The sequence below is a fragment of the Neopsephotus bourkii genome, unplaced genomic scaffold, assembly GCF_033783945.1.
Source record: "Neopsephotus bourkii isolate Nb327-2 ecotype Australia unplaced genomic scaffold, CSIRO-AGI_Nbou_v1 NB_788, whole genome shotgun sequence".
In the NCBI taxonomy this organism is placed as follows: Eukaryota; Metazoa; Chordata; class Aves; order Psittaciformes; family Psittacidae; genus Neopsephotus; species Neopsephotus bourkii.
Window position 1 is genome coordinate 21944 of NW_026901284.1, and position 288358 is coordinate 310301.

General features: G+C 40.7%; 6 protein-coding genes and 1 non-coding gene across 16 annotated transcripts; 2 read left to right on the plus strand and 5 right to left on the minus strand.

Annotated features, from left to right (window-relative positions):
- Positions 1-12254: 12254 nt before the first annotated feature.
- HAUS6 (HAUS augmin like complex subunit 6) lies at positions 12255-36092 on the minus strand. Its single transcript, XM_061355280.1, has 16 exons — positions 35895-36092; positions 35088-35151; positions 33433-33565; positions 32711-32858; positions 31626-31691; positions 31449-31500; positions 28534-28707; positions 27726-27910; positions 26472-26598; positions 25783-25864; positions 23383-23467; positions 21915-21978; positions 17984-18142; positions 17315-17450; positions 13285-14304; positions 12255-12428 (listed from the first exon to the last, which is right to left on the minus strand). Exons 1-16 carry the CDS (start codon positions 35984-35986, stop codon positions 12364-12366), a joined length of 2652 nt encoding a protein of 883 aa, XP_061211264.1. The 5' UTR covers positions 35987-36092; the 3' UTR covers positions 12255-12363.
- Positions 22079-22208, minus strand: LOC133213219 (small Cajal body-specific RNA 8). Its single transcript, XR_009725733.1, has one exon. It is a non-coding gene; the product is annotated as a small Cajal body-specific RNA 8 (non-coding RNA).
- Positions 36093-37310: 1218 nt separating the features above from the next.
- On the minus strand, positions 37311-52320 carry PLIN2 (perilipin 2). Its single transcript, XM_061355273.1, has 9 exons — positions 52303-52320; positions 50333-50390; positions 50061-50256; positions 49257-49339; positions 48437-48722; positions 47844-48028; positions 46983-47117; positions 46012-46302; positions 37311-38616 (listed from the first exon to the last, which is right to left on the minus strand). The coding sequence occupies exons 2-9, from the start codon at positions 50360-50362 to the stop codon at positions 38482-38484; spliced, it is 1341 nt and encodes a 446-aa protein (XP_061211257.1). The 5' UTR covers positions 50363-50390; positions 52303-52320; the 3' UTR covers positions 37311-38481.
- A 25739-nt stretch (positions 52321-78059) lies between these two features.
- Positions 78060-142977, plus strand: DENND4C (DENN domain containing 4C). 6 transcript variants are annotated; one of them, XM_061355275.1, is made up of 34 exons: positions 78060-78279; positions 78804-79062; positions 99634-99961; positions 104176-104428; positions 105381-105450; positions 106789-106958; positions 108291-108532; positions 109373-109439; positions 110104-110162; positions 111358-111502; positions 111847-112022; positions 115446-115546; positions 117169-117387; positions 118397-118542; positions 119714-119749; positions 119971-120101; positions 120949-121081; positions 121550-121756; positions 122411-122539; positions 123292-123436; positions 123767-123913; positions 126165-126290; positions 127094-127234; positions 128477-129628; positions 131254-131430; positions 132993-133102; positions 133551-133726; positions 134687-134869; positions 135879-136068; positions 136974-137219; positions 138535-138652; positions 139625-139778; positions 140915-140979; positions 141654-142977. In XM_061355275.1, the coding sequence occupies exons 3-34, from the start codon at positions 99651-99653 to the stop codon at positions 141788-141790; spliced, it is 5862 nt and encodes a 1953-aa protein (XP_061211259.1). In that variant the 5' UTR covers positions 78060-78279; positions 78804-79062; positions 99634-99650; the 3' UTR covers positions 141791-142977. The 6 variants fall into 6 exon arrangements, with proteins under 6 accessions (XP_061211259.1, XP_061211258.1, XP_061211262.1 ...); XM_061355274.1 differs by lacking the exon at positions 78804-79062; XM_061355277.1 differs by lacking the exons at positions 78060-78279; positions 78804-79062 and adding an exon at positions 78727-78748.
- Positions 142978-150460: 7483 nt separating this feature from the next.
- On the minus strand, positions 150461-154374 carry RPS6 (ribosomal protein S6). The gene is made up of 5 exons (XM_061355281.1): positions 154218-154374; positions 153120-153330; positions 152608-152754; positions 151334-151491; positions 150461-150602 (listed from the first exon to the last, which is right to left on the minus strand). Exons 1-5 carry the CDS (start codon positions 154260-154262, stop codon positions 150507-150509), a joined length of 657 nt encoding a protein of 218 aa, XP_061211265.1. The 5' UTR covers positions 154263-154374; the 3' UTR covers positions 150461-150506.
- Positions 154375-155734: 1360 nt separating this feature from the next.
- Positions 155735-213856, plus strand: ACER2 (alkaline ceramidase 2). 4 transcript variants are annotated; one of them, XM_061355285.1, is made up of 6 exons: positions 155735-156058; positions 172178-172292; positions 173228-173369; positions 174201-174338; positions 191978-192115; positions 213728-213856. In XM_061355285.1, the coding sequence occupies exons 1-6, from the start codon at positions 155951-155953 to the stop codon at positions 213837-213839; spliced, it is 753 nt and encodes a 250-aa protein (XP_061211269.1). In that variant the 5' UTR covers positions 155735-155950; the 3' UTR covers positions 213840-213856. The 4 variants fall into 4 exon arrangements, with proteins under 4 accessions (XP_061211269.1, XP_061211268.1, XP_061211272.1 ...); XM_061355284.1 differs by lacking the exon at positions 213728-213856 and adding an exon at positions 193379-193782 and having other exon boundaries at positions 155736-156058; XM_061355288.1 differs by lacking the exons at positions 155735-156058; positions 213728-213856 and adding exons at positions 170414-170545; positions 193379-193782.
- Positions 213857-220866: 7010 nt separating this feature from the next.
- On the minus strand, positions 220867-270323 carry SLC24A2 (solute carrier family 24 member 2). 2 transcript variants are annotated; one of them, XM_061355282.1, is made up of 9 exons: positions 270218-270323; positions 269041-269149; positions 251545-251595; positions 244731-244826; positions 243287-243375; positions 229876-230004; positions 223389-223478; positions 222819-222985; positions 220867-221186 (listed from the first exon to the last, which is right to left on the minus strand). In XM_061355282.1, the coding sequence occupies exons 1-9, from the start codon at positions 270260-270262 to the stop codon at positions 220937-220939; spliced, it is 1026 nt and encodes a 341-aa protein (XP_061211266.1). In that variant the 5' UTR covers positions 270263-270323; the 3' UTR covers positions 220867-220936. The 2 variants fall into 2 exon arrangements, with proteins under 2 accessions (XP_061211266.1, XP_061211267.1); XM_061355283.1 differs by lacking the exon at positions 251545-251595.
- Between the last annotated feature and the right edge of the window lie 18035 nt (positions 270324-288358).

Consider the following 288358-nt stretch of genomic DNA (forward strand, 5'->3'; position numbering starts at 1 on the left):
CAAAACACACAATTACTGAATGAAGGGAGGGATCTCAACCTTGAGGAGTTACGTTGGATGGCATCCCACCCCAAGGGGAGAGTCCCTGACTGCTGCTCTGAAGAGGACTAACTCCAAATGGCTCTCTGGAAGGACTCCATTTATACCCTAGTCAAGTCTCATCTGTGGTCAGATACAGTCATGTAGTGACCACTGGCTCAGGACCCCAACCTCCTTGTCCCTGTCCCTGCTGACCACCACCACGAGTGGGACAAGAGCTGCGTGTGCAAGGAGTTTTCCCAGGCTTTTGCAAGTGGAGCAAAGCTTTCACAGTGAAGCTTTTGTTAGGGCATTGTCAGTGTGGGTGTAGCTGCCACACAATCCAGCCCACAACCACAGTCATAATTCAACTGTTTGGTTTCCTTGGAGTGGGGGTACAGTCACCTCTTGCATCCAAACTTAAAAGGAAGCACAGTCTTGGTGAGTCTTAATGTTTACTATGGATCATAATTTCTCAATTATTTAGCTGCTATCATAACCAACACAGACCTCATCGTGTGCATAATAAGATTCATCATAATACAGACTTTGGAATAGGAACACAATAGCCTTCTACCAACAGATTCAAAACTCGACACACATGCATTTGCTTAGTGCTGAGGCTTCCTGCCACACTTCCCACTGGCTTCTTGGGGTGCAGTCCCACCACTCGTGGGGCATTGACCCTCCCTGAAAATGTCAAAACTCCTCTCCATGTCTCCACTGGGGACATGTAGAGAGGTAAAATTACATCTTGCATCCCTCACTGACCTGGCATTTGATATGTCTGGTGACGAGGTCCTGGCAGTTCATGCAGGCCACTACTCCTGTCACCAGCAGAAGCACGGGGGTGACCCACACCTCCATGTGCTGTTCTATAAAGAAACAAAACTAAGCTTCTAATCTTTAGGGTTAGAAGTCAGGGATTACGTTTCAGGCACTAATATTGTAAGTCTCCTTGCTCCTGTCTAGGGCTTCCCAGGCATACAGGCCTGGGTCAATACTGCATTGGATTTTGCCAGGGTCATGGGCACAATGCCAGCAGAGGGTAGTTTCACCATCTAGATATGCCGTATGGGATCTCAATCGGAACTGACCTCTTTGATCACCAGGTATGGAGGTGTTGCCTGTCAATGGCCCAGTAGGATGAAACACTTGAATCTTCTGTTTCCCATAATTTCCCCAGTGGTTACTAGCAATAAGGACTGCTTGTGACAGTCATGCATCCCGTTTGGGGTGTAATTAAACACATCAGCATGTGTTTTAATTAGGCCATTAGAACACTCAACTATACCATTGGCTTGAGGACAATATGATGTATGTAACATCTATTTTACACCCTCTCCTTGTGCCCAATCTTGCACTACCATGGCTGTAAAATTTCAACCATTATCACTTTGGATACAGTGAGGCATGGGCAAAACACTGAACCATTCCCAGAAAGACCTGGACCATATGATCTCCAGTAGTAGCACTAACAGATGTAGACATAGACCATCCTAATACTACTTTAGAAATTAATACTTTTTTGCATTGGACAGGTTCAAGGGCCTGATGTAATTGGTCTGTCAGGTGTTCCAGAGAGTTCTGTCTTGTATAACTGTACTGGGTTTAGCAGTAGCAGTCATTTTTTTCTCCCTCTTGGTAGCTGGTACAGTGCTGTGTTTTGACTTTCGGGCAGGGAACAAAGTGATAAAAATGATGGTTTGGTTTGGCCAAGGACTTTGTGAGTCTCATGCTCTGCCAGGGAGGAGGGGAAGCCGGGAGGAAGCAGAGACAGGACACCTGACCCAAACTGACCAAAGAGGTATTCCATACCACAGCACGTCATGCCAGGGGGGAACTGGGAGGTACCTGGAAGGACACGGGGTCGGGCGGGTCGAACTGGTGGTTCAGCGCGTGGTATTGTACTCCTTTCCTTTGCTATTTTCTCTTATCATTGTTGTCGTTGGTGGTAGCGGTGGTGATTCGTATTGTACATTAGTTGCTAGACTGTTCTTATCTCAGCCCGTGGGAGTTGCATTCCTTCGATTCTCCTCCCCATCCCTCTGGGGAAGGGGGGCGGGGGGACGGACTAACATGGGCCTCGATTGCTTCCAGCCTGGCACCACTCACTGGGAGTAAGTGCACAAGCTGTCTTGGTTGGGGTTAAACCATGACAGTTCTTTTTGGTGCCCAACGTGGGGCACGAAGGGGTTGAGATAACAACAGATCTGACCGGATTAATAGTCACTCGTCACAATGCTGATTTATTGGCTCTCAAAGTTGTTCCTCTTGATCTCACAGTCTCAGGATATCGTACCTTACTTCCATCTGGTATTTGCTGTATTAGTGTTTTTCAAGTGTGGCCCTTGGGCTAAAGTTCTTGTCTCAGTGTACTTTATGATAATGACTTGTAATACAATAGAATCATTGATCATGAAACTTATCTGGCTTATGTTCCCAGTATGGTCACCACCTTTATACTTTGGGAGGTATATAATAGAAGTGCTTAGGAATTACACATATTCTTTCTCCTTCTCGGGTGGTCAACCTGTGAAGGAGGCATTCTTTTACCCTCTCAGTCCTCCCCCCAGAGCATTTACAGCATCATTTGAGAGTTTTGAATGGCCTCTTAATGCTGTTGAGACTTGTTTGCTGATTGTGATGGGGATCACCATGTTGGCACGTATACAGAGTGTATTTTGCCCACAACTATTTCATCTGTTTTCAAAAGTTAAGCAGAGTCAGGTTTGGGTCTTGTCTGGGGTTAAACGACGAAGTAGGAGGACCAAGAGATTTTCTCTGAGGCTGGACAGTCATGAGTGGCAGGGTGTGTGGGACAGTATGAGCAAGTATCTAGGTCAGTGGGCCCCTCCAGTACTTTGGAATTTCACCACTGAACAACTGCAAAATCCAGAAGAATTAGCAAAACACTTAAATGAGGTGTGTGGTCATTCTGGCCATACCAGAGACGGACAAATCATGGCAACGTGCTGGGGCTTGGCCTATGCTTACAGGGCCATGTTCAATGCTTTCCAGCACCTTCACAAGGAAAAAAATGTCGCTGGATCTGAGGGCAAAGCAACAGCCAGTACAGTTACTCCAGCTCCAAGTACAGCAGCTACACCACCTCCAGCAACAAGTACAGCAGCTACTCAAACTTTGACTGCAACAGACAGTGCAGCTATCCCAGCTCCAAGTACAGCAGCCACATCACCCCCAGCAACAAGTACAATCTCTACTCAAACCACAGTGATAACCACTGCAACTAAACCAGAGGACCAATTCGTACCAATATCGGTTGCCCCTGTACGCAAGAGAAAAAGCAAAAAGGAGGCAGGAAGGTTAAAGCAAGATGAAGAAACAATGTGTTCACTACTCGATCCAGAACCTGATCAGGAGTCATCATCACATGATGAAGAAGAAGAAGGAGAGGTGACTTCTCGACTTCGGACCTCAACCGAGCTACGGAATATGCGAAAAGATTTTACCCGTCAACCAGGGGAGCACATCATCACCTGGTTGCTCCAATGCTGGGACAATGGGGCCGATGGTCACGAATTAGAAGGTACAGAAGCCAAGCAGTTGGGATCACTTGCTAGAGAAGGGGGAATTGACAAAGCAATTGCAAGACAGAAAAAGTCCCTCAGTCTTTGGAGGCGGCTCTTGGCAGCTGTCAAAGAAAGGTTTCCATACAAGGACGATGTTATGAGTCGTTCGGCCAAGTGGACTACTATAGACAAAGGTATCCAGTCTCTGAGAGAATCAGCCATCGTAGAGATGATCTATCACATCAAGCCGAATAACAGGAATATACCCATAGATCCAGATGAAGCCGAATGTACACGACCCATGTGGCGAAAACTTACATGGAATGCACCATCATCATATGCCCATTCATTGGCAACAGTAACCTGGAATGACGTAGTACCACTAACAGTGGATGAAATGGTTCATAAACTCTGCGAGTTTGAAGACAATCTCACCCCTTCCATCATCTCAGCTGTGGAAAAACGGTCCCAGGATCTCAAACAATTGAAGGACGATATATCTGACTTATCCAGCTCCAAAGAAAGGTGTCCATACAAGGACGATGTTATGAGTCGTTCGGCCAAGTGGACTACTATAGACAAAGGTATCCAGTCTCTGAGAGAATCAGCCATCGTAGAGATGATCTATCACATCAAGCCGAATAACGGGAATATACCCATAGATCCAGATGAAGTCGAATGTACACAACCCATGTGGCAAAAACTTACACGGAATGCACCATCATCATATGACCATTCATTGGCAACAGTAACCTGGAATGACATAGTACCACTAACAGTGGATGAAATGGTTCATAAACTCCATGAGTTCGAAGACAATCTCACCCCTTCCACCATCTCAGCTGTGGAAAAACTGTCCCAGGATCTCAAACAATTGAGGGACGATATATCTGACTTATTCAACTCCTCGCGTGTACCAACACGTTTCAGCTATTAACAAAAGGCGTCCCACTGTTCGAGAAAGGAGATACAAGAGGTGTACGCCACGGTCTACCCTATGGTTTTACCTGCGGGATCACGGAGAAGACATGACAAAGTGGGATGGAAAACCTACTTCAGTTTTGGAGGAACGGGTGAGTGAATTGAAAAGAGGAGCAAAGGCCAAGACTGATCGTCCCATGAGAGCTACGGCTTCAGTCTCTGGTGAGCAGTTTCCCAGGTGGAGTGGAAGAGCTGATTTTACTCCAGCTCCTGTGATAAAGAAGAATAATCCCTTTCAACATGACTTAAGCGTCCAATCCTGTGATGACTATTAGAGGGGCCCTGCCTCCAGCCAGGTGGAGGTAGGGGACAATCGGATTTACTGGACTGTGTGGATCAGATGGCCTGGCACATCAGTCCCGCAGAAGTATAAGGCTCTAGTAGATACCGGTGCACAGTGTACCCTGATGCCATCGAGCTGTCAAGGGGTGGAACCCATCTATATTTCTGGAGTGACAGGAGGATCCCAAGAGTTGACTGTACTGGAGGCTGAAATCAGCCTGACTGGGAGAGAATGGCAAAAGCACCCTATTGTGACTGGTCCAGAGGCTCCGTGCATCCTTGGCATAGACTACCTCAAGAGAGGGTATTACAAAGACCCAAAAGGGTACTGATGGGCTTTTGGTATTGCTGCTTTGGAGACTGAAGAAATTGAGCAGCTGCCCACCTTGCCTGGTCTCTCAGAGGATCCTTCTGTTGTGGGGCTGCTGAAAGTCGAAGAACAACAAGTGCCAATTGCGACCACCACGGTGCACGGGTGGCAATATCGCACCAACCGAGACTCCCTGATTCCCATCCATCAGCTGATCCGTAGACTGGAGAGTCAGGGAGTGATCAGCAGGACCCGCTCGCCCTTTAATAGCCCCGTATGGCCAGTGCGAAAGTCTAACGGAGAGTGGAGACTAACAATAGACTATCGTGGCCTGAATGATGTCACACCACCCTTGAGTGCTGCCGTACCAGACATGCTAGAACTTCAGTATGAACTGGAGTCAAAGGCAGCCAAGTGGTATGCCATGATTGATATTGCCAATGCGTTTTTCTCAATTCCTTTGGCAACAGAGTGCAGGCCACAGTTTGCTTTTACTTGGAGGGGTGTCCAGTTCACTTGGAACCGACTGCCCCAGGGCTGGAAACATAGCCCTACCATTTGCCATGGACTGATCCAGACTGCACTGGAACAGGGGCAAGCGCCAGAACACCTGCAATACATTGATGACATTATAGTGTGGGGTGATACAGCAGAAGAAGTCTTTGAGAAAGGGAGGAAAATAATCCAAATCCTGCTGAAAGCCGGTTTTGCCATAAAACAAAGTAAGGTCAAGGGACCTGCACAGGAGATTCAATTTCTGGGAATAAAATGGCAAGATGGACGTAGACAGATCCCCACAGATGTAATCAACAAGATAACAGCAATGTCTCCACCAACTAATAAGAAAGAAACACAAGCTTTCTTGGGTGCAGTGGGGTTCTGGAGACTGCACATCCCAAATTACAGTTTGATTGTAAGCCCTCTCTATTATGTGACCCGTAAGAAGAATGATTTTAAATGGGGACCTGAGCAACAACAAGCCTTTGAGCAAATTAAACACGAGATAGTTCATGCAGTGGCCCTTGGACCAGTTTGGACTGGGCCAGATGTAAAAAATGTATTGTACACCGCAGCTGGGGAGAATGGCCCTACCTGGAGCCTCTGGCAGAAAGCTCCAGGAGAGACTCGAGGTCGACCCCTTGGTTTTTGGAGTCGGGGATACAAAGGATCTGAGGCAAGCTATACCCCAACTGAGAAAGAGATACTGGCAGCCTATGAAGGGGTTCGAGCTGCTTCGGAAGTGATTGGCACCGAAGCACAGCTCCTCCTGGCACCCCGGTTGCCCGTGCTAGGCTGGATGTTCAAAGGCAGGGTCTCCTCTACGCATCATGCAACTGATGCTACATGGAGTAAATGGGCTGCACTAATTACACAACGAGCTCGAATAGGAAATCCCAGTCATCCAGGCATTCTAGAAGTCATCATGAACTGGCCAGAGGGCAAGGACTTCGGAATGTCACCAGAGGAGGAGGTGATGCGTGCTGAAGAGGCCCCACCATATAATCAGCTGTCAGAAAGTGAAAAGCAGTATGCCTTGTTTACTGATGGGTCCTGCCGTATTGTGGGAAAACATCGGAGATGGAAGGCAGCTGTATGGAATCCTCGACGACAAGTTGCAGAAACTGCTGAAGGAGAGGGTGAATCGAGTCAGTTTGCTGAGGTGAAAGCCATCCAGCTGGCCCTGGACATTGCTGAATGAGAAAAGTGGCCAGTACGTTATCTCTATACTGACTCATGGATGGTGGCAAATGCCCTGTGGGGGTGGTTGCAGCAATGGAAGCAGAGCAACTGGCAACGTAGAGGTAAACCTATCTGGGCTGCTGCACTGTGGAAAGATATTGCGGCCCGGGTGCAGAACCTGGTGGTGAAGGTAGCCATGTAGATGCTCATGTAGATGCTCATGTACCCAAGAGTCGGGCCACTGAGGAACACCAGAACAACCAACAAGTGGATAAAGCTGCTAAGATTGAAGTGGCTCAGATGGACTTAGATTGGCAACATAAAAGTGAATTATTTTTGGCCTGGTGGGCCCATGACACTTCAGGCCATCAGGGTAGAGATGCAACATATAAATGGGCCCGTGACTGAGGGGTGGACTTAACAATGGACACTATTGCCCAGGTTATTCATGAGTGTGAAACATGTGCTGCCATTAAACAAGTCAAACAGTTAAAGCCTCTTTGGTATGGAGGACGATGGCTGAAGTATAAATATGGGAGGCCTGGCAGATTGACTATATCACACTGCCACCAACCCGCCAAGGTAAGCGCCATGTGCTTACCATGGTGGAAGCAACCACCGGATGGCTGGAAACATACGCTGTGCCCCACGCCACTGCCCGGAACACTATCCTGGGCCTTGAGAAACACATTTTGTGGTGACACGGCACCCCAGAGAGAATTGAGTCAGACAATGGGACTCATTTCCGGAATAACCTTATAGACACTTGGGCCAAAGAGCATGGCATTGAGTGGGTATATCACATCCCCTACCATGCACCAGCCTCTGGGAAAATCGAAAGGTACAATGGGCTGTTAAAAACTACACTGAGAGCAATGGGTGGGGGAACTTTCAAGCATTGGGATACACACTTACCAAAGGCCACCTGGTTGGTCAACACCAGAGGATCTGCCAACAGAGCTGGCCCAGCCCAATTGGAACTTTTACATATTGTAGAGGGGGACAAAGTTCCTGTGGTGCATATGAAGAATTTGCTGGGGAAGACAGTCTGGGTTATTCCTGCTTCAAGTAAAGGCAAACCCACTCGTGGGATTGCTTTTGCTCAGGGACCTGGATACACTTGGTGGGTAATGCGGGATGATGGGGAAGTCCGATGTGTACCTCAAGGGGATTTAATTTTAGGGGAAAACAGCCAATGAACTTAATTGTATGTTGTTGCCTGCTGTGTAATACTTTAATAGCCCATCAACCAGATGTCTTCAGGCCACCAGCGACTAGCCCTGACTTCCCTTCAACCATCATCCCAACAGAGAGTGAACTTTGACAGAACCAGACAAGTTCTACAGTAAGGGAATGATCAGCATCAGCAGGCAACGACCCAATACTGCACGCGGCCTCTCCTGTTCTGAAAGACTGTTACAAGAGATGGAGCCTGACATCATGGACCAGATGGACTCAGCAGCTTTATAGGGACTGGCCCATGCACTAGGATTAGAGTGCACTTAGATAAGAGTGATGGTATATTGAAAATGTGGGATCTGAGCATGACGTGAATGGTATGGAATAAGGGGTGGATACTGTCCTGGGTTTAGCAGTAGCAGTCATTTTTCTCCTTCTTGGTAGCTGGTGCAATGCTGTGTTTTGACTTTCGGGCTGGGAACAAAGCTGATAAAAATGATGTTTTGGTTTGGCCAAGGACTTTGTGAGTCTCATGTTCTGCCAGGGAGGAGGGGAAGCTGGGAGGAAGCAGAGACAGGACACCTGACCCAAACTGACCAAAGAGGTATTCCATACCACAGCACGTCATGCCAGGGGGGAACTGGGAGGTACCTGGAAGGACAGGGGGTCGGGCGGGTCGGACTGGTGGTTCGGCACGTGGTATTGTACTCCTTTCCTTTGCTATTTTCTCTTATCATTGTTGTCGTTGGTGGTAGCGGTGGTGATTCGTATTGTACATTAGTTGCCAGACTGTTCTTATCTCAGCCCGTGGGAGTTGCATTCCTTCGATTCTCCTCCCCATCCCTCTGGGGAAGGGGCGGGGGGACGACGGACTAACGTGGGCCTCGATTGCTTCCAGCCTGGCACCACTCACTGAGAGTAAGTGCACAAGCTGTCTTGGTTGGGGTTAAACCACGACAATAACACGCTGGGCACTGGCTTGGTTCTGGTGATTGGTCTTAATTCTCACCCAACATTGTGGGCAAGCTGTGAGGACCACTTCACTGGTTTTCACAGGCACTGGCCAGCCTCAGAACTAACAAAAGAGGTCTGCCTTGCCTGAGTAGCCTTGCTTGATATGCAACTATTCACTTAAAGCGATCCCAGTCTACCTTTTCACAGGTCACTATGCTGATTTGGGCTAAGTGATCAACTTGCTGGTTCCACTTTGCAGCAGGGTTTTTTAACCTATGTGTGGCCTTTCATCCATCCCACCTTCAAAGGCTGGGATCTTCCTGTCTCCAGGAGACACTTCATCAGCCAACATAAATGGCATTAGCACCACCACTTTCTGTGGTCAACGGAGCCTACTTTCACTCTTTCTATACTGCTCTCCTGCTGCCAATTTCTAATGCTACTGCTCCATACTGCCTTAATCCCACTCAACGAGCAGATGCATTGGTAAATTGTACTCCCTCTGTGTCTGAGTTTCTGACAGGTGCTTTTTAATAGGAGAAGGCTTACACAGTTCACTTAGGAAACCTGGGTCTAGATTTATGGGTTGCTGCAATTTGGAGACTTTGACCAGACCCTCTCTTAACAGAAGCAGTTGGACTAATTCCTTCTGAGTATGCATACCATTTCTGAACTGTGGCTTTTGGAGCTAATCCCTGAGGAGGAAGTGATCCATTAAGAATTGGATTCAGAAGGGGAAAAGGACCCTGTACTATAACATCTTGTGATGTGCAGTTTCTCAGCTTCCTTAATCACTCTAGTGAGGGAAAGGGCTCCCTCTTCCCAATCCAAATACCGCTATTTCATTTCTTTAAATGAGGTAAAGAACATAGTAGAGGCCGCGCTGGTCCTCATGGTCCATTTTGGAAAATGCCACAATATGAAGGTTAAGTGACAAATCTTCACTCCATTTTTACACAGGTCCCGCAGGTACAGTAGACCCAGTCTTCCGTAGGCTCTGAGTTCATCTTCCAGAGAACTAAGGGGTCCAGAAACTGTGAATTCCACTCCCATCCCTTGTTTTTCTGAAGCAAGTTTTTAGTGGGCAAGTACTCAAAAGCCGTATGTGTTTTCTCCAATAACCTAATGGGCCTAACAACTGTTGCAACTATATTGTGTTACCCGGCCCTGCCCCTCCTCAATACCTTATTGGTTATTGTCAGGTACTGCAGCAGCTCCTGCTACCCCCAAAGCCCCGTAGAATTTAACCTCTTGTCAAGGAGTGGGGCATTTGGAGGGGGGGAAGTTCAGCCCAGTTTTATTCAGTAGGTTTCAAATGGCTCTAGCCACTTGCCCCACTTTTGTTCTTTATTGTCTGCACCAATAGAACCAGTTTGCTTCAGACTGTGGCAACCGGAGGCAGCCTGTAAAAGTCTCGCAAGTGGTTTCTGCCCCCCTGCACCCTAACGCCTGCACCCTGCCATGGAACAGGTCCATCGCTGACTGCAGCACATCAAATCCCAATGGATTCTCCTTGTGCAGGTTGGGCAGAGGTGCAGCTGTGACCCCCCTTTCCCCAGCAGCCAGGGCTGAGCTCGAGCTAAGGGCTGTTTTGCTGCTGCATCAGTTACACTGCGATATCCACAGCTCTTCTGCGGTTCAACTCCGTCCTTATCTGCCTTTTGCTCATTTAACCATCATCTGGGCCCTGCCCCATTAAACCTCCACCCACGATCGCTCTGAACCCAGGGATATGAGCACAGGGCTCCTTGCCAGTGGCTGGGGCAGGAGTTCACCGCTGACCCAAGCCCCTCACCTCGGCTCCTGGTCTTCCCCCCCTCGGGTGACCCCCCCAGGCACTGCCTCCGTCTGCCAGCCGCGGCCGAAGCGCTCTGTCCCGCCACCCAGCTTGGGCACCCCCGCTGGAGCGCTTCCGGTCGAGGCACGTTCCTGTCCAAGGCCCTGCCCGGGCCGGCCCGGCCCTGCCCTGCCCGATGCTCGAGGACGGTTCGAGAACTCAGGAAGCGCGGCCGATGGTGACTTCAAGTGTCACGAAACGAGCATGGGTGTCGCCGCGGGCGCCGGTCGCTGCCAGAATTCCTCCCAAGGCACCGAACGAGCGTTTTCGAGGTCTGGGAATGCTACGAGGGGCCTGAGGCGGCGTGGCTCTACCGGCAGGAACTGGCCACTGGGACTCCTTGCAGCCCACTCTCCATTGCCTGGCTGCAGCAGCCCCGGCACTCGCTCCCACAGCTCCTTCGGCCTTTAGGAGCGGCCGCCTCCCCGCTCTCGCTGCCGTCTGTTTCCCGTCACAACGAGCCACTCTGGACTCCAAAACGTGCTCGCTTCTTCACCGAACAATACCTGATTTCCCCTCTCACCAAAGAGACTTCACAAACAATCTGTTGCTGTTTGCCCAGCTTACGCCAAAACTGTATTTGCAGTTCACTGAGCCCATGTCCTATCCAGAGAATCGTGCTGACCCTGGTTTTGGGTTACCCCCTTGCAGACCCCTCCCTCTCTGCCTTTCAGTCTCAATTAAGAGCTTTCCTCCAACTGCCCCACCTTTTCAGAACTACTCTCCTCAGTGTGCCCAGACATCTCCACCCCAGTTCTCCACGTCTGGGACTGCACTCAGCTTCTGAATTTGAACAGTGTTGAACAGTGTGTGTCTGCTTCTGGCAGTAGATTTCAATTCTTGGTCCTAATGAATACATTCACTTTCTCTTTTCAGTTCTTCTTTTAAACTATCCCCACCTGCTTCTCCAAATCATCCCTTCCTGGTCTTCCAAAAAAAACCAGTCCTGCACCTGTATCCAGCACATGCCCCCAGTGGGCTTCAGACTAGCTTGCTGTGTTAAATTCCTAGTACTCCATTAAATACCAACTATTTTAGTGAAAATCTTCCATAAAACCATTACTAGCTCTTTTTTATTTAGGCATTTCAAAAACTGACTTCACATGCATTCTACCATCTCCCCAGGGTTGTTCAGTTCTATCAGCACTGGTGTGCTGAACCACTTCTTTGCCCAGTGCTCACCTGGGGGAGTAGGGGCACATCTGTTCCTCTATCAATCCCTCTATTCACACTTTGCCAACTATGCCAATTTCACTGTCATGGAACCAACAAACTCAGGCTAGGTTTAGGGGACTCAGGAAGGGGAGGACAGGTAGGTTTTGAGAGGGGTAGAAATAAGAAAGATACAGACTAAAATTTCATGTGACACTTCGTCTTTCCATTTTCTAGGATTATGACACCTACTCATCTGATATTTTAAAAAATTAATAACAGTTCTCCATTTAGAAGATGGGCTTTATATAAAGTGCTGCTATGGAATACAGACTCTGCTAAAAACAGGAGTGCAACTTCTCCATCCAGGTATTGCTTGGAGAAGATGTTACACTCTCAAGTGAACCATAACCATAGTAACACAATTACGTTTCTCCTTAACCATAATTCTGTCTTGATGATGATTCCTTCATGGCTGGCTTCTCATCCAAATGATCTTTACCTGGAAGAAAAATTGTATTAGTTATCACTCAGAACTTGGTACTATCCATTAACTGACAGAAATGATGCTCCACATTTGTTTGGCACCTATTAAAAAAGCATATATGAAACATTACCTCTAATTTAGGTAACTGTTCAAAGCAAAGTAAATCATCTGCTATCAGTACCTCCACAATCTAAACTGAAGCAACGCTTTGCACGAAGTACAAATCTCACTACCCCTAGCTTATTATGTTAAATTCCTAGTCCTCCATTAAATACCAGCTGTATCAGTCAAAGTCCTTTGTAGAACCATTACTACCTCATATTTATTACTGCGTTTCAGAAACTGACCTCACATGTAACTAAACATGCACTACTGCTTAACTTTAAACTGGTTAAACAAAGTTGACATTTCCATTGGAAATGGGGTGAGGGAGCAGAGGGGCCCTCTGGAATGGAGTGTATTTCATAATGAAAAGTATATTAATAGTATTACAATGAACTCCTGACTGAATGCACAAAAAAAATCCAATGATCTACAACACATTTCTAAATAACCACATTTGTTCAGAGTAAAGGCACTACTTCAAACTAACTTTGTGAATTCTCAAAATTGAACTTCAGATTGCTCCACTGCTAATGCACCTTAAGGCTTTTTTTTTTTTTTTTAAACAGCTGCAGATTACCTCAGAGAGTCAGAGAAGCACCTGTTCTCCTTTGCTTTTATGTCTCACTTTCCATAAGGAATAAGCATACAAATAATCTGTACACATACTTGCACAGCAAGGTTTAGCTATTCAGAGCAGGTTATTTATGGTAGTATACCCAGTAACAGAAAGGACAAAATCTTATTGCTAAAGCACATGGATACTTACCTTTCAATTTATGTTTTAAGTCTAATGGAATTTCATGTACCATTGATGCCATTTCCTCCAGATGTTGAAAGGATACCAGCAAAGATGACAGAGAATATTTTATTTCATTAAGGGATTTTGGTGATGGAGTCTTAGTAAACTCTTCATCCAAAAAGAAGAGGTCTTGAGGACTGGAAAATTCATCTCTTCCTCTTTTTTCTGGTGCAAGACTTGGGGATGATACAGAGCTTACAGATTCACCTCCACTAAGTAGTTGATGCAGCTCCTTTTCACTTGTAGATGGCTTTTTTTCCAGTGCTTTATGTAGATTGAATAGGGACTGTACATCTAGCTTTGATCTCTCAATACCTTCCTCATTTTTTGAACCACCTGTTACATATGGGCTGTCCATTATATCAAAATAAGACTCAAAGCTTGCAGATTGGTTGGCATCTGTGTTACTAAGTCCTTCTCCTTCAAGACATCCTTCAAATGTCTCACCCAATATCCCCAAGCAGGCAGTCTCATCACTGACAGAATTTAACAATGAAGGTACATTCCAGTGCAGCATCCCACCCATTAAGGAACCCTGAAAACAGTCTGATGGTAGAACATTCGTTCCACAAGTGTTTTCTGAACATACGTCTGTAGTATTCATGATGCTCTTTACATATGGAGAAGTATGCTCTTCTAGATCATCTACAGAACTATTGTTCAAAACAATACATTTTAACCCTTGTGCTTCAGGTCTCTCACTTTCTTGTACTCCAGATTCTGAAACTGGAGATTCAATATGACTTATCTGCTTTTGAGGTCTAAATTCTGTAGAACTTAATTGGGACTTGCTTTCTGACAAGGCAGGATCAAAGTCAGGTACAGAAGATGCAGGGTCAAAGCACACAAATCTAGAGTCTGCCATCTTCTTACAGAGGTAAGCATCCACAGGAGTTTCTTCTACTGTTACCTCAGGTAGGTTCGGCTTTATGTCTGATGAGTCCTCAGTCTTAATAGCTTTTCTCCACGATCTTCTGACTTCTGTAACTAAATAGAACAAATCAAGGAAAAAATTGATTCTATTCTGGTTTCAGCTGTAACAGTGATTTATTTTGTTCTTACTAGTAGCTGGTGCAGTGCTGTGTTTTGGCTTTACTCTGAGAACAATGCTGATAACACACCAATGTTTTAGTTGTTCCTCAGCAGCGTTTACCCTGATCAAGGACTTTTCAGTCTTACACTCTGCTAGTGAGTAGGGGCACAAGAAGCTGGGAGGAAACAGACAGGACACCTGACCCAACCAAGCCAAAGTACACTGCTGCCCAGGTTATTCATGACTGTGAAACATGTGCTGCAATTAAGCAAGCCAAGCGGTTAAAGCCTCTCTGGTATGGAGGACAATGGATGAAGTACAAATTATGGGGAGGCCTGGCAGATTGACTACATCACACCCCCACCAACCTGCCAAGGCAAGCACCATGTGCTTACCATGGTGGAAGCAATACTGGATGGCTGGAAACACACGCTGTTCCCCATGCCACTGCCCAGAACACTGTCCTGGGCCTTGAGAAACAAATCTTGTGGTGATATGGCACCCCAGAGAGAACAGAGCCAGACAATAGGACTCATTTCCGGAACAACCTTACAGACACCTGGGCCAAAGAGCATGGCACTGAGTGGCTATATCACATCCCCTACCATGCACCAGCCTCTGGGAAAAATCAAACTGTACAATGGGCTGTTAAAAACTACACTGAGAGCAATGGGTGTTGGGACTTTCAAATATTGGGATACACATTTACCAAAAGGCACCTGGTTGGTCAACACCAGAGGATCTGCCAACAGGGCTGGCCCAGCACACTCAGAACTTTTACATACTGCAGAAGGGGATAAAATTCCTGTGGTGAACATAAAGAGTTTGCTGGGGAAGACAGTCTGGGTTATTCCTGCTTCAGGTAAAGGCAAACCCTTGGGATTCTTTTTGCTGAGGAGCCTGGATATAATTGGTGGGTAATGTAGGAAGACAGGGAAGTCCAGTGTGTATGTCCAAAGGGATTTAATTTTGGGTGAAAACAGCCAATGAACTTAATTATATGCTGTTGCCTGCTATATAACACTTCTATAGCAGTTAAATGCCCATCTCTGCCACCCTGGGCTTTGAAAAGAAAACATGTGCTGTCATGATCATCAGCACAGAATAAAGTCACGGGAAAAGCTAGCAGCAACAGTGGGAGTCTCCCGGTACTGTCCTGAGCTCACCAGCGATTGAACCTGCCTTCTATTCAGTCATCACCCCGAAGAATAAACTTTGATGAGACCAAGCACATTCAGTCACGTCACCAGCAGGCAAGAATCCAACACTACAGTCTCTCCCTTCCTGAAAGACTGTTACAACAGATAAAGCCCAACATCATGGACTGAATGAACTTAGCAAACTTTATAGGGATGGTCCATGGACTGAGGGAGGATACCTATCTCTGTGTGTGCATGTACATATCTCTCCAAAAGACAAAAACTAATGGCATGTTGAAAAAACTGCGGGGCCTGAGCATGACGTAAATGGCATGGAAGGGGTGGGCACTGTCCTGGGTACAGCTGTAACAGTTACTTTTCTCCTTCTTAATAACTGGTGCAGTACTGTTGTCCTGGGTTCAGCAGTAGCAGTCAATTTTTCTCCTTCTTAGTAGCTGGTGCAGTGCTGTGGTTTTGACTTTTGGCCTGGGAACAGTGCTGATAACACCGATGTTTTTAGTTGCTGCTCAGTGATGTTTACTCTGACCAAGGACCTTCTGAGTCTCATGCTCTGCCAGGGAGGAGGGGCAGCCGGGAGGAAGCAGAGACAGGACACCTGACCCAAACTAGCCAAAGAGGTGTTCCATACCACAGCACATCATGCCCAGTATATAAACTGGGGGCAGTTACCCAGAAGGGCTAGATCACTGCTCACATCAGGCTGGGTACCGACCACCAGGTGGTGAGTGGTTGTATTCTCTTCCCTTGTTATTTCCCTTATCGTTATTATGCCTGTTGGTAGCAGCAGTGGTTTGTGTTATACCTTATTTACTGGACTGTTCTTATCTCAACCTGTGGAAGTTACATTCTTTCAATTCTCCTCCCCATCGCTCCGGAAGCAGGTGGAGGAAAAAGGGGGGAGTGAGAGAGCGGCTGCATGGTTCTGAATTACCAGCTGGGCTTAAACCAGAACAGAGGCTTATAGGATAAATGTGTATCCTCTAAGCCTCAAAGAGGGGAATTGTAAGCTGAAATGTTAAGTTGTAAATTAAAACCACTCTTGTTAATTGTAAGCTGTAAATCGGGACCCCTCTGTTGAGAGCAAGATGGGGCTGGTTCTTCATGCTAAAGAACAAATCAGAATAAACTGACCTAAACTGTGGACATTAATTGTTAAGTAATTCACAAAAGCCTTTTGCACAAGTTCAAACAAAGAGGTTAATCAGCGGACACAGTGAGGAGGACTATCGATGACCACCAGAGACCCCTCATCCACCACCCAGCAAGGAAGCACAAGTGTAACTGAAATGCAAATACTGTCATTTTGTGAAACAATTAAGTATACCTTAATGCCATCATTTCATTAGGCCTACTATGTTGTGTTATAGGGTAAGCCTGTAAGGGTTGCAGCTTCGCTGAAATAGTATTATTATAATAGTATTATTATAGTATATAGTATTATTATAGTATTATTATAGTATATAGTATTATAGTATTAGTATAGTATATAGTATTATAGTATATAGTATTATTATAGTATTATAATAATATAGTATTATATTATAGTATATTATATATAGTATAGTATATTAATAGTATAATAGTATATTATATTATATATATATAGTATTATTATAGTATTATAATAATATAGTATTATATTATAGTATATAGTATTATTATAGTATTATTATAGTATATAGTATTATAGTATTAGTATAGTATATAGTATTATTATAGTAGTTATCTTCTGTAACAGGTACAAAGTTAATGAACTAATCACATTCTTCAACAGCAAATACTATACAGTCAGTTTCTAGCTTACACAGATTTTCTGGAGTTCGGGGAATTTGGTTTCTTGTTATAAATGGGTCAAAAGACAATGACATAGTAAGATCTTCTAATGCCATTCCTTTTCTCTCACCAGTCAGAGTCGCCTCGGACACCACTGCTTCTGCAACCTGTAGGATGTTAGAAAAGGGAAATCCTGAGAAAGCAAAATCACCACCTCTTTATTTCTGTCAGTTACGGCTCAAAATAAACCCACTGTCTAAATTATCAGAAGAGTTTTGAATCTCCTGAGTCTTCTTCTGTCTTTTTTGTATCTTCTCACTCACAATGACGACGGTGTGCTACAAACACAAAATTAAGATAGGTGACTGAAATCAGAACTCAATTCTAAGTACCCTCACCATCTAGTTTAAAGTATGAGAAGTTATATAAATCATACCATGATAGAACTGAAAGTTCTGCTTATTTCACCATGAGTTGGAAAATATGATAACTGCACAAGCTCCATGCTTTCAGGTGTATGTAATTGGGTAGTCACCCCTAAAAGTTACTGACATTGATTACTATCTAGCAGAAAAAAGTAACTTTTGACATATGCAGATTACAAAAGGCACACTGTAATTAGCAATTGGTTCTCTGACCTTAATGATCATTTATTTAACAACAGAGAGATGATAGAAAAAAAAAAAAGACTGTTCCTAACCACTTCTGCCAGTTCATCCCTGGCTTTCTCAAGAAGGCTTTGGACAGGATAACCTGCATTCTCAACCGTTTCTGAAGTGGGAGACTCATCCTTTCCATTTCTTAACATGTCTTGAGACACAAGCTTTTCTTCCACCTCACAAGTTTCAATATGCAAGTCCTAGAGAAATACACAAGAACTGTCAAATTTTAAGTGTCAGAATAACAGAATAAAGAGGAAACTACTGTGCAAATTCTGAACAGCCATGGCCTCAGTGTTTAGTCAATAAAATATTTCAGCCTTAAATTCTAACTAAACATGAATATTTTTAGAATTGTATTTAAAGTAAGACACAAGTAGTGGCTAGGACAGAGTGTTGCACAGAGCACAGATGACACACTTGCAACTACCTTGAACATTCTCCAGGATAAAGGGGAGGACCTTAAAAAGGCTAGGAGGATTGGCAAGGTTAATAAACGGTTCGAACAGTGGTGCTGTAGTCAGCGGTTTAAGTATCTAGAACACAGGACTCAATTTGGGAGGCCAGGTCTACTGGAGGGTGAGAAAAGGGGAAGCACTGTATTGGTAGGAGGCTTGCCAGGCTAGTCAAGGCTTTAAACTAGATGTGTTGCAGAGGGCGGCATCACTTCATCCCTGCACTCCCAGTCAGTTGCCAGCACCTATAATAAATGCCCAGAGCAAAGTAGAGGTATACCAGCTGTTCCAACCAATGAGCCGGCTTCATTCGGAGCTCAGCTCAGATGCCTCTATACAAACGCTCATAGTATGGGGAACAAGAGGAATTACAGATGTGTGCACGTCTATGGGGACATGATATAATAGGCATCACAGAAACATGGTGGGATGGCTCCTATGACTGGAGTGTTGGAAGGTTACAGGCTCTTTAGAAAAAACAGGCCTGGCAGATGGGGAGGGGGAGTTGCCCTTTATGTTAGGGATAGGCTGGAGAGTATGGAACTCTGTCTGGGGACAGGTGAGCAGTTGACAGAGAGTTTGTAGGTCAGGGTTAAAAGAAGAGCAACTATGGGAGACATTACTTTGAGGACCTGTTACAGACTGCCTGATCAAAGGGACTCTGTGAATGAAGCCCTCTGTAGACAAATAGGAACAGCCTCACGCTCGCAGGCCCTTGTCCTCATGAGGGACTTAAACCACCCTGACATCTGTTGGACTGACAGTACAGCCCAGCACAAGCAATCCAGGAGGTTTCTTGATTGTATGCAAGACAATTTCCTTCTGCAATAATAGAGGAGCCGACAAGGAGAGGTGCCATGCTTGACCTCATGCTCACCAACAGAGAAGAGCTCGTTGGAAACATGACGCTCCAGGGCAGCCTTCGTTGTACTGATCATGAGATGGTCGAGTTTGAGATCCTTAGGAGAGTGAGAAGAGCGTGCAGCAAGCTCACTGCCCTGGACTTCAAAAAAGCAGACTTTGGCCTCTTCAGGAACCTGCTTAGTAAGGTTCCATGGGATATAGCCCTAGAGGGCAGGGGTGCCCAAGACTCTTGGTTGATATTCAAGGATCACCTGCTACAAGCTCAGGAGTGTTGCGTCCCGACTAGAAAGAAGTGCAGCAGGAGAACCAGGAGACCTCCTTGGATGCTGCTGAGGAAACTTCAAAGGAAAAAAGAGGCTTATAAAAGGTGGAAGCAAGGACAGGCAGCCTTGGAAGAATACAGGGATGATGTCCGGGAAGCTAGGAACCAGGTTAGAAAAGCTAAGGCCCAGTTAGAATTAAACTTGGCTAGGGATGTGAAAGATAACAAGAACGAATTCTATGGATTCTATACTGCAAGCATTTCTAAGGATTCCAAGCAATTCTAAGGATTCTATATTGCAAATAAAAGATAGACTAGGGACAATATGGGCCCTCTCCAGAAGCTATGGGGAGAACTGCCTACCCTGGATTTGGAGAAGGCTGAGGTTCATCATGACTTCTTTGCCACAGTCTTCACTGGCAAAAGCTCTGACCACACCACAAGTCTTGGAAGGCAGACACAGGGACTGTGAGAATGAAGACCTTGGACGCCCTGTAGGAGAGGATCTGGTTCAAGACCATCTTAAAAACCTGAACATGCATAAGTTCATGGGTCCTGATGAAATCCATCCATGGGTCCTGAAGGAGCTGGCTAATGAAGTTGCTAAGCCACTGTCCACCATATATGAAAATCATGGCAGTCAGGTGAAGTTCCTGGTGACTGGAAAAGGGGAAATATAACCCCGATTTTCAAGAAGGAGAAAATGGATGAGGCAGGGAACTACGGACCAGTCAGTCCCACCCCTGTGCCTGGCAAAATCTTGGGAGCAGATTCTCCTGGAAGGCATGCTAAGGCACATGAAAAACAAGGTGCCTGGTTGCAACTTCTTCTGTTTAAGTTTTAACCCATTACCCCTTGTCCTGTCACTACAGTCCCTAATGAAGAGTCCATCCCCAGCATCCTTGTAGGACCCCTTCCGATACTAGAAGACTGCTATGAGGTTTCCACACAGCTTTCTCTTCTCCAGGCTGAACAGCCACAAGTTTCTCAGCCTGTCTTCATACAGGAGGTGCTCCAGGCCCCTGATCATCCTCGTGGCCCTTTTCTGGACTTGTTCCAACAGTTCTGTGTCCTTTTTATGTTGAGGACACCAGAACTGCACACAATACTCCAAGTGAGGTCTAACAAGAGCAGAGGGGCAGGATCAGGGTCCTTCGACCTGCTGGTCACGCTCCTTTTGACGCAGCCCAGGATACGGTTGGCTTTCTGGGCTGCAAGCGCACACTAAAACCGGCTCATGTTCATTTTCTCATTGACCAGCACCCCATCATAGAAGGCCACCAAATAGGTCAGGCAGAATTTCCCCTTAATGAAGCCATGCTGGCTGTCAGCAAGCACCTTGTTGTTTTTCATGTGCCTTAGCATGCCTTCCAGGAGAATCTGCTCCAAGATTTTGCCAGGCACAGAGGTGAGACTGACTGGTCTGTAATTCCCTGGCTCATCCATTTTCCCCTTCTTGAAAATGGGGGTTATATTTCCCTTTTGCCAGTCATCGGGAACTTCACCTGACTGCCATTTTTCATATACGATGGACAGTGGCTTAGCAACTTCATTTGCCAGCTCCTTCAGGACCCTGGATTTCATCAGGACCCATGGACTTGTGTATGTTCAGGTTTTTAAGATGGTCTCGAACCAGATCCTCTCCTACAGTTGGCCTGGGTCTTCATTTTCACAGTCCCTGCATCTGCCTTCCAAGACCTGTGGTGTGGTCAGACCGTTTGCCAGTGAAGACAGAGGTAAAGAAGTTCTTTATTGTAAGGGTGGTGAGGCACTGGAATGGGCTGCCCAGGGAAGTTGTGAATGCTCCATCCCTGGCCGTCTTCAAGGCCAGGCTAGACAGAGCCTTGGGTGACATAATTTAGCGTGAGGTGTCTCTGCCCACGGCAGGGGGTTGGAACTAGATGATCTTAAGGTCCTTTCCAACCCTAACTATTCTATGATTCTATATTACACTGAACAATTGTGCAACAGACAACTATACAACCAAGTTGCTTTTAGGCACCTTGTAACCCTTAAGGTCACACACAACTTAAACAACAAATTCTGACCACTGCTCACACCAAAAAGACAAGCAAACAAGCAGAGAATCAGTGACACACCAAATGTTGTATTTGAACTCAACTTCCTACTGTCCTTCCCTAAAAGATGAAGTCCGCAACAGCTTTTAGAGTTTTCCAGGACTGACTCAAGATGTGTAGAAAACTACAGGGAAAAAAAAAACAAACCACAAAACACACACCCACCCAACCCCCCCACCCCCCAAAAAAAAAACAAAACCAGAAAAAATTACAGCCCTCTCCCTGAAATATTACCTCCAGGTTTCATTCAATACAAAAAGCAAATATCTTAAGTTTAATTTCTCTGACAGGCAGGAAGTGACTGAAGAATTACCTGTTCAGTTAACGAGTCTCTGCATTCAGATGCTTTTGCCATCTCCAAAGCCATTGAAGAGAACCTTTGGAGTAAAAAAAAAAAAAAAAGAAAAGAAAATAAACCAAATGCTTTAAAGACAAATAAAGCAAATGGCATGCGAGTCTTAGTAGAAGGCCATTACATCTTATGTGCCCCGTATCTGTCCGTTACGATTTCCCTCAATTCGTCCCGGTCATCAGAAGGCAATTTTACTATAGGGATAGCATGTGACAATTAGAGCATATTTAGCTCTAGCTGTGTATCAGCCTCCCAAAGTTATTAATCAAATTTTTAATAAAACTTTTCCCTTGATTAAAAACAAAAAGCAAACATATTTTGTAATACATTTTATAAACAAGTCTATATTCTCCAATATAACTGAAAATCATAACTACAAAGTCTTCTGCAGACTTCCATGTTCTTTTCCCTGTTTTCCCTAAATACTCTTCCTCTGAATCCCCTGTGGCACCCACAGGTATGTTCTTACGTGAACTTACTGATATTTAACAATCACCTGGCTAGCAAAAACTTCAGTCTTATAACTTCTGATGAGTGTACTGCTAATAGCATAGATGACTAAAATGCAAGATGCAGTCCCACTTGCTAGGAAGGAAAGCACCTTAAAACATTAATATTTGCTGTTACCTATCTTTAGAATCACAAGCCAACAAAAAAATTTATGCTATATGAAGTCACTAAGAGAAATCCAGGCTTTAATTTTTAACTGGTTGGACAACCTTTCAGACTTTTATCCAACTACATGTACTGATATCTTCAGAACAGTACAAACTTCCTTTGCCAACTCCCTTTGTCCCCTACTAGGCAACTTTCAAGTATGACAGACAGTCGTACTTGAAAGTTAAGTATGTGTTCAGAATATGTGTTATTCAGAAGGTTATGAAACTTTCCACAGCTCAGTTAAATGTCAACCCGCCAAAACTTTCTAGAACACCATTGTTCTGTGTTCTGTCTTTTACTGGAACTGCAGTAAGAGAAGCTACACAACAAAGCGATTTTAGAACACTTAGTGAGTTGGGGTTTTGGGGGGTTTTAATCACAAAAAAGGGCTCATCTGTGAATGTCTCCTCTTATTCTCAAGCTATACTGAATATACTGCCTACTTCAGCCCAGCCTCAGAAACCAAAATCTGTTTTCGCCACCTGTCTCTTAGAGCTTGAAAGAATGTAGATAAAAGGGAGATAAAAACCTTGCAACTTTGCTGCTGCACATGCTATTCAGCAGCAACCAGCTGATCAATCAGTCACCAGCTGCAGCAAGTGGCAGTTACTTTTGGACTATCTTGCTAAATCAGTTGGGTGTAAGGAGTGGGCTACTGCAATATTCCGCTAAGGATCAAGAGATGCAAAATACGCAATTCCAATAAGTAAAGTTCTATTTTTTTCCCCACTGCTTTTTTTTTTAATCAATTATCTCATTAACATCATACCTTGGTGGTGTTGATTTATCCATCATAGTTTCCAATGCCCCATCATCTTTCTCACAACTTTCTTCAGTAATAGAGTCCAAAACATCTAGAAAAGCAAGTCAACAGTTTTATTATTGCTTCCACTTCTCTCCACTCAGGCTTCCCAGGCAACACAAGTGACTCAGACCACTTCTGTAGACTAGTCACAGGATAGGCTTTCTGAGTATTATTAGTACATAAGCAGGACAGAGCAATTGATTCTTTAGCTCAGGTACCACCTGAAGCCACAGACACCACTAGCAGCCCATGTTTACTTGTGTTGTTCCCAAATACGTGTTCCACTCTCCTCCAAACTACAATCACAGCCACACATTACCCCCTCCTCTCCGTGTTTGCTTCAGCTGTGCAGCACATCAATTCCACAAAAGCAAATTCCACCCATATTTTCTTCACTATCTTCATCTGCATTTATCAATAAATAAATGTGTGGACATACTCATCCCTCTGATCAATGCTGCATCAGCCCAAGTGCACAGGCAAAGCAAGACCAAGTGCCCAGGCAAAGCAAGGCATGCTGTAAGGAAATGTTTTGCACATTATCAGAGGTATACATACCTCTCAGCTCAGGACTCTCTCAAACAGTAAGTATCTATTTTGGTACATCATTTGGATAAACAGCCAAAGTTTAACCTCAGCATTCTCTACTAAACCTAAATTGCAGCTTCTGTAAACATAAATCGCACTTCTTTTGGTATTCACCTCAACACCACCTCAGAAATCTAAGTTTATTTGGAGTTTGCAATGTTAACTTCTTCTTTTTAAATGTACCATATTAACCACATCCTGGTTGGATTCTCAGATCTAGCATCTTAACCATAAAGTGGAGAGAATGCCACAGACAACAATTTGTCTCAAGCCTTCCAGTATTACCAGAAGCTCAAAGCATTACTGCACAGTGCTTTCATCTTTGAGATTTAAGGCAAACTACCTTCCATCTGCAATTCTGTAAGCCTCTTCCTTTGCAGCTTCTAGGCTTATACTTACATATCCCTAGACTAATGGAGCAGCATTTTCACCATCTCCCTACTGCTTTGCATCTTGACATTCCAACATGTATCTACTATGTCATTTTTCCCAAAAGGGAGTGCAAATGACAGACTATTCAAGCTGTCTTCCTCCTTTTCCACCCTTGCTTTTCAGCTTCTAGTTATCTATAACTCTACACTAGTGACAGTCAACACTTGGTTAGTAAGCGCTACCCAATAAAATACAATCATCTTATCAGCCAATTAACATGGGCAACATCCATGTCTGATCAAAGCGAGTTCTATCACCATTAAACTCATGACCTAAAGCAAACAACATAGAGATCAAGTAAGGTCCTGATCAAATAGCACAGTTACCATGGAATGAAGTATTTCAGAATGCACCAGGGAAAGATGCTTTCCTGGTAGGACACCTTTAATTTCTTTTCCCAGCTGACCAATGGGAAAAGTTTTAATCTTCTTTCTCTCTTTCTTATTAATCCTCTAACCTGAAGCAACTTTTACTGTCAAATGTTTTCTCTAGAATCCAGTAACAAATCATTACACATGGAAGTCTATCTCAATATCCTTAGTGCAAGAACAAAATACCAAACAAATCCAGCATTGTTTTTTTGCCATACCCAAAGCTTCAGAGAATCTGAAGCGGGCAAAGTGAGGTAGTCCTCCCTCTCTATGCAGCCCTGGCAGAGCCTCACCTAAAGTACTGTGTCCAGTTCTGGGCCACCTAGTACAAGAGAGACGTGGAATGCCTGAAGAAAGTCCAGTGAAGGGCTACTAGAATGATTAAGGGTCTGGAAAATCTCTCAGATGAGGGAACACTGAGAAACTGGGCCTGTTCAGCCTATAGAAGAGAAGCCTCTGGGGGGATCTAATCAATGTGTGTAAGCATCTGAATGGAGAGCATCAAGAGTATAGGACCAGGCTCTTCTCAGTGGTGCCGGGTGACAGGATTTGAAACAAGAGATGTAAACTAAACCATAGTACCTTTCACCCAAACACGATGAAGAAATTATTTACTATGAGGCTGGAACAGGTTGCCCAAAGAGACTGTGGAGTCTCCTTCCCTGGAGATATTCAAGAGCCACCTGGACACAAATCCAAGTTACATGCTCTAGACAACCCTGCTTGAGCAGAGATGTTGGGCTAGATGACCCTGGTGATCCCTTCCAAGCTCAACCATTCTGTGCTTCTGTGATCTCTTGAGATACAACAAGGTTGAAAAATCTAAGGCAACTGTGGCAAAGATCCATTATCAAAGACTATCAAAGATACTTGAAAAACCAATGGGGAGTCTTTTCAACACCAAGTAAGTTTTAACCACTGTAGCAGGGTGAAGAAAACAAAAAAGAACACAAAGAAACTTCTGTTCACTGACCTGAAACTGATAGTAGATGCTGACAAAAACCTTGATCTTCCTCTACAACTCCAGAAGAATGGTGCTGAACAGCTGTTAACTCCTTTCAAAAGAAAAAAATTACACAACTTTCTTTTCAAAAGAAAAACAATTACACAAGCAGTCTGAGAAAATCTGCACGTCAATAGCAATTTACAGACAACTATTTACAACAGCTTTTCTGCAAGCCAGTTCAGACTCAACATGAAACTTTTCTTTTCTGCTGGGTAGCTAGGCAAGGGTACAACCTCAGATCCCTGTATCAGTACAAATGACTGAAAGATAATTTCCATTCTGACATCAAGCCCATCACTATAAAAGAGAAAAACGGAACTCAGCAGTTGTTCAGACTGACAGCACATGAAAGCTCTGTTTCCACAGAGAAATAGACATGGACAAAACCAAAACCAAATCAGCTTGCTCTTATGCTAATCTACTGCTTTAAGAAGATGGTTGTATCCCCCATCTTACATGAAGACGCCAGCTGTCATCAAGTCAAATGTACCTTCTTTAAGAAAGACTTCATCAAGCAATTTCTGCTATACTGTGCTATCTGATTCCCTAGCCTTGTAGATAAAGCTTAAGTCTTGCAATAAAAACACACCAGCTTAGACGTACATCCTCTCACCTTCACCCTTTCTCTCTATCAGATTCTGATGAAGACTACTTACTCGATCCTGATTTAAGCTGAAATAAAAAGGACACAGGCCAAGAAAGCTTTTCCACTTCACTTCCCAGTTTTCCTGTTCTCTAGAAATAGATTCACTCGACACACGATGCTGTCGCTCTATTTCTAGCCTGTAACATATGAGCATGCAAAATGAACATAAGACATCCTGTTGGTGGAGGTAACAGTTCTGCATAAAGATGGATAGTATTATGTACCCTCCTTATCCTGCAAAATCTGATATACATCCATGCATTTGTGTACGCACCAAGAACTGAAATTCACAACCTAAAAAGCAGCTGCTAGGTAGCCTTCATGTTTCTTACATTGAATTGGAAGAACTACATTAAAATAAATGCATACTGTGAGGCACACACCTGAACTTTCCCTAAGCCAGTTTCAGATACAAGTTTTAAAATCCCAGAACCGATTAACATGAGAAATAAAGTAAAAATCAGGTCAATTATCTGTCCTGGTTTCAGTTGGGATAGAGTTAATTTTCCTCCTAGTACCTGGTACAGTGCTGTGTTTCGGCTTTAGCCTGAGAACAATGCTAGTAACACACCAACGTTCTAGTTGCTGCTCAGTAGCACTTACCCTGATCAAGGACTTCTCAGTCTCTCATGCTCCACGAGTGAGGAGGGGCACAAGAAGCCAGAAGGAAACAAACACAGGACACTTGACCCAAACTAGCTAAACAGGTATTCCATACCACAGCACGTCATGGCGAGTGTATAAACTGGGGGGAGCTACTCAGAAAAGACGGTCAGTCTGGCTATCAGTTGGCAGGTAGAGAGCAACTGTGTTGTGCATCAACTGAGTTTTCTGAATTTTCATTTCATTTTTTGTTGTTCTCTATTATTATTGCTGATCTTATTTCTATTATCATTATATTTTACTTTATTTCAATTATTAAACTGTTCTTCCAACCTGTGGGTTTTTCATTGTTCCAGTTTTCGTCCCCATCCCGCTCAGGTGCATGGTACATAGTTAGCAGCTGGGTTTAAACCATGATGCTAGCAAAGGAGGTCACAAGGAACAAAGCTGAAAGTATTAGCAAAGCAAGGGCAAAAAGCTGACACTAGAGAAAAATCTCAAAAGTTAATCAAGACAAATGTGAATTTCCCAGGGACTAAGGAATAAGACTGAACCAATATGTTTTCATTACAAACTGTATTATTTTAGGAAAGACTCCAAGGTAGGAAGCCATGACCTGCAGACTAAAGAACAAGGAAGCAGATAGTTTCCAGACAATTACCTCATCACTTTCAAATCCTGTAGTGATTTCTTGTGGTACATATGCTTATTCTCAAGTACAAAAAGACATTTTTCTAATTCAGACTGAAAGTGTTCATCTCTCAATGTCCTGAGCGCTTCATTTAATAACTGGATGACTGCTAAGAAATTCAGGCTTTTAGCTTCATATGCATTCCCCATAAAACACTTGAAGTATAGCAAGGGAAAAAAAAAATAAAATTAGTGAACAGCATCAATATCAGAAAATTGTGTCTTCTGTAGTCAGAGAAAGGATATAAAGTTACACTTGAAATTTTGATTCAGTTCCTGATTATTTCATATTTAAAAAACAAAAACAAAAACATACCCTAGATTTAAGCCTCAGGGTTTTCTTTCTAGAATCAGCTGCTTAAAAGCAGCCTATAAAGCAATATGAACTAAGAAAACTTCACTGATGAGGTATTGTTTAACCACTGCCCCAAAAGATATGGCAGGCCTAAACACCACCATATAATACACACTGGAAACAAAAGACCATTAGTTAAAACAACAGTTAAACTAGACAACCTAGTTTTAATTTCTAAACAGCAACCAAAAAAAAAACCCAAAACAACAATTTACCAATGCAGTTAAAGTGTTCATGGTTGAAACATAACTTATACAAATCAGCAGCATAATCATAACAAACTTCTATATAACAACTAGACATTCTATACACCCTTAAGCAAACCTCTTACCATCTGTTAAGTTTTTGTTTCTTTTGATTCTTTAAAAAAGGGATTGGATTACACCCTGGTGACAAAGGACAAGCAAGGACAAAAATGACTTACTTGGTACACATCTTTTTCAACTTTGTAACTCAAAAACTGTGGAACACTGACAACAACTTTAGTTCCATCCAAAATGACACCACCTTCAAGTACATCGAGTACAGAATCCACAACTTCCTTTTCTTTTTTCAGAGATGTAAGCATTCCCATTATAAGCGCCCACATGCTGCGGACCTTAATAGGCAAGAAGTATAAAACTGCTATGTGAATGTCTGGCATAATACCTATAATGACAGAGTATCAGAACAGCATAAAGGTGGAGGAAGGGGATAGCATAATCACAAACTAGTGGAGTTAACAGTATCTGAGAGTAAATGCCACAGTGTCCTGGTTTTAGCAACAGCAGTCATTTTTTCTCCTTCTTGGTAGCTGGTGCAGTGCTGTGTTTTGGCTTTTGGGCTGGGAACAGAGCTGATAAAAATGATGTTTTGGTTTGGCCAAGGACTTTGTGAGTCTCACGCTCTGCAACGGAGGAGGGGAAGCCAGGAGGAAGCAGAGACAGGACACCTGACCCAAACTGACCAAAGAAGTATTCCATACCACAGCACGTCATGCCCAGGGTATAACTGGGAGTTACCCGGAAGGGCTAGGTGGACTGCAGGTTGGAGGAGGTATCGGTCAGTCTTGGTCGGGCTGGGGGGAGCAAGTTATCGGTCGCCTGGTGATGGGGTGTTGTATTCTCTTCCCTTGTTATTTCCTTTATCATTACTATTATTGGTGGTAGCAGTAGTGTTTTGTGTTATACCTTAGTTACTAAACTATTCTTATCTCAACCCGTGGGAGTTGCATTCTTTCTGATTCTCCTCTCCGTCCCTCCAGGAGTAGGGGGAGGGCAAGAAGGGGGGGAGTGAGTTAACAAGCTGTCTGGTTGGGGTTAAACCACGACAGTTCTTTTTGGCGCCCAACATGGGGCTCGAGGGGTTGAGATAATGACAGATCTGACGGGATTAATAGTCACTTGTCACAATGCTGATTTATTGGCTCTCAGAGTTGTTCCTCTTGATCTCACAGCTTCAGAATGTTGTAACTTACTTAGAGCCGGTATTTGCTGTGTTAGTGTTTATCAAGTGTGGGGCTTGGGCTAAGGTTCCTGTCTCAATGTACTTTATGGCAATGACTTGTAATACGGGCGGGCTCCAGCAGCAGGGCGGGACGGACGTGGCCATGGACTGGTCCCTGGCCGTCCGGCTGCTCCTCACCGTCCTGGCCCTCGCCCTCGCCTCCGTCTGCGTGAGGCTCTGGGGAGCCGAGGGGGAGCGGCCCCGGGAGCCGGCGGCTGCTGAAGCGGCCCGGGAGAGCGGCCCCGGGGACCAAGCGGGAGCGGAGGCTGGCAGGGAGCGGCTGCCGGTGGAGGAGGTCGGGGCGGTCGAGGAGCGGAAGGAGGCGGCTGCCGAGCAGCGGGAGAAGGCGGCGGAGGAGCCGAGCCCAGCCCTGCGACGGCCGAGAGCATTCCCCGGAAGCCGCCCGCCGAGCCCCAGGAGGACGCAGGAGACCCCGCAGCATTTCCCAGCAAGGCAGAGGAGGAAGAGCTGGACTCAGGAAAAGAGAAGCTGGTGGTGGGAGAGCCGGCAAGCACAGCAGCTACACCAGCCCCAGTGACAAGTACAGCAGCATCGCTTGAGAGTTCTGAAGGTTTTGGATGGCCTTTGGGTATCCTTGGGACCTGCCTGCTGATTGTGATGGGGATCAGCATGTTGGCACACACACAGAGTGTGTTTTACCCACCACCATTTTGTCTGATCCCGAAATTTAAGCAGAGTCAGGTTTGGGTCTTGTCTGGGGTTAGACGACAATATGGGAGGACCAAGAGGTTTCCCCCAAGGCTGGACAGCCATGAGTGGCAGGGCATGTGGGACAGTATGGGCAAGTACCTAGTCCACTGGGCCCCTCCAGTGCTTTGGAAGCATTGGAGATGGAAGGCAGCTGTATGGAGTCCCCAGCAACAAGTTGCAGAAACTGCTGAAGGGTCAGTGAATTATTTTGAGCCTGGTTGGCCCATGACCCTTAAGGCCATGAGAGCAGAGATGCAACATAGAGATGGATTCATGATCGAGGGGTGGACTTAGCAATGGACACTACTGCCCAGGTTATTCACAAGTGTGAACACTGCACACAGCCTCTCCTGCTCTGAAAGACTGTTACAAGAGATGGAGCCTGACATTATGGGCCAGATGGACTCAGCAGCTTTATAGGGACTACTCCATGTACTAAGATAGACGTGCACTGAGATCAGAGTGATGGTATATTGAAAATGTAGGATCTGAGCATGACGTGAATGGTATGGAATAAGGGGTGGATAATGTCCCGGTTTTAGCAACAGCAGTCATTTTTTCTCCTTCTTGGTAGCTGGTGCAGTGCTGTGTTTTGGCTTTCGGGCTGGGATCAAAGCTGATAAAAATGATGTTTTGGTTTGGCCAAGGACTTTGTGAGTCTCATGCTCTGCGACGGAGGAGGGGAAGCCAGGAGGAAGCAGAGACAGGACACCTGACCCAAACTGACCAAAGAAGTATTCCATACCACAGCACGTCATGCCCAGGGTATAACTGGGAGTTACCCGAAAGGGCTAGGTGGACTGCAGGTTGGAGGAGGTATCGGTCAGTCTTGGTCGGGCTGGGGGAGCAAGTTATCGGTCGCCTGGTGATGGGGTGTTGTATTCTCTTCCCTTGTTATTTCCTTTATCATTACTATTATTGGTGGTAGCAGTAGTGATTTGTGTTATACCTTAGTTACTAAACTGTTCTTATCTCAACCCGTGGGAGTTGCATTCTTTCTGATTCTCCTCTCCGTCCCTCCAGGAGTAGGGGGAGGGCAAGAAGGGGGGGAGTGAGTTAACAAGCTGTCTGGTTGGGGTTAAACCACGACACACAGAAACATAAGAAATACACTAAGCTGCCACAGCAGAAAAAAATACTCACCTTTTGAATTCTCTCAGTTTTGTCATTTTTGTTTTCAGTATTTTGTTTCATCCTATACGCACATGCAAAACAAAAATTCATATGGAATACAATTAAAGTAGAGCTCATATTTCATAAAATTGAGTAAAGAAAATTGATTATATATAAGCCAACTTGGTCATAAGGTAAAACACTTACTTTTCAGACTGTACTTGGAGGACTGTATACTCAGAATTTATCCGTTTTTTGTCTTTAATTAAAAGCCTAAGAAAAAAGTTAAGTTACCACAGATTTAAAAAAAAAATATCCATGTTTCTAATCTGCTATTCTCAGAATTACTTACAACAGGTATCTAATCATGTACATTCTTTCCAAGTCTGCACACTGAAGCAGTTTTGGAATCATTACAAAAAAAAAAGACAACAAAAAGCACCACCACGCACAAAAAAACCCAAAAAAAAAAAAAAAAAAAACAAAAAAAAAAAAAAAAAAAAAAGAAAAAATCCACACACAAAACACTCTTGACTTCCTCACACTGACTCTGCACAGAAAGACATCCAGGAAATCCACCAAGATATTTGTAAATTAAGCAATTAAGCTGTCACTTACTCTATTGCAATGAAACAGACCAGCCCGTATGGAGCTATGTTACATGCACTGAAACTGCTCTTCTACCTACTGCACAACTCTTTCTTCTTTCCTCCAATTTAATGAACAGCTTGCAACCGTCCAAGTGCTGCAGTCACGTAAACTATCCCACCCAAATTCTGTAAATTCCACTGACATATAACTCTTTGCCCACACAGAAAGTTCCACTTATTCTTGTTCCGCTAACTGGGAATGTTTTACATATACAAAAATAAAGAAAAGCATAATTTTGGTGAAATAATTTAGGATTATGTCAATAAAATGTGTCCCGTAGCGATCAGGCAGTTTCACCCTGAAACACTTATGTTCTAAGATACGCCCCTTCAGATGTTAAGCAATCATAGTGCTGTATATGCTGAATTACTTGCTCATTTTTAATGCCCAAGTAACTATATCTTCCAAAATATAGCATCTCCTATATTGCAAAACCAACTTGCTTAGACTATTACACTTCACAAAAGACCCTACAAACAGTAGAACTGTCAATTAGAGGTAAAGGGGAAAAAAACTGGGAGAAGCTCAACAGAACTCACGATGTAAAGCAGCTGCAGCCTCCTCAAATCCTTTTAACCACACACACACACACACAGAAGACAGACTTCATGAAAACACTCCTTTTTAAATATATCACTTACCATGCCTTTTTCTGATATTCTTGAATAATGAAGTGTTCCTTTAGAAAAATCTGCAGAATTTTATTGTATGCAACTCTGCATCTTGACTTTGCCGTGTACATATTCCTAGGTCTCAACATTACAGATTTGGCCACAAGTTTATCAGTGCCTAAATGGAAGTTAGGATGGATTACATCATTCAGTTTTAGCAAACAGACAACTTTCTAATCTTCCTAGTTTGAAATGGAAGAACAACAAATCAAAATGCTCATTTTACCTAGACTGAAACAGAGTATGCAGTGCACTGCCTTTTTTCCAGTTCTTTCTGTTGTATACGCTCTCATTCCCTCACCGTCACTCCCTTTCCCTATTCTTTAGGTAATAAAACAACACAAGATTTCCAAGAATAGACGACAGTTCTGATCCTTCAGTATTACTATGGCTGTGAGAATGAGTACAGTATAACAGTCCAATACTTCTGGAACAGACCACTGCTTGCGTGGCGAATGGTGAACAGCATTACACAGGTGAACTTTGGAGCAAGACCCATAAAGCAACAGAAAGCAAAGCAATCTGCATTGTTATATCAGCAGTAGCTGACAGCAAGTAGAACACCATGAAAGATTTTGAACTGAACAGCCAACTCAGAACTACTTTAAAACTGTTGGCATATACTAAAGACTTGATGAATTCACTGTCAAACATTACAAATGAAGCATTTTCATTGTTTCATTACAGCTTACCTACAGAATTCTTTTTCATGTCCTCAGTCAGTACGTGCTTTGCAAACAAATAGAACATATGAATAAATCTAGAACCTCCAGGAGAAATTAATGAAGACGCTGTAACATGTTGAAGACAGTCTTTGTGTTCCTTCTAGAAAAGATAAATTGGTTTTTAAACATAAATTTGACCTAAGAAATTAAGCCTAAACAACAGCCATTTAGCAAAACATTGCAGCCTACTTGTTATCAAGGCTGATGCAAACCTTAACTATTTTGCCACTACAGCTGACACTCACTCTCGCCAGAAGAGATTAAAACTTCCTGAATGTTCCACCCATCATCCCAAGTTCTGTATGTGAGAAACAGTTTCAACATACAGACTGAAATCAGTGTTGGGTAATGTCATGGTTTAAGGCCAGCTGGTAACTCAGAACCATGCAGTCGCCCACTCACTCCCCGCACACCTTTCTCCTCCGACTCCCAGAGGGATGGGGAGGAGAAACGAAAGAACGTAACTCCCACGGGTTGAGATAAGAGCAGTCCAGTAACTAACGTATAACACAAAACCAATACTGCTACCACCAATAATAATAATTATGATAAGGGAATAATGATAAGGGAAATAACAAGGGAAGAGAATACAACTGCTCACTCCCCGCCGACTAACACCCAACCTGACCCGAGCAGTTGTCTAGCCCTTTCAGATAACTGCCCCCACCTTATATACTGGGCATGACCTGTTGTGGTATGGAGTACCCCTTTGGCTAGTTTAGGTCAGGTGTCCTGTCTCTGCTTCCCCTCAGGTTCCCTTCCTCCCTGGCAGAGTAGGAGACTCAGAAGGCCCTCATCAGAGTAAACACTACTGAGCAACACTGGTGTTATCAGCATTGTTCCCAGGCTGAAAGTCAAAACACAGTGCTGCACCAGCTACTAAGGAGAAAAACAGGTAAATGTTAGAAATCTCTGCCCTCCTCACCCGCAACTGGTAATACCTGCCTTTGAAAAAATACGCATTCTCTTCTTGTTTTCTCCTGAAGTCACGAATGAGTGTTCTTTGCTCTGCTTTTATCTCACTCAAAGATATTGCATTATTAGCTTTTATCTTTTGCATTATTACTAAAAGTGTTCCAGTATACAAAGACCTGATTTCTACAACTATCATTAAAATGAAGGCAGCATGAGAAGATAACATTAACTAATGGTACCAGAAACCATCAATTTTGGTTTGCCTCTTTCCTCTTGATAAGCTCAACTTAAAGTTTAGCCCATTTCCCCATAAACAAAGACTTACAGTAGAAAAAAATTTTTCCTGCACCTGAAGCCACTCTTGCAACAATAAACACCTTCTGAGATAACTTAGGCAAACATCTCTCAAGTTGAAGAAAATTATTCTCACCCAGACATGAGGAACCCTCTTGAATTCTGTTTATTCTAATACCATTATCCAGAAGAAAACCACAGCAGTTTTAAGTCTCTCTCATCTAAATTCCACCACGTCACATTGTTTTCCTCAAACAAGTCTAAGATGCAACTATGTGAAATAAGACCATGTGAAATAAAACTAACTTCTTTGGTAAAATAATCTTTAAAACTCTTACTTAAAAGCACTACATATTCTTTCAAAAAAAGGAATGAGCTTACAGAGCATCAGTTTCTACCTTCATAATACTCACTTCAATGTCTTTCAGCCACACAAAACAGTGCTTCATAAAACACAGGTCTGCAGAGGCACAGTTTCTTTCCATTTAAAAAGGATGGGGAAAAAGAAGAAAAAAAAATCAATTTCAAGACGTGTACAAATATTAAGTTACCTAATTAACCATTTCAAGAACAAGGCTAAGACAAAGACTTCTCAGTGATGCCTCCTGGAGGAGTCAGAAAATGAGGAGATATAGCCTACAACAAGAATAGCTAAAAGTTTGTTAAATGACAACACTTTCTTGCCGTAATACGTTAATTATGGTCTATTTCTGAGACAGATTTGTCTGCAGCTTTTTTTAACTCAAGAGAAAGAAGAGGGGAAAAAAGTCAGAACACTTGACAATTTTCACATCCCTGGTCTTTCTCCAGCCTCTTCATTTAATGTGTCAGCTAAAATGGCAAAGCTATATGAGGAAAGGCATTAAGGAAGACGGGATTCTTGCCTCATTAAAGATCTTGGCAGCAATCCATAACTGGGAAGCGTTACTCCCTTCTTGGTTAGTGAAATGAATGGGAAAGTTAGATTACTTTGCTGCTATGAACGTTTTTACCAACAGGTGGCAACTATAACTCATCAAGTTACAGACTTTCAGAAACGCCTACAATTAAGGCAAGGTTTCTGATTCATTACAGAGTTGTGACCAAAAAGAAACAAATTCTGACAGCATATTCTTCTTCCACGGCATTCCTCCAGAGACACCCCCCCTCCCAGCAGCTGCATAAATCGCGTTCTTGATTACATGCACAGCAGCAACCTCACAAGCCCGAAACTCACTTACCTGAAAGTCACTGCTGCTCGAGCCCAATCCAGCCTTTCAAACAAGAAGGTGGCAATAATGTGAAGTGCACCGCTATTTGGTATGCTGAACATCTTCCTAATACACAAATAAAGAGCCACATCAGATGCAGCTACCACACCGAATTAATACAGCATTTTTTGCAGACCGCTCAAGATTACAAAGTACTACTCTGCATCAAAAGGCACCTCTGCTGCAAGGCGATGCCCGCCCCTTCCCTCCCCACTTCCTTTTCTTGCTTCCCCATGCTGGGCGCTGCCTGCTGAAATCCAAAACCTCGCTCAGGGACCGAGGGCTGCAAAAGACCCCATTCCCCTCCCTCCCCAACCCGCTTCCGCCTCAGACTTACGTTCCCAGTACCACGCGGGAGGGGTCGGCAGTCTCCCGCTCGAAGCCCAAGGCCAGTATGTACCACCAGAGATGGTGTTCCTCCCACTTGCGTCCCATAGCGCCGAGCGCCTCACAAAGCACCCACCGCTGAGACAGAGCGGAACGCGGCCCGCCAAGCCAACACCACGCCACCGTAACTTCCCGCCGCCTGCTACGAAAGCGCGCGCGTGCGCCAGTCCCGCCCTCCCGCGGGAGGCCCAACCGCCGCGAGACCTGACGCCGACCTCGCGGGGCGGTGGAGGCCGCGCGCGTGCGCCGCTGCCGTCGCTACGGGGGCCGGCGGGAGGGCCGCGCCTAGGCGCGGCGAGCTGCGCGTGCTGGCCGTAGGGGGCACCTCGCAAGGGACGGCGGCCTGCAGAGAGCAGAGCGGGCTTGTAAGCGGTAGGGCTAAACTGTGGGTTCAAACGAACAATAATGCGTATGGCGGTGAGGTCATATAGTAGAATACAGCAAACTGCTCTTAACTTGCTGGCGTGTAGGGAGCAAGAAATGTCCGGCTGACAGGGGAAGGCACATCACGGGACTGGGAACTAAGGAGGCAGTAAATAAGACCAAGGATGCTAGCCTTCCTGATAACAGACTGGAACAAAACAAAAGCAAGGACATACCACACCTCACTAGGACATTGCGAGGATATGCAAGCACTGAGGATGCTGGTGAACATAGTGAACACAACAGGTGAACACTGGTGAACACAGTGAGGAAGACTATTGGCAACCATCATAATGCATAATTAGAATGCGGATATAATTAGCTTCTGGAAATCTCATGAATATGTGAATTACTGTCTGGAAAAGCTGTAAATATGCATGAGTATTCTAAATACATCGCTGCTACTGGCGTTAGGTGCACTCACCTGTGTGAAATGATCCACGTGTGCACCCAGCGCTGCAGTAAAGAACACCTGCTTTTCTAAAACTCCAAGTCTTAGAGAGTTTCTTCCACCACCTTTGCAGTAACAAACCAACCATGACGCTTAGCATGGAAAACAAGTACAACTCTCAGCTGTGTGGTTCAAATGTTTATTCCAAGGCATTTCAGTGACTACACTTCAGAGTTTTCACAACAACCAAGCATTACATAACGAGAGAGAGTGGGTGCCAACCTCGCAGCAATCCTACCCGCTGTGCAATGCTTCAGTGGCTGTAGCACTGTGCAGCACCTCCTGATTCGCTGCAGTGACACCGGCAGTGCTCTGCGGAGCATCAGCCTGATCCTTAGAAAGAAGCTGAACAAACCTGCCTCCAGTCTGGTTCCATTCACCCCAACTCCTACAGAAGTCACCATGTGCAACCAAATGCAGATTCAGTATTCCTTTGCAAATACTTGAGATTGTGTTTAAACATAGGAAGATCATTACTGTCATAAGAAGTATCCCTACCCTCCAGTTGTCTATCTTTTTTCAATTTTCTTTTGGCCCACATCTGTTTGTATCTCACTGACCTCTATTTTTTCTTTACTTCTCACAGTCTTTCCTGCCTTGTTTTTTAACTGTCATCCTTATTCCTGACAAAACTCCTTTTTAAGCATTTACCTTATTTTAGTCTCAGGCCCCACAGTTGATAATGTCAAGATGGTGCAGAATGTCAAGAATGTTTGCACACAGAAGGCATGTAGAGAGAAAGGGAATCCTTTTGTGCATATAGCACTCTCGCCAAAGGCAAGCCCTAAGCTTCTAAGCTCTCTAGGTACAGAGCCTAACAAAGAGAACCTGAGAGAATTTGAGACAAAGTCTCTTACCCATTCCAGCAGCAAAGAGGTAGATGCAGAAGTGCTTCTCATGTAGAGTGAAAGGGGAAATTTTGTGGGCAAATCCTCATCAACTCCTATTGTTGGCAGCCCTTTATGAAAAGCACTCGAGTGTTCTTATGGCTGCTGTCAGCCAGAGAACAAATCATCAACAAAGACTTGATCAGTTGGATACACTGTTAGGTTGTATCTGGTTTGCAGAATGTGAGCTTTACACCCATTCTAATGAATTAATGTAGCATGCATTCTTTACATAGAAAAAATATATATATATATATATATATAATTTTGATGTAACTAAACCAGTAGTGATCAAAAAAAAATATCCCCAAAATCCCTAAACTAGGATAGGTTCATCTTTAGAAAGGAGAAATCTAAGTTAAACATGGCAGAAGTACATTGTATCAAAAAGATGTTTTTATGCTGCTCTTTATTCAGCTCTTTGCCCTGTAGTGTAAGGGCCATTTGTGCGTGAAAAGTCTTGCTGATCTTCTTCATCCAAATCCAGAATGTTTGGGATATCATCTGACTCTGAAGACAGGTCTGTAATAGTGAAATCTGGAACCTGCATAGGAATGAAATCTCAATCAATTTAAAAGTAAAACTAAATAAATTTGTGCAGTATTCCTCATTGAATTCAGGAGACAAAGATGCTTAGCATCTCTAGAAATCAGACCCAAAATACTGAATAGAGAGTGAAATATGCTCAGCCATATAACAATCACATAGCATTCAGACAGACCGTACAGTACACAAGATGCAGATCAGCTGCTTAGAATACAGGATTTTATAGTAGAGATGGAACAGAGTTTAACTTAGTGGAGTGTATTTAGTGAAATTGGCCACTAGAAAATTAAGAAAGGAAGTTTTAAAATGTATTTTGCCTTTCTTCTTTCCTTGGGAGCAACAAGCAACATACAAAGGCACTTCTCCCAAGGAGCTTGATAGTAGATCGCTGTGTACTGTTCTGCCTGTCTACCACATCACACCTTTCCTGAGGAAACAAGTATCTGGAACTGCAGTCCCACTCTGTCCTCTGATTTAATCGTATGTACAGTATTCTGTCCTGTTAAGCAGCACCAGGTTTCAGGAATTGCCAGAGACATTAGTGGATACACGGATGTTACACACTTCTAAAAATGTTGACTAAGACACTTAGAAGCTTAAGTCCCAACCTTTAAGTACCTTTAGGAGGACTTAGATTACTTAGGCACTTCTGAAAAATGGGATATAATTAAGCAATTTACTCATATGCAAATGTTTGTGTTTTTTTCTCCAAGTGAAAAATACTTTCATCCCTAGTTTGATTCATGATTAGCTTTAATGTTGATGCGACATACTTGGAGCCAAGCACAGTGTCAGCACGTAACAACTGCTACATGCTGACAGGACTTTGGTTCTGCATGCACAAAAAAGCAGCAACTCGAAGAGGCTTCTAGGCATTTGTGTAACTTAAGCTCAGAGTTGACTGGAAAAACAGTTTTAATCCATTTCCTTACTGCAAAACACCTTGCTTATGATTATTTTTATGAAAGATAGTATGCAAGACAAATTTATGCTTTGCCTGCTATGAAGACATGTCAGAAGAACAGAGAACACATCAAAGGATAAAGGAATTACCATTTCAGCTATCAGGTTGTAGACTGCAATCACTCATTCAGTTTCTTAGACAGTAACTAGCTACAGGGCATCAGGTACTTAGAAATATTAATCCAAATATTAAACCTAGGCTTTAGAAGAATTTAAGCAGCATGTCACTCATCAGGTGGTAATGTAAATGCAGTGAAATAAAAGATCACTTTGAGAACCTAAGCTTGATCAAAATGAGATCAGTCATTTCCTAAAAAATTAAAAGACCCTAGGAGCAGCGGAAGCACATCTTTCTACCAGCAAGAATTGTCTTGCATCTTTCTGCTTACAGCAGTTTACCTAAAACTCTAATTACTACACTTAAATCAGTTTTCCCGCTATCAGCACATGACCCACTATTTCCTACTGCAGTACAAATGAGGGTATCGTTACAAAATTAAAGCCAAGTAGTCCCTATGCAAACTCATTTTAAAATGTGTCCAAATAAGTGGTTTAAACAAATTGGTTTATTCTGTTTACACTGAGCAGGGTATGAGACCATGTTCAGTAACAAGTGTCTGACCAGATAAAATTTTCAGTATATACTAGGTTTAAGACACTTCCATTACTTAAATACATGTTGTTCCTACTGACAGGATAATCTCTCAAATAGAAGTTTGTGCTTTCTTCATCTCCTTAATGCACACATATTTTTAACATAGTAGTAGGATGTTTATAACCATGAAAAAATTTCAAATTGAAGTGTTTCTGTCAGCTTCAGAGTAAAACAGTGTTGATGGCAGTATGTTTTCTCTCAGTTTTGAACATGCTAAGTAGTGTTAAAATAGCACCAGTTTAACTAAAACAATGCACAACCCTTGGTGTTATGGGCTTGCATAAGTAAAGGACCTCCTCTTCCATACCACTTTTCACAGTTGATAGGAAGTTGAAACAAAGCAGTAGGTCAATTTTTGCAACAAAGAATAAGGCCAGATATGACTGTGCCATTTCTCCATAAGATGCAGTTAGACTGTTTATACTAAATAGCATAAAACTTGCAAAATCTTTGCACTTAGTGCAAAACATACTTCAGTGTTTTGCTGTTTTCATATACAAACGTTTATGGCAATAATAACCTAACTTTAATCAATATTTTTCTTGGTTAATATATTTTCAGAACTGAGCCACCAGAAATTTGAGAAATGGTTCTTATTCTGTGTTATTCCGGAACAAGAAGTTATTTTTAGTCATCAGAGACTGTAGTAGCCAAAAGAAATGAAGTTTCCATCTTAGTATGAGAAAAAAATGCATTTAACAAAACTTCCAGCAAGCTGTTACATGTAAAACTTTCTGATCATGCAAATGACCCACAGATCGTGCTTATTTAAAAAAAATAAGTTAGATTCCATTTCCTTTTTTTTATTAGATGCCTTAGATAAGCTTTTGGATGGGTTTTTTTGTGTATTTAGGTTTGGTTTCTGTTATTTGCTTAACAAGCAAATTAAAAAATAAAGAGAAATAATTCATCAGTTGTTTCCAAATCCTTTAACCTATTTTACTAGCTATATGGTATTACTGTAAGTTACAGTTTGGTAAGGGTTATTGCAAAGAAGTCATCTTAAGGAATGGGAGAGATTTCAAATGCTTTGAACTGTTCCTTATTTCAGGCAAACTAGCTGTACCTCTGCACTTCCAGTTCTTATAAGAATTTCATAATTTGGATTTGTCCAATGTGTATGCTGCTATGTTTATGAAATTTTTATACCACATGGAGATGTCTACGAATGCTTATATTTAAAACTTTTGTGCCAAAATTTTTGTAGTAACGATAGTTGTTCTCTGTTAAATTAGCCTGGAATGGGGAAGTTTCAACTAGCATGAACGATTTTTGAGGGATCTTCTAAAGAGAATACCTTACCAGTGATAACTATTTCTTCAGTATTCTATCTTTTACCATCCCAGTTTTTGTGTAACTATCAGCCTTTGACACTGTTCCATTTCATCTAGTTTATCTGCCTTGCTGCAAATAGGACCAGCTATTTCCTGTAATTTTCAACATATCTGGTCTTACCTTTTTTAAAAGATGCCAGAGAGACTTCACAGCCTTCTAGCCCAAGCTATATCCTCAAAAGTGGTTTTGGACTAAAAGTACACAAATTTCTGTGCAGTGTATCTGAACTGTTTTGCTACATGGAATTCCAGAGAAGCCAGTAAGATGGCAGCAAAAATTTAAGAGTACATTCTTGTTCTGATAATATAGAATCACAAAATCAACCAGGTTGGAGAAGACCTTCAAGATCATCAAAACCCCAACCATTCCCCACCACTGCCAAGGCCACTGCTAAACCATGCCACTGAAGTTTTCCTCCATTTGAGAGTTTTCAGCAGTTACTAAAGATGCACTTCAGCTTCAGCCACTGTGGCAAAAGAAATGCGAAGATGTTTTTGGAAGGTGTCCACATAATTCTTGCCTCCAGCAGGTATTTTAGTAGTCATTCTAACTATTCTAGATAAAAATACCACATTTTGTGTCCTGGTTTCAGCTGGGATAAAGTTAATTTTATTCCTAGTAGCTGGTGCAGTGCTGTGTTTTGGCTTTAGCCTGAGAACAATGCTGGTAACACGCAGACGTTTTAGGTGTTGCTCGGTAGTGCCTCCCCTGATCAAGGACTTTCAGTCTCATGGTCTGCCAGTGAGTAGGATCACAAGAAGCAGGGAGGGAGCAGAGACAGGACACCCAGCCCAAACTAGTCAAAGGGGTATTCCATACCACAGCACATCATGCTCAGTATATAAACTGGGGGGAGTCACCCGAAAGGGAGCAATTGCTGCTCAGGTCAGGCTGGGTATCAGTCATCAGGTGATGAGCAGTTACACTGTGCATCACTGCTGAGATTTTGTGGTTGGGTTTTCTTTTCCTCCTTTCCCATTCTTAGCTTTATTTTCTCTCCATGTTATTTCTCATATAATTATTACTATTATTATATTGTATTTTATTTTAATTACTGGACTGTTCTTATATCAACCCATGGGTTTTACCCCAATTCTCTTCCCTATCCTACCCAGGGAAGGAGGTGGGGGGCGAGTGAGCAGCTGCGTGGTGCCGAGTTGCTGCTGAGTTTAAACCATGACATTTTGGCTGTAGCCTAGGGATATGCTATACTAAATGACCAGCAAGAAGATATCCCTGCAAGCTATAGTTACAGTTCAGTTTAAACAGTCAATGCTGTCCTTATTAGGAGTCTAATGACTTCAAACCAGAGACTTTTAGCGAATATAATAAGCCAAGAGCATACAAATTTGCTGTTACACAGCCCTCTTTCTCTCCAAGCAAGGGTTCCTAATTCTATTGAGGGGTAGAACAGAAAAAATATACTTTCATTGCAGGGGAAGGGAGAGGGGATCCAACAAATAACTGCACACCATAATAGCATGATACAGGAATCCGAGTACAGCATTTTGGCACAACAGGCTATTAGCCCAACCATTAGGTAAGCATTTATCCAGGCATTCCTCTTATTCCTCTGGTTGTGGCCACCAGCTGTCAGAAGTCATGAAGTAACTGAACATAGAAGCCATCCAACAGCACATGGTAAAGGAGAAAAGGATTTGAAGGTCTAGGCTAGTAACAGTTTTTCATGCTTTCTACTTGATCTGCTTGCCAATATTTAGTAAATCTGGACAGTCACCCAAGAAAGCACAAACCCATAGTGCAACTTAAGGCAGAGCAGAGAGATGTATTGCTCTTGTATTAATATTAGATGGTGCTGTTTATTTCTGAGCCATCAAAAGATAGTGAACAGTTTGAGTATCATACTTGATTAACCACCTCAAAGCTAAGGCCCACAGCCATCAGCTTTTAAAATACATGTAAGAATGGGAATTCTTTGATCTGCCAGCTGCTCTCAGACCTGATCAGTCCAATCCTTTTCCTTAGCACCTCTACAAGAGTGGATGCATTCTGTAAATTCTATTACAAAGAGATAAAATAAATATATTATTCTGCTGGACTCATTCAGTAGATACATAAACAAAATTAACTGCTGAAAGAATTCCAGAAGCATTAACTCAGGCTTTAGCTGGAAAGAACTATCTCACCATCTCATGCTAATGTCACTTCAAACAGCCACCTTACAAAACTCAAGTATTTAAAGGCAGAAATTACAGAATCGATATCTGTAATCTGCTCGTTAGTTTGTTTGGTTTTGTTCGGGTTCTTTTAACATGGTGCTTAAAACAGTCTTCCTAACATATCTAGATAACTTTGACAGCTAAGCAAGCCCTCTCACATTAAAAGACTAGACTACATCTGATTTGCTTTAAGGCCCACATTGTGCCAGGTGGAGGTATTGTTAAGGAATTATTCTAATGTTTTGGGAAAAAGTGCTCTACCTGCCAGGGACTGACACCTTTCTGAATCCCATTGGAGCAAACACAAATGAGAGAAAAAAAACTTGAATACCACAGCTGAGATGTTCTGCTGATACACAACAGTACAGTTAAACTATAATCTTTAAAGCTATGTCAGGGTAAACTGTTTTTCTTACCAGACACTACCCAACCACCAGGAACTCAAAAAGCCACAAGATCTCTACATCCATCAGAAGACAGTGGCTTGAATATTAAGCTCAGAAGGCAACTGAAGAACCAGATAGTGGCCAGCATTGCTCACTAAATGATTGAAACTCAAGAGCCGCACAGGGTGTGCATTAAGAGTACAGACACAACTTACCTGAACAACCCTAAACCAAGAAGGAAGGGATTTCATAGGATTTATTGAGGAATAGTTCCACCTAAGTGACTGAGTATTAACATGTTAGTCACTCAAGTTCAAAAGAGGGTAAATGAAGTTAACCAGGTTAAAACTGGCATGTGCAGCTGAGGCATATATACTGCTTATAAGGATCCAACAGCCTCATGCACACAGAACACCCACTGTGAAGGCAGGATAAGGTTTTGTTTTGGTTTTTTTTTTTTAATCCATATCCTTGTCAATATCAAAACATCCACCAGCTCGCAGCTTAAGTCATCATTAAAGGTAGGTAGTAGCAAGCACCACAAAAGCAGCAGTAAAGCAAAAACTTTGAATGGAAGGATGCACAGGAACTCAAAGGGAAAATTGAAGTGCTGCAGCCATATCTCACCTATCTAGGCAGACACGCACACAAATACATTTTTAATGCATATCTACTTCATCTGCATTTCAAACTTGCTTTCTGCTAGACCCAATTTGAGGGGTCACAGAACAGCAAGTTACATTTGTTTTAAATGTCAGTGAAATGGAGACAGACTTTGGCTACTGAAGCATTTATTACTAACATACAAAATTAATTAAAAAAAAAAAAAAAGACAAGGACAGCTATAAAAAAAAAAAAAACACAACAATCCACACAACACCAGGCACTGGGGTATAAACAGCATGAATCTTGCTTTATATTGAGTTAAAAACAAAACAAAACAAAACATAAACCAACAAGTGTTGATAATGATTTGGTCAGTGTCTGGAACAGGCTCCTCAGGGAAGTGGTCATGGCATCAAGCCTGTCAGGATTCAAAGAACATCTGGACATCTTAGTCATATAGTTTAGTTTTAGGTAGTCCTGCAAGAAGCAGGGAGTTATACTCCATGTTCCTTATGGGTCCCTTCCAACTTGAGATATTCTATGATTTGTGATCAGGTTACTATATTATATAATAGTGAAGTTTATACAGTTAATTTTAACACTGCCACAGCATTTAAGTAACTCCAGCTGACTAATTCAGAAACCCCACTTTCAGCTTTGGAATTCTGCACTCAGAGAACTTTTGTAATGAATTGTGTAGCAGCAGAATTTGAGAGTCAGATTCATAACATCTAAATGTGTGATCTGCAACAAACATGGAATTTAAGCATACCTAGCTGGATTGCAGGGCTTTTAAAAGCATTTCATAGTAAGGCTTATACATCATCCTGGTACAGATTAAGCAACAAAGCAAATGCTATTAGCTACAATAGGTTTCATTTAGACTAATGGTATTAATACCATTAATAAGCAGAGCAAAGTTTCTTGACAAACAAGGCATCTTGACAACTGTAAGCTGCCCATATCTAGGCACCTGAGACAGATTGAGCTTTTAGAGTGGGCTGTATTGTCCCATGTAGTTTAGCTATGTGTAAGAGTATCCTTTTTCTGAATCATTTCCCCCACTCTATGGATTTTTCTCCAAGGCTTTTTTGACAGCTACACTTGCTAAGGCCACTTGTTTTGTCAGTCAGCAGAGTACATGAATGCTGTGCAGTTTATTCATTACTGTGTTCAGGCTGTTTGTCTTTCTGGCTGGAATTTTTCTCCCCTTCACTTTTGCTCTCAGCATGCTGAATGCCAGGCAGTTGTGGGTAAAAGGGACCTACCAGCCAGTTGAGCGGTGTGTTGTTTACAAGATAATCCATCACATCATCCAGAGACTCCTTCATTTTCTTCAGCTGTCCTTTGCTAGTGGCAAGAAAGCTGTCTGATAATTCTTGGAAGGAAGATGCAGACAGAAAACTCTGGTAGACATCACCTGCCATTGACCCAACACTGTAAACCTGATCCTGCACATTCTGTGGTAGCCCCTGTAGGCTTGAAACCAGTGTGAGGCAGGTGGTCTGAAGCTGCTGAGTGAGGCTCCGTGCTATAGCTAGAGTTCTTGACTCAATAAGCTGGAAACAAAAGCATAACAACATATTAGTATCTTTTTATGACTCTATCAGCTTTATGTGGCTCGAGATATACAAATAATTAAATTAAAGGGGATGTACATAAAATAAAACTATAGCAGATAATAAAACAGGTCTTCAGTGTGAAAAGTCAAAGACTTTGAGTTACTTAATATTTCTTCAAACCTCAAGTACTTTGTGGATCAGAAACATTGGTAGTTTCTATCTAGCGACAGACAGGTAAGCTCTTGTTTTAACTCTGGATGACAATTCACAAAAGGCAACTACATTCTAATCAACAAGCCAGAATCTAAAGCTACGCGTAAGACTCAGTGAGCCTGTGCCTAAGACTGCTCTATGCTGAAAAACTTTTTTCTGGTCTGGCCATATCAGGTGAGCAAGTCCTAGCTGATCTAGATATGCATATCCCAACACAGGTTCACATGCTAAACAGGATAAGCATTATCTTGGAAAGAGTGTTGGCAGGAAGTAGACATCTTTAGGATTCTGAGTGTCCCCTACTATTCACAGCAGTCACTAGTCAGCTGCCCTGAGCTTCAGCATTCATATTCCACATGTGCATAAGCTTCTGTGCTGTTACAATGCTATGCACTTTGGGGCTGTTAATTTGCTGCTTCCTTGACAGTATATGATCCATTTATTTTTGGTTTAACTCTCTTTACCTCAGCGCTCTGCAGTTCATCACCATCATTTTGGCCTGTATTTTTCTTCCATTCTACCCAGGACTGATACAGCTTTTCCTGAGCATCAAGAAGTTTCTGATTGGCACTATTCATGTTCTTTCTGGCATACTCGATCTGAAATACAGTGAAATAAGGAAGTAAAAAGCAGTCTAAACAGTTCCATTGGGGGCACCTTACCTTAACAGCTTTGAAACCGCCTTTTCTTCAAAAGTTCAGCATAGAAAACTTTAGAGAATATAACAGTGTGCTCCTTCTCTTCAAAGGAGAAAACTAGAAGCACTGTTGAAATCACATGTAGTGCTGCATCAACTATTTCCCCTCTCCCCCGCTAGCATCCTATTCAAGGATTTGAAAGCATATAGAAGGCTGTAACTCTTTAGGTACAGTTTGTACTGTACACTGTTAGGGTAAGACTATTGAAATACCCAAGAATGCTCAAAGATACCCACAGCAAGAAAAGCAAAGCATAAGGAATCTGTCATTTTATTAACAAGAACTTCAAAGGCTGAAGCATTTCTAAATTGCAAGGCACTTTTTTCACTGAACTAAGTCTGTTAAACCCAGCACTCTAAAACAGCAATATAATGTTCAATATGTTACTTCTATTTCTGCAATGCTTAAATTTACATGCAATAGCTAGTTAGTTTACAGCTCAGCCCAATTTAGGACCTCTCATGAATGATAGTGAAAAGCACTAACAGGAAATGCTTTATACTTAGAAAATGCATTTAGTGCGATAGTGCGATTTCTAGTTTTCCTATGCCTGTTTTTGCCATTTTCTGCTGAACTCAAACTATGCCAGCATTTGCTTTTTATATCTCAAATGAAGGCTAAACTTACCAGATTAACAGTGTGGTGGAGCTGAGAGATGGTCTCCTGGCTTTTCTGCTTAGCATCATTGACTTTGTTTAAGGCTTGTTGGTAGGCACGTGTGCGGAACTTTGAAGACAGGGATCCTAGTCTAATGTAGTAGCTTGGCTTTTGAACTCCAGTTTCAAAACCTTCAACTTTTGCTGCTTCTTTCTCTAGGTATGTAGAAGGGAAGCAAATTGACTACTGGAAGAAAACTTAAAAGGTCTGAGGCCATTTAATTTGTTTAGGAACAGCTGAATACTGGACTTGTTTAGTAGTCCTCTAGCACCAGGGCAGGTTGATAGACCACCATACATGGAAATTCTTACTTCCAACCTGCTTCCTTATGAATAATATGCTATTATGACCAGCAAGGCAAAAGGCAGTTTGGGAAGCACATGACCCACTCTCCACTGTAATTAATAGGATACAAATAGGAATATGATAACAAATAGGAATTTGCTTGCTTCTCCCCAGTATAAGCCTTCGAAAAAAAAAAACAAACAAAAACCCAAAAAACAAACACCACCTCCAAAAAAAAAAACCAAAAAAGAAACCCGCTAAGCTTGAATTAGTCTTACCTAGTTCTGCTTCTGTAAGTGGGAGATACTGGTCTACAAGGGTCTCCGATTTAGTGAGAGCACTGTCCACTCCACTGCTCACCATTTGCAGCACACGACTTCCCAGGACAGTGTTAATGCTGCCATTGACAACTGACTTGGTCATTTCTACACTGTCTTGCATTGCTTCTTTAGTCTTGCCCATAACTCCAGTGATCGTGTGAGCAACAGTTTCCTTGGCACCAGACACAGTGGTTGTTACAGCTTCTCTGGCTCCAACAACTACACCCTTGGCATTGGCGACAACCTGCGATAGAAAACAGTCTGGTTCACTAAACATTTTCTAGTGAAAGCTATGTAGTCCAGGAAATACAAATTTATGTGGCAGCTTGCACAAATATCAGTGATCTGAGAAATTCTGTCCTGAAAACATATGTACAAGATGAAACAAAATAAGGCTGCTACATAGCGTTCGGTTCCAAACACTTAAAGTGAATGTAATTCACTGCAGTAATTCAGGTACTGTTTGCTTCATACAAAGGAGGAAACAGACAAGGACTCAAATTTTTAAGAAGATGCCCACCAGTGAACAGCCCCTATGGACAGACATCTACCAAATGGTCAGCAAGGCTGTTGGCTTAAAAAAAAAAAAAAACAAAAAAGAAAAGAATGAGGGCTTAATGGCCTCCCAAAGGCAACAAACAATTCTACATAAACATCTTTCACTTCATCACTGCTTCTAAGCTGTGCTCCAGGCATGAAATCTCTCTATTTTTAGTGATAACAGAAAAGAGCAAGCATAGATAACTCTGCTTAGCACGTGTACATGGGAAGAACTTACCTTGTCAGTGGGTTGATTCAGTATCGGCAGTCTCTCCTCAATTTTGTCTAGACCTATACATGCATAGTTGTTGGCAACAACAACTAAAAAGAAATAAAAATACTTTAATTTTTGTTTGTTGTTTGGTTGTTTTTTTCTCCTTAGCATAAATAACTCCGTAACTCCAACTGAGAATTCCTCTTGAAACAGAGCAACAATGCTTTCAAAGTCATTTCCTCCCCCTTTCAGTGAGATTCGACACAGGAAGGCCCCAAAACAAGGCAGGTTTACAATGCCAGTGAAAAAACCTCACTTGCAGGGGGAGAAAACCCATTTGATACTTCACAAACAACTGTAAGAACAAACTAAAGCACCTGGCCTTCTGCCACTTCCTGAAACCAGCCTCCTAGTTACAACTGCCTTATGACACAGTTGCCAAATTTAACCAGAAGTTGTCCTCAGTGAGAGAAAGTACAAAAGTAGCAATTGAAACTAAGTGAAAGGAGAGGAAGGTGTTGAGCAAGAAACTATGTAACCATCTCACAGGTCAAGATGAGTCAGTTCAGTATTACGAAAGCTGGACTCTGCTTTGGCTATGGATTTTTGTTTGGTTTTTTTTTGGTGGGGGGGGGTGGGGTGGTGAGGAGGTGTTGTGCTGTTACATCATACTCATCTGTAATCAGTTGCTCAACAAGACAGGCAACAGGTTCAGTCAGCTACCTGAAACAGCACTCCAGACCAGCATGGCCATGCTAAACTGTAAATGCACCTGGATATATAAAGCAATTAGTAGAATTAAACTTAAAAGCTACATCTTTGCCTTACTTTGTGGCTCCAGTTTCTGGATGATAGGCATAGCACTTGTCACGGCTACCGAAGTAATTGTCTTCACTCCTTTCTCTGCTATCTCACATACTGACTTCAGATAAGGATGGTTATCCTTTGTAGTGCTATAAGCTGTGGACACCATGTCGTAGGTAGAGCTCACCAAGGGAAGATTGACAACCCTCGATACAATGTTCTGTTTAAAAGAGAGAGAGGTTAGTTGATGCCTGTTCTGAACTAGACATAAAAAACTGAGGGGCTAACTCACATACCTGCTGTGGATCAATTGCTGCCAACGCCATTTTCTCAGGTCTTGAATCCTGCACAAGTCTGTAAAAGAAGCATATCCGAGTTATAGCATCCTAATATCCACTTCATGTCATCACCAGACAACCAATCAACACCATTGATAGAGGGGATTAGGATATTCACATTCTTACCCACAGAAACATTGTAGAAATTTAAAAATCCAAAACTTTATGAATTACTTAGTTCAGTTTAGGCAACACAAGTAGGACACATGCAAGAGGTAGGTTTTGAGGCACAGCAGTTCATTGCAGATTTACCAAAGAGCTACCAACTGGTGAATTAATTTATTTTTCAAGAAGAAATGAACACATTTGGGCTTACCTGTTGAGCAGGACAAAAAAAGGCCAGCCTTAGCAAGTCATTAAAAATCTAGTTTAGAATGTCTAAATTAGATGAAGAATCCACTATCAATATTTTTAGTCAGATTAGATCTTCTATTATCATAAGGGAGTCAAGTTTCACATTTGAGTCACCATTGCTGTCTGAATCTTGAAAACGAGTGGAAGATTGAAGGGAAGCACTCACTTCAATACCCTCAGCTCAATTCTCACAAGTCAGTCCACTAAACTCAAGGAGTTAATTATTTCTAGTGCAATGCCTGATCCTGAGCTCCCCCTGCTCAGCATGTTCAAAAGTTAGCTTCCTGTAACGTGGAGCATAGGACATGCCAATTGCAGAACATTACCCTCCTTCATGCTAAGTTAGTCTTAATTATTACCCATCCCACACTGAAAAAGGCTGAAGACATCAGTCATTCACAACAAGCCTGTGCTACACGATTATTCTCCAACATGTATTCCCGTGGAGAAAATATTAACAGATCTCCCCATACAAACCCTATTAAAGGAGAGGGATATTGCAGTACCACATAAGGAGAACCCACAGAAGTGCTCTGTCATTCTATGCATGCACATAGGCTGAACTAAATCTACAAGAAGCACTTTGTGTTGGTTTTACATGACACAGAAGAATCTGTGTAACTGAAAGCAACAAAAAGGCAAGCTAAAAGCTGGTAGTCAAAACAACTGTGGTTTTCAAGACTTTCTGCTCGGTTTGTCAAGAAGTCAACAGCAGTATGGGAAACAAGGACAAAGGCATGCTGTTAACATTTTTGCAGGCATACTTGCATACTTGTGGCATATTAACACACACATGCCATAAGGTAACGCCTGTAATGAGATTAACCGCTGTATATGGATCATACAAGCAGGTAACAGGCAAGAGTTACAGCAGTTACAGAAGTTTTCCTTCTGTCTATCAAGTATTGACATACCCCCAGAAACATGTTGCTCACATACCAATACAACTTAGATTACCTAGAATACAAGTGAATTTCACTTTGAACTGCAAAGTATGCTGTAGAACAGAAGAGACTAGCCGCACAAAATCGGGAAAGAAGGACGGGGGGGGGGCCTTTGTAAGGATAACTTATTTGTAACGTGTCCTGCAAGCCCACGCACAGCGTCGGTTTGAATTTAGTCACTAAAATCGTGAGAGTTAGCCTGTGAAGTTACTCCTGCTTTTAGGCAGGGAAAGCAGCTAGGATCTTGCGCCGTTTCAGAGATCCTCAGTAGTTTCAGCTCTGTCCAAAGCCTGACCCACTTCACTGGAGCCGGTGGGTGAAATACCTGAAATAAAGCCTGCGGCACTAAAGCGTATTTCAGAGACAGAAAAAGATCCTGAACAGGAAAGTGAATAAACCGAGTTACAGATTTAATTTTTACTCCCTGCCCCTCTCCCCCCGCTATGGCGTCCGGGCCGGGGCACGGCAGGGGCAACGACGGAGGCAGGGCGGCGGCCCTGCAGCAAGCCGCTGCCCCGGCCCCTCCGACGGCGGAAGGCACCATATTACCGAGTCAGCACCGCGGAGCCGATCGCCCCCACCGCCCCGCTCTCCTCAGCAAGAGCCGAGCCAGAGCACAGACCTACTCACCCGGAAAATGGGGCGCAAACCGCTGCTACCAACCGAACGCCGACACTACCGCTGCCTACGAATAAGGGCCGAGCCTCCGTATTTATTGGGAGCGGTCTCCGCCCCGCCGCCCGCTCTCTCGCGAGACGAGAGAGCGTCACCGCTACGGCCATGGGACGAGAATGGATAGGGCGGGGCGTGGGCTGGGGGATTTGTAATAGTGTGGGGCTGGTCTGCGTTTAAACAAAGAAATCCTAGCGAAGGAGACTGTCGTTCACCTGCTAGCTTGGAGGACAGCACTTCAGCACAAGGACCCGAAAGAGTGGCAGAGCTAGGCTTCCGGGTGCGGTGTGCAGGCCTGTAAGCACACCAGCCAGAAACAGGTTACAGATGCTTGCGGTCTTCTCTCATGCAAAACTTTCAGCACGTTTAGTTGGAGGAAAAAAACCGAGGCAAGAGATTTAGCTGTGCTTGTCTTAAATTAAGCACCTCTCCTCCTTCACCCAGCTCCTCTGCGCCTGCACTTGTCCCCTGTGGGGCTGGAACGCGAGGTGAACTGAGGTTGGGGTAGCTGGCTCTCTGGCTGTCGGCAATGACCTGTCCGTACGGCAGCTTCCCTCTGGGAAAGGAGCCCCCTTCTCTTCCTCCTCCAGCGCTCAATCCAGCGTGACCACAGATAATTATCTCAGCAGGTTTGAACACGCCTTTTGAATGTTGTAAACTTTCCTTACTCCAAAGGTGCACTTCATTTTTAGCCTATAAAGAACCGAGGTGCACGTCATAGTGAGGGGTATCAAAACGGTATGGAAAAACAATTGTGGACAAAGGTTCAAATATATATTTACAATTGTATTTAGCTTGCTGCAGTAACAGGATGGCAGAAGAGAACAGCTTGACACGAAAGATTCAGGCCTTGAGAGTAGTCACACACTACAAAAGTGCAAAAACCACTAGCCCGAGACTGTACAAGTATTTTTCCTACAGGAAATTAGCTTCCTTCCTAGGAAGCTGTTTTAATGGGTAAAACTGACAACAGATTACCTTATCACTAAGCCACAAAGACTCCTTTATGCTCTTTCTGCTTCCTAAACAAAAGTTGACCATACATACTGTGCATTGACTTCTGCTTAAACAGACCTCTTTTTCTGCTCAACAATATGACAGGATAACAAATTCTATCAGTACAGAAAGAAATACCACTATCTGCCCAGGACAGGAGAAAAAGTCATCTTTCTTAATTGGACTGACCACCAAGAAGAGTCTGAGGGCTACCTGTAAGAAAGACTTCCTGCAAAGCCTCAGTAGCAAACTATGCAAACCATCTATTCTTATCATGTACACTCACATGCTACAGTATTCTAAAATGTCCTTTGCTTACTGCCAGATTGATTCTGACCCTTGCTCCTACAAAGCACTATCTTCTTGGGGTGGGGGAAAGCCCGTTTCAAGAAGACCTGTCCAGGATGGTTGCTCAGTTTGCTTCTGCAAAGAATTCATTTATTTTTCCATGTTCTAGAGCAGAACAGACAGAAGACTATTCCAGAATAAACCAGGAAGTTTTACTTCTCTGAACTGCTTTATTATGCTTCTACTAGGATGCAGATCAAACTCTTTTCAGGTATTCCACTGTTTTCCTCAAATTGCTGTTACCTGAGACCTCCATTTATTTCTCATTCACAGTCAGTCATGTGTAAAACATTTAATGCACCCATAACAACCACAAAAGTAATTAACCCCTTTTGTCAGGAGGGTCTGTATTGGGCATTTCAAAGTATTTCAGGGATTTTAGTCACTAATACACATCATTGTTATTTGTAGTACAGGAACACCTGTGGCTCACACAACACAGGGACCCTGAGGGGCTTATACAGAATTCTGAAAAACTAGGAACTTTTCTTCTGAGAACCTTGTCTTGGTAACTGGGCAGGGAGTGGCGGATGGGAGGTATCTCATGGATGGGCCAAGTTCCTCAAATACCTTAGGGAGAAGTATGGCCCTGTTCAAGAGCGAAGAAGAGGAAGGCAGGACAGCATCAAGTGAAGCAGAAGTAACAGGTAACATCAAATCATGCCACACCAGCCACTGCTAAAAGAGGAAGGTAATACCAGTATTCCCAACCCTTCTTTCCATGGGGCAAAGGCAAACTTTTAAAGTCACATAAAGCATCTACTGAAAAGTTGCATTCTTTCAATCTGAGTAACACATTAGCATGTTCATCCATCCAAGTCCATTTAATTAGCACTTCAGAACTGAAGTCAACCTACTTATCTTCAGGAAAAAAAAAAAAAGGTATGAAATTATGGACCAGACAAGGAACATACCTATGCTCTATTCTCTATGCTCTATGAACATATCTATGCTCTTATCTATGCTCTATTCTCTTTTAAACTCATAATATCCTCCATGACAGGGAGTAGCTCATCAGGTCTCAGGCTCACAAGATTTGTGACATACCTCTGCTCGAGATAGCAGCATTAGGTAGAAGTCAGGTTCTCCAGCTTTTCTTACAACCTTATTATAGTAGAGAGGAGCAACTCTTGCTGCAGTGTCATGGCCCAGTGTGGGGACAGCTCGGAGCCATGGGAGCTCCCCATGGGAGTAGAAGGCCTGGAACTGGCTCCTACCACCCAAGCCAAGAGCAGTGCAGCTGTGAGCAACCCCAGACTCAGGGACTAGGAGCCTGGTGAGCATTGGGATGGGCCAAGGCCAGGCTGAAACATCAGCCCGGGGCCCAGTAGGGCTGAGGGGAGCTAGAAGCAGGGGCTGATGGCTTCAGGGAGCTGACATGGCAGGATGGGGGAGCCCCTGGGGAGGGTGGGCAGGGATGGTATGCCCTGTCAGTGCCCTCGAGGCCCTGACAGACAGTTCCAGCTGGTTGCAGGCACTTCAACTATGAACCTTACAAGATCAGAGTAACAGCTGTTCACTAACAAGGTGATAGAAAGGCCAAAGGGGAGAGCAGAGATAATGTCTGTAGAGACGTGAGCGGTCTGATACTATTCCTTTATGAACAGGTATAGTCTAATATGCTGAGCCAGAGCTGACAGCTAGAGTGCTAGGGTATTGGCAAGACCTGATACAAGGGTCAGCACAGCCAGTAGATGGAGGGACATTCTGTGGAGTCAAAAATGAAGAAGTGATAGCTCTCCCAACAGATCAAAGCTACTTTTATTTAAACATAGGCATGCTTCCACATCAAGATAGCTAACCAGATTCTTTACTCAGTCTTTAGGATGACAGTTTAAAGCAGTGAAGTGGGGACATGCTCTTAATCACATTAGGAAAAACTGTTCGTGCTCTTGTCCTGCAAAGCAGAGAGCCCAGAAGGGTGGCCCATTGGAATTGCCAAGAAAGCATGTTCAGTCACAGCCTTTCAGGCTTTAAGGGACTGGGGGTTCAGCCACAGTTGGAGGCTGGAGTGAGCTAGAAGAACAAGAAAATTCTGACATGCCTTTTGTGCCTCGATTTCTTACCAGTAGCACCAGCACCGCCATAGTTCTCAGCAGTCAGGACTGCCTTAGGGACACGAAGAAAAAGGTGTTCAGAGCTGTGAAAAATAGGTGATTCAGGGTCCATAACATAATCAAGTCTATTGATTGTAATGGTTCATCTGGCCTTAAAGATTTCTAATATTCAAAGCACATTTTTCTTTTCCATGTTTATAAAATTTGCTTTGTTATGTGAGATGCAAGTGATTCTATTGAATTGGGTGTTAATGTACTTGTGTTGAGCACCCTGAAACTGTTATCTATGAGACAGCACAGCTGTCTTTCCTCAGGTGTCTCACTGTTCCTCTTTCTTTCCAATCCCACAGTAATCCATTTCTAGATTTTGTAATCCTGCCTTGCAGGACTTGCAGCTAACTCCTTATCTACTTACAATGTCTGTCTACCTTGCTCCTTGGATTTTGAGTTAAACCTTTTCTGTGTTCCTGTAGGAAAAGCTTTCCTCTGGTCTTGGTTAAGTCAATAGTTTCCTTGCTGTGATTCACTTGTTTTTTTCCTCTCAAGTAAAGGATATCAGATTTGTGAGGCACAGTCCTCCTTTTGTGAGTCCAGACTAGTTGTCTTTACAAAGAATAGCATCCTTATTCTGATCTGCCCCAAAATAAACCACTCCCACCTTTTGTTTCTGAGCAGCATGATCTGCAGGTTTTCTCTATAAAATGCTCCATTTCCTCTGGAATGTATTTATCTTAATGGTGTCTTGTTGGCTGTTCAACTATCATTACCTCTTATTTCTTCAGCTGTAACTAAGTTAACCTGGCATCTGCTTCAAAAGAGAGGAATTGAGCAAAAGGTATTTCTCCTCTGAATACTTGAAGAAAGGCAAAGGCAAGCAAAAGTACTATCAGTTACAGGCAGATGGGTGCTATTGCCCATGCAGTGAGTATGAACCACACCCACAACAGATGTGATGTGTTTAAGTAAAACAGAAGAAGAGGGAAGGGGACCGACTTATGCTGGGTGGAAGACAACAGGGAGTCCATTACATATACCTACATCCTCAACAGGAAATTCTTATTAATTAAGCTACTGTTGTCTATACCCCTGCCACATGTCCCCAGAACACTAGGCAGCAACATGCTGCTTGCAGCACCTTCAGAAAGATCACGGCAGGTCTTCAAAAATACCCAGATCCAGTTCTAGAGCTAAAACTAAGGAATGTATCCATTATTGCTAGGGGATAAAGGACTGCACATTACAAGGATTTAAAATATGGCAACGTCATATTAAACACAGCTGAGAGCAGGCGGGTAACCATAATCCACCAACTAAGGTGTCTATGGGGGACATATCTGAAGTCATAATTTATAGCTGCCTGAAAGCTGCAACAGAAAACATCCTCCTGACCAGAGGCCAGAGAATTTTGTTCTTCAGCACTCCTGACAAGGACATGCCTTCTTCACATACAGCAGAAGTCCTTAAAAGATGTCATAGAGCAACGTAATTATGGTCATTACTCATAAATCTATGCTACTGAAAAAAAAAAAAAAAAAAAAAAAGCTGTCAATTTTAGACTGCTTTGCACTTTCCTGAAGGAATCAGCATTCCAAAAATGCTTCAGTGTATTTATATAAAGTTATGGCTTATTCTTCTTTGAGAACTTAATGCTGTTCTATCAACATTAATCACTCTGTCACAGTTCATAATTATCATTGTTTAATAACAATTACATTTAAGCATTCTCAACATGATGCATACTAAGAGTCCCGTATAGACAGTCCTTTCAGTATTAGCCTGGTGAGTTTCATATGATTTCATTTTCAGGGAATTTAGCCAGGGTTTCTTTATTTATAACAGTAGACCTAAACCACAGGCTCTTTCCCAGACAACAGAATTGTGACATATTTGCTAGGCTGCGTACAATAACAGCTACCATTTGCATTTGACTGATGCCATAGGAACACTGGGTACAACGTATTGCATGGATTGTGCTATGATGACATTATCAGTCTATTAAGCTACTCCAATGCCTTTATTCATTCCCACTTCATCACAGTGCCTTTTACTCTGTATGTTATGCCTATGAATACCATAACTGCCTGTATGCAAGGTGATCTTCTAAGTCAGAATTTATAATAAACAGAGAACACTGCATTCATTGTTTTCAAGGCATTCTGATGTGGATGTTATTTTTAGGAGTGTATGCCATTTCAGTAGACATCTGTGAGTCTGGGAAGGATAAGGGGTTGAAGAATAGTTTAATATTGGTGATTGCTCTGCTAGATGTGGTCTCATGTTAAAGATTAGCATGTTTTAAATCTGTTTCTGTGTGGTGGTTTACTTGTCAACTGCTGGTTTAACAAAAAATGGTGTAATAGGGGAACACAGATAACACATCAATAACTTAATGTTTGCTCAAAAAGTTGCACAAACCCCCTCATGTTGGTGAAGTCTATATTATCTAAAATCAACACTGAGAAATTTTAATGGAATCAGAACAATAATGTATTAAGTGTGGTTGCTGATCTCTCAATTTTCATGTTGGTATTGGTAGGAATTACTTTAGTGGAGAACTAGGATATCTCTGAAGGCAAGAAGCTTTAAGTGCCAGGGGTCAAAAAAGAGTCAGACTGCTCTTTAAGGGTCAAAAAGGCATGAGTCAAAGCTGGCACCAGCACAGGCAGTGCCCTCAGTGGCACAGTACAGTCCCAGAGGGTCTGACTGAACAGGGTACCCACACAGGATCAAGTTCAGTAAGAGGTCCTGTCAACAGTCTAGTATTCATCATACAAGGAAAAGTAATGAATCAGGTTCTGGGTGAAGTCAGGAAATCCAAACAATTCAGGATCAATAGAAGACAGGAATGGAGAAAGGTCATGTACAGCACAGCTCAGGCCAGGATGGCCTGGACTTAAATGGGACTCCTGGGCCATGGGCAGAGAATATGTGGGTGATAGTCACTGGTGAGACCAGTTAAAGCAAGTAAGGCTTATAACTGCACTCATGACCCTGACATAAAGTTGCAGTTTGTAACCTTAAAAAATCCTGTGATGCAGAGATTCGTATATTTTCCTCCATTTTCTAGGTGATGATAATGACTCTAGGTCAGCTAATAGGATTACAGTTATCCTAGAAAAAGAGGGCTAGAAGATACATCAATAGATCCTTATTTCACACCCCTATCTGAAAGGAAGAGCAATAGTATCAGTCATTTCTCACAGAAATCTGTTCAACCTGTTTTTCTGAGCCTCTGATAATGAAGGTTTCACATCACACACAAGTCATCTGTGTCCTACCATTGATAAGGTTTCCCTAATATTTATGCATTACCAGCACATTGGTGGCTGTTCTGTCTTCTGCAAAGATAGAAATGTAAACCTCTTCTTTAGGTTGAAGAACTTAGTTTATCCGGTCCTTCATCTCTGGTCACATTTGTTAGCTTGATGATAGTCTTTCTCATCAATTATCTCAGGTCTTTCTCAGGTTGAAATATTGTGCTCAAACACTCCCAAGTTGGTCCATATTACCAGGATCTCACTTCGATATGGGCCTCTGTCCTAGTGTTAACCAATGTTGACCACATCAAGATAGCCTGCAATCTGTTGCAACTCCTGGGGTCTTCTCTGAGAAACACCTGCCTCACAAATTCTTCATTGTGCAGTGCCTGAGTAGATATTTTGCCATCAGTCAACATCCTGCATTCAGTTTCAGTAACCTTCATCCCATCTTTTTATTTAGACCATATCTTCAATATGTTCACTAAGCCAAGTTCATTTTGAAATCTGATGCTTTCCTTCATATTTCAAGCTATTTATAGTGAAGTATATTTCCTTGTTTCAGGAGGGCGACTGCCAGTGTAACATAATACTTCAGACAGAGTAACATTCAGATGCCCTTTGTAGGTGTGCAATGATTTATGGCTTATTGGGATTTACCATAGGGCATGTTACCATTAATCATATAACTCCTGACCTTTGCAACATGACAAGGTGTGGTTGGGATTACTCATTGCATTATCTGCTCTATTTCTTAAAAGAAAATAAAACTTTTTTGTTGCTCAGTGGCACTGCAAGTACCTAAATATTCTCTAGGGTGACAGTGCTTAACAAGGTGCAAAGCTATGTAACACATACACACTTGAGCAGGATGCAAGAATTAAAGAGGCTGCTGTTATTGTTTACAAGAGATATGAAAAGTAGTAGTGACTTATTTGAAGTCATACACCAGATCATTAGCAATATTTAAAAGAGAACTGAATTCCATCAGCACCCACATTGCTTCACTGAGCAGTGAAACATTTAATAGTGTTCACTTGACAAGTAGTACCCAAGCCCTCACTAATGGAAACACTTCCACACTCTGAAATCATGCCAGTGAGTCAGCTGTCTTTAAATCAACAAATAATAGTAAGGTCTTTGTTTCTTGTGCATTCTGTGCTTCCTTACAAAAACTGCTCAAGTTCAACATAAGACTGAGCACATTCAGGGAGAATCTTTTCACTGATTTAGCCTCCTGTACTGCCATTTGGAGTTTATATTATATGCTACTAAAAATTTTCACTTTCAGAGAACATTTCAGATCACTTAAAAAAAAAAAAATTTAAACTTGAACCCCAAAAAACTTACAGTCTATATGAGTACTGTATATTTACTTAGCTTTGTAGAATACATCTATACCATACAGCACATAGGAATACAGCATTAATAAGCTTCTCACAGAAAATCCTAAAAAAAATTAAATCGATCTCTCTGGCTGTAGTATAGGATACCAAAGCACCCTACCCTTTTACTTTGAAATTCCCCATTTATAACCATTGTACAGTCTGTTTTTTTTAAGTTATGGTGAAAAGCTTTTGTTACTGTCAGATCTAAATCCCATTATTGCTATGCTGAACCCTGACTGAGGATTCCAAAGCAGATAATGAAGCAGGATTTCGTACTCTGTCATAGATGGAATTTGGCCACTTCTGTCACATTCACTTGGAAGCCCTATACACTTGTAAGGGAAAGACCTGTAAGAAAAGATTCATTAATTGTTGGCTGATATCATATGTGAACAGTATTTTCTTTTCATAGCTCTTTGTTTTCTCTCAGTAATGAAGAATACTACATTATATCCTGTTTTCCTCATGACAGAAGAAAATTGCTAGAGGTCTCTGATACATATCCGATTAAATCCTAAATAAAACATTAACTGGCAAAATATGGTAATTTATTTTAAACAGGTTTAAACAATGCCTCAAGATCGTAGGAGAAAGGTGTTCCATAGACTCACTCAGCCACTCTTCCTCAAAGATAAAGGTAGCCCTTTACAAGAGCACTCCTATCTAAAGCAGTAGCTTTCCTTTTTCTCCCATGGGCTCTCATATAAGACTTTGCCACCACAAAAGGTAAGATTTCGCCTGTAATTCTTCACCTAAATATAATCTTTTCTCTCTCTTTTTTTTTTTAGTTTTATAAGCCAGCTATTAATTGCTAACTAAAATTAGATCGTTTTCATCTGGGTCTGGCTTCCTTTATCAAACTTAAAGAGGTTCCCTACCAGAAGGGTATTTATTCTTCTACTTCACATAGAAACCTAGGGGGTGTGCATTATAAAACACTTGAGCTTTCTCTATTTGCATTTCCTTTTACTTGACAGAGAAAGAGAAAACAAAGCCAGACAGACTGCCACTGTAAATCATTTTAGCATTACTGACTTCAGGGGTTCTATGCTGACTTAGCTGCAAAAGATATTGCTACAGAAGCTTTTGGAGACAGAATCAAGTCTTGGGTCTGACAGTGTGGAAAATATCCTTCTTCTAGAGACCAAGGACACTTCCACCGCAGCCTTGCTTTTGGTCCTTCATATATGTCCTTCCTTGCTACTCTGAGGTTTCCACAAACTCCCCACATTTCTGTGTTCTTTCTTAAACGAAGTTTTCTGTTAGAAGCATGTTTGTGTCCCAGGTGAGTACTGGATAGTGTCCTTTTGAAAAGATACTGACTTTGAATATGAACTACTAGTATGCAACTGGTGCATGGAAATGTTAACAAACCCTGCTTAAACTCCACTTGGCTGCTTTGCCAGAGTCTATAAAAATGACTCATCTTTTAATGCAGTACAGAGTTCATCAACCTGCTAAATCAAACACTAATACTGAAACAGGCTGTCAGGTGCTTGCTGAACTGTACTGTGCAGAACAGGCGTAAGATGCCAGAATTATTCCACATGTACACAGGATGATGTATTCTTGTCGGTGTTGCAGGGCAATAGGAATGAGCAGAGGGACTCACCCCCCCACCCCCCCCCCCCCACTACTGGCTAACCACAAGGCTGGTGGTCCAGAAGTTTTTATCACTATGTTAGCATGCCATTCTTTTCAAACTTATCAGCTCCATTTAGAGAGAGCATTGATAGGGAGAACTTAGGCATTCCATTTCATTAATGGTGCTCATGGCTTCCAGACTGCACATGCTTGTGTCCCAGTCAGACTGGAGCATAAGGCATGAAACTGGAGTCCATCTGCGTTGACCTACCCTAACTTACAGAATTTGGAACTAATTACTTTGTTTCTTTGTATCTTGCCTAAAAACGATTCACAGGGGTGTGGTTTATTTGGTAGTTTATTTCTGAATCCTTTCCTTATGTTTAGAAACAGAGCACCTTACCCATAGTGCTCAAAACAAGCAGTAAAGTCAACTTAATAAACCAATAACACTAATGAAACTGGGTTTAGATTACTGTGCTTGATAAAATAGTGGTGTCCTTTTTCAAACTGGCTGGTCTGTGCAGGTAGCTAACATGACTTTGTGCAAGGGCAAACTTTTCCCCAGCTCTAACTGGAGTTCCCAGACATTCAACACCTCTGAAATGCTTGTCCAAGTTAGACATTCAGTATCAGGCTGCCTTGGAAGTTGAGTCCTAGCCCTTAGTGCTTTAATTTTCCTAATTGTAAAATAAAAATTGCTGAGTTCCCTTTTTTACTCATAAATAAATGTGAGATCCACTCAGTGACCTTCAGTCTCCAGGGAAGTTTTGATCTACAGCCCAAAATGAGTATGTCCAACAGATTCATAGCAGGGGCTCAGGAACATCAAGAAGCTAAAGAAAAACAGGCTTTATAAACCAGATTCTTGTTTTTGATAGCATTTCAGATGGAACAGGACTGACTGAGAAGGAGAAGTAAGGGGACATCTGGAGAACTGAGAGCCAACAGGGCTGAACCAACCACAGGCTGACAACTCAGTGAGTTCTCCCGACTGGGGAAATACGATCCATCCGAGAGTGAATCACATTTATTGTAAACTGATCTGTTTAACCACTGTGAGGCTCATTCGTGTTGATTCCCTTTTCTCTTCTGGAATTTCCTGGCTATGTGCATTAGAAGTAATAGGTTTGCCTGAACAGCAGAGCACACAGGCTACCAAGGGATGTAACACTGCAGCGGTAGTACAAACTTAGGGCTGCCTGCACTATCTGTAGTAGGAAGACTGGAGTTCTTCTAATCTGCTTGTTAAAAAATGTTTTCTCAAGTTGTCTGGTTTGTTAAGTGGCAGTAAACAACTATTTTAGCAACTATTTTAAATTCCACCTCAATACTTTAATCCAGGATTTAATAGTCCTCAAGTCCTAAATTTCTCCTTGCTTGAAGTCTTGCTCACAGAATACAATCCAAACATCTGCTGTGCTCTGTGCTGTTGAGAAGGGCTATTAAACTGCAGAACTGCTGCTTAGGAGTGGCTTTTTCATCTCTGGGCTTTTAAGTACTTTTAAGTACTTAAAGTGCTTGTGGATGATGCTGCCCTGGTCATTCTGTTACACACAAAGTTTTCATGTGCAAAAACATCCATGGATAGCCTTTAGGCAGACTTAACAGTACCTGTGTATGCTCTGAAATGTTGCTATTATAGGCATTAGAACCATATTGATTCTGTTGTAAAGGACTTTTATATTGGTGGGTGAGCTTTGCACATAAAATTGATTTTTGACCAATTGGTCATTCTTAAGTTTATATTTCTGTATTTTCACATTGTTATAAAAATTCCATCTTGGCCATGATCTGATTTAATTAATTTTTTGTTACAATTCATTAATATCAAGAGGCAATAAGCAAGCAGCGCTGGGTGCGCCAGGAAGTCTCTGCTCCACCCAAGATGCACACCGAGATTTCTGGGGTACAGTCTCTTATACTCCTCGGTCTTGGGTTTCAACCAATCCTGTCGTCTCCTTCACCCGAATATCGACGTGGTTCCTTTTCATTGTTCTCCTCCTGTTGCTGGGGGCTTATCTTTGGGTGAAGAAACTTCTTAAAAAGTTATTGAATTCCTTGGCAATGCATTAACGGGGGATGTCTGTCACAAGCTTAACCACCATCTTAGGCCCCTAAATTCCATTTCTTATATAGTTACTTATTCAATGCACAAGTTTCACCTCTTCCTGTAACCTAGCCCCCTTAAGGCATTCAAGCAGTTAAACAAAGTACCCCTGTAATTAGCAAAGCATTTGAGACATTCAAGTAGTCAAACAAAGTACCCCTTAAAGTAACAAAGCTTTTGATTAGGAAGGATTATTCCTTTGTTTCTTCTTCTCTTTCATCATTGTATTGACAGGAACATCTATCATAATCTGATCATTTTTATATATTCTACACATGATACAATGATTTCAGGGATTTTCGATTCTACCCAAAGTACGATGATGAGAAGGACTCCTAAGCTGCTGACACGAATCATTCCTATATACCTCACAGCATTTCACAAGAGGCCTTATTTAATCCACAGCAAGCATCTGAATAACTCTGTGCTTAGGAGTTGAATCAATGCCTACTAAAATCAATGGAGAAGCTTCCGCTGGTTCAGAGGCACCTGCATCTAAGCAAGCACACTTACAGTTTTGCCTTTGCTCCAGGAGAGGGAAATGATTTTTTAATCTGAGCAAGAAGGTATTTTTCATCTGAACTAAATAACTGAAAATTAATTCTAATGAAGAAAAATTGTTGGTTTCATATCAGTGGGAGAGTGTGGGAAGCCTTGTACTTACCTGATACTCAATCTGTTAACTTGCATGAAACATGTACTGGAGTACATGTTTGTTGATTGTATACTCAGCAGGTTAATTTAAGAATACTGTGAGAAGTCTAAGAGACTTTAGCCAGGACCTTCTCTTCCAGATCCACCTTTGGAAGTGGAAGATATTATTTTCCCAAGCTGCTTGTCTTCCTTTTGCTGTATAAAGTTACTTTTGCTTAAGATTTATTGGCAAAGGACTTGCTGGAAGTGTTTCTTATTTCTGGCAAGATCAGCTAAGCTTGCTCCGATAGATTCAAGGCAGAAAACAAGCAACTTGTGTTAGGCTGTGGGAAGATGTTTCTCAATGTTCTATCCCTTGAAGTTCAAGGAAAGCTAGTAAACCAGACACTCAAGGTTGTTCCGTGCCAGCTCGTGTTTCCTGTAAGTCCATGATAGTGCAAGGTCTGTAGTAGCAACTGAAACGAAACCCAGGAGGAGAAGAAAATACATTTACAATAGAATAAAACTAGCATCTCTGTCAGCTTAGCTGAATTTCTGAAACTGGAAGTTCAGGTCTTATGGTATATTTTGTTAGGTGTATTCTGAAGGTTTAAATAAACGGGTCTTTCCCAGATGCCTCACTATTATTCTATCATTTAGACCATCTGTACCACCAGGGTGGGATTCTATTGGTCATGAACCTTTACAGGGGTTTTGTTTTGTTTTGTTTTGTTTTGTTTTGTTTTTTTTCTGTTAGCTCAGTAATTACCCATCTTAAAGTACCCACTTGTATAAAGTTCACAGATAATTAATGGATCAACTATATTAATCCCCTGTTTGTTATGGAGGGGAGCAACCACGTTTGATTTGGGATATTATGAAGCAGTATTCTGAAACCTGTACAAAATTCACTGAAGAGGCAATTCAGTCAATGAAACACCAAGTTCGTATTTCTGTGATGCCACTGCAAACAGATTAAATGCACAGACAAAAGGATACAAAGAAATGGAGAAGAAATTGTTACCTTAACTTGTCCCAGCCTATCTACTGTTCTATGCTTTGTCAGATGCGAAAACCCTCTCAGATCTGCCAAATAAGCCAATTGTGTAATAATCCCCAACCCATGTCCATCAGAATAAAATTTGCTATTTCAGATAGTTTAAGTAACGTTGTTAACTTGTCTCACATTGCCTCATGTGGGTTAATGAATGGATAATTCACACAAACAGCTGAACTGCTAGATCTGAAACTCTGGTAACCCTTAGTAAAGGATAACAATCTGTTCTGTCAGCACTGGTGAAACAAAAACAAGTTCCCCTGTGCAACACTGTAACCATGCAGAAAAATCATCATAGAACAAAGCCTGGTAGAATTACATACTCACCAAGTAAAATTGCACATGTGAATAGTCTTTCCTAGCATTTCACTTTGAAGCAGTTTGAGGGCTTGGAAAAGTACCTTGATACTCAATTTGTAAAGCCTTGTTTATAGGCAAATCACAGAAACAGAATGGTTAGGGTTCCACTCAAATATACATATCCTTCCTACACCAACAAGGCAAGTATCCTGGGGGGGTTATTTTCTGAAGACCAGTTTTCTGAACATCTCCAAATACTATCTGGAAGGCATCTCCCCTTAGTATATTAAGCAAGTAGAACCTACCTCAGCCATTACAAGAAAATCACCAGTCTTTCTTCCTGACCCCTAACAAAATCCAAGGCTCCTCCAGTTTTTCTTATTTTTGTCACAAGCAGGTTTTATTGCAGGTATGCTTTTAGCTCAATAAAAATATGTTTTCTAGCCAAGATGACATTAAAATAAAAAATAACCCACATAATATGTAAAGTTTAAACCCATTCCTTTACTACTGTTTATGTTTAAAATTCAGTCTTTTTCCCTTGACTTTCCTCAGAACTAATTCTGAAGCCCTCTTCTCCTGTAAAGCCACATTTTCTGGATGTGAAGTAACAGTGGGTCAGCAGACAACAGGCTTTCTGAGTGAAATCAGAAGACCCTATTTCCCCCCTATTCTGTCATACGGCAGGATGTGTCAGGCAAATATTGCCAGATTGCCTCATACTTCGTCTTTGACCTTTCCCCTACTTTCTTTTATTTTTTTTCTTTTTGTACTTTCCTAGTTTTTTGTATCCAAATCAATGCCCCTTGATTTGAAAAAGAAGGAAAAGAAACAGATTCACAAATTAAGCTATCTTGTCCCTCATGATTTTTTATTTGATCAGCCCTCTGATCAGTAACTACATTTACAAAAATATTCAGAACAGAACTAGTCAGGTAGCAGAAATACAACCACATTTATTCCATTGAGTAAAAAATGTCATTACTTAATTTTTTGCTAAATCCCTTTAGTGGGGCCTACTTACAGAGCTCACTTTCTGATAAAGCTGGAAGATTATGGAGCTTCTGTCAGAAAACAAACATCATGGCCGCCTTTACTGGCATATAATGTTTCTCATATCAGCAAAAAAACCCCAGCTCCATGCTACTGTTTCATAAGAACTTTCAAATGTTGCAACCAGTAACAGGGACATCTGTAAATATCATTCAGATGAAAAAATATTAACTTTCCAAAACCACAAGGGTCTTAAATTGTATTATACGCTATTTGGAGTACCAAACCTCCTCATGGGTACTAATAACACATACATAGAAGCTGCATGTACGTTAATAACACTAAGTAATAACTTGGAATGATTTTGCACCAATAACTGATAAATGAAAAAAGTACCTAACTAGGAGTGGGAGAGCATTGCTTCTTAAACAGCCACTCCACTTCTGATGGTCCTAATTTTCAGAGTTAAAAAATACATTAGAAACTTGTTCTTGGCAAAATTCTTAACTTCACTCAATTCTGGATTATACTCCAAGTGATCTGTCTTACATCCATCAAAGAGCAGGCAGAGATTCCAAGAGGTGTTGCATCATTCTCTCAAGATTTGGAGGCCACTCTTCTATGACACTTATTCTGAGGAAAAAGGTTCTACTTTCTTAGGTTATTGACCGAAAATGACTCATTTAGACCTGAATTAAAACATAAAAATAAAGCATTGTGCTTTTAAATGGCAACCAGTGGAGGTTTTAATTACCATCTTAGTGAAAACTGTATTTAACACTACTATACCAAATGGCAGTTTGCAATTCCTGTTCCTCAAATACAACAGAATAACGAGTTATTTGCAGAAATTCTGTTTTTTCCTAAAGTACACTTTTGTCCTCAATGAAACTACTTGGAAGATCTACTTCTGCCTTGCATGAAGAGCATGGCAGAAGAATGTTTAAGCATTTTAACAATTCAACAATGTTTTATGGCTTACCATTTACAGACCTTTTTTAAAAAAATACATGAATTAAATATACTAAAAGAGTGCTGGTTTCTACATTTGTATGTCACTTATGGAAAGAAGCATATGCCATAACAGAAAGTAAAGTTTAGACAAACAATTTTTAATACATTTCTATGAATGTTGCATGAAAAATCCTCAAAATCTTTACAAAAGGCAATGGTACGAAGGCTGATGGGAGCAAACAGCTAAGAATCATCGAATCATAGAATCATAGAATAGTTAGGGTTGGAAAGGACCTTAAGACCATCAAGTTCCAACCCCCCTGCCATGGGCAGGGACACCTCACACTGAATCATGTCAACCCAAGGCCTTGTCCAGCCAGGGATGGAACACTCACAAGCTCCCTGGGCAACCTATTCCAGTGCCTTACCATCCTAACAGGAAAGAATTTCCTCCTTATATCCAATCTAAACTTCCCCTGTTTAAGTTTCAACCCATTACCCCTTGTCCTGTCACTACAGTCCCTACTGAAGAGTCCATCTCCAGCATCCCTATAGGCCCCTTTCAGATACTGGAAGGCTGCTATGAGGTCTCCACGCAGCCTTCTCCAGGCTGAACAGCCCCAACTTTCTCCGCCTGTCTTCATACAGGAGGTGCTCCAGTCCCCTGATCATCCTCGTGGCCCTCCTCTGGACTTGTTCCAACAGTTCCCTGTACTTTTTATGTTGAGAACACCAGAACTGCACACAGTACTCCAAGTGAGGTCTAACGAGAGCAGAGTAAACGGGCAGGATCACCTCCTTCAACCTGCTGGTCACACTCCTTTTGATGCAGCCCAGGATACGGTTGGCTTTCTGGGCTGCAAGTGCACACTGTTGGCTCATGTTCATTTTCTCATCGATCAGCACCCCCAGGTCCTTCTCCGCAGAGCTGCTCTGAATCTCTTCTCTGCCCAACCTGTAGCTGTGCCTGGGATTGCTCCCACCCAGGTGTAGGACCTTGCACTTGGCATGGTTAAACTTCATGAGGTTGGCATCAGCCCACCTCACAAGCGTGTCAAGGTCCCTCTGGATGGCATTCCTTCCCTCCAGCGTATCAACCGAACCACACAGCTTGGCGTCATCGGCAAACTCGCTGAGGGTGCACTCAATCCCACTGTCCATGTCAGCAACAAAGGTGTTGAACAAGACCGGTCGCAACACTGATCCCTGAGGGACACCACTCTTTACAGGTCTCCAGCCAGTCACTGAGCCATTGACCACAACTCTTTGTGTGAGGCCCTCCAGCCAGTTCTTTATCCACTGAATGGTCCATTCATCAAATTGATGTCTCTCCAATTTAGAGACAAGGATGTGTGGGACAGTGTCGAACGTTTTACACAAATCCAGGTAGATGACATCAACTGCTTTACCGCTGTCCATCAGTTCTGTAGCCCCATCATAGAAGGCCACAAAACTGTTCAGGCAGGATTTCCCCTTAGTGAAGCCATGCTGGCTGTCACCAAGCACCTTATTGTTTTTCATGTGCCTTAGCATGCCTTCCAGGAGAATCTGCTCCAAGATTTTGCCAGGCACAGAGGTGAGACTGACTGGTCTGTAATTCCCCGGCTCATCCATTTTCCCCTTCTTGAAAATGGGAGTTATATTTCCCTTTTTCCAGTCATCGGGAACTTCACCTGACTGCCATGATTTTTCAAATACGATGGCCAGCAGCTTGGGAACTTCTCAGTGGAATACGAACAAGCAGAAACTTAAACAGCAGCTTTGTCTACATATAATAACCACAGACATATGTACAGAGTTTTGGAAGGAGTAGGTATAATAGGAAATATTTTCCTTTTTTTTTTTCCTATGAAAATCACACAATTACTAACACATTTAAAACCTGTTGTGCTTCTTCCCACCACCAGATGGAAGAATAAATCCTATAAACCAGAGAGCAACCCCTTCCTCCCATGCTTCAATACCGTTGTGTATTCTGTGTATTACAATTAAAACTAGAACATTCATGTTTAAATTTACAGCCTGCTATTTTTACTGTATCTCTGTATAGTAACACTCTGCCCACACAAAACCAATGCAACATCAACAGGACACAATATATTTTAATATATTTGAGGCATCAGGACCTCCCAGATAATCAATTTTACCCTGTTTTCAGAATTAAAAGATCTACATCAGAGAAGTAGGTAGGTAGACAGGCATTAAGGTCCGTGTGATAATCAGTTTTACTTCAGCAGATATTTCAGTGCAGCAATCCAGACATATGAAGAATACACAAGGTCCAACCCAGTAAAGTGCTTAAACATTCATTTAACTTAAAGGTAAACTCATAGATTGGAGGTATTTCGTTATTGTACAAACAAGCTGTGACATGCTCCTTTTAAAAAACATGTTGGTCATAAGAATTCAGTAAGCATTAGCACAACACTGTGATACACATTTCATGTGCTGTAGAAAAAATAGTGTGTCAACATTCATAATTAGAGAACCCTGCACTTTAGGAATTGTATTGCTGAATTTTTGAGAACAGCTTCAGCTTTATAGGTAACACAGAAATCTATTTCAATGTTTGACGTTTCCTAAGGGGAACTTATATAAAGAAACCAAACTCTGTAAGGGAAAACTGAAGGCACATCAAAACCAAGTACAAGAGGGGATAACTTGATAAAAATGAAATCTTTCAATTTATAGGATTTTTAGCTCCACCTAAGGGTCAGAGAGGGTAAGATATTTCTGTTCGCCTCTTGCTTCGTAGTCAGTATTTTAAGACACAACTTAATAGAGTGCATCAAGCAATACACATAATTATATCCAAATAACATTACCAGTAGGACTTACAGCAACAATAAACAAGCAACACTAGCAACTTCACCTCCTGCAATCACAGCTAATGGGCATTTGCTATTCTTGGAGCTATATTAGCATTTAACATGGCACTTTCCAAAGAACAGGGAATACTGTTACTGTATTTGTACATTAAATAATAGGAGAGATGCTTAGCACACAAAGACTGATAGCATTTGAGGGAACTACATTAACTTACATTGCTGAAAATCAAGCCATTATGTTTTGCTTTACTTAATGAATCTATGTTCCATATTGTACCAGTTACTTGTGTAGCATGCATTCTTTGGATTAAAAAAAACAACACCCTTTATGCATACTGCTCAGATCTATGTACTAATTCATTAGGCACCTTGCAGGGTTTTTGTTTTCTCCAAGCACAAGTTTGGAGCATAGAATTTAGGCCAAGTAATGACATGCTGTGGACCTTTTTTTTATGCACATCTTTTGTATTTGCTCCAATGCATGTCAGGTAAAATACCTTTCCTGTAAGTTTTGAGAAAAAAAAAAAAAAAAAACTCACCAAAAACCAAGGTTGCATAAGCTGCATTCTTACAGTAATATTACCACAAATGGTGGTTGAAGAAACTCTCCAAGACTCAATCTGGAGTTTTAGGAAGCAGGCATTCTTTATTGCTGCACTGGGTTGCACACTTTGTGAATCATTTTGCAAAGGCAAGCATGCCTGAGTCTACAAGCAGCATCCATATATCCAGCAAACTTATGCATATTTACAACCTTTCCAGGAAATGTTTAATATATTTATTAGATGTCCTGGAACTAGTTGTAGTATTTGCGTTTTAATTATGTATACACTTTCTTGCTGGGTCATGATCTCGAGGGTTCTCTGGTGGTCACAGACAGTCTTCCTCACTGTATTTGCTGATTGACCTCTGTGCTTGTGCATGTGCAAAAGATTCTTGTGAACTACTTAACAATTGTGCCTGTGTTTTAGGCCAGTTTGTTCTGATTTGATCCTTATCTTGAAGAATCAAATCAGACTCCATCTGTCTTGGTCGCTCCTTTTTTATCTTCACACCTGGGACTACAGAGTGGTGAACTGGCCCCATCTGTCTTGGTTACTCCTTCCTTATCTTCAGAGGCTAACCTTGTTTTGTACATATCCCAAGGCTACTGCAGCCCATTTCCCAAGGCTGCACTTGCCCATATTGCTCTCAGCAGAATGTCCCAATTTACAACCTAACATCTTGCTTAACAGAGCAGTTTTACTTTACAACTTATCATTTTAGCATACAGTAAGAAGTAATAAATATTTACAAAATTTTCTGCATATTGAATCATTCATATACCTTGTATCTTTCTGTTAAGGATAGGGATATCTCTAAACTAGATTAGATATTTGTTTTCTGTAAGATTGCCCTTTTCAGTATAAAATGCAAGTAGATAGGTTGGCAACACAGCATTCCCCAAGAACGGGTAACCATTCCTGTCCAAGTCTATCATGTCTTCTGTTTAATGTGAACCATTAGGATATTCTCCTTACCTTGACGGTTACTCTATGTATCTGTCACACACATTATACTATGTGATTACAAGGGTAAGGGAAACCAAACTAACTTTGCAGTCACTTTGCTGTCATCGTTGTATTGCAAAAGTCTAAGTGGAACAAAACCAGTTATCTCCATGATGACTATGATGACAAAAGCAGTGAAGACTTAACATACTGAGAGTGTCAGGGTCTGTGGTAGTGAATAGATTACAAGAAATGAGCTTTCTTGGCAAGGAAATAAAAAAATGAGGTTATGTTACTAAATACATCCAAAAGGACTTGCTGAGTACCTACAGATAGGCTAGGGACAGAGTAAGCCAGAATAAAGTGATCTGAACTTCAAACCAAAATGTATGTGCAGAAATTATGGATCCTGTTCTGTTGCTGCTATCTCACCAATTACTGGCAGATCAAAAATCACATCAATCACAAATCTAAGTGTACTTAAAAAACATCTGTCTTTTTGTGCATTTTCACTTGTGTCAGCTGAGCAGTCAGGTTCAACATGCAGCAGCATATGGAACATTCAGTTGAGACAAGTGGCTGTTGTGTTACAGCAATCTCAGGAACCTGCTAAAAACCAAAGCAAAAGCTAACAGCAAGGGGCAGACAATGGAGAGTCCTAGCAGAAACAGAAATATGAAGAATCTTGTGCTTGTTTAAAACCCCATTTTCTGTGTGTTGCCAGAACCAAGAGGTACCATGCTCAACCCTTTTTAGCAGGAGTAAGCTCTCTTTTTCAACTGCTGAAGAGTTATGCAAGACATAATACTCGAGAGAATCGTAAGATTTTGAAAATGGTTCTAAGACCCATTGTTTTCTAAGCTGGACACAGACTGCAACTGAAACCTTTAAAAGAAAAGGTAACATGATGTTTCCAGAAAAATAAACAGAAAAATCCTTAGGAAGACAAATATTTCAAAAAATCCTGTCACATTTTATGCAGAGATCATCAAGATAACTTGATTTTTTAATAAATACCAGAGTATTCCTGAATGTGGGCCAGTATTTTAAGCAGCATATGTTGATTTGTTAGAGAAGACTGTATGAATATCCTTCTGCTTCCCAGCTGGTATTAGGAAGACCAGCAAGAACAGCCTGTCTAACTTAGGTTTCAATCCCATGATACAGTGAAAACGAGAAAATACTTTCAAGACTAGATTGACATTCTGATGCTTTCATACAAAATGGTGGCTTTTGGGTGTATCTTTTTGCTGAAATACAGTTGTCAATTACAGTTACATTTTTAATTAAAGTGAATGATGTGAGGGAAACCATGTTGTTTTCCTGCAATTGGTGGGGGGGCAAACAACTTTGCAATATTAAAGCTTTACAATATTAGAGCTTTAAGATCAATATTGATGCTTTGCAATATTAAGATTTTTCAATACTGGGGCTGGAGCTAAGTTACTAAGGAAACAGAACAAAGGGTTTGAGATACTATCACTTAGAAAGACACACTCTGTGGTTAAGGACAATATCATTTCTGGACAAAAGATACAGTCTGTGGTTAAAAAGAATACTACCTTTGTACAACCTATGAAACTAAGATAGAGCAAGCTGGTTCTGTAGTTAAACAGGAAGTTGAGGAACCACATGTCTGCCAGGGAGTTATGAACCATAAAAGGAGATAAATAAATAAGAGGAAGGGGTGTAAGAAATTGAGTAAGAAGAAATGTAAACAGAGGTGGGACAGTTAGCATGTAGATTAAACACATTCGATAGGCTATAAACCTATAGCCTATATACCTTGGAGTACCCAACCAATGGGGAAACAAGGGAGAGAACTTGCTGATGGGGTAAGACATATAAACCTAAGTTCTGCTTTTGCTGTATAAGCCTACTTGCTAGGACACCTGTTTTTGCAAAAAACATTAATAAATTGCTGCTTCACAATTGCAACACACTGTTGTGTCTACCCTGAGCTTTTACAATAGAGACCATTTCTCACAAATGAGATACGTGTTTTAAGCTGAAGCTATGTATGACAATGACTGCGTATTTATACTGTCTCTGTATGTCACTTGCTTGAGGATTAAAGCCAGAAAGAAATTGTGAATCTTCAGTTTCCACCACATATCATACAGTCTGAAATTACCCAGTGCTCAGTCAAGAATCTGTAAAGAGAAGGTATTTTTATTCCCAAGGACTCCAAGTAAGCTTATCACAAACTCAATCTGCCTGAATCCTCACCTATGCACCCAAAGTAAACAAATTATTTGCATGCTTTTCAGGGTACCTTATTCAACTCACAAATTCAGAAGAAAATAAAGACATTAGAACACCACTTGAGTTTCCTAGTGGGTTAGTGAATTGAACTAGCTTAGCAGAACATCTGATAGTTCTCAGAGTTGTTGTGAGGTGATGGAAATGTGCAGCCAGAAGGGAAGTCACAGTCCTTACTGGAAAGAGAGAGGAGAGGAGAAGTGAGGGGAGGGTAGAAAAGAAGAGGGAAAGGGAGAGGAGAAGAGAGGAGAGGGAAGGGGAAGGGCAAGAAGAGGGGAGAGGAGAGGAGGGAAGGAGAGGAGGGGATGAGAATAGAGAGGATGGGAGAGGAGAATTCTAGTGTTGCTGGTAAGGTGGCTTTTTGGCTGGAGCAGAGGCCTTGGAACGGACAGCTCTCCTCTTTGGGGGTCTCTGTGGCTCCCCACGGGAGCATTCATTGCCCTATCTAGAAGCAGATGAATGTGCCATAGCCTCTTCGGACTCCTCCTGGGGCTCTTCTTACTCCCCAGGGATAGGAACAGAGGCAGAGGGAGAGCTGCCAGGACCCCAATGAAGGACAGATGCTGAGGTGCTGGGGGGTGTCAGCATTGGCTCCTTCAGGGCTGATGGAGTGAGATGAACCAGGTGTGGGAGACCCTCCTGGCGAGGCAGTGTGGCCGCATGCAGCCCCCAGCTGCTCAGTAACATGTCCACCCTCCAGGCCCAGCAGATGGTGGGCCTCCCACTGCACCTTTGCACTGCAACATCAGTAAGCTGGTGCGTGAATGTTGCCTTGTGGTTTTGGAGGGAGCGCCCCAACAGCTGGACCAGTAGATCTTCAACTAGCCCAAAGAGAAGGAGGGACACATCATAACAACATACTCCATTGTGGCTGCCAGCAAGACAGTTTCCAAATATGAACTGAATCTCCTGACCTACCCAGGACAGAAGGAGCTGGAAGAGAGCTGGGTGGTCATGGAAAAGGGATACCCAGGTGTTTGCCTGGAGGCCACCCAGAGCAGCCCTGGACATCTGCTGGGTAGGGGGAGCTGGTGATGGTGGGTCGCTCCCTCTCACCGGCGCTGCAGTAGCAAATGTTACACAAGAAAGGGAGAACGCCTCAAGCCATTGGCTGGCCCAGGGAGGATTGGAAGAAATGTCCAGGTCCCTCAGGAAGGAAACACTCCCAGCTCCCCAAGGTGAAGGGTCCCCACACAACTCACCTCTGATGCTGCAAGCACACCTCCTGGGTGCCCCTGCTGCCTGAACCTGGCAGGGCCAGGGAAAATCTGTTGGTGGCTCTCAGTAGGCACCAAGAACTGCAACAAATAACTCCCTGAACAGTACCAAAGTCTCTCTTGGCACTCCAAACCTCGCAAACTCGCTCAGTCCAGACATGAGCCACCTGGGTGACACTCGGCACCCAGATATAAGCATCCAGCACTTGAGGGAGTCGTAATCCATTGCTTGGAGATGTTGCAGCTCATCCCTTGGTGAGCACAGAGCCCATCGCTTCGGGATGTCACAATGGGCCATTCTGCCCAAGACAGCACTGAGGCCCCAGTGCACTTATCTGGGGTTATGACAATGCCACTGCCCTCTCCATCCCCCCACCTCTTGTCTTGTGCTTGGCATCAGTGTTCCAGGCCAGTCACCCAGTCCTCAGCTGTGTCTTCCCAGTGCCCTGTCAGGTCATTCTGGCTGTGGCAGACATCTTGAGGCACATATGGCAAGGGAGTTCATTGGAGGCGGCAGGAGAAAATCCTACAGGCTCTCCCCATGCTACAGCACTTCTTACCGGCCCCCTGGGCTCCTCTGCTTCCTCCCACAGGGTGTCAAAGGCAGTGCTCGGATCACTTTCATAGATTCTCTCCTATCTTTCTCCCCTAGCCAGAGGGCACAAGGGTGATCCTTCTCTGCTCAAGACCCCTTGGGCTTCATCCACGCAATATGTCCCATCTGGGGTCCTGGACAGGAGAGAGGTCAGCAAACCCAAGGGCTCAGGGAAGGTAAGGAGTGTCTGTGGATCTGGTTCATCATGGAGCAGAGAGGGCATTGGAGCACCTCACTGCACACCCCAGTGCACATGGCGAAGACACCAGGGAGATTGGGCCAGGCTTTTCCCAGGACTCGCCAGTGAAAGGGCAAGAGTCAGTAAAACTAGACAGGTTGAGGATAGGGATAAGGGATCTGAACCAAAATCTGTGGAGGATCATTAAGCACTGGAGTGGGTTGCACAGAGTGGAGGTGGAAGCCCTGAGCCTGGAGGTCTTCAAGAAATGAGTGGCCAGAGCCCACAGCACAGCTGTCACAAGCCCATGAAGGCATACTCACTGAAGTCACAAAAAAGAAACATTGCCAGGGGGAAGTGGAGCAAAGGATTCCTGAGGTGCGTTGGTCCATTGCTCGGGTTGGGCTGGGAATCAATCAGCAGGTGCTGAGCAATTGTGTTGTGCATCACTTGTGTTTATTGGTTTTGTTTTGTTTTTTTCCCTTTTCCCTTTACATTTTATATTTCTCACCTTGCTATTTCCCTTACTATTCTTAGTAGTAGTACTATATTGTACTTTAGTTAATAAACTGTTCTGATCTCAACCTGTTGGTTTTACATTCTTTCAGTTCTCCTCCCTATCCCACTTGGGGAGGAGGCAAGGATGTGACGTGTGAGCATGGTGCTGACTGGTGCCGAGTTACCAGCTGGGGTTAAACCACGACAAGTAGAATAGTTTCAGTTGAAAGGGCCCTACAACAGTCATCTAGCACAACTGCCTGAGCATTCCAGGCAGCACTGACCAAAAGTTTAAGCATGCTGTTAAGGGTGCTAAGTGCCTCTTAAGCACTGACAGACTTGGGGCATCGATCACCTCTTACAACGCTCAGGTCCTGAAAGAAATGCTTCCTAATGTCCAGCTTAAACTTCCCCTGTCGCTGCTGTGAACCATTCTCATGTGTCCTACCACTGGATCGCAGGGAGAAGAGGTGAGCACCCCCCTCTCCACTTCACCTCCTCAGGAAGCTGTAGGGAGCAATGAGCTCATCCCTCAGACTCCCTTCCTCCAAACCAGACAAGGCCGGAGCCCTCGGCAGCTCCTCACAGGACGCACCTTTCAGCCCTTCCGCCAGCTTTGTTGCCTCTGACTGCATCCAAGGACCTTCACATCCTTCTTAAACATTTTGTTTCCTGGTACCAACCAACACCTCGCATAAGGTGAGCAGCAGTCGCCGGGCACTGGCCAGCGCCGGCCGGGACCGGCACCTCACAGATCCTTAGCTATCAGCGCGCTGCCTGCCTAGCGGGGCACCGGCCCAGCCCCCTCTCCTTCAAGACCATCCCCGGCTGCCCGCTGAGGGACCCATGCAGGCAGGCGAACAGGTGCTGCTCCGCGGGACCGAGGGGCGGCGGAGCGCCGGGCTCCCCTCACGCTGCCCGCGGGCGCCCCCTTGCCGCAGCAGCGTTCGCTCCCCTGCCCAGCCACCGCCTCTTTTAGGGGCGGGCTCTGAACCCGCCTGTAGGCGCTTGAGGGGGAGAGTAACATGGTGGCTGCTTCCTCCCTAGGCTGGAGCGACAGCTCGTCCGGCGGCTCTTGAGGTGGCGGCGGGCGCGGCAAGAGGCTCCGGGCCGGGAGCGCCGCGGTGGAGCGGCGCACGAGGGCAGCCCGGCGTCGGCTGTCGGCAAGCGGGCGGGACGGCCGGCGGCAGGTGAGCGGCCGCGGGAGGGGAAGAAGGAGGAGGGCGCCTGACAAGAGGGGAACGGGCGCTGGACCCGGCGCCTCGGCTACCTTCCACCGATCCCTCCTCGGGGCGCGGCAGGAAGCCGGCACTGCGCCGGGGGGACCCCGTCTTCCCTTCCGCCTCCTGTGAAAACTTCCCTCCTCGTCGGAAAGGGGAGGTTCGGGGTGTTCCGCAGCCCTGGGTCGGTCCTTGGGAAGGGCTCATTCCCTGCCCCGGCAGCTGTTCCGGCGGGGGTAGTAGCCCTTAGCCTGCACCGCGCGGGCTCGGGGGAGCGGAGGTGCTTCCTTGACTTAGTTTTATCAGTTACTGCCATGATAACTCTTAGATTCCCCGCTGCCGGCCTCTGCGCCTCTCTGAGCTCTGCGGGCAGTGTTCACCCTGCCGCGGCAGCCGGCGGGGCGGAGCAGCGAGGCCTGGCAGGTGGCGGGCGCTGCAGGTGAGTCCCCGGGCAGCGCCCTCTTTATTTCTCCATTTTCCTCTCGCTTTCCAAGCTCCGGTTCCTCCCCCGGGCTACGGCGTCATCGCGTTTAACCCTTTCGGGGGACGGGTGAGGCAAGAGCTCCTGTGCAGTGCTAAGGTAGAAACGAAGCCCCCGGCGCCTGGTGCGCGGCGTCTGCGGTGAAGGGTTGGATTTACTCTTACATGTGCCGACATGGAGATTGTGAACGGCGGTGTCATGGCTTTTAGAACGGTGTTTGAACAACAGGGGCCGTCCCGCCCTGCAACCCAGTGACAAAGGCACTATTACTGGTGATTATGCTGTGTTTTCTAAGCTGATTGTATCTGTAAAATGTTATAAAACATACAGCGTAGTTCTACAGATTTAAAAAAGGAACTAAAAAAAAGTAAAAGCTAGAGCTATTCCTTGTAATCAGCCTGCACCATCGTCTGGAGATACCTGATGTATTTGCTGTATAACCAGATAATCTATCTAGCAACAGGATCTGGTGATATGCTGTGGCCTTTGTATGTCGAATAGGGGAAAAAAACCTTCACAGCAGCTGTTAAGAGCTTTAAATGGGATGTAAGCTAGTTACCTGCACTGTTAATGCCAAACATGATTTTCTGAAGGGCCTGAAGTGCACAGTTTGGTATATTCTTGATGCTAAAATCTCAGGAAGAATGCAAAACCCAAATAAGAGTAAATTATATCTAAACCAAATAGGTATTTCTATACTAATCTTTTAAATGTGGGTTTTTCTTTTTGCTGTTAACATCAAGCATTTTGCAAATATGGACTGTTGTGCTGATTTCAAACTTAATGCCTGTGGCTAAACTTCTAGATCTGTGTGAGGGCTTAGCCTGTACAAAGCAAAACTTCATCTCATTTCTTTTTCTTTTTTTTTTTTTTTTTTGTGTAAGCTGTATTAGTGTGACTTCTGTAGTATTGTTTTTGACTTGTGATGTTTTTAAGCAAGTTAAATTTGAGCCTGTACATGAACACATAAAAAGAAAATTACTTGCTTTCAGGAATATTTTCTTATGTAGGCTAGACACAATGTTAGTGGAAGTTTTTGCATCACTCTTTTTAGGGTAACGTGGCAAAAGTTAAGGCAGTAAACATTCTCTGTGTTTTGGGGGAAAAAAATAATGATGGAATGCAAATTGCTTCATACGTGTTTGGAAAAGTAAAGGATTTTTATTTGTGGGATTTTTGTGAAAAGCAGTCATGATCGAACTTAAGTGACTAACCAGACTGTTACTAGCATGTATATATATAAAATGCTTGGCACAAAGGAGACAAAGTAAAATAATAAAACCTGTTTGATGGCTTGAGAATTACTTTATTGTAAATGTGACTATAAGTCTTTTTTAAGGTCTGTTTTGGTTTTGTTTTTTGTTTTTGTTTTTTTTTTTAGTTGGCTGACAGGCTGCTTTTACCTTTCCAATGGTTATGAAATGCTAATAATACATTCTGACTTGAGTAGTGCAATGGAAGAATTCAGCAGGAACCAAAAATGTAAAAATTGGCTTGTCTACCTGACTTCTGTCTTGTATGTTAGTAATTACTAGCAGACATACACAATTATTGCTACTAAAATATCAAAAATTTGGCTTAAAAGAATTATTATAAATTAAGATGTGCATTTTCTTAAATGTTTTTGGATGAGTATAATGTTACATTTTGCTGCTCCTTTCTAGGTTAAGGTTGAGCTTTCTGTAGCCCAAAGTGAACATACTCATACCTTCTTGTAGACCGTATCATATGGTTTGGGTTGGAAAGGACCTTAAAGATCACCTAGTTCTAACCCCTTGCCATGGGCAGGGACACCTTCCTATGTGTTTGCTTTCTCATTTGGGAACTGTGTGTGGAATTCTTTCCCAATCAACTTCTGGTTGTTTTTTTTTTTGTGGGTTGGTTGTTTTTTTTTTGTTTGTTTTTGTGTTTGGTTTTTTGTTTTGTTTGGGTTTTTTTTTGCTTTGTTTGCTTTTTGTTTGTTTTTTGTTTTCACTGAAAACCATCGAAATCGAGGAAAATCATGTTACTCAGATGGTGGTATGGATAACATCCCTCTGATTCAACATATATGAATACCTGTTTGGAATGGCAGTGCTACACATTGTTGAAATACAGTGCTTGAGATGGTATCTTTTTAAGCTTTTTATCTTTCTAAGTTTGGTTCTTTTTCAGGTCTGCCCTTGACCACTGGAGAATTGGAGTTCAACCTCAATACGCTTTAAGAGCAAATAACTTTCAGTGCTAGCTATGATGCATGTCTGGGTTTGGTTAAAAGTACCATAGGAAAAAAGTGTCTGTCGAATGAGGTACGAAACATATTGCCAAAGTTGTAAGAGGAAGGTAAAGTATTCATTTGGCTGTTATGTAAGATCAGGTGTCTTATGTGTGAAACTTTCAGATAAGTTTAAATGGCAGCCATAGGCATATAGCAGTATGCATAAAGGTTGGCATGTTCGGTGGTCTTAGTGGTTGCATGTAGCAGTGTCTTCTTTTCTGATTGACTAAGCCTTCTGACTGAAGGAACTACAAATAGCAGCTGTAACTCTGAATCCTGCATCTTTTTGTTTGTCTAGCACTGTAGAAATTTATCTGGTATAATTTTTTTTTTTTTTTTTTGCCCTGTGCTTAGTAGTCATCCAAAGGCATGATTACCCACCTTCAGCATGCTGCTTTCTTGAATAATTTTCAAAATACTGAAGATCTTGGTGTATGTGACCTCCAAAATTATAGTTGTATTATTGATTTGCTTCCCATGTGATTTCCCAGATAGCTGCCCATTACTGCTTATTTAAGTCTGCAAAATGAGAACGTTTGCTGCACTGTGCAGCATGATACTTGCTTTCATCCTGTAATGCTTCAGTCTGCAAACCGAAGTCTTTGGATTTTTTGATGTGCTTTTGATCTTCTGTCTTGCTACAAAAGTCATCCCTCTTTTGACATTGTTGCTCTCAGTTACCTGGGAATGTAATGCTGCTTCTTTCCTGCTGGATAAAAAAGTAGTGTTGCTGGAAATACTCTTGGGGGGGGCCCCCCCCCTCGGACAGTAATCAGAGTGCTTTCTTTCTGCTTTCTAACGGCTGTTAGAAGCGAAGTGGGTTAGATCAAGACCATTTCTGGACTGCATCTGGCATAGGTTCTGGTGGAGCGTGACTGTTTCCTGTTCAGTTATTCTTGTTGCTGCATCTGTCACAGAGTGTGCACAAAAGTGTGCACAAACATTATTCTAAAGTTTCAGGAATAGTTACACTGTGCTGTGTATTCAAAGCTGGAATACAGCAGAAGGTTTTGTCGTGGTTGGTCTCTTATTCTAGTCCTTTGTTTCTGCTTACAGGCTCCTCAGGGATGTAAATGTGGTCCTGATGTTTACTGTTTGCTTTGGCAGACAGTAAGCTTGAAAACAGTTTTCAGAAGCAAAGATTGTAATGGTGTTCTCTGTTCATGCATGTGATTTGTTGTCACCTATTTTTTTTTTTTCAAGACCAGCAAACTCAGCATTGTTGATAGAACAGTAGATACATACCCATGATTTCTTGCGTAAAGGTTGGCTTACATGTCATTAAACATTCAATTTACTTTGTTTCAGTTAAATGCAGTGAGCCAGTTTTGCCTTACTCTGCTTTCATCTTCATCTTTTGTGACACTTCAGTTCCTTTCCTTCACTCTCAAAAACCTCTCTTAAAGAGACTTGCTGCTTTTCAAGCATTAACCAAGAGCCTGTGTTTTTCTGTCTAAAAGATGTTAGAAATCGTGTAAATCAGGGATTGACTTGCAAATTAAATTGTTCGGTTCTGGCAGCGAAAGCTGAGTTTACAATTATAAGACTCCAAAGTAGCAGAAGCTTTCTTCCTCCCAAAATGGATGTGTTTTCCAGTTGTGAACAGAGTGCAGCTCTAGTACAAAACTTACCCATTTTTCACCAGAGAGGCAAAGAACCTCAAGTTTTTGCTTTCTCTCCAAACCTACACATTTTAATAATAGTTTTTGCCTTTATAATTAATTACAGCCTTTGATCAGTAATGCTTAAACTGAAGTATAGCCACCGATTCATTCTTCAATGCTTCTCTTCCCCTTCGGAAGTTTTTCATGTGGAGGCATTGTGTGACTGGTGAAAGCAAGACCTTTTCTTCTATTTTATTTTTTTTTTTTTTTCTTTTTCTTTTTTCCTTCCTCTGGTGAGCAACCCAGTGCTGCTATTCCCAGTGTCATGTAACATGGCTCCAGCCTTCTTTGTTATTCACCGGGGAAGAAACTATACTCTTATCCAGATAAGAAACCTTACATAGGTAGAAGTCTTGCAAATAAGATACCCTCCAGGCTTGTCTATGTCTTTCTGTATCTTTCTGCTTTAAGAAGGGATAAAACTGTGGTGGAAGTTGGGAGAAAAGAGAACCACAACTAGAGAGCAGCTAGCTAGGAGCAGCATATGAAGAGAAAGAAGTTCAAGCATTTAATTAATGTTTCAGAAAAGGCAAGAAATGAAGGCATCTATAGCTTTATATTTAAGCCCTGAAACTTCTACAGTATATCCATCTCAGTGTAAGAGAAAGTTACAAGAAAGGAGAAATAAGATAAACTGCTGAGTCACAGCAACAGGTTATTCAGTTGGTTACTCTAATCGTTGAATGGGACTATTGCAAAACATGAAAACCAGTGTGGCCCGTTCTCAACAGCTGATCAGCCAACTGTCCTTGGAAGTAACAGCAGCAGCTCATCTACACTATGGAGTCATTTGTGCCTATGCCTTCATTGTTTTCTTGATACTTGAGTTCTCCCAGTAATATTTTAAGTAACGAATGACCCTAATATGGGACCCTAATGTGGGTATAAACTGTGGGGTATCTATGTGTAAGTTGTGTTTGAAGGTAATATGAACTTGAGGTTTCCCTGAAGCAGATCATTAAAAATAAACCGTGTGTTTGCCAGAAGAAATACTTTCAAGGATGTGGATAATCTGAGAAATGTTTAATAGATGTAACACCTATGTATCTTGTACCCATTAAGCTTCTGAAAGCACCAGAGATGGGACTGAAGAGGGATATTGACAGAAGTTAATTTTAGCCTCGGGAAACCCATCTTTCTTGGGTCCTTTCTTAGCCTCTTATATAGCACTTACTTTTTAGGGTGTAATTCCCAATGAAAGCTTGACTTTAGTTGCCCACAGTTATCATTTGAAGCTCCTCTTACGCTCTCTGGAATTAACCTAGGAGAGCTAATCATGTGAGGTTAACTTTGATTTTCTGAATATGCACACATGTATGAATATAATTTGGTTTTGGCAGGAGGAGGAAGAGTACAAGTCATTTTCTTGTAAGCTAAGTCTTGAACCACTGTGATGTGTATATCTGATTTGTTTATGAGTGGGAGCATTATGCCTTCTACTGATTGCATCCAGGTTTGATTTCAGTTCTTAACATTAAAGGGTAAGCAGGACATAAAAGAGAAAACTTCCTACCTGCATAAACATGTTACAGTGTTCTCAAAGTTGTGATGAAACTGGAAAACGCAGGTCTGCATATTTCCAATACAATGTTTACTTGACTCAACGTGAATTCTTGTAATTGGAATCATTAGTGAAAGACCTGATTTTTTTCTGGCCTAAAATTCTTGCATTAGCTTTTTTTTTCTTCTTTTTTTTTTTTTTTGTTCCCTCCCTGTTTTAGTTGTGCCTTAGGCTTTAAGTAGAAATTTTCCATATATAGGACTGTTTTTGTGTTGCTACGTGGATAAGGTATAAACATATCATTAAAGTTTTCCAATACTAATAAGCTATGTAGACAAACTTGCAGTTGTACTGATGAAAGAAAGTCACAAGTCATAAACAGAACAGGCTTTGCAAATGAAAAGTTGTTTTTGCTGGTTGTGTTCTTACACAGGGGCCTGTACTAGAATACCTGTGTGTCTTTGAAGAGCAGAATTCTTTTGTAAACTTCTGGCTATCATGGTACAGTTCAGTTTTGTAATAAAAAAACCTTTATGTTATTGCTTAATAAAAGGAGGAGTGGGTTGTTCAAAATGGGGCAGACCAAGAAAAAAGTTTACCTTTGAAAAAAGGCACAGTATATGAACTTTCTTAAAAAGGCAATGTCATTTCAAACTCTGATGTATATACTTTGCCGCATTTTTGCTTTGGACTTTTTTTGCAGGCATCTTCTTGTAAGATAATTACATGTAAAAGCCTTAAGTTCCTTTGGGTTATGACTCATTCACCCTGAATGTAATGACTAATATGACATTTCAGTTTATTTTAAAGAAAACAGAACAAATTCTGCACAAAGATATTTACAGCTTTTCTTCAGTGAGATTCAGATTCAGTATATGAAGTGTAAATCTCAAAACCTCTCCTTCTTAGTCTTTTTGTACTAACTGATTCTGCTAGGGAAAAAAATAATCTTAATTTAGTAAGTCACTCCTCTAATTTTAAACTGTTTTCCTAGCTATATTAATAGCCAGATAAGGCACAAATCTGAGATGGGAAACTACTTAGAGTCTCAAGTACTTAGTTGTCTCTTGTACGTTTGTAAAAATCTCATCATTAACTTGTAAGCTTGCTGGAACATTTGAGTTGAAATACTTCACATTTGCATTGTCCAGATTGATAAATCCATTTGTATCCCTACTTTTTTTGTCTGTGTGCTATTGATGGTGCCATAGACCTGTTAAAAAAGACAGGAAGAAGGAGGGAAGGAAAAAAAAAATAGTGTAAAGCATTAAAACTGTGTTACAGACAGCTGTGTGGTGCTCTTCCTTTTGATCAGGGACTGAGGAGTGGTTACTCCTCTGACATGCCTCTTTCTAGAGCCAATAATATGTTAAAGGGTATAATGGAGCAGTATCAGTGATGGAGAATGAGGATGTTCCACTACCATGTACTTAGGCGCAGATTGTGAGAGCTCTGTGAAATATGAACTCACTCCTCTAAACAAGATAACAAAGTTCTATTGAGGGACAAAGTCGATAAAGCAAAAGCAACAGCGCTGGGCGCATGACCATAGCCAGAGGCGCAAGTGATTAGCATTTGTTACAGGTTTAGATACTCTCACTATTACATTAGTTACATGCATATTCATAATTCCCGCATATAAGCGGGGGTTACTATAACTAGCTCCAAGAATTTATTACCGTAAGTCTCCTCCTCTTGGCGTCTGCGCCCTTCTCTGCAGTGATTGTGGGCAGGGGTCTTGAGGATGAAGTAAACAGTCTTGTGAATAGGGGTCTTCAAGATGAAGTAAGCAGTCTTCCTCAGTGTACTTTTCACCTTTGGCACAGTTGGACCCGCCAGTAATCACACAACCAGCTATATCTGTAATTATTCTGATAACTAGCAAAGATTTAAAACAGCATGACCTTCCTGCAAAATTTATTGCAGGATGGGCAGACAAGGAGTATCCCAAGCTAGCAGATGTTTGGGAGGCTCTGTCTCTAAACTAACTGATAAGTAGAAGGATGGTGTGAAATAACTCATTCATGTTTAGTGGGGCCACTAAATCCTGTTATCTCAGCAGACTTACAACTCAAACATTGTTCTTTAAAACTAAAGATACTTTAGGAGACTAGTGTGAAACAACTCATGTTTAGTGCAGCCACTACATTCCACAGACTTACAACATAAACATTGTTCTCTTTCTACTACCTAAGTTAAGCTAAAAAGTACCTTAACTCTATGTTTTTCAGGCAATAGCCTTTCTTATATCAAGAGCCCCCCCCCTTTCTTTTACCTTAACAAATTCTTTTGCTATGTGACTCTGTTTTGATCAAGAGATCTGAACCTTTTTAACTTGTTGTCTAGTCTTGTGTCTTGAGCGAGTTTTGCTTCTGTTACTGTAAACTTGTACAGTTATATCCACATAACCACACCTATGATTTGCGAGAGTCAGTACATTTATGTGTTTATCACAGCTGTCATAAGTTTTTTGCAAAGGGAGAAATGGTGAGTTCCAATCCACCCTGTGCAGAGAAATAAGTATAGGGGCTCAAATCTTTTGTGTGTGTCGCAACAACTGAGTGTTGGGTTTAGTGACAGGACTGTGTTTTTGTGTAAGTTGTGTGAAAATAAATCTTGGGAAAGGATGTCTTTGAATTTCCAGAAATTTGGAAAAAAGCTGAGATCAGCCCTCTTAGTAAATGGAATTAATCTTAATCTATTCGTAGGTGCTTAAACTGAAAATAGGAATGCTAAAAATTGTGAATTATATCCATAATGGGTCATGGCCTGCTTTAGGAAAACAAATTTTTAATCTATTATGACATCAATAAAAACATAGAATCATAGAAGAGTTAGGGTTGGAAAGCACCTTAAGATCATCTAATTCCAAACCCTGTGCCATGGGCAGGGACATCTCACACTAAACCATATCACCCGAGACTCTGTCCAGCCTGGCCTTGAATTCTGCCAGGGATGGAGCATTCACAGCTTCCTTGGGCAACCATTCCAGTGCCTCACCACCCTTACAGTAAAGAACTTCTTCCTTATATCCGATCTAAACTTCCCCTGTTTAAGTTTCAACCCGTTACTCCTTGTCCTATCACTACAGTCCCTAGTGAAGAGTCCATCCCCAGCATCCTTGTAGGCCCCCTTCAGGTACTGGAAGGCTGCTATGAGGTCTCCACGCAGCCTTCTCTTCTCCAGGCTGAACAGCCCCAGCTTTCTCAGCCTATCTTCATATGGGAGGTGCTCCAGTCCCCTGATCATCCTCGTGGCCCTCCTCTGGACTTGTTCCAACAGTTCCCTGTTCTTTTTATGTTGAGGACACCAGAACTGCACACAATACTCCAAGTGAGGTCTCACAAAAGCAGAGTGGAGGGGGAAGATCACCTACTAAAAATTATGTATTCTAAACATTATATATCAGAGCATTATGTATCCGAAAATACAGAAAAAACATGTATGAAGAGTACTTTAAATAGGAAGAAAAGTGCAATTGTAAAATTATGACAGAAATGAATGTTGCAAATAATAAAGGGTAATAACAAGTAAAGCACAGCAATGTAAACCAGTAAATTGAGATTTCTTTTTGCATCACTCTTTGCACAAAAGGGAATGTGACTTAATACTTAATTTTGCTTTTAGAATCCTATCACAGGTAAGGTTTAGGCTTTCTGAAAGGGTATTTCTCAAGATTTTTAGAAAGTATGTTGGAGGCTGCTAGTAATGTTGGCTGAAATTCTATAAAAGATAACATTTTATAAAAGATAACCTTTCTCTCTGTATTGTAACTAAGCAGATCTGCTCTTGGAAATGATCTGTCTTAAGCACTTCTTTTACTGTTTAAAATCTATGTAGTTCATCCTAGAATATCAAGGTTTCTGTAAGTGTTTTGTCTAAGAACTCCACTGGTGTGTTGAGTAATGCCGCATAGACATTTTTAGTGTTAGCTAAAGATATTATGCCAAGGATCAAAATATGTGTAATGTCAAACTACACATTTACTTGCCATCTGGTGAGTGATAAGGCTTCATGACAGGGAATCTCAGGCTTTCTATTGTTCGATGACTTTTTTTTTTTTTTTAGTGTTTGGGGAAAATACTTGTTGATACATTTGTCTAAGTAGTAACTTTCTAACTAATCTTTTGTGATTATTGTCTTCAGAAGTTCACATAATACACATCATTTTCATATTCTAGTGATCTCACATTTGACATACATCCAGATGACTGAAATATGGGCTTTAATGGATTCAGCTATTCTGAATATGCCTCTTCAGGAATATAAGTCAGCACAGCAAGAAGCAAAGGTTGATAACCAAGGGCTTTTAAGGGATAGAAACGTAAGTTTCTTCACAGATACTGAGAATTCGGGGGGGGGGGGAGGGGAAGGGTTTCTTGGTTTTGTGATGAGTTTCTGAGTAAAAAACCGAATGTTCTGGTTGTCTCAGAAGTGACTGAAAATTTTAACAGAAATTTTAAAAGAAATAAGAAAAATACAGATCAGGTTTTCCACAGAATGACAAAAATTTCTTGTCTGTGGATAAAAAAACCAACTTTGTCATATTGAGCAATATTTTGATGTTTATTCTGGAGCAAGAGTTGCAGTCATAATAAAGAATGTAAATTGCTTTGCATATATGCTTTTGCAGATACGCAGTCCACTTGATTACTTTTATTTGTGAATGCTTCTCCATTTCCATACTTCTACTATTAAGATAGCTTTAGTATCCTGTGGGTGGATTTGGTCCATTTTGTTCTGGCTTTTTGGAGTTGCAACCTCTGGAGTGTGGTTGCATTTGTCCATTTTGATTATTCTTTAAAATAAACTAGAAGATACACAGGAGGCTATCGTTGACAGTTACTGCACTTTTTTATATTGCTGTCATCTATTTCAGTATTTACCTAGAATCGGGAAGAGTAGCTTAGTTTCTAAGCAAAGAGCTTGTCTAGCAAGTTTTGTGAAAACATTTGACAATACAGATAATACTAAAGAAAGTTGAGGGTCCAAGTTTTCAGGAACCATACTCTTTCCTAAGCTGTTTACATGTAATTTATGTTTGCAGTTAACTTCATTGAGAGGCAGCCTGCAAAGTGGGTGATGTAGAAGGGTTACATGGAGGCTTAACCTACGCTTTTTTCCACATTTGCTGCAGATGTGGTAACGCAAAAATATGCTGCAGATCAAGATTGTGGTATGCCAGGTGCAGAATAAAAATCAAACAGACAGTTCCTTCTGTAAGAGCCTTACTGCTGCAATGTAAGACCAAAAGCATGAATATGCTAACTGCTGTTAAGCATGTGGTTTGGACTTTTTTAAGCCATCTTGGCAAAAGAGAGTTTCTTAATGAGGACTTGGCAAGAAGATTAAAAGGCAGACTTCTAAGTGTTAATAAGCTCCTGCCAAGCTTGAAAAGCAGCCGAGAAAGAATGAAAATGCTGACATGAAATTGAGTTATTTGAGGCCAGTGTTGAAGGCCAACCAGAAATGGGAATTACCCTCTTGACAGCCAGGAAAGGTGTTCAGTGGAGTAGGGATAGGCTGTGAGGCTCTGAAAATGTTGATGAAGCAGCCCGTCCTTGATGTGATGAAGTTGTCAGTGAAGAGACCTACAGAGAAGAATGATGTCTTCTTGTAATGTTTGGGTTTTGTTTTGTTTTTTTTTTTTTGGGGGGGGCGGGTTGGTTGTTTGGTTTGGTTGTTGGGTTTTGTTTTTTTTCCCCTCTGCTAGAAAAATAAAAATGGGGAAAATCATGTTCTTCAAAAACAGTGAATGTGTTTTCCATGCTGGATTTGTGGAGCCCTTAGGACATGATTTCAAGAGCAGTATGACTGACGGTATTGTAGGTAGCTAACAAAAATGGAATCAAAGCATGATCCTGTAATCTGGCAAATCAGTGCAGCAGGAAATAAAGTATCTTAAACCCTTACAGCTTACTTAGAGTAACGCCTCAGGTGGATTTGGGAGAACATCTCTCCTTTGACCTCTCAAAACCAAAACATAGTATGGCCTTACATCAACCAAAAAAGGACACAAAAGAACACTTTACAAAAAGCAGTCTAAGAGATTTGGTCTCCCAAAAAAGATTTAACCAGTGGACTGTTGTCTCTTGACTTTTTCTCCTCTTTTATTTTTGTTTCAGGCTACTATATTTGGCATTGTTCCAATGGAGTTTCCAATTACAGAAAGAGTTCTCTAACAAAGAATGTTTCCAGGGCTGCAGATGTTTCACTCATTACATAGTACTGAGCATGACTAACCTTTAAAGCTCGCAACTGTGGCAGAAAGTGCACTTAATAACGTACTTCCCTTGCTCTGAGAACTATTGTTATTAATTTTTTTTCTCTTGGACTATTTTATTTGCAGGCTCTGGAGTAGTTACTGTCTTCTGTTATGTGAAATAATAGTTTTGGGTGCAACCTCGGCAAAACAAGATTAAATTGGTTTACTATAGGAGTGTAGCTGGACTGCTTGCTGATGATCATTCTTCCCTTCTCACATCTTTTCCATTTCTGTTTGCTCTCCTTGGCAATAGAGCTTAACTTACTGGTACCAAACTTGCTTTCATTGATTCCAGCTGCTTCTCCTCTAGGCTCTGTAGGTCACTTCAGAATTTTTTTTTTGGCATTGCATGTCTGTAACCTCTCCAGTTTTTATACCATTGGACAACTTGAAGTTGCTGTACAACAGGAAATCTTGAACTGTTGAATATGATAGTCTGCATAGTCTGGAGTCAAGGTTTCTAGGGTTTTGTTTGTGAGTTTGTGGGGTTTTTTTCACCACTTTTTTTCTTTTCTTCATTTTGCTCCATGTAGGATTTTTTTAAGGGGCATTTTCAAACTCCTGAGCATCCTATATTACAGGATCCATTAATTTAGTGGTGTTTTCAGTCATCTGTAATTCAGAAGTAGCTGTTCAAATTGCTGTTGCAAAACTTTGCTTCTCAAAGCCTTGTTGTGTTTGACACAGGCATTTATATCATGACCTTATTGTCCCAGTGTTTTGTAGCAATGGAAACTGTTTTTGCTGACAACCAAAAAAAAAAAAATCAGAGTAAAAGCACAGTTCTGCTTCCTTAGACAGAATCTTAGTTGTTAGTAGTTTGCTTTTGTGTCTTTTCTGAATAATTCCAATTTATTAAACAAAAAACTGAAAATCTGTGACTAATTTCCTCCCTTTTACAATTTTTGCTCCAGCAATCCAAGGAATTGCATACAGGACAGAAAAACATCGAAAATGCAAAGAAGGTTCAGGGTAATGGAGAACAGCAATATAATTTGTTCTAGGCTTGGTGCCTTTGCTTCCATAGGAATTTCTTTCCTCAGGTGATTTGATGTGGAGTTTCTGCTAGTTTTCTACTGTAGTGTCCTGATCTGTTTGGAATGATTTAGAAAACTTTTGCCCCAAGTTGATTGCATTAAATTTATGCCTGATTTTTGTGTTTTTCTGACAGCATACAATCTGGTTCACAAGCAGTACAGTCAACACTTTTTCTTTGAATATATACACATTTGCAGCAATTTAGCTATCTGACACACAAAAAACCAGTTTATATTACTAGACCTTGATACAACTTGTTTTCTGGATGAAGTTCAATTAACAGATGAAAGCCACCTTATAGGAATACTTCAGTAAATAGTTGTCAAGCCTTTTATCTTTCACCTTGTCCTTAAGTTTATTTTCATGATGTTATAGACCTCTGTAAGACTGTAGCTTGTAACCTACTTGAATTATGCAACTATTACATTCTCAGATGTTTATTTGAAAACTGCTATGAAGGAATGGTCCTGTATTTGCATATGTGCATATTCAGACCCAGGCACAAGTGGCACCCAACCGTTGTTCCACAGCTGGTTGTGTTCAGAGAGGCAGAAGGTGGCCATTGCAGGTCTTTGATGTTATTTTTGCAAATCCTGTTTTCCTAATGCTCATGAGATTTAGTCAGGTGACTGTAACCGTTATTTCATTTCATAATTTATGACAATGATATACATTCCAAAAAAGAAAGTCTTAAAATGCATGTCTAGGAATTCTTTTTTATCTTGTTGTTTACTGTTTGTGGCTGTTGATCTGTGGGCTACTTTTTTTTTTTTTTTTCCTTCTCTTTTGGCTTTAATCCTGTTCAGTGCTAATGGTATGCTTGAAGTAATGTTGCCTTACCTTGTGTTTTGTTGTAGTATGTATATATATGTGTGTGTGTATATATTCATGGTATATTCTTATGCATAGCATAATAAAAATGTCATGTAACCTCTCTGTGTTTTGCTAATAACATGTTAAGTGTTTGGTAGCCTCCTTGGTTCATCTGAACTCATATAACTTTGTTGAATATTCTGGTATATAATTTTTTATTCTATAGTGATTTTAAATCCTTTGTGATGCATACACAAAGTCTGGTTTCTGCTGTCCCACACTGCACCAAACTGACATGCATAGGCTGGAGTTGCACACTTACCTGAGTAGAAATGGGCTTGCTTGAAAGTGACTGGTATGGACAAGTGTACTGATGCAAGCAATAGTATGCTGAAATGGACAAGCAGTTGGAGTGCAAATTCTTTGGGGACCCTGTGGTATATTCCAGTGTGTTCTAGTTGTTAAGTCATAATATTGGTGGCTGTCTTTGCATATGATGCTCGGGTATAAGCCAGTGTGGTTATATATATATGTAGAATCACATGTGTATTTTGTGTTTAAAAAAGTTTAAAGTTTCCATTGCCAAGTATAGCCTGTGACTGCGTTGATCATTCTTTTTCAAAGTCACTTCAAGTGTTAGCTTCCATGTCTTGAAATAGAGTTAAGCAAAGACAAAACTTGAGGCAATTAGGAACAAAAGCAATCATTCTGATATAGTAAAGAGAAGTAATGTTGAGAACCACCTTCACTGTATTCTTTTTTGTTGCTATGGACTACAACTAGGAAATAGTTTAAAGACCAATAGATTAAGGAAGCATGACTGCTGATGCATTTCCACTAATGTGAAATTTTTTAAAAATAGTATTCATAGTATTAGTACTAACCATGATTTCCAATAATAGTTTCAGTCCTTTAGCATTTCTATTTAGATTTGATTTTTATAAGCAGTCCTCGAGGCAGAACTCTTAAGACTCTTAAGTATTCAAATCCTCACTGTTAGTTAAATTTGCTAAGTTCAGGCCTTCAGGTTCTACCTTCTCCTGTCCCATGTGACTCAACTTTCTTGTTCTGATTCAAGATCACCTGTTTCTGGTGGGGAAAAAAAAAGAAAACTATAAAATCAGTGTCATAGGTCTCTTCACACCAACTTTATCATGCCTTTATGTTTACCATTGTTGCAAAATACAACATAAAGTTTTGTTGGGTTTTTTTTTACCAAGGCCGGTAGTGACAGGTTGAGGAGCAACAGTTTCATACTGAAAGAGGCTATGTGTATGTTGGACATCAGGAAAACATTTATTACAATGAGGTTGGTGAGGTGCTGGCACAGGTTGCCCAGGGAAGTTGTGGCTGCCCCATCCCTGTCGGTGTTCAAAGCCAGGCTGGAGCTTTTAGCAACCTGGTCTAGTGGAAGGTGTCCCTGCCTGTGGCAGAGAGGTTGGAATCAAACCATTCTGTGATTCTGAAATTTTAAATGTGAGCAGAAAGAAGAGGGGCAATCTGAAGGCTTAATGAGACCTAGCTGTATCTCTTTGCTGTTTGTAACAGTAACTTCTCCAAACGTACCTTTAAAGGCATTTACAAATCCTGTTTTAATTTCTTTCTGTTTTCAGTTTCAATGAATAGGTGATACTGCTTTGTTTCAAGAAGTATGCTGTCTTGCTGGCTATTTATTTCATCTAATGGGTATGCATGTTATGTAACACTTTTAATGTGAGTCAGGGACATTTCAGAAGTCACTCATTAGAACAAATTCTGCACTGTTTGCTGTGGTATAAAATTAAGTTTTAATAAACATCAGTGAAGATTCTTTTATACAAAGGGGAAGCAAATTGCTCTTTCCATCCCTCAATAACATCACTTAATCCCTAATGAGTTTTCTAACATTTAATAGTATCAGGAAATAAATGAAAATTTCTAGGATATTAAGGTTTTAGCGTACTGTTTTTTGCTGGTATTTGTATCTGCTGCACCTGTGTCTTTAGATGAGCAGACAGCTTGAAAGATGAAATACTGTTCACCATAGTTAACTATGGAGAATTCTAAGCAAACATTACTTACAGTAAACAGCCACTGTAGTGGTAAAGCAAAAGGTGTCATTAATGAATTTAAATGGAAGAATCCTGGGAAAACAGTAGTCAATCTAGCAATATTAAGATAAATTTTTGCTATTACTCGGGTTAGGACAGGTAGCAGACTTCCACAAATTAATACGTCTTAGAGAAATCACTTTTTTCTGTGTTTTATATGTAATGCAGAATAATACTTTTGTATATATGTATGTATGTATATATATATGTAAAGAATAGGATTCCTCAGCTGTGGCAGTGTCTGTAAATGAAGACTGAGAACTTTAAATTAGTGATCTCCATTTTGGAACTGAAAACTTATAACTATGTGATAAAAGCAGATTAGCTATGAACTAAACTACAAATACAGTGTATACTTATATTGTCATCTCTACTTCATTGTGGCTGCTTGTAACTTGCTCTCACAAATTTTTCTGTCTTTGCAAAACAACTTTGTTGTGGTGCAGCTTACTATAAATAGAGGAAATTGCAGCCTAGCTATATTGAAAAAAAAGTGGTTTAGACAGCAGTCAATAAACTGAAGCAGTTCCTAATGATGTAGTATTTTTTTCATAATTGTTCAAAATTTAAAAATTATCTTTAGAATGGAAACCTTTTCTCCAAGGCGATTTTACTGTGGAATCTCCCCTTAACAGCTATGGCCTGTATCATGGAATCATAGAATAGTTAGGGTTGGAAAAGACCTTCAGATCATCTAGTTCCAACCCTGTGAAGTAGGAAGCTAATAGTTGAGTTGCTACATTTTTGATAGGACATTATGAAAGAATTGTAAATTTGCATTTTAGTTGTGAGAAAGGCTGTTGTCTTTTTACAGAGGTCAACCTAAAATGTATAGTAGGAGAGGAGAACATTTTGCCATATTTCTGGCATTTATCAGCGAAAATGATTTACTTTTTTTTGCTCCTACATATTTCTGCTACATGATCTCTTGACTCAGTACAGCTCTACAACTCTAGTTGAAATAAGTGCCTTTAAGTGTTGTCTGTACAGGCTGTTTTTGTTTTGTCATCTGCAAAACTAACTGCTTCCAGTGAGGATTCCTATTAAAAAAAAATGGAGATTTTGAAAGTGCATCTTTTATTCTGAAGACTTTTTTCCTATTTTTTCTTTTATTTAAAAAATAATTTTGGTCCTAAACTGCTCATAGCAGGCTTCCCTATTGTGGCCTATGAATGAATTGGAAAATGAACTTCACTGAAATAATTTCTCCATAGCTGTTATGGATCTGTAGGAACTTGGAAGTTTGTAATTTCTGAAGCAATACTGACCGCTGATGTTCTTAAAACATTCCCAGTTTTTGTTTTCAGTGTATTTGATTGAAATTGAAGTCTGTTTGTAGGCTTTAAATAAATAAGAATTTTCATGGGACTTGAATGTTGACTCATTTTGAATATATTCTGCATTTTCATCAGCCAGTGCAAACTTAACACTTTTCATTTATAGATTTTATTTTGTTTTTTTTTTTTTTTTTTTTTTTTGAGTTGGGTTTTGTCCTGCAAAGGAACGGAGTGTTAGAATAAAAATCTCGGTATTTTTCTGAATGTTAAGTTTTCTTATTATTCTTGTGATGTACAGAAAAATCTACTCATGGAAGGCTGTCAGAGAACAGTATCTCTTGAAATTATGATGAGGAAAAGTTGCTGTGATAAAACTTAAGATAGAAGGTCTCAGAAGACTGTTCCCTTGTCTGTTCAGATGAATAGTATGCATACTTACTCTTGTGTGAGTTTTCCTAAAAACAGTGGAAAATGGCAGTGGATTCATCTTGCTCCCCCATGAATTACACGCTTATTTTTTACTTTACTTTTTGAAGGAAAATGTCCTTGGGTTAACTGGATTGTGCTGGTTTTGTTTGGTTTGGTGGTTATGTGCTAATTAGGTTCATTGTCTTATTTATATTTATAAAGTTGTTGCATTAAAGAAGATAGCTATGGCTTAATTAAGAGCCCTTACTTTAAGGTCTCTTGTAAGAAATCCTGTTGCTTTAAATCTTTCTGAAATTAAAGAATAAATTTTTGAAGAACTGAGTTGGAGTGCTTATTTTAAACCTTACTTCTCTTATCCTTGTGGAAGAGAGCTGATTTGAGAGACTCAGAACATTTTGAAAAACTTTTAAATGTTGTCCTGATATTTAAAGCTTGATATGCCCAGTTTCTCAGCTGAATTGCCTGGTGCTCTGACTTTTGCTTGCCACATGCCACACAGAGTTTCTCTGGAGTAAAATGTGGCATAGCTAAAAGAAAAATGTAAAATCATGGATCTAAGTGTACCTCTTGCAACCAATTGCAACTGGAACAAACAATTGCTATAGTTTTTTTGAACTCCGCTGGTAAAAATTTGGGGATGGATTCTTTTCATTTGCATTCTAACCTTACAAATTTCTTTCTTTTTTTTTTGTTTTGTTTGTTTGTTTATTTTTTTTTTACACATCCTTTTGAATTTCTTCCCTCAGTTTACACAGGAAGATAAATTTTCACTTAATACACAGTCGAAGACAACAGTAGTGCAAATCCAGGAACTACAGCTGTGATTAAAATTACAAACTGTTGAAAGTTTTTTGATGTATACTGTTATCATTACTGTTTTATTTCTTGCTCTGTGTGCTAAAAGTAATGTGGGCGATGATTTTATGTTGCGTTGAGAGAATATGATACTGAGCTATGTGAACATGTAGCAGGTAATCAAATCCTGGATCAAAAAGGTTTTGTTTAAAAAACCAAAACAACGTTTATACGATGCCAGCCATTTTGCTATTTTTAGCAGCTTGTTCCAGTAACTAGGTTTCACATATATCAAGTGCAAACAGTACTTTCCAAACAACAAGATATTCTGGCTCAGGATTTTCTTTTCTTCTGAGGGGAGCAGGGAGAGGTTGGTTTCTTTATTTTTATAATTCTGTAACAAGTCCAAGCATCTAAGAAGCAAACTGAAACATCTTAGACTTCACAGTTTTATGATTAGTCAGGAGCAAGTCAGTGCTGCTGCTGAAAGAGGCATACTGCTGTTGCTGTTGTGCTGACACAGTAAATTGTTGGAAGACTGCTCTGATTGAACACGTAACAGTCTCTGCCAGGTTAGCTTTCAGCCAGAGCAATTTCGTTCCAGTTCATCACACTGCATAAACTATATAGTTCTGGACAAACCAAAGGTGGGAATGAGCAGTGACCTGGAGAGCAGGTCTTTTAACAGAAGCACCAGTTTCTGTGAGATTAAGTTGAAGCTGTTCTCCCTGCATTTCATGCTGGTTAGTTTATCTGTAAAGGGCTTTGTCACTAATTTCATGTTGTTTATAACAGTAGGAAGGGGGTATACTACTGTAGGTTCTGTAGCTGCAGGTGATTCAGAAGCTTCGCAAGCAGCTGTGGCTTTGGAGTCATTTGCTTGTTCTTCAGAAGACATAGGCACATTCTCCTAACACCTGACAAATTGAATGTAACTTTTATTGTTCCTGGTGATATGGCATCCATATATTTTAGGCCTGAAGACTCAGTCATGTGAGTAACTGTTCCTTGGCTTTCTCCTTTTCAGAGAAGCCAAACACTTCTGTGTCTCTTCCCAGAATCCCTGCTTGGGGATTGCCCTACAAAAGCTGTTAGCTGAAGTGTTTAGAGAACAGCGATGTTGCGAAAAGCACTGTGTAAAAGTACTGCAGAAATAAAGAGTCTTGTAAGTGTGTAGATACTATCAGGTTTGAAGGTTTTGAACGGTTGTTGTTTCAGTTTTGGAAAATAAAAGATGTATTTAGTTGGAGTACGGAGGTACTACAAATTAGTGTGAAGTTATTTCTCTTTGACTTCCTACTTCCATCTCATGCCACAGTACCTTGAAATATAGTGGTTTGCCCCCTAAATTGCATAATCTTATGCTAAGATTTCTTAGTAAGTATGCAGGAAGAATAACTGAGTTTTCCTTCAGCTGAGTACTTGGAACACTTTTAATAACAAGTTTTAGAAGTCTTGTAAGATGTGCAGATGGAAAACACATTTTCAGTATAATTTCAGTAAGAAAGAGCAGGGTAAGAACAGAAAGAGAAAGCAGGTTTATACTGTCCCCACCAAACCACCTTTCTGTTAGGAGAGGTCAGTATTTCTGCAGTTACCAGAGGAGGACTTTCTGAGTAGAATAAAATTCTCAGTATTGGTGCACTTACTATTTGTTAATTCCTAGGGAGACCCACTCCTTGGTAGGTGGTAACTTTTGCAGCTATGGCAGTCTTGTTTTCAAAGATGGTAACCAGACTTCCATTCCTGGTTAGCTTTCTAGATGGGATCCCCAGTAATCTCATGATGGAAACATGGGAATCTAAAAGAAGGTGATCCCTAGCTCCCTAAAGGGAGATAACGGTATTCATGTTTATTGCTGGCAACTACTGTTTAAATATTTCTCACTCAACTTCTAAAAAGGTAGGTATTCCATAAGATTGGGTACTTAAATTTGTAACTGTGGGCTTTGAGCATAGTCTGTCAGCTAGTTTTGCGCTTAATGGAAACTTGCGTTTCACCGCTTTAAAGTCATATGCTTAGTGAACGTCGCTGGTGTTAGGAAAAACAGCTCTTTCCAAATCTGGAATGTGCAGCTGAGCAGTGATGTGTACTGCCTGATCAGCTGATGAAATGTGGTTTTGGATGCCTAATTTTGTAAATGACTTCCAGATGTTACAGTTGCCAGCTGAATGTCTCAAGACTGCACTGTTAGGTCTAGATTATGAAACAAAATGGATGAAATATGCAGAAGATAAACTAATGAGCCTGTAATTGGAACAGGCCCTTGCCCTCCTCCTTTGCTATGTCAGATTACTCATTAAGCAATGACAGAATACTGTAATTAAAGGATAAATAATACCATAAATAAAGGGTACCTGCATTAATTCATAGCCTGCAAAGCACTTGAATGGCCTAACAGCTAACACCAAGCAATTGTCTGTGTAGCTGCTGTGTAAGGATCTTTGGGTTCTTCTTTATTTCACTTAAACTTCTTTGTGCTAAAACATCACTATTATGGTACTAGAACTGAAATCCAATTACTGACAATATTGCCTTTTTAAGCAGTAAAAACAAAGCTTGTTTTGGATTTGTCTTAGCATTTTCATGGAATCTCTAAATGGGATTTTTTTTATTTGAAAAAAATTCTTTATAGGTTTGAGATCCTCATACTTGTTGAGGGATGGGTTCAGCTTGAAAGCAGTGTTTGATTTATCTCTCTTTATTTTCCCCAGGAAGTACTGACATAACCATGACAGAAGACAAAGGTCCGCGAGTGGCCGACTATTTTGTGGTGGCGGGGCTCACTGATACAGATACTGCAACCCTCCTGGACCAAGAAATAAGCCGACATGAAACAAAATCAGCTGGTCCAAAAGCTCCAATTACTGATATTGCTGTGATAATTAAATCAGCAGGTGAAACTGTCCCAGAGGGGTACACCTGTGTTGAAGCCACCCCTACAGCCCTTCAAGCCAACTTAAACTATGGAAGTCTAAAGAGTCCTGAACTTTTTCTTTGTTACAAGAGAGGACGAGACAAACCACCTCTTACTGACATTGGGTGAGATTCCTATAACAATTCAGTTCCTGAATGAATGATTAATAATGATTAAGTCTTACTGTTCACAGGTGATTAGAACAGATGTGGGAAGCTTTTAAGAACATGTTGTCTCTGAATCTATATTGCTTCTTGTGTGAATCCGTAGTATTTTCTTTATGAAATATGTTGAAAAAATTATCTTCTGGAGAACTTGTCATTTTAAAATTAATGATAATATTTTACTTAAAAATATATGATATATATGTATAGAAAGAAATAGAGGGAGCAAATTAAGTTCTCTGCTGCAGTTTGATGAAAGGTGAAAGAAAAAAAAAATTATAGAGATGGTAAATACACTGTGCTTAATCTGAAAGTGATGACTACAGAAGACAAAATTTACCAGTTTCTGGAATTCAATTCAGTGCTCAAGATAAAAGGCATTACTTAAAGATGGTAGGACACTGTAACAAAGTTCTCAGAATTGTGCACCTACCTGGAATCTTGTAGCCTGCCTTACTGTCACATCAGAGTATTTGCAGGGTTGCTTGCAAGTTCTGACATGCTGCAAACACTGGATTATGTGGTCTCTTGGTAACTCTAGTCATGCTTGTGTTTCGCAAACAGTGTTTTCTGATGCCTGAGGCGTAAATTCCTAAAGAGTTACTAGTACTGTGTTTGAAAACTGTAGATATAGTCAAGCTTCAAGTTCAATTCTTAAAAGCAGGGGGCGACTGGCAGGGAAGATCTGAAGTAATTTTGTTAACTTACAGGGTACTGTAATGTAAGTGTTGGGTCAAGATCACAAAATCCCCCAAGATCTTGAGGTAGCGAATATTATAATCTGTGCTACTAGCATATTGATGTAATGCTCAATCTGTAATAAGGCATGCAGCACTACAGTATCGTTTAAATTGCTCTATATAGCACTTCTGTCATTTGAATAAAGACATTGTAGAATTACTGGGGGTGCTATGAGAAACAGAAAATGGAGCATGGGTGAGGGGAGCTGTTACAATGGTGGCAAAATAATGAATGTGTGTGTTTTTTCCTTAATTATTAAATAAGTAGTTAAGTTCAGCCTGGAGAACACTCCAAGACGACATTAGAGCAAGCAGCCTTCTAGTACCTAAAGGAAACCTACAAGAAAGCTAGAAAAGGGACCTTTCACAAGGGCACGTAGAGACTGGACTAGGGGGAATGGCTTTAAACTGAGAGAGAGGAGATTTAGGTTAGACATTAGGAAGCAATTGTTTGCTGTGAGAATGGTGAGACATTGGAACAGGTTGCCCAGAGAAGCTGTGGCTGCCCCATCTGTGGCAGTGTTCAAGGCCAGGTTGAATGGGGGCTTTGAGCAACCTGATCAAGTGGAAGGTGGCCCTACCTGTGGCAAGGGGTTGGAACCAGATGATCTTTAAGGTCCTTTCTGACCCAAACTATTCTGCGATTCTGTTATTACTAAGTAATGTACCTTGTACTTGCATTGTCTAAGTAAAGAAATGCTTTGCTTATTTTTTAGCTACAATGTGAAGCTTTAGCTTGGTTAGTGGTTCTTTGCTAAGGACCCATCTCTTCTCATTTTTGTCTTTTTTACGAAGAAATGACCTCACATCTGGACGAAACTGCAGGTTGCATTTTGCTTAAAATGAAACTCTATTGAAGTTGATAGAATAATGTATCAAATGAGGTGTATGTGTGATCTAGGCCAAAGTATTGGCTCACAGAAGAAGGAAACAATTCTTACCCTGATCAGTATTAGTTAATAATAGTTAGGCAAAGGCAGGCTTTGGGAAGTTGAAACAAGTAGGAGTAAACTTACCCTTTCATGGTGGACTTTGTGTGTATATGTAATATATATATGTCATGTTAAATATTTCATTAATCACTTCTGAATGTTTTTGTCTGAATCATTAAAATAATTGTCTAATTTGAGTTATCCATGGATGTTGGTTTTCATCTGTTTGCTTGTTTTCTTAAATTTAATATTATGCATGAGGTCAGGAAATGGTATGGTTTTAATAATACTTCTGGTGGGATGAGAGTTACTTTCATTTTCTTTTTGCTTTTGATGGGAAGTGACCTCACTGGTACCAGTCTTGAACACTGGTCAGCCCTTCACGTCTTAGAAGTACTTGTATGACTGAGAAATTCTTCAGTCTCTAAGTATCCTCCTGAGAATACTTGTAAACCTATTACATTGAAATGCTGAAATTGTGGGATTAATATGGTTTTCTTTCTCAAAAGATGTCTGCTGACAAGTGTTTCTGGAATAACTTTAAATTCATGGATTTTATTTAAAATACATGAAATTGGAATAAAACTGAACTGAAATGTCCATTGGAGAAAGTTTTGTTAATAGTCTTTCATGATTAATTTCTTTTTTCAGTTCACTGGCTAGTTTTGTGGGCATTTGTTTGTGATGATTAGACTCTCTACAGCCAAACCCATTATTGAAGACAAGAATGTTGTCCTCCATGAACTAACTGAATAAATTTATGTGGCAGCTTGGTAGCTACATCAATATACTGTCAACTCATCTGATTTCCTTTATTAGAGTATTGTAGGACTGAGGTTCATGTATATCCTCAATACTATGACAAGATATACATATTCAATACTACAGCATACTACTACTACAAGATACGCATTCAGCCTGGGGAAGAGAAGGCTCTGGAGAGACCTTATAGCAGCCTTCCAGTACCTAAAGGGAACCTACAATAAATCTGGAGAGACTTTTCGCAAGGGCGTGTAGGGACGGGACAAAGGGGAATGGCTTTAAACTGATGGAAGGGAGATTTAGGTTAGATATTAGAAAAAATTCTTCACTGTGAGGATGGTGAGACACTGCACACGTTGCCCAGAGAAGTTGTGGGTGCCCCACCCCTGGCAGTGTTCAAGGACAGGTTGCATGGGGGCTTGGAGCAACCTCTTTTACTGGAAGGTGTCCCTGCCTGTGGCAGGGATGTCGGAACTGAAGGATCTTTAAGGTCTCTTCCAACGCAAACCATTCTGATTCTATGAATTGTTCAGTGGAATCAGAATAAACAGTAATATTTACATATTCCAGTTTAGATAGTAGCATTTAAGTAATTTGGGAAGTTGAAAGTTCTGAGAATTGTTGGATCTGGAAACAGACTTTTTTCTTTTATATACATGACTTTTTGAAGTTTTCAACCATGCTTACTAGTAGTCTGTTAAACATTTAACTGAGTACTTACAGATAGTAGAAGACATTGCCTCATTTTTTATTTTGAAGTAAGGTTCCGTTGGGCTAAATGTGGGAAGCTGCAGGTCACAAGATAAAAAGTTTTAATGTGTTACTTTTATTTTAAATGTTGTAAAAAATTGTAGCATTCATTTGAAGGTGGCAAGCACTCTGTACATACTGCAGGAAATCAGGCAAATATATCCATGGCTTATTTAGCTGTGGAATAGGAGGTAAAGCTTGCCCTATCATAGCGTCTGTGCATTAAAACTGTGCAGTGATGTATGGTTTGACTTCCACATCACTTCTGATGGTCAATTCCTAATAGCTTTATGTTTGGGAAAGATCAGATGGTAAAGTTTTAGCTTATGTAGGTATACATTCTGGTTTCTAGGAGTACGGTTAACTGTAGTTATTATTTCTTCCATTTTTACAGAATGAAGTATTAGTTTATCTTTCTTTTATTTTTTTTTTTTTTCCTCCCTCCGCTTCCTGTAAGGACTGTTATTCAGACTATAAATGTAAATGATTACTGGTTTTTTTTGCGAGGTTTTCGTTTGGTTGTGTATTTTTCTATACAAATTAATCTGGAAGCAAACGTCTGTCTTCTGTTGATCTTTTCCTATAGTATTCCTCAAAAAAAAGAAAAAGAAAAGCTTGAAATTACTTTCCAGGCATTCTAGTGGTGGAAATAATTTCTAAGAAATTATAAGTCATCATGTTTACAAGCAGTCCAAGGCTTAAATATTTTCATCGATAGTGCAGCATTCCTACTGATTCTGTTACAAAATCCTTTTCAGTATGGCTTGATTATATTTTCCCATAACTGTGATTTGTTCCCACAGAGATTTCTTACAATATTTAAATACATTCTTTGCCTCAAATCATGCGTGATAAAAGACAAGATAAAAAATGTCCATTACATTGTTGCAGTGATGATGTAGAGTGTTAATGGATGGACAATTTGTGTGAATTTCTCCAGGTAACTTCACATATCTTTGTGCATAATATTTTGTTTCCTTCCTGTCTTCAGAGTTCTGTATGAAGGGAAAGAACGCGTCATTGCAGGCTGCGAGGTGATTCAAGCTACTCCTTATGGTCGTTGTGCTAATGTTAACAACAGTTTGGCGTCTTCTCAGCGGATCTTTATCACATATCGAAGGGCTCCTCCAGTACGACCTCAGAATTCATTGGCAGTGACAGATATTTGTGTTATTGTTACGAGCAAAGGAGAAACACCTCCTCATACGTTCTGCAAAGTTGATAAGAATTTAAATTGTGGTATGGTGAGTACTTAAAAGCTTGAGTCTTATTTTTTTATTATTTTTCTTTAAACCCAAAGGAGTAGCTCCCTGGACTCTTTTTAACACCCTCATAGTTGTGCTCTATCACTGCCTATATTGTAATTCTTTCATTATATTTAGCATGTGTGAAGCTTCAGTTTTGTAGGTTTTGTTGCTCTTATTTCCTTTCATATTAGGAATTACTCCTCCATACTGATTACTCACTACTTCAGTTTGCATATTCATGTCTAGGTGCTATTTAGGAGTAGTGTGATGGATTTTTTTAATTATTACTCTTATTGTTGTTCCCCCAGTCACCCCCCCTTTAGTGATGCTGACATTCAGGATTAACCACAAATGCTTTTTTCTTAGTTATTAATAATGTCTGTGTTACTAAGATGTGTGATAATCATAATTACTGCCTACAGTTTCTTTTTTTTTGTCAATCAGTTCACTTTATTTAGTCTGTTTAACATTTAGTTTACTCATACTGAAATAAGTGGGTTTTTTTGAATGGTAGAGTGTATTTCAACAAGCTGCAAAAACCCACCATGTAAATAACCAGTTTATTGATAAAAGCTTAAAGTGCTGATGTTTAGAATTTCACTTCCACTGATGGGGTTCGCAAAAGAGTCTTTTTTTAAATAATGAGAAAATGAAGCTGCAAATTAAAAAGCTTCACTTTTCCTTATTCTGTTGGAATAAGTCAGAGAGTAATTTAGTGATGTGATTATTTTATGTAGATCTTGTAATCTGTAAAAAATGTAGAAAGAGTGAATGCTTGATTTCATGATTTACATGCACTCAGCAGCTAACCAGTCATTTTATTCTGTAATGCTCTTTATTTCAATGTCTGCTTAGTTTGTAAATGGGAAAATATTCAAATGCGTATACTTGATTTCGCTGCCACCTGTGTCATCTTTGCTGGTTTTGAAATGAAATCTGTGTCTTCCAGTGGGGTTCCAGTGTATATCTTTGTTACAAGAAGTCGGTGCCAGCTTCTAATTCTTTAGCATATAAAGCTGGTAAGTAACATTACAGGCATACTGTCTAAACATGCTAACAGAAGGATTCAAATGCCTTGTTGAAATAAAATAATTCTAAAGGTTTAAATGCTGTCTGTCAGAATTTTGTTCCTAGAGCATGTCAGTTGAAATCAAATCCTATAATTGCCATCCTTGATTGCCTCGCTTTTTCCCAGGAAAAGATATTGATAAAAAAACCCCGAAACTGAATAGGAATACGTTATTTTGTATTAATTTAGTTCTCATCATGACAGACTTAGGTGCTTTAGTGGAAAACTTAGAAGCATTCCAGATGTAACAAAAGATTTCATATTTCTTGTGTTGGTGGTGATGGAGAAAGTAATTAAAAATTCTATTCAACCTTACTCATATTTTTTCTTATGTCTCACAGCTAGTGCAACATCTTTCATTTAATTTGAATGTTAAATATGTTTCTTCCCTTCGGTTCCACAGCTATTCAGTTGTTTTTTATTTGAGAAGAGTAGGAAATATTCTGAACAATAAACAACAACAGGTTTTTTCTTTTAAGTCTGGCTTGTATAATTTTTTAATGCATTGCCACGGACTTTTTTTGTTCTTTTTTTTTTTTTTTTCCAAAAAAGTCCAAAAAAACTTTCAAAAGAGATTTTTACTGAGCATTAAATGATCCAAAATTCTTTGAAAGAAGTAAACTACTAAGTAGAAGTGGAAAGCATAGGTAATGAAGTCAATGTGCCATAAAATAAACTAGATGAACTACAATAGTAAACCAGTGCTTGCGTGCCTATTTTCTATCAGCAAGCATTAGATCTATTTCTGAAAACTAAGTAAACATTTTGTTTAAATTGAACATATTGACTGGTCGGAACTAGATGATTTTAAGGTCCTTTCCAACCCTAACTGTTCTATGATTCTATGATTAGAAGAAAACATGGGCAGTCAGCTAGTCATCCTGTTTTCAATGAGGTATTCCTGTTTTTCTTACAGTAGATAAATTTACGGTTTCTTCATAGGATTTTTTTTGTAATAAAATCCATTCCAATAGCACATTTAAATAGCACAGATAATTCCCAACTGGTTTAAAGTAAAAATCTTCAGTAGTTAGTTTTTACTATGTACTGTTTTTTAAGCAGTTACCAAAAGGAATTGTTTCAATGTTCATACACAATTTTAAAATTATTACTTGGATGACTTAGTTTTACTGTCAAATGATATATTACATCTGCAGAAGAAGAAAGTCTTCAGTTATTAAGTGCAGATAACCAGCAGACTTTGCTGTGTATTATGGAAAATACATTGCTTATGTTATTTAGGACTTGCAGAGCAAATATGCTTACTTTTCCTTCTCCCATTCTGAAGGCTTAATTTTCAGATATCCTCAAGAGAACTATGAGTCATTCCCACTGTCAGAATCTGTACCTCTCTTCTGCCTTCCTATGGGAGCTACTATTGAGTGCTGGGACTCTCAAACCAAATATCCATTACCAGTATTCTCAACATTTGTACTGACCTGCTCTTCTGCAGAAAAGGTATGGTTCTATGCTGTGACTAGTTTTTGCTTTTAGTTCAAATGGCTGCTAAGGAGATAAATAGGTATTGTTTCTGTGATATTTAGGAAATCCTACAGAATAAATTGTTAAATACTTCCCTTATGAAATTGTATTTCTTAAGCCTTCATAAAAGATGGAAGTAAACCAGAACAGGAAATAGCTAGAAATACCTTAAAAGCCACCTTTGTGTGAAGTTGTGTAATTCGACTCTAGGTATCTATGAAGGTATCTATGTGTGTGCATAGGAAAATAATTATCAGAAAACAGTAGGGTGGAGAGGGGAAAAGTATGTGCTGAGAGGCAGCGTGTGAGGGTCTCTGAAGAACTGATGAGATCCTGAGACCAGTGATCCTGTTTAATTGCCGTGTCTGCTGAATCTGTGTAAGGTCACCAGCACACACACAGGTACCAAAAATGTGTTGCTTGGCTCAGCCCACATATGAGAAGGCAGTGTCTGTTCTACACAGGCAGAGACTACAGGATTATAGGTACACCTGATAAAGCAGGAGAGCCCTTGTTTGGGCTCCCAGCTGCTGCTTCAGATGGCCAACTGTGTGTGAACCACATGAGGGAATGAGTGATTGTAATTTGTGATTTGCTCTCTGTGACTAATAAACAGCAGTTTGGCTCTATTAGTAATAGCAGCTCAGCTTCCACTCTGCCTCAGTCCCCTATCAGGGAAATTTATGTACTTTTCCATTTCTGACAACAAGAAAAGTATTTCTCTGATATATTAATACTTCTTTTGCAAGGAGGAGTGCAGTAGCTGGCAATATTTTTCTCAGAGAGAATGTTTACTATGATATCCATCTTTCTGTGTTTTCCTTTTGCTAAGCTTGTCAAAATAATTCATTTATGAAACTCTGACAAATAGGGAAGGAATATCAGAAAAGGTTGGCTGCTATTTAGCATGATAAAATGAGTAAGTCAAAACTTAAATAATGCTTGCTATCATTTGGTGTTGTAATGATAGAGGAGTTAACTGAACTCAAGCATTTCATGAGGGTTGTTTTCTTGATTTGTTTTACCATAAGAGTTAATGGACAGAGTTCCGTCACAGCATGCAGTTTGGTTCCTTCCCTTTCAATTTACTGAGTATGAATGCTCTTTTGAGGAAAGTGCAGTGTAAAAGAGGAAGAGAGGCACAAGAATCCAAAGTATTTGTTTATAAGGATACTTGGTGGTTTTACATAAATGAAATGGCACTGTAGTGTGTGTACAAACACCAAAGATTCAGCGATGCTTCAAAAGTTCTAACCCAACCTCCTGTTAAATACTGGGTCTGCTCAGCTGGCTTTCTTCTTCTTTTAGGTTTATGGTGCTGCTATTCAGTTTTATGAACCTTATCCCCGAGAGCTGCTAACAGAAAAACAACAATTGCAGCTGGGTCTCCTGACAACTGTAGAGAGGAAAGTGATTACTTCCAAGTCCATCAATTCCAACAAATGCATCTGCCTTCTCTCACACTGGCCTTTCTTTGAAGCATTTCGAAAATTTCTTATGTTCATCTACAAACTGTCTGTCTCTGGACCTCATCCTCTTCCCATTGAAAAGTACGTAAAATATTTTCCAAGTTAAAGTGGGAAGACAGTTATATGAGCTCAAGAAATCAGGTGATTTATACATGTCACACTTACGTAGTTGGTATATTTGCTCCATCCCCTTACTTGCACTGTGTAGCTTGTGTTGTAGTAATAGAAATTACTGCTACTTCTATTGAATAGTAGTGACTCTTGTAGTGCCAGGAAGTTGAACTGGGTTTTACTGTAGGTTTTCTGTTAGAATATGTTAAGCCTGTTTATGTTTCTCTTAGCTATGTCAAACACAGAAAATGTCTGAGATGTAAGACACATGCCTACATTTGCATTCTTGCATTTAGATTAATAAACAAAAACTTAGGGAATGTGTGCATTAGCCATGACTATGTGTCTGTTTCTAAGCACTGCAACTAATGCAGGCCTTTTTGTGTGTGTATGAACTGCTTTTCATAGTCCTGAAAGTTCGCTGAAATACGGTGTTACCTTCGAACCTGTACTGCATGACTGGCAGTGAAGTATATAGTTTATCTTAGCTAAGCCTAGTTAGAAACTCAGTAGAATTGGGTTAGGCTTCCTGGAATTTTAAATGGCTTGCCTAAATGCCAGTGTGTTCTTATCTTTTGCATACATATCTGAAGCTGCCAGTACTAATTTTCACGCATGAAATGTGAGTGAATGGAACTTCTTTGTTTCAGTTTGCATAAATAGGCTCTTAAGTTTATCAAAACGGTAAATACATCTTAACAGCCTTTCAAAAACATGATTACCACAGTAATTCCAAAATGCGATTAACATTGTTGTCATTCCGTGATTAGTTCCCGGTGCTTGTTTTCTAATATCTTGTCTTCTTTTCAGGCACATATCCCATTTTATGCACAATATACCTTTCCCTTCACCACAAAGACCAAGAATTCTTGTGCAGGTAAGCAAAACCTTTGCTTCAATTTTCAATTACAATAATGGCAAAACCTCTTTCTTGCTTTTGCAAACCTGTATTCTTCCTTTACAATTTTTACTCAGCTTTGTATACCCATCTGCTGGAAGGGAGAGGGGAGAAGATGGATGGGTTGGCCTTCTCTTTGACTGATGTAAACTTGGGGTAACTAAGCAAAGGAAAATATTTCAAACTTCAGGTGCTGTGGATGGCAGCAGTGTCCTACTTGCACTTGTGAAATTTCTGCCATATATTACCCTCACTTTATAGGCATTATTTACATTACCTTGTGGGGTGGGTGTTGTTTTCTGTCTTTTTCTCACTTGTCCACCCACTACTGTGGGTCAGAGGTTAGTCTCCCAGGGCACTGTCTCTTGTGCTTCTCTGTTTAATCACCTAGCAGCAGTTCCATGTTCAACACTGAGTCACAATTTCCTGTAACTTCTGAGAATCGTTTCAGTGACTAATACAAGCTCTGTTGACCTAGTGAATGCCATTCCCAAAGATTGTCTCTAGTTTGCAGCTTTTGTATGACATTGCCACTCTGTCTGCCAGGCAGTTTATGAGAGTTTGGATTTACATTTATATTAGAATATTATACTGTGTGTATGGAGTTGTCCATCTCAATCATGTACCACTTTATGTGTTTCAGCTTTCTGCCCATGATGCATTAATATTGTCTCAGCCAGTTTCTACACCATTGCCATTAAGGTATCGTTATTAATGCTTTGTATGTATGCTACTTGAAAAATTCAGAGGCAAACAGGCATAAGTAATAGAAGGAAGCCAGACGTTACTGGAATATTATTGGATAGTGTAAACAGAAAGCTCAATACACATTTATAATATACAGTGTTATCTTTTTGACATAGACCTGTTCCTTGTGGAAGAATACTATCTCTAATTATCCTGAAATAAAGATGCATTTCCAGATTATTGTAGAAACTCTGAAGAAAGAAGAAACAGGCTATGAGGAATTTAAATCGTGTATTTTCAGAACATGTATTGTAAGCAAAAGTATTTTAATAGCATAGAGTGTTACCTTGGTTTTTTTGCCTTTTGGATCTGAATAGAGACATTTATGTCAAGCAGTTAGGTGAAATCGGTCAATTCAGAGTGTGCAAAGATTTCAGAAATTCAAAATTGTACCTAAAAGCTGGTATTTGTGCTTGAAGGTTGATGCAGTCTGTGGGTACTGCTTGCATCTTCTGGGCTGGAGCTCCCATTGTGGCATGGGGTTTTGTTTGGATGGTTTTGTTGACTTTTGGTTTGGTTTTAAGTTAAAAAGGAAAGTATTCTCTTCTTTATGTTTTTTTAAATCCTCCCCCCGCCCAACATTATCGTATAATATTCTGTATGCAGAAGAATCCCATGTTTAATCACATCTGTTACACAGCCTTTTAAATGAAAAATTGCAGACAGCCACCAAACTGCAAAATATCATGTAAGCACTTTTCTAAGAACAGATTTTACACTTCTGTGTTCTTTCAGATGTCATCAAAATTTCTATATGTGTACAGTCCAAACAAATGAAATGGAGTCTAAACTGTAGAAACTAAAGGCATGTTGCTATCAGAATGATGGGTTGATGTTACTTGACTAGTATTAGAATTTGATATTGTGATGCAAACATCGAATTCTCTAATATGTAATTTTTGCCTGAGGTAAACAATCATTGTAAATTACTGGTGGTTTGGACTTGGATTAGTTGTTGAACAGATCTGTTTTACTGTTACTAAGACAATATGCCTGTGCGTATATGAGAGTGCCATAAACAACATAAACTCAGCAAGGTCCCAAAGTCCTAAACAGTAGTCAGAAACTTTATAGGAGTGATATTTTTCTTTCTTTCCTTTTCAAAACCCAAACCTGTAACATTCTTATTCTCTTCCCACCTGCCCCTTAGTGGAGCAAACTTTAGCACTCTGCTCATGAATCTTGGACCGGAAAACTGTGCCACTCTGTTACTCTTTGTGTTACTAGAAGGCAAAATCCTCCTCCATTCTCTTAGACCAGCTGTGTTGACCGGAGTTGCTGAAGCTGTAGTAGCTGTAAGTACAAAGTATTCTATACAGCAGTAAGATAAATCAGTTCAAACTCCACAGGCTTTTTAAAGTTAAAATTATTGATACACTAAATGACCTTTTTTTCTGATCAAAAGCATTTAGTTGAAGTGCCCTAGCATGTCTGGTTATTGTAACTGTTATAATGATAAGCATTTTTGCATAGATAACTAAAAGATGTGCTGTAAATAACTGGTCAAATTTAAAGACTCTTTTCTGGCAGGTTTTTAACAATTACATTTCAATTTGTTACATGCAGGTTCTTGGGCTCTTTATTGTACATACCTACTGTCTTGTTTTAATGCGTGGATTTCATTCAATTTTTCCTTCAGATGATATTTCCATTTCAGTGGCAATGTCCATACATCCCACTCTGTCCTTTGTCTCTGGCCACTGTACTCAGTGCACCTGTTCCGTTTATTGTTGGAGTTGATTCACGATACTTTGATCTCTACGATCCACCACAGGATATTGTGTGCATTGACTTAGACACAAACATGGTGTACATGTAAGTTCTGTGGAATTTTTACATTTATCTGTAGATGTAGACATTGCTGAAATGCTCAGAAGATAAAACTAATAAACACTATTATATCCAATATGTTTTTTTTTTTATTGCAGTCTGCTCTTTTTCTCATTGCTAATGCTTCACAGCAAATTAAAACTTACTAAGTCAAGGGTCGGTGCTTGGTGCTACCTATAAAAATGTGAAGTAGTTGTTGCTATAAGTTTAGTAATAGTGGTAATGTGGTCTGGTTTAGTTTTTCCACTTGTGATACTGCTTATTAGGGAAGTGGGACAAAAGCTAGAGAAGAGGAAGAAGAGTTGTTTTGGTGTTTTCTGTTAAACAGAACCTAAACAAGGTTTTTGTTTGCTTGGGGTTTTTTTGTTTCGTTGTTTGGGGTTTTTTTTCTGCTCCACCACTTGTTGCATTTTCACCTTGACATACTACTTCTGAATTTGGTTCACCTGTGTTTAGTGATTGTTGATATCAGTATGACAGCTGTTGATGCTGTTGTGCGCTCAGGGCACTTTATGTTAGTGTGAATTAGTTTTTCTCAAGTAACAAGTGCTGTATATTTGGTGAGATCAATCAAGCAGAATTTGGTATCTTGACTACATTAAATCTAAAATATCTTCACTTAATTATGATGTTTTCAATGCTTTTGTCAAGTTGAAGGTGTCACATGAACAGTTTCTTCAAAGCTTCTTGAAGGAGGCTGATTCAGAGTAACTTTTCTGTTTTTCTATAATATATAAAATGAGAGTCCAAATAACTGAATTGAAAATTGATCTGTTTCAGGTATTTAATTTAGTAATTTTATTAATTACCTTTCCATTTTAAATTTATTAGATCATAAACAGAGGCATCTAAGCTACTTCAAGATGAGGGTGAAAATCACTGAATAAAGTGCGCATCTTTTCTCTGTATCTTTCTCATGTATCTTTCTAACTCTTGAATTTGTTTTTATTAACTTGAGTTGAATTAGTCATTTGATCTATTGGTCAGTTGACTAACTTTCTTGATTTTCATTGTGTCAAAAGGACCCTGCCTCTACTGAAACAAATGTTTCCTGTACATTACTGAAATGCTTTGTTTTATTAGTAGCATCAAAGGAAACATGAATCAACAGAGCAGATTGTTTTGTTTTTGTTTATTTTTTCCTTCCTCTAGTTTCCCTTGAAAAACACTGCAAAAAGCATTTTGATCACTGTATATCAAGGTATTATACCATCAAAAGTATAGTAGGTGTTGTGTAAGAAGATTGTATTGAGGAAACTCAAGGAAGATAACTTGGTTATATAAAGGTATTTGAAATGAAAAGTACCTGAACGTTCATAAGTAGAATGGAAGTTGTAGACTAGGTTCCAGAAAAATGAAGGAGGTGGAAACAGGGTATTTATCAGGAAGATAAATATCAAGATTCTGCTGGGATGACTGCTAGAAAGATCAAGTACCAGTCTTACTTGGATTGGTTACTGAAATAAATCTACCAATGGCTGACCTGTTATGAGGCACTCAACTGTAAATATCATTGCACTTTTTCTTTTATTATCTTATAAGCCAATTTCTCTTCCAATAATCAACTTTTTATTTTTTCTGCTGCGTCTGTACCACCTAATTCAGTTTCAGAGGAATTTGGCATCTGTAACATTTGAATTATGTAAATGTTATATGTTGGTGCCTCCAATATAAAACTTATTTTAACCTGGAAATTAGGATATTTTTCAGTTTTGGAGATGTTTAGGTGAAACTACGTCTCCATAAAGCACTTTGTTGAATATCATACAGAATTCTAAAATACTACATTAATGGTGAGAAAAGATTAATGTTCTATTTTATTTCATCCATTTCTGTTTCTGCACTTCTGTTTCTGTGCAATATTGTTTGGGGTTTTGGGGGTTTTTTTTTGTTGTGTGGTGGGTTTTTTTTTTGGCATAAAAGCATTTGACAGCACTGTTGCTGACTTTGAAAGGCTGAATAATAGAAGAATAACATTTGAAAAAAATCAGTATTTTCTAGTACGTCTGTCTGTCTGGTGTCTTTTTAAAGCAAGGTTGCTGCTATCTTCATTATGATATACTAAAGCTTTTTTACTGCCAAAAAATACTGAAGGCCTTTTATTCATTCAGTATCTTCCTTAATGCCCTTTTTGGGGATATTTTCAACTATCTCTGTGAAAGTTCCATTGAAAGCTGGTTAAGGAAAGTAGCCTTTTTTAGGGTAAAGGTTTTGAGAGTTTGTTTTATTTTTATAGCAGGATTTTTTATCTGTGTTTTTGGAACAGAACCACTTATGCTTTTTCCTTCTGCTGTGCTTTTTGTAGCCGGATTTGCCTATCCCACATTGGCCTTCTCAGTCATCAGCGCGCTTGTAGTAAGCGTGGGTAAAAGCCCTTCCCAAATCTTCGTTTGCGAAGTCAAGCCATGATGATTATGGTGGGGGACAGAAATGGGCAAAGGCATCTGTAGGCATGCATATTTCCTTCAACTTCTGAAACTTTGGCTTTCTTCATAAGATGGTTCTGTGTTGATGCCAACTGACCAAATAATAATTGAGCAAACATTTCACTGATGAAAGTTCAAGAAAGCAAAACAAGCAGTGTCAGCATCTGCTCAGATACTAATAACTAATTAGGTCTTGTGGCCAGGTTTTTTGTGCTCCCTGTTAATAGCAGTTCTCCTCCACCATCTACCTTCCAGAAAGCGGCATAGGAGTTCTCGTTCTCTTGCTCTTTCTATTCAACTGCTTGAAAAAGGTTTGGCATTGTACCAGTTGTCCTTCTAAGAAAAACTAGCATCCCTTTAGGCCACTTTTCCCCATTGCTTAATCATTCACATTATTCTCAAACTGAACTGAATTACCAATCTTCCTAGTCCCTGCTAGCCTGTTATTGAAGCTGGAACTGAATTGCCATAGACATGTTACAGTGTACCATATGCCCATAAAGCTCCCAGACTAGTCTTCCAGCATTTTGCAGTAACAAGTTCATGTTATGTACGAAGCTGCCCCTATTTGTATCAGTAGCAGTATAGCAGATTTATGGTGGTATAGACTTTGCACAGTAATCACTTCTTAGTGTGCTTAAATTTTATTAGCAGTATAGATAAAAGTTATGAAAGGGAAATCAGCTAAGTGAAACTTCAACTAAGAAGTCAAAATGAAGTCTTAATGTGGATCCTCCTTACAGACTTGAAAGAACTGTACTCATAACTAGATTTATGCTCTTCTGTATCTGAGAAAATTAAATTCTAAGTAATGTGACCCCTATTTTTTTTTTTTTTCAATTTTCGACAAATAGGGACAGTAACAAGATTTCTTTTCAACTTTTTTTCTTTTTTTTTTCTTTTTTTTTTTTTTGTGGAAGCTGTTCTTTTTCATATGATCTGTATTTTATATATCCTTTTTTTCCCTATTGCTGTGTTTTAGATCAGATGATAAGAAGAGCACTAACTGGAAGCAGTTTCCTAAGAAGCCATGTAAAAGTCTGCTCGGCACCTTAAAGAAACTGCACCCACAGCTGGCAGCAGGTGAAATATATAAAATAAAATGGGAAGGGGTAAGAACAGAAGTTGCCTAAAGCAGGAAAAGTAAATATTCAGAAAAAAAACTTAAATTTTCTGATACACACCTACAAGTCTTAAATTATACTTTTCATATAAATGTAAGGAATTATTTCTATGTGATGTAAATTATTTTTTAAGACTTTTCTGTGACTTCTCAAAACTTCAGCTTTTTTTTTAGCTTTCACTAATAACTAAATAATATTTAAATATAAAATGTAATGCATAATAACAAATATAATTTAAAAATAAAACATTTAATTATAAATTAAATTATATAGTTTAAATATGATAAAATTATATTAACAGATATAATGTATAAATCATATAATATTGTAAATTAAATAAAACAACTCAGCTAAAACACCTTTGGATCTAAAACTATTCACAATTATGATAAAAAATAATAGATGAAATGGGGATATGAGTAAAATAATGTAGAATATCTCAGCTATTGTGCAAATACTGCTGAATATCTCAGGTAATTACTTTTCTACAAAAATAATCGAGTAGCTAAATTTTGACAAAGTATTTTATCAAAAGAAAAAGAAAAACTAACCCTCTTCAGCCTAATGACTTGGACACATGAGAGCAAAGTTATATCTGACTTAACGGTTTTCAGATATTTCTTCTTTCTAACTGTAGATAAGCTCTTTAAAGTAAGCTGGTTCAGAGTTGGGTTGCATCATTACAGAGAAAGAAACAATGGTATAGCCTCACAGATATACAAAATTTGTAAATTAAAGAAACAGAAAAGTGCATTCATTAAGAGGTACTTTCCTCAATTTTCCTTTTGTTTTTTTCTTTTTCTTTTTGTTTTTTTTTTTTTTTTTGCAGAGACCCTTTACTTCATGTGTTAGAAAAGCTCAACTTTTCTTTTGGTTTTATCAGCAGGGTATGTCATGAAATCTACCTAATACAGAATTGCTTCCTAATTTTAACTTGAGCAGAACCAGTGGTCTTTTTAGATAGATATTTTTTTCTATTTTGGCAATATTATAATATTGCCAAAGTTATAATACGTTATAATATTTTCTAGTGTAGAAATACTTTATGGCAATTGATATTTTTGTTATGATAAAAAGAGTGGAAATAAAATTTTCAGCAGTACCTGCTACTGTTTTTTCAAGAGTGCAAGAGTAAACTCTGAATGTCATCTACTTGTTTCTTCCCTTTGGTGCACTCAAATGTTAGAATTTTGACTAGAAAAATAGTTTTAGGCCATTTTTTTCTGGATGTGCAATCTTCAGAACTGGGAAAATGTGGTCCTTTGTATTTGTGTTGATACATTACTGGAAAGGTACATCCAGTTGTATATGTGGTAGCATTACCTCAACTGAGATCCTCCTCATTGTTTTATGTCCTAGAGGGCTGGATGAATTAGAAAAACACAAAATCACCTCTTGAAGTAACCTGTATTTTATATAGGCCACATCAACTGGAAAATAATCACAGGTTTTCTAGTATTTGTCACTTCTGAATATGGGCATGTATAAAAAAAGAAAAATTAATTGTCAGCATTATGTAAAACTTACTTGCTTGAATGTACTGAGTTTTAATATAGGATTATATGTGTTTCTTATTGGTAGTTCATAGGAAAACTCAAGAAGGGTCTGCAGTGGAGATGACTCCTATTGAGGCAGATTTCTCCTGGCAGAAGAAAATGACAGAACTCGAGATGGAGATCCAGGAAGCTTTTCTCCGTTTTATGGCATCTATTTTAAAGGGTTACAGAACATTCCTCAAGCCAATCACACAGGCACCTTCAAATAAAGCAACTGCTGCTGATTCTTTGTTTGACCATCAAGGTGAGGGTGAGGCAAACCAGCTGCTGGTAGCATTGGCAGTGTTACAGTTTTAGGGTTGAGGAGGTGCTGAACTTCAAAAGCTCAACGTTCACTTTGGTTGTACAGATCTTAGCAAAATTTAAAATTGCAATTGTATAAACTTAAACTATTCAAATGTGGTTAGAATATGGATATACACACATAGAACTTCAATTTTGCATTATCTGAAGTATTAGAAAAACTGTCGTTCAGTAGCATGATGCACTGTCTGTGTGGTATATTCCATAAGGGCATTTGGAATATTTGAATAATTTGGAATGTTAAGAATTTCTCAATTTGTACAAAGCAAATGCCAGAAGCCCTATAATGAAGAGGAAAATAACGCTCTTTATATAAATGGGAAGATAATAGAGAATGGGGTAGAGATCAGAAATATAACAAACAAAACAGCGGTCAGCAAAGGTCATCTTATTTTCCTCATCACCTTGACTTTTCAGATGTTTATGATTGAATGCTAGACAAAATGTCACAAGGGTTTTTTTTATTTGTGGTGGTTGTGCTTTGGGTTTTTTTGTTTGCCTGTTTGTTTGGGGGGTTTGTCCCATTTTGTATTTTAATTAATGGAAGAGAGATTTGAGAAGAAATTTTTAGTCAAAGATTTGGAAAGTTTTAAATGTTTTCAGGCCCACACCTCCTGGGATAACAATTTTAATTTTAGTATTGTTTTAACTGTTAGGTATTTGTGGTTTTATACAAGGTAATCATTTCTTTTTTCTTGCACAAAAAGTCAACAAACACAGCAGAATACATGGAGGTGGCTGTTTGCCAAATATTGTCAACTATGGTAAAAATAATTACGTAAAAAATGCTGTTATTTTAATCTTCCACCTGCAACTAGTGCTCAGTAATTGTTTTTATGGATCAATACTTTATGTATTACCACTTTAAATATTTAATGTTGACACTTTACATGTTAATTTCTTACGGTACTTGTAACGGGTATTCAGTTGTCTGTTATTTTTTTAACCAGGATTTTTAAAAAGCAGAGACCGTGCCTATACAAAATTCTACACACATCTCACCAAAACACAGATATTCAGCCGCTTTATTGAAGAGTGCAGTTTTGTGAGTGACAAGGATACTGGCTTGGCATTTTTTGATGACTGCATAGAAAAGGTGAAAACTGTGTTGCAACACTGTTAATATATACTTCAGTTTTGTGTTATTGTCCTGGTTTTTAGTTTTAAAGATAGATACCTTCTGTTTAAGGGATTGCAATTCTTCATGGCTATTGTGGAGTCATTTTATTCCTTAATCTTTTTGCATGATCATAATTTTCTTTGTTGATGCACAAAATTTCATTAAAGCCCTTTACCATGTCAAACTATAAGATACTGTGAGAAATACCAGTCGCTGACACTTCAGCACAATGCCATCCATGTCCTCCCCTTGAAAGTTAATCACCCTTCCTCTAATGTGGAATTATCTACCAGTGGTCATCAGCCGTTGTTGCTCAATTTAAACCTAAACCACAAAAACACACCTAGTGCTCCACTTACAGTCTAAACTGATTCATGTAGATCAGATCCCTTTTTATTGTCTGTATTTTATATGAAAGCTATATAACCCATTCTTGGCTCTTTGAAACAAAAGTCTCTTCAGTATCTTTCTGGTGTGGATGGGCTACTGAGTTCATAGCTTCATCTATGAATGAGGAGTTCACAATACAAAAATTGGGAGCAAGAGAATTATATGTATTTTTTAAAGGTTTATATATATGATTCTTTCTGGACAGAACTTTAATTTTCATACTAAGTTCTTACAGAATGAGTCTTTGATTTAGTATTGATTCCAAACAAATTAACACTTGTAAACAGACCCTAAAATTAGGTTTTTAAAAGTTTCTTTGCCTTATTTTTCTTTCTGCTGAGTATGGGGTATGGATATAGAGTATGTATCTAGATTATACTATGTTTAATATTGTTAATAGTTTGTTATTATTGCAGGTTGTTAATGTGTTGCATTCTTAAATTGTCTATTGAAAATAGCAGATTCTTAAGTTTAACTGAATGAAAGCACTTTCCTTTGATAGATTTAGGATTTTGTACTTAGTAGATAATGTCAACAGATTGGAAGCATGCTGATTGCTGCAGTTGTTTACTTTCAGCAAAGGAAGTATTTGAAAAGAGATTGATTGCCTCTGCACTAATGTGAAAATTTATTGTTTCTTATTCAATATTTCAATAAATGACAGAACTTTAACAGAATTATTTGGGAACTTTTAATTTTTTTTTATTATTTTGTTTTTTTAGTTAAGAAAATAAGTTTTTTCTTTCTCTTTTCCCAGCTCTTTCCAGATAAAGGAACAGAAAAAGGAGAGAAGGTACTTTGTCCTTCAAAATGTTTAGGGATATCTGATTTAGAAATAAAAATGAAAAAGATGTTTGAATAATCAGAATAAATATAATTTTATATATTGCATATATATATATAATCAAGTACAGTATATATTAAGAATATTTTTACAGGTACTAACATAGTATTAAAAAGGACATTTTATCCTGAAGTCAGACTATGTACTTAGAGTTCCAATTATGTTTTCAGGTTGATGTGGATTCTGTTGAAGAGGCACGGTTGATTGAGCTTGATGAGTCACAAAAAAGTGAACACACAGTGTTCATAATGCCACCAGAACCTCCTGCTGATGATGGACAGGACCGAGTGCCAAAATACAGGTACAAGTTAAACAGCCACATCTGGTAAAAGTAGATTAACTAGATTGTTAAACAGTGCAGATGTTCCATCTTGGGGTGAGACTTGCCTTACTATAATGCTCAGAAGAATCTTTAAGAAGGTGGGAACCGCCCAGATTCTGGTACGTTTCCGACGCTCTGGAAGTCAGCGTTTTGTGTGTGAATTTTGATTTTTATTTTTCAGTAGCTTCTTGCTAACTTTACAGTAATACCTTTCCACTTGTCTTCAGTGTCTTCCTGTCTGAGCCATTTATGTGTATTTTGTATCAACTGCAGTGCACTTTGTTTCAGTTGGAGTGACAGAGCAGTGGGTAATGGATCTGCCCGGTACTGTTGGTCTCCAGCTGGTGAACCAAAAGATCAAAACACTCACTCCACTTTTCAGACTTTCATTCAGTGTTTTTCAGCCCTGTGCAGGAAATTTCGAGCTTCAGACACCACGTATGATTTTTTTCTTCCGTCTTTCATGGAGGTCACAAAGGTTCTATTTCCAACTGTTGCCCTGGTTTAATCATCATCTGTGTTTCCCTGACCTTCATGACACGAATGGCATTCTAGTTCTTGTTTCCACTGTCTATGGAGATCTAATATCCAAGGCATCTTCTTGTAATATCTTTGTGAATAAGGCTTAAAGGGTCTTGCTATATTCTTCTTCCCACTCCCCCCCCCCCTTTTTACCCCTCTTTACGCCTCACCCCCTACTTCTTTATTCTCATGTTTGTCAGTTCTTTGCACACAAATTGTCTTTGTATGACTTTCCTGATATCATCAGGTACGTGAAAAGCTTTTCTTTTCTGTTTGTTTTTTTTTTTGTTTCTCATCTGTATAGCTATAAAAACTTCCCACGACTAGATTTCAAGCTCTTTGACAGGCCGCAGGAGCTCAAGCTCTCCTTCAGCAGACACTCAGCTGGAAGCAGCATTTCAAATAGTCCTGCACTTATGGCAAAGAGGACAAAACAGGTCAGATGAGTCTTACTGTAATTACTGTATGAACACTGAAATATACAAAGGTTTTTGGTAAAATTGGCACTTCCTATTTATAAGTTAATATTGTTAGAGGTTAGGTCTTTGTAACTACTGAGAATCAACACTTGCAAAAGGAAGAAACAGAGGGCAGCGAATAAAGAAATTAGCCTCTGAGATTACAGTTTATTATCAAAAGCACTTTTTAGTCTGTAGTAAAAAAAAAAAGCAAATTAAAATTAGTGCTCAAATGGTGAAGGGAAAAAAAAAAAAAAAAAGAGGATCCTGATGCTCCTTTTTGCTTGCAGAGAGTCTTAATAACAGAGTGGTAAGAAGAGAGCTTCAGTTGAATGTTTGTCCATTATTACTAAATGTTTACCTTTAAGGAGCCAGTATCTGAGTAATGGCTTCTACATTCAGGATGTTACATCTTTTGTGTGCTTTTTTATTTTGTCACCCTTACAGGAGATAAAAACAGCCCATAAATTAGCCAAGAAGTATTACTTAAGTCCCCCACAATGGGCAAAGTGTCTCTTCAGTCATAGTTACAGCCTGTGGTTTATTTGTCTGCCAGCCTATGTCAGAGTTGCACATCTCAAGGTCAAAGCACTGCAGCAGGCATACGATGTTCTAATTAAAATGAGGAAAACTGATGTGGAACCACTAGATGAGGCAAGTGTGAATGGAAAAACTGTTATCATAAAACATGGGATAGAAGACAAGGTGCAAATGTAGCGCATTTCACCACCAGACTGAGCATACTTACAGTTTGACCTGTTTTAAAGACACCTTGAAGTGATCTCAAAGAAGTCTGCTTAACTAGGGCAGCTGGAAATGCATTTTCTTTTTCATCATGAGCTTAGTGTTGAGATTAGTGTTGCTAATCTTCTCCCAGACTTCTTCAAGAAGGAAGTTCTTGAATATCCTGGTTTTTAAATGCACTTTGCATTAATATTTTACAGCCTTACTGAACTGAAGGGATAATGGGTTTGTGTGCAGCATACTTTCTTTCAGTAGTATGCACAGGCACACAGCAGCAAGTTCTCCTGCTTTTTGTGTGGGTGTTTCCTTCCCTCCTTCATTTCGCAAACAGAAGAACCGAGTGGAAAAAACTTCAGCGTTCTCAACAAAGGGACTGCTGATGTTATTTCAGCTAGTGTGATTTCCTGTTTAACTCTTGCTCCCTCTTCTGGCTGTTGAGTTTTGGGTAGCTGCCCTCACACGGCTTTCCCTTTTACATGTGTAGAAGTTGGAAATCAGGGAAGAGCTTAAGCTGTTTCAAAATCCTTGTCATCAATCCATTTATGCATTTCTGTATCTTGTTAGGTCTGCTACAGAGTTGTTATGCAGCTCTGTGGACTGTGGGGACAGCCTGTTCAGGCTGTGAGAGTCCTCTTTGAAATGAAAAATGCTGGAATACAGCCAAATGCAATCACCTATGGTTATTACAATAAGGTAAGAGAAGTCTTAGCAAGGGGTACTGGCCCACTGTCTCTGTTGTCTCTCCCCTTGTCCTGTAGCGTGTCTTGAGGATCGTTTCTTACAGCTCTTCACTTGGATATGCTGATCCTGCTGGGCATGCGGTCATTTTGGAAAGCTTATGGTTCAGTGGATCTACACTGTATGATTTTACACTGTTAAGTTTACATCCCTGTGCTGTTTGGCTAGCCAAAAATTCTGTTGAAATACACATTTATCATGTTTCCACTTCCACATTTTGAAACCTGTCTAGTGCTTCCACGTCAAATCCATGTGTTCCTAGGTATAACCTTTAAAGTAGCAGGATCCATGCTGGATGAAGGCTGGAATTAAGCTAACTGAAGTAGCCTCCCCCCTTTTCCTTGCTTCCAAGTTCCTGCTAGATCCTGATGAAACTTCTTAGTAAAGTAAACTTTGTAAAGTCATGGGAAAAGAGATGATCTTTTGTTGCTGCCAAAGTGTATAAATAAGAACAAACCCCATCTTGTTTACTTAAAGAAATCTTAATCCGTTATTTATTGTTACTCAGCTATTGTATCCAGAGCTGTGGGATAAAAGGAATAGCTTATAAAAGGGAACAGGTCATAAAAACACAAATAAATGTGTTTCTTCACATGGTTGACAGGAAATGTCTTTTTTTGAGTACGGAAAGAAAAGCTTCTCACTGTGCTGTGTTTATTAGTGTAACTTTCTTACTGGTTTTGTTATTGCTATGTCTTTTTCTGTAGGCAGTCTTAGAGTCATCTTGGCCTAGCAGTAACCGCAGTGGCATATTCCTTTGGACAAAGGTACGAAATGTAGTTCATGGCACAGCACAGTTTAGGCAGTGCTTAAAGAAATCAACGCAGAGCCCACGAATACCTTTGATATCAGGTAATAAATTAGTTAAATGAACTTATTTCTGCTGGACAAGAGCATGACATGCTTTCTGAGGGATTACAGCTAACTTTGTGACTTTCACAAGTGGAAAATCTTTCCTGATGTGTATGGAAATTGATAATTGCCAACTTGATGCTTGAAACCATCTTGAAATGTCTTTCATAAACCGAAGAATTAATTGTCTGAATTCTGTTGCTAGAATTTCATATTCTTATTTTTATGTGCAAGCAAAAGTATTTACTGTTATCTGAAGAGGTTAGATCTGTTTGAAAAACTAAGAAGTTAAATCCTCTCTTACTAACCAGCTCTCGTTCATGTCTTTAGCTCTGCGAAGTGCCAGGGGTGGAAGTGTTGGGGACTTGGTGAGCCATGGTAGTGTGGATAGCTCTAATGACGCTTACAGTGGGGAGCACGCTGTCTTCGTCAGTGACTTAGTCAGGCTTGATTCCCTTGATAATCAGTCTAGCACAGGTACTAGATTCTGCTGGGTTTCAATACTAGCAGACCTCCAAAAGGCTAAATTTTATAGTTTCCTTTTGATTTCTCCTCCACAATCACCACCTTCACCTTTGGGTCTGTAAAGAACAAAACATGGAGTTAAACTGTGTAAAGAAAAAGAAATACCCCACTGTTGAATATTACTCCTTTACCACAGATCATGCTGTTTTTTCAGTTCATGCTTTTTCTTTAGAGTGAACCATAGCAACCATTGAGTGAACCAAATACTGTCCTGTTAAAATAAATGTCTTGCTGTGGTCTCATAAACCTTGCTTTTTATGCTAATCTTCAGAAAAGGTATGAAGCATCTGACAAATTTTACGTATTATTATTTATTAACAGAAGTTATAGTCTGTGTGAGTAAAACCGTTCTCTGCATTAAAGGAAAGGAGTGAAAGTTGCTAAGATGATTAGAAGCCAACTCTTTAAAATGGTGTTCCTTACGGTAATCTGGAAATTACCATATGGTAATCCGGAAATGCCTAATCAGCATTCCTGGAGTTAGCATGTGGTGTTTGGTTATAGTAAACTGTGCTTTTAGAGGCCATATTCGAGCTTCTTAGTAGTAGTTGCTAAACTTGGAAATAAATACAGAAACTATAAGAACCTTGTCATACAGTCTGTATGAGAAAGGTGACAAGCTGGGGAAAAACTCTTGACTTAAACATAGTATGCACTCTTCTAGACAAACTGGAGTAAAAAGTGTGTACGGGAAATTAATCACTTGAGATGGCAAGACAAAATCCCTAGTTCTCCGTATCTGCTTAAATAATGATTACGTCCTACCTGTGCACAGTCTCAACTAAACTTTCTTTCTGTGTGTACTTCAAAACTTAAAGTACAAATGGTTCTTGCACACTTTTCATGTTTTTAATATCTTGAGCCCTTCTGTAAAGAAAACTTTGGCTGATTCCTGTGCTTCATCTGATATGCCTGCCTAGATTACTGAACTTCCCTCTCTTTGCTCTTTGTTGCTCTGCTTTTCGCTCTTTGCTGTCTCTTGAGTGCCGCATTTGTCCTTGGCTATCACGGTGTGGGGTGCAGACTTGTATGGTGTGAAGCCTTGGATGCACGTGTGCATTATTTCTACCCTTGAATGTTACTTCTGCAGGTAATTCACCCATTTATTGATAGGGTGGTTTTACTTCTGTGCAAAGCAGCCATTATTGAAATGATGGTAGAGGGAAAATAAGGATGGAAGAATGTCAGGACCTACTTTTCTGTGTAAAATTTTTTTAATACAGTAGCCAAATGTAATTATTGGTGGCTGCACAAACTTTTAAATTTAAATAATCTTTACATTTGCAGTTTGTTGGTAAAATAAGCAGCAGTAATAGGTATTGTAGGTAAACTGTGTCTGTCACTCAAGTTTTATGGAGGTTCCTAATACCTTTCACACTGTCTAACTTACTTACACTTTGATGTTTTTCAATACTCTCATGTATTCTAATAGGTACCCTAGGGCATATAAATAATCCTGTTTAACATGTTGCTGTGGGATATGCCCCATATAGTATTTTTGTATTTTGCATATGCAGCATTTAAGATAAAAATAACAAAGAAAAGATAAAAATGTCTTTCTATATTGTTTCCTGATCGTACAGGCTTTTTGGACTACTGTAAACTCTTGTTAAGATTGAGTTATAGCTCAATGACTGGTGTCATGGAGGAACAAACTTTTTAAAAAATGTTTCAATTTTTACTTTTTTTTTTTTTCTGTCATATTTTATACTTTGCACTATAGCACAAGGATACAGCACGGTTTATGGTACAGTTCTTTTCAGGGTTGTTTTCATTATTAGAAGCTTACTCAATTGCTGTTGTGCTTGTTGTAATTTCTTTTGTAGATGCATTTGAGAATTAATTTGCCCAGCAATGAAATATTTTATGCTCAAAGAAATGTGAAAGGAGATAAAGTGCATTAAAAGTAGTTAGTCGCTATAGTTTTCCTTAGGGAATAAGTTGGTTTTAATATGATAATTAGAAAAGTAAATTTATAGTGTATTCCCTCATTATCTCTGCTGTCACCATCACCAAGTAAATCTGTTCACAGATTACCTACTTTGGTGATTTTACTATGAACTTTTCTGGTGAAAAAAACCCCCAACAACAACAACAAAAAAAAACAGATTAATTTCAGTTTTTATATTTTTCTTACTGAAGGGAAAAAAAAAGAAGGAAATAAAACCAAATCTGAGGCATACATTTGTATTCCTCCATGCAGGTGGTCAGTCAGACCAGGGCTATGGATCCAAGGATGAACTTCTAAGAGATGATGGGGATAGTCTTCATGCAACTGAAACACAAGTAGAGAAAGATACTTCTTCTAAAGCTGAAGATCTAATAGGAGGTTAAGTATGCATGTTTACACTAATGAAGGCTTTTTGTAATCAATCTGCTTCATGCATTAGACTACTATGAGTATCTAATGTATTGAATTCATAATGTTGCCAAGATCAAAACATGAGTCTGTGAAATCTAGTGGCCTACTTCTGTGCCCTAGATAATAGCAGTAGAATACATAGAGGTAGAAAAGGCCTTTTGTTAGACTAATTTAATGTAGATGGAAAAATTGGACAAGTGCTGGAACACACAGTGTTTTGTATTCCTTTCCTCTCATTTTTGTATTTGAAAACTTGACTGAATTTTCAGCTGTACCAGTTGACCTAATAAAAGACACTGTTTTTTCTTGCAGACTCTTCCCAGTTGTAGAAAATAATGGTCATCTCTTGTCTTCCATCCTGGTTTTGCTCTTAGGTTTTCTGTATTTTGTTGTTCTCATTACTGAATCTCTTCCACATCTGTGTTACGAGGTCCTGAATGTTCATTAGGGCTTCTAAAGCTGTTATTAGGCAAAGACCCTGCATGAAAATTTGTGAACTGCCCTTCCTGCTCTACTTCAGTTAGTTGAAAAAGTACTGTGGGAAGAAATTGGCATATTTCCTAACCTTGTGAACAGCTAAGCACTCTCTGCATAATACTGTCTAGTGTCATCTGTCTGGGTGTTATGTCCAGGAAGTGTTCAGTGCCTTGTAGGACTGATCCTTTAGGTTATAATTACATAGGGAACAGTGTTTTGAGTTTGTTTTCTGTAATGGTGTAAATGAAATTATTTAGTTGAATTAACTTAAGTTCTCATTCTCTTTCTCGTAGAGGTTTTTAATGAGAAATTTGATGAAATGCGACAGCTGAATATAGAAACTCATAGTCCAGCAGACCCACCTGCTTGGGGTAGCAGTATTGTGAAAGTTCCATCTGGCATTTTTGATAGCAGTGGAAGGAAAAGCGGTAGTGGTGAGTCACTGGGTGAAACAGCTTGCTGAAGCACTGATCTTGTTGTACTATATGTTTTGCAGTCTTTTTCATGCTGTGGAATGAAACAAAACATCTATTTGAGGTGCATATAACTTGCATGACAGTTGCATGCAAACAAAAGAATTACTCTTCCTTTTGCACTTAAACCTCACTAACCTTGGACAAGCCTCTTTTTTTCCTGTCTTACATTGCCACTGTGTAACTTGGGAACAGTGCATGCACAGCCATACAAAATTTATCTACCTATCTAGAGCTTTACAGTGAAGAAGACTTGTTGGAAGACTTTGGCTTTTATATAAAAGCCAAATCTTGGGGCTTATTTTTTTTCTGCCTTTGTGCCTTTTCTTGACTCAGGCAATGTAGTCCAGCTTCAGTATAGCTTAGTAGCAAATCATATAATTGAGCCTCAGGCAAAAAGTGGTCCTGAACCTTTCTGGCAATTATGAGAGCTGATGACTAGTCAAGAAGCAGCATCAATATGAGACTCAAACACCCTCCAGTAGAGGGATGTGGTACATCAGGGTGCTTGACTTAGGGAGGTTATTTTATAGCCAACACAGCTTTCTAGGCAATAAGTATTTCCAATTCCCCAAGGAAATGGGAATATTTATAAATTCAGTTTATATCATCCATGTGGTAAATTTAATGAGCTTTTTCTAAAAATGGTTGTGTCATAAATGAAATGATGCTTCTATGTTGTGCAGACACACACAATAGGTTTGGGTTTTGTGGGTTTTTTTTTCTAGAACCAGGATGGAATTTGATGTATACAACTCTGAATATAGCTCTGGAAAAACAAAACAAAACCCCAAACAAAAACCCACAACAAAACAAAACCAACCCCAAACAAATCTGAACAAAAAAAAAAAAAAAAAAAACACCCAAAAAACCCCAGAACAATCTTACTTATAATTGCACTTTCCCTTGGTTAATGGATGTAGTACCTGGTCTGTGCCAAGTATTGGCACAGGGAAAGGAGGCAGAAGCCATAAAAGGCTTTGACTTCAGGGAGTCAAAGTGTAGATGACTTTTGATCTGCAGGATGCCTTTGCAGCCAATAAAATAACTTGTTAATGCTGGTGTAACTTAGTAATGCGTAACTTGAGACTGTGGAGCTCCAGGTCTTCTCCCCAGTAAGGAGATACAGAGATTTCACATGATTTCAGGAAATAAACATTTTCTGTGGCTATGGATACCATATTAATGCCTTTTCTCTTTTAGAAACCGGTTCTAGTCCACTGGTCATAACTCAGGATTCAGCTGAAGATGCAGTCTTTGGCGATGTTTCTCCTAAGAAAACAAGTGAAAGAAGACAGAAGAGGCAGAAACTGTTTTCAGAGAGAAGCTGCAGTTTCAGCAGTGAAAGCAGAGCAGGAATGCTCATGAAAAAAGGCAGCTTGGACTTGCATTCTAAAGAATTGGCAATAATGATGGGAGCAGATGCCAAGATCCTAACAGCAGCTTTATCTGGGGCCAAAACTTCACCCTCTCACATGAGGAAATCCCACAACTTTGAAAGCATTATTGACCAGGAGATTTCTGGCATAAGTGGCACGTGGAATTGTGCGACTGAGAGTGACTGGGAATTGGAGCATAGATCTTCACCAGTGCTGGAAGAACCTGGGGAAGGGCATGAGTATCTTGAGAATGGAAGAGATGAAAACTTGACCACAGTGGAAGCCCTAAACCTAGAACAGTCAGTTGAGTCCAAAAACGAGAAACCAGAATCCAAAGACAGAAGTACTAAAAGGAATAGCTTATATGGAGTGCTTAAGCCTATTGAAAGGGAAGATGTTGAAGTAGGCTTGGACCCTTTATCTTTGCTGGCTACTGACAGCACAGAACCAAGGCATCTGGAACCTGAGGAACAGTTGGTGTCACCAGTTGCAGCGCGTAATTTGGCAGATGAAATAGAAAGTTATATGAATCTGAAGAGCCCCTTGGGTAATAAGTTTCCCAGCATGGAACTGCACAAGCTGGATAGGGAAGCAGAATCCTCTGGTACACTTGGTCACTCCCAAGAAAGAAGGTCAAGCCTGCCTTTGGATCCTGTCCTGCCATTCCCAAAGTCTTATGAAAGTCAGAGTAGTCCTTCTGTCTCCAGATCCAAAACATTCACTGTACGACCAAAGCAACAAACCCACCTGCAAGTTCAAAAGGAGCGGTCTTCATCTTTGACAGGACTGGGTCGTTCTTCTCCACATGGCTCATTAGGGTCTGTCGTAACAACTTTATCCAATCTGAAGCTGGACAATATACTGTCTGGACCAAAAATGGATGTCCTGAAATCAGGCATGAAGCAGGCTGCCAATGTAGCCAGTAAGATGTGGGGAGTTGTAACTTCAGCATATAGTTACTCAGATGATGAGGCAAGTGTTTTCCAACGTGAAAAATTTGGGTAGACAAAGCTAGAATCATAAGTCTGTGTCCAAAACATTGCTTCATGAGATGGTGTTTTTATCAAGTATTAGCTTTCATTAGCTAACACAAATAGCACTTAATGTGTGGTGGAGTTTTTCTCTGTCATTAAAAAACACTTTTCAGACAAAATCAAATTAAATAGTCTTGATGCAGTAAGCTTAAAATTTAACCTTTTTTTCTCAACATTCCCCCTTCCCTGTTTATTTATTTATCTATGTTTAAAGAAACTGCACCAAGAAACCCTACAAAGAGCAAAATTATGTCATCTTAAATGATACCGTACTACCTGTCTTATTTTAAAAAATTAAGGAAAGGTTATGAAAAATCAAACCTAAGAAGCCAGGTTGGTGATTTAAAGTTGAAAGTAGAAAAGGACAGCCTGAGATCTAGTAAATTCACTCATCAGAAATTTTAAAAGTAAATGTTACGGTTCTTGTGTGAGCGCAATTGATTAACAGTCTTTTTCAGAGTAAAGCAGCATAGAGTATAATGACACAAATGAAAGATGAGATGGAGGAATGAATATTATAACTTCCTTCTTTACATATATGTCTTGTTATTGTGGCTTCAAACTTAGGTTTGGCCTTTTTTTTTTTTGTTTGTTTGTTTTGTTTTGTTTTGTTATCCTAAAGGCTCCTGCTTGATCCATTTAGCCCCTTAATCTGATTTGGCTTTAAGGATCTTTTGTCTCTCCTTGTGAGGCTGTTAAGACAGATTCTTGTTTCCTTTTTCAAATTCTCCCTCCATTCCTCAAACTTTATAAAAGATGTGAAACGGAAAGATAGTTCTCTGGCTTTATTTCTATGTGAAGAAAATTTAACTTATGTTACTAATAGGGTCTTTTCTATTAAATAAAAAAAATATATATTTCTTACTAGTATTCGTTTAAGCTGATTCTGACTGTGACAGTGAAAACTCACTCGTTACCTTTCTTTCCAATTTTTTTTTTCTGTGGCTTAGGTTTTGCTGTGTGCTTTTCTATTATACTTACCTGTTCTGTAGAATTTTGTTTAATGGCACATCATAATCTCTCCTGAACATGATTTGATTTCCCTCAAAAATCTTTTGTCTTATTTCTGCAACTTTTCATTTTTAATATCCTAATTTTCATACTTCATTGCATCTTGTGGCTTAGTGACTGTGTTATTGCTGCATCATTTCAGCTGATACGTTTTATTCCTGTTTTCAATTCTGGAAATTTCACTTTCTGATTTTTTTTTTCTGATAATTCCTTTTTCCTGATAATTTCTTAATTTTGAGTAATGTTTGCCAAATCAAAATTTTTGCATCATTTTTTCTGTTTCTCCTGTAATAAAGACATTTATATTTCAGTTGCTTTGTCACTCAGTTTGATCTTCAGCTAAGTATTTTTGCTCATGAAGCCTTTCATTTTTCCAATATCATTGTGGTTTGTCCAACATCTCTTCTTTTTGGGGTTGCATAGATTTATCTTAAATGTAAGAATTTTTTTTACATGGGGTTTTCATCTGCTCCTTAATTCTTTATTTATTAGGATAAAATGGAAGTCAAATAATTGATCTGGAATGCTATTTTTCTTCTTTTTGTATTAAAGGAAGAAAACAATCGACCGGACTTTAACTTCCCTGCTGGTTTTGAAGATAATATTTTGGGAGATAATCTGACATCAAGAACTGGTGTCCCAGGGCTCATTACAAATGAGCTTGCACAAAGCACTACTAGTCTTGGCAGTAGCAGTAGCAGTGGAGAGGCAGGAAGGCAGCATTACAGTGCACGTGAGATTGGGGTTTTTTGTTTGGGTTATTTATTTGTTTGTTTGTTTTTTCCATCATAACTTGTTTATAATGTAACAAACAGGGAAAACAGATGTGTGTGAAATGATTCATAACAATGGAAGCTATGGTAATTTGAAATTATTTAAAACCCTGAAGTACAAGCAAATTTGTACTTCTCTTCTAAACTTCCATCTTGTGATAGCAAATAGCTAATGCTTCTCTTCATTGAATGTTTAAAAAATTGATAAAAAACCACAGCAATTTAACTGTAAATATACTTCTGTATATGTGATAGGAAGATTGCTAGCTAGTTATAGCCAGGAACATATGCTCAGTCATGGAAAGTCAAATATCCTGAAAGTTCTTGAAATACTAATACAGAAAAGCAGAGCAGTGTCCAAGAACTGCAAAACTGCTAATAGTTGCATAACTAACAGAGGCAGATCTTTCAGTGGTGGGGGTGGAAATAAAAAATAAAACCAACTCCACAGCCCCAAGGGCCAAGAAACCCAAAGCAACACACACAAAAAATTCTTAAGTTTTAACTGTGGAATGGGAGGTAATGGATGCATACTTGATTTGAAGTTGTGAAGATAAATAGGTTAATATATATGCCTATTGCTAAATTGCCCTTCCCTAACTCCCCAAAGTTCTAAAACTGCATGAAGTAAATCTAATAATTTCCAGTTCAGATTTGGTTCTTATTTTGAGAAAAAGATATGTAGGTTTGGTTTACCTTTCTTTGCAATACTTTAATGATGTGAATATCACAAAGCCATGTGCATCAAGGGAGGAAGAACTATTTTGTGGAGTGGAGATAAGCTGGCCTTACCTAGCAAAATCCTGACATGATGATCTTCTAGTTCCAGTTAGTTAGGAGGGTTATAAGAACTAACTATGAAGAGTGGCAGCTGTCAACAGAATATGTAAATTTTTTTCACAAACATGAACTTTAGCTGAAGAAGCAGAGGAGCCTTCTTTAGAGAGTGATTTATTTTTTTTTAATAGGAAAGTTTGGGATCATCAGAGGAAGTAGTGCTGGTAGTTTTGCTTTCTAAAACTGATTCCAACCATTTCCTTCTGGTAAATCCATTCCAACTCCTTTTTCCCTCCTGGGCAAAGCTCATAACCCTAAACCCAGCCTCACCAAAGAAAGATTATTTGTTTTACTGCAGTGTTAGCCAGAGATAACTTAAGCACAATAATGGCATATTTGGTATCATGTATCTTCCCTGGTACAGTTCTTCTCTTTGTTATTTACATATGGATGTATCATTCAAGAAATGTTGAACAACCTTTAAAAGTATATGTATTGAGCAATCTTACTGCTGTTTGCCATTCTCCATTCTTTCTTTGTTCTTTTGTTTCATCAGTTTGTGATATATTGTGTTAGACAAAAATAACTTCTAAATGTTAAACACAAAAATGATATTTATTGATATTGTAATTCTAATATCAGTGAAGTTACAGAGCTACACATATTTTTAAGAAGTTATATTCTTCGGGAAGAGGTGAATTACTCTTTCGTTGAATACAAGACCCAATCAGCTCTTTCTGTGCAGGTGAAATTTCATTGCCAAGAAGTATGAAAGTTCAAGATCCTGAGAAGTCAGAGCAAAGCTCTTCACATAATACTAGCCTATCCAGCATTTTCCAGAACTATGCAATGGAGGTAAGATTAATAAACTTATCCAGCCAAGGTCCACAACATCACTATAAATGTTTCTTTTGTGTTTGATTAGTTTGTTTGTGGGATTTTTTGTTTGTTTTCTTTTTTGTAGAAGCAGACATGCATTTACTTACACAATTCAAAGCAATTCATATACACTGGAGGCTTCACAGGAGTGAACATTTGCAAATGCTAAATTTGTAGCATTTCAGGGTAATGTTTCTTCCAGGTCTGACAATAACAAACAAAAATAAATTATTAGTATTTGTATTTCATAGCTAAAACTTATGCTGACAAGATAACTGAAGTATGGTCAGTAAGCAGTGATGAACTCATGTCTCCCAGCTGGCATTCTGATACCTGTTAAACTCCTGTGGACACTAAACCTATAAAGCTAATTATTAAAAAACCCTGAAACAAGACTGATAATACTAATTCTTGGCTGTTTTAGGTATTGATGTCTAGCTGCTCTCAATGTAGAGCTTGTGGTGCTTTGGTTTATGATGAAGAAATTATGGCTGGATGGACAGCTGATGATTCAAACTTGAACACTACCTGTCCTTTCTGTAAAAGTATCTTCTTACCTTTACTTAATATTGAATTTAAAGACCTACGTGGCTCTGCAAGGTTAGTGGGTTTTATGCATACTCTTTTTCTGCCTTTGCACTTGGTACAAAGTTATATTTTTTTCCAAAAGGATCTTAGTTATCTTTTCCAGTATTTTTGTCTCGATGGTTGCAAGAATGTCTGCCTGTTTGATGGTCATGATTGTACTGAAGGAAGTTGTAAGTCATGTACGCTGTTGCATTTCATTGTAAAATAGCCAAAAAGCAAAGAACCAGTTGCCTTTTACCACTTTTTATATTTTCTTTCTAAGTATAACTGTACAGAAGGTATAAATCTGGTTTTGTTTAGCTTTTAAAATAAAGCTAATGGATCATGAACATTAAAGGCATATAAAGTAGTTTTTAAATCTGTCAGCAAAGAATTGCACCCAAATTAAATTTACTAGCAGCTTTTAGTTACAGATGCTGCAGCTTATTGTTTCTCCAGTATTTCTCCAGTTTAAGCTTCTCCGCTTACTATTTTTACCTTTTTTTAATTGCACTGCGAAGGCTGCAACTTACTTTAAGGTAATTTAAAATGTATTCTCACTGTAGTGGTTATTGTTGTGAAACAGAGCTTTCATTAGTGTTCTCTAATGCTGAAACTTAGCAAAGCATGACACATTCCTGCTGTCTTGTACCTGTAATGGTATAGTCTCCTAGTCAGTAATGTCACTTTACAGTAAGAGCAATTTTCAGTGATGTGTCAGTTATTGAGATACTGTTGATGGGGAACCATGATAAATGAAGGTCACTAATGACTTACAGCATAGGATTTCTTCTTTTGCAGATCAGATCTCTGTGTTTGTTTACTTTGTTTACTGTGCCTATATAAGTTACAGTGATCAAGCTTTTAATGTTGTGTTTCCTTATTTTTATTACTTTTTGAAAGTAAAGGTAGAGATTCATAACTTTTTTTAATGACTATGCTTAAATCTTATGCTTTCTGTTTCTCTTCCCTCCCATTCCTGTTGTAACTTAGCTTTTTCCTGAAGCAAAGTACCTCGGGAGATAGTTTACAGAGTGGTACCCTTCCATTAACCACGGACCCCCTGGAGCAGAAGCTGTTGTCCAGTCCAGCTATTGCTGACTTGATCAGTTTTTCAGATCACCCACAGTCCAGCCACACCATAGCTGAAGAAACGAGCTCTGCAGCTGAGCAGAGGTAGGTAAAACAAAGGTTTAGTTCCGTCAGAAATGTATCAACACTTGCATTATTTCTCCTCTGCTTTAAAGTGAAGATTGACTTATGTACCAAGTATGGTAAAGCACAAGTTACAGAGTAACTTGATGATCATCTGTTTTCTCTTTTTTGTATGCTTTTATCAATTTGAAGTAACTGGTTCCACTAAGTGAGTGAGTATTAAGAGATACAACTCTAGAAATAAATCTTCAGATTCATCTGCTAATAATTAATAGGTAAAATAGGTATTGTTAGAACACACCTTTTAGAGACATAAATGTAATCATTACTTCTCCTTTCCTTGTGTTTAATAAGAAGGACAATGCATTATGGGGAAAAATAAGTCCATTTGCTGAAACACTATTTTGAGAGAAAAGTCTTGGACCCTTGACACTTGTACGGAGCATACATTCTATGACAAATAATACTGGTGTAAAATTGAAACTCAGAAAATAATACTACTACTTTTGAAACAGTGTGAGGGAGGAAGCATTAAGAAAGTTTGATGTTGGAAGAGGGAAGAACTGAAACAGGGCTGCTATGAATTTTGACCTTTTTGCTGGAATTTGTTAACATTATGTTGCAATAGGTACTAAGTCATATGACAGTTGCTCTACTTATGACATTTAGAGAAAGTAAATATAAAGGGAATGAGGAAGTAAAAATGAACATAATCAGAACAAGATCGTCTTTGTGTGTTGACAAAACTGCATTGCTGTTTTTCTAAGCAAGGTAAAGCTGTACCAGAGCAATGGTACCTATACAAAACTGCGATTCAGATTCATGTCTTAGGTTCTACTTAGCTGCTTTTCTGGAAGGATTGTTATATGGTTCTGTATACTGTGGAGCTACCAGGTCAAATATGATCCCTTATTAATAGAGAAACTTGGCTTGTGATACTTACTTAACAGCCTTTCTCCTCTTCTTTCTTGTTGCCATAGGAATGATGAATAGTTTCATGTTAGCATATTCTCTTTTAAAATCCAAACAGTGATGTAGCAGAAGAACAGAGTAAGGATCCCAGAACCCTGAAGACATCTCCCAGTAATCCACCAAAAAGGGGAGTGTCCTTGACTCGGAGCCACAGTGTTGGAGGTCCACTGCAAAATATTGATCTTTCCCAGAGACCATCTCATGGAATTTCAACAGTTAGTCTTCCAAACAGTCTGCAGGAAGTTGTGGTAAGTCTAGAAGCTGCACATTCAGTTGACAGCAAAAAACTGAATGCAGTGAACCTAAAATACATAATGTTCTATTCCTATCATTCCTGTCCATTTGGGGAATGGAAATGGCCAGGCATATTTTCAACATTCTTACGATTAAAAAAAAATAAAAAAAATCTTGGTTCAGTTAATCTAAAATTGGGGGGCTTTAGTACATTGTACAAATGGTGCTGATTGATTGAAATGTTCTCTCTAGCAGAATGAAACCAGTCTTTGTCTTTCTAAGACTAGAAGTTTGTTTTAAAAATATCCCAACTTCTACAGCAGACTGAACACAACAGTACAAACAGTACACAGTTGCAAGAGTGAAAGTTTGTTCCTTTTCCAAGCATTTACTTACATTCTTCCTATATGTTTTATTAGCCTTACCTCTCGAGTGGATAAGGTAAGAGCCAGTATTGAGACTGTTACATTGTTTGCATATGAAAAGAAGTGTTTCTTCTCTTTCTAGTGTTTTTTATTGGCAGGAAGCTGTCTTTAACATGTGAATACATGATTCAGTTCCACAGCTGATGTAATTATATTTCTACATTTCTACAATCTATACTGCCACCAGCTTATACAGCTTGAAACTGCACAATCAGGAGCAAGCTATAACAAATTAGCATTTTCTCTTTTTCATGTAACAGTGAGAGCTTAGGTGATTGTTCTTTAAAGTTAATAAACACCTCAATCATCACAACTGTTGATGCTATTAAAGTTATTGTGCGTTCGGTACTTCCAGATGTTTCTTCCAAATACAAAAATAAACTCTGCAATGGGGATTTCCAGGGCAAGTAATCCTGAAGTGTATTTCTGGAAGAAAATCCTTTGATTCTGTAAAACCCCACAGTTTCCTTTTGTGTGTGTTGTTCTGTTTTTAGGATCCTTTAGTAAAAAGACCTAATCCTCTCCCTGTATCCGTGCCCTACTTGAGCCCTTTGGTACTGCATAAGGAGCTTGAATCACTGTTGGAAAATGAGGGAGAGCAAGTAATTCATACATCCAAATTCATCAATCAACACCCCATAATTTTCTGGAACTTAGTTTGGTATTTCCGACGGTTGGATCTGCCTAGCAACTTACCTGGACTGATTTTAACATCTGAACACTGTAATGATGGAGTGCAGGTAAGTGGCTTCTTCCTATTAGAGCTGCAGATATTAGAAGTAAGCTACATTTGAGAGTTTGCTTCAAAAAAAGTAGGTAAGTAATACCTGAGTAGCTTGGATCTAGTTTCCTGGGTTTTATAATATAACTAGAAAGGTTTGTTTTCCACAAAGAATCTTAAAGTAAGATGTGTGAAAACAGCATTCAAATTCTAGTCAAGCCGTTCTCTTCTAAAAAGCCAGAGACTAAGATTCATTAAAGAGAAGGCTGATGCATGGAAGGAAACAAGATGTATCTGTTGAGAACTCACAAATAGCAATGCATTGAAATCCACATAGTGTGGGTTGTGTACGTCAGTATATAAACCTTTTAAGGTATTAGTCAATATTTTTTGCTCTTTTCCACTAACAGGTTTTGCTATTCAAAGACCACTGAGTTTCAGTACTATATGGATGGAAAAAAAGAACATAGGATGGATGCTATCTTTTGAGTATTTTGCTTTTTCCATTTTAAGGGAAACCTATAGGATTTGTGTATGTAATTAGCAGATTTAACATGCATACAAAAAGGTAGTATTTTCCTATCTAATTGTATGCACTGTAATTTTAAAATTCTCTCCCTCAATTTTCAAAAAAACCCAGAACCCTGGAATCAGGAACAATTTTCCAGGAAATGTAGTTGAAGACCAATACTAGTGAAATCTAAAGCATACTGGCTAAATACAATGCATTAGCAGGGTAAAGCAGAAGATGGAGCTTAATATCTGTAATTGCTTCTTTGAATTGACACACTAGTGGTAAATTTTTCTTGCCCACTAAGTCTTGCAGTATTAGAGATTCTAAAGGCACTTAATTTTATAAAATAATTATGGATCTAATATTTTGAGTACTGTATATTTTAATGGCAGCGAATGGTTCATACAAATTCTTCCTGCATGTTGGAGAGATCAACACAAGGACATGTATACCAAGTCTTAATCAGGTTAGAAACTACTACAGTGTGGCATGATAAGTGGCACAAATTAAGTAACATGCTTAGTACACAAACCCCATTTTTTGATACATGCTTATTCAAATTTTCTTCAGATAGAGAAGATTTTTCTTTAGAAAACTGAGTAGTCTTCGTACATTAGGCTAAACCAGAGAAGACAATTAAATGTTGCAGTAGTTGTGATTTTGCTCTGATTGAGTGAATTTGTCACTAGAAGACATCAACTGTTCCTGTTTGATGGATTCAAGATGAATAAAGTAAACCTTCATGAAAGAGCAATTTTTTAAATAATGAGAGTATACTGATATTTTAAAAACTTTTTTCCCTTTCTTCATGTTTTTTTAGCTTCCTTTGACGTCTCTTGCTCAAGATAGCAAGCTAGTATACATCCATCTTCTGTGGGACAATATCAACCTCCACCAAGAGCCGGGGGAACCCCTGTATATATCTTGGAGAAATCTCAGTGAGTAAAACAAATGTTACAGAAAGCAGAGGGAGGAGAGGCTATGGAAAAAACCCTTTGTTTTGTACAGTCTGAAGTGTACACAGCCCATCAAGTTGGAAAGCTTTCTTAGTATGTAAGGCATCTGGAATCCCTGAGGTACTTAACATAGTCTCAGTGTCAAATTAAGAAAATATCTTACTGATCTGAGTAAAAAGGTATGTTATCTATTCTTTATATGTCATATGGCTATAAATAGGGGAGGAAGATTTGCTGTAGATGTGGTGCTAAGTAATCTTTACCTGATTTGAATGTTTAACTGCATTATCTAGTTATATCTATGCAGACATGAAAAAGACAAATTATCTTGTATTTCTGTAACTGAATGAAAGGTAACAAGTCCCATTAATATGTACATTTGGCAGCCTACTTGACTGTCAGAAAGTAACATCAAAAAAAGCCTTTGTCTACCATAACTTGATTTGAAAGGAAGAATAACCAGACACACTGCTTATGAGAACTTGGGATTTCTTCTGATCAGCAAAAAAAACATTGTTGACATAGACTTCTCAGTCTGTGCTCTTTGATGAGAAAAGTTTCTTTGATAAGAAATATGATGGTGTTTTCTTTTGTTCTACTTCTTTTCCATTGTGTAAAAATAACCTTTGTGAACTTAGTATCTGAAACTGAAGTAGAGCAATAAGTCTGAGCTGGCAAACCATCACAGCCAGCCTCTGATGCTGGATACGCTTCAGTCTTTTGTATCTCTCTGTCACATTGAAAGCACTTGCACATGGGTAGTTGATGCATCCAGTAACTTTTGTGGTGGAATAAAGACCATTAGCAGACAAAGCGTTTCCATTGTGACAGATTTCTGTAGATTGAGTAGAGGTCCTGAATATTTATCTCACTTTCTGAAATACCTTCTTCTTATTAAAGTGAAAATATATAAGATCTTTAATGTTTAATAGTCTGTATGGTTGTGTTTCCCAGATTCTTCTGAAAAGACACCCTCTACATTGGCAGAAGATCAGCAGGCAACAAACACTTTGCTGGAGAACATTAAACTAAGTATTCAACACAATAATGTTGTTAAACCAATCAACCTGCTTCTACAGAAAGTTAAGCCAGATGTGAAACGACAGAGGTAAAGGGGTAATCTCTTCTTATTTTCTCCCCACTCAAAGTTAAGTAAGATCAGACCATATACACCTAATAATGAGAATTCAGTAAGGATGTCTCACAATATTCACTTTTATTTTGTGCTCACCAAACACTGTGTATGTTTGTTTATGCCCATGATTACAAACAGATGCATTCTGTGGCTAGATGCATAACTCATCCAAATCAAATGAATAAATAAATTCCTTGATCAAAATTGACATTTTATGAATTAATAAGAAAAACGCACATACTGACAATGGCAATTTTTTTTTTTTGGCTGCTTCAGATCTAGAAAATTTATAAATGTAAGTGTGCAGTACCCTGTTGCAGTGTATCTGGAATATTCTCCAAACTACCTGGTCATAACTATTGGAATTTTACCAGCCTGGAGTACTGGCTTAGAAAGTGTATACAGCATGATCCACAAATAAAGGGAGACATGTAAATAATGCTTCTACTGTACATTTTGCCATCTGCACTGCAATTCAGAGAGGGCTTTGTTAAAAAGCAAGCCTCTGAATTAAATTACAGGAAATAATGTAAAAAAGATGTATTCGAAGTTTATCATGCTAAGTCATCTCTGCTTCTGTGGTTTGTAGTTACTACAAAAAAAAAAAAAAAGTAGTAATCTGCCTACAGAAGAATCTTCATGAGTTCCATGAGGAAAAAAGTTAATATACCATTGTTTAGTGATATTCAGTTCTGAGACAGCTCGTGACATTCTGAAACAAAAAAAAAAAAACCAAAATATGGGTGATCTGAAATAATTCTGCTCCCTGTACTTCACCCTCATGCAGGAATAAGTTAAATAAGTGGTGCTTAATTCTATATTTCTTGTTTTTCTGGAATTTTTATGGCACATTTGACAGAGGGATTTTTCATAGAAAACTTAGCTGCTGGGATCTGGCAATACTGTATCTTCATGTGTTAAGGAAAAAAACTCAGGCACGAGGAAATCTTAAACTACCAGTCATATAGATCAGTCACTTTCTGCATAAGAAATATTAACAGAACAGTTGCAGAAACTATATAATAAAAGGTTAGCATCTTCAACATTGACTTGGTAAACTTAACGATAGTTGGTGCTTTCATTGACATGCCCTTCAAAATATTTCCTAGGAGTTTTTACAGAGAAATTCTTTTCCTCTCTCTGGTGTCTCTTGGAAGAGAGAACATTGACATTGGTAAGTTAAAAAACACTGTGAAATGCATGTGTCTGTTTCTAAAATACATGAATACTTTATGTGAAAACTAGTGTATATATTCATCCATGAGTTTCTAAGTAGCTTTTCAATTGCTGTATTTTAGTGCAAAGTACTGTGCTGTTACTCTTCAAGAAGGTGTTGCTTTTATAGAAAAGTAATTCAGATGGGGCGTTAATTTTAGCTTTGAAACTAGTAATCAGCTGTTTTAAACAAAATTTGTTAGCTTGAAGTTTTAATTCCTTATGTCTGAAAACATGTTCCCAGTTTTGTCCATCTTTCTCCGACCTACATGTTAGACATATGTCATCTAGCCACCTGACTGCTGTTCTCTTGCTGATCTCCTCTACCCTGACTTTTATTTGGTACTGTGCAGGAAAAAGGACTTCTTTATGGGATATGACAGGGGAAATAACCTGGGAACAGGCAGACTGAACTGCAGTAGAAGTAATGGGTGTCCACTCTGATGTGTTGTGATGCTCCAATGTGAAGAAACTTTTCAGGTTCTCTGAGAGAGCTTGGAAAAAAAAAATCAGTGGCTAGTTAAGATAATTAATGTTGTTATTGTATAAAAATCATCAAAAGGATTTTATAGGAACATAGTAGGTGCTGTACAGGGTTTCTTCAGTAACTTCAACTATGCTTTTCTATTTCAGAGGTTTTTGATAGTGAATACAGAATTGCACATAAAAATCTACCAAAGGAAGTTCTTGAAAAGATGCACAAAATAGATGCTCCGCCAAGCAGCAGGGTTGAGTGTTGTAGGAAGTGCTTTGGAGCACCTTTAATATAAAAATGAGGAAGACACGCTAAACTTCGATGTGACAAAAGTAGAGGTGAACAAACCAGGAGCATGGTGATATGTACACTTTCAATCCCAAAAGGTGATAACAGCAATTTGTCAAAGAAATTTCCTTGAGATACATCATGTATTTTTGTCTTTCATCTCACAAAACAGAGTGTAAAGTATGTTAAAATGTTTTAAAACTATATTAATGGGGTGAGTTGGTTTCAGTGATTGATCTGCTTTTTTTTGCTGTATATACTTTTTGTCCTTCCTCAGATCCTTCTCTCACAGCATGAAGTTGTTCAAAAAGGTGATGATAGAACAGCATCTTAAGTTGCTGACTTAAGAGCCACCAATATTTATGTGTTTTAATGAACTACTTTTCCTGCCACAGAATACTTAGGTTCTTCACTACTACTACAAAATAGCCTTTTCCTGAAGAAGGATTCTTTTATTAGTGTGCAGTATAAATGTATGAATGTAAATACTTGAGTCCTTGCATTGGAAATTGCAATGCAGTTGCTTTTGTCAGATCACAGTACCTAAAATTGCTACCCTTTTCCTGACCCTTGTCCCAGTATTCTAAATTATCTTTGGCTGACATTTTCATAATGTATGTCTGCAGTTGTAAAAGCCGCTCAGTTTTTTCTGTATTCTCTATCTGCCACATTAAAGATCCTATGAACGTGCTGCTGCTTTCTCCAAGAGAATGATGGGCTTCTACACAAAGCAGCTCAGAAATGGATGGCTTTCTAAAAATGTTTTTTAGGAAGCTTTAGAATGGCATTAGAATACATACAGGGTTTATTAAACAGATGCTGTCTGAAAAAAAATTACGCTCTATACTGTATGCATGTGTGCTTAAAAGGTATCTTTTCGTTGAATTCTATCACCTTTTTCCATGGTTTTATCCTAGCCTGTGGGTTAATTATTTTGCACTGATAGTCCAAATTCAAAATTTCAATTAAAATGTATTTATAAATGTGGTCTTCAAGATATATATTAGCACAAATGAAGTGCTTGAGTGTATGATCTGGAAAGATGAATTCGTCTTTTGGTTTGCATCTAGTAGGTAAGACACTTCCTCACCTCACATTCTAACTGACTCTAGTAGTCATAGTCTTGGCAAGAGCCTGGATGCTGATTAACAATTTCAATGTTTCTATTACTTGAGGAATAGGATAAGGTTGATTGCAATTTTATATATATATATAAAATTTTATTTTCTTTTTATGAAATTGAATGGTATGGCTTTTCTGGTGAAATTACCCCTAGATTGGGGGGGGGGGGGTGGGAAGTAAGGTTTGTAGCTTGTTAAAGGAGCATAGCTAAAACTATAGTTGCATCTCAGTATGAATGTATTTACTTCATAGTACTCTCTTAAAATGATGAGGGATGAAGATCTGTCTGCAAGAGCTTTTACATGAAACAAGAAAGCTAACTCTTGTTTTTTCATGAGGCTACAGCAAAGGATTTGCACTATTCATAACAAAATACATTTGTGTCATAGACTGATTTCTTTGTAATTTGTCTAAAAGTGCTGATCCAGAGTTTATATGGGGATATTATCTGGACAGATTCTTTCCTAATGAAAATATTGTGCTTTCTTAACAATTAAAAGCAAGAAAGCACACGGTGACTTTGTTTTTTGTTTAGGGTTTGGGTTTGGTTTTTTTCATGATGTATTCTTTGGGGTTTTGCATGGTTGCTTGCAGGTATCTGATCTGCATCACAGTGGAAGTGTAGAGCTTAATTCTTCGTATTTCCCTCTCCAATTACATAATTGACACGTACAGTTCCATCCTTTCAAGATAAAAGTCTGTGTGAAGCATTCATCCAAACAACTTAATTCTTATACAAATCAAACCAGCAAATTTTCCTGTATTGTTCTATACTTATCTTAAATGTACAGCTATACAAAGACAGTTTCAAAGTGTTAAATGGACAGATCATATGATTATGTGATGCAGTTTGCAAAGAATCAGATTTTAGCTATCCTTAACTTCTCCTGGCTCATTAAATTACAAAGAAATTCTGTGCAGTGAGTGCTGTTTTAAGTAATTGGTGACATCCAAATCATTTTAAACCATTGTAAATAACATTATTATAAACTGGATCCTGTAAGAGATCACTTTGATTTCAAAACGACCCTCCCATCCATAGCTGAAAATAGAGATTATTCGGGCAGTAGTGTCGTAGAAACAGCAAAGCAGGTTGTGTCATAGCATCTAGTGCTAAGTGCTAGACTTTCCCCAGGTATGTACACTAAACAAAACAAAAACCAAAACCCAAACCAACAACTGCCCCTCCTGCCCCAACACACCAACAACAACAACAAAACACGAACTAAAGCCTGAAGGGAAAAGGACAACTGCAGGATTGAACTTGCTTTGATTTGTTCCTTCATACTGGCATTTCTGTATGCTACAAATAAATTTCTATTCCTTGTGTATGTACCTGGATTTCAGAGTGGTAGAAGTCCCGCATGTAGTTACTTCAAATCCTTAATCTGCCTCCAATAATTTATTCATTAATATAGAATGACAAAAGTGCTTACTCTTTATAATTTGGATTTTTTTAATGCCTAGTTTTAATAGCTAACTAATCAGCTGGTTCTTGAATAAAATCTGTAGTTCAAATGAAAAGGAAGATCTCTGAATGCAGTTAGTTAAATTTTCACGGGGGGGGGGGAGGTGGGCGGAAGTTCACAAAACTTTGAAAAGAATTAAGAACTTACTATTTTTTTTCTAGTTGCTTTCTTTCCTTACAATTACATGATGGCACTCCCTGTTCTTCCTTTGCATTTTGGGTCTACTACAAAAGGAGAGAGACTGCAAGTTTTCCTACACAAACTTTCAGAGATATAGGCTTCCCTATTTTGAATGCTGAAAGAATCGTGAGTGTGCATAAGAGAAGGGCAGGGCATAAAATGCGTATCATGGCTAAATACTCACATGGTCAAAAATCTGGCCAAAAAATAAACAAATGTTTTTTGTGAGTGCATTACAAACACTTTTGTCTTTCTGAAAATTGCATTCTGAAGGCATAGTAAGTTCTTCTCTGCTAGTAAACTTCTTGGGCTACATAGGAATGACTTAGCTACATATGAATACTCATAATTAGTGGACACTCCACTCCTAGTAATCCAAACTTGTCTGAATTCATAATGCATGAATGAGGTGTACATAGTGTTGTGAAGGAGGGATAAGCTTGGTCTTGGCTCTGTTTTCCTTTTGGTGTAAGCAGAAACAGAAGCATGTTGCTCACTTGTGAAGCTCTTGCCTCCACACACTCTTTGTAGTAGCTCCAAAGCCAGTGCTCAGGCAATGGTTTTCTGTGTGCATTTTGGAATTCTCACATGAGGAAAAAGGTTGCAGGTCAGTAGTAACTTCAAAGCCTGCAGTGTGTGCAGAAAGCGAGGGGTTAAACCAAACATTACATACATGGATGTAAACTGTTAATGAATTTCAAGTAAGCCCAAAAACTTGGAAAGTTTGTGTTGGAATAATAATCATCACAGAGAAGCTTCCTTGAATTGTTGCATTAAAGATACTGAACTGAAGTCAGTTATGCTGAGAAGATTACATCTTTCACCCAGCAATAAAAGTTACCTATAGTTTATGTTCTAGTTTATCAAAATAGCTGTATTTTTGTAGAATTAAAACATCAAATGGAGTCTTGCAGGTTTTGGTTTGCTTTAAATCAGGATTCTTAAGTGACAGAGATTTGTTTATAAATTATATTCTGCCACATTACCTAGATATCTTTCAAAACCTTGTGGGTAAAGGAGACTGATGCGGCTGTGGTATTGGCACAGTAACGGCTGTGGTATTGGCACAGTAATAGGTACCAGCTTTTATTACATGTTACTAGAAGCATCTCTGTGTTACTCATATTCTGTCTTCACGTTTTGTATGACTCCAGTTTAGAAAATACAATTTTAATGGAAAATATTTTATTCAGTATATGGTTTCAAACTAAATTAATTCGTTTTGCAAGTAACTTAGCCTTGTTCCTAGTGGAATTTCACATTGGTTAAGCTCAAGCTACACTGCACTTGTGAATGAGTGATTTTTATTCCATTTTAACTGTGAATTAATGGCTTTTTTTATTGCTGCAGCTAGAAGAGTGTACCTTTCATTGAGTTTACTGCTTTCCTTGAGCAACTGTAACATAGGGGATATTTTCAAAATGTGTATTAAATTAGATCATAGAAATTATATTTTTAAAAGAAATTGTTAAAATGTAAGTAACTGAGGAATCCACTCAATAGTTTTATCTTTTTAAAACTTTTAATTAAACAATTATTTCAATGCAGATAACTTGATTAAATGCTAAGCAGGTCATCTTATTCACATAACTCTACAATTTCAACAAAAGGGTTTTTTTTTCTTTTAAGTAATAAAATCTTTTAAATGCCTTCTGTATATCAGCTGTTCATTATGGACCTTTTTAAAACACACACACACACCTGCAACTGTTAAAGTCTTGAAACTGAATGGTTGAATTGGACTCTAGATTCATATATTGTAATGCATAAGAGGAAACACATGGTCTTTCAGTGCCTGCATCAGTGGTGCAAATAAAAGGGATTGTTTGCTGGGTTTTTAGAAGCACATTGAAGTTCCTTTAGGAGCTTAAAATAAACTGTATTTTAATGAGGATGAAAGGATGTCATGTGAATAAATTATTAATTAAGTGAGCTGGGAAGTTTAATGCAATAAAATTTGCACTATTTTATAAACTGTTTCGAACTGTTGAAAAATGGCATCCATTTACTGTGCTTTGGTTAACAAATGTTTGTCTGTAATGTTTTTGTACATTTGACAAATATTTCTCGAGTTTAAAAGGGCACTCTGCATATGCTGAATTATGTATAGATATCCTAGACTAAGAAGCAATTTTTAATGTATTTCCCAAAATAAAATACGCATCCTGTGTAAAAATTGTTCAGCTTTTTTGCCATTGGAACTTACCTGTTTGACAGAATTTAATCTTAAATGCAAATTCAGCCTATAGGTGGGCAAAAGCAAAGCCTTTCAAATGCCTTTTTGGGGAACTGTATCATACTACCTCAGCAACTTCTGAATAATGGAAAAGAGCAGGAGTCAGTTGAGGAGGGGGAGAGGATGAGAAAAGATGGGATTCACTTGCAGTCCTCGGGGTCATGAGAATATGTCTTTGTGGCGCCTTAAGCAAGCCCTGACAACTAGCGGAGGTAAGAACTCAAAACCAGGCTCAGGGAGGCAGAATCAATGAAGATCTTGTTTGCAGGGAAGCCATTGACCATGGCTTCCTTACCACAGAGCTGCTGCCCACGAAGAGCGTGATTGACCAGTAGGTGGGAACAGGTTGGTGGCTGACCTTGACGGATCACTTCCCATGAGTTCTTGTTTCTTGGTGGCTTTATAATGGGGACAGAGAGTGATGCTTTCAGTGATACATCCTGGCTTGCAGGAGACACTGGTGGATCTCCTGCCTCAGAACAGACCTGCAGATTTACACATGGCTTCCAGACTTCAATTTTATTTCATTTTTCTGTTTTTCATGGTCAGGGGGAGGGGTGAGGCTGGAATGAACTTTAAGGAGTAGAAACTGACAGTTTTACTGTCAAATGCTTCAGGCCTTCACAATGGAGTATCTTTCACACTCTGTCAGTATGGCAGCCAGTTTGTTAATCTGTTAGTAAACATAAGAATACCAAACCCTAAATACCTGTATCTCTGGAGAAACTTGATATGCATAGCACAGACTGGTAGTTTGTGGAAAAGATTCATAATAAATCATGTCTCAGGCCTGTTTTTAAGCAGCGAGTTCATGAACAGTCTTTTGGACTTTCACAGTCTTGTCAGCATCACAATGACTGCTTGGTTTCCTCTGGATGCTTTTGTCACTGTGGTCTTCTTAGGAATGCCACCTGCTAAAAATACTACATTGCCTTCCTAATTCGCTGCCTTTAATGTGGCCTGTGAGAGGGGAGGCTGGAGGAGGAAGGGTGTAACAGACAAACAGCAATAAAAACTTGCATTTGAGGAATCACTAAAGAAGCACGAATACAGGATTGGTTTAAAGCTTTAGCAGGGAGGGAACTGTTGTCTCTTGTGCCAAAATCAGGTGGGGAAACTTACTTGGGGGAATGTGATGGTAGAAGGTGATAGCAGGAGGGCACTTACGGAAGCCTGGATCCTTCATGTGCTCAGAGCTACCCCCACATTACTTGTTAGAGGTAGTTCTCCCCAGCTTTACAAACTTACTCTGTAAAGGAGAAAAGCTGCAGTCTGGGAAGAGGGAGAATCTCATCCACATGTCTGAAATATGACATGAGAAGACAAACTTGACACCCACTAACAGAATGTACCCGCGAGTGCTGAGGGAGCTGGCTGCTGTAAATGCAAAGCCACTCCATCCTCTTTAAATGTCATGGCAGTCTGGAGAGGTGTCTGAGGACTGGCTGAAAGTGTCACTCCAGCCTTCAAAAGGGACGTGGCGGACGCAGGGAACTATAGGCCAGCATTGTACCACAGAGGTCTGAACTCAGGGTAGTCTTGCTGAACTTAAACTTACTCAGCACTGACCTGGTTGAAGGGACAGTGTACCCTCAAGCACGTTTGCTGGCAAGAGAATGGGAAGGAATTGATGATGGCAGCTGCACTGCCATTCAGCAAAACCTGGACAGGCTAGAGCTGGGTGGAAAGGAACCTAATAAAGATTCAAGAAAGGTCAGGATCCTGCACCAGGGGAGAAATAACCATGTACCAGTACAGGTCAGGGGTTGACCTGCTGGAAGGTAGCTTTGTGGGAGAGAACCTGGGGGTCCTGGTGAGCAAATTGTGAATGAGCAAGCCATGTGTCCTTGTGGCCAAGGTCAGAGGTATTCTGAGGTCCATTAGGAAAAGCACTGCCAGCAGGTTACGGGATGTGATCTCCCACACTACTCTGCCTCCTGTGTCCAGGTGTGGGCTCCTCAGTACAACACAAGGAACTACTGGAGTGAAGGGCTACAGTGAGAGGACTGGAACATCTCTGATGAGGGAAGGCTGAGGACTGCGCCTGTTCAACCTACAGAAGACAACTGGGAGGGGATCTTACCAATGCACACAAGTTATCTTCAGGACCAGTGTCTAGAGGATGGGGCCAGACTGCAATGGTGCCCAGCAACAGGATGAGGGGCAGTGGGCACAAACTGTAACACAGAAACTTCCATCTGAATATGAGAACTTCTTTATTTTGAGGGCGGCAGAGCACTAGGCCAGGCTGCCCAAAAGTTGTGGAATCTCCTTCTTGGGAAGTATTCAAAACCTGCCTGGACACAATCCTGTGCAACCTGCTCTAGGTGAACCTGCTTTAGCAGGGGGATGATCTCCAGAAGTCTCTCCCAACCCCAACAATTCTATGTGTATGTGCGATTTGATTCATCCATGACCTTTTACAAGGGCATGCAGGGATAGGGCAAAGGGTAATTGCTTAACCTGAAAGGGCAATCTGGATTAGGCATTGGGAAGAAATTCTTCAATGAGGGTGGTGAGACTGGAACAGGTTGCCCAGAGCTGTGGATGCCCACCTCTGGCAGTGTCCATGGCCAGGCTGGGTTGGGCTTTGAGCAACCCAGTCTAGTAGGTGTCACTGACTAGCAGGAATTTGGAACCAGATGAGCTTTAAGGTCTCTTGCAACCCAAGCCCTTCTATAATTCTATGAAAATATTCTGAAAAGGATCCATATGGATCATGCAATGCTACAGACATTGGCAAGAATAGCTGAAAAGCTACTCTGCCGAAAGCAACCTGGGCATGCTAATTGATGGAGCTGAACATGAGCCGTCTTGTGCCCAGGCAGCCAAAGTCAACAGCATCCTGGCCTGTATCAGCAGTAGTGTAACCAGCATAGCCAGGGCAGTGACCATCCCCCTGTACTGGGCACTGGTGAAGCTGCATCTTGAATCCTGTATTCAGTTCTGGGCCCCTCACAACAGACACTGAGGTGCTGGAGCAGGCCCAGAGAAGGGCAACAAAGCTGGTGCTGGGATCTGGAAAGTAAGTCCTATGATAAATGGCTGAGGAAACAGGAGCTGTTCAGTCTGGAGGAGTCTCAGGGGGCATCTTATCTCTCTCTACAACTACCTGTTAAGGAAGATGAGCAAGGAGGTGCCTGGTCTCTTTTCCCAAGTAAGAAGTGATAGCACAAGAGGTAACACCCTCAAACTGCACCAGGGGAGGCTTAGACTGGATATTAGGAAAAATTTCTTCACCTTAGAGGGTGATCAAGCATTCAAACAGGCTGCCCAGGGAAGCAGTGGAATCCCTGGAAGTGTTCAAAAACTCTGTAAATGAGGCCTTCGGTGACGTGGTTTAGTGGTGGACTTGGTAGTGCTGGGGTAATGGTTGGACTTGATGACCTTAAAAGGTCTTTTCCAATCTAGCTGATTCTATGATTCCACCAAACCCAACTCCCTACTCCTCACAGGACTACCTAAAACTAAACCATACAACGAAGCATTATCCACACACTCCCTGAACTCTGACAGGCTTGGTGCTGTGACCACTTCCTGGGGAGTCTGTTCTAGTGACTGACTTAATTCTACCAAAAATCACCTGCAGGCTTTATGTTTTACCACTTTTACACTCAGTCTAAATATTTAAGAGTCAGCCAGTAATAATATGCACTGGAAAGTCTCATACTGAAGGCTAACCACAAAAGGGTTTATTTTCAGCATCATGTACATCTTCACTTCTGACTTGACTCAGACTTAGATGTAGAAGCTCTCAATGAAGAAAGCCGGCGTCTCTTTGCAATCTGTTCCTGGCGTTTCTCCTTGGCTTCCTGAAAGACAAAGCAGCATTAATTAAATTATGTTTAATGTCTTAGTATTCAATGTTTCAAAACACCTACAAATGAAGAAAAAATGCAACTTGAAGGAAGATACCAGAATGGATTCCTTAAGTCAATAAAGCAAAAGTTTCCCCTCTTCACAGTTCAGAATTCTACAGGTATACAAACTTGTACAGACCCATGTCTTTAAACAATATGGACTAGTACCCAAAAGCAGAGTAGAAATACTAATGCAGAGTTCACAGCATACTAGAAGTCTATCTACTCTCAGTTTCAATCTAGAAGCTGGGAAAACAAGTACTGTGCTAAATATTCCAACAACATTGCTTTGCCAGGTGCTGTGGTTTTTGGTGCAAGAGCAAACTCATCCAAACCAACAGCTTCTTGCCAAATTATCTTTCATCCAGGTCAACTGCTGGATCCTGTTTCCCCATGCAATCGCTCAAACGGCTACTGCAAATCTTATCTTCACAGGCTCTAACTACTCAGGCTTTTTTCTTCAAAATAAACTCTCAATTAAATTAATCGGTGTGTTAAATTTCTACTATTGTTGGACTGGGAAAAATGCTCAAACATTTGGCCAGCAGTATTTATACTCACATTCATCTATTCCTATTCAAAATGCCCTATGTACAAAGCAGCTCTAAGTGAACAATCAACTTTATCAAATCCCTTGATTCTGTGAGGTATCCCATATATCTGAGTTGTAAGAGCAAACGAACCTTCATTCTCTTGGCCAAGAGCTTCGCATATTCTGCCGCCTCCTCCTTATTCTTCTGGGTGCGCTGCTTCTTCAGGGCAATACGTCTCCGCTTGTGCTGCAGAACTCGAGGAGTCACTAGTCGTTGGATCTTAGGAGCCTTGGTTCTGGGTTTCTTGCCTAAAAAAGCATTGCAGATCAGCAGATTATTTTCCAAAAAGGCCTCATCTAACAAAGTTACGAGTAAGTTCCATTTACTGTGATGCAAACAGTACCTGGTGTGCTACATATAGCAGCTTATACAGAGTTAAATCTTCAGGAAAAATGATCAATTATAAAATATAGTCTTAACGTTCATGATTTGTTATCAGCAATGAAGCATTAATATATCCACAATTTCCTGCACTTTTTGTGAAAATTCCTAGCTTTTCAGCACGCCTGTCTTTAATTCCCTCCCCCAGACTTAGAACAGTTAAGAATACGGAAACTCATCATGTAGCTTTCAGATCAAACCATTATGTTTTCAGTTCTAAAAAGCTCTCTGCAGGTCTACTTAGGCTTGACATGTGTATCTCTATAACTAACCTACATAGCCCATAATGAGCAAACAAATGCACTATTACACCCATATGTAAAATTTCACTACTCAGTGCTGCCTGACTTCTACTAGTCACAAACAGCTGTATGATGTCCATCCCGATCACATTTTTTAATGGACAGAACAGTTCCTCTGACACAGAAAATAACAGCTGTTTACCCAACAAGCTTTCACTGTGCCCAAGCTTTATCATGTCCCTTCTGCTTAATGTCCTCACCCTTTCTGTTCCCTGATGAAATGCAAAGAAGCCAAATGCAAAGAACTGCAAGATAAGTAGAATAAGCAACACAGTACCCACCCAGTAAAAGCTCATTTCAGAAGCTGCCGTAAGTAATGGAGAGGGGAAAGTTATTATATATTCTCTATATACTTTTATCCTCCACTCATAAAAATGCTTCCACAAACATTCCACCTCATATCTAACTTTCTCTTAGTAGCAATTATTTTATTATTCTTAGAACCAAATAAATATTTTGAGCAAACACTACTCCAGATTTTATCCAATATTTAAAAACAAACTGTGCCAAAGTAGACAGGGCAAAGAGGTGTAGAAGAAGCGAAGCAAACACACTCTTCTTATCCAGAAGTTACAACTCCTGCATCTACTACTATAGTGTACTTCATTCAATGCAAGAGGCTAGACACTTATCTACAGACAATACCATGAAACTAAAGAGCTGTAAAATTTAAGCTCTTACCCTCTTTATTTAGAGGCTTCCTCACAACATACTGGCGAACATCATCCTCCTTTGAAAGGTTGAACAGCTTGCGGATTTTGCTAGCCCTCTTGGGACCAAGGCGACGGGGGACAGTGGTATCTGTCAGCCCAGGAATATCCTTTTCACCTTTGAGAACATAAGTTTAAATGTGACAATTCTGCATCTACTGAACACCTGCTTCATGAATGAATTTCAATTGTAAGTTTAAAATACATGAAAATTCAAGATGCTGCTCCTTTGGGTTCGCCTACTAATAGCACCACCCTGTGGTACACTTTTTGCCAATTTAATGCAATCAGATTGCTGACAATAAAAGTGTTGCAGTGACCAGTTTTACAATTATACAAATGTAATCCAGAGCGGATTTCAAGCTACATTCACACTCTAAGTGGGGACTCCATTTGCTTTCTACATGACTCCAAAGGCCCTAGCAAGGAGACTCCTTCAAGATGCCTGCTTCTACCTACTACTTTCTTGATCTAAACTTTTACCCTTTTTCACAATGACCAAGTTCAGAACACTCAAGTTGGCATCAACGATGCATCCACGAACAGATTTGCGTTTTCTCTCTCCAGTTCTTCTTGGGCGATAGCAGGAGTGGCCCTTGCTGAGCAGAAGGCGGACACGTCCATGAGTCAGGACACCCTGCTTCATGGGGAACCCTTGTTTATCGTTGCCACCACTGATTCGGACAACATAGCCCTGTGAAAACAGAGACACACTTAGTAGTAGCCCTGCACATTTCTCTTAATTCAAGAAGCTGTATCACAAGATGCTGTTCAAAACGGGGAAAATTACTGTTACTGCTAATGGAAACAACTTCTTTAACCAACACTGCCGCAAGAGATACGAAAAATACTTTTGCATACCGTAATTTATACTTATTCTACTTGTCTACAAAAATATATAAAAAAGGTAAACTCTTATCCAGTCAAAGTTTAGTCTAAGGCACACCAGACTGAAGCTTGCCTATTATTGTCTAGGTTTTCATTAACCCTAAACCTAACTAAAGCCTGCTGTCACAAACCAGAAATCTGCATACAACGTGAGTATCTCGAGTAGGGATTCATGCGAAAATGAGAAGCAAAGCTTTTATTGCCTTCTTTTTGGAGGTGGCAGTACAAAACTTCAACTTACGTGAATTCAGCTGAACTGTCCATATTAACATTCAAGTATTCTACACTCACCCATCAAACCCAACATGCTTTTTCCCCATGCACAAGCAGCACTTTAAATGCAAAGAAGACAATTTTAAACTTGTTCAGTAAAGAAGGGATCAGCAGTTTTATGGTACAGATTTAAACTGAATACCAAGACAACACTTAAATGAAGAGCAAAAAATTACTGCAAGAAGCAGCAAGAAATTCTAACCATAACGCTTAAAAGAAAACCCCAACAACATTTAGATAAAGTAGAAGAACAAGCTAGCCAAATTACCAAATTCAGTATATATACCAAGAGAAACCTTCAACATACTTGCTAAACGTACACCACACAAACACCCTACTGAGACAACTGCATACTGGAGAAAAATTTGTGATTTAAAGTTCTCAAATACAGACAGATCCAACACATCCTTCCATGCTTACCTTCCACTCCTCACCAAGAGAATCAGCCGCAACTTCTGTTGCCATCCGCTTCTCATAGAATGTTCTCAGCTTGCGCTCATCATCCACTTCAATGAGTTTCTGGCAGCCAGTGGCTGGGAAAGAGATGTTCAACTAGTAGAAGGAAAAAAAAAAAAAACCAAAACACAAGCCACATTTGATTGAAGCATCTCATGAAACATTTTAAAAGAAAAATTATAGTTTTTCTACCAGCTTCACCTTAGCATTTCAAAGCTGAAATTCCCCAACTGCTTACATGAATGTTTACTAGTTATAACTTGTCACTACCATGTTCAAGACAGCCACGTAGGTCTGTCCTTGGCCACACTGGATGGTTATTACTTGTTCAGTCATGCAGTAAACTGGCTTTACCACAGCAACACGAACTAGTTTCCTTTCTTCTGTAAGTCCATTACAACATACGCTGCATCAGAAAACTGAATAAGCAGCCTAAGGTGAGCGACACTCGTGGTGGTTCCTTATGTCTTTTACGGGCCGCTGCAACGCCCACAGCCTCGGGGACGCCTTCTGACACTCTCATCTCGAGCAGGGCCTGTGCTAGGTACAGGCATAGCTCCAGTGCACACTGCGCCTCCCTGCTAAGCCCCAGCACTAACAGCACAGGCCTGCCATTACGAAAAACTCTTGTCATAGCAGTACCGACCGCCACCGGAACTCGGCCTGATACCAGAAGCCCCACTGACAAAACAAGGCCCGCGCGGCCGCCATGTCAGGCCGCCGACAATCCGCCCCCATCCGCCCCACAGCGGCGCTCCAGCCCCACCACCAGGGACCATCACTCTCCACCAGCAGCCCCACACATAACACTGAAAGCATTTGTGTCTGGGGAGAACCCGAACCAAAACCAGCCGCAACCCAGACCCTACCTTCATCCTCTCCGATCCACGCTACCACTAAAAAAGACCGTACTTCCGTCCGCAGCCTTCACATACACCCACCAACTCTCGCGAGAAGGGCAAGCCTGAGCCGGGCGTGACCGGGCTGCCCAATGACGGCCGAGGATTCGCCGGCAGAGGGGCGTGGCGAGGGGAATCGGCTCTGTAAGTGGCGGAGGGGGTCGGCCCCCTACCCGGCAGCGTCGCGGTAGGCAGCCGGGACACGCCCCAGTGACCTAAGATCCGTATGAGGTAGTCCCGCCGGGCGCCGCTAGCTCGCGCTGAGGAGGGCGGCCTGGGGCAGGATTAGCCCAGTTTCCTCTGGAGGGAGAACGCGCTCTTGCGGTTAGAGTGAGCACACTAGAGCCCCGGCGAGCGGCGGGTGGTGTGTCTTCCCGCGAACGGGAAGTACCGGCCGCTGAAGTGGAGGTGCCATCAGTCAGCACGTGCAGAGCTCGCGCGGGTGCTGGGGGAAGTCCCGGTGCCTGCGCGGTTCCCGCCCGGTTGTGCTGCCCCTCACGGCGGCGCGACAGGCCGCGCTCCCGCGGACACCGCCGGGTGTGTCGGCCCGGCGCTGGGCAAGAGGCCCTCACCTGCGAGGGTCCCACCGCGCACACGCACATCCCAGACCCAGCAGAACTGCCTTACGCCGCCCTGACTGTCCAATAGGCAGCGCGACACGCAACGAGCCAGCCCGCAGAGCCCCGACCCTCACGCAGGCCCGAGGCGTGCCGAGAGGCGGGGTATGAGAAGGTGGGCCTGTCCGACTCGCAGCTCAGCCGTGGCGGAGACGGAGCACAGGGCAGGCGGGCTACCGTCATGGGCGCGCAGCTGTGGTGGGACCAGCTGCGGGCTGGTAGCTCGGAGGTGGACTGGTGCGAGGACAACTACACCATCGTGCCCGCCATAGCCGAGTTCTACAACACGGTGCGTGGCGGCGACGGCGGTTTTCAGGGGGTGCGGGAGCGGCGGCCGACTTGGGGCCAGGGAGCGGAGAAGAGGGCTTGGCGGCCCGGCAGGGGGCTCTGCGGGGATGGCACTGGCGCCCCCCGCCTTCGGCAGCTGCCCCGGCTCGGGAGCGGCGGGCAGGTGGGTGGGCGGACAGGAGGCACCTGTGAAGCCCGGCGCGGTCCTGCTGCCTGCGAAGTGCATCACCCAGGGCTTTCATGGGACTGAAGAATGCCTTTCTGTCTCTGGCTACCTCTTCCTTCTCCAGTCCCTGGGACGCCTAAAATTAAAGAAAAAGAGCGATTTGGTGTTGTAGATATAAAATCGGGAGGTTTATGGAGGGCTCATGACGAGCTGTCTGGTAAATAGTGTACAGCAGGCCCTTGTGGCGCCCGAGTGCAGAACTTGTGGTGCTGGATTGCTGGCGTCCAGTACCCGTTTCCACAGGTGTCACCAGGGTGGTGATGGGTCAAGAAAAAAACCACCGAAGTGTTTTGTCGTGGTTTAAGTCCAGCCGGTAACTCAGAACCAGGCAGCCGCTTGCTCACTTCCCCCCTTTTTCCTGGTCCCGGAGGGATGGGGAGGAGAATCGAAAGAATGTTAACTCCCACAGGTTGAGATAAGAACAGCCCAGTAGCTACGGTATAACACAAACCACTGCTGCTACCACCAATAATAATGATGATAAGGGAAATAACAAAGGAAGAGAATACAGCTGCTCACCACCCACTGATTGATACCCAGCCCAACCTGACCAGCGATCTAACCCTTCTGAGTATACTGGACATGATGTGCTGTGGTATGGAGTACCCCTTTGGCTAGTTTGGGTCAGGTGTCTTGTCTGTGCTTCTTCCCAGCATCCCCTCCTCACTGGCAGAGCATGAGACTCACAAAGTCCTTGCTCAGAGTAAACATTACTGAGCAGCAACTAAAAACATTGGTGTTGTCAGTGCTGTTCCCAGGCTGAAAGTCAGAACCACAGCACTGCACCAGCTACTAAGAAGGAGAAAAATGACTGCTGCTGCTGAACTCAGGACGGTATCCACCCCTTATTCCATACCATTCACGTCATGCTCAGATCGCACATTTTTCAATATACCATCACTCTTGTCTCATATATATATGTATATACATCCACACATGCACAACGAGAGAGAGAGATCATTCCTTAGTGCATGGACGAATCCTTATATAGCTGCCGAGTTCATCCGGTCCATGATGTCGGGCTCCATATCTTGTAACAGTCTTTCAAAGCAGGAGAGGCTGTGTGCAGTGTTGGACTGTTGCCTGCTGATGATACCACAGAATTTGTCTGGTTTCATCAACTTCATTGTTTGTTGGAATGATGGTGGGAAGGAAGCCGGGGCTAGTCGCTGGCGACCTGAAGACATCTAATTGGTGGGCTATAACAGTGCTACAGCAGGCAACAGCATACAATTGAGTTCATTGGCTGTTTTCCCCTAAAATCAAATTCACTTGAGGTACACATTGGAATTCCCCATCTTCCCACATTACCCACCAGGTATATTTGGGGTCCAGGAGCAAAAGCAATCCCAAGGGTGGGTTTGCCTTTACCTGAAGCAGGAATAACCCAGACTGTCTTCCCCAGAAAACTCTGTATGTGCACCACAGGAACTTTATCCCCTTCTACAGTATGTGAAAGTTCTGAGTGCGCTGGGCCAGCCCTGTTGGCAGATCCTCTGGTGTTGACCAACCAGGCGCCTTTTGGTAAATGTGTATCCCAATATTTGAAAGTCCCAAACACCCACTGCTCTCAGTGTAGTTTTTAACAGCCCATTGTACAGTTTGATTTTCCCAGAGGCTGGTGCATGGTAGGGGATGTGATATACCCACTCAATGCTATGTTCTTTGGCCCAAGTGTCTTTAACGTTGTTCCAGAAATGAGTCCTATTTTCTGACTCAATTCTGTCTGGGGTGCCATGCCATAGAATCATAGAATAGTTAGGGTTGGAAAGGACCTTAAGATCATCAAGTTCCAACCCCCCTGCCATGGGCAGGAACACCTCGCACTAAACCATATCGCCCAAGGCCTCGTCCAGTCTGGCCTTGAACACTGCCAAGGATGGAGCATTCACAGCCTCCCTGGGCAACCTATTCCAGTGTCTCACCACCCTAACAGGAAAGAATTTCCTCCTTATATCCAATCTAAACTTCTCCTGTTTAAGTTTCAACCCATTACCCCATGTCCTATCACTACAGTCCCTAACGAAGAGCCCCTCCCCAGCATCCCTATAGGCCCCCTTCAGATACTGGAAGGCTGCTATGAGGTCTCCACACAGCCTTCTCCAGGCTGAACAGCCCCAACTTTCTCAGCCTATCTTCATACAGGCGGTTCTCCAGTCCCCTGATCATTCTCGTGGCCCTCCTCTGGACTTGTTCCAACAGTTCCATGTTCTTTTTATGTTGAGGACACCAGAACTGCACACAGTACTCCAGGTGAGGTCTCACGAGAGCCCTCAGAGTAGAGGGGCAGGATCACCTCCTTCGACCTGCTGGTCACGCTCCTTTTGCTGCAGCCCGGGATACGGTTGGCTTTCTGGGCTGCAAGCGCACACTGCTGGCTCATGTTCATTTTCTCATTGACCAGCACCCCCAAGTCCTTCTCCGCAGAGCTGCTCTGAATCTCTTCTTTGCCCAACTTGTAGCTGTGCCTGGGATTGCTCCCACCCGGGTGTAGGACCTTGCACTTGGCATGGTTAAACTTCATAAGGTTGGCATCAGCCCACCTCACAAGTGTGTCAAGGTCCCTCTGGATGGCATTCCTTCCCTCCAGCATATCAACCAAACCACACAGCTTGGTGTCATCGGCAAACTTGTTGAGGGCACACTCAATCCCACTGTCCATCTCAGCATTGAAGATGTTAAACAAGACTGGTACCAACACTGATCCCTGAGGGTCACCACTCGTTACTGGTCTCCAGCTGGACATTGAGCCATTGACCACAACTGTTTGTGTGTGGCCATCCAGCCAGTTCTTTATCCACTGAGTGGTCCACCTATCAAATCGATGTCTCTCCAATTTAGACACAGGGATGTCGTGTGGGACAGTTTTGAAAGCTTTACACAAATCCAGGTAGATGACATCAACTGCTCTACCCCTGTCCATCAGTTCTGTAGCCCCATCATAGAAGGCCACCAAATTGGTCAGGCAGCATTTCCCCTTAGTGAAGCCATGCTGGCTGTCACCAAGCACCTTGTTGTTTTTCATGTGCCTTAGCATGCCTTCCAGGAGAATCTGCTCCACGATTTTGCCAGGCAAGTCAGTATAAAGTACCGCCCACTTTTCCCATTCAGCAATGTCCAGGGCCAGCTGGATGGCTTTCACCTCTGCAAACTGACTCAATTCACCCTCTCCTTCAGCAGTTTCTGCAGCTTGTCACTGGGGACTCCATACAGCTGCCTTCCATCTCGGATGCTTTTCCACAATACAGAAGGACTCATCAGTAAACAAGGCATATTGCTTTTCACTTTCTGACAGCTTATTATATGGTGTGGGGCCTCTTCAGCACGCATCACTTCCTCCTGTGGTAACATTCCAAAATCTTTGCCCTCTGGCCAGTCCGTGGTGACTTTTAGAATTCCTGGACGACTGGGGTTTCCCGTTTGAGTTCGTTGTGTAGTTAATGCAGCCAACTTACTCCATGTTGCATCAGTTGCATGATGTTTAGAGGAGACTCTGCCTTTGAACATCCAGCCCAGCATGGGCAACCAGGGTGCCAGGAGGAGCAGTGCTTCAGTGCCAATCACTTCTGGAGCAGCTCGAACCCCTTCATAGGCTGCCAGTATCTCTTTTTCAGTTGGGGTATAGCAGGCCTTAGATCTCTGTATCCCCAACTACAAAGGCAGAGGGGTCGACTTCAAGTCTCCCCTGGAGCTTTCTGCCAGAGGCTTCAGGTGGGACTGTTTTCCCCCGCTGTGGTGTAGAGTACATTTTTTACATCTAGCCCGGTCAGGACTGGTCCAAGGGCTACTGCATGAACTGTCTCTTGTTTAATTTGCTCAAAGGCTTGTTGTTGCTCAGGGCCCCATTTAAAATTTAATTCTTCCTCTGGGTCACATGAGAGAGAGGACTTACAATCAAACTTTAATTTGAGGTGTGCATTCTGCAGAACGGCACAGCACCCAAGAAAGCTTGTGTTTCTTTCTTACTAGTTCGTGGAGACATTGCTGTTATCTTGTTGATCACATCTGTGGGGATCTGGTAACATTCATTTTGCCATTTTATTCCCAGAAATTGAATCTCCTGTGCAGGTCCCTTTACCTTACTCCGTTTTATGGCAAAACTGGCTTTCAGCAGGATTTGGGTTATTTTCCTTGCTTTCTCAAAAACTTCTCACGCTGTATTGCCCTACGTGATAATGTCATCAATGTATTGCAGGTGTTCAGGAGCTTGCCCCAGTTCCAGTGCAGTCTGGATCAGTCCATGGCAGATGGTAGGGCTGTGTTTCCACCCCTGGGCCGGTCGGCTCTAAGTGTACTGGACACCCCTCCAAGTAAAAGCAAACTGTGGCCTGCATTCTGCTGCCACAGGAATTGAGAAAAATGCATTGGCAATATCAGTCGTGGCATACCACTTGACTGCCTTTGACTCTAGTTCATACTGAACTTCTAGTATGTCCGGTACAGCAGCACTCAATGGTGGTGTGACTTCATTCAGGCCACAATAGTCTACTATTAGTCTCCACTCTGCATTAGACTTTTGCACTGGCCATACAGGGCTATTAAAGGGTGAGCGGGTCCTACTGATCACTCCTTGCCTCTCCAGTCTGCGGATCAGCTTATGGATAGGAATCAGGGTGCACTATTGCTGCCATTGCACTGTTGCTGTCATGATTGGCACTTGTTGTTCTTTGACCTTCAGCAACCCCACAACAGAAGGATCCTCTGAGAGACCAGGCAAGGTGGGCAGCTGCTTCATTTCCTCTGTCTCCAAAGCAGCAATACCACAAGCCCATCGGTACCCTTTTGTGTCTTTCAGGTACCCTCTCCTGAGGTAGTCAGTGCCAAGGATGCATGGAGCTTCTGGACCAGTCACAATGGGGTGCTTTTGCCATTTCCTCCGAGTCAGGCTGACTTCAGCCTCCAGTACAGTCAACTCTTGGGATCCTCCTGTCACTCCAGAAATATAAATGGGTTCCACCCCTTGACAGTTTGATGGCATCAGGGTATATGCACTGTGCATTGATATCTACTAGAGCCTTATGCTTGTGTGGGACTGATGTGCCAGGCCATCTGATCCACACAGTCCAGTAAATCCGATTGTCCCCTACCTCCATCTGGCTAGAGGCAGGGCCCTTCTAATAGTGATCACAATATTGGCCACTTATGTCTTGTCCAAAGGGATTAGTCTTCTTTATCACAAGAGCCAGAATAAAATCAGATCTTCCACTCTGTCTGGAACCTGCTCACCAGAGACTGAAGCTGCAGCTCTCATGGGATGATCATCTGCCCTGGGTTCCACAGTAACAGTCATTTTTTTCCTTCTTGGTAGCTGGTGCAGCGCTGTGTTTTTGACTTTCGGCCTGGGAAGGGTGCTGATAACACCAATGTTTTTAGTTACTGCTAAAATGTTTGGTCTGGCCAAGAACTTTCTGAGCCTCATGCTCTGCCAGGGAGGAGGGGAAGCCAGGAGGAAGCAGAGACAGGACACCTGACCCAAACTGACCAAAGAAGTATTCCATACCACAGCACGTCATGCCCAGGATGTAACTGAGAGTTACACAGAAGGGCTAGTACACTTCAGGGTTGGACTAGGTATCGGTCGGTGCTTGGTCAGGCGGGGTGGGGCGAGTTATCGGTCAGCGGGTGGTGAGGTGTTGTATTCTTTTCCCTTGTTATTTCTCTTATCATTATTATTATTGGTGGTAGCAGTAGTGATTTGTGTTATAACTTAGTTACTAAACTGTTCTTATCTCAACCCGTGGGAATTGCATTCTTTTCAATTCTCCTCTCCGTCCCTCCAGGAGTAGGGGGAGGGAAAGAAGGGGGGGAGTGAGTGAACAAGCTGCTTCACTGGGTTTAAACCACGACATCATCCTTGACCTTTGTTCTCCAATTCATGCCCCCGTTCCTCCAGAGCTGAGGTAGGTTTTCCATCCCACTTTCGCAGCTCTTCTCTGTGATCCCACAGGAAAAACCACAGGGTAGCCTGTGCTGTGTACCTCCTGTATCTTCTCTCTCGAGCAGTAGGAGGCCTTTTGTTAATAGCTGAGATGTGGGTTGATACACGTGGGTAACTGGATAGATTGGATAGATCGTCTCTCAATTGTTTGAACTCCTGGGACAGTTTTTCTACAGCTGAAATGATGAAAGGGATGAGATTGTCTTTAAACTCTCAGAGTTGACAAATCAGTTCATCCACTGTTGGTGGTACTATGTCATTCCAGGTTATTGCTGCCAATGAGTGGGCATATGATGATGGTGCACTCTGTATAAGTTTCTGCCGCATGGGTCGTGTACGTTTGACTTCATCTACGGATCTGCGGTGCATTCCCAGCATCTGGCCTGTGATAGGTCATCTCTACAATGGCTGATTCCATCAGAGACTGGATGCCTTTCTCTAGCATGGTCCAATTGACTGAACGACTTATAACATCATCCTTGTATGGAAACCTTTCTTTCACAGCTGCCAAGAGCTACCTCCAAGGGCTGAGGAACATTTTCTCTTTTGCAGTTGCTTTGTCAATTCCTCCTTCCCTAGCAAGCGATCCCAGCTGCTTAGCTTCCCTAACTTCTAGTTTGTGACCGTCAGCCCCATTGTCCTAGCAGCGGAGCAACCAGGTCATGATGTGCTCCCTGGTCGATGCGTGAAATCTTTTTGCATATTCCATAGCTCAGTTGAGGTCCAGGGTTGAGAAGTCACCTCTTCTTCTTCCTCTTTCTCTGATCTACATAATAATAGCCCTTGTTCAGATGCTGTCCTGTGTAGTAAGTGCATTGGTTTTTCATCTTTCTTCACTGTATGGGTTGCTTTTTGTTCCTCTTGTTTGGTTTTCCCCTTGTGTACAGGGGCAACTGATACTGGCATGAACTGCTCCTCTGGTTTAGCTGCAGTGATTATCACTGTGGTTGGAGTGGCTGCAGTATCTGTTGTCGGGGTTGGTGCAGCTGCTGTGCCTGGGGGTAGAGTAGCACCAGCAGCTTCGCTGTCTGTTGCTGTCAGGGTTTGAGTAGCCACTGTACTTGTCACTGGGGTTGGTGTAGTTGCTGTGCTTGGAGTTGGAGTAGCTGCATTGTCTGTTGTAGTCAGAGTGTGAGTAGCTGCTGTACTCGTCACTGGGGTTGGTGTAGCTGCTGCATTTTGAGTTGGAGTAGCTGTGTTGTCTGTTGCTTTGCCATCAGATCCAGCGACATCTTTTTCCCTTTGAAGGTGCTGGATAGTGTTGAACAGGTCTCTGTAAGCATAGGCCAAGCCCCAGCAAGTTACCATGATTTCTCCCTCTCTGGTATGACCAGGATGACAACACACCTCATATAAGTGTTTTACTGGTTTTTTCGGTTATTGCACTTGTTCAGCGGTGAAGTTCCAAAGCACTGGAGGGGACCACTGGCCTAGATGTTTGCCCATACTAGCCCCCACATCCTGCCACTCATGAGTGTCCAGCCTTGGAGAAAATCTCTTGGTCCTCCTATGTTGTCATCTAAACCAGACCCAGACCTGACTCTGCTTAATTTTCGAGATCAGACGAAATGGTCGTGGGTAAAACACACTCTGTATGTGTGCCATCATGGTGATCCCCATCACAGTCAGCAGGCAGGTCTCAAGGATACCCAAAGGCCATTCAAACCCTTCAGAACTCTCAAACGATGCTGTAAATATTCTGGTAGGGGAGCTGAGAGCGTAAGGGAATGTCTCCTTCATAGGTTGACCATACGAGGAGGGAAAAAAGGTGTGTAATTGCTAAACACTTCCATTATATACCTCCCATTATATACCTCCGAAAGTATAGAGGTGGTGACCACACTGGGAACACAAGCCATGTCAGTTTCATGATCAATGAGTCTATTGTATTACAATTTGTTACTGTAAAGTACAATGAAACAAGAACCTTAGCCCAAGGCCCCCAGCCGATAAACACTAACACAGCAAATACCGGCTGCAAGGAAGGTACAACATGCTGAAACTGTGAGATCAAGAGTAACAACTTTGAAAGCCAATAAATCAGCATTGTGATGAGTGACTATTAATCCAAAATGATAAATGTTTATCACAAATATGATTAGACACACTCTGGTCAGATCTGTCGTTGGCTTAACCCTTTATGCCCCACGTTGGCTGCCACGAACTGTCGTGGTTTAAGCACGAAAAACCAGGCAGCTGCTTGCTCACTCCTCCCCCACCTTTCTTCTTCCCTCCCTGCTCCCGGAGGGATGGGGAGGAGAATCAAAGGAATGTAACTCCCATGGGTTGAGATAAGAACAGCCCAGTAACTAAGGGATAACAGAAACCACTGCTGCTACCACCAATTATAATAATGATGAGGGAAATAGCAAGGGGAGAGAATACAACTGCTCACCACCTGCTGACTGATACCCAGCCTGACCTGAGCAGCAATCTAACCCCTCTGAGTAACTGCTTCCAGTTTATATACTGGGCCTGACGTGCTGTGGTATGGAATACCCCTTATTGGTTAGTTTGGGTCAAGTGTCCTGTCCCTGCTTCTTCCTGACTTCCTCCCTGGCAGAGCATGAGACTCAAAAAGTCCTTGGTCAGAGTAAACATTACTGAGCAACAACTGAAGACATCGGTGTTACCAGTGTTGTTCCCAGGTTGAAAGTCAAAACCACAGCACTGCACCAGCTACTAAGAAGGAGAAAAATGACTGCTACTGCTGAACCCAGGACATGTTTAGAATCAAAACTGGGATTCATCGATGTAGCTTTGGCTCAAAAAAGGCAAAGCTTGCCCTGAGTTTGCAGGATGAAGGCAGCAGTGTACTTTTGGGAGAAGAAGAGATACCTGTTGAGAAAGTAGCTGAAGAAAGGAAAGAGTGGGAAAAGGACAGATGTTCCAGCAAGCCATGGTTCATCCCTGAGCCCTTATGCCACACCAGTACCTCTCAGCTGATGATGAGAACTTGTCAAAACGTAGCCCAGCAACAGCTGGATTGCCCTGTACCACACATCTTGGAAAGGATGCAGCGCTCCTTCCGTCCTGTTGATGTAAAGAATTGCAGTGACAGGTAGATTGACCAGAGTGAGGTAATGCATTGGACTTTCTGGTAGTGTGCCTTTCTATGCAAAACACATGTGCAGGAGAAAACCCTGCCAATATCCAGTCTGTTTTCTGTTCTGTAGTATCTGAGGTGTGCACAAATGAGGAGCTGGTGCTTCTGCCTTGCCTCTTTTGTACTTTAAAACGGTATTTTATTTTCTCTCAAATTCTATCCACAGCTGTCTTTCCCTTTCAAGCTGTTTCTTCAACTACTAACATCCAGCGGAAGAAATTTGTCCAGCTTCACTCATTGGAGTGTGTACAGTGGGGGGTGCTGCACATACAGAGCAAGTAATTAGTGCAAGATGCACATTGCTAACCTGTTCATTTTTTCTTGTAGTTTGCTACCAAAGTTGTCTAGGTGGTAGCTGGTCTAAGCCATTGGAGAATTTTGAGGGTCTAATGGGGGGAACTGTCTGCTTTCTTTGTGTCTGATGTCACTGTGCAAGAACAAAAAACAAAGGGAGAAAAAGTTCAGGATAAACATATTTCTTGAAGACAGCAAGTGTGTTTTGAAGCCAGCTACGCATGGGGATGAGTATTGTAACTGTACTGAGCTGATCAGCAGTGGTACAGAAGCTTGCAAAATGCTAGGAGATAGAGGTATGTCTGGATGAATAACTGAGCTTCCGTACAGGGTAACATAACTGAGAGACAGAGCAAAACTTTATCCCTGAATCCCACTGTACTGTGGCAGCTGTGTATGAGTTGGTGAGCTGTCCACTGAAAGGCGAGGCAGAAAGAGGCTTTCTTGAGGGTAGTCGTGTTTAGCCTCTCTTCAGTAGTAACAAGTAATTGTAAGGTTTGACTTTTGTGTTAGTAACTTCTGAAAGTTAAGACAGTGACTTAGATTGATAGCATTGTTCAACTGTGCCCCCCAAAAGCCAGATGCTCACAGGACAGTTGGGAGATTTTGGCTTGACTCTAACACGCAACTTAAGTCTAAATTTTATTATTTCTAAGATGGTTCAGGTCTGACTCTTGACTCAAACCCTCTTGAAGTTTCAGGAAGGACTCTTCAGCAGACCAGAATGTAGCATCTGGGTCTTTAAGATGTAGATTAAAACCTTGTTAATCCACATTTCAAAGTGTCTGGCTGAGGTCAGAGATGAAATGCTCATTCAGTATTCCTCTCACTCAATATTCCTGTAAGCATACAACTGGAACACTGCCTGAAATGTTTTTGGTTTGGGTTTTTTTTGTTCTTGTTTTGATATTTTCTGTTGGTTTTTTTTTCTTTCTTTAGTCATTGCTTTGTTCTGATGGGACTGAATCCTCATATATTATACCTAAATTTAACTCTATTTAGTTAAAAAGCAAACCAAAGTGCTCGGCAGGATGAAATCAGTAGGAGAGTATCTTTTCAGAGGTTTTGTACAAATTGATCAGACTAATTTCCTAAAACATACGTGGGTTAGATGGATATGATTTTGTGTTCAAGTCTTACACAGTTTCAGGAAGAAGGCCGGCAAGTACTTTGTAACTCAAAATAACAGTTGCAAAAAGACTGGCTTTTTTTTTTTTCCCCCTCCTGAAATGAGTGATGTGTCCTGGTGCAGTCTAAACTTACTCAAGAACATAAACAAATGCCCCCGTATGAGCAAAAAAGAATTTACCCAGTGCACAGTTATTTACAAAAAAAAAGCTGTTGTGTTTCAAACATACGAAAACAGTAACTTTTTTCTTTTTTTTCTCTGTTGTTACCAAAGTAAGTACTTTACAGTTCAGTGTGTTGCATAGTTGTGCATGTCATACATATTTCTTGCCAGATTTCCATTTGAAGAGGGAATTGCCAGTGGTTTTATTCCTTAACTTTTGTCCCCTAGTGGTATGTAAATGAAAGTTTAAAAAAGCTGTGGAATAGTCTTAAGAGTGTAAAAGAATGCTTGTAGTCTCTCTACATCATCTTTTTTACTACAGAAGTCTTTTAGCTTACGCAAGTGGCATGCTCGTGGATCAGAATAGAAAAGAAACAAACTTGGTGAACTCACCAAGAGCTACTTAGTCTGTTTTTACTTTTTCCTCACAAAGAGTTAGTGCAGTAAGTGTTGCTATGATGGTTGAATGCTACAGCTGCTGTCTGGGAGGCATACCAGATAGTGAAGAATACTTGAGCTTTGGCAGGACTGCAGGAAACATCCTCTGTCAGGTCTGTGGCCAAATACGGGTGAAGTTTTGTGGTCATGATCTGAGGACGCCTCTGGTATTCCCTCTGTGGCTCATGTCCTATATTCCTTTCATACAGTTAAGCAGCTGGAAGTTGAAACTAAAGGTCCAGAATTGCATGAAGATGGAGGATGGACTGTTAATGATGAGCCACTTACCTTTTTTCCAGGACAGTAACTTTTAATCCCTGTCTTTTGCAGATCCCAAAGAAAATTCTCTGTACTCCTGTTACTGTTGCACTAAACTGTATCATCATTTGAATTATACATTATGAAGCCATGCAGCGTAATTGTATATTATGTAGAAAAAATTGCACATGCAGCATGAAACCAGAGCCAAATGGATAAGTGCCTCACTTGCTTGGAAAGGGTGGTGTTGTGGTATATTTAAGGGTGTGTGTCCTCATAGGGAGCTAGGCTGATACCAGTCAGTGAAAAGCAGCAGGTCAGTTCTAGAGGATCTCTTATTGACACTGAACTTGGAACTAAGAGAACTTCAGCAAGTGTTTCAGAAAATGATCCAGAGTCTTGATTTGAATATAGTTTGTGAAAAATATAGTTTGTGGAACTAAGTATTGCATGGAAGAGATACCATATTAGCACATTTTTTAAAAACTTAATAGAAAAGGATTTCAGTACTAAAGTTATTTCAACGTGTACAATATTAGGAAATCTTCCTGGTGGCTGTCTTGAAAAGTACAAGTCATGGTCAAATCCAGGTTGCAAGGGTATTCTTGCATTTGCAGGCAGGACCTTAGCATGAACAGGAGTTTAGTGCCAGAAGAGCACCACAACCGCTCCCTGGTGTCTAATTACTAGTATAAAACTTCATTGCTGCTGGTATGGTAAGTGGGTGTGATTTCTTCATCATGTTCTTCCTAGGCAGAAAAAGGACTTTCCAGCCAAATTTATATAGACTGCACTTACCTGGTCTGATTGCTTTGTTGGTTAGTCCTAGCTGCAGAGATGGAAAGTTTTTTTTACATCACTTTGTTTATAACCATCTTTTTTTTTCCCCCATAACACCACCCTTTGGCCTAACAATGGCTGAAAGCCTAAAATGTGTAGAGCACTCCCAGGTTCTCAGAGGTCTTGTTCATATTGCATCATCCCTGCTGTCAGTCACTGTGTATGCATTCTACCTGTTTGGGGGTGAGGGGAGCCCTCCCATTCTGTGCTTATGTCAGCACATTGCACTCTGGGATCCTGGCCTATGGCTGTATTCTCGATGTTGCTAACGTTCTCTGCTGTACGGAGTTAGTGAGTTTTTTGTGAATGGAAGATGCTCAAGTGAGCCTGTTTTCTTGAATGTGTAGCTTGGTTTACATGAATTAAGGAAATGGATCTGCCTCTTAAAATATAATGAAATAGGATATTACTTTATAAATAATGCTTTGGTCTTACATGAATAAAGGACCCAGGGAATTACAGACCAGTCAGTCCCACCTCTGTGCCTGGCAAAATCTTGGAGCAGATTCTCCTGGAAGGCATGCTAAGGCACACGAAAAACAACAAGGTGCTTGGTGACAGCCAGCATGGCTTCACTAAGGGGAAATGCTGCCTAACCAATTTGGTGGCCTTCTATGATGGGGCTACAGAACTGATGGACGGGGGTAGAGCAGTTGATGACATCTACCTGGACTTGTATAAAGCGTTCGACACTGTTGCACATGACATCCTTGTCTCTAAATTGGAGAGACATCAGTTTGATGGATGGACCACTTGGTGGATAAAGAACTGGCTGGATGGCTGTATTCAAACAGTTGTGGTCAGTGGCTCAATGTCCAGCTGGAGACCTGTAACGAGTGGTGTCCCTCAGGGATTGGTGTTGGGACCGGTTCAATATCTTCATCACTGACATGGACAGTGGGATTGAGTGCGTCCTCAGCAAGTTTGCCGACGACACCAAGCTGTGTGGTTCGGTTGATAGGCTGGAGGGAAGGAATGCCATCCAGAGGGACCTTGACACACTTGTGAGGTGGGCTGATGCCAACCTCATGAAGTTTAACCATGCCAAGTGCAAGGTCCTACACGTGGGTGGGAGCAATCCCAGGCACAGCTACAGGTTGGGCAAAGAAGAGATTCAGAGCAGCCCTGCGGAGAAGGACTTGGGGGTGTTGGTCGATGAGAAAATGAACATGAGCTGGCTTCAGTGTGCACTTGCAGCCCAGAAAGCCAACCGTATCCTGGGCTGCAGCAAAAGGAGCGTGACCAGCAGGTCGAAGGAGGTGATCCTGCCCCTCTACTCTGAGGGCTCTCGTGAGACCTCACTTGGAGTATTGTGTGCAGTTCTGGTGTCCTCAACATAAAAAGAACATGGAACTGTTGGAACAAGTCCAGAGAAGGGCCATAAGGATGACTGGGGGACTGGAGTACCTCCCGTATGAAGACAGGCTGAGAAAGTTAGGGCTGTTCAGCCTGGAGAAGAGAAGGCTGCGTGGAGACCTCATAGCAGCCTTCCAGTATCTGAAGGGGGCCTATAGGAATGCTGGGGAGGGACTCTTCATTAGGGACTGTAGTGATAGGACAAGGGGTAATGGGTTGAAACTTAAACAGGGGAAGTTTAGATTGGATATAAAGAGGAAATTCTTTCCTGTTAGGGTGGTGAGGCACTGGAATAGGTTGCCCAGGGAGGTTGTGAATGCTCCATCCCTGGCAGTGTTCAAGGCCAGACCGGACGAGGCCTTGGGTGATATGGTTTAGTGCGAGGTGTTCCTGCCCATGGCAGGGGGGTTAGAACTAGATGATCTGAAAGGCCTTTCCAACCCTAACTGTTCTATGATTCTATGATTCTATGATTCTAAATTGATCTGCCTCTTAAAATATGCTAAAATAGGGTATCACTTTATAAATAATACTTTGTTCTTTACCATGCCTCCCCAGATGTGTAGTATCCTGCAATGTGACATTGCCACTCGCCCATATTGTCAACCTTCCCCCCATCTTAATTTGTGAACAACAAAGGCAGAATCTGCTGCCTTGGTGGGGTGAAGGATTTCTGTACTATGAGTACTTTTATTCCTACTTGAAGAGGTGCTTGGTCTATGGCACTTGCTGCCCCCACAGGTTTGTACTTCTGCTTTATGAAGACGGATTCCTTCATGACAAGCACGCTGCAGGAGATGGTAATTGGGAGAAGTATTCAACCCTTGCATGGGTTCAGACGGGACAGTCCAGTGGGAGGTGGCTGTCTGGTCTGACTGCAAGAAGCCCTCTGCACTAGCAAGTCTTTGGCTGGGCTATGTGATGTTACGAGGGTGCTGCTGGCAGAGATTTGCATAGTATTTGCAGCTATAAACTGTGTGGGTGATGGCTGTTTCTAAATATTTTAATGAAATCTTGAAAGCCAAGACTTTGGAATGAAACACAGCTTGCCTGTTGAGGAGATACCTTTAGTGTGAGGAAAGGTATCTGATGTGAAGTAGATGGTGTTGAGAAATTGCTTCTGTAGTCACTGTCATTTTGGATGGCAGCTTAGGAGTATACTTTGATAGGCCTTGCAAATGTTAAATAGACATGTCTTTTAACCATCATAATCTGTGTCCTCAGACCATGTTGAGTTTTGGAGCACAGTATGTAAATGAACAAATGCCTTTTTTGTGTTTTGGTCTTGAATCCTTTCTCCACCAGATTTTCATTAATGTCAAGGGAAGTAGGTCTCTTCAAAGAAGGGACCTGTCCCAAAGGAGTGTTCTTTCCCAGTTGTTTTCTGCATCTGCTTTAGGGAATGTTGCTGGGAATTACTTTCTCTTGTGCTTGGGATATGTGGGGGAAGGTGAGGAAACTGGGACTGGCGAATTCATCCTGTTCCATTGTGAATCAGCAGTAGAGCCTTTCCGTAAGTACCTAGTTATAGTGCCACAGCTGGCCCTCAGCTCTGGCAGCTCCTTCTGGAGAGAACCAAGTGGTAACTGCAGTGAGAGCTCCTGACAATTGCCAATAAAGTGTTTTCAGCCTTTAAATAGAGAGACATGTTTTAAATTGTTGGTAAGCAGGAGAAATATGTTTTTGTTGAACTTTCACATATTAAATTAAAGTCCCTAACAGTAGTTCGAATTCTAAGCCTTTTCACCTTCCTATAACCAGTTTTCGATCATATTCAGTTGTTTTTGTAATGGAGAATCAAGAGAAAAAAATGAATTTTAAAAGGATTTGCAGCTTTGGGCTCTCTTTTCACTACATGAAATGGGTTCTAACTTTTAGCTTGGTTTTGAATTCCAGCTTCCAGACAATAGTTACTGCTCAGTGAATTGAATGCCACAAAGCTTGATTTACTCAGTACTTACACTGCTTTTTACATGCTAGGCTTGACAGCCACTTAGAGGAAAGGTCACTTGTCAGGACATCCTGTTCCTCAGTTGCTTGTTCTTGTCAGCTTCCTGAATTGCAACAGTTGAGTATTTGTAAACTCCCAAGAAAATTCCTCTGGGATTAGATTTAAGAGGTAATTTAATGATGTGACTAGCTACTAGTTTTACATTGTTTAAAGTTTTATGCTGTTACTAGGTTTTAATGGTACTAAACAAGTTGATGCTCTGCAAAACCAGCTGATCTTTGGCAGAAACTGAGACCTCTAATTTGTTGATCTGGGACTTCCCTGGATGACACAGTGTTTCTATAACTGTCTCAGGCAGCCCATGAATATTTGAGGTTTATTTATTTTCTGTCATTTTGAAACTGTTTTATTTTTTTCCCTAGATAAGCAACGTCTTGTTTTTTGTTTTACCGCCCATATGTATGTGCTTGTTCCGTCAATATGCAACCTGTTTCAACAGTGGAATATATTTAATATGGACTCTGCTAGTTGTGGTTGGTAAGTTGCTTAGTCTCCATTTGCCTGTTCATGCATGAAATGAGAGAGGAAATCAGTTTTTTCTGCTTGTGCTTGATTGTTTTGTGAAACAAAGCAATCTTGACAACTGTGGAGTATTTTGGTTATACTTGCTTGGAGCTGAAGCAACCTAGTGTCTGAGCCGAAAATGCTTTTTGCAATTTGAGGTTGATGGACTTAGGCATTAGTTCTGTGCCCTTCCTATCCTTCTTTTGCATAACTTCTTTTGTTTATATCTGGGCTTAATCTTGTCACTGGGCCAGGACACTCTACAAGCAGTGTTGATGCTCTTTCCTCTGTTGTTGCTTTAATGAGAGCTGAAAATGCTCGTGCTAGTGATACCAGCAAAACAGAGGAGGGTAACGGGTTTTGCGTGAAGTGAAAAGGCCCAAAGGCTTAGCTGTTTTGTAGATGTGAGATTCTTTTCATGCCTAGAGGCACTGGCAACTTACAAACTTTCACATCAGAGCCATGTAGGGGGCAGTGTGACATTTTTTGCCTCTAAACCTGTATCATGGAGTAGTCATCAGATGCTACTTTTGATCTTTGTCTTCTCCATTCTCCTATTGAGAAAATTCAGAAGCAGCATTTGGCTTTTATTTCTTAATTGGTTTACATTTAACTTTACTACTGGATGCTTCTTCACTACTTTTTTAGTAGAAGCTGGCATCTTTAGCTGCTGCTTTTCTAAAGGATCTGCTTCTTTGTTAATGAGGTGGTGATGATTTGGATTGCCTTCTTTGGAAAGTTGGCATTTGTGTTTTGGTTGTTTGGTTTTATTCTTTTTTTTTTTTTTTAAATCTTTTCTAGGCCAAATGGTATCTATCATTTGCTATGAAATTCTGAACATGCACAGCCTGTTTTGGTCTCTATAGTACTGCAGCTATTCATAATGCCTTTTTTATTGATTCTTCCAGGAATTGGATCTGTTTACTTTCACGCCACCCTCAGTTTCCTGGGCCAGATGCTGGATGAGCTGGCTATTCTCTGGGTCCTGATGTGTGCTCTTGCCATGTGGTTCCCTAGGAGATACCTGCCTAAAGTTTTTCGGAATGACAGGTAATCGTACAATCATACATGTACATTTTCATGTTTGTTGAAACTTCTTATGCTGATACCTAAATCTGCACATAATGGCACTGAGTTCTCATCCAGCCTTAGTGCTGCTGCCACTACTTTTTCTCACTCCATTCTCTTCCTATTGCTTGTAGCCTGGAGAAGAGAAGGCTGGGTGGAGACCTCATAGCAGCCTTCCAGGATGCTGGAGAGGGGCTCTTCATTAGGAAGTGTAGCAAGAGGACAAGGGGTAACGGGTTCAGACTTAAACAGGAGAAGTTTAGGTTAGATATAAGGAAGAAATTCTTTACTGTGAGGATGGTGATGCACTGGAATGGGTTGCCCAAGCATGTTGTGAATGCTCCATCCCTGGCAGTGTTCAAGGCCAGGTTGGATGAAGTCTTGGGTAACATGGTCTAATGTGAGGTGTCCCTGTCCATGGCATTTTTTTCAGAATTCCCAAGTCTGCAGTTGCTGATGGTTTATGCCCTGTAACTTCAGATCTTAGGATGAGGTGAGTTGCCTCTGGAAGTGCTTGTTGATTCTAGGGAGATCTTCACATGAGTAGCTTACATAAATTGCAGCTAAAGTAAAGTAAGAGAAACCCTTTTACCTTCTACCTTTTGTGTAGCCTAAGTGTACATGAAAGTGGACCTATGGAAGTCAGCTGTATTTTCATCAGAATAATTAAGGCAGTGGTAAAGGATGGTGTTTAAGTATTCAAAGGCTAGGTGTTTGTTTATAAGCCTGTTATGAACATAATTTTAATAATTGTGGGTTTAGTATTTAGAATGTAGTAATTAGAAATTTTCTCCCCCCAAAAATCCTGTTCAGGAGCCGATTTAAAGCTGCCGTAGGTGTCCTGTCTGGAGTTACTACCTGCCTTGCCTTCATTAAGCCTGCCATCAACAGCATCTCACTAATGACTCTGGGTGTTCCCTGCACAGCTTTGCTCGTTGCTGAGTTGAAGAGGTGAGTACATTTCTCCTGTATGCAGTGTTGTCTTCTGAGATCCTTAGGCCACTGTGTGATAATACACTAGATCTGACTTTAGTGCTTGATCTGCTTCTGCAGATCAAAAATGCTTCTACCATGGGTAAGTGCAGATCTGGTATAAACTTGCTCTGCCAGTTCAAGACATTTTTAACACGGATTTTTCCTTTTTTTCCCTGGGCCAAATACTAGGTCAGCTATTGGCTGACTTCTTGTGACAAAATGTCTTGCTGTAACCTGATCTAACTCAAATTTGTTTGTTTATTGTGGAATCAGGGCAAGGGATTCACTCTACTGAGCATTTTTGCTGTATAGTCTATGTAGGGGTGAGGTGATTGCATGATCACAGTCTAGATACTAGAAGGAATGTCGATCAAGGCCCAAGCATGCACGGAAAATGTTCTAGTTCTCAAATTGTACTGTGACTTTTACACCAGTTTGTCTTCTGACATGTATTATATGATGGAGCCAGACCAACAAAGATAAGGTTAATCACTAGATTGTAGAGGATAACTGTCAATCATGGTCTTAGAAACTATAAAACCAGAATGCAAATAGAGAAGAACCTGAGACAGGTCTTAGGATTTTAGTGTTACCATGGTAGCAATACCAGCAGTTGTACAGTTACTTCTTTTCTTGAATCTTTTCACTGGGTGCACAAACCACCAGACAAGTATGGGTATATGAACTTGTCTTTTCCCCTTTTCTCCAGTGTCTGAGAAGGATTTTACAACTTACATTGCCTCTTAGATATTGCTTATGTCCATCAAAAGAAACAAATAGGACTAAATATCTGCATTCTGACTGCTCCTATTAGAAAAGAGATTCTCCTGTTTGCTATCTTACCCTATTGTACCACTGCTTTCCATACAGTGTATTTTCATCAGTGTTTTGTAAAGCTGCTTGTGAGTCTTTTCTCATTAGATAACTTGCTGAGCAGTATTTATTTCTGTCAAAGAAGCGTGGGAGACAGCACACAAGTTAATTGTAGACAAGTAGTTGAAGAATTTTGGTGGAGACGTTTCATTTTGACGTGAGCGCTGAGGAACTACTAACAAAGCAAATGGAGATCTATATATGGCACTGAATAATATATGTGAACTCTATACATATCAGTTTTCCAGGCATGAGCTCCTAAGGAAATTGGATGGTTAGTGTGCTTCAAATTAATATTGCTTTAAATCCAGGAATAGGTATGCCTACAGATTTTTGCGTTTTTAAACTCCCTCTGAAAAAAGTTTTTATCTTACCAAAATGTGCAGTTTTCCTGTCTGTTGTTTGAAAAAGAATTAAAAACACAGATAAGTCTTCTTCTGAATGGGCGGTTAAAAAGGGACCTAAAGTGACATATGTCCTCTTAATTGTGTACTGGATGATGTAATACCTTTTTTTTCTTTTTTTTTTTTTTTTACTAATTTCTAAGTATAAAAGGGAAATAAGTAAGACTTTTATTTTAAGCTATATTGATCCCTAGGAGATTTAAGTAAGATATATTATTGTAAACCTGGAAGAGAGAAGTTGTGGTGTATCATGACACGGACTCACGTTGATGAGGAGACTCAAATCCAACTTTATTACACTCAAGCCCTTCTTATCCCCTTGTTCGGTACTTTCGCAACCTGCACAAGCATGCCATGTTCAATCTCATTGGCCCCTGTAAAAATCCCCAGGTAAATAGCCCAATCACAGTGCTGAGGACACACTATAACAGTTTCACCCCACTGTCTCAGACCCTCTGGTCTGGCCTCAACTGAGACTCCCTGCCACAACAACATCCTGGCCTAACCCCCCAAGGCTTGCTTGTTTACCTTTGCTGCCTTTCAGTATTCCAATTTACCGCCCCAGGGCTTGTGAAACATCAAGGCCTCAGAGCTCATTCCCAGACTGTTTTTCATACAAATCTTATTGCCTTCACTCCCCACAAGATGTCATCCATTTTGGTACTAGAAAAAATAATACAAGCATTATTTAAAATGCCTGCAATTCTTCCCTTCTCTACTAGCACAGTCATTAGGGAGCTGCACATTTGAGACCTGGCAATCTGCAGCAGAAGTTTATCTGTGAAACTGGTATTTGGGGAAGGAAGAGAAAAGCCTCCGGAGAAGTTTCTTCTGTTCTGTGCTGTTTGTGGTGTGTTAGGCCAAAACTCCCTGTTTTTATTCCTGTTGTAGCCTGGTGTCAGTCTTGTACAGAATTCTGGTGAATCAGAACAACTGTGTTTTCAAATGAGAATTTTCCATACCTCACTTGTCCTTGATGAGGAGATAGTATTTTCACAAAAGAGTGTTATGTTCTCTACCAACACAAAAGGGTTGGTAGGGTAGAGTTTATGCTAGGAAGTGTGATCAAAAGAAAAAAAGGTAGTTAAGTGCATTACTTGTGCTTGAAAGACAAAGAAATGGTAAAACTGTATTCTCATTTCTGTCCAAACAAATCCCTTAATGTGTTTCATAAAGAGACCCCCATAAAAGCTCTCCTAGAGGATGGTGTCAGGGACGAAGCGGATATGGATCCTTTGGTTTGCTGGTTCAAGCCAAACCAGTGAGATTAAAATGTCATCAAATTAGTATGATGAGTTACTCAGTGAGTTACCATCAGGCATCTAATGTGTAGATGTGCAGCTAGAGGCTAGAATATTGTTGCTTAGCTGGCATCAGCCCTGAGTATTGAAGGTTTACTCTGTCCATCCATACTTGATTCTCCTACTAGAAACCTGTCTGTGGGGAAGCCCTGCTTCATTGTTGCCGATTGCTTACTGCTCTTTTATTCCCTTGACTAAAAGATTAAACTAGTTAAAAATGTAAAATATTCTTTAAGGTATAAATGGAGATAACTGTGTCAAAATGAATCAGGCAGTTAATTGACATCCAGCAACTTGCATGATTTGAAGAAAAGCTGCTGTGTTTTGTTGGGGGTGCCATGACATTGGAAGCTAAAGCTACTGAAATCATGTACCAGTGCAGTCCCTCAGACAGCAAATAGCTAGAACATATTAGTGTTTGCAGAAACTATGGTATTAAAATAACTGCTGTTTGTGTTAAACCAAAAAGACCATGCATTGTATAGGCAAAAGTTGGAAGTGCAAGTGCAAGTGCAAGCTTCTTTCAGACCAGAGTAGGATAGGAGCATGTCATAAATCTGTGCACAGCGACATAAAGAGCTCTTTTAAACCCTTAGCTGACAGGTTCTGTGTCAGTGGTAGTTTGAACGATCAGTGTCTGTGTCTATTGAGAAATAAAATAAATGGGTTGGGTCCGTTTCTCTTGCCAGCATCCAGGTGGTATTCATATGTCCTCATTGCAGGAAAAGCAGCAGCAGGTAGGAAGCTTTGAAGTCCTCTGTCTCCTCTGCATGCTTGTCCTTAGCCCATCCGAAACATGGTTACTGCAGGAACTGAAGGCTTTAGAATGGATGAGAACCTGAGAGTTTGCACAGACCATCAGGTTGTGCTGTCCTCATTGTGCTTGACTCTTTCTGCCTTAGAGTTATCTTGCAGTACACCCTGCAACATCCTGTCTGAAGTTTATAAAAATAAACTAGTACCTGATGGTGGTAGTGAACAAACCTGTCATTAAAATTTGTACCATTTCTATGGCTGATCTTGCACTGGCAAAGTTTCTTCATGTAAGCTTTCAGTTTTCCTTTGCGGCCGTGAACCCTAGGAAATATGAAGGTTAATTTTCCTCTCTTGGTGTTCAAACTAGTCCAGTATTGTCAGGCATGGTCAATTACGAAGAAGCTGGATGTTTGAGGCCAAGTGTCATATCTTAAATGGAATGCAGTTGCACATGTTTGTTTATGTCCTTCACAAAAGTCCAGGAAAACCCCTGTGTTCTCAATACACACACCCTTTCCTCTATGAGAATACACAAGTATCTAGTACAGCAGTCCAGTTTTATCTGTCAAAAGTGCAAAATTGACCCATCCAGTTGGGTCAGTTATTGTTCTTTTGAACAGTTGTGCATCTCACTGAATATAAATCTGCCTTAGTATTAATGGGTGAGAGTTAAGCTCTGTATACATAATACAGCAGTGGTTTTTGACCAATAACAATTTCCCCCATCTTTTATGAAGGGATCCATGCTCTCTGGCTATTTGGTAGAAGCACGAATCCTTCAAAATGTGGAGGATTTACCAGTATAGTTTTACTTACAAAACCATGCCAAGTCTTCATTGTATTTCTTACTGGGATGTCTCATAAAAGAGCATAAGGAAGAACTTGTATAGCTGAGCTCTGGAACTTGATATGCAACTCAAAAATCTCCTTACTCTTTCCTTTCTTTGTGATTCTTGTAGCCTTTTTAAACTTAAAAACACTATTTCAGAGGAAATAAGCCTTTTCACAGTGTGCAGCATAGACAATCTTGTAGCCATTTGGGCAAGCCCTGTCTTCTCTGACTATGTCTTGTGGCTTGCCAAGTGAATTGGAGGGTTCAGGCCTAAGAAAAAAAGCCATTTTGGTTTATATGTTATGTGCAGTATTAATTTTTGTGGCAGTCATATAGGTGTGTTTATTATGAAAACAACTATTGTGGTATCTTTCTTGTGGAGAGGATTACAGTTTAACTGGTATTTGAAGTACTCTTTTGAATAATAAAGATAAGTGTGATGATTTTGAATGTGACATCTTTAAGGATGGCTGAAAAAAGAAGTACAAGATCCTGAAATCAACCTGTGCAAAGGACACTAGAGAAAATCCTCTATCAACAAGACTAGGCAGTTGGTAGCTTTTCCGTTGTTAATCAAGTAGCTATAAAGGTGCCATCTGTTCAGCTTTAGGAGTTTCTTAATCCCAAATATCTGTTAAAATGGCAACTGAAAGAGCATTTCAAGAGTGAAAAAAAATATATTCTATAGGGAGAACTGTGTTAATCCTTTAGCTTGCAATACAACAGTGCCAGGTATACTGCTGCTCCAGCAATATATTCAGAAAAGTGTTCCTGGACAGAGCACTCTGTGTACATTTTTAATTTTTCTGGATGCTTACGTGGGTTCCTTTTTGTTGTGGTTCAAGCCCAGCTGGTAACTCAGCACCATGCAGCTGCTTGCTCACACTCCCCTTCTTCCTCCAGCCAGGATGGTGTTCCAAGTTCGTAGGATTCCCATAAACAAAGACTGGACACCAAACACGATGTAAACAATCAAATGCTCTAGTCTATTTATTGAGTTATTAGGGCAAAGCAGATATTTTTGTATTACTGCGAAGCAGGTTACATGTATACTAACCCCTGGTTGAATGGGATACCACGACGCAGGAGAAGGAGATGGAACATGTTGCGCGGTCGGAGGGCTGATACACAGTGTGTCATCAGGACGTCCTCCAAATCAAGATGTGTGTCTGGTCTTCTCACCCTTCCATCCCTGCACAGGTTCTTATATCCCCCCTTGAGTTGGAGTGGAAAATTACTAGTTCCAACATGAGCACACACATAGCCAGCATGTGAACAGAGGTTTACTGGTGTAAGACTCCCTTTTGCTAACAGCAGTATTAGCTCCCCTGTTTTCAAGGTGATGTTCCCACAACCCGTGCCAAACAGTACTTTTCTGTTTTTGTGTGTTTCACCATGGACCATTATCCATTGTCACTGACACATGCCACCCCATGGTCTGTGGTTGGAACACACAAATATTTTACCATCCTTGCTACAGTTTTATGTAATTTACTGTCTATAAGGGAATAGATTAGTGCTAAAAGACAAGGAACACCACATAAAATACATAAAACCATAAATACCTAAAACCCCACAATAATAAAAACCCAGTACCACTAATAATATAACAGCTTCTCGCAGCCAGTCTCACCCCCAGGTCCATCCCTGAAAGGGGTTCCACCTGGTGTTTTCTGCTAGCTGGCTAGTGAGGGTCTTTAACTTTTGTATTTATGCATGTATTGAACTGGAGCAGTCACTTAAATTCATGCAACATAACCCATCAAAGTCTTCACACCCATGCCTATGCACTAAAAGCAAAAAAATCAATAGCTGCCCTATTTTTGTTTTGCACAATCAAGGCAGCGAGCACTTTGGCTTTGGTTCTTTGCAGATTGGTAGCAAGTTTCTAGATGACATGGAGGAAAAGCCAAGCAAAGCAAAGCGGTGATGTCCAGGCTCCAAAAACAAGGTTTCACCAGTGCATTGGCCAGATATACTGGGAGTCTTGGGAACCTGGAGGTAGATGCTGTTACTTGCAAAGACACAGTCCTTGGCTTTCTTTATCCCCTTCTCTGCTTAAGGAATCTTAAATCACACAAGAGCAGCTTCTTGACATTTGCCTTGGAGAACAGAAGATTCAAATACGATAGTTATTATAGTAGTTACTTATACTAATGATGAAACTTGCTTTAGATGACCCTGCTTGAGCAGGGGATTTGGACTAGATCACTTCTCATGCCAACCACAGAATGCTTGGCCTCCCTCCCTCCTCAATGGCGCTCTTATAACAGAGGAGGCCACCCCTCACATCAAGCTCTGGCTTGGCATGTGTCCCCACCGCTCAATGCCTGCTGGGTTGCAGCCAACAGCAGAGCTGAAGGTTCTTCTTGGTGTCAAAAGCAGAGGCCAACCCAGTCTTGCCCTTGACTATGGTAGAAGGCATTGGGCCAACCTCAGGCCTTGCACCTCATTGTCAATGCGGAGTTTCACCTGCCTCATCCAATAACGAGTCGCTACTATGGCAAAGCACACACAGATTTACATTAGCAGTATAACTACTACAGGGTGCAGCAGCATATTGAAGATGCTGGTAGCAGTGGGGAACCAGCCAAAGAAAATTTCCCACCAGTGGGATTCTCCCACCCTCTTAATTGGTTCCATTACCTGCTTTATAATACTGCCATCGTATTAGTTTCTCTGGCTTCTGCCTTAGCATTTTCCATCAGCTGCTGTAAATTTGCATGCTCTAACATCTCTATCTCTCTTACAAGTGACAAATCCATACAATACAAAGTGTAGTTTCTTATGAGCAACTGTCTAGTAAATACAGGTGGTTTATACACAAAATCATAGCCTCTAATAACTGCTACGTTATTAGAGTCTTTACTTATTAGTTGCCCAAGTGATGTTTTGCAGATCATTCCTTCTTCTATTCCTCTGTCTCATTCCGCTTGGGATCTTCAAGGACAGCTCCCACAGTTGAGGCATCGGGTTCTTCAACTTGTTTGTCCAGCTCATGGTACGTCTTGACAAACTTTGCAGGCAGTCGCCATGGACCTGTAGGTAGGAGGACACAAACATACCCCCTCCCCCAGGTTATCAGTTCCACTGGCCCTTCCCGTTTCTGAGGGCCCAAGGGATCACAATAACACATTCATGTTTAAGCCACAGGGATTTACACCCATAGCAAATGAGGATTGAGCTGTTGACTGACAGTCAGGGCAAGACCTGTCAAAATCTGCTTTGCTTGAGAAGAAGACGGGTTAAAGTGTTTCTTTAAAAAAGAGGCAGTCTGATGAAAAAAGGAATGTGAAGCAGCTGCAGAAGTAAATGAAGTGTTAACAGTCAAGGAGTTAGCTATGTCATTACCCACAGTTAAAGGTCCAGATAGGTTGGAATGCAACCTAATATGACCAATAAAACAGAATAGTTAATGCAGCAGCCAATAAAGGAGCCCTGTGAGCCTCTGCTCCAACATCCCAACGTGCCCAAACCAACTCGCAATGTCTGTAAATTTTCCTCTGACTGGGGCTAACACAGCCTCGCAATCCCCACACCTGCACCCTCATATGCTAGCCAAAATAAAAGTGCACGAGCAGCCCTGTGGCCCTCAATCTGCCTTTGTATAGCAGTGTCCAGTCGGTCTATAAAAGACACATAGGGTTCCTGAGACCCCCTCGGTGAACACCCACGAAAGAAGTAGTCTCCCTGCCCTGATCCAGGCACTCACCTCCAGGCCCAAACAGCCACATGAGTGGCCTGCTGGAACACTAGGGTTTAGGTCTGAGCTATGAAGCCATATAGAAACCACATGCTGCTGGGGGAGGGAGGACAGCATTCCACCTGTGTGAGGTGTGAGCAGGTGGAAGATCTGCTTAGCTTGGTGGCTGAACTTAAGGAGGAGGTTGAGACGCTGAGGAGCATCAGGGAGTGTGAAAGGGAGGTCGACTGCTGGAGTAACTCCCTGGCTGACCAGTTGGAACGGCTCCAGGGAGATACCCCCCAAAAGAGGATGGACCCCCTGCTCTCTCAGACAGAGGGGGATGGCCTGAGACAGCCCCTGTCATGTAGCTGTCGCCCAGAGGTAGGGGACCAAAAAGATGATGAGGGTTGGAAGCGAGTTCCAGTTCGGTGTCTTGGGCAGCCCTCCTCCCTTCCTGCCCCGCTTCCCCAGGTGTCCCTCTGTAATAGGTTTGAGGCTCTGGATCTGGAAGGAGAGGTAGGTGAGGATGTGGTGCAAGGCCCGCCTACAAGGCCACATAGGAAAAAGCGGTCGACTTCGCACTTCAAGACTGCCTCTGGTAAGAAAGAAAGAAGGGTCATTGTAGTAGGTGATTCCATTCTGAAAGGAACAGAGGGCCCGATATGCAGAGTTGACCCTCATCATAGGGAAGTGTGTAGTCTGCCTGGAGCCCGGATCAGGGATATCACCAGGGCGCTCCCCAACCTGGTGCGCCCGACAGACTACTACCCGCTGCTGGTCTTCCAGACGGGTGAGGGGGAAGCTGCTTCCCGCAGTCTGAGGGGGATGAAGAAAGACTACAGGGCCTTGGGGCGGATGGTGAAAGACTCTGGGGCTCAGGTGATCTTCTCTTCGCTCCTTCCATCTTCTGTTGATGATGTGGGACTGAATGGGAAAATTCAGTCCATAAACGATTGGCTTCGAGGCTGGTGCTGCAGGCAGGGCTTTGGATTCTTTGATAACGGCTGGTTTTATAGGGCACCGGCCTGGACATTGGCATGTGGGAAAGGTTTATCGCACAGAGGCAAAAGGATGCTGGGGCACGAATTAGCAGGGCTCATTTGGAGAGCTTTAAACTAGATTCGAAGGGGGATGGGGTTGTAGCTGGGCTTGCCTCAGTGGGACAGCGCTCCGGAATTGATGAAGACTGGGAGGCCTCCTGTAATCCTAGGGTGAAATCGGTGTGCTCAGCTCGCTCCCTGGAATGTCTGTACGCCAATGCGCGCAGCATGGGAAATAAGCAGGAGGAGCTAGAAACCTGTGTTAAGTCGGGAGATTATGATCTGGTGGCAATTACAGAGACGTGGTGGGACAGCTCACATGACTGGAATATAGTCATGGAGGGCTATGTTCTTTTCAGGAAAGACAGGCCAGCCAGGCAGGGTGGTGGGGTTGCTCTTTATGTGCGAGAGCAGCTACAATGCATTGAGTTCTGTCCGGGGACAGATGATGAGCGAGTCGAGAGTCTGTGGGTGAGAATTAAGGGGCAGGCTGGCAGGGGCGATACTGTTGTGGGGGTCTGTTACAGGCCACCGGATCAGGGTGAGGAAGTTGACGAGGCCTTCTACAGGCAGCTGAGAGCGGCCTCACAGTCACAGGCCGTGGTCGTCGTGGGGGATTTTAACTTCCCTGATGTTTGCTGGAAGGACTACTCGGCAACCCAGCCACAGTCCAGGAGGTTCCTCCAGTGTATGGATGATAACTTCCTCATGCAAATGGTGGATGAGCCAACCAGGAGAGGTGCGCTGCTGGATCTCATCCTCACTAACAAGGAGGGTCTGGTTGAAGGAGTGAAGGTTGAGGGCTGCCTTGGTTGCAGCGACCACGAGATGGTAGAATTCAGAATCTTGTGTGGTAGGGTCAGTAGAATAGCAAGTAGAATCGTAACCCTGGACTTTAGCAGGGCAAACTTTGGCCTCTTCAAGCGATTGCTAGGGGAAATCCCATGGGCAAGGCTGCTTGAAGGGAAAGGGGCCCAAGATAGTTGGTTGACATTCAAGGACTGCTTTTTACGAGCTCAAGATCAGAGCATCCTGACACATAGGAAGTCAAGGAAGAGGGCCAGGAGACCTGCGTGGCTAAATAGGGAATTGCTGGGTATGCTCAAGTGGAAGAGGAGAGTTTACAGGTCATGGAAGGAAGGGCTGGCAACTTGGGAAGAATATAAGGCTGCTGCTAGAGGATGTAGGAAAGCTGCTAGGATGACTAAGGCCTCCTTGGAATTAAAGCTGGCGAGAGGGGTCAAGGACAGCAGAAAGAGCTTTTCAAATACATGGCAGGTAAAACTAACACCAGAGGCAATGTAGGCCCGCTGATGAACGGGACGGGTGCCCTGGTGACAGAAGATACAGAGATGGCAGAGTTACTGAATGCCTTCTTTGTCTCTGTCTACTCTGCTGGAGGCAGTCCTGAAGAGCCCTGTACCGCTGAGACCCCGGATGAAGATAGGTCAATGGAGCGGTCTGCCTTAGTCGATGAGGAATGGGTTAAAGACCAGTTGAGCAATCTGGACATCCATAAATCCATGGGTCCAGATGGGATGCACCCGCGGGTGCTGAAGGAACTGGCTGAGGTCATTGCTAGACCGCTCTCCATCATCTTTACCAAGTCTTGGGAAACGGGAGAGGTGCCTGAGGACTGGAGGAAAGCAAATGTCACTCCTGTCTTCAAATAGGGCAAGAAGGAGGACCCGGGTAACTATAGACCGGTTAGCCTCACCTCCATTCCTGGGAAAGTGATGGAACACCTTATCCTTGGTGCCATCTTAAGGCATATCAAGGATAAGAGGGTTATGAGGGGCAGTCAACATGGCTTCACCAAGGGGAAGTCATGCTTGACCAATCTCGTAGCCTTTTATGAGGAAATAACAGGGTGGATGGATGATGGCAGAGCGGTGGATGTGATCTACCTTGACTTCAGCAAAGCGTTTGACACGGTCTCCCACAGCATCCTTGCGGCTAAATTGAGGAAGTGTGGTCTGGATGATCGGGTAGTGAGGTGGACTGTGAACTGGCTGAAGGAGAGAAGCCAGAGAGTTGTAGTCTATGGGGCGGAGTCTAGTTGGAGGCCTGTATCTAGTGGAGTGCCTCAAGGGTTGGTACTGGGACCAGTATTATTTAATATATTCATCAACAATTTAGATGAGGGAATTGAGTGTACTATCAGCAAGTTTGCTGATGACACTAAGCTGGGAGGGGTGGCCGACACACCAGAAGGCTGTGCTGCCATCCAGAGAGACCTGAACAGGCTGGAGGGTTGGGCGGGGAATAACTTGATGAAATATAACAAGGGAAAGTGTAGAGTCCTGCATCTGGGCAGGAACAACCCCAGGTTCCAGTATAGACTGGGGAACGACCTGTTAGAGAGCAGTGTAGGGGAGAGGGACCTGGGGGTCCTGGTGGACGACAGGGTGACCATGAGCCGACACTGTGCCCTTGTGGCCAAGAAGGCCAATGGCATCCTGGGGTATATTAGAAGGGGGGGTGGTTAGTAGGTCGAGAGAGGTCCTCCTTCCCCTCTACTCTGCCCTGGTGAGACCTCATCTGGAATATTGTGTCCAGTTCTGGGCCCCTCAGTTTAAGAAGGTCAGGGACCTGTTGGAGAGAGTCCAGCGCAGGGCAACTAAGGTGATTAAGGGAGTGGAGCATCTCCTTTACGAGGAAAGACTGAGGGAGCTGTGTCTCTATAGTTTGGAGAAGAGGAGATTGAGGGGTGACCTTATTAGTGTATATAAATATATAAAGGGCGAGTGTCACGAGGATGGAGCCAGGCTCTTCTCAGTGGCAAACAATGAAAGGACAAGGGGAAATGGGTACAAATTGGAACACAAGAGGTTCCACTTAAACCTGAGAAGAAACTTCTTCTCAGTGAGGGTGATGGAACACTGGAACAGGCTGCCCAGGGAGGTTGTGGAATCTCCTTCTTTGGAGACATTCAAAACCCGCCTGGACATGTTCCTGTGTAACCTTATCTAGGTGTTCCTGCTCCGGCAGGGGGTTTGGACTAGATGATCTTTTGAGGTCTCTTCCAATCTCTAACATACTGTGATACTGTGATACTGTGTCTTCAGTCACTGTAATTCTATTCTATAAACAGTCACTCCTCAGGCTCTTTCCCAGCCCAGCCTGGCACCCATGCACACAAACACTCCCTGGCCTGCTCAAGACCCAGGTGCACTATCAGGAATTCTTCAATTAATCCACATAGCGGGAACAGGATGACTTCAGTTGTTTCTATCTCCTTTTCTACTCTGCCTTTATCATGAGCTGCTTTGTGCAAGGCCAGTCCTGGTAAATCCCCTAATTGGCTTAGCTTTTCAGTCACTTGTTCAATGGGGTTTCCTTGTTCTGACAGTAGTATGGGTTTTTTTGCATTCACTCCATCTAGCAATACAATATTTGCTCCTTCCTCCATGAGGCAAACTGGCCAGTTCTGGTGTGTCTCTCCCCTGGCCTCTGCTTCAGTTTATCCAATAAGTTCTTAATCCCCTCAAGACTATAGTCTGTCAATTCATCTGTTCTTACTTGTCTGTTTGCCTTGGTAATCATCTTACATTTAAACACAGGAGATTTGCAGGCTGCTTTCTTTTTCACGTCTGCCTCATCTGCAGTGTTTGATTCTGACTCATGGGTACTCCAAATATCTCCACTCTGTGTCTCCTGGTCCCAGTCAGGATCAGACACAAGGGCATGGACCCATGGCCTCACTGCCCTGGTATCTTTTTTATTGCTCTGGGTTTTTTTTTGCGATGCAGTGGCTACAAATGCCTGCCTCGGCAACAGCAATTCTGCTTTAACCCTATCATAGCTCAGAATGTAAATCTGCTACTTGTTGCTGCAACTCTGTGTTCTATCTACCATGCCTTTGTAGGCAAATGGCAAGCAGCCTGTCATGTGTCCAGCATGACTCGATCACTCCTTCAAGTGGGTATGGGTGGTTTCTACAAACTCACCCCAATACTTTTGCACTCCCATGGGGTCCTTAGCTCCCCATGGTTCAGGTCCTACATTAGTGCAAGTCTCTATTTTATCCCACAACATGCTTCATGTTTCCTGTGTACACCCCGGCCACTCCACAGGAGGAGCCATGGCTTGAGGCTTTTTCCTGTGAAATAGAGCAATAGTATATTACACAACAACCTTAAAGCAACCCTGACAGCACACACACAGACCAAGCCCTGCTTTCGCACACACAGAACAGCTCCTCTTGGTGCAGCTATGCGCCCCACTGCCCAGGCCCTGTTCTCAGTCTGCAGTGTTTGTACTATGAGAATCTGGGATTCCGGGTTGAGAGAAACAAAACACAATAAAGAAATACAACTAGTTTATTAATACACAACCCTATCACAACTACCAACTAAGGTGTGGTGTGATACGATACTTGCGCACTCCACTGCACGGCCCCACTCTATTCGTAGTATCCCAAAATGTTTCTCACAGTCTCACAGACCTGGAATCCCATACTTGTCACCAGTTATGTTTCAATACCTAGCATTCCCGTGGACAAAGACTGGACACCAAACACAATGTAAACAATCAAATGCTCTAGTCTATTTATTGAGCTATTAGTGCAAAGCAGATATTTTTGTATTACTGCGAAGCAGGTTACATACATACCATCCCCTGGCTGAATGGGATACCGCTGAGCAGGAGAAGGAGATGGAACATGTTGCCTGATCAGAGGGGTGGTAGGCAGTGTGTTGGTAGGGAGTCCCCTGAATCAAGGTGCTCATCTGGCCTTCTCACTCGTCCATCCCTGCACAGGTGCTTATATCCTCCCTTGAGTTGGAGTGGAAAATTACCAGTTGCAACATCAGCGCACATGTGGCCAGCATGTGAACAGAGGTTTACTGGTGTAAGACTCCCTTTTGCTAACAGCGGTGTTAACTCCCCTATTTTGAATGCGATGTTCCCACAACCTGTGCCAAACAGTACTTGCTGTGGTATGGAGTACCTCTTTGGCTAGTTTGGGTCAGGTGTCCTGTCTCTGCTGCCTCCCAGCTTTCCCTCCTCCCTGGCAGCCCATAAGGCTCACAGAGTCCTTGGCCAAACCCCAACATCATTGTTATCAGCTCTGTTCCCAGGCTGAAAGTCAAAACCACAGCACTGCACCAGCTACCAAGAAGGAGAAAAATGACTGCTACTGCTGAACCTGGGACAGTATCCACCCCTTATTCCATACCATTCACGTCATGCTCAGATCCCGCATTTTCAATATACCATCACTCTTATCTCAGTGCAGTCTTATCTTAGTGCTTGGACCAGTCCCTATAAAGCTGCTGAGTCAATCTGGTCCATAATGTCAGGCTCCATCTCTTGTAACAGTCTTTCAGAGCAGGAGAGACTGTGTGCAGTGTTCACACTTGGATTGTGTTCACTGGATCATGAGTCCATCTCTGTGTTGCATCTCTGCTCTCATGGCCTGAAGTGTCATGGGCCCACCAGGCTCAGAATAATTCAGTGTCCTCTTCAGCAGTTTTTGCAGCTTGTTGCTGGGGACTCCATACAGCTGCCTTTCATCTCCAGTGCTTCCAAAGCACTGGAGGAGCCCAGTGGACTGGGTACTTGCCCATAATGTCCCACGCACCTTGCCACTCATGACTGTCCATCCTCGGGGAAAATCTGGTCCTCTTCTATCGTCGTCTAACCCCAGACAAGACCCAAACCCGACTCTGATTAACTTTTGAGATCAGAGAAAATGATGGTGTGTAAAACACCGTCTGTATGTGTGCCAACATGGTGATCCCCATCACAATCAGCAGGCAGGTCTCAAGGATACCCAAAGGCCATCCAAAACCTTCAGAACTCTCAAACGATGCTGCTGTACTTGTCACTGGGGCTGGTGTAGCTGCTGTGCTTGCCGGCTCTCTCACCACCAGCTTCTCTTTTTCTGAGTCCAGCTCTTCCTCCTCTGCCTTGCTGGGAAATGCTGCGGGGTCTCCTGCTTCCCCCTGGGGCTCAGCGGGCGGCTTCCGGGGAATGCTCTCGGCCGTTGCGGGGCTGGGCTCGGCTGCGGGGCTCGGCTCCTCCGCCGCCTTCTCCCGCTGCTCGGCAGCCGCCTCCTTCCGCTCCTCAACCACCCCGACCTCCTCCACTGGCAGATGTTCCCTGCTGTCCTCCGGCCCTGCTCCCGCTGCCGCTTGGTCCCTGGGGCTGATCTCCGGGGCTGCTTCAGCAGCCGCTGGCTCCCTGGGCCGCTCCCCCTCAGCTCTCCATGGCCTCACGCAGACGGAGGCGAGGGCCAGGACGGTGAGGAGCAGCCAGACGGCCAGGTACAAGTCCACGGCCACGTCCGTCCCGTCCTGCTGCCAGAGACCACCCGTATTACAAGTCATTGCCATAAAGTACATGAGACAAGAACCTTAGCCCAAGCCCCACACTTGATAAACACTAACACAGCAAATTCCGGCTCTAAGTAAGTTACAACATTCTGAAGCTGTGAGGTCAAGAGGAACAACTCTGAGAGCCAATAAATCAGCATTGTGACAAGTGACTATTAATCCGGTCAGATCTGTCGTTATCTCAACCCTTTGTGTACCATGTTCGGTGCCAGGAAGAACTTGTGGTTTAAACTCAGCTCATTTGCTCACTCCCACCCTTCTTTCCCTCCCCCTACTCCTGGAGCGACGGAGAGGAGAATTGAAGAGAATGCAATTCCCACAGGTTGAGATAAGAACAGTTTAGTAACTAAGGTATAACACAAATCACTACTGCTACCACCAATAATAACAATGATAAAGGAAATAACAAGGGAAGAGAATACAACCACTCTCCATCAGCTGACTGATATAACTCACCCCCTCAGCCCGACCAACCAATAGATACCTCCTCCAACCCTGCCATTCACCTAGCCCTTTTGGGTAGCTCTCTGTTACATCCCGGGCATGACATGCTGTGGTATGGAATACCTCTTTGCTCAGTTTGTGTCAGGTGTCCTGTCTCTGCTTCCTCCCAGCTTTCCCTCCTCCCTGGCAGAGCATAAGGCTCACAAAGTCCTTGGCCAAACCCCAACATCATTGTTATCAGCTGTGTTCCCAGGCCGAAACTCAAAACACAGCACTGCACCAGCTACCAAGAAGGAGAAAAATGACTGCTACTGCTAAACCCAGGACACTGGCAGAGCATGAGACTGAAAAGTCTTTGATCAGAGTAAGCGTTACTTAGTAACAGCTAAAACCTCTGTGTGTTACCAGCATTGTTCTCAGAGTAAAGCCAAAACACAGCACTGCACCAGCTGCTAGGAAGGAGAAAAATCACTGTTACAGCTGAAATCAGTATACCTTAGCTAAAGTAGCTAAACTGCTAAACTAAAGTAGCTAAAGCAGCTAAACTGCTACTAGTGATGGTTATGCTTTTCTACCACAGAGAGACAGGAGTTACTCTCTTCTGTCCTCCAGCTGAGTAGCTGGAGATCATCTCATGTGTTGGAGGGTGTAGTGATAAATTTTAGCTTGGGACAGAGCTGGCATTACTACTTCCTTGACACTGAATGCAGGGTAGCCTGTGGCTTGTAGGGTGTGTATGGCCATGCAGACAATTAGCAGTACGTGTTGGAAAAGTTAGAACTCTGTAAATATATCAAATGAGAACACCAGGTTTCAGGCTGACAAGTATTTTGTGTGAAAGACAGGAGGACCAAATTGCTTTCTGGCCTGTGCTGCGCTGTGTTAGTCTGTTGTCAAGGACAGTTGTATATAAAGGTCAGGGACCATAAATACTACAGCAATACAGACAGTAAAGACGTGTTTGACTATTCAAGCTCCCTCCTTCAAGGATACGCATTTTTATTGCTTATGAGTGTCACAATGTAAAGTGTCCCTTTAAAAGACCTGTTTGCCAGGCATTTCTCGTCTTCAGATGCAGTGAATTGTCCCAGGAATCGTGTGGAAGAAGTCTGGTGATCCAGTGTCAAGTCTACTGGGGTGGCTAGATTGGACAAGTTGGCTGCTGATCTGCTGAAGGGGAAGAGTCATGGAGACATTCCCAATATGTTTATGGCAGAAGTGTAAGACGTAGAAGATGAGTGTGGATTAGAGGAGCCTCTCTTGAAGACCTTGGGACAGAGAAAGTGATTGTGGGGTGATTGGCATTGACTTGTTTTTTTCTACAATACAGAAGACAGGGGCCTGCAGTCCTCACAAGGGCTGAGTATTCCTTGTTACACTGGGTAGAGATTTGGCTTTTTGATTTACTCTTGAAATGTACCTCAAACAAGTCACTTTAAGCAAATTATTCTGTCATTTGATCAGTAGGTGTGGGACTGCTTTAGGAGGTAGGAATTAACCAACAAAAAAACCCCATCATCCAGTTCCTTTTTTTACCAGTCTCTAGATAGTGACAAATACCAACAAATCTGAGCACTTCCTGTGTGGCTGATTGTCCACAGACAGCATGTGTAACTAATCACTAGTTACTAGGTCCTAGGTGCCCCTCCATGCGTATGGGAGTGCTTTGATGTTTGCCCACCATTTGCAAATTGTTTTTTAATAGAATACCCAAAACACATCTACTGATTAGAAGGTTTGGTTTGTTACCTTGCCACTGCCTTGCATCAGAGCCATATTTACTGTAAGTAAAGTGTCTCTATTAAGGACATTTATTGTGGAGCCATATTAAAGATGGCACTATGAATCCTACCCTAAAATATGTATGGCCAAAAATCATCAAGCTGACACTACAAAGCAAATTTTACATTGTTTTATAACAACTTCGTGTTTTCCTCCTTAGGTGTGAAAACCTGCGTGTGTACAAACTGGGCCTCTTTTCAGGTCTTTGGTGGATGCTAGCACTTTTCTGCTGGATCAGTGACAAAGCATTTTGTGAGATCTGGTCCTCATTTAATTTCCCTTATTTGCACTGTGTATGGTAAGTGTTATGTGTAAAGTCCAGAGTTTGATTAAGATATGATATATTGTCACCATGTTACAGAATCGCAACATGGTTGGGGTTGGAAGATACTTCTGGAGATCATCCCCCTGCTAAAGCAGGTTCACCTAGAGCAGGTTGCACAGGTTTGTGTCCAGGCAGGTTTTGAATATTTCCCAAGAAGGAGACTCCACAACTTTTGGGCAGCCTGTCCTAGTGCTCTGCCCCCCTCAAAGTAAAGAAGTTCTTTATCATATTCACATAGAAGCTCCTGTGTTACAGTTTGTGCCTGTTGCCCCTCATCCTGTTGCTGGGCACCACTGCAAAGTGTCTGGCCCCATCCTCTAGACACTGACCCTGAAGGTATTTGTGTGCATTAGTAAGATCCCCTCCCAGTTGTCTTCTGTAGGCTGAACAGGCACAGCCCTCTCAGCCTTTCCCCATCGGGGGTGTTCCAGTCCTCTAATCATCACTGTAGCCCTCCACTGGACTCTCTCCAGTGGCTCCTTGTCTTGTACTGAGGAGTCCAGACCTGGACACAGTACTGTGGTTGCAGCCTCACAAGCACAGAGTAGTGTGGGAGGATTGCGTCCTGCAACCTGCTGGCAGTGCTTTTCCTAATGGACCTCAGAATACCACTGGCCTTCTTAGCCACAAGGGCACATTACCCTTCTGTGCAGTCTGGTAGCTATTTCTGGTTAAGGCTTCATAGGATTACTGTTAAGATTATACGTCAGAGCAAGTCTCATGCTATCCAAGGTGGTAGATTTAGGAGTCTCCCTGGCCTGATCAGATTCTTCAGACACTGAGTTCATTAATTCTAACTGAATTCCTTGTTCTACTGGTTACTAAAAATTCTGCAGCACTGCTCAACTGGAAGCTTAAATTTCCACTGCTAACAGCTGAGGTGAAGTGGGGGAGCAGTGAGGAACTTCGATGCCTTTTCTCTTTTACCACCTGGCAAGTTGTGCTCTCTTATTCAAGATACCATATCTCAGCATTTCTACTCACGTCTGTCATATGCAGAGAGGCAAAAAAGCTGCAGCCAGTTTAGACCAAGGATAAGCTATGGTTTCGTTGTTTTCTTGATTTTCTGTATTCTTTGCCTGCATGCAAAGGGCAGCCAGCAACCCTTGGGGGGGGTACTCAGGGGAAGAAGATGGATAGACTGATTATAAAGCTTGGAGAGATGTTTGATTGCTTTATTGAAGTCATGTTACTTATTTTTCCTTTTTTCTGGGGGGGGTGGGTGTCTATTCTTAGGCACATTTTGATCTGTCTTGCGGCGTACCTGGGTTGCGTCTGCTTTGCTTACTTCGATGCTGCCTCTGAGATCCCCGAGCAGGGCCCCGTCATAAAGTTCTGGCCCAGTGAAAGATGGGCATTCATTGGGGTTCCCTACGTCATCCTCCTCTGTGCACACAAGAAAGCACCTGTGAAGGTCACATGAAGTTAGCCACGGAACACGGATGGAGATGCAACTTATATTCCAGCACAGACAATATTTAAATGATGATAATTGAATAGGGTTGTATTTTATCTTCTTCCTAAGGTATGCAGCACTTCAGGTGTCATAGAAAGAGGAAGCAAGTGTGCTCTATCCTCTCTGGAGAGGAGAGAGGAAGCAGGAAGGTGGAGGCCCTCAAACACTAAAGTAACCACTGCCTTCTCTGGTTGGCTCTGTTTTGCACTGTATTTTCAATTGAGCATTTCTCTTGATAAAAACTCTTTCCAAATACCAGGCTCAAGGAATGATGTTTCTGCAGTAGGTCTTCTCTGGTGCTTAATTCACTCCATTTGTAACTTGTGGCTTAAGGCCTTGTTTGCAAAATAAGCCAGTCCAAGATGCCTACATGCCATTCTGTATTCTTCTCAACTATGATTTTGATGTGGGTGCACATCTCCACAAGAGTGTGCTCAAAGCACGTGCTCCTCCCAGCCTGGCATATGTACAGTGAATTTGGCTGTGCATCACATTGGATCACAGAGTATGTGGTTAATTCCCCAAGTACAAAAGGCGACAAGTGCAAAGTGTTTGCAACTGGGCAACTGAATCAGTGCAGTTAGGCAGTGTAAATGCAAGAATAGCTGGCAGAAGATTGTCACTAAAATTAAAGAGTTCAAAGGTTTTGAAAGGTTTTGAATTTTTCTGTAGACTGACCTTTAGACATTTGTATGCTGCATATTTCCCTCTTACAGAAATGTCAGAGAAGTCCCTTTCTACCTCTACAGAGACATTTGGTCTTGAATTTGGTATTGAAGTTCACACAGAAGTCTGAACATTAACTTCAGTGACATCTCAGGTCAGCATGGATTGACAATGTGATTAAACTACAAAAACTCATGGGTGCCTACCTGTAGATCCAATTTGAGAGTTAACTTCTCACCAAGACATTGCAAAGTGACATGAACGATAGTCCAGTGCTCCGCTAGCTATACTGATACTTTTCTAGAAAAAAAGTAGATGACTGCTTAAAAACCAAGCTGAAGACTTAGATTTCAGTGAGCAATAAAATGCAACATTGAATCTTGCATTCTTAGAAAACAACAGTATGTTCAAATTTTCTGTTTGTTTTCAGCCTGTTTTGTAAAGATAAAGGATGTATAGATCTGTTTAAGGTTATATTTTGGGTTGAGATTCAGGAATGGCTGTGTTTTTTGCAGCAATTTATGCTAGTTCTGTTTAAAAAATGGTGCAAAGTGTAGGCATATTTTTCAAATGTTAGCAGCTGTAGATGGTAGTAGCTGCAGTCTTGGAAAAAAAGGGTGTGCTTACGTTCCACCTAACATCTGAACTGTAAGTAGGGTAAGGCTTTGGATATTTTTCCAAATATTTCTTTTTTTCATATTAGACCAGGAAATACCATTTCCTTTGTGCTTTCCTTTGTATCATGTTGTACCTTTTTTTTATTAATGTGAAAATGTAACTCTATACAGTGTTATCTTTAGGAAGGTGACTTTTAACAAGAACTTTGAAGTGAACTAACTTTCAAGCATTGTAAAACGTTTAAGATAACTCTTATATTCAAATCTGTGCTTAGAAAACAAGAGCTAAGGTGTATGCTGTTACGCTTAAAGCAAAGTTTTGTTAGTGGGAGATGTGACTGTCTTCTTGAGAACTTCAAAGCTGGTAAGTAGCCTACTGTCAGATTGACTGATGGATCATAAATGCAGCGAAATCTGTCCAGTGGAACAGTGCAGATTTGTATCACTTGCTAGTAGATTTGTCTGAGAGAAACATGATCTTTTTGACACAGTCACGTAATTTTTATATGAAACTTGTTTGTAAAAATTCATATGGTAATGTTAGTCTTTGAAACACTTCTGCTTTTTTCCTTTTCCTTCCTTTCTCCCTAAATATGAAATACACTTCTCAGGTATTAAAATTCATATGATTAGATCCTTATACACATAGGCTTGCTGGCTGGAACCCAGCTAATGATGTTGTTGCCTGACATGGTCCTACTTTGAATAAGATTTTTCAATATTGTTTTCTAAATTATTATATTATGGTAAATAAGTTATTTTCAGTATTGCTTGGGAACTTAGTAACTGCAGACGTAATGCAGAATTACTGGAGCCTTCCTACTTAGTATTTTTTTGAAAGCAACTTTTGACTCAAAGGGCTCTAATCAACGTGCTGTCAGCTGCTGTCTTCTTCTCTACAGAGTCTGACTGCTCACAAAGAAGTAATTTTGTAATTGAAAGACCTAGCAGAGAGCATTCAGCTATTGTAGAGGTGAGCAAATATAGGTACAGGCCAAGAATCATCTCCTGTATTTTTATTAACTAACCTCTAGCCTTTGTACTCTTCAAACAGAAATCACTATCTGATGTCCACTATAGAACTAGTTGGGAGTATTCTACTGTAATAACAGCCCACAACTTCTAGGTGTAGTTACTGCACTTTACATTAAAATGATATCAACTTTTATGACAAAGGCTACACTTGTTTCAAAAAGTTAAAAAAAAAAGGCAGTTTTTATCAGATTCACAGCTTTACAGAGTGAACTTTCATGATAACATTAGTACCCAAAGAAGTATATGATTGGCATACAGGGGTTTGTGCACTGCCCTGATCATGCACGGGAATAAACATGCACAAGTAAGTGTATTATGTTGGAGATAAAGTGATGCACCCTCAGGTTTTAAAGCCTCAAAATGCTTTCCTCCCTTGCTGGCAGGAAGTGTGTGGGTTTGTAGTCTTTAGGTTCAACTAGTATTTTAGTTTAAATAGTGGGATGCAATAATGTGTTGAGTATAATGTAGATTCTGTATATTGGTGTGTGAAATCCGTCATTCCTTGAAGGTTAAACTTCAGGTTATTCAAGAAAGGGTATTTAGCTCTCTGTGATGGCAAACACTTGCCCAGTTCACAGTCACAAAAATTCAATAAGTAGTATGTAAGGAGTGGTGTTGGGGTTTTTGTTTTTCTTCATCTCTGCTGAAGTCTGTATACTGAATGTTTGTGGAAAGTATGTAATACTTTGCAACATTAAATTGCATTTGAAACAAATATTGTTTGCCTTTTCATACACTGTGTTTGCGGAAAAGAATGGAGCTGCCTAATGCCTTGAAGTATAGGAAGGACAACCTTCCTCACTCAGGAGTTCTGCCTCTTAGAGGAGGAGGGAGACTGTCGAAGACCATTAATAAATGACATAGGGACCAAACTGATTTTTTGTAGGGAAAGCAAATACCTGGAAAACTGCAAGCCCATGAATCAGTAATGGCTAAGAATTTGTGGCTGTTTCCACAAATCCAGAAATCTGTGTTAAAGTACTTGGAGAGCAAAGTGTGTATCTTCAGTGTTTGTTACCCAACAGTGTGCTCCTTACTTAGGCTACATAGTAGCTTTGCATCTCCGTCTCTGCTCCTGCTTCCCTTTTACCACATTTCCTCTCACCCCATGTAAAAGATCTTTTTTGAGATGTTCGTAGATCCCCATAAGCCAATGTGATCTGGTTTGAAATAACTGTTGTGTGAAAGCATAGCTATAATTCAAGAATGTTACTCACCCAGAGTTAATGTCTTGCAGTTGGCAAGATGTCAAAAACAGCTGGTGAATTGGCTCATATATCATCCTGTTACTCAGCCTGCTGTATCTGGCGATTATTGACATGGTTTCCCATGGAAACCAGGAGAATGTCGTCATAGCACTGAATTTTTCTGATAACTTCAGAGCTTCTGGCTTCTTTTGACCAGATATGACAGAGGAAGAGCCTTAGACATAATTTCCTACAAGCTGTGCAAGACAGATGGTTAGGAAGAGAAGCCAAGCCTCTGGAACAAGCTGTCTCAAGAGCCATGTTGTTAAAATAACCAAGAACATACTCAGGAAAGAAAGCAATGATCGAGTTTTGGGTGCGCTTTGATTGAGGCTCATACCAGCTGCAGCATCAGGAGCCAGTTAGTTACACATGGAAGGAGTTTGACAGGTTTCTGTTCCAGAGATGAAGGAGTCACAGAGTAGCCTTTTTCTCCAAACTTCTGAGACAAACTTCATCAAGAGGGGCAGTTTGGAATCGTGTATCACCTGACTGTTGGTAAAACGCTGCAAACTGAGAAAGACTGAAGTTTCAAAGAGGTGACTTTTATGCCCACAAACTCAGGAACCATAAAAAAAGTTTGTAAACTCCCAGTATATACTGAGGAGTTTGTCAGGGGCAAGTGGTGTCTTCCTCATTTAGTTTTCTTCTGTGATACGGTATTTGCTGTCCCTGTGGCTGTAGAACAAACAGTTATACTATTAGACTTTGATACTGATAAAATTTCTAACACAGTCTAACAGGATATTATCATAAAAGTCCTAGAAAACCTGAGTTTGGCAAAAAATGTTTAAAGATAAGGGTTTATAAAAGGTTTAAAGATAAATAAAGATCCTTGCACCAGGTTTCCACCATAGGAAGTCTTTGCATATCTGAGATCATGAGGAGCAGATTGGGTAAGTGGTACATGTTTTCTCTACAGGCACAAGGGAGAGAGTTAATGACACAGACTAGTGCCTCAAAGCACAGTGTAAGGCACACAGCAAAGGGGAAGCTACGTCTGCTGTTTAACAAATGCTCAGTTCTTACTTGATGCTCCATGTTCATTTTGTGTCACTTTCCAAACTATGATGAACAGCACTATGTATTTTCACTGAGGGAAAGGGCTAATTACCATGGGGAGGGACAAAACCTACTGTGCCAGGAAAGAGCTGTGATCTGTGTTACCAATAGCTCTTCTAATTTGTCTGCAGAAATGGAGAAGTGCTGCAAGAAGAAAAATTCATAGGAAAGGAAAAATATCCACAGTATTGTAACTAATAGTGAGAATGCTCATGGTATTTTGCAATCAGAGACCATGTGGCCCAGCAGCCTTTTCCTTTGGCCTTGCTGCTTGATGCTTTTTTTCTCAGATCTTCATCTGTTCTGCCTGGTACCCTCATGTGTGGTTGTCCAATTCATCATTTCTTTGAATTTCTCCTCCTCTCTCTCTCGCTCTCCACAGCAAGTAAAACTGCTGCATTCTTGCTTTCAAGCTAGTACCTGTGCTAGCAGTTATTCAATCTTTAATTCTCTATAGAATGTAGAATGACTGTCAGGGATGCAGGGCTGAAAATTAATAGGCAGGAGAGCTACACAGTATCTTCTAACCTGTTAATAGTGGTCACAGTTTGCAGTCAGTGTCAAGAATAGAAATGCCTGTATACACTAGCATACCTTGGACCTAAGTATACAAAGAAAAGAAATTTTACTGCAAGCCATAATATACATAATCTATCCACGAGGAGTGCTCTGCTTTTGCCTAAAGTGAAAGCTGTTATGTTTCTTGCAAGAGGGATCAGCTTCTGCTTAAGGACGGTGTTACCTTAATGCTGTACATTGCTGTCATCTGTAAAAAGGGCCTGTCTTCCACTGAACTGTGATGAATGCCTGGCTTCACATATACATTGTAGTTATGAGCATCAGAATTTAATTGTAAAATATGAGGGTTTATTTCTTTTTAGAAGTGCTAAATTATAGAATCATAGAATAGTTAGGGTTGGAAAGGCCTTTCAGATCATCTAGTTCCAACCCCCCTGCCCTGGGCCGGGACACCTCACACGAAACCATCTCACCCAAGGTTCTGTCCAATCTGGCCTTGAGCACCACGAGGGATGGAGCATTGATTTCCTTGAGCAACCCATTCCAGTACCTCACCACCCTTACAGTAAATAACTTCTTCCTTATATCCAATCTAAATTTCCCCTGTTTAAGTTTTAACCCATTACCCCTTGTCCTGTCACTACAGTCCCTAATGAAGAGTCCCTCCCCAGCATCCCTATAGCCTCCCTTCAGATACTGGAAGGCTGCTATGAGGTCTCCACACAGCCTTCTCTTCTCCAGGCTGAACAGCCCCAACTTTCTCAGCCGATCTTCATATGGGAGGTGCTCCAGTCCCCTGATCATCCTCGTGGCCCTCCTCTGGGCTTGTTCCAACAGTTCCATGTTTTTTTTTTATGTTGAGGACACCAGAACTGTACACAATACTCCAAGTGAGGTCTCACAAGATCAGAGCAGAGGGGCAGGATCAGCTCCTTCAACCTACTGGTCACGCTCCTTTTGATGCAGCCCAGGATACGGTTGGCTTTCTGGGCTGCAAGCGCACACTGCCGGCTCATGTTCATTTTCTCATTAACCCAGCACCCCCAAGTCCTTCTCCACAGGGCTGCTCTGAATCTCTTCTCTGCCCAACTTGTAGCTGTGCCTGGGATTGCTCCGACCCAGGTGTAGGACCTTGCACTTGGCAATATTCTCTTAATTCATTATTTTTATACTGGAGAAATAATGAGGAATACAAGTCAAAATCTGTCTATCTTCAGACTGTAACATCCTGTTTTGTGGGTAAAAATTATCTACAATAATGAAGAATAATTAAGATAGCTTAAAAATGTATGCTTTATCCTGTTGATTAGACGCAAGGATTACTTTTTGCTGTAAGGCTTCATGACTACTTTTTAATAAAGCATTAGGTAAGCAAATAATTTTTTAAGTTTTAATTAACCTCAGCTTATTTTTTGCTTATTTACCACTAGAGAAGTGTATTATCTCTTAATACTACTACTTCTTTTTGGGAAGCTTAAATACACTATTTGTGGTACAGTTCTTTGTTGATGTATCTTGCTGGTCACTGCAACAATCAAAGCTATAACATATGCAGGAGAATGAAAAATATGGAATAGAGTGGAAGACAGAGTGGGGAAAATCACAGAAATCTTTGTACTTGCCTGCTCTGGCTGGCATTTGTGGCAGATTAAAGTATTATAGAAAAGGCCCTGTATGCTGCATTAGTGATGTTATTTATTTGACCTAAACAGCCTTTAAGAAGTACTTGCAACCTAGGGAATTTCATCCCATTTAGTGCCTTGGATGGATTCAGAACTGGAAGGGACAGAAATGCAGTAAGAACTGTCATTTTTTTGCTGTCATTTATCTTGAATGGGTGGATGATAACATCTTGATAGTGTGAAAAAAATACATTGAAAAAGTCCTTAGACTGTGGAAACAGCTTTGAAAACACCGAAACAGGTTTGCAGCTGAATGCCAGTTTAGGTACTCCATGAGAGCTCACATTGGGCTTTCTCTGTGAGGAATCATCCTTTTGTTTCTTTTTTTTTATGTAGAATGGCATAATCGAACATGTGATTGGCCCTTAAACTGTACCTAGCAATAACCACAGTGTCAGGAAAGAATGGACATCCTAATGGGAAAAACCGTCAAAATATTTTGCAGTGATCTCATGTTTTGCTCTGTTTCCATTGTTCATCCTTTCTCTGACCACAAATATTAGTTCTAGAAAAAGACCAACTCAAAAACCAGAAAACTGTTTGAGGTGAATGTGGGTATGTAAGGCATTAGTTGTGTATAAGTATGCATCTTAAAAGGTTGTACAGTCCTGGACCTTGCTTTAAAAGCAGGAAAGTCTTGCAAGTTCAAAGCATTCAGAAAAATGCATGAGACACTGCTTTCTGTACACACCACAGTATCTGAGCATGCTAGCTGTTAGGGAAGATGAAACTGGTAATTGTGTCATGTAACAGAGATACTCATAGTGGAGGTTTGGGTTTTTTTGTAGAACTGGAGGATGTTACACTTCTGTTATATACAGTAGTACTTCTTGGTGCCTTTTATGACTCAGCTAGGACTGATGTGATAGGGACTGTGCTGTGGTATATAGAATGCAGACGTTCAAAAGTGTTCCTTTCAACACTACATCTTGCAGACCACAGGATGTGGAGGGTGCTGTTTGTTTTAGATTAGCTGTATGGGAGGGAAAGGATTGGACTGATAGCTTTAATAAATATCTTTTGAGTTTAATTCTTTTGCTGATAGAAGTCCATGTCATGCTTTAAGCGCAGCCAGCAACCCAGAACCATGCAGCCACTCGCTCACTCACCTGCCTTCCTCCCCTGCTCCTGGAGGGATGGAGGAGAATCAAAAGAATGTAACTCCCATGGGTTGAGATAAGAACAGCCCAGTAACTAAGGTATAACACAAAACCACTGCTGCCACCACCAGTAATAATAATGATAAGGGAAATAACAAGGGAAGAGAATACAACTGCTCACCACCCACTGACTGATACCCAGCACAACATGAGCTGCGATCCAACCCTTCCAACCCTACCAACTGGGGTAACTGCCCCAGTTTATATACTGGACATGACGTGCTGTGGTATGGAATACCTCTTTGGCTAGTTTGGGTCAGGTGTCCTGTCTCTGCTTCCTCCCGGCTTCCCTCCTCCCTGGCAGAGCAGGAGACTCACAAAGTCCTTGGTCAGAGTAAACATTACTGAGCAGCAACTAAAAACATTGGTGTTATCAGCGCTGTTCCCAGGCTGAAAGTTAAAACCACAGCACTGCACCAGCTACTAAGAAGGAGAAAAAATGACTGATACTGCTGAACCCAGGACAGTATCCACCCCTTATTTCATACCATTCATGTCATGCTCAGATCCCACATTTTTCAATATACCATCACTCTTGTCTCATATATGTATATACATCCACACACGCAGAAGGAGAGAGAGATATTATTCTTTAGTGCATGGATGAATCCCTATAAAGCTGCTGAGTTCATCCGGTCCATGATGTTGATCTCCATCTCTTGTAACAGTTTTTCAGAGCAGGAGAGGCTGTGTGCAGTGTCGGACTGTTGCCTGCTGATGATACCACAGAACTCATCTGGTTTCACCAAACTTAATTCTTTGTTGGAATGATGGTGGGAATGAAGTCGGGGCTAGTCGATGGCGACCTGAAGACATCTAATTGGTGGGCTATAACAGTGCTACAGCAGGCAACAGCATACAGTTGAGTTCATTGGCTGTTTTCCCCTAAAATCAAATCCCCTCAAGGTACACATCGGATTTCCCCATCTTCCTGCGTTACCCACCAGGTATATTCGGGTCCCTGAGTAAAAGCAATCCCAAGGGTGGGTTTGCCTTTACCTGAAGCAGGAATAACCCAGACTGTCTTCCCCAGAAAACTCTGTATGTGCACCACAGGAACTTTATCCCCTTCTACAGTATGTGAAAGTTCTGAGTGTGCTGGGCCAGCCCTGTTGGCAGATCCTCTGGTGTTGACCAACCAGGCGCCTTTTGGTAAATGTGTATCCCAATATTTGAAAGTCCCAAACACCCACTGCTCTCAGTGTAGTTTTTAACAGCCCATTGTACAGTTTGATTTTCCCAGAGGCTGGTGCATGGTAGGGGATGTGATATACCCACTCAATGCCATGCTCTTTGGCCCAAATATCTATAAGGCTGTTCCAGAAATGAGTCCCATTGTCTGATTCCATTCTCTCTGGGCTGCTGCGTCACCCCAAGATTGTGGGGAATGCTGCAGAAGAAGCTGCACTAGCAGACCTGAACGACAGCATGAACATCCTGATCCTCATCAGCTGCAAATCACGGGAGTCAAGAGGAGTCGAACTTGGAACACCAAGATAATCTCCCAGAACTGTAGACATTGAAACAAAGAAGTTAGTGAAGACAAAAATGTAATGCTGTACACGGGACTTTCCCAGGAACTAATGACAGTCTCCAATGTGGACTGAAGGTACAAAAAGAATGTGTGTTCAAGGAAAATGGAAAGTAATAATGTAGCAGAAAGTGGTAACAGAGAAATGCGCTTATACATCTGAGAACAAATAAATTGTTTAAGCAAAGGCACCTGAACAATAACGTGAGTGGTTGAGAAAAGCATATGATGTTGCAAAAGGTACTAAAAAGAAAATAAGAGATACTAACAATTTCTAACTGCTAGCCAGGGGTCTATAAAAAGCCCGTAGCCTCGCTCAATAAATGATTTTGTTGCATCACAACTGGAGTCCGTGCCTCAGCTGTCACACAAGATTTGTTTCTCAAGGCCCAGGACAGTGTTCCAGGCAGTGGTGTGGGGCACAGCGTATGTTTCCAGCCATCTGGTGTTGCTTTCACCATGGTAAGCACATGGCACTTGCCTTGGCGGGTTGGTGGCAGTGTGATATAATCAATCTGCCAGGCCTCCCCATATTTGTACTTCAACCACCATCCTCCATACCAAAGAGGCTTTAACCTTTTAGCTTGCTTAATTGCAGCATGTTTCACATTTGTGAAAAACCTGGGCATTGTTAGGTCCACCCCTCAATCACGGGCCCATCTATATGTTGTATCGCTGCCCTGATGGCCTGAAGTGTCATGGGCCCACCAGGCCAAAAATAATTCACCCTTATGTTGCCAATCTAAGTCCATCTGAGCCAGTTCAATCTTAGCAGCTTTATCCACTTGTTGGCTGTTCCGGTGTTCCTCAGCGGCCTGACTCTTGGGTACATGAGCACCTACATGGCGTACCTTCACCACCAGGTTCTGCACCTGGACAGTGATATCTTGCCACAGTGCAGCAGCCCAGATGGGTTTACTTCTGCACTGCCAATTGCTCCACTTCAGTTGCTGCAACCACCCCCACAGGGCATTTGCCACCATCCATGAGTCAGCATAGAGATAACGTACTGGCCACTTTTCCTGTTCAGCAATGGGTGAAATGGATGAAGGCCAGCTGGATGGCTTTCACCTCTGCAAACTGACTTGATTCACCCTCTCCTTCAGCAGTTTCTGCAACTTGTCGTCGAGGATTTCATACAGCTGCCTTCCATCTCCGATGCTTTCCCACAATACAGCAGGACCCATCAGTAAACAAGGCATACTGCTTTTCACTTTCTGACAGTTTATTATATGGTGTGGGGCCTCTTCACCACGCATCACCTCCTCCTGTGGTGACATTCCAAAATCTTTGCCCTCTGGTCAGTCCACGGTGACTTCTAGAATGCCTGGATGACTGGGGTTTCCTATTTGAGCTTGTTGTGTAATTGGTGCAGCTCACTTACTCCATGTAGTATCAGTTGCATGGTGTGTACCGGAGATGCCTTTGAACATGCAGCTCAGCATGGGCAACCAGGGTGCCAGGAGGAGCGGTGCTTCAATGCCAACCACTTGTGGAGCAGCTCAAACCCCTTCATAGGCTGCCAGTATCTCTTTTTCAGCTGGGGTATAGCTGGCCTCAGATCCTCTGTATCCCCAACTCCAAAAACCGAGGGTTTCACCTCGAGTTTCCCCTGGAGCTTTCTATCAGAGGCTCCAGGTAGGACCATTCTCTACAGCTGCAGTGTAGAGCACATTTTTCTCCCTTTGAAGGTGCTGGATAGTGTTGAACAGGTCTCTGTAAGCATAGGCCAAGCCCCAGCATGTTGCCATTATTTCTGCCTCTCTGGTATGACCAGGATGACAGCAGACCTCACGTAAGTGTTTTACTAGTTTTTCTGGATATTGCACTTGCTCAGGGGTGAAGTTCCAAAGCACTGGAGGGGACCACTGGCCTAGATGTTTGCCCATACTCTTCCACACCCCTTACCACTCATGAGTGTCCAGCCTCGGGGAAAATCTCTTGGTCCTCCTATGTCGTCATCTAACCCTAGACAAGACCCAAACTCGACTCTGCTTAACTTTTGAGACCAGACGAAATGGTTGTGGGTAAAACACACTCTGTATGTGTGCCATCATGGTGATCCCCATCACAAACAGCAGGCAGGTCTCAAGGGTACCCAAAGGCCATTCAAAACCCTCAGAACTCTCAAATGATGCTGTAAATAGTCTGGCAGGGGGGCTGGGAAGGTAAGGCAATATCTCCTTCACAGGTTAACCACCCGAGAAGGGGAAAAAGATACGTAATTGCTAAACACTTCCATTATATACCTCCGAAAGTATAGAGGTGGTGACCACCCTGGGAACGCAAGCCAGATCAGTTTCATAATTAATGATTCTACTGTATTACAAATCATTACTGTAAAGTACAGCAAAACAAGAATCTTAGCCCAAGGCCCCCAGCTGACAAACACTAACACAGCAAATACCGGCTGCAAGGAAGGTACAACATGCTGAAACTGTGAGATGAAGAGCAACAACTTTGAAAGCCAATAAATCAGCATTGTGATGAGTGACTATTAATCCAAAACAATGAATGCCTATCACAAATAAGATTAGACACACTCTGGTCAGATCTGTCGTTGGCTTAATCCTTTATGCCCCATGTTGGCCGCCATAAAGAACTGTCGTGGTTTAAGCCCAGACGGTAACTCAGAACCATGCAGCTGCTTGCTTGCTCACTCCCCTCCTTCTTCCTCCCCCTGCTCCCGGAGGGATGGGGAGGAGAATCGCAAAAATGTAGCTCCCACGGGCTGAGATAAGAGCAGCCCAGTAACTAAGGTGTAACACAAACCACTGCTGCTACCACCAATAATAATAATGATGAAGGAAAAAACAAAGGAAGAGGACACAACCACTCACCACCCGCTGATCATTACCCAGCCTGACCCGAGCAGTGGTCTGGCACTTCTGGGTAACTGCCCCCAGTTTATATACTGGGCATGACGTGCTGTGGTATGGAATACCTCTTTGGCTAGTTCGGGTCAGGTGTCCTGTCTCTGCTTCCTCCCAGCTTCCCCTCCTCCCTGGCAGAGTGTGAGTCTCACAAAGTCCTTGCTCAGAGTAAACATTACTGAGCAGCAACTAAAAACACTGGTGTTATCAGTGTTGTTCCCAGGCTGAGAGTCAAAACCACAGCACTGCACCAGCTACTAAGAAGGAGAAAAATGGCTGCTGCTGAGCCCAGGACAGTCCATAAGAAAACCAAGGGTACTGGCAGATCACCACATATTTCTGTTGAAGTTAGTTACTAGGGAGAGAGAATTCATCAGTTTTCTCCCTCAGAACATGCTTTGCTGTACTTCAATGAGAAGGTTAGGAGCTAATCCAATAGGCAACTTTTGAATAAGAAGACTTTAGAAAAATGTCATCATCCAGTAGTATTAGCCCTTCAAAGGTAACCTTTCCCTCTGCATGTTTCATTTCAGACACCCTCAAAAGGAAAACTCATATGTCAAATTTCTTATTACCATAACTGCTATTGCCTTTTTAATAAACAGTGTGAAAATACTTTCTAAAATACAAGAAGTTGATCTATCCACTCAGATGAAGAAGTTTGTCATATTAAGCAAATAAAGTTCTCTGATAAATGTTAGACTTTGATGGTGTCTAACCACACACATATTCAGCCAGGATAAATCTCAAAGATATGTGTACATAGAGGAATGGCCCAAGAGTTACCCCATTGCATTGCAGCATTGTCCTGGCTTCAGCAGTAGCAGTCATTTTTCTCCTTCTTAGTAGCTGGTGCAGTGCTGTGTTTTAGGCCCTAAGCCTGAGAACAACGCTGATAACACTGAAGTTTTTAGTTGCTGCTCAGTAATGTTTACTCTGACCAAGGACTTTGTGAATCTTGTGCTCTGCCAGGGAGGACAGGAACCTGGAAGGAAGCAAAGACAGGACAGCTGACCCAAACTAGCCAAAGAGGTGTTCCATACCACAGCACGTCATGCCCAGTATATAAACTGGGGGCAGTTACCTGGAAGGGTGAGATCACTGCTCAGGTAAGACTGAGTATTGATAGGTGGGTGGTGAGAGGTTGTATTCTCTTCCCTTGTTATTTCCCTTATCATTATTATTATTGGTGGTAGCAGCAGTGGTTTGTGTTATACCTTAGTTACTGGACTGTTCTTGTCTCAACCTATGGGAGCTACATTCTTCTGATTCTCCTCCCCATCCCTCTGGGAGCTGGGGGGAGGAAAGGTGCAGAGTGAGCAAGCAGCTGCGTGGTTCTGGGTTGCCGGCTGGGCTTATACCATGACAAGCATTATACGCAGGTTGAGTTTTTCTGTCGCTCAGAAGGTCTTACACTTCTTTCTCTCAGGAAACTGATTTTATATTCAGCACTGCCAAACTGTTAGCCCTGCTGGGGAAAGATCACCTGTGATAACTAGCAGTCCTTCCCACCATGCTGAGGGTCCATGGCTTGCTCAGGACTCCATGCAGGAGTTCGGAGCAGGCAATCTGTGTCTTCAGACTCATACTCTCCAATGCTCCCCACTGTTCCTAACCCTGCACACTACTTGCAGGACTGCTGGTACAGCAGAGACTTCTGTTACTATAACAGCCAGCCAGCCAGGGAAAGCAAAGGATTCATGGACCTTCACCAGCTGATGAACTGGACTTACTATATTTCTCTGCCTTATACACAAATAGAGAGATTTCATGTCGTTAAGGTATTTATAAAGTCTTTGGTTCTCCCTCCCATGACTTCTCTATGTCTAATAGTGCAGAATGTAGTTCACCTCTTTTTAAGCAGAAGCATTTCATAGCAACTGTTTCCTCCACACTAAAGTGTCTGCTTCCATGAAGCTCATGGGAACTGAATTGCCTTTGAGATCTTCACCTTTCTCACAAATCTGAATGAAACTAGCCAATGACTGAAATACATGAAGAAGTCACAGTTAGAAAGGGGACAGGGGCAGGCATCCTCCTGTGTTTCCTGAGGAAATAATGGCAGATTTTTAAAGGAAACAGTGACAACTGAGGTATTTGGGTAATGTGTTTTTTATTGATACCTATTATTTCAACTCTAGTAGATTTCATACTTGCAGGTTGTTTTTTCATTACACCTTGCAAGACTGAGCAAGGTGTAATCAGCAATTACCATTCCACAGGATGCATTTTACTTTTTTTTATAATGAATTCTAACTCAATATACTATCTCCACAGCCCTTTGGTTCATGAAGAAGTACTGCACAAATTGAACTCATCTGTGTGTGTTTTTAATCTTTTGTCCTTATTAATGGATTTATCTTGCTTTCATGTCTCTTGATACAACCTCTGAAAGCAGCAGTCCAACAACTAAGACACACAGTCAGCCTTTAGACTCAGTCTTTGTGCATCTACTAAATGTTCGATCATGAAACCAATGGAGATTTTGCTACCACTGGAGGCAAGACCAGGCCTGTAGAGGCTGTTTAGACAGTGAAACAAACTAGCCTGACCATTAACTCAAGAGGCTCTACAAAATTGAAGAGAATATAGACTCCAGTAGGAATAAGGCAGATCAGTTAAAGGGGATTGGGAAATACAGACCTCATGGAAACAAGACAAGTGACTGTGTCATGCAGAAATGGAAATGTCCCCTTCTCACTTTCCTATCCCATCATACATCTCTCTCTTTTGTATTTGCTCCCTGATCTTTTCTGCCTGTATGTACAAGATAATCATCACTGTTGTGGTTTCAGCTGGGACAGTCATTTTTCTTCCTAGTACCTGGTACAGTGCTGTGTTTTGGTTTTAGTCTGAGAATGATGTTGATAACACAGTGACATCTTCAGTTGTTGCTAAGTAGTTTTTCAACTTCAGTCAAGGACTTCTCAGCTTTTCATGCTCTGACGGCAAGTGGACTTGAGAGCTCAAGGTGTTTGGAGGGGACACAGTCAGGACAGCTGACACAAACTGGCCAAAGGATGATGCCATGCTACTTATATAAACTATGGGGAAGGATGGCTGGGGGCCACTGGTCAGGAACCGGTTGGGCAAGTGGTGAGCAATTGCATTGTGCATCACTTGCTGTGTATATTGTAATTCTGTTATCATTGTTACTATCTTCTTCATTTTCTGTCCCATTAAACTGCCTGCATTTCAACCCACAGGCTTTCTCACTTTTACTCTTTCAATTCTCATCCCCATCCTACTGAGGGCAATGAGAAGGTGATTGGGGGGAGGTGGGGTTTAGTTGCTGGCTGAGGTTAAACCAAGCCAGTCACTCAAGTGACGGAGCTGTGCTGTCTGTGGCTTTGATCTGAGGGCTTTAGAGAACCCCATCATTGAGGTTTCCTGCCTGAACTTTTCTGCATTGTTCTCCAGACAAAGGCACTGAAGGTAAAATAAATAGATTGTTCTTCAGAGCTACTCAAAGGGCATTTCCCACCCCTTCCCCTTCTGTGAATCCTATGATTCTTAGTATTGCCCTTCACCCAGATAATGTCCCACAGTTAGGGGAACTCACAGTCCTTTTTCAGCCTCAAGGTCTGAACATAGTTTTTTTTCATGACAGGAACGCCTTCCTTCAGACACAGTCATCTAAAAAGACTGGCGATTATGGATATGCACAATGTATTGCTTTGTGTAGGTGTCTCTGGAATGGGAGATCATCTTTCCCCATGGGTTCTCAGCCATGCTGCTGTGAATAGAAAACTGAAATGCATCGGTGTATGTGGTATCAAATTAACGAGAAATCTGTAGGACTGCTATGGTTGAGAGATATCACCTAACTTAAATCAATTTTAGCAGTGGGAGCTCTGTAATTTAGCATATGTTGCACATAAAAAAGAAAATCATGGTTTCCAGCATAATTTGATTTTTAAGACGTAAAAATTATCTCAGCCCAATAATGCACATGGAAAACAGGTGTTTTGTTTCTGATTTTCATCCTGTGTTAGCGGCCAGGTCCCGGTTAGTAGCGTATAAGGTCAGAAAGATGTTAATGGACCAGCTAATGCAAGGGAACTAGGTTTTTCTCTCCCATAGGTTTCTGTATGTCTTCCTGTCATTGTTCAGACAGAGCAAACACCTTATGCCAGAAGAGGGTTTTGCCCTAAAGCAAATACTCAGAACTGGTAAAAATGAGCCTCTCTGTAGGATGAGGTTCAGCAGAACAAAACATTTGATTAACCATTTCACAGGCTGGAGGTCAGAAGCAGATGAGGAGCTGTAACATCAGGAGTAAACTGTGCTACTACTCACAGGTTGGAAAAAAAATAGGTGCACAAGACAATTACACCAGGAAAACACTTAGGTCTACAGCAGTCTGATGAAGTTAATACATGGAAGCAATGCATAAACACTGAACACCTGAAAATTGCAGCATAAGTGATATTCTTGCAGTGTGTGTGAAACAAGCTGTCAGTTGGTGTGAAACTACATCATGTTTTCTTTCTTTATATGTCACAAGGAAGGACATTACGGATTTTGACTGTGGAGGAGAACAGCTGCAGGAACGCTAAGAGAAAGCTGTATTTGGAACAAGGACAGGAGGAAATGTACTACCCTGCTTACTGTACCTGCGTTGGCTGCATATTGCTCTCCCTCGCATTAGGGGTTTGATTATTATCTCTTTGTTGTCAGCAAGGACAATTGCCTGCAAACATTCCTGCTGCTGGGCACTTTGGCATTGATGCAATTCCAAAAAAAATGAGAGCTTCAATAAAAATAATAGGCTATTAATCCAGATAATAACTGGTGTACTGTGCACCAAGGACACGACCTGTTTGTGTTGCAGTCCACTTACCTCCTCTGCACAACTAGTGCCTCTCTGGGAGATAAATCACTGTGCCCACCTCTCCCTAATGCAGTCTGTGGCAGAGCCGGTGTCTGGCAGGTTTGCTCCTTCCCGGAAGTGTCCGCTTACAAGTTCTTCTGCACTGGGGCCTGTGACTTCAGCTGTACTAGAAAAGCTGGAGCAGGTGCCAAAGCATGTATGCCAATATACTGGCATACATACATGCCAATGTATGCATGCCAATGCATTCTTTCTATTTGCCTTCTGTAAGCCCGGAGTGGTAGAGCTGACCAGGGCAGGTGCAGCAGTGGGTACACGTACGTAGTGTTACCTTTCCTTTGGCATCCAGTCTTTGGCACAAACCCACTGTGAGATGACTGAGGATGCCCTATTGTACCAGCTGCTCTTTGCTTCCTTCATGATGCGTGATGGTGCCTACAGAGCAGACCCTCATTGCTGTTCTTTTTGGCTGCCAAGTGATAACAGAAACAGCTAAAAGCAGTGCCCATTGTGCTGCCGGCTGGGGAAAACTGACCTCACCTGAATGCTGAAGGAGCTGAAGGAGCTCTTTTCCATACAAATAAAACTTCAGAGAGAGAACCTGACTTATGCCAAGACAGATTCATTCCCGTTTAGCCAGGGCTGTGGATTTACTTCTAGATAGGGTTCCTTCCCACTGCCCAAGTCTTATGAGGTGTGAAAAAAGGCCTGAGCCCTTCATGCTCTGACAATTGCCTGTCTCCACTTGATGGGGTACCCCTTGTGACTGCATTTATCTTGGATGCTGGGCAGTGTTGGGAGCAGAGAGGACAGCAGTGTGTAGGGCCCCAAAGCAGCATAAATGGGGCTGAGGACAGGGCAGGTTTAGCTCTACCATGCTTGGTCTTGTCCTTCTGAGGACACAACACCTTGGCAGGTTTTAAAAAGGTTTATAGCAGAATAGGTGTTATTGGTGGGGAGAGGTTGTCCAGGAAATACGATTTTGTGAAAAATTGTTTATTAGTAATAATGAACCCTAAGGAATTCTCATTGAAAGCATGCTAAGGCACATGAAAAACAACAAGGGGGTTGGTGACAGCCAGCATGGCTTCACTAAGGGGAAATCCTGCATGACCAATTCGGTGGTCTTCTATGATGAGGCCATGGAACTGATGAACAGGGGTACAGCAGTTGATGTCATCTACCTGGACTTGTGTAAAGTGTTCGATACTGTCACACAACGACATCCTTGTCTCTAAATTGGAGAGGCATCAATTTGATAGATGGACCATTCAGTGGACAAAGAACTGGCTGGATGGCCACACACAAAGAGTTGTGGTCAATGGCTTAATGTTCAGCTGGAAACCAGTAACGAGTGGTGTCCCTCAGGGATCTGTGTTGGGACTGATCCTATTCAATATCCTTGTCGCTGACATGGACAGTGGGATTGAGTGTGCCCTCAGCAAGTTTGCCGATGACACCAAGCTGTGTGGTTCGGTTGATACGCTGGAGGGAAGGAATGCCATCCAGAGGGACCTTGACACACTTGTGAGGTGGGCTGATGCCAACCTTATGAAGTTTAACCATGCCAAGTGCAAGGTCCTACACCTGGGTCGGAGCAATCCCAGGCACAGCTACAGGCTGGGCAGAGAAGAGATTCAGAGCAGCCCTTCAGAGAAGGAGTTGGGGGTGCTGGTTGATGAGAAAATGAACATGAGCCGGCTTCAGTGTGCGCTTGCAGCCCAGAAAGCCAACCGTATCCTGGGCTGCATCAAAAGGAGCGTGACCAGCAGGTCAAAGGAGCTGATCCTGCCCCTTTATTCTGCTCTCATGAGACCTCACTTGGAGTATTGTGTGCAGCTCTGGTGTCCTCAACATAAAAAGGACATGGAACTGTTGGAACAAATCCAGAGGAAGGCCATGAGGATGATCAGGGGACTGGAGCACCTCCCGTATGAAGATAGGCTGAGAAAGTTGGTGCTGTTCAGCCTGGAGTAGGCTGCGTGGAGACCCCATAGCAGCCTTCCAGTATCTGAAGGGGGGCTATAGGGATGCTGGGGATGGACTTTTCATTAGGGACTGTAGTGATAGGACAAGGGGTAATGGGTTAAAACTTAAACAGGGGAAGTTTAGATTGGATATAAGGAAGCAACCTCTTTACTGTGAGGGTGGTGAGGCAATGGAATGGGTTGCTCAAGGAAAGTTGTGAATTCTCCATCCCTGGCAGAATTCAAGGCCAGGCTGGACAGAGTCTTGGGTGACATGGTTTAGCATGAGGTGTCAGGGGGGTTGGAACTAGATGATCTTAAGGTCTTTTCCAATCCTAACCATTCTATGTTTCTATGAATTTCTGTTTTTCAGTCAGTTTCCAGTATAGGCTTTCCTGAAAATCATTATTTTGAGTGGGAAGTAAAATAGATTTTAGGAATTTTTTTTTTTTAAATGTAAGGTATAAAATATATCATAAAATAGATTTACTAACACTTTTGACAGATGTTCAAACGCTGAACAATATAGCATGTTCGCCTGGAAGGAGCTGTTTCAAATATCCAAAAAAGTTTTTCTTGCATATTGTAAGATACTAAATCAAGTTCTGTGGAGCTAGTTTTGTCTAGCAGTATCTCATAGCATCTCTTTTTTAATTGTTGATAAACACCCCAGCTATAACTACTTGTAAAAGAAAAAGTAATAGTAAATGAATGTAAGTTTGTTTTTTTTTCATTTGTTTTTTCAAGCCCTACAGATAAGGCAGTGAAGTACTTGCTTGTGGAAGGGGAAATATGTGGCAAGGAAATGTGCCATCACTGCCCCAGGCAGGAGTGCAGAGGGTATTTAATATATTTTCTCCTTCCCTTGCTCATACCAGTCACGTGCCACCAAGGCCTGCTGTGGTAATGAAGGATTTTAAACCCTCTATTTGACAGTGGCTGCAGTAGAGGCAGGGATCAACTGTTGCCAAACAGCAGGGTAAGACAACACACACCCAAAGAGCACAGCTGTCAACACCTCTGTCTGTGCGTGCGTATTCACTTCTGATATAAAGCTTAACACAGTCTTTACTTCAAACATTCCACCTCCAATCTAAATTTTAAAGCATCCCAGATGTGCCTCTGTGACTTGTAGCATACACCAACTTTGGTTTTTGTAGCATGTGCCTGACCTTGTTGCTTGTCCCATTTTGCAGACATGAATGTCTCAAGACAATTACCATTGTCAACTCTTCATCTATTTGTAAAGTTTTTTTGTTTTGGTTGGAGTTTTTTGTGGGTTGGTTTTTTTTTTTTTTTTTGGTGGGTTGTGGTTTAAAGCTCTATTATATTTAAAGAAGAATGAATAAACTCTGTCCTGAGGTCACACCTTTAGGGTCAGCACAATGCCTCATAAAAAATGTCATGATTCACCATGGATGATGACTTCCTGGGGTTAGTATGGAAGAAACAGTAATGTCTATTGCAACCTTTTATAACTTGTGAAGATGGAAAGTTCAGGTGATTAGTGGAAAATTTTAACATTACTAATCTTATTTTGCTGTTATTTATTGAAGATCATTATTTTGTTTAAAATAATCATTCATCCAATGGCAGATTAAGAAAAAGCCAAACATGTTAGAGCTGGCAAGGATGACAGACTGTGCAGCCTGAAGATTAAATGGGAAGGTGCCAAACTAAAGAATGGCATTCAAAACAACCTGTGAGCAAATGTATCAGTAAAGAAATTTGGGGGAAATTGGCTCAAACAGGACCACAGGCCTCCACACATACACAGCTCCAGGAAGTTGTCTTGTGGATTCACATTTGGCTACAGATGAAAAAACCTGTTTAAATTTTAAGATTACTGGAACACAGGCGTTTTCCTTACTCTGTGTATGCACAGCACATAGCACAGTGACATGGCAAGAGGCAGTTAGTGCTGCTTGAACACTTACACTGAAAAGTAGCACTGCACATCCTCATTCAAGCCAGAGCAGGTAGTTAAAATACTATTTTCACAGCCATAGCAAGTCCAAGAAAATTAAGAGAGAAGGTACCAAGCAAAATTACACACTGTTAAGTCTTTTTATTAGTATTTATTCTTATCACTATTACTCAAACAACTCAGTTACATAGTGTTCTATATGGAGAGCTCTGTATCAGTATCATAAGGTGAGAAAGTATACACACCACAGAGAAATATTCTGTAGATACAGTGAAGTAAAACCTTTGACAGAAGGGATTATTTCTGAAAGCCTATGTACAAATAAAGGTAACTTTCATACTATATACAAACTTACATTCAGAGAATATACTGATTCAGAGATACAAGAGTTTCATTTAGTGAATGGTGATCCATACACATAAACACATGAGAAGAAAACCTGTAATTTTCAGGGGATTGCCCGGACTGGCTTCCATGGCAGTGTTTCTTTTTTGAGTTTGAAACGAGTAGGATGGTGGACTTACTCAGAGTTTTCTTACAGTAACTTGGGAGATAAAAGAGTATGAAAATTACTAATTGGAGCAAGCTAAAAAAGCCTTTTTATAAAAATAGCCTCTGATTGTCAGTTACAACACACTACTATTATTTTCACATTACAATATAGTGGCCTGATCTTGCCATCTTAAGAGACAGAAATAATTTCTGTTCATGTGAGTCAGCTCCTCAGTGTCAGGATTCAAAAATCAAACCTGTGTAAAAGAAATCTTGATAATGCAAATGAACACAAAAGCAAGCAAACCCCCTTTGGCATTACTTAATTTTTATGAGGGATTGAAAGAAATGGCTAATTTCTGTTGGACACCCTGACCCTGAAAACTTCAACTCTTTCGTAAAACAGATATGACAGAAGTAACTCATGTCTTATAAACATACTAAAATATGAGTATCTTCCTTTACTGTGATCTCAGTCGGAGAAAACATTAGAGTAACAGCATAATTTAATTGCTTCATTGGGCCTGACTCTGCAAGCATTATTTTCCCTCTTCTAGGGTGAACAAGGATTGATCCCCAGCTGCAAAGGCAGTGTGCAGCATTTTGTACAGTCCCACAAGGAAGCTCAAGAGTATGAGCAAATTCACCAACTTACTCACAGCTTCACTAAGGCAAAACCAGATCCTTCTTAACTGAACACTTATTTGACATTATTTTACATTATACCTTAACATGTATGTGAAATTGATTTTTTACTTTAAAATTAATGATCCCCTTATTTAGAAACCCCATACTAATCTTCTGGGTTTTTTATGGCTTCTTTTTGCCTTAAGACAACTATGTGACATAAAATATAAAAAAAAAAAAAAAAATAAAAAAAAAAAACAACCCACAGTAAAGTGCAAGATCTTTAAAAACAAAAAATTTGTTTGGATTAGCTTTGTGTTTTTCATGAGCAGTGAATTCATAATAAATCCACATGAGAGTTCATTTACCAATCTCAAATTATATTATTTCTTATTCAATCCGGTCCTGGGCCACTTATTGCTCCTGTAGGAATGATGCGACCAGTTGTGTGTCTCAGCTACTCATGCTTGAAGTGGCTTCTAGGCTGGGGCTTACCTGGCTGGCTGGGAGCAAGGGCCATGCTAATGTGGTTATGTGGCTTTTGGAGAACACATGGCTTACATCCAGCCAGGCAAGAGCATGGGCAGGAGAAGATGCAAACTATCATCTGCACCCATCCAGGCAGATAAGTCCCCAGATGCCACACACTGAACTAGCAACAGCAGATCCACAGGATGACTTGTCTGGACTACAGCACTGTGATCCATGTATGACCTCTGTGTCTGATGAGGGCACTGAATTGGGTAACTTCAACCTGGAAAAATTACTCTCCCAGTCCTGATGTAAATGACAGACAGATATCTCAATACTGATATTCTTGTAACCGATGGCAACAGATCCAAGATCATTTTAACATCAATCAGAAGTGTTGTAGGGCTGGAGCAGGATTCTTCTCCACACTGCCGAGTGCAGGCTATCCCATTTGCTAATCTCAAAATCACTTTTTCTAGCTGCAAGTTATTGCACTAAACTTCCCAGGAACAGCAGGAAAACAAGAATCACCTACTTAAAGGAACTAAGTATGCCTCTTTCTCAGTTAGTTGTGTGATTGTTATTTACAAGAGGTAAAATGGTTTCCAAGAATACAAGTGAATTTTTCTGTTTGCTCATAGATCCCAGGACAATTATGCTTGTTAAGCAAATGCATTTACGAAATATGGACTCCTATAATAAAAATCTGTATCTTCCCAAGTCAATGGCTGAAATCTTTGGGATTTCAGTGGGCCAGTTGTTGGAGAAGGGATTATTTCTTTGCTATAAATTAAATAAATGTACTGATACAGATTCATGTTTGATTCAAAACATAATTTATATGGACCACAAATTGCTATCTTAAGGAATTACTGCTGAAAGAAGAATAATAAAAAAATGTTGTATATCCCCGTTTTCGTAAAACACATAATGAAAGACAACCAGAGAAATAATCCCTTAAAAAACACCCGAACACTAAGAATATTTCTAAGCATCTACTAATTTTATACAGTACTTGGATTAATCACATTTAACCTACTGCAGTATGGACCTTCATATCTGCACACAACCATACCATAAGTGACAACGACCATAAACTACTTCAGAGTAGCATATTAGGAAATTTCAAGGTAGATTCATCACCATTACGAACACCAAAGGACATCTAAGTAAGCTGCATTGTCACGCACCGTGCTTTATGCTTCATGGTTATGCAGAAAGCCACATCAATGGAATGAATAAGCAGAGGCATACAGACTCAGAGAGCCTGTCTGCACTACAAGCACTAGCTTTCAGTAAAGTAGTTAATCTAAACTATACTGAGCCTTGCTGAAAGATTTTGCCATGTCTATGTAAGAACCCTGTTCTTGAGGAGATCACCTTCTTACCACTCTCTTTATCACACTTTTATAGCATTTACCCTACAGATTTGACCATGGTGGCTTCTGGAGAGAGAAGTCAGGGTGGCAGGGTGGCTTATTTTTACTTTTTTTTTTAGTGGAAAACTGTGAGTACTCTTCAAACTCCAGTGGTATTTTGTGCAGCTGGGGCTATTTTCTTCGTTAATTCCAATGAAGTTAGTGCAGCAAATCTTTAATTGCAATCTGGCCCACGATCCTACCCAAATGCTACAGGAAATCCCTTCCAAAAACAATGTCTGAAATTGGTTCTCTGCAGGCGTTACGGTGTCACAGAGTTGGCTGTTTAACCTGATTTTGCATTTTATCTTACTTGCTGTGTTGCCAGTCTGGTGTTGCTGGCCGTAAAGTCATGAAAAAACCCCAAACCAAACCAAACCCCACCCCCCCCAAGAAAAAAACCAAACCCCAAAACCAAAAAACAAACAGAAAACCAACCAACCAGAAAAAAACCCTCAACAAAACAAAACAAAACAAAAAAAAAAAAACCCAAAAAACCAAAAATCAAACCAACCAACAAACCAAAAACCCAACAGAAAAAAGAGTAATGCACTGAACAGAGCTCTACTCTTGCCCTTCCCTGTTTTCTTGATTTGAAATGTCAGGCCAGTGAATCTGGACATCTTAGTTTATCGTAAGCACCCACATACACAGAACTATCACGGTCCAGCACATGCTCTTTTAGTTTTCTTTGTCTTGTTCTGCCCACTTGGGAAAGGATCACCTGTTTTGAGCTCTGTCATCTGAAATAAAAGCATCTGGTGACTCCTCTAAAACAGATTATACTGTGGAGTCAGCTCTGTATTTTTGGGACACTTGTTCCATTTGAGGTCGGAATTTGGATTAGAGCTGGTTTTGCAATATTGCTGTTTTAGTCAGTAGAGGGCACTGTAGATACACATAGAGAGAGGTGTGGATGTATACACACCTCCCCTAAGTCTTCCCATCGTGTACTCCCGCAGAAACAAATGTTAAGGGGTGGACAGCACAATCGTTAAGACACGTAAGGATTCTGGAGCAATGAAGGTTCTTAAATACATTGCCAAATTTTTGCTCACAATGAGAGAAGCTCACAGTAACACGCACTAAGAAGCAAGAGTTGTTGCAAACGTATGGTTAAGATCAAATACTGATTCTGAATGTAACTAGGCCTTGATACCTCAGGACAAGACATGAGTAGCAGACTTTGTAACTCCTAGTTTTCTTGCTATATTACTTTATTTTTTTTTATGATACCACATTATATTAACAATTTAGTAATTTTATTATGTATTTTTTTAGTTTACTGTTGTTTTCTGTCAAGTCCTCATCTAACCAGATAATGTTACAAACAAACACATATAACAGGAAAACAGTAAAGGACAAAGGAGATGAGTGAGAAGCAAACAGCATGGAACACACAAAACCAGACACGACAAAATGTGCTGAGCCTTCTGTTACACAGCTGTGAGCATGGCATTGCCATTGTGAGCACAATATGAATACAAAGCAATGCTGAATCAGGTCACAGAAATGTGCTAAAATTTCATGAACTCTGAACTGCACAGATAACTTGAACAAACAAGTAACGATTATCACAAATATTTTCATAACATCAGTTTCAGTCCTCCTTTTTTCTGTTGTTGTTTTTTTTTTTTTAATCATCCAAACATACAGGAAAGATAAACACTTAGTTGCTTTCTCTCTCCTTACTTTTTGTGTTCTAGGTTGGGACCTTCTCCTTCTCTCAGGATTTCAGTAAAATAATACTGTATTTTCACTCCTTCCTTGGCTTCTTCAGACACTCACACTTTCAGCAATACTGAAAAATAATTACGTATATTTCCTGCAGTTCCACTATATTTAAATTGTTAGTTTCTCCTACCTAGTTTCAAGATTTATAAGAGCAAATATGAACTGCTCCAGCTATGTACATCAGCTGGGAATCTCTTCCAGCAATAGCTATAGGTAGCTGTGAAGGTCCTTACACTCCAAATAATAGCGAAAGCCTGTAAAATACATATCTACTTCAGCAATTAAGCTGTCACTTTTCAACTACTTCTATTTTCTGTATGAAGTACTATGCATAAGCAAATTAACCTTTTTCTTCTGGCATGTAAAGGCAAACTCATTATGATAACAGCATCTGAATATTATTATTGCTTGTATTGCTGCAAAAAATGTTGTGTTCACACAGTAGCTGTATGGTGTCTGCATGTTGCGTAACTATTAAAGACAGAGTATCCCCATTCTCGTCTTTGCCACTGCATTGCATTGAATGCAGTTTAAAAAATGCACAAGTTACAGCACTAATCACAAAATGGCCAGGTCCAGGCAGTGTGGCCCCTTCAGTGCCAGAGAGTTTCTGGAATCTGAAGAGTTTTGCAGGATGTAATAAACCACCATTAACATCCTGATAACTGCCTTTACGGACCTGCTATACAGAAGATGAAACTATTTACAAATACCCTGTCCTTGCTGAAATCACATAAATTCACTTATAGGAAGAGACACTTCTCTCCCCTGTCTGCTACTCATGCATGTGGTGTATGCTTTCCACTCAGGAGTTTCAGCAGATTATCAGAAAACTCCCACACCAGGGAGTGTGTGGGGGTAATGTTTCCATAAAGTTAGTATTAACATTCCCTCAAGATCAAAGCTTTGAGAACTGAGCACACTGTGTATCTGTGTATTCTAAAACAAAGAATGAGAATTCTGTGGCTAGGTACATACGGATAGCAGAAGCTGTAGCTTTCACTGTTTCCGTGCATGAGCAGCATCTCTGGTTCTGAGTGGTGAGGATGCTCTGCAGCAAAGAAAACCTCAGCGCAGCTGGACTCAGTCCTTCACTTGTGATTGGATTGTCCAACAGCAATCATTCTTCAGCTCTGGGATCCATCCTTTGTACCCTATTCTTTCTTCCTCTCTTTTAAAAATGAGTGAGAGGAAATTTAGGAGTCCACAGGCTATTCTCACAGAAACTTTCCATTGTAGGTTTTTGCTGTTTCATATTGATGTATATATATATTTAAATAAATATATGTGGGTTTGGATGAGGGGAGGGTGGTTTGGTTTTGGTTTGTGGTTTTGGTTTGTTTTTTTTTTTGTTTTTGTTTGGTTTTGGCTGTTTTCATAAGTTTTTTTTTTTGTTGTTGTTGTTGTTTGGTTGGTTTGGGGTTTTTTTCCTTTTTTTCCTTTTTTTCTTTTTTTTCCTCAAAACAGCATTTTTCCCTAGATGGAGACAGGACACTGGATCACTTTGTCCTCCAGGAGGACACTGACAATCAGGAACACAAAATAAAGCCCAAACATGAGAAAACCCAGGATCTTATTCATCCTCCACTTGCAGAAAGCAATCGAGAGGATGACAAAGAGCAGCATGATGAAAAGGAGGACAATTGCACAGAACAGACCGTTGCTGCTGACTGTCACTGGGGCAAAGCTGTTAATGACAGCGTACAGGAGCCATGGAAGAGGCAGGCTGTTAAGAAATAAAAAAATAAATGTGAAACATTGCAGAGGTGCAGGAAAAGTAACGAAAAAGCTTCTGGGGGCACTTCAAAATACCACCAAAGGCTTCCTGCAGAAAGAAAGGCAGGAAGCGTTTCAACTCTCCTAATATGTACACAAATCTGATTTGTTAGCTTGCTCATGGTTCCCAAGGAGAATACACACGGTTTAGGCTCTCTTCCACCAGTTACACTGGTGAATTCTATTTCTCTTGGCCGTCAAATCACCTGGAATCCCACCTGTGAGCAGGAAGACCCCTTTCATTTGTTTCTAGATTTCAGACCATCTGTGGAAGAACCACTTACACTCTCTTTACAAGAGTCTGTGTGACAGGACAGTACATCACATAAAGACACATTCTTGCCACAAAGAACCATCACTTTGTAAGGCACCGTGCCCCAAAATTGTCCTATAAAAGTTTGATCCACATTTATGGTATAAACCTATGTAAAATGCGAACTTCAACTGAACTCCAGCTTAATTTCTATTTCTGTATTTGCTGTCATTGCATTTCTCATCTCTGATGCCACAGAATGAGGCAACATCCCCCTGGAATATGTCAAGCTGAAATAAATATTTAAGCCACTGATCAGAGCTTAGCAGGCTTAGGAAGCATGAATAATGCTGTCAGAAGCTCACAGCATTCAACCCTTGAATAAATAGTTCAAGAGAGAATAATTTGTTACAGCTTCGGTACTAACTACACCACACTACAGCTCTACTGTGCCATTTCTGATATAAATACACCAGGTCTAGCAGATGTGTACAGGACAAGCTATTTACGTTGGCAGGAAGACTACAAATTTTAAGAAAATTAAGAAGGCATGGCAAAAGAGAAAAGTTTTGCAATGCACCCTATGCACCCTTTTGCAATGCCCCCTATAGATTTTGTAGTTCTGATACTTCTGGATTAATAGAAAAAAGTAGCCCATTTTTAATGCTGTGTCCAAAGGTACTGCCATTAGCTAATAGAGTAAAAAAGCCATTTATAATTCACTCTAACTTCAGGATCCCTTTCTGTACCTGTGCAGTTGCTGGTATCTTTTCAGCAGCAAAAAATAATGACCTGACGGCTGCTCAAAACTGTGACTATGACTAGACCTGTTCTTCTGCATGTGTTGTAGGAAACAAAAATCAGAGATGGAGACACTGAGAGTACAGACATGATTCTCGGTGCCTCTATTCCTGTGTTGAAGATGGAAATGTGGGAATAAAGACAGAGTTTTTCTGTATATTTCCTGCATGTTTTTGAAACACTAAGGCATCGATCACAACATTTCTGGACCACCTCTAACTCGGTCTCAAAAAGTTGAAACAGAATCTGAATGCCAACCACATGCCACACATTATTATGCTAGAGCTGCTGTGAAGCAGTGTATCAAAGAGTGAATTAGGCAACAAATTTGTAACAATTCTGTCACGCAAATGTCTATAAACTTTTGAGAACTTAGCACAGTAACATCCATTTCATATTTGCATCATTCTCCATTTTCAGCTTCAGTGGCATCACTTTTCAAGTAGGCAACACCTTGGCAAAACCACAGCAATATGCTAAGAACAAAAGAGGTGTTAAAATAGACAATTTTCTTGCTGTAGGACTTACCCCACTGTGATGTCAAATATGTTGCTTCCAACAGAACTGGATACAGCCATGTCCCCCAGACCTTTACGGGCAACAATAACACTGGTAATAAGGTCAGGAATAGATGTGCCAGCAGCTAGAATAGTCAGTCCCATGATTTCTTCACTAATACCAATGGTCTCTCCAACCTAAAGGGTTTAAGCAAACCCAGAAAATAATAATAATAACAACAACAATAATAATAACAACAATATCACCTGGATAATACAGGCAAGATTGAAGAATTATTCATATTCACAGATTTCTCCATGTTTCAGGAGAAAGATTGTCAAATAGAACCAGTAGGTACAGACAAGCAGTTGCTGATGGCTCTGACATTACCAGAAGGATCAAGTCCTACGGTCAAGACAATCACAGTTCTCTGAACCTCTTTTCATTTTCTGAGTAGTAATTTGCTTCATCCATGGTTGCAGTTCCAAAAATAAAGCACTACTCAGCATGCAATAGATGATGGACTCTGATTCTAAATGATGTCTCACAGTGCAAAACACAATGCAGGGCTTGTATTTTGTATCAGCGTTACCTCCTTACCTGATGCGCCCACCAGACCATTAAGTAAGAAAAAAATGCAATCCAGCTGATAGAGCCAAAAAATGTGATAGGAAAAAATTTTCTTGACTTCTGCAACAGAAACAGAGAGAGACAGTGAAAACCTGTGTTGAAGGATGACATGCTGTATTTTTGTTTCTCAGAATGTAACAAAAAGAGATCAAGTTAACTACTAAAGGAAGGAAACACACCTGCAGTACTGTACTAGGCAATCACTGTCTAAATCCAATTAGTGTTTAAAATGAAATTTGCAGTAAGAATGGGTGCTACAAGTCTTGAATGAAACCACAGTCTTTATGGGCACTGACGTTCTGAACACAGACCCTTACCTCAGACAAGTTCTGATGTGCCGCTACTAGAGTACTACGAATTTTCATGAATAATCAGTAGGACTGCTTTTGGAAGTAAATTATGCCAGTTTGAATAGTTGTTCCAGCTGCTGCTTGATCCTGAACTACCTTTTCCTGGTAATTCCTCACTAAATTCACTTCCACTTTTTGCTCCAGAGTTTTTGGGCAGCACACCTTGCCTGTACCTCTCTCTATTGCAAGACATACCCCTGCAGCACCAGCAGATGCATTAGCCTGGGGGTCATTCCTAGCTGTCCTGTTGTGACAGCAGAGAGGACTGCAGGGCTTTCCCCAAACATGACTTTTGGAGAGAAAATACTATTTGCCTTTTGCTGATTCAGTTTGCTCAAGTCATGATAAACCCCTCTTTTTTTTAGAGTTTAGAGAGCTGTACAGCCATCTTTTCTTCTGTAACAGACACAAGAGCCATTTATAGAGAACAACCTAATGTTGTTCCTGGGGAGTAAGAGGTGCTCAGTGAATTGAGCTGGTTGTTAAAGAGCTAGTAATGAGGGAATGACACTCTGTTAGCAGAATCAGAAAAGAGCAAGGCTGGTCCGCAGCTCATTGAAATTGTGTAGACTCTGCTAATGTAAACAGACTGAAATGAGGTCATGACTAATGGGAAAAAGGTAGAAGTCAGCAAAAGCAGTTGTGCACACTCACCAACAGGACTGGACACTTAGAAGGTCCGTATCTGCTCTAGCAGCAGGTGCAGCTGTGAGCTGTGCTATAGAACACTTACTCTCTCCCTGCGGGCACTTTGCCTAATGCTAAATGCCCTCCTGAAAATTGAGCTCGTAAGCACTGACTAACATGACCTATACAATTCCACAACTCAATATGCACACAAACAGACATTAAATGCAAAATAGATTTAACAATGCTCGGAAAATCCCTTACATATAAATAAAAAATTAAACTTCTGTTGGAGTAAGAAAATCATTCCAGTAGGTGTCTTAAATTAATTATCTTTAAATATAGGCACAAATAGCCCCAGTGGCACCTGGAAACAACCTTTTCCTTTTCTACATCTATAAACTCCATTACTGTCACAAGCACTGTTTCTAGAGATGTCCCAGGCTACTTTGGTTCACCTGCTTCTTAAACCCTTCTTAACTCTACAGAGTAACCAGTTACTTTTTCAAATCAGAGTTCTAAATCTTTATCAAATCAGAAAATCTAATGATGAGCTTCTGATGTTTAACCCTACTAAGATGCACTTTTCATTTTCAAACCAATACTTTATATGCACTGTGGAAGAGAAGACCCTAGTCTGAAAAGGAATACGACTTGGAGGGAACACAAATTGGCTCTTGGTGGTCTGACACCAGTGTGAGTAGAATTGAGCCTGGAAGGAATGAATGAATCTAGCTAGTAAATATTTTTTTTTTTTTTTAAACTAAACAGCTAGCACTTCTTTTTCACCATTCTTAGTAGCCACCTCTCTCAACTTTCAACATTTTTTGTCCTCTTTGTAAAAGCTGTGATTTTCTGGCAACACATGCAGTGAAAGAGATGATGAAATTATAAGTTTGTTGTAACTGGTCACAAAACCTACACAGAGCACCTCCTATCAATGCAATCTGAATAATCACCATACAACACTGAAGATATTAGCATACGTTGGCTTATGTAAAACTAATACACCAAGAGTTGTACTGGGCAGTAATAGCTGTCTGTAAGTGTGAATATATATACCAAATGGGTCTTCCAAAATAACAGGACCTTGCCTGAGTAAGACACCCACAGAATTCAGATGGCTAAGAATGACAAGTCAGTAACTTTGAATCATGTGTATTCCTAGCCTGTCTTAGCCAGTCCTCTCCCAATAAACTTACCTGATGAGCAGCAGTTCAAGACTAAGAGTACTTAAAAGGTTTAGAAGCCTAATTACCTATTTTAAAAGGCGGAACGTTTAACTCAAGAAGGGCAAAATTTAAAGCTTGTACATACTACAGTTGATGAAATCAAGAATGGACTCCATAGGTGCTGCTATATAATTTGCTCTCATGATTTAAGCCCAGCCAGTAACTCAGAACCACACAGCAGCTCACTCCCCCTCCTCTTCCCCCCCTGCTCCCAGTGGGATGGGAAGGAGAATCGAAAGAATGTAAACCCCACAGGTTGAGATAAGAACAGTCCAGTAATTAAGGTACAATGCAAAACTACTACTACTACCACCAATAATAATAATGATAAGGGAAATAGCAAGAGGAGAGAATATAAAACTGCAAGGGGTACAAGGAAAAGAAAACAATAAACACAAGTGATGCATAACACAATTGCTCACCACCCGCCGACTGATACCCAGCCCGAATCCAGCAGCGATCTGGCCTTCTGGGTACCTCCCCCCAGTTTATATACTGGGCATGACGTGCTGTGGTATGGAATACCCCTTTGGCTAGTTTGGGTCAGGTGTCCTGTCTCTGCTCCCTCCCGGCTTCTTGTGCCCCTCCTCACTGGCGGAGCGTAAGAGACTGAAAAGTCCTTGATCGGAGTAAGCGTTACTTAGCAACAACTAAAACATCGGTGTGTTATCAGCATTGTTCCCACACTAAAGCCAAAACACAGCACTGCACCAGCTACTAGGAAGGAGAAAAACAACTGTTACAGCGGAACCCAGGACATTTGCATATAGATGAAACTTTTAAAAAGCAGTAATCAGAGTGCTGATTCTTTATTGGATGCTGGATTTTATTGCCCCCCCCCCCCCCCCGAATGCAATAATAATCATGCTCGTTTTGTAACTAATGACAGCATTTTTCCAAGATTTACCTCTTTGCAACTCCCTAGTTCTTGGAAATATAAAGACATGTCAGTTCCAAGCATTTTCCTGGAAGAATTAGTCAGAGACAGCAGACAGCAGCAACCACTCTCTTCACCTTTTCTTGTTGTCATGGTTGCTTTATAAAGACAGAGAGCCTAGTGTATTACAAGTTGGTTCTGTTGTGGTCATGGTAACAGACAAATGAGAAAAAGCCATGGCTGCTTCAGTTCATATGCCATTCTCTTTTAACAGAAGAGAAATAATTTTGTAGTTTCACATTAGTTTGGTCAGATTGGTACTGTTCCTGTCTACCAGTAATCTCAAGGACACTTGGTACATTTCTGTATTGATGTCATGCCTGTCTGAAAACAGGACTTTAAGTAGCAAGAATATTTCAAGTATGAAGGTTTTTCTTCTAAGAGCCTGATACTAAAAAATAGTGCTTAATAATTTGCAAAGTGTCTTATTGTTAGCCAGTATTATCATCTACTTTACCTTTAACCTGAATGAATGTTTGTCTCCTACATAAATTTATCTGCATTTCAAGCTTTGATTTTCCTTTCATACATGACAGTGCTTAAATCTGTTTACTCAGAACCTGCTCCTGTAAGGGCATCTGTGCACTAATATCTTGTCCTTTTCCCTTTGGTAACAGTGCATCTCTGTATGGCAACAAGAGTTCATGTAAGTTGTTGCTCCTTGTTGGTAATGGAAATTTGCAGGGTTACAACAAACTGCCCCATACAGGTCCAGCGACAGCAGGACTACAGCCCCTATAGCCATTTTTATGGCCTGTAACATAAAGGGATGGACAATGAAGCACGGCTATAATAACAGAGGTGGCACTCAATATTTGCCACTGATTCACTAGGCCACCTTGGTTGTGTCAATTTTCCTTTCAATATTTCAATAGCCCTTACTACAGGATGTGGGACAGTTAATTTTTGTGGCCTTTACAGAGGCACTGGGGAAATAAGCTATTAGCTCAGGAAAAATGCCTGTTGTTGTTCAAAACACCTGAACAAAAAGTGAGGTACAAAATTCCCCAAGGCACACCTACACCTGGTGTACTGCCAGCAACATTATTGATGTTATAGTAAGGATTTTAATATATAGTGGCTTAAAGCGAGCAGGTATGATTAAGGCACTAAACACACATTAAAACATGCCAGCTATTGAATCAGTTGTGAGTTAGTTGAACTAATGCATAATCTACTCTAAGTGTATAAAAACCTGCATATATGTGCACAAGAACATTAGGGCAGCAAGGGCTTTGGTAACTTTGTAACTGGAGACCTCGTATATAAAACGTTTTTTCTAAGGCTTCTGGGTCTCGTGGATGCAAATATAGCTTGGTATATAAGTAAATGCAGTCAAACCATCTCCATTATGTGCAGATAAAACATACTTTAGGAAAGAGACTCTAGGAAGAAATGACAACTCATTTTTGAAAAGTTGGACTCCCACAGAGGATGACAAAAGCTCCATATGGTCTCTCTAATCAGTATATAGCACACAAATGTTCATTTTGTATACCCACATGCTAATCTGAGCATCCTGATGCAGAATTTGGGTTTCTGACTAAAATTACCACATTTGCAAAACAAGCCCCTGATGACAGGCCTACAAAATCTATTAAAGTATTATTTTAGGTTTAACTTTGCCCTTACAGATTTCATGAAAAGTTGTTTTCTGATGCACATGCTGAGCTGTGTTACTAGGTTTTAGAAGGGATGGCACCCAGGCATAAATGAGAATGTTTCACAGATAAACACACTAATGAAGTATCCTTGAAAAGTTACACGGTTTATGCAAGCATTTGGTTAATTCTTCGACAGCAATGTTCAAAGTAAGCAGCTTGTCATACTGATACAGCCTGTTACGTCTTCTGTTATTACTACATGTAACCACAAACTGCATTTCTCTTACTTCTGTATAAAATGTTACTCCTTTCAGTGAATGAAATTTTAAAACTCTGTTGCCATTGATGTATCTGGTCTTATCTTTTGTGTTATGGCAGGATATTTTAGTTGTAGGATGTCAGCATGCAAGTCTTGTTGTGAACAGTACTATTGTTAATAATCAAATGCACCACACAACTGCACGCATCTTCTTGAGATACCACTTTACAAAACCACTACTATTCTCATTTCTACAGTACAGAATATTGGACAAAGCTACATATCTATTGATGTCAACTTCAGTTTTCAAAATACAAAATAATGCACATAATTATTTCTTAGCAGTACTTGTTCATTTTGGGCCAAACTATGAAAAAAAATTACAGGGATGGGTTTGAATAATAAAACGAGGGCATAGATACAGAAATAAACAATCTTGAAATTCATTAAGTATGCTCTATGTGCTACCAGAAAAGAAGTGTTTACTAGAGTTGACTGAAAACTTGAAGAAAAGAAAGCTTAACGACTGGAAAGGAAAATGTCAGAAACTTTTATCTAAAACCAAATCAGATGTCTTATTTTAGCTTGATTCTTGCACTGAATTGCAGTTTTTCAGTGTGTGCTATGGGAAAGTTTTTGAGTGTGTGTGAGTACGGAAAAAGAATTCATGGTGTTGATTTATAACCTTGTACGCTGCACATCCCTCTTGCAGCAGTTTAAAATCCATTTTTTGATACAGATAGCAAAAGTGATTAGAAAACTACAGTAGGATTTTTTTTGGTTCTTGACTTTTTATCTTTTACTTTCCATGAGTCTCCCCAGTCTGGTTTCTTTGTATACGTTAATAAGAAAGTGGTAAGAACTGATAACAATAAGTAATTTTTATCAATAATCAGTCTTAAACTACTTCAAGCTGTGTTTGGGACAAAGCTAGCAAGTATTTTACACACAGAAGGACTTACGTATCTTGTTCTAGTATAAAGATAAGAAGATAATGAGTAGAAGAGAAAGGTCTAGTAAAACATTAATTTAAAAGAATATTCATTACTTTTGAAACACAGAGAAAATTTAGACAGACTAAAATCTTTCCATTTAAACTTTTTAGTGCACTGGAGATGGACAGACTTCATCATCAATTATTTGATACTCAGTAGGGATCTAGAAATGCCAATGTGAAGGCCCTAAAGAAGTTTCAAGAGCTTTTACTTTGTATCATAAAAAAATAGTGACTATGAATGGCAACCTTTATACAGCTATTACTAACCCGTTGCCCATAAGCACCCATGTGAAGATTTGAAGACTGATCTTGTGACCTCTTCTTCAAAGAAGAAACTATCAAAAAAAGTCATTGTCTCTAGTTTAACATAAATCCACTACAGTCTATTTCTGGGATTTAGATAGCCACCCTGTTGTGCAAAACATACTGACATACAGTGACAGTTACTTACAGGATTTCTGACATCTGGGAGTGAAACCCACAGTGGAAAAACAATGGGTAATACAAGAAGGTAGGTGAACTGCTTGCGTGGGGTGTCAGGCCAGGCCAGGCTAAGAGGCTGGTCCTCATCCTCTTCATTCTGTAAGAAAAGCCACAGTGAGTAGAATATTAAAGTGGATGAATGAGGTTAGGGTTTGTTTAAACAGGAGTCCTGAGGACTGTGCTGTTTCGGTGAGAATCCACGGGGTCTGAAAACACTGCATTACCACCACACCTAGCTTCCATGAATTTCAAAGCAATACTGAACTATCCACTGAGGTTGAAGATATGAAAGGGAAATAATTTTGGCAACAATAAAACCACACAAATGTGGGTGTCATGCCTGTCCCTGTCTCCAGCCTATCTGCAATGTAAATACTGAATATGCATTCTCAGAGTTTGTAGAAACTAATACTTTGTCCTGGATTCAGCTGTAACAGTTGTTTTTCTCCTTCCTAGTATCTGGTGCAGTGCTGTGTTTTCAGCTTCAGTCTGAGAACTGAATGCTGGTAACACACTGATTTTTTTAGTTGTTGCTAAGCAGCCCTTACCCTGATTAAGGACTTTCCACTCTCTCATGCTTTGCCAATGAGGAGAGGCATGGGAAGCTGTGAGGAAGTACAGACAGGACACCTAACCCAAACTAGACAAAGGGGTATTCCATACCACAGCACGTCATGCCCAGTATATAAACTGGTGAGAGGTACCCAGAAGGCCAGATCGCTGCTGGATTCAGGCTGGGTATCAGCCAGCAGGTGGTGAGCAATTGTATTGTACATCACTTGTATTCATAGTTTTTTTTTACCTTTTCTCCTTTTAGTTTTATATTATCTCCCCTTGTTATTTCCCTTATCATTATTGTTATTATTATTTATGGTAGCAGTAGTGGTTTTGTATTATACCTTAGTTACTGGACTGTTCTTATCTCAACCCATGGGATTTACGTTGTTTTGATTCTCCCCATCCTGCTGGGAGCAGTGGGGAAGAAGAAAGAGAGTGAGCAAGCAACTGCGCAGTTCTGAGCTACCAGCTGGGCTTAAACTACATCGTACTGAAAATACATTTTTATTTATTTTCATCTTTATGATGAAAACTCAGTATTTGCAATGTTCAAATGATGCGTGATTCTCTTCTGCAATGTTAAGAAGACAAGTATAATGATGATATGACATACACACTGGAATCCAGTTGCCTAAACATGCATATGGTGGTGCCATTTTAGGTATCTTCTGGTTTATCACTTGACCTTCACATGCTCTGTCAGAAGGGCAGAATATTCTGCTTGTTTACGAAATACCACTATGCAGTAATCTCATTTTCTCTAGGCTAGCTCATGTGGTAGTACCTACCCATCTAAACACAAATGAGTCCCATCCCAAAATTCATTCCCTGTTATCACTTTGTAACTAACTAGTTTTAAAGATACTGGAATGAATGTAAGGGAAAGCTGCATTAGTTAACATTATGAACTCTGATACATAGACGAAGCTTAATGTGAACCCAAATATAACTGCTGCCACAAAACCACAGGTCATATTATAGTAAAACCTGAAGCTATATAGACAATCACGGTTCTCCTACATTTCCAAGTCCATTTCAGACTTGTCTGAAAGCATTGTATAAAATATGCTAATGAATATAGAATGGTACAGTTTACTTATATTAATATAAACAGCATTAATTCTAAGTGTTCTAGATAGTCATTAAACTATCAGTACTCCTTCTTACAAAAAATGACTGGCACCAGTATCACTTTTTCTTAAAGCATGACCACCTGAAGACCTTTTCCAAGGCTGCACTTAAAGGGCTAGCAGTTGTGAGACTTCTTTCAGCTCCTTGATGGTTGAATTTGAGATCCTTAGGACAGTGAGAAGAGCGTGCAGCAAACTCACTGCCCTAGACTTCAAGAGAGCAGACTTTGGACTCTTCAGGAGCCTGCTTAGTAAGGTTCCATGGGATATAGCCCTAGAGGGCAGGGAGGCCCAAGACTCTTGGTTAGTCTTCAAGGATCACCTGCTACAAACTCAGAAGTGTTGCATCCCAACTAGAATGAAGTGCAGCAGGAGGGCCAGGAGACCTCCTTGGATGGATAAGGAGCTGCTGAGAAAAATTCAAATGAAAAAAGAGCCTTATAGAAAGTGGAAGCAAGGACAGGTGGCCTGGGAAGAGTACAGGGATGTTGCCTGGGAAGCTAGGGACCAGGTTAGGAAAGGTAAGGCCCAGTTAGAATGAAACTTGGCTAGGGATATTAGGGATAACAGGAAGGGATTCTACAGGTACATAGCAAATAAAAAACAGACTAGGGAGAATGCAGGCCCCCTCAGGAAGCTCTTGGGAGAACTAGCTACACAGGATTTGGAGAAGGCTGAGGTTCTGAATGACTTCTTTGCCTCGGTCTTCTCTGGCAAAGGCTCTGACCACACCACCCAAGTCTTGGAAGGCAGATGCGGGGACTGTGAGAATGAAGACCTTGGGTCCACCATAGGATAGGAACTGGCTCGAGACCATCTTAAAAATCTGAACGTGCACAAGTCCATGGGTCCTGATGAAATCCATCCATGGGTCCTGAAGGAGCTGGCAAATGAAGTTCCTAAGCTGCTGGCCATCATATTTGGAAAATCATGGCAGTCAGGTGAAGTTCCCGATGACTGGCAAAAGGGAAATATAACCCCCATTTTCAAGAAGGGGAAAATGTACGACCGGGGAATTACAGACCAGTCAGTCTCACCTCTGTGCCTGGCAAAATCTTGGAGCAGATTCTCCTGGAAGGCATGCTAAGGCACATAAAAAACAACAAGGTGCTTGGTGACAGCCAGCATGGCTTCACTAAGGGGAAATCCTGCCTGACCAATTTGGTGGCCTTTTATGATGGGGCTACAGAACTGATGGACAGCGGTAGAGGAGGTAATGTCATCTACCTGGATTTGTGCAAAGCGTTTGACACCGTCCTACATGACATCCTTGTCTCTAAATTGGAGAGACATCAATTTGATGAATGGACTACTCGGTGGATAAAGAACTGGCTGGATGGCCACACCGAAAGAGTTGTGGTCAATGGCTCAATGTCCAGTTGGAGACCAGTAACGAGTGGTGTCCCTCAGGGATCGGTGTTGGGACCGGTCTTGTTCAACATCTTTGTTGCTGACATGGTGTCCTGGGTTTAGCAGTAGCAGTCATTTTTCTCTTTCTTTGTAGCTGGTGCAGTGCTGTGTTTTGACTTTCGGGCTGGGAACAGAGCTGATAAAAATGATGTTTTGGTTTGGCCAAGGACTTTGTGAGCCTCATGCTCTGCCAGTAAGGAGGGGAAGCCGGGAGGAAGCAGAGACAGGACACCTGACCCAAACTGAGCAAAGAGGTATTCCATACCACAGCACGTCATTCCCAGGAGGTAACTGGGAGTTATCAGGAAGGGCAGAGTGGACTGCAGGGTTGGAGGAGGTATCGGTCGGTGCTTGGTCGGGCTGGGGGGAGTGAGTTATTGGTCGCTTGGTGATGAGGTGTTGTATTCTATTCCTTTGTTATTTCCTTTATCATTACTATTATTGGTGGTAGCAGCAGTGATTTGTGTTATACCTTAGATACTAAACTGTTCTTATCTTAACCCGTGGGAGTTGCATTCTTTCTGATTCTCCTCTCTGTCCCTCCAGGAGTAGGGGGAGGGAAAGAAGGGGGGGAGTGGGTGAACAACTGGTCTGGCTGGGGTTAAACCACGACAGTTCTTTTTGGCGCCCAACGTGGGGCTCAAAGGGGTTGAGATAACGACAGATCTGACTGGATTAATAGTCACTCGTCACAATTATGATTTATTGGCTCTCAGAGTTGTTCCTCTTGATCTCACAGCTTCAGAATGTTGTAATTTACTTAGAGCCAGTATTCGCTGTGTTAGTGTTTATCAAGTGTGGGGCTTGGGCTAAGGTTCCTGTCTCACTGTACTTTATGGCAATGACTTGTAATACGGATGGGCTCCAGCAGCAGGGCGGGACGGACGGGGCCATGGACTGGTACTGACCGATACCTCCTCCAATCCTGCAGTCCACTCTGCCCTTCTGGGTAACTCCCAGTTACCTCCTGGGCATGACGTGCTGTGGTATGGAATACCTCTTTGGTCAGTTTGGGTCAGGTGTCCTGTCTCTGCTTCCTCCCGGCTTCCCTCCTCCGTGGCAGAGCATGAGGCTCACAAAGTCATTGGCCGAACTGAAACATCATTTTTTTCAGCTCTGTTCCCAGCCCGAAAGTCAAAACACAGCACTGCACCAGCTACCAGAAAGAGAAAAATGACTGCTACTGCTAAACCCAGGACACAGGGACAATGGGATTGAGTGCACCCTTAGCAAGTTTGCCGATGAAACCAAGCTGTGTGGTTCGGTTGATACGCTGGAGGGAAGGAATGCCATCCAGAGGGACATTGACACACTTGTGAGGTGGGCTGATGCCAACCTCATGAAGTTTAACCATGCCAAGTGCAAGGTCGTAGACGTGGGTGGGAGCAATCCCAGGCACAGCTACAAGTTGGGCAAAGAAGAGATTCAGAGCAGCCCTGCGGAGAAGGACTTGGGGGTGTTGGTCGATGAGAAAATGAACATGAGCTGGCTTCAGTGTGCACTTGCAGCCCAGAAAGCCAACCGTATCCTGGGCTGCATCAAAAGGAGCGTGACCAGCAGGTTGAAGGAGGTGATCCTGCCCCTTTATTCTGCTCTCGTGAGACCTCACTTGGAGTATTGTGTGCAGTTCTGGTGCCCTCAACATAAAAAGGACATGGGACTGTTGGAAGAAGTCCAGAGGAGGGCCACGAGAATGACCAGGGGACTGGAGCACCTCCCGTATGAAGATAGGCTGAGAAAGTTTGTGCTGTTCAGACTGGAGAAGAGAAGGCTGCATGGAGACCTCATAGCAGCCTTCCAGTATCTGAAGGGGGCCTACAGGGATGCTGGGGATGGACTCCTCATTAGGAACTGCAGTGATAGGACAAGGGGGTAATAGGTTAAAACTTAAACAGGGGAAGTTTAGATTGGATATAAGGAGGAAGTTCTTTTTTGTTAGGGTGGTGAGGCACTGGAATAGGTTCCCCAGGGAGGTTGTGAATTCTCCATCCCTGGCAGTGTTCAAGGCCAGGATGGACGAGGCCTTGGGTGATATGGTTTAGATATGGGGGTTGGAACTTGATGATCTTAAGGTCCTTTCCAACCCTAACTATTCTATGATTCTATGATTTAATTTGTCTCTTCACCCTGGCTGGGTAGTCTACAATGTGGTTTTGTGGCAGTAGTTAAATTTAGGTTCTATGATTTCTGCCTTACTGACTTTTCCCCTGATCCTTATCCATCGTCCAGCTCTAGACAGCCAAAACACCCTCTAGCATACAGTGCTGTTCCACCACCTCTCCTCTCTTGCCTATCCTGTCTGAAGAGTTTATAGCCATTCACTGCAGTACTCCAGTTGTGTGAGGCACCCCACCATGTTTTCACAATTACAACTACATCATAGTTTTCCAGCTGCACAATGGCTTCCAACTCCTCCTGCCTGCTCCCATGCTGTGTGCATTAGTATAGATGCACTTCAGTTGGGCTGCTGATTCTGCCTTCTTCTGTGGGAAAGAAGCCTTAATTCCTGTGTGACTGTTCTCAGGTGCTTCTGTTATTTCTAACACATCAACAACCATTGAATCTTTCCTGCCATGGGGATCTCCATCCCTACCTCCACTAAGGTGGCCAGGGTGCTGTGCACATTAGTACAGGCACATTTCAAATGTGCTCCAGTGTGCTTAGCACATGGTGGAGCAGAACTGAGGACCTTGCTAGCACCCCATCCCTCAAAGCACTGGCATGCTACCCCCAGACTTATATCCAGTGAGCATGGTTTTATTCCTTCCCCCCTTCAAATCTAATGTAAAGCTCTTTCAATGAGCCCTGCTAACTCCTATGCAAAGCATCTTTCCCCTCTTTGAGACACTTGCCAGCAGGTCTGGCATCATGTAGACCAACCCATTATCAAAAACCCCAAAATACTCCTGGTGACACCAGACTCAGAGCCAGGTATTGATCTGCTGGCTCTTCCTGTTTCTTCCCTTTCATTCCCTGCAACTGGAAGGGCAGAAAAGAACACTACTGGTGCTCCAGTCATTAGACATAAGCTACATTAGATCTTCATATATAATAGTCATTAGTGTGTTTCTATGAAATTCCTACTAGCTGTCCTAATCCTCTCCGCTCTTATTTCTTGTTTCCTCAATTTTTCTTGCTTCTGCTTAGGACTGTCTTTTTATTATACACACATGCGCACTGCTGACCACCACAGACATAAGCCACTCATGCCTAGATTGGGTGGACATGGTACCCTAGCAAATAATAATCAACAATGATAACCAAATTAATTCTCTAATAGAAAGATGATCCCTTTGCATATTAGATGAGGGTTAATGAGGTACATCTCTAAACTATAAAAAATATAGTTACGATTCCCTAATTTCAAGAAATGAGATTATAAATGTTTTGCTCTATTTTGTTTTACACATATATATCAAATACTCTTTTCTTTTAAATGAGTCTATGTAAATTATAACCCTGCTTTTGCTACTTAAATTCTTCTTTTACACAACTCACTATGAACAATAAAAAACACACCAAATCTCTGGAAGCTCCATATTTCACAAGCTGTTCATCCAAGAACATCTATCTAATACTTGCCTGTAATCACACAGAAGAAATCTCTTACTGTTTTGCTCAGGACTGGTCGGACAACTTTCCCCAATCTCTCAAGAAAATTTTTCCAAACAGAGGAAATTATGTTATGTTTCACTTTATATAAACAAAACATATTGTGACATTTAATATATATTTTGCTTACAAACAACAGCTTATAGCAAACTCCATCTGCTAAACTCACAATCTAGTCACTGCTTTCAGTAAACATTATTAAATCATTGTTTCCATGGATGCTTATACTCATCTTAGGAAAAACAGCTGCTTTTCTGGCACAACATCAAACTGCATTTTTATACTTTTTTTCCTTATAGTAGGAAAAAATGGAAAGTAAGTACAATGGAACACCTCAAACTTATCTGAAATACTTAATCTTCCACTATTTACCAACTAATCTGTATTGTTACAACAGCTATAGCACAGGAATTCTAAATATTATATTCTGAGGATTATTCTGTTAGCCCAACTAAGCTGAAGAGCTGAGCTATAAATTCTCATGCTTGTATATTTCACATGCATTTTGACGCCTGGTATCACTGGTCAATACAGAATTAGCATTAGGACTCCAGAAGAAAGGAAGCTGCAGACAGGAACTACCTGCAGTTCAATTTGCTTATGCTAAAGTATAGATATTATACTACCTATAAATAGGCAATTTTTTTCTCTTTACCAAATAGTACTGCCAAAGACAGCCAAGGGTTTTTTTTTTTTCTTCTCTTGGAATTGGAAAGCTCTGTACAACCCAACTTCTCACAGTGAGTGAATTTAGAAAAAAATATGATGTCTCCAAATGTTACCTGTCACGGAGGTAAGTAGAAATATTCAGAATTGAAAATAATTTTCCTCCTCAGAATAGCAAATCTCATGTTAATTTATTTCACTAGAAAGGCAGAAAACAGGCAGTTGAGCCCTACTGTGAACAGCTTCAGGTCTCTGTTTTCTGTTTCTTGTCTGTAACTTGAATTGACCATTTATGCTCCACCTCTCACTTGAAAAAAAAAACAAATGTAAAAGAAGTGAGATAGTAAGCTTGTACAGTAGAATGCAATTTCTATGGGGAAAGTAAGATAGAAAACATTTCTCCTCATGAATTCTTAAGTAAAACTCAAGTAGGGAGTAAAACGAAATCTGAGATTTCAGAATGCATTGCTTATATATGATTACTCTTCTTAGGGCAAAAAATTTGTATTAATCCTCTCTGCAACTGTAAACTCATTAGGGGCTACTTTTTGAGTGGAGCCTATGGGAAGGAGCAAGGTAAACATTTGCTTGAGATTCTTACTGCTTGTGTCGTCCTAGGCTCTTGAACAAACACTTTAAAGCACAGTTCTTGCAGGTTATGTACAGTTTATTATGCCCACATTAACGGCAACACTCTTCAGGAAATTTGAAAAGAAATACTCAGAATGTAATAGTCAAAACTGCAGTCAGCCCACCAGAAGAAATAACAGCTATGGTGTGATGGAGGTACATTTGAAGAATAAGCCTTTGTCTTCATGCTATTTTTCATTTTTCTAGTTTTCAAGTAAGTGAAACTGGTATAGAGCAGAAAAAAAATGTGGAATAGGCAACTGAATAGCCTTGGGAAAATAAAGATTGATCTCTTCTGATGGCAGTGCCATTCTCATTAAGTTACAAAATGACAAACTAGATGCAGTCATTTACATTAGAGTGAGTGTGGCAACTGAGAAAACGTTTGGGCTTTGGAAAATGTAACTTTTAAGACTGGTCAAAGAAATACTGGGGATGCTGGAATATATCATGGTCTTACAACAAAGGCTGCTCTAATCTCCTCTACACTCTCCCTACAGAATATGAATATTTAATGTAGTCCAAAATCATAACCTGAGTCACAGAATGCAACACTACTCAGATTCACATCATGCTAATTTGATGCAGAGTACTCCAGAGTGGGGAAGACCTGTCCCCATCAGGGGCCCTATCCTGGAATGCAGCACACCATGCTGCTGCTGCACTTCTTTGGTGAAGAAGGCAAAACGTGCTTTACCACACTGTTGCTCAGGTAAGCAGATTGGATTGAACAAAAAACAATAAAGCTTTTGAGTCATTTTCCTAAGATGCTGCCTATTTTTGTGGAAAAGCTCCCTCTGACATGGTTGGCATGTAAACATTTTCCAGTGGGGTTTCTATGGAAACAGGTAAAAGTGTGTGCATGTGTGTGTGTTTGTGTGTGTATGTGCATATGTGCATGTGTGTGTGGGAGGAAAAGGTGTTATCTTCAGATTGGAAACTATTCTTAGGAAAGCCACAGGTTAAAACGCGTGTGACCAAGCACACTTAATGAAATGCTTGTTGAGAAGATGGCGGGGGGAAGGGAGACAATTGGACTTCCCAGAAAGGTAATTTCTGTGAAGGGCACCCTATAAAACATTTAATAAGACAGTGTTCTTTTAGTCTTCTTTTATTTTCTCATACATGCTTAGTACCACTTTATGAAGTTTTATATAACAGAGATTTCTCCTTTGTGGCAACCTGCTAAAAAGGTTAAGAGACAGACTGCTCTAAGTAGAACAAAATCCCTGAGGAAGATGCAATATCTAGCAGAAGGGAAGGCAATTTCTGCCTACAAATGAAGCAGGAATGTCTTTTAGACTGTATGGTGTGAGGAGGTATTGTTCCCTGCTGTGCTGGCTAGGGTCTGGGAAGAAGACCACAGCCGTCTGTCCTCAGCTGAGGATCCTGCTTTTATCAAAGTGTAGTAGATCTGCTTCTGCTTACGGTTGAAGTGAGATTATATGAGTCTTACTCTCTAGGACAAATAAATGAGTTGCTAGGGACAGTTTCTGGAAAGCATTTTTGAACTCTACAAGCAGCATAAGTTTATCTTGCTGCTCAAGGGCCTGGGCTATCAAGAGGTCAGCTGAGTTTTCCTGGAGGAGAGTGGAGTGAAAAGAATGGAACTAAAGGCCTGGGTAAAAGGGAAAACCAATACAGTGGGGTTGGAAGAGACAAATGGAGAGATTAAAAAAAATTGAATTTTGTCGCTCACGCTGGGCACCAAAAAGATCTGTCATGATTTAAGCCCAGTCAGCAACCCAGAACCACGGAGCTGCTCGCTCACTCCCTCCCCCCCCCTCCCAGAGGGATGGGAAGGAGAATCGAAAGAATGTAAACCCCACAGGCTGAGATAAGAACAGTCCAGTAACTAAGGTATAACACAAACCACTGCTGCTGCCACCAAGAATAATAATGATAAGGGAAATAACAAGGGAAGAGAATACAACCACTCACCACCCGCCAACCTATACACACCCTGACCTGAGCAGTGATCTAACCCTTCCAGGTAACTGCCCCATGGGCATGACGTGCTGTGGTATGGAATACCTCTTTGGCTAGCTTGGGTCAGCTGTCCTGTCTCTGCTTCCTTCCAGGTTCCTCTCCCCCCTGGCAGAGCATGAGACTCAGAAAGTCCTTGGTCAGAGTAACCATTACCAAGCAGCAACTAAAAACATCGGTGTTATCAGCGTTGTTCTCAGGCTGAGAGTCAAAACCACAGCACTGCACCTGCTACTAAGAAGGAGAAAAAATGACTGCTACTGCTGAACCCAGGACAATTCTACTCATCAAATGGAAACAATTTATGTTCTCAGTGTAAAACTGAGAACACTTGTTTGCAAAAAGATACAAATTCAAGAGCATTTGTAGCTCAAGATGAGCTGTAACGTCTTTGTTCTTTGTTGCTCAACTTCAATGAGCTAGTTTTTTAAAGAGAAGGAGAGGCTATTGATGAGGAGTGGCTGGCATACTATCCTGTACCTTCAGTATTACTCCCCTGAACACAGCTGCTGTTAGAAGACCATTGTCTTTGAAGACAGACTATTTCCTAGGGGTAGGTAGTGTCTACATGAAGTTTGGAAAAGCTAGGCAGAAGACTTGGGAGGGCAACGACCAATTTACCTTCCTCAAAATCTACTCTTAGTCAAAGAAAAAGGACATGTAAATGCTTTATGATTCTGTCATTGCCTACACTTCTATAAATCAGGATTAATCTTATTTCTGTCCAGTAAGCCAGTATACAAAGCAGAAGTAAACTGAATAGCCATGTTTTAGCTTCAGAGTGATGCTGCAGCCTGGTAAAGTGTATGAAGAAGCTGTGCACAAAAAGCTAGGTCATATGTTGAGGAAGGGATCCCTGTACAGCACACAGTAGGCAGAGAACCTTTCAGCAAAGAAGAGTCCTAAGTGTCATAGAGATCTATTTATCTGTTACATGAATGAGTAGACTATTTTTATTGAAACTTTTCAAAACTTCCAATATATATTTTTAAATTTCAAAGGAGATTCCAGCATATCAATAAATGAAACAGCCTGAGATAGCAGCAGCTGTTAGGCTATCACCGAAAAAGTTGAAATTAGAAAGGCTACTGGGGAGGAACCCAGCATGGGACATCTCAAAATGTTATTAGGGAATTGCTATTTTTTATTGTGAGAGCAGACACCTAAAATCCTTTATTTCAGACTGATGGAGCTGAATCTGTAGAATCACTCCTCTGTCAGCTACAAACCTCCCTGCTTGCTACATGCTGTCATTTGGATAAAGACAAATAAAGTATACTACCTCTGATACAGCACAGTAGTTTTTCAGTACTTACTGAAATGAACATAGAAGTTACAAACCCTTCCTCACTGAAAGCTTAAAATGTCTAAAGGGAGAGGAGAGGAAGACATTGCTGAGTAGTGTACTTCTGCAATGATATTTCCTCCTTACTGTGCAGTTGCTTGAAACTGAAACCATTGTCTTGAATGACAAGGCTCCTTGACCTTGCAGATTTCTGAACAAGCTTAGAAACTGCTTCATTGCAATGCAAAATGATAGCATATGGACATTGCCGTGACATGCAATTGCTTAAGATCACTTTTCCTTCATTGTTTTCAATGAACAATCTCAGTGAAAAAGATCTTAGAAAGCAAGACCAGTTGCTTTCTCAAGCTACTAAACTCTATTAGAGTCTACCAAAATTTTCACCCATCCCATGGACTGATTTACATACACCCTACTAGGTTACATCAGGCTATGCCATACCTTATTAACCTTTGATAACAGAAGTCTAAAAGCCACTCTGCTTTGGATATTTTTATTTTTTGGGGGGTGGGGGAGGGGGTGGAGGGTTTGTTTTGTTTTGTTGGGTTTTTGTTGTTGTTTTTTTCCTCCTGAAGTTAAAAAATAGTCTAAAGACCTATTTCACTGCAGTGATAAGGTTGCACTCTCAGAACAGGCTCCAGGTGGATCTGAAAATTGATCTTTCCTTACCTTAAAGTGTTGAGTGTTGAAGTGCAGTGCTGAGAGTCTTTATTACATTGATTTTATTCATCTCATTTACATAAAAGTAACGCTTTCTTGGGCTGACAAGGATCTTTAAGTGGCACGTCACTCTGAACAACTTAGAGTAACAGAAAAGGTGATTTAATGTTCTTACTACAGTCTCCTTCCCTCAGGAAAGTCATTATTAGCATTACTGATCATTCAGGATACAAAATTTACCCATATCTTTTACATCCCCTGATGATCTCTGACTTGGACTAATAATTTTCTTAAGTTATAAATAAGCAAGTATCAACTTGCTATAAACCTGGGATGATTCAAAACAAAACATGGTGCTTTTTTTTGCATGATTTTGCTGTATGTTAATGCAACACAGCTCATCCCACTTTTAATAAGGCAAAGCTCATGCTATAGTATAGACCACTGCTCAGCCTTCTCTTGTAGTACATTCTTGTGTCACTATGGCCTCAAGAGAAGGCTATGAAGTAAAACTGTTCAAACAAAACCACTGAAGCTTCTGTGTCAAGGATTATTTTTAAAGACTGACTTTATATGCAGCTTTTGCTGTCTCAGTCTGAAAGAGCAGTGCCCATGTTTAGCAAAATCAATTCACCAGCATTTTTCCACTTGTTTGCCCACCTGGGATGCATGTAGTATTAATAATTTTCTTGAAAAAATTAAAAACCTTACAAAAGGACCTGGCAGGACCAAATTTTGAAGTCAGCAAAATTGGGAGTTGCAATGTGCTCAAGAAAGACGCTAGCTTAACTGTATAGCTGGTTTAGTAGACATTGTGCAAGACAGACACATTATGAGTTAGTTACTATCTACCAAAGCTATATGCTAAAATAAATACATTTAGGTGTATAATTACTTTGTTTGCAGGTTGTAACCATATGCAAGAACAGTCATGCAAACACTAGTTTACCGTAGCTCATTCACCTTATTTTCTTACTTGTCTCAAGATAAAGGAAGACAGGCTGGAGATGAAGTCTGTGTGTACAGCTCATCATTTACAACTACTTTTAACTATCTCATGAAGCCCAACACGACCCTTTCAAGAGAACAGGGTGTGTGCAATGGTGATGATAAACAAACAATTTCTATTAGCTATATTTAGGGCTGTGAACATCTTATCTGATAAGAAAAAATAAATTTCCTAAAACAGTACATCCAGGAGTACCATTTTGCCTTTTGCTGAAGGGCAGGAGCACAGGAGAAGAGCTTTTATATATGGCAAACGGTACATTTGGCTCAGTTGTAAATGAAGATTAAATACACTGTAAACAGTTCATATTAACAGCTTCTTGCTATTAAAATGTATACTTTAGTGAAAAGCACAATCAAGCATGCAATGTATTTACCAATATTAAAATAAAAAGAATAAAAAAGACATTAACCTCTTCTTCAACATTATGTGCGATTCCATTCTGCACTGGTCCTGAATCACTTGGTGGTGTTACTGCAACTTCCACTTTCGTACTTTTTTCTGTGTCATCGTCCATAAATAAGAGTGGGAAAACAACAGAACAAAATATTAAGTAACAAATCTATTAGTGAAACTGCTGTCATATATTAAGTAAACCATCACATACTGATGATGAACCAGTATGTGCCTTTAAAAGAGACAAAAATTTTGTTTTCCATTTGACCAGTACACATTTTAATAAAATTCTTTCGAGTGGTCAGCTTGCATTTGAACAAACTATTTTACTAGCACTCATGTCCTAGCAAAATGTACGTTCTTTGCAATATTCAATGCTCTTTTTTATGCTAGACTCACTGAAAGTAATCCTTCATGTAAAAAGTGACATATAGCATTCTCCCCAGATGTTAAAGAAGGCAGCATGTTGCATTTACAGGCAAGGGGACATATTCGGTGAGACAGAACTTTTATAACACAGTAACCCCTGCAATTAGTAATTTCCAAGCTGTACTCATGTTCCTTCTCATGCAAAAAATGTGGGAAAATAGTAAATAGATAGTATAATAACATCCAGTAACAGACGATCTTTAAAATAGAATCCTGTCGTCCTTGTGCTAAACTTTCATGGGAATTAAAGGGATAAAATTGGGCCTTTAGCTTCTGATGGCAATTTACTTACATTTACTCTTTGACTACCACAGAAGTCTCTAAACAGGAATTATCTCTGTAAGTATGTACTAGATTTTTTGCAATGGCTAAAAATCCCTCAGACAACATAAAGTTATTGGGAATAGCAATATGAAATGTCTCACCCAAGTTCAACATGCTTCATGGGGTGCTTTTGTGTACAGAAGTAAAAGCAGCTGTCTGGTTGCATTACTCCTATACTGAGATTCTTCTAAATTAAAAATCCAAGATCACAGCCACAGTGGAGTGCCAAACGGCTTGTAATTATTTCAGTGCATGTGTGCTGTCTCTTAACCCCACAGCCAACATTATCGCTGTCCCATCCAACTGCTTGATTTTGGAAGCAAATAGTATACAGGTTGTTTCTTTTGTGACAAGGGTGATATCACATAAAACACATGTTCTCCAGAGCAGCTCAATTAATTAGTTAAATTATCACATATAAGCTGTGAGTTAACTTTTGTCTATTTCTGTAACTTCAGTACATACCCAAAATTAGCATTGCTTTTTTCTATCCAGCCCTGCCAGGGGACTTTAAAAGCCTTAACTGGATTTCTATTCTTGCAGTTAACTCCCATCCCATCCAGAAGTTGCACAGGGAATCAGAATTTTTTACTAACATAGCATAAATGAAGTAGAAGGAGAAAGTAAGCCCTAAGGATTTTCAAGCAAAATAAAACAGTTAAAAAGGCCCTTACGAACAGGTGATAAATCTGTACTGCTGCACTCACCATGATTAGCAGCTCCATTTTGCCTTTCACTGTCTTCCACCTGGCACTTCTTTTTGGCGATCTTATGCAGAATTGAGGCCCTTTCCTTGAACTTTCCTAAAAGAAAGCATTTTCATTATTTAAATGCAGCCATTTTGAGATGCAAAGTTCCTTTGCCACAGTTTATGCTCCATAAATCAGTGCCGATAATCCACTGCCATCTCTCCTCAAACAGCAAATGTTATTAAAACTACCTGATGTTTTCATGTATATTTTCTCATTTCTTTTTAATGATTTTTTTTCTATTATGCGAATTCAGTGATAAATTGAACAAGAAATTGAGAACAAATGCTATTATTTTTCATTGAGAGCAGTCAGTAAAGTTCCACCTATAAAACTGACGGTGTAGGATTTCAAGCTAAACAGAAGATGAATTTGGCTGCATGCAAAGAGTTATGGTCAATGGCTCAATGTCCAGCTTGAGACCAGTAATGAGTGGTGTCCCTCAGGGATCTGTGTTGGGACCGGTCTTGTTCAACATCTTTGTCGCTGACATGGACAGTGGGATTGAGTGCACCCTCAGCAAGTTTGCCGATGAAACCAAGCTGTGTGGTTTAGTTGATAACGCTGGAGGGAAGGAATGCCATCCAGAGGGACCTTGACACGCTTGTGAGGTGGGCTGATGCCAACCTCATGAAGTTTAACCATGCCAAGTGCAAGGTCCTACACCTGGGTCGGAGCAATCCCAGGCACAGATACGGGTTGGGAAAAGAAGAGACTTGAAGCAGCCCTTCAGAGAAGGAGTTGGGGGTGCTGGTTGATGAGAAAATGAACATGAGCCAGCTTCAGTGTGCGCTCGCAGCCCAGAAAGCCAACTGTATCCTGGGCTGCATCAAAAGAAGTATGACCAGCAGGTCAAAGGAGGTGATCCTGCCCCTTTACTCTGCTCTAGTGAGTTCTCACCTGGAGTATTGTGTGCAGTTCTGGTGTCCTCAACATAAAAAGGACACGGAACTGTTGGAACAAGTCCAGAGGAAGGCCACAAGGATGATCAGGGGACGGGAGCATATGAAGACAGGCTGCGTGGAGACCTCATAGCAGCCTTCCAGTATCTGAAGGGGGCCTATAAGGATGCTGGGGATGGACTCTCCATTAGGGGCTGTAGTGATAGGACAAGGGGTAACAGGTTAAAGTTTAAACAGGGGAAGTTTAGATTGGATATAAGGAGGAAGTTCTTTACTGTGAGGGTGGTGAGGCACTGGAATGGGTTGCCCAAGGAAGCTGTGAGTGCTCCATCCCTGGCAGTGTTCAAAGCCAGGCTGGACAGAGCCTTGGATGGCCTGGTTTAGTGTGAGGTGTCCCTGCCCATGGCAGGGGGGTTGGAACTAGGTGATCTTAAGGTCCTTTCCAACCCTAACTATCCTATGATTCTGTTCTATGATTCTATGAATACAAATGAATCAGGCTGTTATAAACAAAATAGTTTCAGGTCTCAATATCATAACAGAATTTCAGACGAACGCATATATAGCATGATGGTGACTGTGATCAGCTGTGTTACTTTGGACTTAACTATGTGTCTGTGATTTCTACAAATACTTCAGAGGGGAAGAAGAAATCTCCAGAACATGGGATTTCAATACAGCTTCTCAAAGGTAAATCTTCTTTTCAATCTGACAGGTGCTTTTTGTCTCCTATGAGGTTAACCATGCAGCTCTTAGTCTAGACTGTTTCTGTGGCAAGTCATTCCATACTAAGCCAGGCCTCAGGTCCTCTCACTGTCTATTGACCACTGAGTCCAAATGACACATTCAAGCTAGGTCATGTCAAAGATGTCAAATTTAAGTGAAATTAATTTAATCCTTCCTCTACAGTGGTTTATTTTTCTATGTAAGGACTGTTGGGACAGCTTATGGCAGTTTGTGCAGTGTAGAAAGATGATATATCTGCCTTTCTTTATTGTTACCCTCATGTCTATTGCTCTGTAAGTCTTTTTTAAACATTCAAAAAAGTGTAACTGGTGAATATAGTACAGTACACTTCTAATTAATAACACTATTACCAGTACACTTCTAATTAAGACAACTAATTACCACACAGGGCAGTTTTAGCTCTCCATCTTCAGTTAAAAAATACATTGAAAACTGTTGTTGTTCTGCAGCAAAACCAGCACAGGCTTAAAAAGAAAAGATAATTCACAGGAATCACAAAATTGATTAACAGTAGGAAGTGACAGTGAAAAGTCACAATTAACTCAGCTGGGCAACAGTGACTATTTCCAAGCTAAACCAAAAGACACACAAAAATAAATGATTAGTCAAGAAAGAAATCCCCTCTTCCCTCTCACAAATGGGAGCTTCAACCCCCTGCAGCAACACTTTCGTATGTGAAGAAACATATTACAGTCCACAGAGACTAGCAGCTACCATTTGCTGGGAAGTGGAATTAATTTGTCAACAGGAAATCACTTGGAAAGTAATAAAAATGCCAGAAAGATTTGATAAGCAGTACTGTCTTTTTAGCAGTCCCTATTTTTTCACTAACTCATCATGTTCCAAAAAAATAATTAGCCATTCACAACACATTGCAAAGATTACCTTTTTTGGTACATGGCACCTAGAGTAAAATTGCCTGCAGAAGATTATCTAACCTTAAACCACACTGATAAATAGCAAGCAACCTCTTTATTTCAGTGCACAGGGTCAGTGTCAGAGATTTTTGTTAGAAAGGGAAGAAGAAACAAAGAGTTAAAGAAAGGAAAGAAGAAAAAGAAAGGGAATTGGTTGCGGTATCAGAGAAAGAAAAAACAGGAAAATATTCAAATCCTATTTCCAAATAGTTAAGCTGAAATGCTAAGAATCAAATCTATTCCTAGCTTCTTTTGAAACACTATGGGCACTTGGGAAGTGCTTATCCAGAAACATGTAGATACTAAAAGATGCCAGCACAATTTTCATAGAACATGTATGTCAGTTTGACAAAGGACTGCTTTAGGTTTCAGACTCCAACTCAGCTACGTATGCTTGAGAATTTGGCTTGAGATGCCCCAAATACACAAATGTATTTTTTGCAAGCAATGCAAATGATCTGAGACATTTTCTGAATGTTGAACCATCCATGTTTCTACCATGTCTCCAGGATGGTGTAGGACCTTGTAACTTAAGTTTCAACTAAAAAAGTTAATTAAAACGATGCAGAATTGTGTGAGGATATTCTAAATTTTTGTTTGAGATTGACTGAAATGGTTTATTTTTTTAATAGAAAAAGCTTGAGTCATCACTGAATTGCAAAGAAACTGTCTCCACAGAGATGCACACTCTTTTAGATTACATTAATTGAAGTTGTTTTCTATTTTTTTCATATTTCCAAAAGCCTCCTCCCTATCCTCAGGAAGAATTTCTTACCTTGACTTTTAACACTGTAAGTTGTACTGCTTCATTCCAGAGACTGTTCCACATTTATAAGTCACTGTCATGGAAATTAACTTCAACATTTGAAACAGAACTGTGTTTTGGTTTATTTGTATTTCTCAGTACGTACATGGTTCATCTTACATTGTTTTACACCATAGCCTTCCATTTGATTCACTCAGTGTAGGTAAAACACAGTGTCAGGAAATGATCAAAAGACATAATATTGGCTATGAAAAGCATGAAACTGAGGAAAGCAGTAGTTCGAGCCTGCATGAAGACAGTGAGATGTAAGAAACCATCAGAGATATGCCTCCTCCCTCCCTTTTCCTGATGTTTTTCTCCTCCAAAACAAACCAAAACTTGTTCAGCAAAGGTGAAGCACAGAGCCACAGGAAAAAGGACCAGCTCAGGATATTTCTGAATCATTCAAATTTACAGAACCTCCCAAAGCTCTCATCTTAGATCTTCTCTCAAGCCTTTTTACTCATCTTTAGATGGGATTACTAAAATATTCCAAAGGAATTTTATGTTGCTGTTCTTATTTTGAGGAGAAAGTAGGAGCTTATGTTTCTTCTTTAACAGCCCTATGTTGTACTATGGGTTTGACTAGCTAAGAGGAATTTTCACACCACGTGGTACCATAAGAGTTTAGGTGAATGAATATTCTTGATTCCATGGACCCAAAATAGGATAGGCTGTTGTAGAAAATTCTTAATTAATCTAGATTCACTGAACTCAGATTGATTTTGCAGTTCATTTTAGTTTACAAAGAATGGGGTAGAAGGAACAGAAGATCAAGGCCAAGTGACTAGCAAAGAAGGTAGCTTAAAACCTAATTAGTTTTATTTGAATATATGCAAGCAAATTAGTATTGTATAACATAGATATGCCTTGATCCGCATGAGTATCTGCAGCTGGCATCAGTTGGCAGAGATTCTCCTCCTGATCAAAGATATATTTAAAAACCAATATTTTGACTACAATCAAAATTGTAGACTACAGATTCCCTGGGTCAGGAAAGCTTTTGATCTGACAGGAAAATAGTTTATCTCCAGAAATTCACTAATTAAAAAAAAAAATCATTACCATTTGTCTAGTTTTCAGTATCAAGCTCATATTACTACGTCTATGCAGATATCACCAAGTTTTCATGAGTCTGAACCTGGCAAATCTGTACCTTTTGCACAATCTGAACCATACCTACCATTCCTGCTTGTGACCGGTTGTGGAACACAACTAGTGGGTCACAACTGATCAATCTCAGAAATCCACCTCATGTGCTTTCTCCTTCAACTTTAAAATCCCACAGAAGCATCAAATGAAAATGCATGTAATTTTGTCACCTTAGAGGCTGTAAGTGGAGGTGATCTGATAGCACAAATTACTGTGAGGGTCTCTTCCCAGGGTAGGGTATATTTTCGCTTGCAGTTTGGCCTGATTAATCTGCACTTTATTTAGTCACTTTCAGACCAAATAAAATCAAATTCAACAATAGACATCAGGTTCTAAGATATGGAGCACAGTGGCACTCTGGCTGTTAGGTTAAGTGTTGGGACCTAACTTTTACTTCTTGCCTCTGTTCTGAGGCTGCAACAAGAATAGATGTGCCTGTGCTTCTCCACCGGAGGACTACCTACCTTCACTCAGGGTTTGAGGACATGGAGGTAGGGATGTACTACATTAGAAAAAAATCCACATATTTGTAACTGGGTTTACATGTTCTTGTGACTTACTTTCCATACAAAATGTATAAAAGGGCCAGTCAAAAGAAGGGGGAGAAAGAGGGAAACAGATAATGCAAATAAGCATGATGCGTAGTGAATGTGATTATATTTCTGAAGATCCAAACAGCAAGTTCAAACCATAGCACACTTTGACTGAAATACTTCTGGGATGTATCATACTTGTATGGGTATTTTCCCACAAACAGATACATTTTTAACTGACAACGGAGTATTTGCGAACATCAGAAGGCTACTAACACAGTGACTATTTTTTAAATGATAGATTTAATACTTCATCATAAAAATAAAAACCTTAACATACCAAACTCTGGTTACAATGAGAACTGATCTTCACATCTTGTTTGTAACGAAGACTGAGAAAACATACTGCAAAAGCTTTAGCTCTGGTAGCTCTGTCTAACTGGCCTGGGCTAATGACTTATTTCAGGTGCTTGAGATGAGTATTTAAGCAATAGAGATACCACCATTTTCCCTCATATGGTGGATCTGGGCAAAGGGGGATGGTGAGGCTGGACTGCCCAGTGAGCTCGTGCCTGCTACATAAGTAAACAGTATCCTCCAATATCAGGCACGAAAGTGCAAGGAACCATCTCCTGCGGCCATTCCCAGAATATTACGATTATATTTGAGTTTCAACACCAGATACAGACAGTGGGAGATAGTCAGAAGTTACCATTTTTTTTTGTTATGCCCTGGAGAAATGATCACAAATAAGTCATATAATAAAGGTTCTCTTAAAACCTTTTTAACTTCAAGAATAATCTAAACTAGTAAATAACTGTGGTTTTAAAAACAGAGAATGAAGTTATTTGCCTTATAACCCCAACATTAAAAATAGGTAGGAAGAGCAGCTAATTTTTCCACAGGCCTCAGGCTTACCTCTATCCTCTGATCCTAAACTGAACACTTGTGAAACCATCTGTCTGGCATTATAATCAGAGAGCTGGACAAGAGGCTTTGATCATACAAATAATCAGGTCTTGATCCAGAAAAACTTCCAAATTATAGAAATGCTGACTGCACTAGGACTGAAAGCATGTGTTGGAAATTCTGTACAGAATTAACTGCTTTCCTGAATTAGTGTAATAAACTGCAGTGCTTTTGAATCAGCAGAAAAAAATCCTGAGATTTCACTGAGCCTTGATTCAGGCTCTTAATTACTTCCTTCTTGATTGCTAGAATTAGGGTTTTAAACTGTATAATTTTTGCATCGCAATTAAGCATACAATTAATACCCCAGGAACAGTCATGTCTATTTTTTAAACTTTGTTCATTACTTTGGAATAAAACATTAAACTAAGTTCTCAAACTGAATGATTTGAACTTTCATAAGTTAATTCATCTTTTTGAATGCACTGGAAAACAGAGCATAAAATAAGCATCTACAATCGATTTTATATTATGCTGTGTAATTTGTAAGTTTGACTTTGCATGTATGTTTCTTAATAAAAGCATTTAATTGTATTTCCTTATCTGAAATAGGAAAACCGAAATGCTGAAAAAAAAACCAACCTGAAAAAGGAGCCATAATTGATTGCACCATCGATGAAGACATGCAAAAAGGAGTTTTTAAAAAATGGAGAAACTGAAAATAGGACTATGAAAAATGAAGAAAAGAAATAAACACATAGAAGGGGCTTAAAAAGCTCATACAAACAATTCTAAAATATTTCTTACCTTCTTCAGTCATTGTGTCATAATATTTTAGGTTTCCATATGATCCAAGCTCTACAACATCACAGTAAAAGACACAAAGATAAGGAAACAGCAGACATTCAAGAAATGTACACGTTTTTGCATGTGCTTCATAAACTCAAACAGTGATTATGCAAAAAATTCTGCAGCACAGTGAAAGACAGATTACAAAAATGGCAGTGCCTTCCCCTCCTGAAATTTCACAAGTCACTGGCTTTAGATAAGTAACTTGCTAAAGTGATACACAAAAGAACTGAAATCTAAAATTTAGCCTTCCAATTTTTTGCCTCATGTAGGAAATAAAATAAATATTGGCACTACCTAATCAGCATGAACTTTGGAAACTAAGTTCTTTAAACATTCCCCAGGTCAAGCACTCAAATATTTATGCATCCAAATTGAATAAAAAAAAATCTCAAAACATATAACCTAACGAACTGTTCACAATGCTTCCACAGACTAGTGCTGATGTTGACTTGCTTTAGAGGTTTTTTTAATGCAACAACTTTTGTCACTTGTGAAATCAGAAAAAAAGTATTTATTGCATTGGGTGGCATGAGACCTAAATTAAATAATTAAACAGATCTGATGATACTGCATTACTCTGTTCTAGCAAGGCAGTGAAAAGAATGGAATGCAGAGATCTCCAGATCTTTAAAGCTACTATTATTTTTCTGTGTGATATAATCTTGATTGAAATTACTCTTTTCTTTAGATGTTGCTGTATGTATAAACATATATATAAAATACAGTAATTAATGTAGGTCTCCAAACAGGAAAAATTAAAATTGAGCTCAAGAAAGAATTTGTAAATGATTTGTATATGGAATTTGTGGATTATTTCAGTCATCATTTTATGTAAAGCCTTACAACTGTGCTTCTGAGCATCTAACCTTTGAGAGGTGTAAACATTAAAAAACGGATACTTAACAGTTCCAGAAGTGCTGTTTTCCTTGGAAATATTCTCTCTTCATGCTTATGAATCAGATAAAGCACTTAAATGTACAAATGCTGTCCAATTACTATGTTTTTTGCCTATGCACCTCATGATCTTTCAGTATTTTTCCACACAGGTTAATTTCAATAGAAGGCTGGCTATTAGTTTTTAACGGTAAAATGCTGTGCTGATATGCAAATCTCACACTTTGAAAGATCCTTTGTTTTTTTACCTATTTTCAGATACCTGAATCTGCCAAATGAACATTTCTTACATCATTTGCAGAGACGCAGAACACTTTATGACATGTAACTAAAAAAATACAGAATAGTAGCACTGTTACATTTTAAAAATAATTATGATTGGATTCTTATGATTTTTTATAGACATATTTTATCAAAACCAGTTACAAATACTTATGTACTCTTGATCATACAATGTAGTGTCTTACTTGCATGTAATTATACCCAATAGAATATGACATTACTCTAAGTCTCTCTCAAAGCAAATTAAGCTGTCATTTAAAGACGTATTTTACTATATTGCTTTATAATAATGTAGAACACATACACTCTTTTGTAAAAATGTTCCTAGGTTGCAAAATAATCTTCGTAGTTGTTTTTACATAAGAGAAGCTATTGTCCTACCATCTTAACATTTTTCTTGAAGATTTGAATTGCTTATGTGGGAAGAGTTCCCAGTAACTTCTGTAAGGTCTTCCCTGCATACAAACATTTGGGACCACATGTGCCGCTTAATTTGGGCTCAGTATCTGATGACTCTACAGCCAGCACCTTTGCTTCAACTTATTCTTACTGATATTTGCCTTGATGTGTCTGGGGTCCACTTTCCTAGAACAGGGGTGATTCACCCGCTGGAGGATGAGGCAGGAGTAGAAAACATATGCCAAAAGGAGTGCAATAGTAATCAGGGAAACGGAAGTACATGCAGGAGACAACAGTGCCAGGTAGGGGCTGTATAAATCATGGAGTAGGAATGGGGATGCAGAAGGACAAAGTTGAGAAGAAGTTTCTATCATAGCAACAAACTTAAGAAGTAACAGAATGATTATGAGCATGAGGCCTCTGATTTAATACATGAAGCAGAAGAGGTTTCAGAGGCAGCCAACAACAATCATGAATTATGCTGTATCTCCATAGCAAATAAATGCAGCAGCAGAAAGGCAGGGCACTTGATGTAATGGCAATCCAATTTAGATCTGTTTGCTTCCCATCTGAAGTGAGAGATACGAGAAAAACAGCAAAGAAAAAAGGACACTCTGAACTTCTGCAGAGATGAAAGAGAAAAGAAATAAAGAGATGAATGAGAGTGTATGACGCTGATGATAATCATATTCTGGGCACTTCAGCAATTCAACATGCCAAGGATTAAACTAGGTTAATTCTTGGAGTTAGCAAAATTATTTCCAGGAAAACTCTAATCTTGCTGGTGATTGCATTCCTCAAAGCCTTTATAGTCCTGTATCCAGAGCAGAACATTTTATACAATCACCAGCCCACTGACTGCAATGCACAATGATGATGACAGAAAACATCAGCTACACATATTCATATGAATTATTTTGTGGATTTCAAGATCACTTGGGTCAGCGTTGCTCAGCAACATGAAAGGTCTGCTTTTATACAGTCTGACTCCAATATGTTTTATTGGCTTCTGCTGTAAAATCTGATCTTTGGCATTTATTTTTTAAATAATAAGATTCTGCTCAATATGACTCTGAGTAAGCTGAAGCTGAACTGAAGTACTTTTTGAAAAAAGTATAGCCTTGGAAAAAGTTCTTAGCTTTATAAAAAACAGATTCTATATGCAATTGGGAATCTGAAATAAGGAATTGGAAATATGATAAAAGGTACTTAAAAAAACCCCACCCAAATCCAACACTACTAAAATTCAACAATTCCAGTTTCATGAACATGCTATGTGTTCCCAGACTGACAGCCGGTATCTGCATCCCTGCTGGTCACATGAAACAAAAAGCATGAAGGATGCAGCTTAACAGCTGATCCTCAACAGTGACAGTAACTGAATTTATTTTTTCTGTTTTGCATATTTTTACACCAGAAAAGAACAGAGGGTTCCTGATAATCCTGTCTGACACTCCTGAAGGATTACAGCATTTGCCTTATTACCTACTGTTCTCTCCTGTGTGTGTAGGTACCACACCATGTCAAAGTAAACAAGAATAATGTTAGTTAAAAGTGCTACATTATTTTTAATCTCAGATCATATAACTACATTTGAAACATGGTTTTGCCAGCATCAAGTCTTGTCTAACCAACATAGTGGCCTTCTTTGGTGAAGTGAGTACATCAGTGGACAAAGGAAGAGCTACAGTTGTCATCTTTCTGGACTTCTGTAATGCTTTGGCATGGTCTCCAGCAACACTCTTCTCTCTAAATTGGAGACATGTGAATTTGACAGATAGACTGTTTGGTTAGATGGTCACATTCAAGATATTTAGTGGTCAGTGGATCAGTGTCTGGATGGAGATCAGTGACAAGTGATCACTGTCCTCCAGGAGTCCATAATGGGACCAGTACTGTTTAATATCATCATAAATGACACAGACACTGAGATGGAGTGTGTCATCAGCAAGTTTGAAGGTGACATGAAGCTGAGTGGTACTGTTGACACACCCAAGAGATGCATACTATCCAGAGGGACCTGGACAAGCTCAAGAAGTGGGCCTATGGGAACCACATGAGGTTCAACAAGGCCAAGTGCAAGGTCCTGCACCTGGGTCAGAGGTAACCTGTCAATATAGGCTGGGGGATGAAAGGATTGAGAGCAGTGCTGCAGAGAGGGATTTGTGGGTACTTGTGGATGAGAAACTGAACGTGAGCTAACAGTGTGTGTTCACAGCCCAGAAAGCCAACTGTACCTTGAGCCCAGAAAGATAACTGTACCTTGAGCTGCATCAAAAGAATTGTGACCAGCAGAGCAGGGAGGTGATTCTGCCCACCTGCTCTGCTCTGGCAAAACTTCACAAGGAGTACAGGGTGCAGCTCTGGAGTCCTCAGTACAGGAAAGACCTGTTGGAGAGGGTCCCTAGGAAGGCCACAGAAATGATCAGGGGGATAGAACACCTCTCATATAAGAAAAGGCTGAGAGCATTGGGATTATTCAGCCTGGAGAAGAGAAGGCTCTGGGAATGCCTCATTTGAGCCTTTCAGTACTTAGAAGGAGAACAGAAAAAAGATGGGAACAAAATTTTTAGTGGAACCTAGTGCAATAGGACAAGGGGTAATTGTTTTAAAATAAAAGAGGCTAGATTTAGAGTAGATGTAAAGAAGAAATTTTTCACTGTGAGGGTGGTGAGACACTGGAATAGGCTGCCCAGAGAGGTGGCAGACACCCCATCCCTGGAAATATTCAGGCTAGATGGGTCTTGGAGCAACCTGATCTAACTGAATATGTCCCTGCTCATTGCAGGATGAGTTGGACTAGACAACATTTACAGGTCTCTTCCAAACCAAACCATTCTATGATTCTACCCTTCTGTGAAACAATATACCTAATTACTCAGTTTATTTTCAACATTCACTCACTAAGTACTGTAGTTACAGTCTGTGATGAAACACTTATTTCTGCTTTTTAAGCACTTAAAAAAGTGCTGCCATAGAAGGAGAGCATGACAGTATTTCTCTTTGTTTTCCTGCTACAAAGATCTTTGATACACATTAAGTATATGTAGAAATAATCCTTGCTCAGATTTTCTCAAAATAAGCAGCTATTTTAGAGATCGTAACCTGCATTTCTAGACATATGTACCCCTTCATGAAGAATGCATACTCATACTCTAAAAACAAAGTAATGTATTATGGGTTTTTTTATAAGTGTAACATTTTCACTTTGCCAAAAAAAAAACCATATTTGTATGACAATTCATGTCACAAAAAATTCTCCAAGGGAATAAAACAGCTTCAAATTTGACAGCTCTTTTATTCAAAACAAAACTGCTAAAAAGAAATTACTGAAGACAATCCCTGAACCATTGCATTTACTTGACCTTCCTTGTGTTTGACTTCCACAATCATGAAAGTGTAAGACACAATTCTGTATGAGCACCAGTAGGAGCTCAGCTTAAAAGGGCTTGTGAGGCATTCTGGAGCAAGCAGATGGAGAGCATATATTTTTCCTGAGTTTTCATATCCATAAATTGAACCTAGCAAAAGGCTAAATATGTAAGATGTAAGGGAGAAGTGAAATGAGAGAGTAAGGCCTCAAAACTGATAACAAAATCGAGAATGAGCATGCAGCCAAGAACTGCAACTTAAAAACTAGCAAATAATTATCAAAAAGATTGTAGACAGGAAGCCTAACAAACTATTGGAAACAGAAGTGATTTTTTCTGTAAGAGGCTGCACACATAATTCTGAAAGTCAGCAATTTCCTGATAATCAAGGACATTAATTTGGTAATCCACTCTTCCCCTTTGAATCTTTTTGACATGACCTCTGATTTGTACTTTCTGTTGTCATCAGGCTTAAAAGAATCTCCTTGTTCTTAACTGCATTTTTTTAAAAGAAGGCTGAGGAGTTATGGCAAAGAACATAGAGGAATTCATATTACCATATTCATAACATCAAGAAGGACTAGTTTGTCTTTCCCTAAGCTTTACTGTTTCCTCTAGCTGTCAAGGTCCTGAGAAAATTAAATTAGATGATCAGAGACTCATCCATAAATAAAACAAGAAGCCACATCAAAAGTCTTCCTAGATAAGTTGTAGTGGCTATCTAATCTAAATTGGAACCAAAGCTTGATTTGGTTTCATCAGTGATGTTAGATTAGGAACAAAGAACTCTCAGTGCTAAAAACTTGTGAAAGATCTAGTAGAGATTAATGTTACAGGTATAAAATGAGAGTCCTAACCTCTAGCAGATCTCTAATAAAAGAGGGAACTGGAGTTGTGTAGTGTGGAGAAGTGACACTTAAAGGGTAACTTTATTGCTCTCTGTAACTACCTGAAAGGAGGATGTATGGAGGAAGTGACTGGTCTCTTCTCCCAAGTAACAAGAAATAGGACAAGAGGTAACGGCCTCAACCTGCGCCAGAGGAGGTTCAGACTGGAAATTAGGAAAAATTTCTTCATTGAAAGGGTGATCAAGAATTGGAAAAGAATGCCCAGGGAAGTGGTGGAAATGCCCCAATAAAACACATACATGAGGTCCTTAGTGACATGGTTTAGTGGTGGACTTGGCAGTGCTGGGGTAGTGGTTGGACTTGATGATCTTAAAAGTCTTTTCAACATAGTTGATTCTACGATAATGGCTTTGAACATAGACTATTTGAGGCAAAACACAAATAACCCCACAAACTGAAGGGTATCAGGCATTGTGAATTTAAAAAAGAAAGGATTTTCTTTTAAATTAGTTTTCTCTTGGAGAACCTCATCTTAATTTTGATTGCCACCTTTTATGAACTCCATAAACTTCTTAACCTTCTCATAGAGTACTTATATCCCATTTGAGATAGACTGGGACTGCTGTTGGACTTCGTATGTATTACCACTGCAGAATGAAGAGGAGAGAAAAGAAATGCTGTTTTAAAGATCAAAAGTCTTTTTCTCCTATGCAGTTTATAATTGCAGGTTGTAGACTACAATTTTACTTGTGGACCTTCAAGCTGCCAGTTCTTGCAAAACAGAGGCTTTGTCCCTGAGCTGGGGCAGTGGAAAATACAAAGCAATTTCTTTTGGATCTGAGTAACATAGTAAAAACTAACAGTTGCATGCATTTTAGAATTACATCTTCTTGGCTTATGCTGCTACCAGTGCTGTTTTATTAACTATCCTGAGCAAATAAAGAAAACCATATGAATGAAGACTTTCAGGTACTTGACCAGTAGGCAGTACACTGGGAGTAACTAAATTATGTAATACTTTGTGCATCTGAGCTCTAAAAACACAATGGTTACCTTTCATCTTGTCTTTAACTCTCAAATCTTCTATTCCTGTTCTCTCTCCTCATGTGTCCTTACTCTGTTTCTTATTGTAGGTGTTTTTGTCCTGATAATAATCTTATTAAAGATGTCTGCTTTTATTCTAATTAGTTTACTGCAATTTTATCAAATTGGAGTGTGAATAGAAATATAATTAAAAAATTATGCAATCATATCAGTAGAGTTCTGGGCAGCTCAGGATAGTCATAACACCCAAAAAAAAGATCTGCCTATTACTTTGCTTATAATGCAATATTAAAATGAAGACCAAAATCCCACTGTTCTTACAGTCCATACTGTCGAGCAAATCTTTGTGTGGTGACAAAAGGAAATTTTTCAGAGTATCTATAGGGTTTTAAGTCATAGGGTTAAAGATCAAATATTTTAAGGAGGTGATCAATGGCATATTTTTAATACACACATGAGAAGAAAGTAATTTAAGTTACTATTATGTGTCAGACTCTGCTTTTGATACTTTTAGGTGAGGGATTTTTATTTTGGTTTGGTTTGGTTTTTGTTTTGTTTGGCTTTTATTAATTTAAGTAAAGCATTAAGTTATTTGCTCCTGAGGGATTTGTTGATTTTTCCACCTTCTTTCACATGTAAATTACTCTTGTGCCATCAGCTACCAAGAGCTTGAAGATGAGTGCCATACATTCTCTAAAATGTAATGACACCAAAAGACAACTGATTTGTAACAGAATAGATCCTGCCTGATTAAACACAATTCTCACTGGCTCTGAAGATGTCATTATCCTCATAGAATTTTCAAGTATTCGTGAAAATGGGAATTCCAAGATACAGAAGTGCAAACCTCATCCTACTGATGATACTGGGAGCTTTACCACTGATTCTGATGAGGTCAGGATTTTACATTAGTGTCTCTGTGTCCAGGCACTGTGGGGTACCGGACACATACAACTCCAACTGCAGTAAATTTCTGTTGATCTGTTTTTCAGCATGTCCAAAAAGCATAATGCAAGGGCAGCATGCATTCCTCTCTATCCAGCCAACTAACCTGTGGAGGATAAAGTCATCTACCATATGCAAACTGTTCTAAAGGAAATCTTCCACTTTCAGTTTCAGTAGGAAGTCCCTCATATCTACTACTATTCCCTGATCTGTACAGGTTTACAAATTATTCATGGTCTTCATATTTCTAACAAGGAAATTCAGAGTTAGGAAGAAACTTAAAATGAAGCTGAAGCCATTAAGCATGGAAATGCACAGTCATGCCAGATGTACCCTGTTCTGGGATCATGCTTGTATTTAAATATTCATGTCTTGGTTGTACACTTTGTAGGGAATCCAAGAAGAATATGCTGTCTGAAGAACAGGGCATCACTGGAAAATATCATGGAGATGAGAAACAAGAATTCTGCCTGCAGTGAGCAGCTTGACTAGATTCTAGTTAAAAGAATGAAATATGGCATGCAGAAATAAATTGTTGTAAAACCTAACATTTACCGCAAAACACACGGATTAAATTTCAGATTTTCAAAAATAAATCTAAAAAATGCATCAGAAAACTTTCATTATTTAAAATATGCTACCTACAAAGAGCATTACAGTTTTTAAAGGGAGTCCTGTTCTTCAATTTTTGAGTAGCTGGAAATTCTACCAGTGAAGCTAACAATGAGCGCTGCCTTCTCTTTGTATTTTGGAACCATTGGAACACATCTGAAATTAAGCAGACGTGACATTTATTGATGCAGAGTTTGACAGCATCACAACAAAATACTACATTTTGACATTGAACTGCCCATTCTGAGAAATTTGTAAGGGTATCTTTGCACCCCAAGTTATGTAAAAAACATACCAATTTTTTTATACCTGTCATTAATTGTAAGCACATTGTGTGGATAGAACAAAAATTGCAAGTCTGCTACACCTACAGTCATGGGAGTGCAGCCACTGTCTTTAGAAATAGAAAGACCAACATCCCCAAAATATGACAAGGATGAAGTTGTCCCCACATGTATGCTAAATAAACCCATTCAGTAAAATATTTCTGACTTTGAAAGGCTTCTTTTTAGGTTATAGATATACAGTTATGACTGGCATTCAAATAAATCAGATGAACTAAATCTCTATAATAAAATCATCTTCAGTAGCCTAAGATACCATTTTCTCTTTGCCAGAAGCACACATCTTTTAGACAGCTCAGGTTCTGCAGCTGTTATACTGACATATCTCATATGTGCTACACGGAAGTTTGTAAACTCAAGCGGTAACCAATTCTGGCTTTGAAAGCTTAAGTGATTCAAGGGGAAACAGTTATTTAATTTTTCTCTGTCTCTACGTCCTGACAGAAATTAACAGGGCTATCTGAAATATCATTTCTGCCTATTTAAATAAATCTGCCCTTATCTGCCCATAACCCACATTTTCTACTCTACTTAGCTGCTGCTCACTCTGACAGTGTGGAGTGCTCCACCTACAGTTTCTGAATTCAGTTTGATGTTGGAAATATCACTAAAAATACTCATCTCAACGAAAGAGGAAAAGAGGCCTCCCTGGTGAGTGATGTGTCTCACTTCACCAATCTCAGCTGCCTGAAAATGTTCCCCAGGAAAAAACTTTCTTCTTGCTAATAACTGTGTAAAGAACCATGAAACTGAAAGCTGAGCTAGCAGTGTGCCTTTGCAGCAAAGGCAGTCAACAGCATCCTTGGCTCCATTAGGGAAAGCACTGCCAACAGGTCAAGGGTGGTGATACTTTCTCTCCATCCCGTGCTGGTGAGACACAGCTGGGTGCTGGATCCACTCCTGCGCTCACCAGTACAGGAGAATCATGGACATACTGGGGCAAGTCCAGCACCGGGCTACAAAAATCATGGAGGGACTGGAGCATCTCTCATGTGAGTAGACACTGAGAGAGCTGGGCCTGTTCAGTCTGGAGAGAAGAAGGTGCAGGGAGATCTTATCCACATGCATAAATACCCGACAGGAGAGAAAGAAGAAGGAGTAAGACCTTCAGAAGTACCCATTGACAGCAGGAGAGTCAATGGGCACAAATTAAAACCCAGAAAATTCCAACTGGACATAAGAAAACACCTCTTAGTGATGATGGTCACACACTGTGTGTCTTTCTGGTGTCCCAGAAAGTCTATGGAATCTCAATTAGGCAGCCTCTCCAGCTGATCCTTCCTGAGCAGGGTGTTGGACTAGCTGAATTCTGCAATTCAACTGGTCACAATAATCAAACAAACAAAAACTCTGTAAAGCTAGCTGCATGAAGAAGGTATGAGTATCTGCCTTTGTAAGACATAACACTCCATTTTGAAAGTAAGCCTAATTGTCCTTTTTATTGGTTTCTTATGTTATATATTCCATTAGGTACCATGGGATGGAGATAAACAGAAGATGTTAGATTATAACTAACAGCTATTAATTTATATGTGAGTCTGGCAGGGAGCCCCCATCTTCTCTGGCTGAAGTTTCTTGCAAACATTTCAGCCTTCAGCAGAGGAGAAAGCCAAAATGCTCGGAGTGCCCTGCACAGAGAGCTGTTTTTCCCTGATGCGCTAGCAGGGGAAGCAAGAACTGTTACAAGCTGGGTAAGAACAAGTGTGCAAGCAGAAGGATACTGAACTCCTTTGCAAGCCGAAGGGTATGCCTAAGTACACTCAAGAATGATGAAGGATCTAAAGCAAAGATAGTCGATAGCACACATAATTATTAATTTTGTCCAGATTTGCATATAGCACACATAATTATTAATTTTTTCTAGATTTGCATATTTCTTCATGTTAGATAAAATGCTATTGTGCTGATAAACTACTGAAGAATTATTTCTTTTATCTCTGGCATGGTGGTAGGAATCCTGCAAGCATCCACCCACTGGAACTGAGAAAAATAGAAGTGCTCAGGCTGCCTCAGAAATTCTCAGTAGGTGAGCATTACCCAAGAGTCAGTGTAAGGCCATCTGCCTGACCTTGCCTCTCCAAGGATATAACAAATAAACAGCTTCAGCCAAAAAGGGTTCCCAGTGTGAGTAAGTACAGACATGATGATACAGCTTAGTTAAGCCAGGGGAAGAACAAGAGCACACGCATTTTGCAACATGAGACCATAGCTGGGAGTCTGATGGAGTGACTATGTTACTCAACCTCTGTCAGCTGTCTTTGGGGTAAGCTGACATTTTCAGGACACCTCAGAAAAGAATAAAAGTAGCTGAGGCATGACAGAGATTTATATCATACTCATCTTCATGCAGACGATTCCATTTGCATATGAGTTATATCCTTGTCACACAGAGCAAGGGAGTCAGCATCTAGCTAAACCCTTGTGGAAGATGCTCTGTTGGCCTGTGGTACCCTACCTATCAGCAGACAGAAAAGGAGTAGCATGATAAGGAAAAGATTTCATTCTTCCTGTACCATGCTAAAGCTGTGCAAGGAAAGCAAGCTAGCCTCAGGCTGCACTGGTGATCAGATTCCCTTTTCAACAGAGTATCCATAGGAGCCTCCAAAGAGGAAAACGTCCCTCCACAATCCTGAAGGAATCACTCCTTAGGGTAACCTACAGCTTGTAGGGAAGAAGGTAAGGTAACTATTCATGGCAGACACTTTCATGCAAAACCCCCTATGTTTTTCTTTCACCTGCTTCCATTGCAAAACAACAGCCCTCTTCCTTGTAAAACCTACACCTTCATAACCCACAAGTGTTTGTTTCAAAACTAGGACAAAAGTATATGAGTTACAGGACTCAGAAGAAAAAAAAGCTACAAATGATCAATGATTGTTATGATTTTTTGTGCAAGTTGCTCGGATTTTGGACTGGGGCCTAACCAACACAGCAGGTCTGATGATGCTGTCCCTATTCATATGGGTAATGCTGTTATGAACAGTCCAGCTCACTACTTGGTGAATAAAGGACTGCCAGACAAGCACTTAAGCAGAAGCAAGTATGTCACAGGATTTCCTGGGGATTAATGATTGGCTGGGAGTTGATAGTCTGCAGCACAGCAGTCATTAATCTTAATCCTTAGGAAATGATCTGTAGCAAGGTCATTACTTCTGTAGTAAGACAAAAGCAAACAAAAATCTAATGTCATACAGATATTTGTAATTTTAACAAACAATGAGGTTTCAACTGTAAAGTTCATGTCCACTAATACTCGTCACATTCTCTGAACCTTGTCTTCTTAGAATCTTTTGCTAAGACCAAGATTTTGAAAAGGGAAGTCTTCCTTGTCTAGACTGCAAAGTCCACTGCATGGCTGCACTCCTGTCTTAATGCAGAGTGCCAAACATCTGGCAGCAGTACTGATCTCAACAGTACTATCAGACATGGGATGAACACTGCAAGCCCATTCATTCCAGAGTTTCATGCTGGCTTTCGCAAGACAAGGTACAAGCCATGGCAAAAACACTGTGTGGAGAGAGAAAAGGAAGGACAGGTCCATGAGTGTGGAATCATGTCTCAGGATTGCTCTGTTTATCTACATTTTGTATAAAGTCAAAACTTCTTAGGGTAGTTTTTCATATTTTCTTACTTTCAATCAAGTGCATTTTTTAAGAGGCTTTCAAATAAAGTAGAGATTGGTTCTGACTTCACAAATGAATTATTCAGGAGTAAACATGATGAGCTAGTTTTCTATGAGTACACTGCATGTTAATGTAACTACCATTCTATAGGTGACCTTTAAGAGTCACACAGCCTGTTCATGCTTTCTACACTGCTTATGCTATCAAGAGGACTTAGATGGAACTTATTTTCTGTCAGTCTTTCAAAGCTCACAGAACTCTGATTGACAGAGAAGTGTGCCTTTGCATGCCCCACATTTTTCTTGCAATTATTCAAGGGAGTAATTCCTTGAAAACATTTAAGAGAACCCCTGGAAGTGATCAAGGCCAAATTGGATGGGGCTGTGAGCAACCTGGTCTAGTGGAAGGTGTTTCTGCCCACAGCTGAGTTTGGACTATCATTCTATAGCACTACAATTCTATGAATTCTATGAATGTATCTGTGAACTTTATTCCTGGCATAAAAAGAAAAGCTGAATCTTCCAGCAGCAGTGCAACAGCTAGTAATTTTACTTCTAATGGCAATATTTGATCTGGAAACCATGAAGAGTCATGCACAGAGCTCACAGACTTTACAAGTGCTTTTCCAAAGACTGTAAAGCCAGTTTGGTTGGCTGTGCCAGCTGCAGGGCTGCTGGTGTCTGCTTGGCAAGTGTTTTGACTGATGGACCAAGCAGCCCAGAAGGGGAGCAAGCTCTAAGGAAGCCATCTTAAGGGAAGAGGATGGAAGAATCTGGGTGCAGGTAAGTGAGATGTAGGATGAGGTAAGGCAAAGGGAGTAAATGGTAGCAAAATGGGGAAAGAGGAAATGGGAGGAGGAGGACAAGAAGAAGTACGCCAAAGTGCAATGTGTTCCAGAGTACCTGTGTATGCGTCAGCTTTGATATACACCTTTCAAATTTTTTTTCCTTTGAGAATGGTACTTTGTAATATTCTCATATACTCTCAACCTCTTCAACCCCTTCTTTTAATTCTTAACAGAGAAATCCTATCAGCTTAGAAATTATTTAGCAGGCATGGTAAAGGTGTGTCAAAGTAAACATGATGCACCAGATGATTATTTGATGTTAATTGTATGCGGGAAGATTAAAATACAAAACAATGGTGAGAATTTAGTAGATAACATTTATACAGAGCCACACAGATAATGAGTATTCTATAGCAGACACCTATACCTATTATCAAACATATTTTTCAATTGACAGTAAGATTCAAGTACACTGCCACCTAAATTTGTTAACCAGTATTACCTACCTTGGCCAGTCACAATATTTACATCAAGCTAAAATAAATGTTCTTTTATGGAGGTTTTCAGAATTATCTTCGTACAGAATAATGAACGCAGACAATATCAGCAAAAAAATGAGTCTTCAGTATAGGTTTTCAATACTCCCTGTGTCTGCCTTAGAAACTGCCTGCAATTCAAAAGATCTTGAAAGGCAAATCTGCCTACAAATGAGCTGGTGGTTCAAAAAAGATTAATGGCCATAATGTGGGACAGAAAAGTGGGTGGATTATTTTTTTTTAACATTTCTCCTACATATCTGGGCATAGCTGTAAAAAAATAAAACCGGAGTTCCACATAGAAAAATATATATTAAATGCACTCCCATATTGGCACTTTCATGTTCTCATTAATTAGAATGTGAATTTTATGAAGTTGGTGGAAATTTGAAATATTAGCTCCTTTAATATTAATGCTAACTTAGATGTCTGCAGATACACAGGGTATTTTCCTGTGTCTTTAGCCATTTCTTCATGAAAAGTTGTGCATTAAAATACAGTATTTACTGCAAATGTAAGTAGACTATTTTTTTTCCCCTTTTTAACTCAGTGTGTCAGTTCTAACAAAATGTACAGGTTGTTACTGCTTTGCACCCTATTTAAAGGCCGCAAGACTTTTATCTTCCATTTTTTGAAGAGTATTAATTACAAGCAACTATATGAGTCTGGAGAGAAAAAAAAAAAACCAAACACCAAACAGCAAAGTATTATGAACAGAGAAACCCTGAAGAAAATTTTACTGTGAAGGAATTTAGGTAAGATTTATCCATTACAACCATCTCTATCAATCCGTATTGGCTCAAGTCAATAATAATGAACAATAACGGATCAAGTAAAAAATAATGAACATCACTGAGTTACCTGGTAAACTTAATTATAATACCTAGTTTTCAAAAGTGCTGGGCTTCTGTGTATCCCAAGATGGACTTCAGATTTCAAAACCCTTTCTTCCTGTGCTGTTGTGAACAGGAAAGCCTATGAATCACAGAACATGGTGCAAGCTTGCTGCAGGTGAAAAGTAGTGAGAAAAGATCTGAATGCTGAACAAGTTATGTTTAGGAAAAAAGTGAAGTAAGCTTGAGCAATGGAAAAATACCTGATACCTATCCTATTTCTGAATTTTTCTTAAGTCCAAATTGAACCCCAGTCAACATTTTTAGCTTTCACGTGGTCTTCAATGTGGCAAAACAGTCCTGTCCCTGCTAATGAGCTCTTCCCAACCTGTTTCTATTCTCTCTTATTTTGATCAAGCCTGTTTACTGCTTTGGATGATTGTTACTTTTGTTTGTGCTAGCAAAATCTAGACATCACAGAGGCATTCGCAGAAAAGGAACTTTGCTTTAAGGGAAAATAGGACTTCAAAGGATTGTAATCAAAAATTACAATTTTTCATTAAAAAGTGAAAAATTCAGATTGGAAGTGAAATGCTTGGTCACCAGACAGATGAGGACAAGGCTTACTGGGTACAGCAGTTAGAAAGCCTGCTCACCTACTGTAGAGATGCAAATAAAGGAAGCCAAACGTGATGATGATAATGGCTTGGTTTTGGGAAGGGCTTTAACTACGCTTACTACAAGCATGATGACCAAGGGCATGTGGGATAGGCAAATCTGATTGGAAAAAAGAGAGGTTAGGCAATCAGGAAGTGTCTGACCCAGACTGTCATCTCCTGGGGCAATCTTGAGCGACCAATGCTCTTGTCCACCCACATGCAAGTTTGGATCTGCAGCGTCCCATGCATCTTGTCACCTGCCATTTCGACCCTCTCCTGTCCATACAGACAAGTGAGAGTGAGCCCTTCCAGCCTGCGCAGTGGATTTTTTAGATGAGGTGCTGCTTGTGCAGAACTGGCCCCACCCTTTACACCTGAAGTTTAACTGCCACGGCCTAGCGAGCTAGGACAGTGACAGCAAAGTCCGCAGGTCGTAGGTTTTGTAAGAGTGTCCTTCTCTACGATGGAAGCCCTTACAAGGCTAGATGAGCTCCATCTGCCCTGGTTTGAAGATAGGAGTTTTCCTTCTCCTGTGAGGAAGGCCTGTCTTCACTAAGATTCAGGAAGGGCTTTACCCACACATTCTGAGCAAAACTGTCATCTCCTGAGTCAATCTCGAGCAACCGATGACACAACAGCACAACAAATGTCTAGGCGGGATTCTGACTTAGAGGCGTTCAGTCATAAGCCCACAGATGGTAGCCTCGCACCAGTGGCTCCTCAGCCAAGTGCATGCACCAGGGGTCTGAACCTGTGGTTCCTCTCGTACTAAGCAGGATTACTATTGCAACAACACAACATCAGTAGGGTAAAACTAACCTGTCTCAGAACGGTCTAATCCCAGCACACGTTTCCTATTAGTGGGTGAACAATTCAATGCTTGGTGAATTCTGCTTCACAATGATAGGAAGCACCGCCATCGAAGGATCAAAAAGCGACGTCGCTATGAACACTTGGCCAGCAGTTATCCCTGTGATAACTTTTCTGACACCTCCTGCTTAAAATCCAAAAAGCCAGAAGGATCGCAAGGCCCCGCTTTCATGGTCTGTATGATTTTCAGGAAGCCAAACGTATAACTGTGGTAAATGTCTTATGTCCTCTTTCAGCAACGAATGGGAATAGATTGGGCACAGTCTGCTGATGATTGCACTCTAACAGGCAACAGACTTCGGCAGTGAATAGTGCAGCATTAACCAAAGAGAGAGACAATGTGAATCGTGATCAGAGTAGAAATAATGGTGTGGAGTCTGCAAGAGCTAAAATTGCCCTTGTGTTGACAAAGTGAGTATCAGCTTCAGCTTTTGAAGACAGAAATGGAAAAGTAAGTGTGTCTTGTCCAAGAGATACAGAGCAATTTAAAAAGCTGCATGCAATTTTGCAATGAGAAACACACAGGAACTTAAATGCAAGGAAGTGCTATGTACTTTTTGATCACTGAAGTTCAGAAGGGCTCACTGTCAGTAATTTCTCATTAGTCCCTCACAATAAAGGTCTTTTTAGTCCCTCATAATTTGTTCCAGAGTGCTATTTCTCAAGACATTTATTACTGCTGCAAGAGAAGTCCTACAGACACAAATTCACCAAGCACCTTTTCTTGAATTTGATTTTTTTTTTAAGTCTACCAGAAGCTGAGATTCTTGTTGCCCCACACTTGCAAAGCAATTATGGTTTTCCCAGCAACTTCTCAGACAAACTGGTCATGGTCTCCCTGCTAATTTCTCAAAGAAAAATAAAAAAGTATACCACATTTGGCTAGAGCAAGCAAACTGTTAATATGCGTGTAACACAGAAGGATGTTTGTTGCATTTTTCCTAATGTCAGTGTTAACCACCCCTCGTCAAAACAGCAGAGTCTCATTCTTTTCTATATTCCATATGACAAATTATCCACCATTTCAGCTTTTCCTAAGGTACTAAAGTCAAAACCAGAAAATAAAACAAAAAAGGCCTTTACAAATGTACAAGAGGATAGAATTTTTTTAACTTTTAAACTGCTGTTGAAGCCAGGGAAGAAGCGAAAGAGTGGTTATGATACTCATCAACCAAGTGATCCATTTTAGTTAGCACCACAATGAACACATTTCCTAAGCTGTAAGTCTTGGTGGGAGTATGCGTACTATGCCATAGGAGTGCAAAGCTCTCAAAAATTCAGACATATTCAAAAAAGACTGGTGAAAACAACAGAAATGCAAAAACCAGTTTAATGGGGAGAAGGGGAAAGGAAAGCATTTGTTTGCTTTCACAACAGAAAACAAAACAAAATTGATAGGAATACCTTCAGCAAGAGGGTCGAGTGTGTGTATCATGAGCTGGAAGATGCTGTTCCTCATTAGACTGTTGTGGAGAGATGCAGAGCTTCCTCCCCGCTGGAGCCGTGGCTTGGTCTAGGTGTAGGCGGAAAAATAAGGTAAAGAATTTAGGGCTTTTTGCTGTTTGTGTGGAAACAGGTCTAAAACACCATTAAATAATCTCACATCTCACTACACAGTGAAGCATTTTCAACCATCACCTGTAGCAGATTAAACTATACACTGTACTAAACATTCACATCTGCATAGAATATTTATCTGGAGGGGATGGATCATCATATTAATAATTAGTCTCTTGTGATTTAGGAAAATAACAGGGGAAAAAAGAATCCTCTGTGAAAACCCTTAAAATGGTAAGAAAATAAAGACCTTATACTTGCATCAGGAAGAATTCATAGTTTGCTTCTTTGTAGAACCTTGTGGTTGAACCCCTAAAATAAGTTCTAATTTTTATTCCCTCAATACATGGAAAACATGAGTATTATTGAAACTATGGGAAAAAAAGGCAGAGAGTACCTTTTCTTAATGGCAAAATCCTAAAGCTCAGAGTGAAATATACTCCTCGCTTTGGTTCAATCTATTAAGTACTGATTGCAGAAACAAGACTGTAAGTGTGGTAAGGCAGCACAGACTCCTACAGCAATGGAGCTAACGTACAAGCATCTTTTATGTGCTTTTAAAGAAATTTAAAAGATATTATGAGGTTCTTTTCCCCATGTCATTGTCTAGTATAATAATCAATGCATTTAATACATCCCATAGAGTAAGATGGCTTTTTGGGTGGCTGGCTGCTTGTCTTGATAAAAAGGGATAATCACAGCTACCAGACTGCTGACTTATAAGAACCTAAAATCCAATTATAAGGAAAAAACAACCCTGAAGAAAAAAGGGTTTTTGCAATAATACATGGTACATGCATTAATCTTTGGTTTCATATAAATACTAACTGAAAAATTATAGAAACTCCAAAAAAAAAAAAAATTCACCATTATATCTTTGGAAATAGTTTTTTTTTAATTCTATAGGAAGGGAAAGAAATTACACCAATTTACAAAAATGCTGATGTGTGCCAAACCTAATTAAGGCTTGTCTCACCATCATCATGAGAAATAAATGCTCAGAGACATACTAATTGCTGCCTACCGTTAGTGTTTGGTCATCCTTGTCGCCAGCATTAGGTGACTGCATGAATGGGAAAAAGAACAAAAAGAAGGGTCAGATGGAGCATGCATAAAATGGAAAGGCAGTAGAACACCATGGATGTCTGATCCTATGAATGCTGCTGTGATAGGTTTTATAATCACCCAAAGCATTCTAGCGATCAAGTAAATCAGAGTAAATTCACACTGCAATGTTGCAGGATCCTTATTCTTGTCAGTTTCTTTGTCAGGAACTGTGTCATTTCAGGATCTGGCAGACAGCAGCTGGGCTGCAGATCACAATGTTCACTTCATACAGATGACACGGAGGAACAAATACCTGTATGTCAACCAGTATGAAAGAATGAGCACTGAAAAATTAAAAGCAGTAAAAAACTCAGGATTGACCAGCTGCCCTATAAAAAGCTGAAAAAGAAGTAACATTACCATGGTATTTTGCAGGAAGGGGCTAGGCAAGGAAATGAAAAAAAAAAAAAGGTGTTTTGTTTAACCACTCCCTGCAAATGGCCATTTAGCCCAAACTGGCAGCTCTGGTTAAGGGCAGACAACATGGCCCATGTTTCCCTGCCATGGAGGCAAATGAGACTCTGGATGCATTTTAAACGCAATTAATGCTTTGAAGTAAGTGATGTATCCTGGAGATGATCTGAGATTCCTAAGTCCTACCCCTAGGACAACAGCACCAGACAAATATTTTTGAGGGAGAAAAGAACTTGCACTGAAAACAAGCACACACAAAATTTTGTAAGTGATTTTTAGTCTTGACTTTTGCTTGTTTCTTCAATAGAATTAACACTTGTGTTGCACAGGAACACAGAACTTTCATCATGGAATATTTTTGCATGACATCTTGAAAGTTGTGTGATGAAGGCATGTTATTTTTCTAGTCATCCTGCTTATCCTGAGGAAGGAAAGTTAATACCAGAATACGCAAAATATTAAACTCCAGTCATGAAGAACTAATTAAAATAGGACACAGTGTAAACTCCAGCTGTCTCACATTTATTCTTCTTTGATCATAACCCCTTCCCAAGAGGCTGGCATAAAAATAATTTCCTCCATCTCAAGACTCTTGTTTGGTGCATTATATTGAAAAGAAATTACATCACAACTGTTCTATGGAAAAAAATACCCAATGCAGTGAAGCCCAGTTTTTTGACATACATCAACAGTAACTTTCAGGACCTGCCTTTTGATTTAGTGAATTAACCTTGAAGGTTCAATGGAAAGCAAGCAGTCATGAGCAAACACCGATAACAGAGAAGATCCTTCCTGTTTTGTAATAAGTAAAAGAATAACCAGAACTCTTTGTGAAAAATGTAGCCGCCCCCAGCTATGAATACTAGCTTGAAGAAGAAATAATACGGCAAAGGATCTTCATTCTGATAATCTGTGTTCTAAAATGTCATTAAAATTGTGGGTTTGCCTTATAAAATTTTTGCATAATGTGTATATACAGATATATAGTGTACATACACATGCTCTTTTAGCTACAGATACACAAAACCACTTGCAAATCTGTGATTTATTTGTGCATACTTTGAGGGTCCCTCATGGGATGGAAAATTCATCTTGCAGAAAAATTTGCAAGAAGGCAAAAACATTAAGCCAGGAAAAGTTCCTCTTCTCTTAAAAGAAGCAATTTAGGACAGCCAAGAACTGGAGCCCTAATAAAAGTTTAAAAAATTGTTATTTGGGACTCTGCCTACTGAAAATGGTAAATTTTAAAATTGATTTTAATATTGAAAGACATAAGGATATATAATTGATAGATTTCAATAATTTGTTGGCTGCACTTGAAAAAGGGCTGAAGAATGTCACTTTTCGTATGCCCAAAAGTAGCTGAAAGCATTCAGCATGCCTCAAGAATTCTCTAAGCTTAATATGAGGGCATTTCTAAAAGAAAAGTTCATGTTGAAGAAAGCACTGCCATTTACTTGAAAGGGAATGGGATGAAGCTGCATGAGTGTATAAAACCAACTGGATGATAATTGGTACCATATCATTTAATTTGTAGAAGATAATTATGTTATAAAGAGAAAGAATAATGGAGAACATTTTGAATGTAAGTTAAGGAAATAAAAGAAAAATGAAAACAACATCTGAAATAATTTAATTCTTTGTCAGTACAGAATGGGATATAACACCATGAAAAAGATTTTTTAAATTGTTTTTTCCACACATGATTAGTAATGCAATTGTTTCTGAGCATAACATGACAGTAAAGTTCCATCCTAGAGGAAATGTTCAAGACTGGAATATAAGTACAATTTTAAGGCAGAAACGCTTCCACAGGTTTAAAAACAGGAATGAAAACAATGGTTTAACATTTTGGTGATACTAAATACTTACAGTGCCTGGATTATCTCATGGATTACAACAATAACACCTCAAAATAGTTTTTTAAACTATGGCAGTGGGAAATCCAGTTGCAGTGTTGTTGTTTACATTATGTATTTGATGGCTTTTTGTCCCCATTAGGATGGCAAAACTAATTTTTTTTTCCTATTGTTTGAGCTTTGCATTTACATGTTCATTGCTATGTAATCTGGGTATCACAGACTGTAAGGCAAAGTATTCCAAAGCATCATTTTTCCCTTGTAGAAAAATGTAGTATTCAGACATTTTATATAATCTTCTTATTTAAGTCAACACTTCCAAACTGGTCCCAGGTTAAAATGCTTGTATTTCTTTGCACTGGGAGTGAAAGCTGTATTTTTGAACATACTCCATAGTGATTTCTTTAATGACAAGACACATTTTCTGAAAAGATAAGTCTGCTCCCAAATCATGGCAACCATTGTATATTAATTCCCTCAGGATCAGAAAGAGACAGAAATTCCATGTGATCTGTGCATTACATATATTTGTGAGGGGATTACTAGTAAAAAAAATTATCTTTTGCAATTGCATGTTATAATTTATTTTAAACCATTAATTTATTATAGTGCTGCAAAATGAAAACAATGCATTCTTGTATGCTCGCTTATTCAAAGTTATCTGGGGCACAATGCCTTATTATGCTTTTATCAGAATTACAAAAAGATTCATCAAGAGACAGTTCACTAAATTTTGTAGAGACTTCATCAAAATATTTATTGCTTCTCCTGCTTGCCATGGCAGCACGTAAGAGTTTGTCCATCCTCCTTCCTGTATTGGGGATCATGTGGTCAAGATTGCTCCACCTCAGCTAAAAGTTTTAAAACATTTTATTTCAGGAAGAATAAAAACAAAAAAGAGAAGAAACGGTCTACAGTATCCTTTTCACATATCTCTTTTTCTCAGGGACACAAGTCCATCAGAGATTAAGCCTGCCATCTTCCTTATATTGTTTAGAAATGCATACTCTTGAGAAACAAGGCTGCTGAGGTAATACATGTAAGAGATGATGCCCCATTAAATACATGCTTAATCAGCTCACACTTTCCTTTAAAACAAAGGGCACCATGACAGTCAGATAAGGAGCAGAATCTGTTACAGGTTCAATAACCTGAAACAATTAGTAAATTGGACTGCCCCCCCCTCTCATAACACAAGAAAAGCAGGCTGTCAAACAACACCAAGGTAGAAGGGTAACTGGATTTCAACACCTTTTCTACACTGTGAGTTCACACCTCTTTCCTGCTTGCTAAATCTTTCCAACTATAATAACTAATACAATAACTAAAAAGCTGCCTTTTTTTTTTTTTTTTTTAATCAGCTTTGACGGGAACAATGAAAGTTCATGATGTTTGGTGGCTGGCAGTGTGCTGCCACCATATTGCTGCAATATGGTGCTTCTAATTATTGTAGAGTACGAGCCCAGATAGGATTTTGTTAAATTGTCTCAAGATGTTTTATAGTGAAGTACTTCTGCTACTCCCTTATGCCTGTTTTCAAACATGGAGTGTATAATTTTACACCTATTAGTGAGTCACTGCCTGTCAATCCTGCAGTAAATTACAGGTGATAGTCATGGTGCATAGGGCTATCTAATCTCTTACCTCTCTAAGGAGGTAAAAGCTTTAATAGCCACGCTATAGAAAATTAAAACTAAAATTCCCTTTTGCTTTGCCTGCCTTCTTCCTTTCTTTCACCTTTCTCCTTCCTAAAAATAAAGTAAAACAGGAAGCTCTACCTAAAGAAACAGACTTCTGTATTATTGAAGAAAATAAACATGGTTCACAAGAACCATATCCAAAATTAAACAGAGGTTGTAAGCTCACATAACTTATCAAAATGAAAGATTTATTAAGTTAGAGCTTGAACTGTCAAAGACATTGAGCTGGACCATCACACTGGGACACCTGTCTGCATTTAAGAGCTGCTTGTTTACAGGCACGTGAAAGCTGTAGCCCTGGGCAAAGCAGAATGGCTTTGTTCATTCAGATCAGTTGCCTCTTTCATTCCAGTCTGTTCATGCAAGTACCCAATGTGCATACACATAGTGAATCCTTATAAATGTTCAGAAGAGATGAATCTTAACTTGAATGCAAGCAGTGACAAATGAGTGGTTTAAGGTATCAGTTACTAAATCACATGCTAATGTTAAGTCAACCGATTTAATTCCAGAGTCTTATGCATTTTATATGAATTAGAACTTTTCCAGTCAGCCTGTAGGACCAATCATATGATATTTAGTTATTCAACACGTGTAAGAAAGTCAGGATGTCCCCCTTGTTTCTTACCTTCTCTGAACTTGCTTAAAGTCAGGTATCTTTGGCTCAGGATGGCAATGTAATAGCTCAAGCTTAAAGACTTGATGAGTTTCTAATCTCCTTAGTGTCAGAAGTAATTATGCAGTTTTAAGTTGTCCCCTTATCCTCATTTCAAAATTTGTCAATGAAGTCACCTTTTGCTGGTTTTTAAATATATAAATCAGCAGCACAATTCTGTGTGTCCACCTAACTTTCAAGGGGACAAAAGAATAATTAAAAAAACCCAAACAAAACAAAAACAACACACACACCCCCAAAGAAACCTCACAAACAAACCAAAACTAAAGCTAGGTACTTTCAGCAGTCATTAAATACTCATGCACACAAAACATTTGTTCACAAGTGACAGTTTAAGTACTTCAGTATGCATTTATGTGGCTAGCTTTGAAATACCTGGATTTAAAATGCTTAATATGCTGCTACTTTATCAATAATATTACATGGGAAAGCATTAATAGGTGTTCCAAGATTAAGTTCTCAAAATTTAAAAAATTCCTGAATTAAAATCACCCATGAAGCAAAGCACAAATTCTGGGCAGAAGGCAGAGAATATTTTCAGGAGAATTCCAAGTACACCACTGAGACTCCTGATAGAAGATGCCTGCTCTTCATTTCTTACAACTCAATCAAACATGAACAGCTTATAAGAAGCCAGCTAAAAAGCATGTCCTAGAACTTCTGTTTTACCCAAGTACACAAAGGCTCTGCTACAGATTATGGAGATTTTTGTTTTAAAAATAATCACAGTAATTCCCAGAGAGAAAAGGGTTCGACAAATCTTAGTGTTTGCTGATGCTATGCTGATTTGCAACTAGCAAATAAATCTCATTGCTGTAAGTAGGCTGCACATTGCAGAGGATTTATCACAAGGGCGAAAAGGCTCCCATTTCACTCCCTTTCTGCCTTCAACACCCTGGAGATCCTGAAAGACAAGGTCAGCTTCAGCTGTAGAGAAGAACCCAGCCAGCACAGCCTGTAAGGAGGAAATGCTGAATCACAGCATCCTTGACTGTCCTGTTCACGTCCCCTTTTCACTAAGATCTCCTCACTTTTCTGTCTTATTGCACAGCTGCCCTTCCCCTTTAGGTGACTTTTTGTCACAGGGTCTCTTCCAACTTTATTGTCAGCCGGCAGAAATGACAGACCCAGCTCTTAGGATAGCAACTGCAAGAAGAATGTAATCAAATGTAAGGGAAATACAAAATAAGAAATGATATCAAGAAAGCTAGGTGAGCACTGCTAACAGTTGATGTGTCCCAGTGTCAGAAGAGGACAGGGAACAGAAAGTAGAATGTTGGCCCCTTAAATGAGACAATCGACATGCTGAATCCATCCCAAGGGACTAACTTTTCCATGAAACAGTAACAACATTTATAGTGGTCTACCTCACCTACTTTGAAAAAGAGGGAGCAGGAAAAAAGGAAAGCACCAACCAACAAAAGTTAGGACAATGCTTAAGGTCCAAATGCTTCAAGTAACTGCTTCAAAATGTAAAATCCTTATTCACTGGGAGCACACCACGACCTCTAGGCTGCAAGCCTGTGGGTGTCAGTTTTACACCAGCTTAATACGCAAAATACAGCAGCTGGCTTTCCTTTCGTATTAGAAAAATACGAAAGAGGACTAGAGACACTGGTTCTGTTCAGATGAAGAGGGCAGACTGATTTAGCGGCAGATCACTGATTCAGCTGCCTTCTCTTCAGCAATTAACTGCTTTTTGGGTCTTGCATCTTCTACTGAGCAACAAGCTAAAATCAGAACTTCTTTGAGAACAGCATCTCCAATAGTTACATGTAAAGGATCCTTTAAAATGTACTTTTTACAATGTTTTATTAGCTAAAACATTTTTTGTTTGTTTTTGTTTTATTGTTTGGTATTTTTGTTTGTTTGGGGATTTTCTTCGTTTTTTTCTTTAAAAAAATAATTCTAATTTCGGATTATTTATGTCTCAAACCGGTCTGATACTATGGGTTTACGGGATCATATGAGAATCAACACAACAAAGTACATAAAACATAAAACATTTGTACTTTTCACATGCAATAGAATGTTAGACTGATTCTTAACGAAGTAAAAGAAAAATCAATGAAAACATATTGGGTTTATATTTTTTATTCACCCACTAACTGGGTGAATAACCACTGGATTATGCTACACTTTCTCAGTTTTAAAATGGGAAACTAGGCATTAAGTGTGAAGAAAAACAGATTATTACTAAAAGAATATATCTTACTTTGGCATATTTGACTCAACAGTATTTTAGGCTCCCTGTCTTTATAACTAACACTGAATACTATCTGCTTCCATATTCATCCTTGAGATACCTGTTTTCATCTATCTATCTTCACCACTGCCTCCCTGGTCTTTCTGATCATCTCAGACATGCAAATGCCATCTAAGGGTTTGCCTAATACCTGGCAAGGGTGTAACAAATTATAGGGAGAAAAAACCAAGAAGAAATAGAAGAAAGAAATACAAATTTTACAGAACAACCTGCAGATAAGACACCAGCACTGTACTGAAGCAAGCCTTATAATGCTGTGGACAGAAATGCAAGTCTGAATTTCCAAATTTCAAGCATATCTACCAGCATACAGGAAAACAAATTGTTGTCTTCACATCAGGTGAAGAAAAAAAGGACCAGCTTCTGTCTTACTCTGACTTCTCACACCTTTAAACTATTCTTCTACAATGTTCTGCTTTGCATTGAGATGAAAGAGAAGATCTGTGGCTCTGAAATCAAAAGCATCCCTGTATGCTGGGATTCTGGAGACCACCAGGCATGTATTCTGAAGTATCTGCAGCATGCACATGCCAGGTTACTTCTAACTTCTGTTGAGCCAGGAGATGAAACTGAAGCAGAAAGACCTGTATGTCACTGTTTCAAAATGCAGAGTTATAACACTCAGAACTTAAATCAGACCTCTGCTATTTTAGCTATCAATGTTTGGACACCCCATTTGCAGAACTGTGTCCTATGGAGCACAGCAAATGATAGACAGAAAGATCTTCGTGCTCACCTTCCTTCATCAGTCTGCTATTTTACAGTGCCTCTCATACTATTGATTTGTCTCTGCAGCTATAAACCAGATGACTGCAGGTGACCCACTGCCACACATAATGCAGAAGCAGCGACTCTGTTGCTCTCCTTGGAAAAGTCTGGTCCCCCCAGAACAGCTTCCTAATATTTAAGGACATAATATGCAAACATATTATGTTTATGCACATAATATGTAAACATACAGCTACAGGGAGAATTCCCACTCTGATAAAAGAGAATAAGGCATTAGGGAAAAAAGATCCTCAGAAATTAGGATAGTCAGAATCATGGAAGGGTGTAGTACAAGACCATGGCTGCAAGAAATCACGAGAGAGTTCATGGTGAAGTACGAAGGGTGGCAGCTTAAGCAGCTAGCAGTCCTATCTTAGGCTAGGATCCGCCTCTCCCATTTACAGCCTAGGAAAAAAGCATTTCTTTGCCTTCAAGGTGCTAAGTGAGCTTCACTGCAAATCACGAGACTTCTCAGAGACTTTTGCTGAGATGTATTATTTTGCACACAAGCCAAATCACAATCTGCAAATTCTTTCAATTAGAAAAACTCATAGAAACCCCATCCACCTTTCATATAATCCCATTCCACCATAAATTAAAAAAAAAAAAAAGTTTTTTTCTGTAAGCACTGAAGGAGTCATGAGCTATGACTCCTTCATAGATAGAAGGACCATGCTATAAATAGACTGTGCTATTACCCCCACTGTAAGACTCCTTTTAGCCAACAATTTCTCCTTATATGTTCAGTCAGCCTCTATCTTTTTCTTTCATCATGCCTTGGACTTTCCTGATGCTTTTTTTTCTCCCAACTCTTTTGACAGGCACGTCACACAACACCAACAGAAACCTAGTTCACCATCAACATCTCTGTTTGGGGGGAGTGGAAAAGCTCTTTTTCTAAGATGGATACTCCTACAATTTCAGCTATCTGACATTAAGAAATGCAGTCCTAATTATCTGCATTTAGCAAGAAGAGGGCTGTTACCCCTCACTGGTTTCAATATTGCACAGCTCCACTAGGCTCTCTTCAGTGAAAAAGGTACAAGAAATGGAAGGATCAGAGGAAGTCTTTAACAAAAACTATGCCCCTGCATTAAGCAAAGTCACCATGACAGATGGGATATGAAAACAAGAATTGGACCTCCACAGCAAAGCCAGGAACTCATAATGAAATACACTGGGTGTGAATTCCACTAAAACAAATAAGAATACTTTCTGAGCCTCAGTATAAATACTTGCTGATTATTTGACAGCCAAACTCCAGTTCCTCTGGCTACACCATAGGCTGGCATGTTTTTGGCTTTAATGACTTCCCGGTGTAAATTCCTGTTTTCAGGTAAAGCATTTCGTGCCAGATCTACAAAAATCTGGTTGTTCTTAGAGGGAACAATTTAGTTCCCTAGGTAAACCTTTAATACAACTAAATTAGTCATATGAAGAAAACCATAAAGTAAAGTAAGCCAGAAACCATTACTCTTAAGCTGTCTGGAAGTAATCCATAAACTTGATTTAAGTTCTATATAGAATTCCCATCGCTATGAATCTACACATTTCTGTTTGGATATGACTTTGCAATCATTCTGTAAGCACATAAAAACTTCAGTAAATAATGCACACAGAATTCTCTTCACAATATTCACTTGAACTTCAGGAAACTGCACTCCCTACCAAACTAAAATGTCAGTGAACATAGCGAAAGTTTGTGAGGATCCAATCAGGATTTTACGATTAAGACACATTTTATTATACTGTGTTCTATATATGATCTTTTATGTTAACCAGCTTTTGTGCTTACAATGCTGACCAAGGGAGTCAGAGAGAACAAATATATTTGATTCTTAAAATATCATCTTTCCATTTGTAAAACACTGTGTGGCCAGAATGAGAAGTAACACAGATTAGAACTCCCTTTGCCTGTCTTGTGTTTGTTTCACTGGCAATTTCTAATATGCTTCATAAGTAGTATTCCTGCAGTCCTATTGCGGGTATCAATGGCAATATCTGAAGGGTGCTTTTCACATTAAAATCTTTTTCTTTTTTTTTCCTTTTAATTCAAACCAGTGCTTATTAAAGCGGAAAGAACCATTAGAACCATTACTGTCCAATTCTTGTCAACTACATTCAATTTCCAAACTGAACTCCCTTACATAGAATCAGAAATCTCTTCCCAAACCATTCATATTTTTCAGTATTCTTAATCTGAATTATTGAAACCTTTTCATTCTGTTTCAGAGAGATTAGCAATTACATGACAAAACTTAAGAAGGTCAGGTAAAATCACGATCTTTATAAAGAAATAACTAGTACAAGGGGTACTGGCATGGAAAACCTTCAGCAGATCAAATGAACAAAATAAAGGGTGGCTCAAAGTCCAGTTTTACACCACTGTGAACTAATTCCCTGGGATTAGCATAAAACTACCTTAATTGAAAGCATGTTCTGGTTGAGCATGCAGGAAGAAATGTGTTATTTATTCCACAGCACACTGAAGCAACACTGCAGCGTTCAGATCTGAGAATACTGGGGGCTCCAGATGTAGACTGATTATCCTGACAAGCAAGATCAGACTGGACTGGAGATCTACAGTTTAGCTGATCCAAAAATACCAATTGCCAGAATGTTTTTGGAAAAACATGTAAGTAATTTCATGTCATACTTTTGTTAGTCATCTCTCATAGCAATAACCATTAAAAAAAATGCTATGCATTTTTTGGTGGCTATGTCAAATTATGGTGAGATTTGCCACTATTTCTCCCAGCTAAAGGACTGCGTGGCCACTCATTATCAGCACCCAAGGCAGCTTTACACAACACCAGATCAGTCACCCTTCACACCCCTCACTGCTTTCACTCCTGGCCTCCACCACACAGAGAGTCACAGGCAAGTAAGGACAACATTATAAACTACTCACTGAGCTCATTAAAGGACAGCAAAGCAGGAACTATAACAGGATGCAAACCCTTTCAGGTCTCATTTCTAGCTGAAAGCTTGTTCAGGTTGGGAATAAACAAGGCTGGTCCTGTTTGCTGGATTAATAGTGCCATCTGTGAAACAAGGACTGCATAATTGACCCGGGTGATAGCAGATTTTGGTGTACTAACAGAATCTCTGGCAACCTTGCCAATGCCTAGCAATCCTCCGTGCACAGACAGAGAAAAGCAAAGTACAGATTTGCATGGGGACAGACTGGTTGTTTCACCAAAGACCTTGCACAGAGCCATAGTTTTTTTTGCACCCTTTAGGAAATCTGTCCTCCAGACTCCTTACCAATCCTGTGGAACGGGTATGTGTATTCATTCCTCTGATGGAAGTAAGTTAGTTAACACCACAGTAAAAGCCTTACTTACAATTGTATTAATACAGAAAAGGCTCATCCTTTGATTTAGACCACAGAGAATGACAAGCTGTCTTGGATGAAAACAAGAGATACACAACTAAAAAGATATTTTTGCTGCTAAATCACAGAAAATACTTTTTTTTTTTTTTTTAATCATGAAGAAAGTGTTCTACTCACAAAAGGAAGGGTGTTTTTCTCTTCTCTATTCACTTATTAAATAACGACACACTGACAGAAAGAAAATTCTGTCTTACAAAGCCTTTCTTTCTGGCCAAAAAGCAGCCACAGATCCAGGAGCAGACTGACTTCTAACCATTCACTTTGTGGGGGGAGACACTGCATGTATGTTAATTAGCTCTTAGAAACACAGGACAGATATTTTCCAGAGATATATAAATCTAAAATCTTTCCAACCATGACACGATTAATATTAAAAAAGACTACATCTTTTTGTACGAAAATAGTAGTGACTATGAAACATTTGTGGAGCAAGTTAACTGTGCCTTCCAGGACTATAAAAGAATACCCAACAAAGGGACTTTCTTATGTCTCTGATGGAAATACTGTTAAAAAACAAATAATAGAAAAACACTATATCTTGTATGGCTAAGGACAATTGAATAAGTCAGAACAACAAAGGACTACAAATAGCAATATTTTAACAGAAAAAAAACCCAACTGCATCACAAGTTCTTCAAAAAGGAGTCAGGTTACATGCAGAGTTGTGAAAGTTTGATAATGGCAATTAGGATTTGACTTCCATAAGATTTGTTTAGAATGACAAATTTCTTCGCTGCTATCACTGCATTATGAATTTCCTACAACAATACTCTGCTTGCGATTGAATTAAAACAGTGCTTTAAAGCTTTTGCAGCAAATCTTTCATTATCCATTTTCAAGTAATTCTTCCTACTGGAAACTGAAGCACTATTTTGTTTAATCATTTCAGAGGTTTTATCTCTCATAATGTGAACTTCTATATGGAAAGAAGAATTAGAATCATCCCTGCAGTTTTTTTTTTTTGCCATTTAGGACTTAAAGCTTATTGTGATGTGTGTGTGCCTGACTTCTTTATTAAAAAATACATTAATTTTTTCTTAATTAATTTGCTCCCTTCTGTCATTAGCTGAAGACAAATCTTCAACCACTCTATGATTCCATGATACTATGAAAGTTTTATTCCTGCACTGAAAGGCTGCAGTGGTGTAATCATACGCAAAAGCCAGTCTAGCACACAGTGAGAAGCAGCCCTTCTTCTTATGCATTATTTCTTGTATTTTTGTATTTAACTTCCCCAAGGTATCAGCAAAAGTTTTCAGCAGTGACTGCATCAAGATCAGGGACTCCTTAAAAAAGTCATGGGTAGAAGGTATCCGCTTCTTGTTAGCTGCTGGTTTTTACATTCTTCTTAGTAAAAATTCAGCTTTCAGCAGTAGGTGACTCACTCTTGCAAATTAGCAAAAAGAAGAATTTTTCCTGTGCTTTCTAAAAGTCCTTTGAAGGTAATCACAATTTTAGGATATTAAAAACAATCCCATTCCACACATAAGGTTTCAGAATCTCCTGCAGAAAAGATTTGATTCAGAATTCTTAGTCTGATTCCAGTCTGATCTTCAGACTGATACTCTCAGAAGGACCATTTGACTGTGTTGGGGTTTTTTTTCCTCAAAATTTTCTGATTTACTCTTGCTTTCTCTTCCACACCCCTTCCCTCTCTTTTTCTTTCTGTTTTCTTTTGATAAGGTCTATATCAGTAATACATTCACTGTCTTGTCTTGCATTTGTCTTTAAAACTGACAGTTTTTCTGCAAGATCTGTCAGTGACCTCATAACCTGAAGTTACATGTTACCTTTGCTATCACCAGAAATGTTTGATAGAACTTCTAATACCTGCGCGGTAAATGCCAGGCAGTGCAAATGTCACTTTTTTGTAAGAAATTGACAGGACTATTTAACCCACCCCCTCCCCACCAACAGCAGTGAATTCAACTGCTGCAGATGAAACAGGCTCAGTTTTGAGTGTCACAGAGAGATGCAATTATGGCTTCTGTCCACTCCAAAGGTATATACTTACACTACTTGAACCAGAAAATGTCACAGCTATAGCTGGTCAGTATCTCCTTCCTGAACTACACTACTGAAAGCAAGAAACATCTGGAGGAAAAGCTTACAGAAATATCTAAATATCAGACAGTTGTAAAGTCTTAAAAAAAAAAAAAAAAAAAAAGCCTGCAGCCCATACACTGAAGAACCCTGTACACAGAAGAATCATCAGCTTGCGCACAGTTTTCACAAGTAACTCTTCGTTCCATCTTTTCTAACTTAGTCAGAAATGCAGGCATGTGGCAAAACTCCCATCAGCATCGATTCTGGAACATGGATGGCAGTGTAACATCAGACATAATGTCAGTTTAATTGTCAAGGACACTTGGTCTAATATGAGAAGATTAACATCACAAGGCAAAACAAAAACTAAGGCTAGAAAACCTTGTAATACTCAAATAGATGGGCACCCAGCAGTTTAGGGGATAGAGGCAGTGTAACTTAATCCCCAGGAAAGCTATGGCAAACTAGGGGAGATTTATCTTTGAGTAGATCCATGCCTGCTTGTGAGGAACTTGTTTTCTGAATTCAAATGCAGCAGACAGACTTTGTATCCTGATACTCCTACAGGAAAACTAACTTCTGTGTGGTGCCTGCTGTAGGTAAGAACTCCTAATTCCTATTTATTGTCAATGTCACTGAAACCCGCTGTTTTCAAACAAATAAGTTTTTGTTTAACATCTAACACATAGAGTTTGTTTGCTTTTTGTTTAGCTACAGCATGAATGCAAATGGGACAAAAATCCTTGGGAAGGGATCAGGTGGAGTGGAACATGCTAGTTTTATAGAGTAATTGGCTCCCCTTGGGAATTGTTTGCACTTTCCCATCTTCTCCAGTATTCCTGCAAGCACAGGATGGTGACGATGCAGACTCTTATAGATCAATGGCATTAAATCAAGCAAATCATTGAGGGGCTCATGCAAGTAAGAGTTTTGAGGACTGAGCTCATAATTTCTAAGAGCAAATACATCAGGATTTTATGAGCTCAAAAAGACTTGTGAGAGTAATAATCCGTAAAGCCTATTAAGCTATTAAGGTAACCAAATAAAGCATCTGCATTTTGATCTGTCTCCAATCTAAATACTCAGCATGAAGCTTTCTTAGTGATATAAAGATGTCTGAAGAACTCATTCTCCGTAAGACAATTTTTTATGGTTCACCTTCTGTTAGAAAACAGTCTAAAGCCCTGAAACTTCTCCCAATTTCACATCTTAAGTCAATGTTACGCTTTCAAGATTTGAAAATGTCTTCTCTGTTAAAAGGATTTTTCATTCCTTAAGACAAAGGATAATATACACTGGCTCCTCTAGCTTATTTATATTTTCACATGTTTCACTTGCTGCAAAATCCGTCACTCATACTACTCCTCTGGACATCTCTGCTTTACTTACTACTTTTCACTACTGCTCCATACTATTGGCTGGATTTTCTCCACAATCATTCATTTCTTTTTTGTTCTTTTCACTTTTATTCAAAATCTGATTAAAGACAAATTTCTGTGCTGATCATAACACACAAACCCATGACCAAAACAAAACTAAATGGAGTCCTTAGCTGGTGTTCTTTGTCATTTTGCATCCTGTTTTGGTTTTAAATCATGAAGAAGTAAGGTCCTTAGACTTCATGGTTTTTGGTACATCAAGCAGGGCCAAACACATAGCTATAGATAGCTTACTATGTAATTGCTATAATTTTTTATTGAGTGTTACATGCTAACATCACAAGCAATATTCCTAGTTTTTTTGCCAAAGTAATTAGGTGCTCATTTGCTAGCCTCAGCAGCAGTCTATTTAATTTGTGCTGTAAATAAACCTCTAGAATGAAAATAGTTTACAGTTTTTGTTATATAATTGTGACTTGTATTCTCAGATGTGAGATTTTGTACACCTACCTTGAAGTAATCATAATCAAATGACAGGAAAATGGCAAAGTATATATCAGACTCTGCAACAGGATTCACCAATTCATCCAGTATTAACTGCAGAAATATGTGTGGTGTTGCTCATCTCCTAAACTTCTATTTCACAGAAATGCTATTCTTTTTTCTTTCTAGTAAATGTGGTTAAGTTGAAGCCATCCAGTATGATAATGTACTGTTTCTCACTTAATTGCAAAGTCCCTATTTTGCAAAACTATTTACATTTTCTCTAATTTTCACTTTCATTTTTCAGCCATGGAAAAATTTTACTTCAAAGACAATTATAGTCTAAAAATAAAAACAAGAAATGCTTTACAGATAAGCATTTAATCAAAAAATACTGATTATGATAGGAAATAAAATATGTCTGTTTCAGAGGTAAAATGTAACTACTGTATTAGACGCAGCTACTGCAGCAATAAAGAAAAACTGCAGAGGACACACCTTCTGCCTGAATACAACAACAGGCCAGAGCTGATATTTTTAAGTAATGCTGATTTTATTACTTTCCCCCTTTACTTTTTCAATGCCAGGTGATATTTAATTGCCATACCCCTGTCCTGGGTTCAGCAGTAGCAGTCATTTTTCTCCTTCTTGGTAGCTGGTGCAGTGCTGTTTTGACTTTCAGCCTGGAAACAGAGCTGATAACAATGATGTTTTGGGAGTTACCCGGAAGGGTGAGGGGACTGCAGGGTTGGAGGAGGTATTGGTCAGTGCTTGGTCGGGCTGGGGGGGGGGGGGGGCGAGTTATTGGTCAGCTGGTGCTGAGGTGTTGTATTCTCTTCCCTTGTTATTTCCTTTATCATTACTATTATTGGTGGTAGCAGTAGTGATTTGTGTTATACCTTAGTTACTAAACTGTGCTTATCTCAACCTGTGGGAGTTGCATTCTTTTCGATTCTCCTCTCCATCCCTCCAGGAGTAGGGGGAGGGCAAGAAGGTGGGGGAGTGAGTGCACAAGCTGTCTGGCTGGGTTTTAACCACGATAACACCATATCAAATAAACATATTGTAAGAAAGTCTTTGATGACAAAAACTGGTGGTTCAGAAAGTTTATTTGGAGGATGAAGTGAAAGGACAGAGAAATATTCCCTCTGTCATGTTTATCGTTCTTACTGTCACCGAATAGTGCTCACTATCTGAATGACTGAGCGCTATTACTGAACACTATTCAGAATGACTGGGCATGGTAAGCTTGAATTTCTCCAGAATATATTACAAGCAGTTGTAATATATTCTTACATAAGCAGTTAAGGGTACAACTAGATGATTTTTACATTTTTTCTCCACTACATTCAGCTACAGGTACTCAAGACTTAGTCTCAGTGACATAAAATGAATAAAAACATTTTTATGGTGTAAGCTAAAATAAAGTACCCTTATTCAAACACTAAGCTTTTGCTTTGTTCAGTCAGGTGGCTTGCAAGAGGAAAGATTGTAACACTGAAATGTCAATAATTTCATTTATTCCAAACCTTATGTAAATAACATTAAAGATTGTGTATTTATTTTAGAAAGCATTTTTTAAAAAGTGGACTGAAAATCACCAGGCCTCCTCCTGTACTGATAAAACCAAATGTCTACTCATTTTCATGCCTGTAGTTCTATAAAAAAAAAAAATCACTATTTACCATTGAGATATCTCTGGCTGAACAGCAGCTGCAATGCACTGTAAAATCACACAATAATTGAGACAGGGAGAGGCAAAGAAACCACTTGAGAAAACTGGTAATAGGGGCTATTTGGTATATATTAAATATTGAGCAGCATAACATTTTCCTTCATTTTTATTTACGTTGCCACACACTGTTGCAGCACATTACCACATGGCTGCTGTGTTCCACCTGCACTTTGCACATCTGTCAAGTGGTTCATGAAGTACCTTACATCCATTTTGCAGTGTTCCTCAGCCAGACATTTTTCTGGATAACATGTAACAGCAACTGCTCCTTCCAATGTTTTATTATTAAAAGACTTTTTACCTAAATCCCAAGAGGCTAAGCCAAATCTCAACTGAGGCCCAGCACTTCCATGCTGTCATTAGAGAGGTTTCATTCCTTGCTATGTACTGCTTCCCATCGCACCCTTAGTACAGCTACAGCTGCAAAGAAGCCCCACTATCCTGAGGGACTTCTCATTGTTGTCTCTTGGCCTACATCTTAATGCAACGAACGCTTCCACAAATCAGCGGATTAGACTAACATATCAGAAATTTTGCTTAGGCACTTGTACTGCTTTGACTATAAACCACCAAAGTGAGAACAAGGGCAGCCCCCTGCAGGTTACTCTGGGGTATGGGGCTAACACTCACCTGCTGCTTCTCCCACACAGATGACAAGCAAATAGCAGGGTTAGTAGGAAAGACTGCAAGCTGTCCCTACAGTTCCTTGAAGGATCCACAGAAACACTGATGAAATTTCACCTCTATCTGTATCTGGAATTTGCCATGTCTGACAAGTTGGATAAATATGTTCTAAATGTGCATAAATATCTTTGCTTCAAACAGAATAAAATTAGTAGCAGACATAAGTCGCATTTAAATATAGGATTATTAGGCTATCCAAATCACTCTTACCAGAGGTGATTTACAGTCAGCTTAGATCAGCTGTGCTGTCCCCTATGCAAATGGGAAGGATAAGCAGGATCAGACAAATTTGTGACATCTTATTCCTCCCTGTGAGCTGCTGGGACACACCGGGGACATAACTTTCCCTGGCAGAATTGAGGGAATAAGATTTTCCTTGCATTTGTTCTATAAGAACAACAACTTCATTCATCCCTGGATGCTTCTTGCTTGCACTAATGTAACTGTCTGGGTACTCTAGCATTTTTTCCTTAAAAGCCTCAGAGCTCTTTCACATATTTATTAAGAGGAAAAGCTATTCCCACACTAACTCAGAAAATATTTCCTGCAAGCCTTAGGGATCTAGATTTCCATTCTGCCAGAAGACAGAATCATAGAATCATAGAACAGTTAGGACTGGAAAGGGCCTCAAGATCATCTAGTTCCAACCCC

What these genes read in the sequence shown, in the direction of transcription:
- PLIN2 (XM_061355273.1), bottom strand. Translation starts at nt 50,362, where the DNA reads ATGGCGTTGGCAGCAATTGATCCACAGCAG. An exon ending in CCAGAAACTGGAGCCACAAA is followed by an intron (nt 49,340 to 50,060) that starts GTAAGGCAAAGA and finishes ATTTCTTTTTAG; the next exon opens with TTGTTGTTGCCAACAACTAT. An exon ending in TCCACCACACTGTTAATCTG is followed by an intron (nt 47,118 to 47,843) that starts GTAAGTTTAGCC and finishes ACTGTATTTCAG; the next exon opens with ATCGAGTATGCCAGAAAGAA.
- HAUS6 (XM_061355280.1), bottom strand. Translation starts at nt 35,986, where the DNA reads ATGTTCAGCATACCAAATAGCGGTGCACTTCACATTATTGCCACCTTC. An exon ending in CTCCAAGTACAGTCTGAAAA is followed by an intron (nt 31,501 to 31,625) that starts GTAAGTGTTTTA and finishes ATGTGCGTATAG; the next exon opens with GATGAAACAAAATACTGAAA. An exon ending in TCAGCTTAAATCAGGATCGA is followed by an intron (nt 25,865 to 26,471) that starts GTAAGTAGTCTT and finishes TTCTTTTGAAAG; the next exon opens with GAGTTAACAGCTGTTCAGCA.
- ACER2 (XM_061355284.1), top strand. Translation starts at nt 155,951, where the DNA reads ATGGGCGCGCAGCTGTGGTGGGACCAGCTGCGGGCTGGTAGCTCGGAG. An exon ending in GACTCTGCTAGTTGTGGTTG is followed by an intron (nt 172,293 to 173,227) that starts GTAAGTTGCTTA and finishes TGATTCTTCCAG; the next exon opens with GAATTGGATCTGTTTACTTT. An exon ending in AAAGTTTTTCGGAATGACAG is followed by an intron (nt 173,370 to 174,200) that starts GTAATCGTACAA and finishes AATCCTGTTCAG; the next exon opens with GAGCCGATTTAAAGCTGCCG.
- SLC24A2 (XM_061355282.1), bottom strand. Translation starts at nt 270,262, where the DNA reads ATGCAGTCACCTAATGCTGGCGACAAGGATGACCAAACACTAACG. An exon ending in CACATAATGTTGAAGAAGAG is followed by an intron (nt 230,005 to 243,286) that starts GTTAATGTCTTT and finishes CTTTTCTTACAG; the next exon opens with AATGAAGAGGATGAGGACCA. An exon ending in TGGTCTGGTGGGCGCATCAG is followed by an intron (nt 222,986 to 223,388) that starts GTAAGGAGGTAA and finishes TAAACCCTTTAG; the next exon opens with GTTGGAGAGACCATTGGTAT.
- DENND4C (XM_061355275.1), top strand. Translation starts at nt 99,651, where the DNA reads ATGACAGAAGACAAAGGTCCGCGAGTGGCCGACTATTTTGTGGTGGCG. An exon ending in TGATAATCAGTCTAGCACAG is followed by an intron (nt 123,914 to 126,164) that starts GTACTAGATTCT and finishes TCCTCCATGCAG; the next exon opens with GTGGTCAGTCAGACCAGGGC. An exon ending in TATATCTTGGAGAAATCTCA is followed by an intron (nt 138,653 to 139,624) that starts GTGAGTAAAACA and finishes TGTGTTTCCCAG; the next exon opens with ATTCTTCTGAAAAGACACCC.
- RPS6 (XM_061355281.1), bottom strand. Translation starts at nt 154,262, where the DNA reads ATGGCAACAGAAGTTGCGGCTGATTCTCTTGGTGAGGAGTGGAAG. An exon ending in CTTGGTCATTGTGAAAAAGG is followed by an intron (nt 152,755 to 153,119) that starts GTAAAAGTTTAG and finishes ATGTTCTCAAAG; the next exon opens with GTGAAAAGGATATTCCTGGG. An exon ending in GAAGCCTCTAAATAAAGAGG is followed by an intron (nt 151,492 to 152,607) that starts GTAAGAGCTTAA and finishes ATGCTTTTTTAG; the next exon opens with GCAAGAAACCCAGAACCAAG.